General features: G+C 43.0%; 1 protein-coding gene across 5 annotated transcripts; it reads left to right on the top strand.

Annotated features, from left to right (window-relative positions):
• Nucleotides 1-48,912: 48,912 nt before the first annotated feature.
• Nucleotides 48,913-185,704, top strand: Fndc3a (fibronectin type III domain containing 3A). 5 transcript variants are annotated; one of them, XM_075950080.1, is made up of 26 exons: nucleotides 48,913-49,193; nucleotides 75,265-75,402; nucleotides 94,111-94,186; nucleotides 133,768-133,844; nucleotides 145,365-145,599; nucleotides 149,759-150,028; nucleotides 151,739-151,797; nucleotides 155,289-155,446; nucleotides 155,550-155,609; nucleotides 156,540-156,678; nucleotides 158,486-158,539; nucleotides 160,882-161,006; nucleotides 162,156-162,330; nucleotides 163,407-163,493; nucleotides 166,500-166,638; nucleotides 167,707-167,775; nucleotides 168,587-168,705; nucleotides 171,069-171,174; nucleotides 171,261-171,436; nucleotides 172,626-172,739; nucleotides 173,419-173,568; nucleotides 173,672-173,955; nucleotides 174,050-174,262; nucleotides 175,413-175,579; nucleotides 176,376-176,503; nucleotides 183,225-185,704. In XM_075950080.1, the coding sequence occupies exons 2-26, from the start codon at nucleotides 75,304-75,306 to the stop codon at nucleotides 183,537-183,539; spliced, it is 3,594 nt and encodes a 1,197-aa protein (XP_075806195.1). In that variant the 5' UTR covers nucleotides 48,913-49,193; nucleotides 75,265-75,303; the 3' UTR covers nucleotides 183,540-185,704. The 5 variants fall into 5 exon arrangements, with proteins under 5 accessions (XP_075806195.1, XP_075806197.1, XP_075806196.1 ...); XM_075950082.1 differs by lacking the exon at nucleotides 48,913-49,193 and adding an exon at nucleotides 49,406-49,519; XM_075950081.1 differs by lacking the exon at nucleotides 48,913-49,193 and adding an exon at nucleotides 49,522-49,702.
• Nucleotides 185,705-288,358: the final 102,654 nt, after the last annotated feature.

Raw genomic sequence — 288,358 nt, 5'->3', positions numbered from 1 at the left:
CGTAAATGCATGAGTGGACATGAATGTATCACAGAAACTATAGAAATCATCATGCAATGGCTTGAACAAAACAAGAGATCAGTCACATATGGACCAGAGTCAATGAAAACAGTTTGGGTATTCAGTCTTTGTGGTGTTTAGAAAGAAAGCAAAGGCATTAACTTCATATTATTACAATTGCACAACTTCTGAAGCAAAAAACATTGAGAGAACAGAAATGACAGTTAGTTCACATCCAACGAAAAGGAAACGCCAAGACGGAATTAAAAACAGAGAAGTGTTGGGGGAAGATGTCAATGAAGAATAAAGAGGAGAGAGTCAGAGCCAATCAGAACCTTCAGACTGTGAAGTAGTCTGACATCTGTAAAGGAAAGAGAGAGAAAGAATGGGTTAGGTAGGAACCAAGCTGTTGTTTGGAGAGAATGTTCCAGTAAAGGGAGGAACAAGCACAAAGCCAAAACGGAGACAGAGCTCATGAAACCTCCCGTGATCTGCCAAGGGCTTAGTAAAACCAGAGTACCAGATGGGGATCTCCAGGCAGGAAGAGATCCACCAAGTCGATAAGGAAATAGTCACAAAAGGTCCTCCAGGTCATCCAGGAAGGAAGTTAGATAGCAGCTTAAAAGCAACAGGAATCTAACAAGTAGTTTTTCCTAAGAAATGAGACTTTATTCAATATGAGGTATTCATATGACCACAGCGATTATGGATCTAGAAAAAACCATATTGAGTGAGGTAACCCAGACCCAGAAAGACAAATAGAACACGTATTCACTCTTACGTAGCTTTTAGAAAGAAAGCAAAGAGAAACCAGCCTACAATCCACAATCTCAGAGAAACTAGACAACAAAGAGACCCCTAAGAGAGACATACATGGATGTACATAGGAAGGTGAAAATGACAAGATCTCAGGAGTAAATTGGAAGCTTGGGGATCAAGGGAGAGGGTAGAAGGGGAGAGGGGAGGAAGATAGGGAAGTGGAGAAAATGTATAGCTCAATAGAAACAATAAAAAAAAAGATTTACATTTCCACCTTTCTGTTTCAATCAGTATTAGCAAGGAGGAGACATGGGCTCTAGGTAGGGTCAGTTGGTGGATACAACGTGGAGGGCCAGAGTTATAAAGAGAAGCAATCAAAGCAAATAAGGACTAAGACTCAACTAAGATTGGACAAGCAATCTTAATTGATGAAGTCCTCACTCTTAGATTTATCCAAGTAGAGGACCGATACCTGAGGGTGGAAATGCAGTTATGTCTCTTAAGAAATAGACATAACTACTTACTGATGTCAAATCCACCTGCCTCCTGAGTTATCTTCCGTAAGTTTGAATTTGAATTTTTATATATCACAGGCAGGTATATAACCATACAATTTGCACTAGTACTAATAGAAATTCCATACTTGTTACCACAGCAATAATTCCCTTTCCGCACACCCTCAAATTCTTGTACATCCGCAAATCTGTTTTCACCCTTTACCAGTATGCATGCCTGTATATTTTATATAAATGGATTGAAATGACACATAAAGTTTTTTTCACGTAGAATAATGTTTTAAGTTTTATCCCCATTACATCTTATATCAGTACTTCATTCCTTGTCATTGCTGAATAATATTCCAAAGCTATACCTGCTTTTTATCTAGTCTTCAGTTAACTAACATTTGGGTGTTTTTACTGTTTAGTTGTTACCTTTAATGTCTCTATAAAAACATCTGTCAAAGTTCTAATGGGGTTGTTTTTTAGTTCTTTTAAGTATTTATCTAAGAGTAGAATCCTGGGCCATACAACCACATCATGTTTAAATACTGCAGGGATCGTAGCTGCTTTCCCAGTGCAACCTTTGGGCACCAACAGAGCATGAGAATTCCAGTTTCCATTATTACCAACGCTTGCTACCTTTATTCTTTTTCATTCTGGCCAGTGTCCTTGGTGCAAAGCATCACATAAAGCTTTGATGAGTGTTTCCATAGTTACTAATGATGTGAAACCCTGGCATTCTTACCACCCCCACTATTGCCTTGGAAGCTAAAATGGGGGAAGAAGCTGGAGACGAAAGTGTCTCCTTCCTGGTAACATAGGTGACCAAGCATGCAGAGTTCTGCAATGTAGGTGATTGATTTTGCAGAGTCCTGCGATATAGGTGAGCGAGTTGCAGAGTCCTGCACTGTAAGTGCCTGAGCTTGCAGAGTTCTGCATGAAAGGGATGATCACATCTTTCTCAGAGAGTCCTGCCCTGTAGGTGCCTGAGTTTGTGCAAGGGATGCCCACATCTTTCTCAGAGAAGTTCAAAACTGATATCTTTAGTGAGTATTGAACCAGGATCTGGCTTATATGAAAACCATACTGTAATTCTGTTTGCTATTTTGGTTGCTATCTCTGTGTGGTATTTATGACATCTTGACAAAAAAAAAAAACCTTGGAAATGATGCCCTTTTAGCCCCTTGTCAGGGACTGTCTTGATTATGTTAAAGAGGTGGGAAGGCTAACCAATCATGGGTAGCATCATTTCCCTGAATTTTAAAAATAGAGATGGGGAACTGGACAGCAAGCTTGCACTCACCTTTTTCTGTTCCCTAACTATGGGTTCCACGTGACCAGCAGCTTCCAGCTCCTGCTGTCTTGATTCCCAATCATGAGGAACTTTCATTGAACTGGAAGCTGGAACAAATCCATTCTTCCCAAGTTACTTCTGTCGTGGCAACATACAAAGAAATGGAGATACCCTTCACTATAATAATTTAACCATCATTTGCTTGCATGCTGTCCTTCCTCAGATAAAGGAGAATAAACTTGGGCTTTTTAAAAAAATTTTTCTGGATTGAGTTAAGATGTCAGATATGCTCCATGCAGATAAAAACATTTTCCGGATTATCAGGATAGTAGAGTTAATTGCTCACATGTGATTTATTTGGGGTGTAAAATAAATTAAATAACCTGTTTGTGTCAGTCAATGCAAAATAAAGTCATCTATCAAATAGCTGTATTTGATAGTCTGTGGTCCTGGACTGAAATTCAACCACCATCTGTGTTATGAATTATGACAATGATAAAAAAGAGGCTGTTAGAGTGTTTTTGAAATACTGAACACATGAAAAGCTAAATGCGACATTTGGTGCATTTGATTATTTAAATGTATTTTGAGTGTATTGGCTCCTGAAATGCAATGCAATTTCAGGAAAAAAAGATTTTTCTTAAATGTGGTGTGTGACTTTCTTAAATGTGATCCGTTGAATAAGGATGGTCATGAGAAAGTCAGACATCCATTCATTAAAACTTAAACCAACATTAAGAACAATTTAAATAAAGAGAATCTTTGCAACTAGACCCTGCAGTAAACTTATCCAAAACTAAACTTTTCTGTATTTTGTTCCTTATTTTTAGGGCGAATTTACCAGCCATGGATTTATTATGGTGATACAAGGATATGATAAGTTAAAAAAAAAGAAATGTGTTTAAAATACAGTGCATGCAGCATTGTTTATCATAGCCAGAACCTGGAAACAACCTAACACCTCTCTACTGAAGAATGGATAAGGAAAATGTGGTACATTTACACAATGGAGTACTACACAGCAGAAAAAAAATGACATCTTGAATTTCGCAGGCAAATGGATGGAGCTAGAAAACACCAGTTTGAGTGAGGTAACTCAGACCCAGAAAGACTATTATCACATGTAGTCTATCATAACTGGTTTTTAAACATAAAGCAAAGAAAACTAGCTCATAAATCACAATCCCAAAGAACCTAGACAACAATGAGGACCCTAAGAGAGACATACATAGATCTAATCTACATGGGTAGTAGAAAAATACAAGATCTCCTGAGTAAATTGGGAGCATGGGGACCTTGGGAGAGGGTTTAAGGGGAGGGGAGATGCAAGGAAGGGAGCAGAGAAAAAATGTAGAGCTCAATAAAAATCAATTTAAAAAATAGAAAGTCTCAGAGAATTGATAAAATATTTGTAAAATAAAAAGAAAACTCATAACTAATGAAATTATCCATTGAATTTCAGTTTGCCTTCCAAAAGATATTTTACAGTAGTGTCAAGTTTTTATATAGAATCAGTAGGTCAAGCGTCCACAGATAAAAATAAATTTTATATGTCATCTAGATTCCAAGTTGCATCTCTCCTATTCTTTTCTCTGCTAATTAAATCATTCAGTACCACCTACTCCCAAACTTCAAGATTCCCATCATTAGACTACAAATTCTAAGTTTTAAAAGTACTTAACCCAAGTCTTCAAAGATTTGGGTTTTTGTTTAGTGTTGTGTTACTGAAAGACTAGCTGCTTTTATCAAGGCATTCTCATTTCTTTTCATTAATTTTTTTATTTAACACAGAGATAATGGGTTCTACTGTAATAGCTTCATTCACGTGTGTTCACTTGTGTTATTATACTGTGCTCTGAGTTGTCTCCTTCCCTCATACTCAGCTGACTGACTGATTCTTGTCCTCTAACCAAGTAGTCCCTAGTTCAGGTCACATTTATTCTATCCTTCTCCCTTCTACTTCAAAGACTTACCAGATCTCTCTCTCTCTCTTTCTCTCTCTCTCTCTCTCTCTCTCTCTCTCTCTCTCTCTCTCTCTCTCACACACACACACACACACACACACAACACACACACATGCACACACACACATCATGTGTGCAATTTTAACTACAGGTTCCATTCATGCAGCTCTTGTCTAATGATAAGGCTTGTTTTGCATAACACGTTGCTCTCTAGTTCCATCTATCCTCCTAATAAGATTTTTTTCATTATGGCCGAATAAAATTCCATTGTGTGCATGTGCCCCATTTTCATTACCCATTTATCTGTTGATGGACTAAAATAGCCCGGTCCCTTTCCTCCATTGTCAGTGGCGAAGCAACAAACACAGGTGTGCAAGAATCTCTGTTGCTTGTAAACTTAAGAGTTCTTTGGCTGTGCACCTAAGAATACTTTCTTAGTTAGGGTTTCTATTCCTGTGAAGAGACACCATGCCCACAGCAACTCTGACAAAGGACAACATTTAATGAGTGGCTTACTGTTTCAGAGGTTTAGTCCATTATCATAATGGTGAGACATGGTGACATCCAGGCAGACATGGTACAGAAATTAAAGGGTACTGCTGAAAAGCAGAGAGAGGATTACTCATTGTGGCTACATTAGGAAGTAGAACCAAGTGACCCCAATTCCATCTTCAGTGTACTGATACAATCTTTAAGTTGGAGGAAGAACTGGGGCAGAGGGCAATCATAAGCAAGCTCCAGCCGTCAAAACCAAAGTGTGGTCTCTGATCAGTGACTCAGTTCTCGTCTTGCAAGGAGGTCTGAAGAAGTCCTTTCTGCTCAAGGGACAATACGGTTAGAAGGAAATGAGTGGTCCTGATGCAGGATGACACCTCGCCCTTGGTCATGCAAGCTTTAGCTCTTCTCAGAATCTCTTGGGTGATTTTAGCCTTAGGACAATGACTTCTCTCTGCACTTTCAGCTTTAACGTGAAATAAGATGAGTGAGACCGACAACCCGTGAGCAAATTATACACTGGATTTGAGGGCCAAAACGGGAAATCGAGACATTTTAGTAAACGCTTCTAAATACCAGTTTCAAAACTAGTAAACTTCCTCCCTTAGCATCCTCAGTGCAGGGTTATAAATGTGTTGCCTCCACATCCAGGAAACTGATAGCAAAAGCAAAAAAGAAAAGAAAAAAGAATGAGTGATGGTTCTAGTGACCAAACTCAATGTTCTTGCATTCCAGACAAGTGCTACATCCCTGACCCTGGTAAAATTCTTAACTAATTACCTGAGGAATGGAACAAAGCTTTGCTTCCCTGGATAGTTAATGAAGTGAGTTGCCCTCAGGACCTTGGCACTGAAAGGAAACTTCTGGGTGCCCAGGGGTATTTGAAAAGGAAAACCCACAAATTTAGGTCTTATTCTTAGTTTAAGTAAGATTACTATAGAACAGTTAAAGTTTAAAATAATTGGTTACTTTCTTATAGTCATGGCATCAATATTGTTGAAAACTACACCCAAAGTATAACTATACTGCTCACATAAATACAGTACGCATGGGATTCTAGATTTTAGTATTTATTTATTTATTTGTAAACGGTGCATTGGTAGGGGAAGGGAGAACTTAAAACAGAATGGAAGCATCTGCTAGAATTCAGGAGACACAGAGAATCTGAAATCCTGCCCCTGTCCATGACCCCAAGATTCTCTTGGCAGAATTGGAAACTGTTCTTGTGTATCTCAAAGAAAATTTTCCTTGGTTAATTGGTTCACTTAAAATACCTTCATCTGATATGGTTACCCTGAGATGTTGGCACTCTGTCTCTTCAAAGCTTAACCTGAGCATTCCTTGTTACCACCAGATTCAGAACGAAGATTAGAACTCATGATGTTCAAAGGGAAAGTACTCTGTCTGACTTCAGAAAACAAACTGTAAAAGAAACTAAGTTTAAGGTTTTCTAATTATATTAACAGAGACCTGAGGACAACATGTTCAGATACAGACCAGAAGGGAGGACAAAAGCCCCCTTCACCTCATTACCATCTCAGGAACCAATAACCTAGAACTAGAAATACCTCTTCCAAAAAGAAAATTAAGTTGTTGCCTTTTTTGTTCCACCTACCACTGAAAGATTGCCATAACACATGATGGGTCTATGTTTGTGTTTTTGGAACAACTTGTATCGTTTTCAGGCTCTACATATACCAAATACATGTGAAACTATTGGTGTTGAGTAGAAACCAGAGTAAGAAGCTCTACAGCAAATCCAGACTGACTGTTAATTGATATAGAAGACCCTAGCCACTGTGGCCAGTGCCATCCCTAGGCAGGTGGATCTGGGCTGTTTAAGACCACAACAAACAACACTATAGAACAAATTCCTTGATAATCATACATGGAAAATTTCTCAACAAAATGGAGTTCAAGAACATGTTAAAAAGAAACCATAACACAGTCAAGTTGATTTCATCCAAGGATGCAAGTTTGGCCCAATATATAGGCAATCAATGTAATTCATCATAGAAATGGACAAAGACAAAAGTCACATGAGTACTCTGATAGATGTAGAAAAAGAATTTGACTAAGTTCAGCTTGTCTTCTTGCTAAATGTCAGGAATAAAGTAAGCATAGAGTGAACATATCTCAATATAATAAATATTATATATTATAAACCTATTGCCACCATTTACTAAATGGGGAAAAACTAAGGACATTTCCTCTAAAATCTGGAATGTCCACTCTTTCCACTCTTTTTCAGTACAGAGTTTGAAATCTTAGCTGAAGCAAAAAGACAAGATAGAGGTGCACAAAAAATTGAAAAGACGCATTATCACTCATTGTAGGTAATATGCTCCTATATTTAACAAACCCTAAAGACTCTACCAGGAAGATTTGAAATCTGATAAATACTTTCAGCAAAAATAGCATAACACAAAACCAATACAAAAATAGTTTTCTGATATACCAACACTGAACTTAAGAAAAATTTAAAAAGTGTTTTTATTTATAATAGATTAAAAAAAAAGCAAACACTTAGGGATAAAACTAACCCAGAAAGGCTGGTGAGATGCTCAGTGGTTAAGAGTATACATTGCTCTTGCAAAGGCCCAAGTTCTGTTCTCAGTATTTAAATAAAACAGCTCACAGCTGCCTGTAACTCCAGCTCTAGGGGATCTGATGCTCTCTCACCAGATAATGTCAGGATTCTCTGAAGTGACTTACTAGTTTCTTGGAAGCATGAGAGAATTTTTCAGTCTTCTATTTCTGTGACACCTCAGAAGTGTTTGACTCATGTTCAACAAATCTTTTCAAATACCTATCATCTTCCACATAAAAAATGATTTGATATGGACTAGACGGAGATGGGAATATTTTTCTAATAGAGACAAAACTTCCATAGGGAGAAAAAAAATCCCATAACCCAAATCCCAAGAGTAATCTAAATTGATTCCATGGGAAGCAATAATACAAATGTCTTTGTTTGCCTCTTAGTCAATGTTCTGTGGCTGTGAAGAGACACCATGACCGTGGCAACTGTTATATAGGAAAACATTTAACTGGGACTAGCTACAGTTTCAGAGGTTTAGTTCATTATCAGTATGGGGGAAAAGCATGACTGTACACAAGCAGATGTGGTACTGGAGTAGCTGAGAGTTCTACATCAGGATCCACATGCAACAGGAAGGAGAGAGACAATGTGCTTGACTTGAACATTTGAAAGCCCAAAGCCCACCCACCCCCAGTGACACACTTCCTCAAACAAGGCCACACCTACTTCAACAAAGCCACACCTCCTAATCCCTGTCAAGCATCACTACTCCCTTATGACCAAATATTTAATACATGAGCCCAAGAGGCCATTTTTATCCAAACCCCCAGTTTGATAGAAGGAAATGTCATGTGTTTTCTTTGCATTTGGGATATGAATGGGAGACATTTAACAGTAGAGATGTAGTGAGCTCAATGTGGATGCCCTGATAGGTAAAGGGAGCTTTCCACCAAGCTTGACACGGTGGACATTTGAATCCACACGGAGGAAGGAGGAAACGACTTCTACAGGTTGTACTCTGACTTCACACGCACCCTATCCACCCACAAATACATACTCACATACATAAATGTAAAAAATATTTTTCTTTAAAAAAGAAGACTTGAATAACAAGATTATCAATTTTGAGCATTAGCTACACATGGATAGTAACTGAAGTGACATGAAGGATGCCCTGCCAATGAAAGGATCAGTGCAGCAGAGATGAGCAACCAGACTGGGCCTTACTTTGAGAGTGGAGAACGAAGTCTGTGAAAACTTAAGGATGAATGGCCACGGAAATGAAAAAAAAAATGGTGTGCAAGAAAGCCTGGGAAGAGAAAGGTCTTCAGATGCAGATTTCACTCGTCAAATAAAATAGGTTAGCACAAAGCATACATGAGTAAAAGCACAAGTTTTGTTTAAAGGAAATTGTTTGGATAACTTCGCTGTTGTGCATGTTCACAGCTGTTAAGCGATGTTTCTTCAACCTTCATAAAAATATAAGTTCATCTTTGAAATACAACATTCCATGAAAGTATGTATATGTATAGTAAATTTGCAATATATAAATATATATTTTAAAATGGAATGCAATTACTTCCCTAATTTTGACATTTATTGTCATTAGTGGCTTAGAAAAATAGCTGAAATGGAAAATAGAATTTGACCATCTCAGAATTTTTTTATATTGTATCTTCAAAAATGCATTATCTCTGACACATGAGTATTTGATTCCATTGCATATATAAAAGGAAACGGTCTAGTTTTTTAAGTCCTACAAAGAGAAGGAAGCAGCCTCAGCAGCATAAGTTTAAAGTGTATTTTGTGAGGTTGGAGAGATGGCTGGGTAGTGAAGAACATTGGTTGCTCTTCTAGAGGACCTGGATTTGATTCTCAGCATCCACATGGAAGCTCACAGTAACCTTTACTCCAGTTTCAAGGGGTTCCAATGCTCTTTCCTAGTCTCCTCAGAAGCTGAATACACATGATCCAGAGACTTATACACAAACAAAACACCAACACATCTGAAATAAAAACAAGGAAATTTCACAAATAAATTAATTTAATTCAATACATCCAATGGGTTTGGTTTCCTCCCTTCTTTGTCTTCACCATGGAAGACTTGTGAGGCTCTGATTAACTTGGAGAGACATAACAAAACTCAGATAAAAGTCTTTTCAGTGCTGATTAGCACTGATTAGTTCTTCAGCCTGGGAAGTATGTATACTGTGTTCTTGTCACAGAGGAAGAATCTCCAGAGCCATACACACCAGAATCCATGCAGTTTTTCCAAACAAATATATTGGAGGCTACTTGTCTATATGATGTGTTGCCTTTTTTCCCCCTGCCTCCCTGTTTTAAACATAAAATGAAATCCCAGATTAATAAAACAAACAACAGTGTCGGGTACTGTCAACGTAATAATAGCCTTGTAAAGTCCAGCATCATGACCCAACCCAGAGGAACATGACCCATGATCCTCTCCATACTTTAATAACAGTTGCTAACATTTGCTGTACTCTTGTTGTGTGTTCGGTTTCATGTTCTGCAGTTTCTATGTATTATCTCATTGGATCCTCACATAACTCTGAGTGTTATTCTCTTCATTTTGTAAGGGCAGACACTGACGCAGAGAAGAGTAAGTTCATCAAACTCATACCACTAATCTATGAGCTTCTTAGGGCTTTTCTGACAAACAACCGCAAATATTGGAAATTGTTCTTTTCTAGTCCTGGAAGCAGGTGATTTAAATATCAAGTTGCAGACAGATTTGCCTCCATACCATTCTCATGGCTCCTACAGCTGCCGAGACCCTTAGCTTTCCTTTGAGTCATGTAGCTGTGTAACTTTAATTTTTGCCTCTATTTCCAGTTGGCCTCTTTCCTTTTCAATGTCTTATTCTTTTTGTGTCTCATTGGGACATTTATCATTCAATTTAAGACCTGACCTAATTCAGGATGATTCTACCTCCGAGTCTTATGCCAACAATATCTAGAAAGATTTATTCTAAATAAGGTTAAGCTCTGAGGTTTGAATGCACATATCTTGGGAGCCATTATTCAACTAACTTTAGCTAATGAGTGAGTTAATGTCAGAACCAAGATTCAAACAACCATTTGATCTTTATCTGTTACTCAATGTTTCTCTTTTTATCTCATGCATAGCACATACAGTATATCTGTATATAATATATATATATATATATATACTTATAGTGGATATAGACAAATTATATACCATACAGTGGGCACGCAATAAAAGATAAACAGCTGGATGAGTATTAAACAATAAATATGATGTCTGGACAGTCTCTTGAAGCATGCTGCGACAGAATTTATTGTAAAGGACCTCTCAGCAGGCTACTTCTAAGCAATCACACTGCGCAGCTGCAGTTCCTCTTACAGAGACGTCAGTCACTTGCCACTTACCCCTTGTCATTATCCTCTTTGAACTCTCACAATCTGCTGCTTTAATACAGAAACCAACGGAAAATTAGAAATCGACTCAGGAAAGAATTAAAAAGAGAGGCGTGGCCAAGACCCCCACTAATGATAGGAAATAAGTGTGTACCAAGTTCACTCGTCTTGATCAAAAGGCAAAACTGGTAGTTACAAGTCTCTCTCTGTGTCTCTGCTCTTCAATCTTGAGTGAAGTTTAGATGCGATGTTAATCTGTGTCCCTGGCTTTCCCAGAGCTCCCAGCAGATTTCTGAGAACAAGAAGGTATCTGGCTCATAGAGTTTTCTTTTTCATTAAATAATGTTGATCCCTAGGATATTTGTGAGGGGGGTTAACGGTGTGTCTCAGAAGAATGAGGCCACGAGGGTAAGAGGGAAGAGAGGAAGAAACACGGCTTCCATCCCAGAGAGTTTGAATTTTGAGTAGTGCTAACTTGAATGGTGAAAAAGTATAAAGTATTTCTAGTGAATGTTCTTTTCCTTTAAAAACAATTTCTGCAGACAAGCATGTAGTTCAGTGGTAGAAACACTCGCCCTGTTTGAGCAATGCCCTGGGTTTGATTCTCCACACTACCAAAATTGAGTATACAGTATTATAAACTGCCTAGCCCAAAATGCCAAATACAACTACGTTCTGAAATGAAGACTATGGAGAGAGAAATTAAATTCTAAAATTGTCTGATTTCCCTGCTTGTTCCCACAAAAATAGGACTGGGGAGGAAATGAGGGGCTGGAGTCAGGGTTGGTTGCTGATTGGTTGGGTTGGTTACATGATATCCAACTTTCTGGAAACTTCTTACCTCCAGTTTCCTCTCTGAAAAGTAGTGAGTGAGGCCTCAGCTACTAAGAAGGCACATTTTCATAAAATTTTATTGAAATAGCCACAATTATTTATTTAAATATTCTCTATAAATTTTTGTGGCACTTCAGAAAATCTATCTAGTTACATCATGTGAACTGCAAAGCCTAAATCATTTACTGATATATATATATATATATATATCAGTAAATTATATATATATATATATATGGATTGGGTTTTGGTTCAAACTATCATTTTATGTTGACCATCCCAATTTCAATTAACTGTACCTAGCTCAGTGGGAAACTGGGCAAAGTCAAACATTGGTTTAAGGACTCCTGGTCAAGAGCAGGTGATCGGATCAGTCCATGACCTAAAAGACAAGGATGAATCTGGACAACCAATGCTTGTAAAAGGAAGACACTTGAAATCCATGGGAAGTTTTATTTTGACTCTGAGTGGTAATTGTTTATACTAAGAAATAATATATAGGTAGGAGAACAATACAACAGGAAGCAAAGGTGACTTTGGGGTCTTCCCATTACAGCTCCCATGGGACAGCCAGTTAATGAGAGGAAAAGAGAAAGTTCTATAGAGAGAGAGAGAGAAAGAGAGAGAGAAAGAGAGAGAGAGAGAGAGAGAGAGAGAGAGAGAGAGAGAGAGAGAGAGAGAGAGAGAGGTGAGAATGCACATTTGGGAGCTCTTGTTGTTTATGTAAGAGCCAAGTCTTGAACTGGGCATGGGATCACTTAGCAGTGTGTTTGAGTGAGGTAACCCAGACACAGAAAGACAATTATCACATGTACTCACTCATAGGTGGTTTTTAAACATAAAGCAAAGTAAACCAGCCCACAAATCACAATTCCAGAGAACGTAGACAACAATGAGGACCCTAAGAGAGACATACATAGATCTAATCTAAATGGGTAGTAGAAAAAGACAAGATCTCCTGAGTAAATTGGGAGCATGGGGATGTTGGGGGAGGGTTGAAGGGGAGGGGAGAGGCAGGGAGGGGGACAGAGAAAAATGTAGAGCTTACTAAAAATCAACCAAAAAAACTTAAAAATGTTCAGCAAAAGAAGTCTATCATAAAAACCCACAGGCTATGTGATTCTGTTTGTATGAAATGCCAGTATAAACAAATGTTTAGACACAGAAAATAAACCATTACTTACTGTGGTGGTTTGGCTAAAAATGGCTACTCTAGGTTCATATATTTGAACACGTAGGGAGTGGCATCACTTGAAAGGAATAGGGGTTTGTGGTGCTGCTGAAGAAAGTATGTCACTGGGGGTGGGCTTTGAGGTTTCAAAAACCATGCCAGACCCAGACACTCTCTCTTCCTGCTGCCTGAAGCTCAGGATGCAGAACTTCCAGCTACTCGTTCAGCACTGTGTCTGCCTGCATGCCAACATACTCTCTGCCATGATGATGAGGGACTAAACCTCTGAAATTGTAAGCCAGTCCCAATTAAATGTTTTCCTTTATAAGAGTTGCCATGGTCATGGTGTCTCTTCACAGCAATAGAATACTGAATACGACACCAAGAACCAGAGGAAGGGCAGAACAGAGATGAATTGCTACTAGGTACATTGAGTTTCTTTTAGGGGAGATGGAAGTAGTTTAAAGTCAGAATCTGGTGATCATGGAGAGACTAATTAGACTTAGAACCACTGCAACGTGCGTGCAATTGTAAAGGGTAAATTCTGTGAGATGTGAAGTACTCAATAAAGAAATGGCATTTTGGTGTTTTTCAGATTTATTCATTTTTATTTTATGAGTGCTTACCTACATGAAGGTGCGTGTACCATGTCTGTGCCTACTACACAAAAAGGCTAGAAGAGGGTGTTGGGTCACCTGGAACTGGAGTTATGGGTGGTTGTGAGTCCCACGTGAGTGCTGGGTTCTCTGCAAGAGCAGCCAGTGCTCTTAGCCACAGAGCATCTCTCTAGCCTTGGGCTCTTTCTTTATTTGTTTTTTGTTTGTTTGTTTATTGTTTAAAGAATGTGGTACTGTACTTGGCATGGTTGTCATTTGGATATCTAAAAAGCTTCATCAACATACAAATGTTATTGTATCTTCAAGTTTTAAAAAACTCTTACTTAAATCTCATAACACACTGGAGAGGAAGAAACAGGCAGACAAACAGATCTCTTGTGAGTTCCAGGCCAACATCATCTATATAGTGAGTTCCAGGTCAGCCAGGGCTCTATAGTGAAACCATATCTCAAAATAAATAACATACCACACGAGCATGGCAATTCTGATGGCTATTATGAAGAGGGCACCCACTGTACGCCAAGCAATACTGTGTGACATTGTTTATATGTGAATATTGTTGAGACAGAAATGATAGTGTTTCATATAACTCAGTTTAGCTCAAGGGTAATCTTTTCAATATGCTCTGTAGAAGCCCCAGAAATACAGCATCATCTAGGACATAGACACAGGTTGAATTGAGTAATTTAATACCATATATGAATTCAAATCTACGGCTGTCAACTGCAGACTCTAAGTTCATTCTACTGGTCAACTAAGGCTCTATTGTAAATGCCTCCAGTTATTATTTTCATTAATAATAGCCATATACATAAACCCTTGTCTTCCAAATGGGAGAACTGGACCACATATTCCCAGTTTGGGGTGGACTCTCAGTGGGGCTAACCTCGGAGCTTTGTGTCTCTGGTCAGACTTTTCTATTTATTATGTTTCCATTTCTCCCATTGCAGGCATTCTTGCTATCTCGGAGTGAGCAGGACTTTGCCTATTTTCTTAGAGCATGAACGAGGAGCCTTGTGGAGGTTCTCACACTTCAGTGTGTGGTTCCTCCACCTGTCAGAAGTTACAAAAAGCTCCTGATAAGCCATGTTACAGGTCTCTCTAAACTCTTTGCATCTTGATTTGTTTATAGTTTTTATCTCGGAGTTTTTCACATAATCCGAATGTGCCCCAAATTTTCAAAGTTTGACATTTTAATGATGAGAATTTGTTTCCTCTTTCCCCGCTCAAAAGTTTTCCCTCTTACTCAGTACTTTCTCACATTTTCTGGTACTAATTTCCTCTATTTCTCTCCATTTATGAACCATCACAGGCTTCTGGTGAGTGTGATTCATGTGAGTGACAGGAATGCTATGGGGGAGGGGGAGTCCACTTCTAGATAGCCAGATGTACTTAGAGGTTATCAATTTGTTCTAGTCTTTTTTTTGCAATTACCTATTTGCTTGTTTTTAACTATTGTTCTATTTATTTATTTGACTTTTTTCCCAAGGGAAAAAAGATACATTTTCTTAAAGAATAAGACTGTGTGCATAGCAAGAAGAAAGCACTACTTCTCCCATCCAACCCTACATGTCCCAAATTGAATCTATCTTCTTATTCCTTCTTGTAATCTAACATTGTCTTAATCTTAAAATTTTATATTTTTTTTATTTATTTTTCCCCACACTCAAACAAAGAGCCATGTGGATAGTGTTTGTTCTCTGGAATATCCCCCACAGTAGAAACAGAGACTGGTCACAAGAAGCTTTTCATAAATGTTTAGTGAGATAGATAAAGGAAGCTAATACAAAGGAAACCATCATGTTAAGGTAGGTGGCAGGCCTCTCCCCATCCACAAAGTTTTCTTTATGGTTATTATGATACTGTACCAAGTATGAAATAAAAACCAAAGGGGGGGTGGGTATCCCTTTGATTCCTGCCCAAAAATGCTAAATTCTGAGATTGGCAACTTCGAAGAACAGCTGGTGGTTAGGAAACCTGAGCGGTGGGTCGAGATTAGACAATTCTGAGAACAGAAGAAGCAAGCGTGGGAGCCCTAGGCAGACTTGGAGAGAAGAAAGGGATGGAGCTCCTTACATCACAGGAGATCATAGCGTTCTTCCTTCCCCCTCCCTCTCTCCCTTCCACCCTCCCTCCCTCCCTCCCTCCCTCCCTCCCTCCCTCCCTCCCTCCCTCCCTCTATTCCTCCCCCTCCTTCCTTTCCTCTTTCCCTCCCTCCCTTTCTCCCCCCTTCTCTCTATCAATCTCTCTCTCTCTTTCTTCTTCCTTCTCTTTCTTTGAAATACAGCAGTTGATTTCTTGGCCATCAGATTCATTGTAGTAGTTAGAAAGGACATTGATTAAGGTCAGATGTGCTAGATTACAACCTCCACAAAGATGCTGGTGGCTTTCAAGTGGGGGAAAGAAGCCGATAAAACAGGCTATGTGTTTAGAGCCAACTGTATTCACGGAATGTCCAAAGATGAACACCTTGTAGTTAAATAATCAGAATTATTTTCACTAAACAACCTCACTTCTACTTATAGACAAATTCCTTACCACTATAAGAATATTTTTAGTAACCTATCATTCACCAAAATGACACCTTTAAAAGTTAATTCCTAGAATCATCGTGGCTACCACTCACTCTCATCAATCTTTCCAAATCCCTTTATAGCCGGTTTGAGAGCCCAGCCTCACACATTTGAGGTTATAAGTCAGCTACACCTGTTACCTATAAAATGTGGTTTATTATATAAAATGCAATTGTAAACCTAGATATCCCAATGCTGGTTTCATGGTTAAATGGTTAAAGCCATGCAGCCCTTGGCTTTCCTATCTGATCTCCTACGGTTGTCTTGAACAAAGCAGAAACTCACATAGTGGCTACTCTTGATTCTGGTGAATTATACGCCGTGTTCTCATGCATCATTTTCCTAAGATAAACTGTATTAGCCACGGATGATTAAAAAGTAAACAGCGCTATGACGATGCCATCTCTGAAAAGCTTAGCATTTTTCTTTGGCAGGAATGCAGTTTCTTTTTCTGACATAGGTTTCCTGTCTGTATTACAAATCTTCCAATTATATCTTAACTCCATAAACCTTCCCCCTCTCATTTTCCATGAATGAATTATCCTCATCTTAAATGCTATGGAAATTGGCTCGGCACAGTTAAATTGCTGCCATCCTTCTCCAAAAATAGTAAGAATGATTGTGTTTGTACGCCCTGCCACAATTTGCAGATTCCGTACGCATAAAATGTTTTTACCTACGAGTGAGGTGCTCTTAGCTGCAGTGCCACAGATAGAAAAGATGAGGCTAAGGAGAGTTTGTTAATTAAAAAAACAAAACATACACACACACACACCAAAAAAAAAAAATCCCTCACTCAGTGCTGGACCTGAGGCCTGAGGAAGTAGACCTGTGATCCCCGTTGTTCCAGAGCCAGAGGAAGAAGGATCATGAGTTCAAGGCCTGCTTCCCTGGCTTACAGGATGATCAAGGCCAAAAAGATCAAAGTAAGAGGTAAAGAGAGGAGTGAGGACCTGGCTCAGTTTTAGAGCGCTTGCCTAGCAAGAGTGAAGGATGGAGTTCACTTCCTAGAACAACAACAACAAAATCCATCAGTGACCATTCTGGGACCCACTCAGCCTCAGTTTTAACTACCTCATATCAGGGTGGTCTCCTGTGGACTTCTGAATGAGAGGGCGGTGTTAGGAACCTGAGACACTAGCATTTAGGGCTTTGGAGTTGGTCTTGCTGCATACCAGGGTCAGATATAAATCAGATCTATATTTATATCTATATCTAATCTGATTTCCCTGGATCTGCTCCCTCTCCCTAACCTCTGCTGAGCCCCAAACTAATTACTGGTTTGTGACCTGTTTTCCATTGGTACTGAAACGAAAATGCGAGCCCAACACTGCTTTCTTCTTGTGACCTGTCAACCCACTTCGACTCCCCCAGCTTTGTATCTTCAGGAAGTAGAACCAGTTTCTAGTCAGGTGGAAACATATTCCTAGACCACAAAAGTCTCTTGCAGTTATTACTTGAAGAAACTGACACCCACCTACACAGAACGCGAGGCGTTCTACAGAAAATTCCCAGGTTAAGACCTCTCTCTGTCTCTGTTTCTGTCTCCCTGTCTCTCTCTGTCTCTCTCTCTGTCTGTCTCTGTCTCTGTCTCTCTGTCTCTCTCTCTCTCTCAGTTCAGATGAAGCCTGTGGCAAGGAGCCAACCACATAAGCAGTGCCCAGACAGCTAGCTTCTACTCTACTGTACAAAACACATTTGTTTTCATTAAGAGTTGATTATCACAATCAAAACTTTCAGACATTTCTTTAGCCAAGGAGGAGGAAGGAAAATCAAAACATCAAGTTCTAGGGATATAGCTACTTCTAATTGAGATCTTTCAGACATACCCAAATGGAAGAGGATTTGTCTCAGTTAGGTACACTGATATTTGTACGTAGCATTGTACAACTCAAATTAATACTAGCCAAAATATAAATGGTTTTCTGTTAAAAATAAAATTCTCCAGTTGGTAGTATAGAACCAGGGAGAAATTCCTAAAACTTTCCTAAGGAATTTACATTTCTTCCTGTTTTCCGCTCTCCCACTTGTGATGGATGGCTCTCATCCATCTGAATCAAGATGGTTGCTTTCGTTCCAGACATGTCCATCCTCCATGGAACGGCAAGATGGGACAGATTAGGAAGAGTGCACCTCACCGCTTTAGCGACTTTTCCAATCCACATGTGACAGTTTCCATATTTCCTAGTGGCTAAAAATTGGTTACACAGCTACAATTAGCCTCAAGTGAGGTCAGAATAGTCTTTGTGTTTATGCTTGGTTACTATTTACTTCACTGAAATTGAGGTTCTATTACCAAGTAATAAAGTAATAAAAAAATGAATAATAGGATGAAACTTGGGGATTGCCACCTGTGCCTTCTCAGGCAGCTGTCAGAACGCATCTCCAGTAGGGGGTCCCTTCGCCCACCTTTCACCCAGGCTCAGGACTTGCCCCAGTGCCTCTCTCTACCCAAATCATGAGACTGGTAGCCAAGCAGAGTTCACAGATCAAATTTGGTGCCTAACTGGCAAAAAAAAAAAAAAAAAACAAAAAAAACCCCACCAACCTTTTCCAGGGAAGCTTATTTAAACTCCTGGACTTCCTGCTCTTGAGTTTCTGATTCAGCAAATCAGAGAATGGTCCCTGAAAACTAAACTCTAAAAGCAAATGCAAACAGAAACATCCCTCTGAAATGGTGAGGGTTAATTAGTATGCTAATTTGTGAACATTCACCAGGCTCATCAGATTTAGAATGTTTGGAAGGCATTGTTTTCTTTGTGTGTGTGCTGGGCTTCCATAAAAGGTGCTTTTTTTTTTCAGGTCAGAAAAATGTTTCCAGGTGATTCTGTTGCACACCAAGTTAGATTGCAGAGGACGACTGGACCAGAGCTTGATTCCACCCAGTCCTCAAACCTTTGCATGTGCTATCTCCCCTCTTTGGACTGCCGTCCCTCTTTTACACACATGCACAGAAACGAGCATTGGATAATTGACCTATCACTAAATATGGCTTGAGACTGAATGAGAGGATGATAGGCATCACAATATTGTCGCGTGTTGTGTTTTCTAATAAATCTAAACTCCTCTCACTACTTCTCAGCATCTCAAAAGTCATTCAAGGCGTATTTGTTTCTGCTTTCGCTTTGGTTTCCAGTCAATGTCTCCCTTCTCTAGGGTCGCCTCCCCTCTGTCTCTCAGGGCCCACTGTGACCGGGAAGGAAACCCACAGCTTTTATGTAAGACATGGGAAGAATAAATGAGCCATCAGAATGGTAGGAAAACGAGAGTTATGGGAAAAGAGAAGATTCACCTAGGCCAGGTCCCAGTTGCCAAATTAAATGACATGAAAATCTGCTGGGCAGGGCATTACCACAGGAATTCCGGGCTCTGGTCCCACTTGAAGTAAGAAGGAAGGCACTCAGGGCAAATTCAGTGCAACATAAGTCTGTCTTGGAGAGAAAATAATCTAACATCTTCTTATAACAGCAAGGATGCAGAACATAAAACAGAAATCCCACATTCCACTAAAGCTTGCTCTCCCCATTAAAAATTATGGGTGGAGATGTTTTGACATACTCGCCTGTCTTATCAACCCCAAATAAAACATTCATGGCAGTTTTAACAATTTTTTTTTTTTTACCTCAGATCTATTTTGGAATGTTTGCTGCTGATGGTGCAAGTGTTCCCCTGTGGAAATGCGCTCGCTCTTCAAACAATGCCAAATGGAACCACTTTCTGGGCATGCAGAACATTTTATTTTGAAAATCCTTGCTGATGTATGCAGGGCCTGCGCAGTGTCGAGACACATATTAATCACGCATCCCTGGGAGACCAGCTTTAGCACCATTAGCCTCGTCACACAGATAAGAATGCTGAAATCGAAATAGGTTGACTAGAGGTTGCCGAGAGCTTGGTAGCAGCAGAGTACTCTAAAGACATTGTGTTTCATAAAAAGGTGAGCTCAGGAAGGAAAAAGACCAGTGAAAACCGCCTAGAGGCAAGGAAGACTCTGTATTTCTGTTGCTGGGAGAGCTTTCACAGTCGGTGTCAAAGAGCGCATTGTTCTCTTGAGCAATGTATTATTTTTCTCACTCAAGATTTTGGGAAATTAGACAACTTCTTCTGCAGAATCCAGGCAAATTAGAGGTCTATCTGTGGTTTTCTTCTATGGAGTTCAACATACTAAGAATGCTCTGGTTAAGTGATTGCTCTCAGTCTTGTGCATAATCAGTGTGTTGCTGTTGGTACAGTATCCTATGTAAACCTAATCAACAATCAGTAGGATAATGTCGACTCTGTCTTTTCGCCAAGCACCTATTGTAGGGTGACTGAGTCAGTCAGTGAGCTGAGCCTGGAGACTCAGTGGTAAATAGGATATCCCCCACCTTTTAGTGGCTTTCTGTGTAGGTGAGAAAAGCAAAATATAACTCCAAACAGTTAAGAAGATAGTATATTACTGAGGCCGGAGAGATGGCTATGCATATAAACGGCTTTCTGCGCAACTATGATCCCAGCACTCTGGGGTAGGAAGAGACAGGAGGATTTCTGGGGTTTGCTGGCTACCAGCCTAGACCCTTGATTTATTAAGGGATCCCGTCCCAAGGAAACACAACAGGGAGTGACAGAGCAGGACCCCCAACAGCCTCCTCTGGGCTACACACACACAGGTATGCATGCACACACACACATACCCACACAGTTCACACACATATCTACACATACACACCACAAACACATGCACCCATACACTCCTACAAATACCATATTGGTTAAATTAAAGAGGTATACTAAGTATCCAAGAAAAAGAAAGAAAGAAATGTGAAGTGTGTTCTGAACATGGAAAAAAACCATAACTAGAGGATGCAATATTGAAACCAGGTCTTAAAGTGGAGTAAGGTGAAATGCGTTCCATACAAACAGATTGGGGAGGGAAAGGCTGAGAAGCAGACAAGCGTCATCTGGCCTGAGTGCACTTAGTACAAGGGGGAACTAAGACTGGAAAGGCAGAAGGAGATGCAAATGACCTGAACAACCATGAGGAATGACCTGAACCGCCATGAAGGCATCTAGGGTAGAAAGACCAATAATATCATGTTAAGTGAGAAAAAACTCAAAAAGACAAGAATCACACAAAAATCAACACTATGAAAACAAGCGAAACTGAGGGTAAAGAAAATACAGGGGGAACAAATGCAAGCAAACGATATCATACACACGCATGAAAATGCAATGAAACCCATTATTTTCTACAACTAAAACATGTTTAAATTGAGACCCTAAAAAAACACATCTTGGAAATAAGTGATCCTGATGTCACTGTCTGAATACAGACCATGGGAGGGAAACGTTTCAGAGGAGTTAATGGTGAGGTTTTACAATGTGTTTAGTTTTCTTTCTCAATAAATAGGGGGCAGGGAAATAATTGATCTTTTATTGTCAGACTTTTAGTACCTTAAAATCTTCAAGTTGAAATGAAGAATTGTTGTTCAAAGAATTGTGCTAGGGATTTGTAAGTTTATGAGTTTGGCAATAACATGTCTGAAGCTTTGTTTTGCCTCTCTTATGGTCCAGTTTTCCCTTAAACCCAGCTATCAGCCTGGCAGACGAGTCTGTTCTTTTTATAAACTCAGTTAGGAAGCGAGGCTAGCAAATTGATACATAAAGGGGGTTGAAGGAGAGCACTGAAGTCATGCTTTTCAATTAAAATCAGCACAGCAAAGAAATTAGCTCCATGCTCATAGTTCAGCACTATTCAGAACAGCCAAGGTATGAAACCAACCTATCAGCAGAGACATAAAGAAACGTCAAACGTATAGGTGTATTTGAATGTTAGTCAGCCACAGAAGGGAATGAAATCTTGTCATTTTCTGAAGACGGCTACAACTAAAGGTCATTATGTAAACTGAAATAAACCAAGCGCAGAAAGAAAAATACTAGACAATCATTTTCATACGTAGCAGGTTGTTTATTTGTTTCATGTTTTGAAGACACTCAAATGCAGTGGTTCTCAACCTTCCTAATGCTGTGACTCTTTAATATAGTTCTTCATGTTGTGGTGAGCCTCAACCATTAAATTATTTCGTTGCCACTTCATAACTGTAACTTAACTATTGTTATGGATCATAATGTAAATATCTGATATGAAGGATATCTTCTGTGCAACCCCTGTGGGGGTTAAATGCCTTATCCTTCTGCATCCACTTTCAGCGTATTGGGATTATAGATAGATGAGTGTCACTATGCCTGTGTTATGATGTGCTGGGCTTCCAACCCAGGGCTTCTTAGCACTCTACCAACTACATCCCAGTCCCAGATTTTTGTTTTTGTTTTTTAAACTCTACTTGAATACAGAACAGTGAAGACTCAAGTCTGGAAATAGATGGTAATGATAAAAACAGGCTAGATTTGATTAGTGTGCACTGTGTGTGCTCAGATGTACACTGATTTATATGTATAATTAACATGTTAAACAAAACATTTAAGGAAAAATAAATAGGTCAAGATTATTATTTTAATATAATGTTTTATTAATTCTTTGAGCATTTCTTACAATGTATTTTAATTCACCTTCATTCCTTTTTTCAGGTCTACCTCCAACCTTTCTATTCCTCCAAACTTCATGTCTTCTATTTGGTTTTGTTTTCCTTTTTAGTAACCCACTGAGTCAAATTTGTGTGGTCCAGATATTCAGTGAGTGTGGAGACATCCACTGGAGTATGGTCAATTTAGCAGTAGTCACACTTCTACAGAGCAATGATTGTCCTTCCCGTAGCCGAAGGTGGTGGAGGGCTGCATTCCCGGAGCCCGGCCACCCAGCTAGTTTACACCTGAATAATAATTACACAGAAACTGTATTCATTTAAACACTGCCTAGCCCATTAGCTCTAGTCTCTTACTGGCTAACTCTCACATCTTAATTAACCCATTTTATTAATGTGTATTGCCACGTGACTGTGGCTTACCGGCATGAGTCTAACTAAAGACCAAGGCAGTCTCTTTATTTGACCAATGAAAGTAACACATAAACAGACGACCCACTTACATCACTTCCCTGCCAAATGACACTGTCAATAACTCCTCAGCCAGGGGTGGGGCCTCATGAAACCCTCTCTCTGCCATGTTAGAGTGTTGACTGGCTTGATCTTGTGCAAGTCTCATGTAGGCAACCACAGATGTAGTGATTCATGCCATATCACAAGGAGATCTGGTCCTCCCTGATCTCTGGCTCTTATAGACTTTCTGCCTCCCCTTCCCTGATGGTTCCTTAGCCTAGGGTGGAGGGCATGATATAGACATCTCTTTGTGGCTAAGCACTGGCATTTATTCTGTATACTTAGACCAGTTGTGACATCTTCATTAACCACAGGTCATAGAACAAAGAAACTTTTCTGATAAGGTCTGAGAACTGTGCCAATCTATAGGCTCAGAGATACAAGTTTAGAGGGAAGTTTGGCATCATGCAATACTTAGCAGAATAGATTATCAACTTTCCTAACAGGTATGCCTCTTCACCTTTGGAAATTACTCTATCCATTCCCACAATGCCTCACATCACAGCAGCTGGCCATCACACGAAATCCAGCACAGAAAAAAGTAGAGAGTCACACAGAACATCAAAATATTCTGTGGGAGTAACTAGCAAGTAGTGAAGGCATTTTTTGTAGATTATAATGAAGGACTTATTGACTTATTAAAGTAGCATACTTTCAGCAATCACATATGCAACAATTGAGACACTTTGGCAATTGAAGAGCTCAGTTCTAGGATAGAGCCATCTAATTGCTCGTTTGCTTTAAAAATTAAAGTTAAGTGATGTGCATGCTAAAGACTCCAGTCACACAGAGCCATTCAAAGCGTTGCTAATTAGTGCACCGCACCCCTTCCTTTCCTCTCTACCACCATCACTGCCACGGTCTAGCCTTATAGATAAGGGCACAGACGTGGTCGTTCCAGTCATCACAGGGGAGTTCCCTATTCCCACAGAAGCTCAAGTATATCAGTTATTTGAATGCATGGCTTCTACTCTCTATCTCCATATGGTAATAAAAGATAAGCTTCCACTGATAAATATGCTATTCCATCTTTATTGTACTTGTTTAATTTTACTTCAATATTCCTAGTACCTAATGATCTTCAGTGGGCAAAAGGGCTTCATTAGAGGAGTGTGTGTGTGTGTGTGTGTTTACTTTATCCACTTATATATTTTTGACCATTGCACACAGGTACCTTATGCTTAGTAACCTGTTTTATGCTCCCCCATATCTTATTACCACTGCTGTCTGCCATCCTGAGTACCCACAAATTTCTTTCCTGTGTCCATGCCTATTCCTCTTGTTTTGCAATTCACTGGGATGAATCAGGGACATCTGTGTGACCTTCAGTTTGAAATTATCCATTGGAGCTCATCAGTGGACACACAGCTGAAGACGGGATGGCAGTTCTCCCTTTAAAACATGTCCTCCAGAAGATAAGTGGCTCAGACTTCCTAAGTCAATAAATTGACTTGAACTATATTGTCAGTTCATTAGAAAGATATTTTGTTTAAAATATATATTGCATGGGAGGATTATTGAGGTTTTATTTGACCAGAATCATCTCAAACATGCTGAGTGAGGAAGAATTTTAGGCTTAAATAATATATTTGTTTATGGAACAAAAGGATATATTCTTCTCATATGGAAACCTCTTTTTCTGGAAATTGCTTTTAGTAGTAAGTCACTATCATGTCCAATTTTTGTGGGCCTTACCTATTTTTCCTAACCACCTATGGCTTCAAATGCACTTCAGGATAACTAATGCTTCACAGTAATTAAACACCTATTTTTATAAATAGTTTATAGATTTTCAGCTTAGAATCCATTTATTGAATGGGACTTTAAATGTGCCTGTTTAAAAATAGCTTGTCCTAATTCAAATGAATAATGTCACTGCAGACCACCTTAAGGGTTCTCGTGAAAACAAAGCTGGGAGAGAGCTACAAACATGCATGCTTTAATCTTTAGAAAGGGGTCATTATTTGGTTCGATATTACACCCACTTACATCCACATCTATTTTAAGCAATCATGCGCTAGGAGATTAATCATTCTACATGTACATTATGTACATGTAGAATGATTCTAATACTTTTGTATTTTTTTTTATTTGGAGGAACAAGTGACTGTGAAATGTTCTTTAATAAGCATCAATAAAAGATGAAAGTGCTTTTCCTGGAAAGGGAGAAAATGGTTAAAGGAAATGTTTATTATCTGCATTTCAAACTGTTCCTAGAAATGTTTTACCTGGGTATTTTGGCTAGTGGGATTAAGGGGAAGAAAGGAATGTACTAAGACTTTTGTACAAGAGAAATTGGAGCCTGCTATTTCGTCTGGCAATGGAATCATTTTGCAGCCATTTAGGCCCCAGACACAGGAGTCATCTGGAGTCTACCGCTTTGTTCTCCAGGACAAGGCAGAACCCTGTGTTCAACAGGAGGCAGGGGCCTTCTGTGACGACAACTCTGCGAACAAAAAGAAGCCTTCATGGCTCAGTGTTGGCACAAGCATATAACTTCTAGGTAGGTCTCTTTGCTCTCAGTAGGCTGTGACTTGGACTCTTAATTACACAGAGTCAAGGAGATGCCACATCTTACCGCAAGAGGCTTAGGTCACTAACAAGTTGAGATTATAAATGCCATCATGGAAACATCATTTGGATTTAGTCAACCTGAAGATATAGCTACCCTTTTCTTCCTGTAAAACAATGTTGTATTCCATGTTTTAAATGTTCTGGAGGCTGTGGACGTAGGGCCTTTAGCCTACCAATGTTGTTTTTCTTCTTTAACTCGGTGTTCTCTTCATCTTATGTTTACCTAGTCACCCATCCACTCCTTTTCCATTCATTCTTTCTAATTCTATAAGACATTTAAAAGAAGAAGGGGAAAAGATACTTCTTTATTAAATATTTAAATAGCACAAGACGATATGATAAAATTAAAGTTAGCTCCAATATGAATGAGAAAAGAACTTTAGGGAAATTATCTATGTGGGCAGTAATTGTCCAGGGAAGCATCATTTAAAGTCATCGACATTAAGTAAAAATGTCAAGTAGCTCCAGCCTAAAGACTCCATTTCACCAGCTCTGGTTCCAAGTTCCCATTGTCTCGTGGAACCTCCACTATGTATTTCTCTAAGTCACATATGGTCCTTCCCACCCCTTGCTATTCCTGTAGCTCATTCAAATTTATGGACTACCAACTCTTGTGTCTTGTTTCCTACTGAGAAACTCACATACTAATTGCAGGTATAAACTTTTCTACTCTTAAACACTTTCTAAATGAACCAGAGTAATGGTTTGATCATAATCATACTGAACATCAGCTTGGGCAAAATGGTGGTAGTGACGTCTTTGACCAGAAACTAAGCAATAAAACAAGGTTCTCCCAATGCCCTAGGCAGACCTTTCTTAGACTGGAATCCTTGATGGCAGGGTAACTCAGGTCTTGTTGCAATAGATAAGGCAGTAACTTCAGAGTCACAAGGAAAGAGTTTCTAAGAACCAGTCACACCTTCGAAAGCAGTGTTGTCAACAGCACTGGAGAGCAGGGAAGCTGCAACTCAGTGTTGCTTCACATTGAAGAAAGGGTCAAGCCTTCTATCCCATTTTTATCAGTCATTGGCCCTGAGGTGTTTCTTAGTAAGGATGGTTCTTTGGTTAAGGTTCTAATCTGTGGCAGAGGGCAAGTCCCACTCCAAAACAGTCTAAGAAGACAGCAGGCATTGTGGCCAGTAGCTGGGGGGTGGAGGTGTTATTCCGGGTGAGAAATTTCTGGAGGAAGCCAGCGTCTGAGAGCAAAATTGGGGTTCATCTGTTTGTGTTGCGTTGTCCTATCTCCTGAGTTAAAGACTAGTAAGTCTTCCCCCATCACCACAGAGGCTGTTAGTATTGTTCCCTTTGACATAGCCTTGATTTCCAGTGTGTTATCAATAAGCTAAGTGTGATGACTCAAGATGGTTGTTCTAATCATCGTAATAAGGCACTCAGGTGACAGTAACATAATGTCACAGTCTCCCTAGATGGCCCAAATGATCTCATCAAGTTATGAATCATCCTTCCTGGTGGGACAACCAGAACACTTAATTTGAGGCTCCTATTAGAACTGTGTAAGACTGGTCTACAATGAGTACCAGGTTTTAGCTTAAATTCATACAATTTTAGCCCATGAATTGAGAGAGTAATGCATTTCGAATTGTAACTCTTTACTTGTAATGAAGCTAGAAGTTTAGTCTTTATAAAAAAAATCAACACATTTATGTACATAGAGCCAAAAATAGTACTCTGAGTGACCATGGGTTTACAAACCTTTTATTCTTTAATTAATTAAAGATGAGACTTTATACTTTCAATTTACTACAGTGTAACTTTTAGCTTATTGTATCATACTCCTAATAATAGGTAATGTCACAAAGAGAATGAGGTCCCTCATTTAGAATGAGTAACAGCACAGTGCCATTTCATCTGAAATATTCATACTTTACCTTCTACTATAAATAACTGGTGTTGAATTCAAAACACATTCTGCTGGGCCAAAAATCATATCCTCTAATTATCCAGTCTAAATTGATGATGATCTAAGGAGAGTCTCTAATCTGTTTAGACACATATTCTTTTTTCAATCATCATGAGAGATATTCAAAGTTGTTATTTGCAATTTCTTAAAATCATTTGGAAATTCAATTTGTACCCCTCAATCTGCCAATTATATCAAATCATGAGCTCTTTGGCCAGCTTCAGGCTGGATGACATTGGAATTCTAACTAAGGAAGTTGAAAAGCTATGTGAGCTGGCAGAGTCCCAATAAATACCAAGTCATAAAAATTGACTTTACTCAAAGGGTCTGATAATTCTATTCATTTAACTCGTGACTGTATTAAGACTGCTGCTAATTCTCCATAAAGGGGCAAAGAAGTTCCCAATAACCAATCTCTACCGTTATTTGATGACCCTCCCAGTTAATGGAGTGGGCACAAGGTTTCATAGCTCTCAAACTAAAAAGCCACAGGCCTTTATGAGTACTACCCACTCATTTCAGGGGGCAGGTAGAACTGCTTATGAGGATAATTTAAGACTTCTTTGCAAAGGCAAACTAATTTCTGCACACACAAATGTAGGCTTGCTGGCTAGTTTTCCATCTGCTTGACCCAAGCTAGAGTCAGCTGAGGAAATTCCCCATCAGAGTGGCCTGTGGTACAATTGCCTGATCGGTGATTAATATGGGAGGGCACAGCTCAATGTGGGCGGCTCCACCCCTGGGTTGGTGGTCCTGGGTTCTATAAGGAAGCAGGTTGAGCAAGCAAAGATAAGAAACCCAGTAAGCAGCACCCCTCCATGGCCTCTGCAACAGTTCCTGCCTTGTTTGAGTTCCTGCCCTGACTTCTCTCAGTGATCAACTACAAACTGTAAGATGATATAAACCCTTTCCTTCCCAAGTTCTTTGGGCTATGGCGTTTTGCCATAGGAATAAAAACCCTAACGAACACGAGGAAAGCCTGTTGTTAAGACATCAATTCTAACTAACAGAAAAATAAGAGGTTGTATTCATCCATCTTTTCTTAGCATATATTTGACCAAAGCCATATCTACGAATGAAGGATATGGGATAGATAGATAGATAGGCCATAAGGAAACGTTGCTTGCTGGTTTGTTTTCATAATGGACAGTAAATTATAGGATGAAATAAACCTTTTCCTCCCCAATTTGCTCTTGGTCATGGTGATTGCCATAGCAATAGGATGCAAATTAGCACAGACTGTTTGAAAATAATTCATCCTTCACAGTCTCCTTTGAAATACCAATAAAGGCAAATTCTTTGTCTTTCCCTTTGAGCTTCTAAAAGGCAGGAGGTTCACAACAATGCTTAATACTTAAATAATACCTTTATTCTTCACAGAGTTTTAAATACTGATTAGTATCTGTGCCTACCTGGGCAGTAGAGTCTCTTATCTCAACTCCAGCTAAACTCCTAAACATCTAGTGTTAAAGCATGGTGAGACAGTTAAATGGGGTGGGGGGATAATAATTGGTCCAAAGTTGTCCTGAACCACATACAATATCTGGTAAAATTTCCAGGTCCTTTTATTTCCTTTAAGATCGACTATATTTTTCAATATTTTGTATTGTTTTCCCCTTACTTAAAAGGAGTATACGTTCATTGTTCTCTTTAATAGACTTAATAAATATAGGTAAGAAAAGTAGTGAATTATTAATGAGTTTCATAGTTTACAATGGTGACCTCATCACCCTTATCCCGTTTTTATTGGTAAGGAATGCAGTGAGGCCCAGAGAAGATGCTAGAGTTTTTGATTGGAGCTGTTCAGGCACAACGAGAGAAGCACAGGGAGTCTAGGAAGTAGCAAGATGTGTTTACATCCTGCAATTCCATTTAAAAACCATTAAAGGCATCCTTTATTTTGTTTTGCTTTGTTGATGCCAAATCTTGCTCTGCAGCCCTGGGTGGGCAGAAACTTGAGATGGGTGCCAGCGTATTTTGTGACCTTTCTGCCTTTGCCTCCTGAGTGCAGGGATTACAGGTGCTTGCCACTGTGCCTGGCTTAAACCCATCTATCTATTCTGAAGCAAGATGTTTTGGTCTTAATTTTAGTAGCACGAATTTTCACTAAGAAGTGTTAACCGTATTTTGGCTACCTTTTTTTCCCCTTCAGATTCATTATACATGTAACATTTCAGAACAGGTTCCAGATCAAATTAATTTGTGCATTTATTTTTCATACTTCTTGAATTTTTGCACTCTTCTGAGGAGTTAATTGCCTCACATAAAATACTCCATATAAATTCTGCTGCAAAGAGAAACAAGATACACTGGAGTAGGGAAAATGTTATAAAGGGTATAACTGGTAAAGCAGTGGTAATGAATGCCATCGAAGCAGAGAAACCATTTTCCTGTTAGGACCAAAGGGACATTACCCTCACCAGGAACTTTCTAGGTGACTCATGCCAACTTACAGTATCTCCCTCCCATCTTCCAACTCTCGGATACATTCACTCTCTGTGTGTAGTGTACCTAATGTAAGATGTGCCTGTAAGACAGAAGAAGTCTGGATGGTTATCCTGCTGTCTGAATAGGCTTGTTCTCCTGAGCTAGATTATCAGTGCTTCCAGGGAAAGTTTTCTCTTTTATATTTCATTAAATTTCCCCTAAATGTCTCCCAAGCTCCTGTTATGCCACTTCAGGGAGTTACCATAATTCTCTCCCTGACAAAAGTTGTAACTTAGTATCCTTCCAAGCTATAATAATGCAGCCCTGTTTCATCTCCCAATATGAGTTGTGTTCTGATAGCAAGGAAGAGAAAAGGCAAAAAAAAAATGACCTTTAACACACCTAAATCTGCACTTCTTGGAAAAAGGATTTTCTTGGAAATCCTACCCAGTAATATCTGTTTCATAGTTCAGAATGGACTAACATCATTGCCTTTATCCTTAAGAAAGACTTGGGAATACAGGTTTCTGTTTCAGATGTTTTATTTGTTTCTGTTTTTTACTTGTATGTAGGGTGGGGAGAATGAACATTCGTTAGATAACTATCTTGGCCCCAGTCATTAACATGAAGTATCTATAGATGTAGATGCATGCATTTCTATATACTCCAAAGAGAGCATGAGCTCAAAGTGAGGAAAAGGTGTCTTTGTCAGTGTTCTATTGCTATGAAGAGGCACCATGACCACAGCAACTCTTACAAAGGGAAACATTTCATTGGTTCAGAGGTTTAGTCCGTTGTCATCGTGGCAGGAAGCATGGTGGCACTCAGGCAGGCATGGTGCTAAGGACATGGCTGAGAGTTCTATATCTGGATCAGCAGCCAGCAGGAAGAGAGAGTGACACCAGTCCTAGCTTGAGCTTCTAAAACCTCAAATTCCAGCCCCAGTGACACAGTTTCTCTAATAAAGCCACAGCTACTCCAACAAGGCCACACCTCTAACAATGTCAGACTCCCTATGAATCAAGTGGCGCCATTTTCATTCAAACCACCAAAAATTGTAAAACTTGTTTACTTAGATAAGTCTAAGCCTATTAGAATTTTTTAAGAAAAAAATAAATCTATGATAATTCCCAATAATAAGACAAATATCTAAGATGTGATAAAGGTAAAAAAAATCATGATGACTAAAATTAGCTCTTACCCTCATGGATCTCAGTCTAGTCACACAGATGTTTGAACAAATAATTTAAATACGGTACCAAGAATCCCTACTGTAGTGCAAAATCTATCAAGGACTATTGGAAGAAGTACTAATAAGAAGAAATAAATATAAAGGATCCTCATATGCCATAACCTAAATGCTAATCCAAGGTGCACCAAGAAGATGAAATGACTGGACTTTTCAGATGAAGAGCAGTAAAATACACAGCATTCTTTTTTGACTGTCTTGCTTCAATGTAACTAGACATAAAGATAACCAAACTATATTTCTTACTTATGAAGATATACGACTCTTTGGGAGACTCTCTCTTTAGGCACTCCTTCACTGAGGTCTTTAGTCATTCCCCGAAGTCATTTTTTATCTTGAGGATAAACGTGGACAGATAAATGTGGGCAGAACAGTGTAAGTATCCTGAAGCCATAGGGATGAAAGTTTGTATTGTTTTAGGAGTCTTTGGAATCCTAATAAAACCTATTTACCCAATTCCAACAATAATTGTCCAAATTCATAAAGTAAAATATAAAGGTGTGCAGTACTTGTATTAAAATGCAGTTAATAGAGATACCGAGATTGGATGGAAGAAAGTCAAGATTAAAAAGCCACCAATAGAAAAATGAAAGAGCTACAGAAAACAGACAAGATTTTCTCTGTAAAGAAGCTAGCCAGCTCTTCCACCCACACTAAGGAATCATGGAGCTGGGACCCACCAGGCGAGTGTGCTCTGAGAGTGGGGAGAGAGACAGTTCTATCTCTAGAAAGTCCAATCTAAGTCTGTATTCAACCGACTCAAAGAGGGAGGGAGGACACAGAGCGCTGCAGGCACAGGGCCAGACAAGGGATGTGAGAGCCTGATGTTGGAGGATTTGCAACATCTACCCTTCCCACACAACACCATTTCCCAGAGGAGCAAAGAGTCCTGAACATGGGAACTGAACTCAGAAAAAAAGAACAAGGGATCAAATGAGTGAAAAGAACAAAAAGCACAGGGGAACCTGGAACATGGAACCATAGTCACTCCAAGCAGCATGGGCTGTAGACAATGTAGCCAACTGTGCCTTAATAGAGTCTAAAGCCAAGAGACCCTCAATCCTCCCATGACCCATCCTCTGATCCCCCACTGCCTCTACCCCAGTCATATCAATGAGGAGCTATGTGGATGGACTACAGGAAGTTTGTGGTGTAGCTTGCTGCACTTCAGGACCGACTGATAAAAGGTAAGCACAGCTTGGCTGACCCTCCATGCTCCTTGGAGCCCCAGACCCAGAAAGATTTGCCATATCTGTCTGAAAGGCATGAGCGAGAGTTGTAGTTTGTAATCTGGGGAAATCAGACAGGTGAAGAGGGGCAGAAAGTGATCTTTGACTAAGAAACACCTCTCCCTGAAAGGACACATTTACGTGTTCAGAGTACTGAGACTAATAACCCTCCTCGCTACTTATGTTATATAGCTTTAATAATAGTAGTAATAATAATTAATAATAAAGGCAATGCAAGGAGCAGCAGGAGAAACCATACCTCCCCAACCAAGAAAAATCAGAATCAGACTAAAATTTTAATTTCTTTTATTTCATTGTATTGCCTATTTTTATTTTTATCATATTAATCTTTAATTTTCATATTTATTATTTAGATATTAGTATTTATTCTTTCATTATTCATTGGTTGTGTTGTAACTTACTACTAATTGAAAGGCTTTTATATCAGTCGCCCCTTTCTCCAAACCTCATATACAGTACTTTCCCATCACTCTGCAGACCTCAACAGGTATGCTTTCTTATTCCTCTCCCCCCCTCCTTCCTCTTTTCCTATTCCCTCCTTACTTCACTACCTAAATATTGGTACTCATACCCTAAAACAACAAAAACAAAAGCATATAAACTGTATTTCCCTAAACCAATATCCCAGTGCCATTCTCTCTGAGCCTCGTGGGGGACAGAGATGAGTTCGCAGGCACCTTCATCTCCAGTTACTGCCGGTACTTCTGTCACACAGCTAGACCTGTTACTGCAGTCGACTTTCCCCTGAGCATAAGTCCTAGCGATGAGAACTCATCAGAAGAATTCTCTTGAAGCAAAACAACCACAAACAGTGGAGGGGAAGGGGAAAAACTATAAATCAGAGGGTTTGCATCCCAACAGACACAAAGAAACACGCATATCATTAGACAGGGTTTCATTAGGACACTCCTACAAGCTGGAGGTTTCTTAATACTGGGAAAGAAAGATAAGTAGATTTGAAATGCCAGGAGAAGATTGGAGGGTCCTACTTTAAAAAAAAATTTGATAGCCATATGTAGGGTTAAATTAAGCAGATGAAGGAAGTAAGAAAATCAATTTCGGGATCTACATTAGAAAATTATCAAGGCAGATGAAACAGTAATATGGAAGAAAAAATTTAAAAATTATGAAAGAGGGGCTGACAGATTAGCTCGGTGGATAAAACACTTGCCATCAAACCTGATTACATGAGTTGGATCTGTGGAAGCCACAGGGAAGGAGAGAACCAGCTCTTAACAGTTGTCCTTTGATCTCCACATACTCCACATATATGTACATGCAAAAAGAAAAATTCTAAATGGAGGCTAAAAAGGGAAATTATAATACCCAGAATGGGCCAAACAGAGATTCTGGAAATGAAAGACACAACAAATCAAACGAAAAACACAACAGAAATCACCATCAAGACACAAGACAAAGCAGAAGAACAAAGGCCAAGGCCAAGAAATAATATATACAGACACATTCAAAGAAAAGTATTAATGAATATGAAAAAAAATTCTCGAAACTCTAGGATATGTTCAAGAGATCAAACTTAGGCACTCATTGGACTGAAGGTGCTAAGAATCAGCCCTAAAGCTTAGTAAATTTCTTTGATGAAGTTATAGCTGGGAAACTCCAAACTCAAATAAATCCAGACACATGAGGCATTTAGAGCCTCAGAAAGGCATGATGAGGACTCTCCATTACGTCAGAGTCAAGATGTCAAAAAATAGGGACCAGTAAGATGGTTCAGCATTGCCCTAAATCCTGATAACCTGAGTTCAATCTGCAAGACCTACATGGTAGGAGAGAACTGACTCCTGCATATATTGTCTTCTGACCCTCAAACGTGCCCCATAGCAAGTTCATGCCTACACACAGTCATACACATGCAGGAAATAAACAAGGGAATGTGCTAATTTTTAAAAATGCAAAGCAAAGAATACTGAAAGTTGTTAGGGAAAAAATATCAACTCCAATACAAAAGCAGAAACATCAGAATAATGTCACACCCTTTGTGAGCAGTTCCCAAATCCAGGAAATCATGAGATATATTTCAAGGATATAAGAAAGTGAATAACTGCAAACCAAGATGCTATACCCAGAGAAGCTGTCTCTTAAAATTGATGTAGAAAAAAACCTAATTATTTCAACACAAACACTACTTAAGGCTACTACCGGTAATGCAAGCCAGCACTTCAGAAAATACTCTGACAGAGGATGAAGAAAGCATTTCACCCAGGAGAACACAGGAATGAACACATTTCATGAGAGGAACAAAGTAACACAGGAGGGCTAGTAAGAAATCAATCATATCAAACAGGGAAATTCAGCTAAGTACTCATACTAACATTGAAGGAAGAAGAGAACTAGCGATAACCCAAGCAACTACACCAACAGCAAAATCAGTCAATAGTAAATCCCTCTCAATAATATCTTAATTGCAAATGTATTTAACTCACCAATTAAAAGGCACACACTAACTGACTGGATTAAAAAAAATCCAGGCCAGGGGTGCTGGTGCACACTATTAATCCCAGCACTTAGAATTCAGACACAGGTGGGTCTCTAAGAGTTTAAAGCTATCCTGGTATATATAGTACTTCTAGACCTTCATTTTAAGGCCTGTCCTATAAAAACTCCAAGAATATTCTGTCTTTAAGATATTCACATAACTAACAAAAACACCAACGCCTAAACACTAAGACTGGAAATCAACCTACCAACTAATGGATGCTGTAACCAGCTAGGAGAGTAATTCTCACATCCGATAAAGTAAACTTCAAAACAAAACTGATTAGGAAAGAAAAGGAGGGACGCTTCATGTTGATAAAGGAAACCATTCACCAAGAAGATATGAGTTGTTAATAGTTATGCGCCAAATATTTGAGAGCCCCCAATATCATAAAACAAACACTAAAACATCACAGATGTCCCGATACAACACTGAGAGACTTCAGTACCTCACCCACACATTTCCCAAACTGAAAGACATCAAAGAAACCTAAGGGCTAAATTATACCATGGATCAATTGATTTTAACAGATGTCTATAGAGTAGTCCATTCAACAGGTAGGGAATACATGCAAAGAAAGAAAGGAAGGGAGAACCCCTTTGAACATCAGACCACAGTGAAATAAAATTAAAAATCAATAGCAAGGGAGCCCTCACAAGCTACACAAGTACTTGGAGACTGACAACTCCATTGTTGCATGAACAGTGTTCTTTGAAGAAATCCGTTAGAAAAAGGTAAAATTCCTAGAGTCAAATTAAAAGTCTAGAACAGCCTATTAGAACCTCTGGGATACTGCCAAGACAGCTATAAGAAGAAACTTTATAGGTATTTGATTTCTAAAGTTAGAGACTTCAGAAACAATGTGATGATGCTTCCAAAGATCTGGGAGTTCGGGCCATGAACCCCAATGCTGTAGACAGCAAGAAACGATGCGGGGAGAAATAAGTGAAACAGAGAAAAGACCAACAAGACACAGAGTCATCCTAAAACTCTGTTCTTTTTGAAAAACTGAACAAGACTGACAGACCCCTACATAATCTACACACACTGGGGGGGGGGAGCAAATCAACAAAATTACGTAGAGAACAACAATCCTCAATAAAACCCCAAAGGGTCATTAGGGAATCCTTTGAGAGTCTATATTTCAAAAACCTGGAAAACCTAGAATAAAAGATAAGTCTCTAATGAGCCCAAATTACACCCAGAAGGCATAAACAAATAAAATAACCCCACAGCAGGCACAAGACTGAGAAGAAATCTGCCCCCCAAAGGGCCTAGGACTGTAGGAATTCTTCTTCAACATTCCACCCCTCTTTTGTGGGGGGGGGGAGAACTAGCACTTCCCAAACTGCTGCACAGCATAGAAAGGGAGGGACATGCCAAATACATCCTACAAAGTCAATGTCACCCTGACACAAAACCAAATAAAGGTACAAAACAAACAAGACTACAGACCAAAGTCCCTTCTCGACAAAAAAAAAACTTGGAAACTGAATTCTAAAAATCCACATTAAGAAAATCATAAATTAAGACCAAATTTGTTTTATCTCAGGGATGCAGATTTGATTCAAGCCTCCCACACACACAACTGGGAAAAAAATAACAATAGCAAAAATAAGAGGCCAAGAGAATTTTAGTCTACAAAGAGACACACTGTATAATATTAAGTAGTGACCACCAGAAAATATGATTGTCAACATGTATTTAAAAATATAGTTGCAACCTGTAATTAAATTGCTAGGAAGACAAGCTGATAATCTTAGTGGGAATCTTTTTTTTTAAAGTCAGAAAATAAAGTAGTTAATAAAAAATGAAGTTAAACAACAACATTAACAAAGTCAATAGATGTGAAGAGTTTTGCAGGAACAGGGAAAACATAATTCCTTCGGGTATATATTTTTAGTTGATCACATATTGTTATAACAGAGAGTTTAGCAACATCAAAAACAGCTGTTATATAGAACATGTTCTTGGCCCAGAAGTTTTGAAAAGTTAGAACTCAAGGGGAGAAAAAGTGAAACTTTCAAAGTTAATGGAGAGTTTTAGAGCATAGACTGTGATGATGCCTCGCAGCTGCACACCTCTCTTCAAGTTTTCCACATTGCACACACAAGATTTGTTCAACTTTGTATATGAGAAGCATTCACAATAAAGTGTTTTTTAAAACCTTAAAAGCAAAATGGAAACAACTCATGTACCATTCTCTACACGTTCTTCCACTGAAAAGGAATAAAACACATTTTAAGAAGTTTGAAAAGAGCTGGGCGGTGGCGGCGCAAGCCTTTAATCCCTGCACTTGGTAGGCAGAGGCAAGCAGATCTCTCTGAGTTCAAGGCCAGCCTGATCCACGTAGCAAGTTCCTGGACAGGCTCCAAAAGTTAGAAAAGAAAAAAGAAACTTCCAAATAACCTTAAGAGGTGAAAAGAAAAAATATTGAAATTAAAACTCTATTAGAACTAATGGGCATACCTGGCCGTGAGGAAGTTCTTTTGAATGAGGACTGGGTCATCCACGGGTCTTGAATCCTAGTCGGATACCTTTACCATCAAGAGGAATGCCACAGTGGGGTATCTGAAAGACATGATATAAAAATAAAGGACCAGCTAGACTCTAAACAAATGTAATACTTCCAAAATGTCAGACACAGGATACTAAGCAAATGTTTTTAGGATTTTGAACTTTTTAAAATATATGCATGATATCATTTTTGTCACCTAGATGACAAATGGACCAGAAATAAATTTGGTTCATAAAATAAGCAAAAACAAAACAAAACAAAGACTACCAGGGTAAAATAACACATGAGCCTTCATTTAGAGTACCATTGTCCTGCTAATGGAAATCCAGAAGTTTGTTGATATAAATCATATCTTTATCTTATGAGCTATGAATTTTATGAGCACGATTAACATATTTAGAGAATATGGAATGGAAGAAGGAGATATTTCCTAATACTTTGTATCCATTACAATGGCTCTATTGTTTAAGTGGAAAAAGGAATTACTTGAAAGAGTAAAATGACCTAGAAATCCAATCACGTGTTCCATAGCCTTTTCCTGATCAATAAGACCATTTCACCCCCTGGAAAAGAGACCAGGTTTCTTCACACAAGTTGTCAGTTGTCAGTCTGAGCCAGCAACTTTTTATGTACTATGTACTAGAAAGATACTACAACAGTCTTTACAGTTCTAATCTAGGGATAAAAGAACCCCTACAATTTCTAAGTGTTACTATGGAAGAAGAATATTAGACAGGCATTTCAAGGATAATCAACTCAATTCTTGTCGTTTCCTTACTTTTGCATTGTGGAGATAAAAAAAACTAATCCATGTGTCTTAAAGCTTATACCTAGAATATTTGTGCTCTTATCATCAGGTCCTTGATGGAAGAAAAAAAAATCATTGGATTTGCTTCTCGTTCATACCAAAGGAGTTGTTTCTTTGTTCTAAAATGAGGTATTGGGTTGGAAAGAAACATACTCATTTGAACTCTTCCGGGATGCAGTGATGTGAAAGCCCTGGTTATAACAGATGATCTACATCCGAGGTACAGGCAGTCCCCGAGTTGCAAATGGGTTCTAGTCCAAAAGTTGATTCAAATGTCTGCTGTTTAGAAGTCTCAAAAGCATTTTGCCATGGAAACAAGGTTATAAGAGACAGTTGAATTTCTAAGCTAGCTCACAAAAGCTGATCTCAGCCCTACCATGTCTGAAGTTAATTGCTTCAAGTGAAGGTTTCTAGTATAACATAACAGTCCATAGGCGGGCTGATTGGGTGACCCACTTGACCAGAATCTCTCATTTTAGTGTTTGCCTCATCAGAGAAATGATATTTTCCACTGTATTTCTTATAGACATATTAGGGGTTTTCCCCCCTTTTTGCTCATTTTGATTTCAAATTTTCCTGTAGCTTATTTTTTTTTTATCACTTGGCTGCTGATTATCCTTTTTTTCTTTTTTCAATCAGTTTGACACAAATAGGACCATCAAGGACAGTGGTTTTCAACCTGTGGATCGTGATTCCTTCAGGGTCACATACCAGACATCCTGTATGTATATTTTTTATATTACGATTCATAACAGTAGCAAAATGACAGTAGCGATGAAATAATGTTATGATTGGGGTCACCACAGCATGAGGAACTGTAATAAAGGATCACAGTATTAAGAAGACTGAGAACCACTGTTCTATGAAGAGGAAAACTTAATGGAGAAAATGCCTTCACCAAACTGGCTTGTGGGCAAGACTGTGAGGCACTTTCTTGACTAACGATTGGTGTGGAAGGTCTCGGCGACTGTAGGTGGTGCCATCCTTGGACAGCTGGACATGGGCTAGATAAGAAAGGAGGCTGAACAAGCCATAGAGAACAAGCTGTAAATAGTGTCCCTCCCTCCATGGTCTCTACTTCAATTTTTGCCTCCAGGTTCTTGTCCTGCCTTGGCTTCCCCAGTGATGGACTGTGATCAGTAGGCAGAAGCCAAATAACACCCCCCCCCAAGCTGCTTTTGGTTAGCATTTTATCACAGCATGCAGAAAAATAACTAGAACTTTGATGTAATGTAAGTAATCCATAATGTTTTTCTTATGTTTTATTTTAATGTGTTAATCATTAAAATTTTGACAACTACTCGACAAATATCAATGGAGGCCATTAATCTATGTCACCAGGCAGCTTTTTCACTTTTGCTCATTCACTTTCTTGACCCTTCACAAAATTAAATTGTTTAAAACTTCCCTGAGCACCATTAAAATCATTCTGAACGTGGCCTCCACACACTTCTTCTGCATCCCCACACGCCGCACCACAGGTTTTTGTCCTAGCTTCTTACACCTAGGCATCCCTGATACTTATCACTTGACTGCCTTTGTAGATAGGAACATTCTACAAGCATCAATCCATCTGGAGCCTGCTCTTCAGGGTTCCCTTAAATTTCACACTTTCTGAAGATGAACTAAAGGAACGAGGATGCTGGGGTCTACAGATGGTTGAATCCCACCCAGCCCTGCCGCTGTCTTAGCCGTGTGTCTGCGTGACTAAGTTCAACCTCTCATGGCTACCTTTCTCATGTACGGAGGGAAATTTATAGAACTTTGATCACAGTGTTGTTTTGAAGATCACATTTAAAAAGGGTTAAATTTTCGAAATATGATGCTTGTCTTTGAGCATCGCATAGCAACCGGTTATATTGTTCTTTTGAACTCTATAGCAACTTTCAACTCGGCTATCCATTTGGCTATATCTCTGACTATTTTTTTGCATGAGTACATTTTGAGTTCCCAAATATTTTGAATCAATCTGGTAAAAAAAAAAAGAAATCTATCAGTCAAAGTCCAAATTAAGGCTTCAGAAATCAGAACCCATGGTAAGTACTTACCTTCATGTCTGAGGAATTAGTCATACAGATATTAAAAACAAAAGAAAGCAAAAAACAGAAAGAGCAAGTGGAGATAGGCAGAGGAAGTGGTGAGCCTCTGTAGGTCTGCAGGTCCACTGAAGTCAAGGGGCTAAACAGAGAATCGTAGCTGCCATCTTTTGAAGAAACTACACTGCTAGTCATCATAACAGGAAGTGAGACCTGTCTTTTGTCCATCCTTCCGAACGCTTTTTAGTTACTAGAGCTTCCCATTGGCACAGGCATTCCAAAGGAGAGCGTAAAATGGTGGGTGGGTTTTGGGACTGGGTAGATGGCCAAGTGGGTAAAGTGCTTGCTTCGTGTCGTGAGGGTGCCTTGCTATATCAGAAACAGACACGTATGCGCGTGTCCTTCCACAATGTCAGAATGTATTGAATACATTTATGCTCATTTATTGAATAAATGTATTTGATAAATTCAAAGGGTGCAGGAGTTTCAGTGGCAGCACTGTGCCAGATAGTGCCCACCTCCTTGGATCTGGCAGAGAGAGATTCAGGTCTTTTATTCAATCTTAATTACTAATATTGACTCTTATATCACACATCACACAGTAAATCTATCATCTATCTATCTATCTATCTATCTATCTATCTATCATTTGTCTGTCTGTCTGTCTATCTATCTATCCATCCATGCATCCATCTATTTAATCATCTATCATCTATCTATCTATCTATCTATCTATCTATCTATCTATCTATCTATCCAGTTTACAGTATAAATACACGTTAAAGAAGCTACAGCAGAATCTGAGAGGTTTCAGAAGTGGGCTGAGAAAGTCAGGGTTGACAGGGAAGGTGCAGCTGAGTCCAGTTTTAAAGTGAAAGGACAGAGCCACCAGGTCGGGACAGGAATGGCAGATTCAGGTCTAGAAGGGTTTTCAGGTGGGACAGGCAGATAGCAAGACAGCAGTCCAGTAGGCAAGGTCAATAGTGGGTTTGCAAGCTGAGGTTAAGCCCCAAAGACTGTGGAGAATTTCTTGTCTCTTGGTCCTTAAGGCACATAACGATGATCATATGACAGGTCAGGATGAGGCTGCTACACCACAGTGCTAAGTCCGGCACTTTAGAGGTCCAGGTCAAGGAGTTACACCTATTCCTCAGTCTGGCACATCTGATAAGTTCCTGGGCGTGGTTTTTCTTGATATGATTTTCTACGCCCATGTGCCTCTATGCCTCAATTCATCCCAATAAATGAAAGGCCATATCATTTTTATGCTCAGGAATAAGTCATTCATCAGTCAGTGCTACCTGGGTGGTACTGGCCAGATAGTGTTGTTGACTGGTCCACCCTAGAGCACAGTCATCCTCCACCCTCACAACTGAATCAAAAGCTGCTTGCAAAACAGGCTCTCAAGGCAAAGCACATTCTGGAAAAAGAAAAAAACACCACTATTTTACATAACAATAAATAATGTAGAGTGGGGGCATTTCTTGATCTCAACACTGCACGGATATGAGGACCTTTCCAGAAAGGTAGGTATGCCTGTAACTCCAGAGCTAGAGAGGAGAGCCAGGTAGAGACAGAGAGCTCACTGGCCAGCTAGGCTAACCAAAGCAGTAAGTTCCAGGTTCAGTGAGAGGACCTGTCTCAAAAAAGAAAAAAAAGAGGTGGAGAAATGATTACCACATGACAGCTCACACATGCTCATATACATATACGCATATAAAATATGTGATAAAAACGGTGGGTTTGGAGGTAAGAGCAAGTTGTAAACAAATGCTCAGGATGAAAAGAAAATATGTCAAGGTCAGAGCCCTTTATCTTTGTACAGAATCTTTATCATAAAAAACTCTATAAATATTTCTTGATTGTTGAATGATTCTTTCCTTTGCAACAGACCGCTTCTGAAGCAAACTTAGATTGTCAATTTAAATGGGCCTCTTGCTAGAGGGGAGTTTGTTTGAGCAACTAGTCTCATATCTGTGTTCAATAGATACTGTTATTATGAAAATTAATATAACAAGTCTTTTCACTATGGCCATGTCTCTCACCTGAAGTACTTAGTAGTTTTTCTAGCTAGAGTTACAACTTAAGTTTAGACATGTTAGCCTTAGGACTTAAGCATGTTTGAGCATGTCAACAGAGATAATAGAGTAGTATTTATTTACCTTAAGAGAGATATGAAAAGTTTGCTTTGAGGTTGTTTGCCTCCCAGTAGTGGTAAAGGCTTAATGGGTAATGTTGTCTATCTTGTGAGATTACTCCCGAGACCTACAGCTTCAATCAAATCATCATATTGCATTAGTCTGTCTTCTGTTACTAACAGTACAATAGCAAGACAGATTCAGTTCTATAGGAAAAAGGCTGTCTTTGGTCCATTGTTCTGGAGAGGCAAAGTGAAAGGCTGCATCTAGCAACAGCCTTCTCACAGACCCCTGGGGGGTACAGGGCAAAGAGATGGGTGTGCACGAACATGTGTCGCTTTGGAGCTCATAAAGCCACAGGAATTCATTCACTGGGGATCCATCCTGCTGAGCTCACCTCAGCCTAATCCCTTCTCAATGCCTCATCTCCAAATACACGGGCAGATTAAGTTTCCAAATTTTAATTCCCATGGTGGGAATTCACCTCCAGCATAAGTTTTGAGAAGGCAAATCAAATTCATTCCACTACTATGTAATCAAATGCTTTGTCACTACTTGAGCCAGGTGTGGTGGCACACACTTTAAATCCTAGCACTCAGGCCTCAGAGGCCAGAGGAACTATGACTTCCAGGCTAACCAGGTCTACGTGGCAAAACCTTGTCTCAAAAAACAAACAGGAAAAAAAAACCCTTAAATAAATCAATACTTTCCTAGTTTTTCTATATTCTATACCAGTTTACCTAAATTTAAGAGATGCCCATTTCATTTTACAGTGTAGTTTAAAATATTATAATAAAGACAAATGATTGTGTAAAGATATGCCTGCTACCATGAAGAGTTGATTTATCCGGTTGTTTTAAAATGCAATTTTGTTTAAATATTTAGGTCAAAAGGTTGAGAAGAAATTTCTTAAGTTTGGCAAATTCCAAGTGAATATAGAATATATGGATTTTTGTTTCTAAACCCATGTACATTTTCCTTTTTTTGGATGAAAATTTCATTTTTATCTTGGGAAAGAAACATTGCTCTGGTTTGAGGTTTGCTTTCCCCCCATTTTGGGGGATGAGGTGGAGATTGTGAAGCCAAGTCATTTGAAGATAGTTTTGAAACTCTCAAGTTGTCTTCTGTCTCATTTTCCTCACAGATGACTATCTTCCTCTTCTGTGTCTAAAATGGATTCATATGTCATCTGGCTGGGCTGGATAATGACAATTGTGTGCTCAAACCCAGGACAGATACCAGACTCTCCTGAATCTGTACACAGCATCAAAGAGCTGTTGACAGATCCAAGAACAGATATAGAAACTATTTTTTCAGCCAAGAGAATAAATCCTTATTGTCTGTCCTATAATTGTATAGCCCTTTCATATGGGAAAAATCACTTGGTAAGGTAAATGTGTAAGCCTTTTCTCTTGTGGGAAGTGAGATCTGTTCCCTATAGGGTACTTTGAAACATATCATCTACACCGACAAATTTGGGCTATTAGGATGATCATTTATGATTTTAAAATCTGTTAGTCCTTCTTAGCATGTCTCTAAAGAAGAAATCACATAAAATTTTGAACCATTCATAAAAGCAATATTTTTTTCGAACCAGGGTTTCTCTGTGTAACAATCCTAGCTGTCCTAGAACTAGCTCATAAGAGCAATTTTTAAACCATTTTATTAATTTAATAATATGTCACAAAGGGAGAAAAGCTACCTGTTGTTCATTTTCCTCTAAGATTCTGAAAGTATGGTCTGTGGATTACCCTAATCTAAATCCGTTGGTGTGCCTATAAAATGAAGAATCATAGGGAGGGGAGAACAGAATGGAAATGCTGTAACATGTATGTACATATCATATATAAAGATTTACTTTAATTATTGTGGGGTGTGTGTGTGTGTGTGTGTGTGTGTGTGTGTGTGTGTGCATCTGAGGCCAGAGACCTCAGATCTCCCCGGAGCTGGAGGTACAGGCAGTTCTGAGTAGCCTGATGTGGGTGCTGGGAATTCAACTTGGGTACTCAAGATGAGTGAGCATAACCATTGTGCCATTGCAACAGCCCAAATTACTAGATCTTAAATATGCATCCCAGAGGATTTTTATTGTTGGTAACATTTAAGAAAGACCTCTCTAGGACAGCTACTATTCAGTTTAGGATTGCGCATGTGCGTGAGTGTATGTGTGTGTTCTATTTTTGTTTTTCTGATCGTGAAAACCAAACCCAGCACCTCTCACATGCTAGGCTCTATCCCTGAGGTTCCTTTTCAGCCTTAGGAAACGCTTTAGTAGACTCTCTTGTTTTGAAACAAAGCTAAGGTTTCCAAGGTTATTTTGGAGAAAACAGTGACAGAAAACAAAATGGCTTTGAGTAGCAGTAATGAGGATTTAGGGATTTCTCCGCATTCTGACCAGACTATTACATTTAGCATCCAGCGGCATGTCTGTATTAAAACCCTTTGCTGGAAGGTTTTACACTCCTCTACATAACAGAAAGTAAAATAACCTGTTATGCAACTAGTCACAAACACAGTCCTGAGGTGTTTTGCCCACACACAGGACTATTGTCTCAAACCCGTCTTTTTTGTGGCGGCTGGGCCCTGTCACCACTGTGTTTGTCTGAGCTCACAAATCTGTTGCAACCTGTAGCTTCCCTGTCACTTCTCTGGCTGTCCCCTCCTGCTAATCTTTGTTTCCTGGCAGTAACTAGAACCTCTTGCCAGTGCCATAGCCATGGCTGCTGCTGGAACTACCAAAGCCACCTCGCTCTTGCCGTCCAGTAGAGCATTAGTCTCCACCACCATGAAGGCCGGAGCTTCTGCCTCCAAAGTGTCCTCCCTTCATTGGTCCCAAGATTGGTTGTTGTAGCTGCCAAAGTCACCGTAGCTTCCACCACCTCCAATATTACTTCTGTCATTATGACATTCATTATGTCTACTGCTGCCCTATTCGCCACCATCATGGCTGCCACCAAAGTTTCCTCCAGAACCAAAATTGTCATTGCCAGAGAAACCACCTCCACAACCATCACCAATGTTTCTGGAACTACTTGGACCTCTTTGACTGGGTGAAGCACTAACAACCATCACTTGCTTCCACAGGGCTCTTCTTACTTCACGCTTGTGGCAATTCACAGTATAGGATCTCTGAATGACAACCTTACCTGTGGAGTCGTGGTCATCAAAGGCAATGTCTTAGTTAGGGTTCCTATTGCTGTGATGAACCACCATACCAACAACTGGAGAAGAATGGGTTTATTTCCATGTCATTGCTTATCACTGAAGGAAGTCAGGACAAGAACTCAAACAGGGCAGGAGCCTGGAGGTAGGAGCTACTATAGAGGCCTTAGAAGACAGCTGCTCCCTGGCCTAATCACCAGGACCACCAGCAGTTAAGGGGTGCCCCCCACACACAATGGGCTAGGCCATACCATATTAATAGCTAATTAACAAAATGCCCTACAGCCGGGTCTTATGGAGACCTTTTCTCAGTTGAGGTCCCCTCCTTTCAGATAACTCTAGCTTGTACCAAGCTGACATAAAATTAGCTAGCAAAGCCCCCATTTTTTCACTTCCTATGTCAATCAGGATTTCAATAACTTCAAATTTCCCATACTGTTCAAAATAATCTCATTTGTGGTAGTCTTCATTGTCTTCTTTAATGCCACTAAAGATGACTGAGATCTGCTGACAGCTCTCTTTGACTCCATAGGTTTTCCATCTACCTTGCATTCATAGCTGCATCGACTTTCTCCACTGTGGTGAACCTGACAAAGTCAAAGCCCCCTCCTGGAGCACTTGGTACTTGGATGTCTCATAACCACACAGTAGGTGAGTGTTCTCCATTGCTCAAAATGACTCTTCAGACTCTCACGGGTTGTTTCTAAGTCCAGTTCTCCCACAAAGAGCTTCCTCAGCTTTCCAAATGCTTAGCAGACTTTGTCTCGGACCTGGAGGCAGGGAAATGAGAGCCTGCACTGGTGTTTCCTTAGTGGCCCCAATATGCAGAAAACCCCAAGGCAAAACAGTGGCAGAGGGATGTGTGAAAATGGTCAGTGAAAACATCCCCATGAAGCAAATACCAGTTATCAGGAAAAGACACTCTGTGTGTGTGTGTGTGTGTGTGTGTGTACATGTGTGCATGTGTGTGCTCTGAGCATATGTGCATGAGTGCCCTTGGAGGCCAGAAGAGGGCGTCGGAGCAGCTGGAGGTGGAGTATTCATAGGTGGTTGTGAGCCATCCAATGTGGGCATTGGGAACTGAATTTGTGTCCCTTAAACGCTGAGCCCACACATGCGGAATAGGCAGGGAGAAAGATGGGAATATGAAAAGGGATTGGAGACACTGTGCCCAGAAAAACAGGATGAAAATTAAGAAAATGGGTGCCAAATACAGAAGAAAAGTTCAAGGAAGAGTGGTGTTCAAAGTCCTGACTCTTGCCTGGGGCTCAAGAAGCATGAGGGTTGAAAATGATATTTATTTTCCTGATAAGGAAAATAAAGGCCTGTTCAAAGCCAGTGTAGTTTTTTGGGCCTCTCTGGCTAGGGTGATTTATATATATGTTTCTTTCTCGCCACAGGAGATAAATCCCCCACTTTTTACCATCTCGCAGCATCGTGTATCATAGCTAAGGGTCTAGTTCTACATCAATGCCGTCTTGGATTACATGGCCTGATCTCCTTCAATGGAGCTATTATTTCTTGCTCTGCCTATGGCATGTAGATGGGCTTTATACATACTTTAAAAAAAATGCAGGTTTATTTTAAAATCTATTTCTTTGTCTACCCCCGAAATCAAGGAGCCAGAATCTTGAGGGGGCAGATTGTAGGATTCTGCATTTTAACGGAGTTCTCAAGTACAAAGCTTTGGAAAATACTAGCTTAGAGTTAAATTTGGAGACCACTGGTTTAGCTTCAAACCGAGCACCAGTTGGGCAGCAGGATGGAGGAGCCACACAACTCCTCCACTTTCTGATACAAACTCTCATGTTGTCAAACACTGAGCAGTTAGACTTCTGTTATTCCAAGATCAGCTTTCCAGCAATTTTGTCTGGAAGAGGGCCAAAGCTGGAAGTTAAGAAAATGAGACATTTCTCTCAGGGAAAGGACTTTTGTTCCTTTACTGAAGAGTAAAAAATAATAATAATAAAAAAAAATCTCATCTCACGATACCGTTTGATAAAGTCACTGCTCTACTTGCTGAGGGAAAGGAAAAGAACCCCTGATTAGCTGGCTGCGGATATAAACATCGGATCAATTATTGCCTGCAGCCATGGTGAGAAGTAGGAGAAAAGGAAGAAAAGGAACTTTAAAAGACACCACCACCACCACCACAGAAAAATAGAAAGTATTTAAAAAAAAGATACGAAGGGAAATGAACCTATGCCAAGTGAGGGGTCTTCAACAAAAGTAAGGAGAACACTGCATAAAACAGCAGCAAAAGCGGGGACTCTATACACTCTGCAATCCCTTGAGACGTTGGTGCACGGTCTGAGTATTGCATCTGACAGTGATCCACTAAGAATTTCGTTATCCATTGTTTTCTTTAAGAACGTAAGAAATACGTACATCTTCAAGAGATTTCTGTCAAATGGTTAAAAAACAAAAAGATTGCCTTCTTAAAACGCAGCACGATTAAGAAACCGAAATACAAGTCAGACGTGGAGCCTGGTTTCATCAGTCACCAGTTTTGGAAGGACTGGGAGGACTCAGGTTCCCAAAGACGACCCTCTCCCCAAGGCTTCCGGTGAAATTGCAAAAGTAAGCAGTCGGGCCAACCCTCAGGCATTACTGCAGCGTCCACTCCACCCCCCCCCCCCCCCCCCATTGCTTGAGGCTTAAAGAAATTGCTGCTGCCTTCGCTTCGGTCTCCGCTGTGGTAGGCATCAAGGTAACGGGTTTCCACTAGATTTGGCTGGTCCGAGACCAAGAAATTAACCACTGCGTTTCGGGACGAAGTAAATCTCTTTTGTGGGTGCTATAAAATGAATGCCGGGGCTCTAAATGTTTATGAGTAGAGACGTCTGAACCTATAGCACCTGCCAGCATTCTAAGTTCTGGGGTTTTCGGCGAGGGGCTGACACGGTTCATCTTTGGGGGGTGGAGGGTGTGGGCGCTTTCTAAAATGCATTTGGAATACTGCGTGTGGCCTCAGATACGTCAACCATCGGCACAGTTCCCGGGGCGCTCCCCGGCTTAGGGAGCGCGGCAGCGCCGCACTAGCGGCCGCCCGCGAAGCCTGGACGCGGGGCGACGGGCACGCGCGGGGGCTCCGGGTCCCGGCGGCCGGGGGCGCCGTCGGCGGGGCTCGCGCAGCCGCACTGGGCGCGCCGACTCCGGGCTCCTCCTCCCGACTCCGTAGTAATCATGGCGGCGGCGGGGTTCGCGGTCCCTCGGGTGAAACAGAAAGCGGGAGCTACGCGGAGAGGGAGCGAAGAGCGGGGCTGAGGCGGCGCCCGTCACTGCCGGGGAAAACAACCCCTCACCGTGAGCGCAGCGGCGGCCCCCGGGAGTCGGGCCCACCATCAAGGTAGTGAGAGGACGATCCGGAGCCCCGCAGCAGACACGCCAGGGGATCCGCCTTCCTCCGCCTCGGAGCGGCGGGACTCGGAGGTGAGAGGCGGCGGGGGACACGGGAGCCCGCGTCGGGGAAACCGTTAGGCTGGGGCTGCGGGGCCGCGGCGTCCGAGGGTCGAGCCCGTCGAGGGGCGGGCGGCGCTTCCCCCCTTCCACCCCGCCCCGGAGCCGGGGGAGGGGGGAGCGCTGTCGGGGAGGCGGCGGGGTCCGGGACGCCGCGGCGACGTGCGCGGCACCTGCCGCCGGGGACTCGGCGACCGCGGAGCTCAGCCCGCTCACCTGGGGGTTAAATCCTCGAAAACACGCCCTTCGGGTCTGTGCCCCGGCGGCTGCTGGCGGCGCCTGGCGGCTCCGGTGCCCAGGTAAGTTAACCACCTGTTCGCTCGGGAGGAGGACGGGAGGCTTCGGTCCTTCCCCGCGCTCCAGCCTGCGTGGGTGAACTTTTGACACGACTCTGCCGGGGGCGTCGTGCGCTCGGTGCAGGAAAACCGAGCAGATCATTTCGAGCTCGGGTCGCGAGAGCCGCTGTTTTAAGAGTGTGATAGGTAATCGTAATTTTTTATTAAACTACCGCCTTTGTAGGAAAAAAAAAAACTTGAGATATTTGGTGTGTGTGTGTGTGTGTGTGTGTGTGTGTGTGTGTGTGTGAATTGCTGGGGGTAGTAGGGATGGTGAGATTTTTTTTTCCTCATTTCCTTCCTGTGAGACTGTAAGTTACCTTACACCTCCTTGTCTGTCCATCTATTCCTGAGAATAGCAGGCTGACAGGATTTTCCTCTTTTTATAGTTTAATCTTTATGTGTTCACGGTAGCCTTAAAAAAAAAAAGAAAAGAAACAAAACTGAGGCACATATTGATTTTTGCTGCTTCGTAATGTGGTCTGTTTTAGTTCTTGAAACCCAAGTTTGTGCGTGTTTTTCTGTGTCATAAGAATCAAACCGCATTGCTTCTCTGCCTTTTGGCTAAGATCGGTTATAAGAATAAAATGACACTTGAAGCTTTTCTCTAATATTTTAATCGCTATGCTTTTCCCGGCATTGGTGCTAAACATATGCCACTCAAGACTGAGCCATATGTCAGACAGAAACAAATTGAGATTCCTGGCTCAGATCCCTTGTTTAGATAAATATTTAGTTTTTTTTGTGTGTGTATTTGAGAAATATGTAATTCTTGCCATCTTGTAAATTTTGCTTAAGTCACCTAAAGATGTTCCAGAAGGATGAGTCCCCTACCGTCTTAGCCTTTTCTTATTGGAATTGATTTTCTCAACTAATAAGATAAATTACCCGTGGAGACAGGTGGTGGTGGGCCTAATATAAAGCGATGATAAGGATTTTTAAAAAAACATGGTTTTTCTAAACTACAAATATGAGAGTTTGTTTTCAGCCTTTCAGCCCACTTGTAATTCTTGCTATCACTAATGACACCCTGTAGAGGGAAGGGAGATGATGAGGTGATGGGGAGAAAATCTTGCTTAGAGTCAAACATTTTAGCATTCTCGCCTTTCTCTGTATTTTCTTCCCTGTCCTCATACATCATCTCCCGGTTTTCTCTGTAGGTTAAGTGGAAAATTTTTATCTCACGCTGCTTATCTTTAGCCACCTGTATGCGTCTGCCTTAACTCCTTCCTTTCCCCGGTTGTCTGAATCCCCTCAACACTGAGCGATCCGGGAAAAATAAACTCTTGCTTAACACTGACCCCAGGGTTAGGTAATGATTGTGAGGGGGATTTTCTTCTCCCAAATTAATGCTGTGCACTCAAGAAACCAGATTTTTTGGTGTCACGTGTCATTACTTCCTCTCTCTGAGTAATTGAGAGCTGATTCATTTCATCGTATTTCATGATGCCTTTTGCATACTCTGTTTCTATAAACTTCAGCCTAATTTGTTATAGGTTAAAAACTGTCTGCCTTCTATGTCTAGTGAGATGAAGGCTGAGAAGTTCTATAAAACACAGGAGATAAAAAATATGAATATTGCCTTAAGCCTGGCTTATGTAAAAGGTATTTATGATTTGTTCATCTTTAGTTTAGACTCCTGGGTAATATTTCTACTTGTCTTGAAAATGTTTGTGCCTTTGGTGTTTATATATTTAAGACTTGTTAATCTTGCATTTTGCCTGTAGGGTTAATGTAAACAAAATAGTTTTTGTTTTAAGCAAAACATTCTTGGTGCATTTTTTCATGAAAATGAATTTGATTATGTCTTGGAGCATGATATAAGGGTGTGCATATGATTTCTGCTTTCTTAGCCTGGTGCTGACAAGTGATTGGTGTTTTTTTTTTTTAATTAAATGTAATCTCTAAAACAAGAATTACTACTTCAAATAAGTTCTGAATTTTTTTAAGTCAGATTTAGAATTTAATCAGATTAGACTGTACATGTGTAGTCCATTGAGTCCTGTCGTAGTTTAGTTGATCACTTTGGTGCAACAAATATGTATCAATGCCAAGAGCTCATTATCACAAAGAAATTGATGACCAATAGTGTCAGGGGCACACTTTGTTTTTTACATGTGTTATGAATGCTTATCCTTTTTAATACTTTACTTTTTAAATGAGTATTATTCAGTGAGTTCTTTTTATGTCATGATCCCTAAGCTTTCCCCCTACTGGTTGGGTTTTATTTGTCTTTAATATATACGAAGTTTGCTGTGCAGCCTCTGGGCTTCCATTAAGTTCTCTGTGGGTTTCCTTTCTGATGTTTCCAATCTTCTGTCACCCATTTCCAGGCCTTAGGCTATTTTTCTGCACCAGCTAGCTACTACCAGATAGTGTCTTTGGAGGATGATGAACTGTTATCAAAGTAAGGGGTGCAAAAGCAGTGGAATCTGTTCCTTCAAGTCATTTACAAGTTATGGAGAATTGCACACTAACAAAAGAGACCACTAGCAAAAACTATAGCACAATATTGTTAACGTGTGTGGTGCCCACTGTGACTGAAAGCTCTGTGAGGGAGGGCTAGAATGGTCTTGGCATTTGGGGGAAGTCCAACATGAAATTTAGGAAGGGTTTAAGTATCAGAGACAGACTCCAAGAGAGAGTGACAGAGTTGGAGCTAGCTGGAGGGATCCTTTGGGATCATTCAAGGACAAGCATTAGGGAAAATAGAATCAGGTAAAGACTGGAGCAAGGCCCCACCAGGTATGAAGAGTAGTGCAGGAAGTCCTGGAGAAGAAAGTCCTGCTCATCAGTAGGAACCCGTCTCTGAAACTAATACAGAATAATTTTGTTTTTATTGTTTTTGGTTAGCATACAAAATAATGGATTTCTATAAGACATTCCCATCCTTATGTATCATTGTACTGGGCTTAGTTTCTTCCCTACTAGCGTCTTTGGACCCTCTTTCTTGTTCATGTGGGTGCCCCTTCTGCTTTCATTGGGTGTGTGTGTGTGTGTGTGTGTGTGTGTGTGTGTGTGTCTATATATGAGAGAAAATGTGTCTTCCCATTACCCTGTCTGTTTCCACCTCCTTCTCCCTTAATTTCCTCCCTAGTTGCACTTCCTCTTTTATGCCATACACACAAACAGACAAAAATATATAAAAATTCTGTATATGAGAGAAGATGGTATTTGTCTTTCTTACTCTATTTTGTTTCGCTTAGCAGTTTGGTCTCTAGCTTCAGATGTTTTAATAGGCAGGTTTTTATGTTTATATAACTTAGATAAGGGTAGACAGGTATTTTTATAGTGCTTGACAATATTGTCTTGCAAGCTATTTATAGTGTCTGTTGAATATTATTGTTCATTTGCTTCTTTAAAAGAATTGTTTTAAAATGTAAAACCATGTCTGCAGGCTCGAGTTAGCCATCTGGCTTAGTTCACTGAGTCCTGGCTAGTTAACTGTCCATATAGCTCTTACTATGAAGTATTTTTCTAATGGTTGTTTGCAGAGGTGTACATACCTTTTCTGTGGTATATGAAGATATGCTAAGAGAACCACTACTGTAAACATTACTTTGTGCCTGAAGTTCCAGCAAGAGCTCAGTGTAGGTCTCAGACCTAGGAAGTGAAAGGTTTCCGAGCCTGGTCTTATGGCAGACAGTGAAGCACAGTGACTGGGTTTAGCATTTGTAAGGTCAAGCACATCGACTCTGTGCTGGGTTTACCTTTAAAAACTGCAGCTAGTATGTAGAAACCTTGGGTAGGATGCTGGTGGTCTGCAAGTGATGGCCGGGGAGCAATAACCTGTTTTTTAAAGGTGGCCCAAGGTGAATTCTAAGCATTTAGAAATCCTGCAGTAACTCCAAGAAGAGTCACTATTATGGAATAATTGGTAATTAGATGGATAAGATAGATTCCTCTGGAAAATGTCACACCATGTAGATTAAAGGAGGGAAGAAAAACCCAGAAATCTCTTAAAAATATTTTTATTAAAATAATTTTAAAACCAAGTATGGTAGTGCATACCTTTAATCCTAGCACTCAGGAGGCAGAGGCAGGTGGATCTCTGTGAGTTCGAGGCCAGCTTGGTCTACAGAGAGAGTTCCAGGACAGCCAAGGCTACACAGAGAAACCCTGTCTCAAAAAATGTAGATGGAGACTGCTCGTTCGTTTCCCTACTGCCCAGACCCAAATAATCACACAGAAGCTATATTAATTACATTACCTCTTGACCTACTAGCTCAGGCTTCTTATTAACTAACTCTTACATGTTAAATTAACCCATTTCTATTATTCTGTGTTTCACCACGAGGCTCTGACTTACATGGCAAGTTTCTGGGGTCTATCTCCTTCAACAGCTACATGGCGTCTCTCTGACTCTACTTTCTATATCTCTGTTCAGATTTCCCACCTGGCTTTATTCTGCCCTGCCATAGGCCAAATAGCTTCTTTATTAATGAATGGTAATAAAACATATTCTCAGCACACAGAATCCCACATCACACACAAAAAAATTAAGGTGATTATGGTCATTTCAAAGGATAAATACAGGTTGTTTTGAAACTTTATTTATATTAAACATCTCTCTGAAATTTCCAAATACATAACATATATGTCTAAGACAACAGTATTTTCTTTTTCCATTGTGTTTCTTGAATTGTTACCAGGTGGTCCATGGTGCCTGAGGTTATGGCTTTATGGATCAATTGGTGAGGGCTACTGCATAACTACATAGTTTGTGATATCAAGAGATTGAACTATAGTATAAGAACATTGTTTTTTACTCTGCAGGCATTATAAATAGGGTTTGTATGTGGTCAGTATTAGATGTTGGAAATCGATGGGACACTGAACAGAATCAGCACTGTTTCTCCACTTTATTTTACTGTTGAGAATATTAAAACCAAACCAAAAATTAATCTTTTATGCTTTTGTGACTATAACTTTGCCTTCCTTTGTAAATGTTTTTACTGTCTTAAATTTAAAGGCAGCATAAGCCTCTTGAAGTAGGTTTTGGCCTTTTTGAATTACTAACTTGGACAGTTTTGACAATATTTTGCTTTAAGAAGAAACTAATAGCTAGGCTTGGTTGCACATGCCTTTGATCTTAGCATTCCAGAGGCAGAGGCAGGAGGGTCTGCCTTGTGAGTTCCAGGGCAGGCCAGTGAGGGCTTCACAATTGAGACTCTGTCTCGAAAAGGAAGCGGGTAGGGAGTGGTTTACCGTCCCCTCCCCACCGGCCTCCTCACCTAAGGAGGAGATCAAGGGCCATGGTGGTGCAGTTGGTGCAGGCCTCTATTCCATGCTCGCTACTCACTAGTGATAGTGATTTCACGGCTTTCTTCTCCAGTCTTGGTTTTCTTATCCTTAGAATTGAGAATATGCGCCATGTTCTCATCACAGTCTTGTAAGGACTCAACGGGATAGGTGGAACCTGAAAATGTTAAGGTGCCGCCACGTACGCGCTTGCGTCAGCGCTTGGGTCAGTGCTCCTGCGCACTGGAAGCCGCTGCACAGCTTGTCTTTTCTAAATGACCAGAACTTTTGAGTTCCAGTGTTAGTCTGCAGATTTCTAAAAACAGCATTTACAGGAAGCATTCGGTATACTAGAAAGTCATAACTGTTTTCTTTGCAAATAAAATACATATAAAAAATTTTCCACTCATTAATCTTTCAGGTCAGTCCCTGCTCCCCTCTGCCCTATCCCTCTTTGCAAGGAAATGCTGACCTTCTGTTCCTAGGACCTCAGCTATTCTCTCCATAGTGGGATGGAATGTAGAAAATGCGTGAACTAGTTCCTTTTTAAGTGGAAGACAACTTCTTTACTGAGAAATACCTGGTGAAGTCGCATTGGATTTTAGGTGCTGTGCTCGGTTATTTTTAAAATCCTGTATAAATCACCAGATACACCATTGTTCTCAGATTTTACAAGTGAAATTCTACTTGGGAATGACTCTTTTCTTTCTCCCTCACTTCTTGAGATGGCCTAGGAGCTAGTTGGTAGAAATCCACAGTAGAGTGTATATTTTGTCATTAGCCTAGATAAGAAAGTTATGTGCATTTGACAGATTATTGTATAAATCAGACTATAGCAATATTGACAAGTATTGTTTTGTTTTCTGCCTTCCTTCCTCAGAACCCACATCTTAATATATACTTGTGCATAAAGATATATTTTATTTATTTGTTTTTGTTTTTTTTTGAGACAGGTTTCTCTGTGTAATAGCTCTGGCCCTTCTGGAACTTGATTTGTAGACCAGGCTGGCCTCAAACTCACAGAGATCCGCCTGCCTCTGCTTCCCAAGTGCTGGGATTAGAGGCATGCACCACCACTGCCCAGCAAAGATTTATATTTTTAAAGCAGCTTTCTCCTTCCCCAGTAAAAGATTCGTTTAATTGATTTATGTATTTGTAGTTGTCTTCAGTAAACCTGTGGACATGTAATGGGAGGGGAAGGAATTTTCTTACTTGGCTGCAGATTCTAAGCAGCTGTTTCTTAAGCACACTTTGCAGGACATTTGTGAGTTTCTTAAAGTGTAATTAGAAATTGAGCACCCCAACCCCCGAATTCAAGATGCTCCAAAATGTGAAACTCTTGATTGCCATCTTGATGTCACAAATACCAGGTCTTCGCCTCACCTGCAGTGATGGGTTGCAGTTAAGATGTAGGTAAACTAAACACTGTGTGTAGTAACCTCAGGCCAGATTTTACACACACACACACATCACAAGTGAATTTTGTGTTTAAATTTGATTTAAACTAAATTCCCATTCCCAAACTATCTCATGGTGTGTGTAGATATACCTGAGTCTGAACTAGAAACACTCATGCTTCTAAGCATTTTGATAAAGGGACATTTAGCGAAGTAGTTAATGCACATACCAACTGCTTTGGTGTAGTTAATTTCATGTACTTCAGAAATCAGCCTGTCTTAATATTTGCTTAAATAAAAAATTCATGATGTCATTTTGTTTAAATTTTCTGCATTTGTTTTGGTTTTCTTAATATAGTCATTTTCAATTATGGTTTTGTTAAGACTTATTTTTTTCCCTATGTAGTATTTTTATATGTATTATGTATCTATTGTTCATATTTTAGCATGATAATTTATTAAGTGCCTTTCTGTTTCTTTGTATATTGTTATGACCAAGTACATCTACTACTTCAGAGCAGTATTTTTTTAAAAATATTTTTAGAATATTTAAAATTGGAAAAATATCATAATATGGGAATTCTTCATTTCTGCATTTAATACTTGGACCTTGTGAAGACTGGTTTGCATGGTTGAGTTGCCCTAGAATAAAGTGGAGGAGCTTCTGTGTCCGTCTTAACCTGCGTTATTGATCATATCTAGACTAATATTTCAAGATGATGAATTTATTGAAATCACCACCCAATTTAATGCTACACCAAACTTTCTCTTTCATAACTATAATATCTTTTTTCTGCAATCCATTCTCTGTTGACACCCTGTGATTACCTCACTGTGTCTCATCACTTTCCAGCTTTGTACTGTGAGGTAAGGGCATGTTTTCTGAGGGCAGGGCCTGTCTGTTGGTTGGCTTAAATGACTATATAGAATCAAACATGCACTTTACCCCAGTAATCCCCAATTCCTCCATTTACACTGGAAGAATAATAAACTTAGACACCTAGTCTCTTAGACTAAGAGTTAAAAAGATTAAAAGGTAGAACTGATTGTATGTGGTTATACCATAGTATGTTTATATCTACAACTTCAATAGATGTGTCTAGTTATGCTATATAGGTTTCCTATTATTTTCATTATTTACTTATCTATCATATGTCTCAGATGCCTGCAATATAAATGTCATAAGGCAAATGTCATACTTTCTTCTTTCCGGTTCACAGACTAAGATGAAAGATAAAAAATCATGTAAATAAATACATATCTTAAAATAATTAAATAAAATGCGCTTTCTTCTGTCTCCATTTACCTGTATGATTCTTTTCTGCTTTTGGTCCCAAATAGGCCTATTTCCTGCAGAATGTTGTGACTGTGTACATCACACACACACACACACACACACACACACACACACACACACACACACACCATCTTTCTATATATTAGGTTGTCTATATATATAGGTCTCTCTCTCTCTATATATATATATATATTAGGTAGTTGAACTGGACTGTGAACAGCACAGATGCTGCTAACAGTTTTGAAGCAAAGGATCAGAGAAGCAGTAGTGCAGACATTGCACCTTTGGAAGCCCAGTTACCGCGGGAGCAGAAACCAGCCAGATACAATATAAAAAATGAGTGTGGTTCTTTCAAATTCGATTTCATTTATGCAAAGAGGCAGCAGGCTAGGTTGGACCCACAGGTTTAGTTTTCTGACGTAGAGTCCTGCAGACTGCTCTGTTCTTGGTTAGTCAAGATTTTCAGTAATAATTAATAAGCGCCTTTTGTGTGCTGGGTGCTCGTCCAGACTTCACACATAGCAACTCATTTAGTTCTCAAGCCAACTGAAGTAGATCTCGCTGCCGCCATTGTCAAAACGAGGGAACTAAACACGGTAGTAACTAATACACCCAAAGCCATAGAGATATTTGGTGAAAGTAGGGGCTTTGAACCCAGGTGTTTACAGAATCTGGGCTCTTTGTTAATACCAGTCCTAATGTATTGAGTCCTAGGAATGTAATGTTTCAATCTTAGGAAACATACTAATGTACCTGACTATAGTCATAGACTTAAGGAACAAATATAAGTATCTCTTTGGTACTAAAAATACTGTGTTGAATCCCAGGTGTATAGTGATTCACTATTAGGAAATATTAATCTAATTTACCATATTTATGGATTTTAGGGGCAACTACAATTATCTCTGTGGGGCTAAAATTTGGTTTTTTTTAATTCATTCACCAGTCCTGATAACTCACAGTCAACAAAAAATAAACTTACAAAAATATTCTAGCAGGAACTTATATTGAATGTCATAGAAAATATTAGAAACACTTCCACTAAAAGATAAGAACATTAACATTGCTTCAGAACTCATAGCTGATACATTAAGAAACAAGAAAAATAACCTGTAAGTAACAGGAGAATAACATTATTATTATTTACAACTGGTATGTGTGCATACTTAGAAAATGCAAGACAGGGCAGGGGTGTGACTCAGCTTTAGAATGCTTGCCTATGTAGCTGATGTCATAGGTTCTATTCCCAGTAGCCTCATCACTATCACCGCCACCTTGACCACAATAACAGCAAAGCAGAATTAGAGAAGAAATGATGAGATTAGACTTCCTTGTCTTAAATTTAGTGAGAAAGTATCTAGTTTCTTCATCAATGGAAACACACATACTCTCTTTATTATAATAAGAACTAGCATGGCTAGAGATATTGCTCAGCCTTTAGAGGCTAAGACTCATAAGCAAATATCAAAGGAAATAATTCCAATACAATTGCATGTCTGAAAGTGTGATAAAATGCACTTAAAGAAGTAAGAATTAACTTTTATAAATTAACTGATATCCAAGACAATATTATTATTTTATTTGCATGTGTATGGTACATGCTTGTTTGTACATGCCAGTACATGTGTAGAGGCCAGCGGAGGATTCTGGGTGTTTTCCTCTGTCATTTTCACCTTATTCCTTTGAGACACAATCGCTCATTGGATCTGGGGCTGGACTGGATAGCCAGAGACCAGGTGACTGGCCAGCAAGTCCTACAGCCCTCCTGTCTTTGTCCCTGGCAGTGCTGGAATTGCCTGGGTGACAGCCCTGGCAAACTTTTTGCATAGGTGCTGGGGATCTGGGCCTCATGCCTGTGCAACAAGTACTTTCTCTCCCTACCCATTTACCCTTTTAGTTAATTGTGGCATTGTGGCTGTAGCTTGTGTTGGCATGACTGTGGCCACTGGGAAGCCCTAGACCACACACAGACTGTAAGTGCCAGTGTTTTCCATCTGTCACACACCCTCATCTTCCCTGTGGGTCCGCCTCCCTTTAGCCTCCAGAGCTCCTTCCTCCTCCCTCTCTTGGAGCTGAGGATCAGGTCAGGGGACTCAGGAAAGACAAGTGCTGCACCCCTGAGCCAACCCCAGAGCTCTAGACAACTGATGTTAGAACTCAGAAGAGAAATCACTGGGTCACACATAAAGCAAGACTTTTCAGTAATCAGGATGGAGAGGATTGGCGTGTTTAGAGAAAGCAGTGCTTAGCCCAGGCATAGTTAGAGGTCTATTACAGAATTTGGTTCTTTTAGAAAGCACTGCATTGTTAACTGTGTTCTACCGAGGAAGGCTCTGGCTCATAGAACATCAGAACAAGATTTTCTTGTGATAAAATGGCTCTTTGCAAACAATTTGTCATGTTAACCATGTTAAGTATGCTAAGCTACCCCAGCACCACAGCTTTCATGGAGAAGTCAAGCAGTCGTGTTGTCAACTGATCTGCTAGGGAGTCAGTGTAGCCAGAAAGGAGTCAGGCAAGGCTGCTCTAGTGCAAGTCCAAATTCACTCAGATAAGACGTGCTTGGCAGCTTGAAATTCTACAAGAAAGTGAATGCTCTGTAGCATACGGGTCTGTCCATGAGAGCAGAATGCCTTTCGATTGTAAAGGTGCCTCAGATACCCCTCCACCCCACACTCACACCAGACACGGCAATAACGGCAGTACTATAAAACTAGTGTCTGTCCTCAGTCCTTTAATGGGTTGGATTTGCTCGCATCTCCATAGCTTGTTTCTCATGCCCCATAGTTTATTTTGCTTGTTTTTATTTTGGTGTGTGTGTGTGTGTGTGTGTGTGTGTGTGTGTGTGTGTGTGAGAGAGAGAGAGAGAGAGAGAGAGAGAGAGAGAGAGAGAGAGAGAGAGAGAGAGGGTTTTGCTCTGTAGACCAAGCTAGCTAGGGATTTGCTATGTAGCTTAGGAAGGCCTCCATCTTACAGCAATCTTACTGCCTTTGTCTCCTGAGCGCTGGGATTACAGTGTGTGCAACTGTGACCAGTTTACGCAGGAGGAAAGTGTTTCTGTAATGTCTTTTTCATTGAACCTTCTTTGTGAATTAACTTCAGTCAGAACCCAGATTTCTAGTCCTTAAGTGTGGTTTTGCTGTGGGTGAATGGATCCTGACTGTATTTCCTGAATGTATAATTAGATTCTGTTTAATGAGTCTGACTAAGGAAAGTAGTAATAGTGGCTTTCAACACCAACCCCAAACTTCTGTTCCTTTGGGGATAAAGCCCACCCATCCTACTTTCTGTACCCCATTTTTCCTTTCCAGTAGACAAAGAAGTGCAGATGAATGTGGTAAATAAGTTCTAAGAACCGTGCTGCAGTCAGTGTAGATTCTTACTTCCCCGGAAGACTATGAATATATGCTTTATTATATAATTGATATTTGACAGTTTTTTTTACTTTAAATGGCACTATCATAAGGTTTAACCTACTAAACCATAGTTTTAATTGCCACCCTACACATGAAAATGCTATCTTACCATGAAAATAGTTGTTAGTTATTGGTGTAGCATAAATTCCTAGCATATAGCTCATAGAATGTCACCATGCAAAACAAATTTGCCCGTTTATGAGCACAGATACTTTACTAAGGGTACAATCAGTGAATGTCCTGGCACACACCTGTAATCCCAGCACTTGGGAGGCTGAACCAGAAGGAACATGAACTTGATTCTGAGATGGACCTGCAGTGTGACCCTGTCTCAGATAACAGCAACAACAATAATAGGAAGCCAGGAATATTGTTGCTGCATATGTGCTTCTTTATACAGTCCACAATTGATTGAACAACTGTCTCCTGAAAGTAGTGTATGAGTATAATAAAACTAAATGATAGTAATTTATAATTTAAAAATGTACAGTAATTTAAAATAAAGTCTTTTAAACTTGAAACCCTTGACTGATTAAAGATACCTTAAAATCCAAGTCCAATTAAAGAGAGCACTAACTATAGCTCCACAGGTGGCCAAGTTTTCTTCCCTACAGCTTCTACTTACCTGCCTGTTGCACGCCACCAGGTGTCTTAGAATCCTGAATTAGAGACCCCAGGTAACCCCAGAATTGTATTAACTCTGGCTTAAGGATGACACATTCTGGCAGAACTCATTCTGGAGGTTGTTAATAAACCTAAGTCATACAGTGAAATTGTGTCATTTACTCAAAGTAAGTAAATAAATAGCTTCAGTTTTTCTTTTAGGTAAGGGCATATCAAGAGCATACTGGCTTCCAACTAGTGATAGCTGAAGCATACTATTAAAAAAAAGGTCATAATTTAAAGTAATAGTATGTCCTAGTAAATCTGTTTCTACTGGCTATTGGGCACACTAAAGAGTCACAAATGTAGGCCCCTTTTCATGATAAAGTAAAAAGGATTGGATTTGCCTTTTTCTTGAAACAATTAAAAGCTAGATAAAAATGCCTGTAACAGCAGAGCTTGAAAAATTAGACTTCAGACAAAAGAGGAAAAGCAAAATCAGCCTATGATCAGTTGAGCTTCCTGGAGGAGATTATCACACACGCAATACAGGCAGGGGAACCAAGTCTTTGTGGTAGACTGGTTTGAGACTAAGCTGGCAGTCTAGGAATCCAACGAAGATTATAATGTCCTGGTCAGAGACCTCAGATGGAAGAACTGCATAGAAAACAAACTGCAGAAATCTTGAAATGGTTACCGTTGAGTAGTTAGCAAGAGTAGTGATAAATGAGCACATTTGCATTTGTCTAGAAAAGAGACACCTAGAATGGTCTTATCTAATAGTCTCTAAGATGGGCAGAAACAGCAAGTGCCCAGAGAAGAGAGCTTCGTCATTCAGAAGGCAGTAGGCTGCTGGGGGGGGTTGTTGGGACTTGCCTCAGAGGTCAGAGAAGTTAACTCTAGACTGAAAGCAGATGTGGACCTGTATAAGCAAGATCCCAAAAGGTCAAATTATTGCTTAGTTATTTAGCTACATTTCAGAACAAAGCTTAATAATTGTGAAACCATATACTACTGTCCAGCAGCTGTCAAGGTGAGCTTTGCAAAACTGACCGTTGTATAGCAGTGTCCTCCAAATTAAAACTTAACATCCTAGAGAGGCTCACTAAGACGTAGGAAGCAAACAAAACTTAGAAGGCTCAGACCTTGAAGAGCTCATAAGTCTCAGGAGGCTCCTGAAACAGATGTGGATCACAAGGTCATCTAAGCAGTGACAGTTACTGGGGAGAGGAGATTCTGAATAGAGGAGCAGAGCTGCCTGCGAGTGGTGTGGGGCCAGCAAGCTGCATGGGAGCAGCAGCTGTAAATCACCTGTGCTGATGCAGCTGCCTTGGAGTATCCATGCTCCTAACCTAACTCTCCACTCTCCCTCACTACTGTAAACAACCCAAATAAACTCACTAATCCACTAGGCTAGATTTGTGTGGGTAGCATTTTCCTGCCTGACATGGGTGTCAGGAATAAATAGACAGCTGTTCACATTTCCCCAGGAAAAATAAAATCGACCAACACTGTTAATCAAAATTACTAAGACTGTAAAGAAGCAGAAAATTCCCAATCACACTTAGAAGAAGAATCAGTTTCTTGACAGTGACCAGAGATAACACAGGTGATGAATTAATAGTCACTGAAACAGTTACGGCTCTTATAATAAGAATGAACATATTCAGTTGAATAATCTTCTGGGTTAAAATGAACAGTGTTATTGGGGCCGGACAGATGGGTCATGGTAAGAACACTTGCTGTTTTCCCAGAGGATCTCATAGGAGGTGTGGTCTGGCCACCACATTTATGCCATAGCATGTGGGTGTGCACTGTAAATGAATAAATAAACGTAACAAAATACATCCCTGACTTTCCTTAGTGTTAAAAACAGGGTATGTTTTATATATTTTCTAAGATTTAGTCTCCAGATTATACTGGGGGATGTGGTCATCATCGTAATATGGTTTGGGAGTTTTTCGACTCCTGGACTGTTTGAAATCGTGTCTGTTGCTGAGCCTCCTAGACAGTGGTATTTTGCAATAGTAGCCGCAGAGTAAGACAGTAATTGGTACGAAGAAAGGTACGAAGAAAGGGATATTGCTGTAGCAATAACCTAAAAATGGGAAGTGACTCTCGCATGGTACAGAGTGGGGCTGGAAAAGTTGCCGTGCTGCTCTGGGTAATTCTAGTGAGGACTCACAAAAGAGGAGAGATAGAGAACATGCACATCTAGGACACACAACCCTAGGCAGAGTTTTCGTAGAAGTGTGGTTGGTAAAGGTCATTCTGATGAGGTCTTGGGTAAAAACGAGAAACATATTATTGGGCAATGGCGAAAGGTGGTCCTTGTTATAAAAGGGCAACACACTTGGCTGAATTGTATTCATGCTTTGATATTTTATAAAAAGTTTTTTCTACAAATACAGTTGGGTATTTACTTAGGAGAATGCTAGGAAAATGTGAAAGAAATGCTTTCCCTAGCTACTCATAGTCAAAAGAAGTGAGGGAGTAGTAAAAAAGGAACTGTTAAGACAAGGCCAGAACTTAAAGATTTGAACATTTTGACTACAATATTACCAGACTAGAGAGCATTTTTGGGAAAAGAACACTTAAAAGTTTGGCCAGTTGACCATTTGGAAAGTAGAGTGGCTGTTAACAGCAGATCCAGCCATCGCACCATGAACCTGACCAGCAGAGTGCAGTCACATAGCTAGAGGAAAGAGAAGAGGACAGAATGGAGAAAGCTCTGAGCATGTCCCGTCCTCCAAGACAAAGGAAGAAGGACCCAAACGTGGGTCACAGTTCATCAGGCGGTGACTTCTGTCATAGTCTAAACGCAACAGCTGCCTAGGTTTTTATTTTTTTCTTCTGAGGCCCATTCTGTGGCTGAGGATGGTCTGGAACTCACTGTGTATATAACCCAGGGTAGCCTGACACTCATGGTGATTTTCCTGTGTTAGCCTCTCAGATAATGAGATTGTGTCATTCACTATGCCTGGCCCATTTGGGCCTTAAAGGACTGTCACACAGTAGAGCCTTAATGTCAGGGCCCTGCCAACTGCATAGGTAGACTTCACTAAAGGGATGGGCCACTATGTAAAGGCTGTGTGAGTGAGTAATCCTAGTAGGTCAGGAAAGCAGAGCATTAAACCAAAGGTCATTATGCTCAAGCCTTTAGAGCTAATGGCATTTGTATTGCTTGGTTTTAGACTTCTTTTTTTTTTTCTTTGTAGGTAAGGCATGTATCATGTGTGTGTATATGTGTGTGTGTTGTAAGCACACAATTTAAATGAGTTCATAAGTTCAAAGGAAAAGAATTGCCTTGGAACAAATCATGAGTTTTTCCCAGTGTTTAATGTAGTTGATGCTGATGAGAAATTTTGGATTTTACAATTAATACTAGAACAGATTAAAACTTTTGGCACCATTGGGACAGAATGAAAAAGACATAAATTTAGGGAAGTGTTAATGGCAGTTAAGTTTTGAATGGATATTTCTAAAATTCTTATTTGAATGCCTTAACCATATGTTATGATGTCAGGAGGCTGGGCTTTGGGAAGATAATGAGACATAAGATGAGGTCATAAAGGTGGAGCTCCCCTGGTGAAATTAATGTTCTTACAAGAAGAGGAGTCATGGGAGCTTCCTCTCCCTCAGGAGAAAACACAGAGGAGATAGCTGTCTGAAAGAGGAAGCAGTCCTCAAAGAGCCACATGGCTAGCACACTAGCTGACTTCTAGCTTCCAAAACTGTGAGCATGTCTAAGCTACCCTAAGTGTGTTGTGTTTTGTTATAGTAGCCTTACTATGGCAGTCCTGAATTTTTTAAATGGCTCTGTTGTCTTTTCCTGTGTATTGAGCCCTCTGCTGTTTGAGTAGTGCCATATCTGTTTCATGCTTTTGTCATGTATGCACAGCACATACAAGAAACCCAGTGTCATGAAACTTCCTTGCTTATTTTTGCTTAGGGATTTTACAGTTTTGATTCTTATATATAAATCCTTAACCTACTATGAATTAAGTTTTGTTTGTATTATGAGTCCAAATTCATTCTTTGTGTGTGAATATCTTAGTTATCATGGTATCATTTGTTGAAAAATTTTTCTTTCCCATCTTATTGTCTTAGATAGCACTTATAGAAGATTGTTTAATCATATGTTAGAATATTTCTGAGGTCTATAGTTCATTGATCTATTTGGCTTTCTTTATACCAGTACTGTATGTGTTTATTATCATATAGATTTTTAATATGTTTAGAGGACAGTGGGCATGAGTTCTATGTCTCTTCTCTTTCAAAATTGTTTTGACTGTTTACGGTTCTTTGAAGTACAAAATGAATTTTAGGATCAAATTTTCTACATCCTTAAAATGTAGAAAATATGCTGTTTCAGAGAATCTGTAGATCATTTGAAGACTTTAGAAATATTCAAAATAAATCTTTAAATATATGAGCATAGGGTATTTTCTCCTTATTTGTGTCTTCCCCTTTTCATGCGTATATTGTAGCTTCAGGGTGTAAGTCTTACCCCTTGGCTAAGCTTAAGTATTTATTGTGTGTGCGTGTGTGCATGTGCACATGCCGTAGTGCACGTGTGGAGGTCAGAGCACAGCTGCGGAGCCAGGTGGGATCTGTCTCGTTTCTGCAGTTGGCTTGTGCTCCATATTCCAGGCCAACTGGCCTAAGAGCTCCCAGGCGATTCCTGTCTTTGCCTCCCATCTTGACTCGAGAGGGCTGGGGTTACAGATGTGTGCTGTCACCCTCGTAGTCTTTACATACTTCTGGAGACTGAAATCAGGCACCAGGCCTGTGTGACTAGTGCTCTTCTCTGCTGAACTGTGCCCCTGAACTCATCTTTATTCTTTTGGTGCTACTGCAAATTGAGTCTTCTTGATTTCTCTCTCAAATTATCCATCATTAATACATAGTTTTCTGCATTGATTCTCTATCCTGGAATTTTGGTCATTTTTATTATCTTTTGTGAAATGCTCACATTTTCTACAGATACCACAGTATCTGATAACACAGATCACTGTACTTTCTTTTTTAAAAAATGCCTTTTTTTTCTTGATTGCCTAACTGTTCTTCTGTAATTGCGTTGAATATGGGCGTCAAAAGTTGGAGTCATTATGGGAAAATTAAAATCTCAACCCTACTACAATCTAGTGCAATTTGAACATTGTAAATCCTTACTGAAAGAAAAAATCTGATTGAAAAATTTCCAACTAACCTAATCCCAGACAAGTTCCAAAATAGAAACACAAGAAATATGAAAAGTCAAAACAACATGGCTGCTTAAAATTATTAATTCCATAGTAATTGACTCCAGTGAGAGTGAATTAGATGAAAATTCCAACAAAGTACCTAAAAGAATAATTATAAGAATGTTGAATACAATCCAAGAGGATATGAATAAACTTCTTGACCTACTCAAAGTGAACATAAACAGCTAGATGAAATAAGGAACTCAATTCAGAGCATGAAAGAGGAATTAAGTAGAGGCAGAAATACTGAAAAAAGTTGAAATTTGGAAATTAAAATCTCATTAAATGAGATAAAAATTTAGTGAGAAACCTTACCAGTAATGAATCAAATGGAAGATAATATCCAAGCTCAATGAATGAGAATTCTCAGAAATGACAAAAATGGAATAAATAGGAAAGCATGAGCACCAGGTGAGATCTGTGGGACACTGTAAACGATCATGGGTATAAGGCAAGAACAACCAGCAAAAGGGAGTGAAGATGTAGTCAGGAAACTAGAGCAGAAAAATTTCCAAATTTTTTTCTTCCAAAAAAGATTGCTATCAGATAAAAGAGGCATTTAGAAAACCAAATGAATAGGATCAAAAAAGAATCTGCCACATCATACTATGCTTAAAACACTAACTATAAAGAAAGAATATTGAGAGCTGTCAGAAACACCAGGAACATATAAGGAAAGGTAGATACATCAGGATAACAGTGGATGTCCTTGTTAGCTTTAAATGTCCACTTGACACAACCTAGAATTCACCTGGGAATCTCCCTCAGGTGAGGCATTCCTTAGATCACATTGTCTTAGGGGTTTTTCTTGACTTGTTAATTGACATAGGATGGCCCAGCCCACAGTGGATGGGTCATTCCCTAGGAGGGTGGTCTGGGCTATACAAGGAAAGTAATTATGCATGAGCATGAGAATAAGCAAGCAAATGAGTCAGAAAGGAACATTCCCCCATGATTTCTGTGTATTTCCTTAGCTGTGAATGAGTGTCCTGGTTAGGGGTAACGCTTCACGGAATAGCAAGCAAGCTGCCTTGAAATTCCTGTTGAGTTTGTGCCTGACTTCCCTCAGTGACCTGGAAGTGTAAGCCAGATGACTCTTTTCCTCCTGAAAGTTGGTTTTTGTCAGTGTTTTAGTGTAGCAACAGAAGGAAAACTAGCACAGAAGCTCTAAAAGCCATGAGCATAAAGAACAAGATAGATCAAGCTCTGGAAGATATTAGCTGCCAACCAGATGTACTACCCCTAGCAGCGTGTCCTTAATAATTGAAGAAGGAAGAAAAGATTTCTATGATAAAGGCATTTATGGCTACTTAGTAAGCACCAGGGAAGATCCTTGCAGGGATTATACACACTGAATAGAGAGATAAACATTTATGAACCCACAGGAGAGACTATACTCACTAGGATTAGCAAATGATATGGAAAGTACCAGATATTACAAAAGCATATAATGCATAGTTTTCATTACTGGGTGTTCATAGTGTCAATTTTCTAATTAGAAGAAAATTAATGTTCCATAGGTTGGATTAAAACATCAGACCCAAGCAGGACTTGGTAGTGCACAGCTTTAATCCCAGCCCTCAGGAGGCAGAGGCAGGTGGATCTCCATGAGTTCCAGGACAGCCAGTGCCTCACTTTGTTTCAAGTAACAACAAAACAATAGCAAGGAAACCGGGACCCATCTATGTCCTGCCTACCAGAAGCTCCCTGTAACTATCAAAGGTAAACAGCCTTAGGGTAAAAGGGTGGTGGAAAAGATATTCCAAGTAAATAGAACTAGGAAGCAAGTGGGTGGAGGAAATAGTAGTGGACAGAGACTTCAAACTAAAATTATGATAAAGATAGTCATACCGTTAAAGGGGACAGTCGCTCAAGAGGATACTTCAATTCTAAATGTACAGGTACTGAATATGGGCATACCCTATTTCATAAGACAAATACCAGTGGATATAAAGGCACAGGCTGCCCTCAGTACCATGGAAGCTGGTAAACTGGGTATCCTGCTCTCATGAATAGACCAAGTCATGCAAACAAACAAAAGTATCAGTAAAGAAATAGAGTTAAATGATAGTATAAATCAAATGGACTTAACAAATATCAACAGAATATTGTTTTTTTTTTGTTGTTGTTGTTTAGTTTTGTTTTTTGAGACAGGGTTTCTCTGAAGCTTTGGAGCCTGTCCTGGAACTAGCTCTTGTAGACCAGGCTGGTCTTGAACTCACAGAGATCCACCCACTTCTTCATCTGAAGTGCTGGGATTAAAGGTGTGCGCCACCACAGCCTGGCATCAACAGAATATTGTATCCAAACATTGCAAAATATTCTTTCTTTTCTCAGAAGCTCATGGAAATTTAGAACACAAAGCAAGTCAAAAGAGTACCAGGAAATTGAAGTACTTTCATATATTCTAAAATGATCACATTTTAATAAACTAAAATCAGCAAGAGAAATTACTGAACACACACACAAAATCATGGAATAGCACAGAATTGATTGGATCATTAAAAAAATGAGAAGGTGGGAAGGAGTGAGGTGGGAGAAGGGAAGGGAGTTGGTACATAAAATGAAAAAAAATTTAAATAAAAATCCTTAAAAAATGAGAGAATTTTTAAAAGAAAAATCCTAGAATTGAATGGAAACAGAACTACAAGATACAACGAACTAGGGATTAAAATGAAAGCATTTCTTTGGGCATGTGTGGTTGTGGGGTGCGTGTGCATGTATTTACAGATGCACTTGCTCATGAGTGTGCAACTGGGAGCCAGACTGAATGGAGAGATAAAGATTATAGTAGAAATTTTGAAATAGAAGCACAAAGAACAATACAAATAGCGAAACAGTTGGATGTTCAGCATATTAACTGTGAAAGATAAATACTATGTTTTCTTTCACTTGTGGATCTATACTTTATATAGAAACACACACAAGCATTTGCTGTGTATTTATTACATATGTTATATTTGTGCTATGTATATGTATTCATTATATACATATACACATTATATCCATATACACACATGAATGAATGAATGAATGAATGAATGACAGGAAAGCCGAAGAGAGTGGGGGAGGAAGAGAAGGAGCACCTGTGGGAAAGGAGGGGGGGGGCTTAAGTGGAGATAGTATAGAGGATGAATATATAGAGGATGAGTATAGTTCAGAATGAAGTTCAAAGTGCATGATATAATTTGAAAGAAGTTGTCTTTATGAAGCTGAAAATGTTATGCAATAAATATATAATATCTGTATAATAAGTGAAATACTATTTGAAATAAGTATTCTGAATTATCACTTGGGAGGCAGGGCAGGTGGATCTCTATGAGTTTGAGGCCAGCCAGGTCTACAGAGAGAGTTTTAGGACAGTCAGGGCTACACAGAGAGGTGCTGTCTTGAAAAACGAGTATATATCTTCCCTGTGGGTTTTCATATGTAGTGTTTTATTATTTTTTCTTGTATTTCCAGTTTTCAGTTTTTCATAAATGAATATTGAATATATCAAATGCTTCTCCTGGAAGATCTGAGATGATCAGGTAGTTATTTTAACTTTCAAACATTAGTTTCTTGACAGACAGCACATACAGAGCAGTACAGGAATGGTCAGCATGCGATGGTTATAGCTCAGTGGTCGTGACCATGTAATAGCCCCTGGGTCAAGACACAGAGCAGAGTTGGTATCCCAGCAATTGCCTCCAGCCTGGTAGCTGATGTGCTGATTGCTTACACTGAATTGATTCTATTTTTGAATTTCCTATGCAGTTGAATAGTATAGTCTCTTTACTTCTCACTCACACTGTATTTGTGAAATTTTACTCACATTTTCTGAATCACTTTCCTTGGTTTATATAGTTATTGAATAGTTTGGATGATTTCTAAGGACTGTATAGAGATTGTATGTGGTTTTAAAAGACTATTAGCAAATCATGTTGCTATAGTTCTTGTACTTTTGTGTTGGTCCACACGTGTATCCATTACTTTTGGGCATATGCTGTGAATCTCTAGTTAGATCATTAATAGAGTATTTACTACCCGCGTCTGTAGATTGGACTGTAGATGTAGGTGGTAATATGCGTGCCTAGCTTGGTCAAGGACCTGGCTTCAAACCCTAGCATCAGAAACAGATTGGTAGATACTGTAAGATGATTTTTTTCAGGATGATTTTAGGACTTTGTTGGGTACTCCACAGTCTCATCCCAACCTATCCAGTCATATGTCATGCCATTCTAAGTTTTAATTACTTTTCCTACCAATAAATGATTTTTGAGTTTTTTTGTTTATTGGCACCTTGATCCCATGCTCATTCATTCCCAGTCCAGTTGGAGTTGGTGAGCTCCCATTAGCTCATGCACACTGTCTCAGTTGGTGAACCATACCCTCGTGGTCCTGACTTCTTTGTTCATACTCTCTCTCCTTCCCCCTTCAGCTGGACCTTGGGAGCTCAGTCCAGTGCTCTGATGTGGGTCTCTGTTTCTGTCTCTGTCCATCGCCGGACGAAGGTTCTATGGTGATATTCAAGATAGTCATCAGTCTGACTTCGGGGCAAGGCCAGTTCAGGCACCCTCTCCTCCACTGCCCAGGGTCCTAGCTGGGGTCATCCCCATGGACTCCTCGGAACCCCTCCAGAGCCAAGCCTCTTGCCAACTCCAAAATGGCTCCCTCAATTAAGATATCTCCTTCCCAGCTCCCATATCTGTCCTTCTTCCATCTCAACCATCTCACTCCCCCAAGCTCTCCCCAACTCCTTTCTTCCCCTCTCTCCTCTCTGTCCCCCTCTCCCCACCCCTATGCTTCCAACTTTTGCCTGGCAATCGTGTCTGCTTCCAGTATCCAGGAGGATCTATATATGTTTTTCTTTGGGTTCACCTTATTACTTAGCTTCTCTAGGATCATGAACTATAGGCTCAATGTCTTTTGTTTATGGCTAGAATCCACTAATGAGTGACTACATTCATATTCATATTTTTGGGTCTGGGTTATCTCACTCAAGATAGCGTTTTCTACTTCCATCCATTTGCATGTAAAATTTAAGATGTCATTGTTTTTTACTGCTGAGTAGTACTCTAATGCGTAGATGTGCCACACTTTCTTTATCCATTCTTCAGTTGAGGGGCATCTAGATTGTTTCCAGGTTCTGGCTATTACAAATAATGTTGATATAGACTAAGGGGAACACTAATCCATTGCTGGTGGGAATGCAAACTTGTACAACACCTTTGGAAATCAGTGTGGCGGTTTCTCAGAAAATTGGGAGTCAGCCTGTCTCAGGATCCAGCAATACCACTCTTGGGAATATACCCAAGAGATGCCAAATCATACTACAAAAGCATTTGTTCAACTATGTTAAATGTAGCTCTTAATGAAATTTTGAAATTATTTTTCTGTTATGATTTGAGAAGTCTGCTCTATACCTTATTTGGGACATCTTTTACTTTCCCATGTCTATGAACATACTCAGTGGTGATACATTTTAAAAGTAATTTTGATAGTGATATACTGGAGTCATCTTTACTTTTATACAGATATTATTAAAAATGCACAGATTTGCAGGGCAGTTTTTAGCCAGTGTGTGTTCTATCTTGTTTGTTAGCATGAAACATGCTCGTGTGCTTTTAGTTTGAAAACAGAAGTGGGCTGTTTACTCCAGGACGTCAACAATTACCACACCGTTCCTACTCTTTCTGCATACATTAGATATTACATAATAAGAAGGGGAAGCCAGGCGATGGTGGCACACGCCTTTAATCCCAGCACGCCTTTAATCGGGAGGCAGAGGCAGGCGGATCTCTGTGAGTTCGAGACCAGCCTGGTCTACAAAGCTAGTTCCAGGACAGGCTCCAAAGCCGCAGAGAAACCCTGTCTCGAAAAACCAAAAAATAAAAAAAAGAGGGGGAAAGAGATGTGTAACTACAACAGCAGTTGGTTTGGGTCCTAAGACAAGGTGAGGATGTAGAATGTTAGTAGCAGAAACGGATTAGAGTGAATGAAGTTTGACAATTTCTGCACAGAGTGTAAGCTATCAAGTACAATATTTGAATTGCAGGGCTAAAGTTTATAAATTTAAAGCCCATCGTCCTTGCATGTGAGGAGATGGATATGGTCCTACAGGAAACAAGTTCATAAATAAAGCTTTGGTATGTTGTGAGACTAGAGGTATACACAATTGTGAGTCACCGTGTGTATGCTGGGAACTGAACCCTGGTCTTCTGGAAGAGCCAATGCTCTTAATCACTTAGCCGTCTATCCAGACATTCTTACTAAGAAAAAGAAGTTAGACTTAGTGATGCATGACTGTAATCTCTTGAGAACCAGAGAGAGAAGGATTGTCATGAATTTGATGACACACTCAGGTATATGGGCAGGACAACATAGCGAAACTGAAATACTAAGTAGTCTCAAAATACAAAAACAAAAACAAAAAAAAATGGAAAAAAAAAACCAATTCTAGAGGTGATGCACAGTACCGCCCTCGTTTGAGACCAGCCTGGTCTACAAAGCAAGTTCCAGGACAGCCAGGACTGTTGCACAAAGAAACCATGTCTTGAAAAACAGGAACAAAAACAAACCAAACAAAAATACCAGAAAAGAGAGCTTAAGAGATGGCTCAGTGGGTAAAGTGTCCTACACAAAAGTGTGAGGACCTGAATTCAGATCCCAGATGCATCTGTAATCCCAGCACTCTGTGGGGGATGGGAGGGAGAGGCAAGAATACCTAGAAGGCTGGCTGGCCTGGTGTGGACAGTGATGAACAGCAGGAGACACTGTTCCAGCTGGTAAGGCTAGAACCAGTGACCAAAGGTGTTCCGCTCATGTTTAATCCGTGCCACAGCGCGTGCACATGTGCATGCACACGCGCGGGCACTTACACACACACACACACACACACACACACACACACACACACACACACACACACACACGAGAAAAGGGAAAAAATGAGCGCAGTGAGGAGGAGGAGGAGGAGGAGGGGGAGGAGGAAGGCAGACACTTGTGACCCTAGGTATCCAGCCAGGTACCACAGCAGAGGAGGGTTGGAGTCTAGCTTGTATGACACTAAGAGTCCATCTGTTAATGAAATAAAAGTTCATTGCCAGTATAACTAGGAGACAGAGATGGGGGAGTGAAGGAAGAAAACGAAAGAAGAAGGGAGGAACAAAAAATAAAACACAGAATCTTTCTTTGTGAGTTTACTTTCTGGAAATGTTTTGCTCTTATGTAATAAAATTGTAAGACTTTCAAGAGTCAAAATATCACATGACTCTATGTTGCCTTATAATTCTTTGTAAATTTCATGGAGAAATTATTTATGTGATTCAAAGTGTTGGGTTTTATCATCTCTAAGTAATTTAGGAGTGCACATTATGCCAGAAGTTATTTTTTTCTTCTGCATGTGTATGTAGTATAAACACTGTGTTTAAGTGTCATGCCTTTTCATAAGACAGCTAATGATATAAGATGTACCTTATTAGGCTTTTCAGTATGAAATCATCAATAAGTACCGTGTTGAATACAGTTTGTAAAGTTTCAGAGCAGTTTCTAATACAGAAAATTGTTTTCAAGTTGAATCAACTTTAAGAGTTTTTGGGAAGATTTAACAGCTTAAAATTTAAAAAAAAAATTGTGAATTTCAACTATGGAAGTTGACTATCTTGCCCCTTGGCATTGAATTCGTGAATGCTGCAAGCATTCACAATGTTTATTTTACAGCTCAGCCTAGATTTAGTAACATGTATGATTGTTCAGTTGGCTCAGTTTGCTGATGTTTTATTGGTTCATGCTGTGTAGACTGTTCCCTGCTACCCCCTTGCCATGTGAGTGCTAGCCTTCTGCCACGAAAGGGTTCTCATGCGGCGAGCATCCTTCCATTAACAGAAGGGTTCATTTTGCTGCAAAGTTGTTCTCGCTCATGAAAGAACAATGAAAACAGATGAATGGATAATGTGAGAGCTTAAAACTTAAAACTTGAAGGTTCTTATCCTAATCCTGAACAAGTTCTCTCTTTCCTTTTTTAAAACTGTTTCACTTTGTATGAGGATTCAATGAAAAATTGTAATTCTTTTTGTGTAGTGCCTCAAGGCAAACAGGATGACAGGAAGATTGGGTCTTTGTAATTACCTTGTCTGCTCAAAGAAAAATGTCAGAGTGTCAGAGGTAGAGTTGCCTCATTCAACCATTGGAGTTTGATGTCTATCATAGGGTGTAGATTAAATGATGATTCTTAAATTAAATACCCACTATCTGGGACGGAAGGGTGGAGAGACAGACATGAATTTAAATAGCGGTTCTGGTATTAGAATATACAGAATATTCTGGGTTTAGAATATACAGTGTACTAATAGTTACCTTGGTGGGTTTGTAAAGAATACATTTCTCAAAGAGTTGACTGAAAAAAAAGTCGTCAGGAGGTCTCTTTGGATTCCTTTGGACAGTATGTCTGTTAGTGAGGCAATTCCTGAGTGTGTTTTAATGTGTCTCTGAATGTAAACAACAGTGGCCATGTCTTTTTGTTTTGCAGAGTTGGAGGGCTATCCGGTGTATTGATGCCTTATTGATAATGGCAGAACACCCGCCATTGCTAGACACAGCTCAGATTTTAAGTAGCGACATCTCTCTTCTGTCTGCCCCTATTGTAAGTGCAGATGGAACACAACAGGTAAGGAGATGGAAATGTATGTTACCTCATGTCTTATAATTATTGTTCTCTTATATCTAAGGGGCTATTCTCTTTGCCATTGAATAACAAGTAGTAATACACTTGTGTGCTAGATTTTTCTGTCCTGTGCAAACACAACAAGGAAGGTGATTGTCTTGATTTTTGTTGTCACATGTGCTCACACACTTCTTTTTTTAAAATTACTTTTTAAAAAGCTGTCTTTTCTCATTTTGTATACCATTCCCAGTTCCTACTGCCTTCCCACCTCCCGCTGCCTCAACCTTTCCCTCCCATACCACCTCCCTCCCCCCATCTACTCCTCAGAGAGAGTAAGTCCTCCCATGGGGAGTCAACAAAATCTAGCCCATTGTTTTGGGGACGGTCCAAGGCCCTGCCCACTATATCTAGGCTGAGCAAGGTGTCCCTCCAAAGGGAATGGTTTCAAAAACCAATACAAGCAGCAGGGTTAAATCCTGGCCTCAGTGCTAGTGGCCCCACAGTCTGCCCCACAGTCTGCCCCGGCCATACAACTGTCACCCACATTCAGAGTACCTAGTTCGGTCCTATGCTGGTTTCCTTGCTGTCAGACCAGAGTTGGTGAGTTCCTATTAGCTCAGGTAAACTGTTTCAGTGGGTGTCCCCATCATGGTCTTGACCTCTTTGCTCATATTCTCATTCCTCTCACTCTTCAGTTGGACTTTGGGAGCTCAGTCCAGTGCTCCGTGAGAAAGCTCACACACTTTCTTAGCATCACCTTCCTTTGCTAACTTGGTTTTCAGGGTCTGATGGAAGCCTCTTAAAGGGTCCCCCTCCCTGAGTAATCACAGTTGTGGCAGGTATTCATGTACTTTTATGAGTCTCCGACAGATTGCTGTTAACATTGGTTGTCTGAGGCCAGTCACTGAATTCAGTCAGACTGTAATCAGCTGATCATAGTACGCTGCCCTGGCTGCTCTCGCTGTGTGTTCTGCTGAGGGAAGACACAGTACCAGGCCGACACATGGCCATAGTGGCCTACACCTTGGTTCACTTCTTGGTAAACATTCCTCAAAATCTGAGAGCACTGGGGCTATGAAGTAGTAGTAGTGGTGTAAGTGGTTGTCGAGAATAGTCCACGCTGAAGCAGAAATATGGGGGAGTGGTCTACACAGACAAAACGCTTATATGCATGAAATTAACAGATACCCTTAAAAAACTGTGTAACAGGGAAACTTGACAGTGGATGTTCTTTTTTGTTTTATTTTGTTTTGGATTGGTTTTTGTTGTTTTTTGAGACAGATTTCTCTGTGTAACAGTTCTGGTTGTCCTAGAACTGACTTTGTAGACTAGACTGACCTTGAACTCACAGAGATCCACTTGCCTCTGCCTCCCAAGTGCTGGGATTAAAGGTGTGCGCCTCCACTGCCTGGTGACAGTGATGTTCTTAATATTGGTTCAAAAACTGACTAATAAGCCAAGTCTGAGCTCACCTGCGAGCTGACATCATTCGGAGCCTGGAAAAGCAGCAAGCTGTACTCCGCTGTGTGCAGGGACGGTGTGAGAAGTCCACAGCCACAGATCCTCTGTGTTGTCCAGACTTTCTCAGTGGCATGCTTTCCCTTGTATCTCCCGGGATCACATTAACTTTCTTATATTTGTCTGTTAAGTTACCTGCTCCCTCAAGAATACTTTGTCTGTTCACTCCTTGTGTAGACAGACTGCCGTGTTGCAGTAGTTGTAGTGGGTTTGGCTTGTGAATTGTAGCGGGACTCTCCTGACATCTAGTGCTGTTTTTAGAGAAACAGCGATAGGCATCCCCTCCTCTGACTGGCACAGCTGAGTCTGTTTGGGCTTGGTCTTCTTACTAGGAGGTTTTTGTTTCTTTGTTTGTTTTCTTTTTGAGACAGGGTCTCACTGTGTAGCTCTGAGTGGCCTAGAACTTGCTATGTAGGCCTGTGTGTCTTCAGATCCACAGAGCTCTTCTACCCTCTGCCTCCTGAGCGCTGGAATTAAAGGTGTGTACTACCACACCCAATTAGTAATAGATTTTTATTTTGTTTTTAATAATAATTTTATTCATTTGAAATTGCAATATAGTTAACATCATTTCACTCTTCCTTTTCCTCCCCCCAACCCTCCCATGTAATTCACACACACGCACATACACACATGCACACACACAGGCAGGCACACACACACACACACACACACACACACACACACACACACTGTCCAATCTGTATCATGTTACCTGAATGAGTTTGATCTCAGAGCTGAACACTTGATGTTAGATAACCAGTTGGGGGAATTCTTCCTTGGGAAGACGATTCTCCCATTCAGAGCATTCCCCAGTTCTTGTCCGTAATTCTTTGGTTAGGGTGAGGGCCCTCAAGTTTTCCCTTTCATGTCCATTGGTGTTGTCATTGTTCAGGTCTTTTTTAGGCAGCCATGTTGATGAGACTTGTTGAGTGTAGCGTTTCTGGCATTTCTAGGAGACAACAACTTCACAATAATCTTCCTATTCCTATGGCTCTTAAAATCCTGCTCCCTCTTTTGTGTTGATCCCTGAACCTGAGGTTCAGGAACTATGTTATAGCTATATCATTTGGGTCTGACCACCATCCAATCCTTGTTTTCTGCACTTTGATCTGTTATGGTTTCTGTAAGTCTCCATTTGTTGCAAAAAGAACTTTTTTTTGATGAGGGGTTTAATTCAGTTTAGACTCGTAAGAAAAACTGAGTGACTGTATAGAGTTCTGATACATCACCTCCTTAGTTATTCCCACTGCTAACACGGGTGTTAAATATTAACATAAAAATTACAACCCAGATGACATCACTAGATAATACATGAAGTTCCTTAGCTACCAAAACCTCATAATTTGTCAGGGTTAGGGTTCAGGCTCCATGCTCTATAGTCCTGTGAGTTTTGACATATACATACAGCATACTTAAATTATTGTATACAGAGTAGCTTCTCAACTCCAGGAAGTCCCATGTTTTCCCTGTTCATCTCTCCTTCACTGTCCCTGAGGTTTGGCAGCCACTGGTTTTCTTGCTGTGTAATGTACTTTAATCTCTTCTGGAATGCCATGTAATTGAATTGGCAAAATAACCTTTTCAGATTGGTTACTCTGACTTCACAAAATGATCTGGACAGTTTCTTCTCATGGTTTAATTGCCCCATTTCTGTTTTATGATTGTGTAATAACCATTGTGTGGTTGCTCTAGGACAGATCATTTATCTAGTCTTCTTTTGAAACCTACCTCGGTTTCTTTGAGTTTTGGACACTTAGATGTGTATTTAACATTCTGGTGCAGAGCTGACAGTGTATGGTGAGAGATGACTGTCAGGTCACCTTATAGAGCAATGTTAGTTTGTAGGAAGCTGCCGAACTGTCTTCACAGTGTGTTTTTTTTTTTTAATCTGAGATATCCTCAGTAGTGGAGGAAGCAGAGCACGTAGGACTGACTCATGCTGTTGGAAATTCATTTCAGGGAATGTGAACTTCTCAAGTGGGATGCTCAGCTCTGCATCCTGCATCCTGGTCAGTTAGTTTGGTCCCTCATGTAGCTCAACAGTTTTCTAATTTAAATTTATGTTCTTTGGCTTCTATGCATTCTTCTTCTGAATGGATTGAATGTTCTTAAGATATTGGTGGAAATACTCAGGCTGGGCAGGCATGTAGTTTGGTGATAAAGCATATGCTTAGCCTGTAGTAGGTTCTGGATTTAACCTTCAGCACGAGCACTAGAAGCAGAACTACTCACCACATCCTATGGACGGTCTTAATCATAATTGTCTCCATTTAGTCAGTCTCTTTTATTGCTTCATAAGTGTCCCATCTGATGTGCATCCACAGGCTTTTGCTTTATTTTGAAGACTAAGAGAACACAGAGAAGCTGATAACATTATCTGAATCTTTTTATTATTTGTATTTCCCAAAGAAGGCTGACAGGCATGAGATAGCAGCATGGGCTCCGAGGAAGCCTGGGCTGAGAGCTTTGCTGAGGAGGGTCCATGAAAGGCAAACAGGTTGTAATAATGCCAGTGGGCTTTGAGCAGTAGGCGTATTTTTCAGTTGATTGGTTACTCCCCTCCTCCACACCCCATGATTTAGAAAAAGGAAATACTTGCTTGGTGTATATGAATTGGACAAGATGGTTGAGGCTGTAACGGTGGGACTGATTGGTTTGGTATAATAAGGGGTGTTCCTGGCCACGCCCTTTAGTATCCCTGAAAATTGGCTCTTTGAGAGGCTGTGGGCTGTTGCATGTGGATGAAATGTTTAAGGGGCATAAAGCAAGGAAAATAGTGAACACAAATGGAACACGAGTTAAGATCAAATTAGTGATAATTTGTGAAATATTAAGTAGGTAGAATTAATTAATAAGTCAGGACAAACTAGGATAAAATCTCCCAGGCATTTCTTTTGGATATGTGTCTGGGGATGGCAAGAACACTCACTAAGAAAGGCAAGTCTCAGCCGTCAGGAGAAGTAAGATAATTTTATGGCTATAAATATCCTTTCAAACAGTATGTCAGAAGTTTTATTGCTTATGCTGTATGTCCATCACAGGTTAACTCTGCTCTGCCCACATTATCTTCTCTTGAGACCCATGCTTGTAGGTTGTGGCTGGTACCATTCAAATCCATGCTGACTTCCATTCACGTTTCACTGACACGAGTGGACTGGGATAGTCTTCCTTTAGGGCAAAAAGAGTCCTGTACGCTAGAGAGAACAGAGGTAACAACAGGTTTAGGATTTAAGGGTAAAGAGTATAAGAAAAATGATTTTTCAGTCTTTGGGGATGTGTCAGCAGAGGCAGTAAAAATGAAAACAGCCACCATCCAAGCCCTTGCTGTGTGCCAAGCTGAGCCAGGCCTGGTCTGTGCATTGTGTTCTTCATTCTTATCACAGCTTTAGAGGGATGGAACATTTCCATCTTTCTAGAAACTATGAATTAAAGTGGTATTTAGTTGTACGTTACTAGATCAAGTCACGTAGCTTCTAAAAGGAGAGACAGGATCAAGCTGACTCTGTGAGGTTCCTAGTCACACACCATGCTTCTAATTGCTGTAAAAATAGCGTAACAGGCTAGATTCATGGAAGATTGCACTGGAGTCAGAGATCTGAAATTACCAACATATTAGAGTAAAGTCATAGTGTTGTATGGAGCGGCGGGCCACTTCCCGCCACCCGGCTAGCTTTACCCAAAATAATTACACAGAAACTGTATTCTTTTAAACACTGCCTGGCCCATTAGTTCCAGCCTCTTATTAGCTAATTCTCACATCTTGATTAACCCATTTCTAATAATCTTTGTAACACCACAAGGTGGTTTACCAGGAAAGATCTTAACCTGCATCTGTCTGGAGTGGGAGAATCAGGTGACTGACTTGTTGTAATATGGTCGGCGGGCTGTATCTCGCCACCTGGCTAGCTTTACCCGAAATAATTACATGGAAACTGTATTCTTTTAAACACTGCTTGGCCCATTATATCTAGCCTTTTCTCGGCTAACTCTCGCACCTGGACTAGCCCATTTCTAATACTGTGTGTAGCCCACGAGGTGACTTACCAGGGAAGATCTTAACCTGCATCTGTCTGGAGTGGGAGAATCATGGCGACTCACTGACTCAGCTTCTTTCTCCCAGCATTCTGTTCTGTTTTCTCCGCCTACCTAAGGGTTGGCCTATCAAATGGGCCTAGGCAGTTTCTTTATTAATAAGAAATCACTCCCACATCACTGACTGACTTGGCTTCTTTCTCCCAGCATTCTGTCTGTTTACTCCACCCACCTAAGGGCTGGCCTATCAAAGACCAAGGCAGTTTCTTTATTAATTAACCAATGAAAGCAACACATAGAAAGCAACACCTACATCATCATAGGAATATGTGAGATCATTTGTAATGAAGGAGCTTATTTTGTGTGCCTGTGCTGTTTCAACGCGTTGGGGTTGAGTGAAGCTGCCTGTGACATGGTGTTCCTTAGCTTTTTCTTTTTTGTGGACTTTGGTGGGCTTCTAGCTTTCCCAGCTGTCATCACGATGGGGAACTGCAGGGTCAGCCATCTGCCACTGGTTTAGGCAAACATGTGGTAACAGCGCTGGCCCATGACCATGGTTTCCAGGGAACTCCTAGCTGAGCCCGATAATGGCAATCCTTTGGGGATGAAGCGTCTATGGAGGCTGCCATTCTGCCCCTCCAGTGGCCACTGTGGCTTTAAGACTTAGATTTCAAGGCTGAGAGTAGGGAGCAGAGGAGAGTACAGCTTCAGTAGTTCAGAACCCACTGCTCCACCAGGATCCAGCTGTTTCCTTGAGCAGTGAAGACAAGCAGGGATGTGTCCTCCTTCTCCCTCAATGCCACCTAAAGAAACCTAAGTGCTGCATTTCCCAGATGAGCGTGGACTGTTGTTGTTTTATCTCCATGGATGCTATGTATATTTATAGAGAAATAAGATTTACTAGGAACTGAAAATCAGATACGGGAACTTTAAAAAGTGATCATACTTAATTTCAAAAAGCTATAAATTAAGTTTTGTCCTTTAAAAACAGATACTAATGTGCCAAGCTATACCTACTTATTGAACCTTAGGGGTCAGATTACTGAGACATTCAAATAAGAGCTCACTATTTGTGCTGTAGAACCCCAATGCAGGCCATGGGTCATAGATTTCATAGCAGCTGAACTTGTCTTCTCCTTGCTTTGTAGTTTAAAATAGTTCTTTGTTAAAGCCCTGCTTAGAAGCTCTGGGAAAATTAGAATTTAAGTGGTAAACCAGGACCCCTACTTCCCACTGTTTTTTTTTTTCTCTCAGTACCTACACCACACTACCTACAATGGTGCTTCGTGAAGAAATAAAATAACTTTAAAAACAAAAATAAAGAAACAATTTTAAAGCATGTACCAAAGTTACTACTATTAGGTAATGCGTAAAACTCCTAAATAAAGATAAATTTCTAAATAATGATGCCCCCAACCCCACAAAACTTTTAAGTCAGCATATTGAATTGATGTATGTTGTGAATATATTTTAGTATCATTGGTTAATAAAGAAGCTGCTTCGGTCTATGGCAGGGCAGAATAAAGCCAGGTGGGAAATCCAAACAGAGATATATAGAGAGAGTAAGCAGAGTCAGGGAGACACCATGTAACTGCCAAAGGATAAAGATGCCGGGAACGTTTCCGGTAGGCCACAGCCTCTTGGTGATACACAGATTGATAGAAATGGGTTAATTTAAGATATGAGTTAGTTAATAAGAAGCCTGAGCTAATAGGCCAGACAGTGTTGTAATTAATATAGCTTCTATGTGATTAATTTGGTCTGGGCGTCTGGGAAATGAATGAGCAGTCTCCTTCTACATTGGATTGAATGCCAAAACTGCTTTAATACCTGGTAATACTAGAGTATACTAGAAAAATAATTTTCTTATCCCAAGATTTTGATATGTATCTTTTATGCCTTCCTCTTTGGAGGGATTCATGAATAACACCTCATTCTTTAGCCAGTAATCATCAGTCCTAGGGCTTCATATATATCTTTAAACATGTTGCGGACTTTTAATAATTTTTCACCAATGTAACACAGAAATTCAGTTTAAAGCTAAAGTGGCTAGTAACCTTGATGGACACACTAATGAATGCCTTTGGTACCCAGAACACAGTTTATGTTTAGTGAGAGTAGAGCCACAGATTGCTTGAATACAAAGAGCCTCTTCTCCAGGAGTGAGTCATAAATGAATCAAAGGTTTGAGGGAAGAAGGGAAGTTGGAATTATGTTTAAAGGAAGAAAATGCAAATTAAAACCTCAGTGAGCCCCTGGGCGTGGTCTCCAGTGCCACAAAACAAAACAAAACTTAACAAGAAAGTAAATATTAACCAGCCTTTCATTGAAAGGCTTGTGGATCAGTAAGATCCTTTATACACAACTCGCTCTCTGTTTTGATGGAGTTACCTGAAGCTACAAGCTAAGACTGATATCACCCTTATTGAATATTAGAGGTTGGGCTTGAACTCCTGATGGATCCTCCTGTCTTCACTTCACAAGTGCTGGGAAAGCTGTTTACTACTGTGCTGAGGAAATGTTGTACATGCACTTGTACAAAACTGTTCACTGGTTTTTTTTTTTTTTTGCCTGACTAATTGGAAGTGGTATTACTGATTCATAGTAGGAAAATAGGGGTAGATTTTAGAGGATTCATGCTTGAATAATACTTACTAGTATTCTACTGAATGAATTTATACTAAGGCCATGCTGTATGGATGTAGTGTTCACATAAAAAGACTACCTAAGCTACTAAAACAGCAGCAAGAACAACAAAAAAGAAAGAAATATACAGGGATGTAGCTGAAGCAGAGGCAGGCAGATCTTTGTAAGTTCGAAGCCAGCCTTGTCTACAAGAGTGAGTTCCAGGACAGCTAGGAGTGTTAAATAGAGAAACCCTGCCTCGAAAAAATAAAATAGAAGAATATTAAAGATGAAAAGATAAACTACAATTCATACACACACACATGTGCACTCACGACGTCTAAAGAATATTAAAGATGAAAAGATAAACTACAAATTCATACACATGCACACGCACGACGTCTAAAGAATATTAAAAATGAAAAGATAAACTACAAATTCATACACACACACACACATGCACACGCACGACCTCTAAACTTACATTTATCAAAAGAGCATCTGTGTATCATTGGTCAATATTAAAATTCTGGTTGATGCTTACAAGTAATGAACATGATACTTGCTACTTTTCTATTTGAAATATTTTACAACAAAAATAAAAGATATGAGATTATATATTTTAGGATAGTTGGTAAAGGTTTTAAATGTTATATTTTGACTTTTAGATTTGAGCTAAAAACCAATAGGCAATCAATAAGGTTTCAAAATTAGATGGATGAAACAAGGAAAATCCTTGAAGGTTTCAAAATTAGATGGATGAAACAAGGAAAATCCTTGAATAAAATTATTTTGGCTTAGGAGCAGGCGCAAAGAAAGACCCAGGAAGATGTCAATGACTGTGACAAGTGCCATCAACTCTAGAAAGCTGCTGGGTCATGCATGAGCCATGAGCTTGAGGCTCCTGGTAGGGTCTCTGTCCCCATGTGTGATTAGAGTTATGTTTGTACCAACCACATGAATAATGCCAACAAGGTTTGTAAAAGAGCAGCATCTGCTAAGACAGGTGCTAATGCACATTAACTTCCTAACACTTAGGAGGCTGAGGCAGGAGGATTGTTTGAGGCCAGATTGCTGCATAGTAATACCCTATCTCAGAAAAAAAACATCAAAATAATATTCTAGATTCGCACTTGCTGTATAACTTCTGCACATTCTGATCTTAGGGAGAATTTGACAAAGAATCCAGCTAAAATATTTCCCTGGGATGCAAACCAGTGATGTGAGATAGTCAACCAACTATAGCAACACAAGGTGCAAGGAGACGGGCCTTAATGCTGATCTCTCAAGTGTATGCTGCAGCAATCACAAAGAATTCTGCTACTTTTGCTGTATTTTCTGTAGGAGAGACTGTGAAAGTTTGTATGTATGTTTTCCTTGAACACTGATTTGTTGATTTGTTGATCTGAGTTTACAGTACTTCTTCAGTAACAAACAAATATAGAACCATCAGATTTTTATTTTCAGTTTATTGGATTGGTTAAAAATCTCAGCATTCTTTACAGACTATATGTGAAAATGTATATGTAATTTAAATTTTGAGATTAAAAATATGGAGCATATGTTATGCAAACTATAACCAAAACAGAAGTGGCATTCTGTTTAACTAAACTATATATAGACTTTCAGTTAAAGAAAAGTTGCTAGAACATTAGCAGGATGGATGATAAGTCCATGGGCTGCACAGGTCTGATGGCTGAGCCAGACCACCTGGTACCTGGATGACATCACATACACAGAGGGTCAGAAGCACAAAAGATATCACTCTCAAGCCAGAGTTGAAGCAAAGAGAATGAGGAAGGAAAAGGCTGAGACTCCAGTCCCTCAGCTGGTTGTCAGGAGCTAGAGCAGAAAGTGCCAAGACTGGCCCAGCTTCAGTCTCAGAGAAGTGCACAAACACTGTTGTTCCCTGTCTTCATCCTGTTTCTGTCTTACACTCACGTTGTTGGCAGTACTGGAGGAGGGCAGGAGTAGCTGCTGTAGTCAGGCTGAGTCAAGGAAAGCAGCATCTCCTGGTCTCCTCCATCACTCTATACCCCAAACCCCTCCCAGTATGACTGAGGGTTATTGATGGCCTCCTTCAGCCAGTGGCCTTTGAGAGACTGGAACAGGTTGGGTGTGACTTTGGATACTCACACCTGCCTCTTTCTCGCTCTCTCTCTGCTCTCACACCTGGATGCTGGATTCTGTTCTTGTTCCCCATTGTGATCTGCGAGTCCCCCCTTAAATAAAGAACCCCATTATTATAAAAAAAGAAAAGTTGCTAGAGGTATTATGAATTTTATAATAGTAAGAGCTAGGTTTAGGGTTGTCGAGATAGGTCAGTGGTTCAGAGCATGTGCTGCTCTTGCAGAGAACTTGAGTTTGGTTTCTAGCACCCACATTGGACAGCTTACAGCTTTGCCTGTATCTTGCACTCCAGGGCATTCAATACCCTCTGCTGGCCTTCACTAGAAACTGCACTCACATGTGCATAATTCCATACAGACATACACATATATAAATCTTTTAAAAATAGGCTAGTCAGCATGTAACAGTAAAATTCCTCAAATGCCCAAAATGCTGACAGAGTTGAAAGAAAGGATAGCCAATGAATCAACATTGAAGTTTCTGGCAAAGATAACCAAATTTCTAAAAGGTCAGGTTCACAACACAGTAAGTTTTATATTATTGAAACCAAGAATGTAAGGTCTTAGAGAAAGAAAAAAGATAATTGGGTTATACAATTGCATGCTAATAAATTGTGTACTATATGAACTAGACCACTATCTATTTTTTTTAAATATTTATTGATTATGTATACAATATTCTGTCTGTATGTATGTCTGCAGGCCAGAAGAGGGCACAAGACCTCATTACGGATGGTTGTGAGCCACCATGTGGTTGCTGGGAATTGAACTCACGACCTTTGGAAGAGCAGGTGGTGCTCTTAACCACTGAGCCATCTCTCCAGCCCCTAGACCAATATCTAGAAGGATATAAAGGAACTAAAATGAATCAAAATAATAACAAAACAAAATCTCAGTCTAAATAGAGCAATGCCAAATAAGGGAATTTGTATGTGAACGTATGCATGCAGACATACATATAAATTAAAATTTCTACAAGGAGAATCTGAACCCAAGGTGGCTTTTCTGGTGATTTCTACCAAATGTTTAAGGTAGGATTAGCACCATACCTAAATACAGACAGACAGAGTCATAAAAGGCTAGTGCTCAGTATGAATATAGACACAGAATCTTAGCAATCCCAGTCTAGCAACATCTAAGATGATTCCAGGACAATTAAGCGGTGTCTCCTTTTCTGGGGTACTAGATGAAGACACCTAAGTGGCTCAGAAGTATCTGAGTGAACACGGCTTCCCTTTCTGATCAAAACAAAACATCTATTCAGTTGGAAAGCAGTGTAGAGGAGCTTCTTCCACCTGAAAAGGGTACATATTACAAAATTCATATTAACTTTATGCTTAATGCTGAAGAACTGACTAGATTCCCCCTCAGATTAGGATCAAGACATAGATACAGATGATAACAATTGTTGGCAAACATGCACAAGTTGAACCCTAAATGCATTACTGGTAGGAAGGTGGTCTGGTAAATCCACTTTATACAATAGTCTGATATGTCCATGTTAAAAATTGCACAGCATCATTTTTAACAGATAAGGTAAAAGTACTTTAAATGTCCACCAACAGAAAAATGGATAAACAAGATTTTTGTTTGTATCCATACAATATTATTCAGCCACAAACTAATAACAAAATACTTCAGTACCTGCTACAATGGACCTAAAAAGCATTTTAAATGGAAGAAATCAGTCAGGAAAACCTACAAGTTCTGAGTTAAAAGAAAATGTTGTAAAATTTGCTGTAGTAACGGGAAAGTAGTTTGGTGGTAGCATAGTTGTCTAGCATGTATGGATCCCCAGCTCTACAAATAATTTACTGGGTATAATTATGATTGGTTTTATAACTCTGTATTCTAAAATCTACTGAAGTCTACATCTTATAGGACAAATGTTATGGTAAATAGATTATAACTTAGTAAAACCCTTTAAAGCCCATCTACCTTTTCTGTTTATATGATTTAGATGTGATTGTTAGTGATAACTGTTCCCCTAAGTTTCATCTTTCTTTTACAAATGGGTTAAAGTTGTGGAGCCATTTTTAAAATCTTATTTAAATTTAAATTTTTATGCCATGGATAGACGATAATTTCCAGGTATATGCCAGGTACCTTTTATACAGACACTTTCTACTTCATTAAATGTGTTTCTCCATACTGTGTAGGTGAATAGGCTGGCATTCTCCAAAATCAGAAATGCAAAATAACTAGAACTATTACATTAAAAACAAAGTACATTTAGAAATAGCATACTCTTAAATTCTGTCAGCTGATATTGGATGATCCAGAACCAAATGCTACTGCAGTCCTTTGTTGATTTAGTTGCTATGGTAACCAGATACATTTATGTCCAATGGGAAGCTGCCTGTATGTTGGCTAATTTGATCAAGAGGTTAGAGGTGGAGATGGATGAGTGTAACTCCTAAGTGATTATATCTTTGCCGTTCTACCTCTGCATATACCACAGTGAGCAGTTGTAAAGTTATGTGAAATGCTGCTAGGATAGAGTTGTACAGGCTTCCCTTATTAGCACAGTCGAGTCCACTTGTCAGTGAGAACTGACTATGTCTCAGAAGTTGGGTCATACAGTGTTGGAGCATCTCCCAGAAGCTGCTGACAGCTGTGGTCGCAGCAGGTGAATGAAGTCACTAAAGAAGATGCAGGCAGCAGTGAGTAAAGTGCTGTGGTGGCTGCAAGGGCTTGCCTTCAGTCCAGCTGCTGATGGTTTCTATCTGAATCTTATGTATAGATTGGGGGTATAGATAGGGATCGTGAACTCTCTAAAAATGTAGGCTCAGGAAATAGCTACATTTTCCAGCTTTAAGTTTAAGTTAGCATTACTGACCTTTCCTAAAAATATAAATAATTTTATTAAGTATCTAGTTATCTTTACTTTGGAAGAATACTATGGATTTAAATGAAAAATAGTGAAAGCAACTTTCTGATGTATAATTAGTGTACTAATACTTTAAATATGTTGGTTATTTATCACTGAGGTTATTTTAGTTTATAGCTTGTATTAGGATTTTTACTGCTATGACCAGTCACCATGACTAAAAGCAAGTCAGGGAGGCAAGGGTTTGCTTTTGCTACATATCCTGAATCACAGTCTGTTGAGAGAAGCCAATGCAGGAACTTAAACCAGAACCGTGGAGGCAGGAGTTGATGCAGAGGCCATGGATGAGTCTGCTTACTGGCTTGCTCCTCATGGCTTGATCAGCCTGCTTTTTTAAAGAATTCAGAACCACAAGCCCAGGGATGGCACTACCCACAATGGGCTGGGTGCTCCCCCATCAATCGCTAATTTAGAAAGTGCCCTACAGCCTTGCCAATGACCTGATCTTTTCTCGTTTTTAATGGGAAATATTTTTCCATACAATACATTCTGATCGTGATTTCCCCTTCACCAATTCCTCCCAGTTCTCACAACCTCTCCATCATCCAATTCCACACCTTCTTTTTCTCGTTCACTGGAAAAAAAGGCAAACCAATCAGAATTAAAAAATAATAACAAAGAACAAGCATAAGAAACACAGGTACATATACAACTTTCACCTTCCAACAACCCCACAAAATTAGAAACTGTAATATTCAAATAAAAGATCTGTAAGATAAAAAATGCCCAAACAAAGCGACATGGGACAAAATGTCTACAAAAATATCATCAAGTGCATTTTGTATTGGCCATTGTCTGCTGGGCATGGGGCCAGCCTGTATCAAACTCTGTTGTAGAAAACTAATTTTTCCTTGCAAACGGTGTCAGTTGGAGATGGCATCTAGGCTAGAGATAGGAGGTCTTGTTCTTGTTCCTGTCTCAGCACTTAGACCCCAGCCTGCTTGACGAACCTGTGCAGGGCCTATGCATGCTGCCACAATTGCTCTGCGAGTTCATATGTGCATCAGTCTGTGTCATGAGACATGGCCTCGTTGGTGTCCTCCATCCTCTCTGGTCTTTCAATCTTCCTGTCTCCCTTTCTGCAAGCTCCCTAAGCCCTGGGTTTGATGAAGACATCCCATTTGATATATGTTCTTCGCATTGTCCAGTCGTCTGTGGTCAATAGTTGTCTCTCTCATGGGGGCATTTTCTCAACTGAGGTTCCCTCCTCTCAGATGACTCTAGTTTGTGTTGACTTGACACAAAAACTAAACAGCACATAGCTTATATTTATTGCTAAGATAATCATGTATTGCAGCAGTTTATTGGATTATGGTTTGTAGGGTCTTTATAACTGCGGTTTTCCTGGTGTATTGTCATATGAAGCAGAATTTATGACCATTAAGAATGATGGGTTTAACTACACTGTATGGAATTGTGAGTGTAAGAGTTTTTAAGAAGCCATATTAGGAAATCAAGAAAAGTATGAGACAATATTTTGGAGCATTAAGTTCTGTGTCTGAAATATAGTATGTTCTCAAAATATTAAAACTCAAGCCCAATAGAGAGAGAAGTAGAACTAATTCAGTTTGGGGCAGTAGTTGAAAACACATTGTCTTATATATTACAGCCTATAGCAGTGTGTACACGCCTATGTGTATACATGTGTGTCCTTTCATACATCTGTTAGTGTGCATATGAGATAGTTTATGCCTGTACGTATTCAGATGGCTTATAATCTGGTGTGCTCAAATTATTTGTCAATAGTTGAGTTTGTGTTTACAGGTGTCAAATATACCTTCTTAAGTCAAGTTACCATTTTTCATAGAACTAAAAATTACCTTAGACTATATTAACTTGATGATTTTACTTAATTTTTATAAACCTTAGTCTGTAAACTTACATGAAAAGTTACATCGTCTAGCCCATGTACAGATTGATAGGCTCTAGATAAATGCAATAAAACCTGATCCATAGTTCCTCTGACCCAAGTCATTTTAATGACTCGCGTAAGTTACTAGTAATATATGAGTATATAAATAATACAGACTTGGGAATTGACAGTATAGTTTGTATAATGAATGTTACTCCTTGAATTTACAGAGAATTCAGATAAGTTCAAATTTAGATATAGTAAGATTATAGTTTTTTCATGTGAATAAATCTAGGAAATGGCCAGAAACAAAATTTTGGTGTTAGGAGTCTAGAATTCAATCCCTCATTTACACTAATTCGTTTCAAGTGCTCAGCAGCCATGTCAGATGGGTCCTTCATATCTGACAGCACAAATGAAAAGCATTTCTGTCTTCACAGCTCTAGTACAGCTGGTGTTGCAGCAAGATGAAAAGATTGGCCATTTGAAGCTGGACTGCTTTTAATTTAGCAAGTGCTTTTTCAGCTTCTGTCTTTGTCTTCGCAGTGTTCTAGTCTAGCTGTAAAAGGAAACAGTACAGTTTCATGAAGTGTCCCATTGTTCCCGAGTGGCAGTGTGTGAACGGCTGCGTGTCAAGTGTTACAGAGGACGAGCGTGCGATATGAAGTGTCCCTCAGAGGAGGGCTGATTTAATTCTGACTTAGGATGTCTGAGCCTTGATAGACCTCACTTACAGAACTTGAAGGCACCCCATTCAGAAAAATGTAAGCAAAAGTCAAATCTTAGATGCCTCTACTAGAAAATAGTATATAAATAATTCGTGGGGCAGGGTATGAATACGAAGCTATTGCTTACCGGAACACTAGTTTGAAAAGAAGAGAGAAGGATAGCTGGAAAACTGGAGGATCAACAAACTCTTGAAACAGGTTTGATTAAGAATAATGTCACTGGGGTAAGACTTAAAGCAACATGGTTGGTTTCCTTGTAGGAGGATGGAATTAAGACTCAGATTCATACAGAGGGAGGAGCAGCAAGAGCCCCAGAACAGAACAACTCCACCTTCACTATGATCTCAGCTTCTGACCTTCAGAACTGGGACAAGATCCATTGTGTTTTTGGATTCAACAATTGGAATAGACTAGTAGAGTAGCCAAGGAAGTGCACTACAAAGGCTAGAGATTTATATGTGTGTGTGTGTGTGTGCATGCATGTATATATTATATATGTGCATATATAACACATGTATTGCATTTATACATAAATAAATGCAATCTTCCTGTCTCCCTTTCTGCAAAGCTCCCTAAGCCCTGTTCACTGAGCTGTAGTATTGGCACCTCTTCCCCTTATGTTTTCCTTACCACTCAGCATCATCTTTTTCTGTTATTCTGCCTTTTTATTTTGTTACCTTTTCCTTTTAACCTGTGATCTTCATGTCTCTTGCAAGCTATAATTGGTGTCTTTATTGTGTATTAAGGAAGTTAAAGAGCAGTATACCTTAGAAATGTTTTTTGAATTAATGTATATGTAGTATACATACATATGGCATATGTATTTTCCCATTAATTTATATATATATGGCCAGATTTATGGCCTTATCAATCTGACCTTTTTTGTTCCATTTAATAGAATATTTTTATTTACTGTGAAAGATTACAAAATATTTATTAAGATGCTGTGTTATTTATAAATATGCTGAAAACAGTTTTTAGGACATATTTTGTCTGAATTTTTTCTTTTTTTAATATTTATTTATTTATTTATTTATTTATTTATTATGTATACAATATTCTGTCTGCAGGCCAGAAGAGGGCACCAGACCCCATTACAGATGGTTGTGAGCCACCATGTGGTTGCTGGGATTTGAACTCAGAACAGGCAATGCTCTTAACCACTGAGCCATCTCTCTAGCCCCTGAAATTTTTCAATGATAGAAAATGACCAGGAAAAGTAGCTGAAACTCATGTAAAAAGTTTAATAGTCACCTTAAAAAATTCAGACAGGCAAAATTAATTGTAATATTTTTACACGGTATGTCCTGAGTACTTTGTCAATGTGAAATAAGCATAAAGGCTGCATATAGATGCATTATATTATATTATTATAATATCATATTATACCATATATTATAGCATCTTATTATATATTAATATATATAATATATTAATATGATATTATATATAATATATATTATATATATATCTGGCTAGTGGCTCTTGTAACTAGACCGTACAACCAGAGAGAAATTACATATAGAAACAAAAGGATATATGTCAAAAGAAAAAGACAACACTGGCAATAGAAAAAGAATTTTTTTTTTTTTTTGATATAGGTTCTCTCTGTAGCTTTGGAGCCTGTCCTGGAACTAGCTCTTGTAGACCAGGCTGGCCTCAAACTAACAGAGATCCACCTGCCTCTGCATCCCAATTGCTGGGATTAAAGGTGTGCGCCACCACTGCCTGGCATGGAAAATAATTTTGGTAAAGTAAAAGGAGAAAACAAGGTCAGAACATGTTTGCAACATAATATAGTAAGATATATATTCTTAATATGTAATTTATACAGATTACATTTATACAAATTTCTAGGAACACTTGAAAGCCCAGAAAATAATGGTAATGTGACATAATCAGGCATTTTACTATAAAACATAGGCATGAAATCAAAGATGGTAAGGTTTTAGTGAGGGCATGTTACTCTGTGTAGATTGTTTGTCCATCATGAACAACAGCCCTCCTTTGATTCTGTCACTGAAAAACATGCAAATTTAGATCTGTCATGGCATCAAAGATTATAGAACGATAATTTGTAGAATGCTCAGAAAGCAGTGAAGGTGTTCTTACAGACTGTGAGGGGGGCTGTAACATAGTAAAGCCCTTTAAAGGCAATGGGGTTTCAGGCAGCAGAATTTGTTTTCTAGTCTCTGTCATAAGGAAACCAAGCTAACTAGAGAGAAGAGACCACATACATGAAGTGTTCACTTCTCTGTTGTCTACAATAATGGGAAAATTGAGGACTCCTGGAATTCCCCATCTAAGGGAGAGCTAAATAGTTGGTGACATAGTGAGGTGGTCACTTGATTGACTATTTGAGTAGTGTAACATGGAGTTCTTTTAGAATCTTATACTGTCTTACGTAGAATTTAGGAGATAAATCAGTCTTGTGCAGATAACAAAATAAGAATTTTATCATAATCATTGTAAATTTTATTTTTCCAGTTTTCTGTTTTATCAAGATTCAAATATAAAATTAGTATATATCTTACTTATGAATGGTGGAATTAGATTCACATTTTCATATATAACTTAAGATTTCATCCTAATTCCAGTGTGCTCTACTCATGATCCATCCATTTATCAAGGCCTAAGTACTGTGCTGTGCTGAGTATTACACTCCCGTGTGTGTTATCCACAAACTGTGAGGCTGGCTCTGCCTTTGTGACTGAGTGGAAGTTTTTGCTTCTTAGTAAATTTGCAATTAACTTCTTTTTCTTGTCTTTCTTTTTGACCTGATTATGCTCTCTTGAAATGTAAAACAAACATAATGTATAATCTCGAGTTTTCTAAGTTTAAATAGCTCACATCTGCTCTCTTACTAGCGACTTATGTTTTATTGACTGACTTGCTCTTTCATAGTTTTAGTTAATTCTTTTTCCATTGTTTAAGGTTATCCTGGTCCAAGTGAACCCAGGGGAAGCGTTTACAATAAGAAGAGAAGATGGACAGTTTCAGTGCATCACAGGTAAGAGGAGGGATTTGCTACATTTGTAACAGAGAAACAAGTCCATGGTTTCTCTGTCTGGTAGGTACCAGCCCATACATTGTGGTTTCCCCTTTTTCACTATCCCAGAGTCCAAGTCCTCAATCAGAAAACATAAGTGAACCTAGCCAGGTTCTTTAGTCTTCAGAAGATCAGTTCTGCTTTCTATTCTTGGTTTTATTTCTCCTCCAGTGTTAGTTCCCTCAGATTTTTTTTCCCCCTGTCTCAGAGACAAGGTTTCTTTGTGTAACCCTGGCTGTCCTGGAACTCGCCCAGTAGGCCAGGCTGGCCTTGAACTCACAGAGCTCTCCCTGCCTCTGCCTCCCTAGTGCTGGGGTTAAAGACTTGCACTATGGCTGGCTGGCAACAGTATTGACCTTGTTAACTACTTCTCAAACCTGCCTTGTCCTGTCAGCAGGAGCTTTTGTCCTAGAAGTCACCATGTCCCCTTGCTCCAGGCTATTCAAACCCAGCTCCTTCAAATTCAGTTCAGATGTTCTGGCAGGTTTACTGTAGTCTTTCTTTTCTGGACACCCCCTTTGCACTTCTGGACTGGCTTTTTCTCAGGTGTCAGGAGCCATCCCATGAATTGTAGTGGGTTTGGTAAGAGACCCTGTCCTATACCTGCTAGCTATTTTTTTCTTACTCTCCATGATACATGATTAGAAATCTCCCCAGCCATCACCAAATACCCTATGAGGGACAAAACCACCTCCAGTTGATGAGAATTGTGTTTATATATGAAAATGAGGGCAATAGAAAGGGCACTGGTAAAGGTGATGTCACTAAAATCATAAAAAGGAGACATTAGTACAGAAAGGTTTGGGATGGGATGCCATATGAAGACTCGAGTCTCTCTTATAATCACCAGCCAACGATTACCACCAAAACTAGAGACAGCAGAGAATCATGGGGCAGATGGCCCCTTTATCCTCCAACAAGTCAACCGTGCCAGCAACCCAGTGTTCACTCAGTCCTCTGTTACTGCAATAGAGTGTGAGTGTCTGTTGTTACAAGCCAGCGAGCCAGCCAAAAAGTCACTGTCTTTGGAATTAGAGAAGCTGAGTTAAACATTAGCTGTTCCTTAGTAGCTTGCTACAAGTGCTACAGGTTACTTAAGCTCAGTAAGTACATGTCTTATCAGCACTGCTCATGTCACCATCAGTAATAGGAACTTTTGAGTTAACTGTCTTGGGGTTTCCATTGCTGTTAAGAGACATTGTGACCACAGCAACTCTCATAAAGGAAACCATTTTATTGGGGCTGGCTTACAGTTCAGCGATGTAGTCCATTATCGTCCTGGCAGGAAGCATGATGGCATGCAGGCAGACATGGTGATGGAGAGGTAGATGAGAGTTAACATCCAAAGCAGCAGGCTGCAGGAAGAGAGTTAGACACTGGATCTGGCTTAAGCTTCTGAGACTTCAAAGACCACCTCCAGTAACATACTTCCGCCAACCAGACTTAATAGTGCCTCTCCCAATGGGCCTGTGGGGACCATTTTCATCCAGACCACCACATTAACTAGTATGCATATGTATACTTTCATCTGGACCTGGCACCTCTAAAGTACTCAGTGAGTGGAGGCAGTGAGTGCTGCAGTGTAAGCGTTAATAGAAGGGAAGCCCCATCTCTGAAACCCTTGATACCAGCTGTTGAGACCGACTTACCAAGTACCTGCATGCAACATTCCTCTCAGTTGTGTTTGAAATTATGTATGCGTATGTTAAATTTGAAAATGCTTATTCCACCTTTTCAACTAAGACCTGAACTTTGGATTTGTATTTTTTACATTTCTTTGTATCTCTTTTGGTTTTTGGACTTCTAACTAATAGTCATGGCTTTAAAGAACCTGTGGCGGTGAGGCACCACATACTTTGGTGAGGGTGAAGGACTTGTGCACACTGTTAGTATCGACCATAACTGCCACAGGAAAAACAGGGTTCTCCGTGCCCCTTTCCTTTCCCTCTACTTAGCCTGGCTTGACTGTTGAGTTCTTAATACTTACTCCGCTTTCTAGAAAAATAGCTAACCCAGTAGGCACAAATAAAACTTGAAAGCTTACATGTGTTAGAAATTTTCTAAATCAGTTTAAACAATTGGAGCAATTGTTGAGGTGGTGCACAAATAAGAAGTTATACTCTTGAAAGAACCCAGGCAGGAGGATGTATAAACAGTGTGGTACGCGCGCGCGTGTGTGTGTGTGTGTGTGTGTGTGTGTGTGTGTATAGCTTTGCCATCTTTACTGACTTTTCTTCAATAGAATTTTATGTTTTCACTATGACCCACATTGAATATAAAGTCCTGATTACACTTCTTACCTTAATTACATGCCTTTCAAATTGTTGTCCATAAATATTATTCATCAACGAAGCATTTGAATTAATGTGGCATTGATTCCCCTATTACATTAGCAGATGAAGATAGATTATTTATTATACTTTAAAACACAAGGGCTGCTAATCCCAGTTATAGCCAGACCCTGAATGGTAGACAGCTTATATTTTAGGAGTTCGTTTGTGGCCATGTCTCTTCTGAACTCATTTCAGTTGACTGTACTATATCTAGCAGAGACACTGTCCTGCAGGTCCAGGAGAGCTGTGCGCAGATCCTGATGGCTGCTAACTTCCACATGAGCATTCTGTACAAGGCCACATTTCTGTGCTTTCCTAGAAAACAGTCCTTTCTCTATATAATAGGTAATAAAAATGGAAACTTTATTTTAAAATTACTGGGTAGAGTTTTTTAAATGAGGGAAAAAGAACAAAGAGATCCAGACAGTAAAAGCGCTCTCCTCCTTTTGTATGTTTTCATCTATCCAGAATTGCCAGGCTCCATAAGATCAGCTGTGGAGCATTTTCCTAATTAGAGATTGATGTGGAAGGACCTAGAATATTGTGGGTGGACCCATTCCTGGGCTGGGGGTCCTGGGTTCTAGTCTGAACAAGCAAACTATTATGAAGAAGCCAGTAAATAGCACCTTTCCTGGTCCCTGCATCAGCTCCTGCCCCAGGTTCCTGCTTGTTTTGAGTCCTTGTCCTGACTTTCTTCAGTGATGAACAGTGATTTGAAAGCATAAGCCAAATAAACCCTTTCCTCCCCAACCTGCTTTTTGGTCATGGTGTGTCATCGAAGCAATAGAAACAGTAACTAAGACATCAGGTGTACAGGTGAAAGGAATAGTAGTGAGCGAAGACTGGTTTGCAGAGATGACCACAGGAAAAAAGCTTAATGGGCACTCAGTCTCGTCTCCTCTCCTCTACCATCAGAAGTGTCTGCTATTTCCCGGAATGGAGCTATAGACAGGAGATAGAGCGGCAACAAGAGAGAAGCAGGCACTAAGTCTCAAAGAAGGAAAATCGGGGCAGTAAAGCTTAAAGAAAAAAGAGATTCCTTGTGGCCTTAGCTATTGTCGTAATAGAAAATCTCTACAGGAGCATGTAAGGAATGATGAAAGTCTAGCATAAATGAGTGTTTGAATTACTTCTTTAGGAAGTTTATTACCTAACAAGAATTCATAGAAAGAACTTTAGAGATCTAAATCATCACCGCCTTTGACTGAAGGTTCATAATTTGTGAGATAGTGATGGATAGAACTTAATGCAGTACCATTTCTACTACAGCACACATCCATGGGGTGAGGGGAATAACTCGTCACATTTTCCTTGTGAGTCTACTAAATCTCCTGAAGTACTTTGCTAGTTCCTGGGAATTTGGGGAATATCAAGACACGGTTCTTCTCCTTTAAGGCCATAATGTAATAAAGCTAGGGATGTAGCTTAGTGGTCTGGCATTTACCTATAACACCCTGAGCTGGACCCCATCACTAAAACAAAACCAGACAGACCAGTTTATTATTTAAGGAAAGAAAAAGAGAACAATTCTGTCAGTATAAATAGTGAGGCCGTTTAGTGCATGTGGTGCTACAAGAACACACCACAAAGGTCCTGTAGCAGTAGTGATGAACAGCAAACCTTCCTCCAAGACACGTGAACTGTCTTCGAGAAAACTACCTTTTGGCATTTGACAAGATAGACAAGGAGCTTCAAGGTGTTTTAGACAGAGGCAGCCGTATCCCACAGCAGCAGAAGAAAAGAGTGACCTGAATTATTTGAATAACCACGGATCTAGACTTGCTAAAAAGTCGTGTAAAGGGGAGTACAACTGGGGATGGAGCTGCAGTGCTGACGGTTCTTGAAATGACTCCTAGAGCTGCTGAGAACTTAAACTTTATTGTTGTGAGGGGAGTTAGTGGTCTAGAAAGGTGGAGATCATCTGCTTGTCCTCCTTGGCCTGCCAGTGCTGGAATTATAGGTGTGTGCTGCTACGTGCATTTTACCTTGAGCTTTCTGAGCACTCTGCTTAGTTTCCTAATGTTGCTGTCCTTTTATCCTGGGGCAGTCGGTCCCCGTGACTACTTTCCTCTACACACTACTCCTGTTAGGTTGTTCTGATGGTTGGCCCTACGTCCACACATGTATTGATAACAATAAAGTGGAGGAGGAAAAGTGACTGGAGGGGGAGGAGGAGGAGTTGGGGAGAAGGGAGTGAGAGCCAGATGTGATCAAAATTTGTTATATTCCTTTGTGAAATTCATAAACAATGAACAGAGCCCTGTGCATGACGAAAGCACCATTAACACTATAGAGGGTGATGAACCAGAGCTCAAAGAGTAGGGAGACTGTTTCTGTGGAAGAGTAGCCTGACATGCTTGACGACAGCCCAGCAGGTCTAGACTGTCCGTGTGCAAGAGCTATCTTGAGGTCGCCAGTGAGAGCTGAGTGTTGATGATTTTTCAAGGCGCACAGTGATGTAGAAAGTTGTCTTCCTAAAGCTGTAATTGTGCTCCTGACTCTTCTCTGCTGAAAACATGTTTGTGTTAGTGCAGACACCACTTCTGCAGCCAGAGTTGGGGCTCTGCTCACCATTGCCTACTAGCTTATCAACACGTGTAGGAGGGGTGCTCTCTGCATCATGCGGAGATGACTCACATACACAGAGGAGCTTGAGAGTCAGTGGCAAGAGAGGAAGACTTAACTTCACAAATAGAAACTGCTTATTTTAGCGGGGCTAGAATGAAATGAGTCATCTTATTGAATCTCATTTTCAAAAGAAAAATGAATGAAGTCTTAGAGTTCAAAAATAGAAATGTAAATTCAAGACAGATGATGAGCTATGTAGATTAAATAGTGTCATGTTAACATATTTGAAGAAAGGTATTAACAAATTGGGATTTTCCCAAGAAACTTAAGCCAGAACATACGAACATGACTATAGAGACCCATGAAACCTGAAAAGAGAAGACTTTGAATATGGTGTTTTCTGTGCTCTTTGAGAGAACAGCCAGTGTGAGGAGGTAGATTTTGACTTTTAACTCAGGAAAGAATGTCCGGCTATTCTGACTGCATATAAATGAAGTCATTCGTTACAGTTATACCAGCATCTTCCCTTTTTTGTGTTTGTATTCTGCTTGGATGGTACTGTAAAAGCAGCTCTTCTGAGAAAAACTAGTTTGATTAGATGAATTCTGGTGTTTACAATAACTAAAAATTTTTGATTCCAGAATAAAGTCTGTAATTAGACTGAGACCTCTTTAGTTAATGATGGGAATACATACTCTGAATGAAAATCTTAAATTTAACAATAATACCTATGCAGAGGCATATTTCACAGAGTCCCTGAGCTGGTAAACGGTTATTGCTCAGAGAATATTCATCAGCAGACTATGCACTAAATAACTAATACCCGCCATTCATTAATGAACACTAAGATGTCTGAGTCTTACAGGGAGACAAGCAATGATGCTGACTTTATCTGGTATGTAAAATCTTGCTTACCGCAAGAGTCCAAGAAATGCTATCTTCCATTTTGCTTAGAAATAGAAATTATCAGCTGGATGTGGTAGTGCATGCCTTTAATCCTAGCACTCAGGAGGCTGAGACCAGTGGATACTTGTCTACAAAGTGAGTTCCAGGATAGCCAGGGCTGTTACACAGAAAAACTAAAAAGAGATGTTATCCCTTCATCTGATTATCTGATTGAGGAAAAAAACTGCCATTTTTTTTTTTAGAATTCTGTTGATACATTAAATGAACTGTGAAAACATTTTTTTAAGATTTATTTTTATGTATGTGTATGTGTGTGTATTATATGTATGCAGGTACCTGTGGAGGACAGAAGAGGGTGTCATATGCCCTGGAGTTAATGATTGTTGTAAGTCACCAGATATGGGTGCTGGGAACTGAACTTGGATACTTTGGAGGAGCAGCAAGTGAACCACTGAGCCACCCCTGCAGTCCTTGCTAAACCATCTTTAAGTATACTACTGCACTTGTTTGCTTTGCTAATAGTTGTATATCAAAGATGGACGTGTTATAGTTGGGAATATTTTAGAGCCTTGGCATCTTCGTATGAGTACCAGTTCAGACTGTTTGTGAAAGTGTTCATATAAGTATGGAAATGGTGGACTGTAGATATTACCTGGATGGAGAGCACTTAAAGTTGCCATTTTCTTACAGATCATCTTCCACGTGTAGAAAGTGTTGAGGCCAGTGCAGGTTTGTTGAGCAGACCTTCGAATTCTCCATCTCTGCCTTACTCAGGAGCTGAGAGCCCGCTTACACCCGAACTGTGGTGCTTTGCTTTTGCAGCAGTGTCTTGCTGTGTAACCCAGGCCAGCATTCCCAGCCATCCTTTGCCTTGGCTTCCTGACTAGGGTCCTGAGAAGTACCCAGCAGTTCAGTGGCATTACAACATTCCCTTTTTTCTACTGAGTGACTGTGACTCACCCGGAGTACATACTAAAATGTATGTACTCATTCTCTCCAAACGCTATTTAAATGTTACTTTTCAAAAGAAATAATTTTGTTTACAACTGAGTTAGGGTAACATTGCAACATTTACATTTAGAAGCAAAATATAGGCAAGTTGAATTGACTATATTCACCAGTTAATTATAATGAGTAATGTTAATAGCTTATATATTTTCCTGTGTATTCTTCTACCATACTGGCAAACCTCAGGCATTCTGATATATATTAACATTCAGGTTCAAAGGTACATAGCAGTCAAGTTAAATAAGCCAGACACAAAAGCACACATACCAGATGATTCAACTCATTTGAGTTACTGAGAGTAGTCATATTCATGGAGACATAATATGCAATGGTGTTTGCCAGGGCCTAGGGAAGGGGCAATAGGGAGCTGTTATTTTGTGAGCTAAAGACAGGTAGAGGTGGTGATTACATACCAATGTAAATTTATTTAATACTGAAAAACTGCAAATTTTAAAATACAAATTTTTTATATGTAAATATGCAACAATTATTAAGTTAATTTAGTTTCTTTTTTCTTACTATTTTTATTTTTAAAACAATCTTATTTTATATACCATCCCAATTCCCTTTCCCTCTTGTCCTCCTGCTCCCCCAACCTTCTCCCAGCCTGATCCCAATCAACTTATCAGAGAGGGCAGGCCTCCCATGGAGAGTCAACAAAGTCTGTCACATCAAGGCCCTCCCCACTGTGTCTAGGCTGAGGAAGTTATTCCTCCATAGGGAATGGTCTCCAAAGAGCCAGTTCATACACTGCTAGTGGCCCCAAAAACTGCCCAAGCCACACAAATGTCACCCACACTCAGAGGGCCTAGTTTGGTCTTATGCAGGTTCCCCAGCTGTCAGTCCAGAGTCAGTGAGCTCCCACCTACTTGGGTCAGCTGTTTCTATGGGTTTTCCCATCATCATTTTGGCCCCTTTGCTCATAATATTGTCTCTCTCTCTCTCTCTCTCTCTGTCTCTGTCTCTCTGTCTCTGTCTCTGTCTCTGTCTCTCTCTCTCTCTCTCTCTCTCTCTCTCTCTCTCTCTCTAGCCCAGTGCTTAGATGTGGATCTCTGCATCTGCTTGCATCAGATACTGGATGTAGGTACTATGATGATAGTTAAGGTAGTCATCAATTTGATTACAGGGGAAGGGCAGTTAAAGTTCCCTTTCCACTATTGCTTAGATTCTTAGCTGGGATCATCCTAGTGGATTCCTGGGAGTTTTCCTAGTGTCTGGTTTCTTGCTAACCTCATAACAGCTCCATCTTTTAAGGTATCTCTTTCCTGGCTCTCCCTCTCTGTTCTTTGTAGACGAAAGTTTCACTCGGGCTTACAGCCATTAAGTTCCAAATAAACACACAGAGTCTTATATTAATTATAAGCTGTTTGACTTCTTAGCTCAGGCTTATTATTAACTAGCTCTTACAACTTAAATTAACCAAATTCTTATCTATATTTAGCCACATGACTTGTTACATTTTCTTAGTAAGACATTCTCATCTTGCTTCCTCTGTGTATGGTTAGTGACTGACTCTCTGCCTTTCCTTTTCACAGAATTCTCCTAGTCTCGTTGCCCCACCTATACTTCCTGCCTGGCTATTTATATTAAACCAATATGGGTGACAAATTATAGTGTACATGAACATTATTATCCCACAGCAGCCCTTCACCCAACTTGACCGTCAAGATCCCTCATGTTCTCCTGCCCACTGCTCTCCTTATGTCACTACTCCCCTACCACTCTCCCTCCTCACCTATGCTGTCAATTTACTAAGGAGATCTTGTCTACTTCCTCTTCCCCCGGCGGGGGGGGGGTATCCTTTTCAAAAAGAAAAAAAATAGAGTAGCAGAGACCAGAAGTAATGTTATAGAATTCAAAGATGGTCCAAGGTCATTGTCCCTTTTTTGTATTTATTGTATAAACATTATATTATCTTCAAAACTGAATTGGATGAATGATTACTGGGTTATGGTCTGTGTACAGTTGACTTTTAAGAGCTCCAGATGAATTTTACCTAATCATTTGAGCATTTGAAGAGGACAAACCTCTTCTAAGGTAAGGACATCAGAAGCATGGCAGGGCTTTACCAAGACCATAAGTTCATATGCTGGCCTTCAAGGTGGAAGTGTGGACCAGAAAAGAGCTGGCCATGAGTTTATCTGCTGGCCTTCAAAATGGAAGTCTGGATCAGAAAAGACTTGGAATGAGTCTGAGGAGCTTACTGTGGTTTCAGATCATCACCAGAAGAAAGTGGCTCCCTCGTACTTAACATTCTAAGACCCTGTTCCTTTTCTGTGATTTCCAGATGAGAATACAACCTATCTAACACCTTGGTTGTTGCCTTGTGGGACCTTGGCCAGAGAAACCAGTCACAGGAGGCCAGATTCTGAATTTCACAACTGTGAACTAATTAATGTCTTTAAAAAACATCTGTTTGTGGTCATTGTGACATAACAAGAGAAAACCAAGACAAACAGTGTGAACTTTTATTCCCCTCTCACAAAGATGGCCCAGAGACAGGCAGTAGCAGGTAGAGTCTTTCTGCACTGTGAGCCATAAAGGTGACCTTGTTACTCTACCACCTTAAGAGATTGCCCTAGTCTGCATGGTCCAAGATGGCACACTACCTTGTCCACATCCCACACAGAAAGGAAAAGGACAGGAGAAGAGAAAGACTCATAAGAGACACACCTCCTTCATTGAGAACCCTCTTTCATTGGCTGTAGTTACCATAACCAAGTCATGTTGGGGTTCAGTGATGAATCAGCAACTAGAGTTTTTAATTTATAGTAATTGGCTTCAGCTCGTTAGAAGAAAGAAGATACTTTAGAAACTAAATATAATTTTGATAACTCTTAAGAAATATTTCAATAGAAAATCTACCATTGAAGTCAGCACCTGTGACCCCGTGAGTAGAGAACTGTCTTAGTTTCTTTCTAACAACAGCAGTTTCAGGCAGAGTTTGGCCTAGCCCAGCATGGCAGGGAAGACAAACAGTGGAGCTTGAGCCACTGGACACATCATGTCCGGAAGCAGGAAACAGAGGACAAGGGGTGAGCATCCCCGCACTGTGCTCGGCTTCCCTCCTGCATTTGGACACTCTGTGATAGGGTATGCTTGGAAAATGCCCTTCTCTTCAACTGCCAGCTAGGAAGCTTCCTTCTCCAGCAGAAGACATTTAGAAAAGGACCTTTAAATTCAACCATGGTAAAGAGAGCATACTCAAAATAATTTAGTCTTCCAAGGGCCCTACATTCTGATTGCATTGTATGAAAGACTGAACTGAATGAATTAGTAAGTCTAGAAACATGGCCTAGAGGTGGCTTTATAAAAATCCATTTAATTTAAATAAATTATTACTGAATATGTGCAGTCACTATCCAAAACTTTGGAGAACAAGATAGAATTCATCCCCATGCCCCTGTGGAGTTTATGATCTTCTAATAAAAATAAAATGAAGGAATTGCATGAAATAGTGCTGCGTTTGAGCTGCGAGGATGCTCTGCCTGGAGCACGCCAGCCAGACCAAGGACTCTAGGACGCAATGGACGTTTCTAGAGGACGATCACAGCAGAGTCCTGTCTGCTACCCTTTCCCTCTAAAAGATGGGAGGTTGAAAACTTTTGTTGGAGTCTTGGTATAATTGAAGGTAGAATTATTATACATTATTAATGTAATTAACTCTTTATGAGCTCTAGGAAAACACTGCTCTTGAGGAACACAGATGCATAGAAAATAATTTTGGCATCTTTGCTTCTAAAATTGCAGGTTCTCTTAATTTCTACATAATTGGATAATTTTGGCAAATTTGATTGTGATTGTATAAATTACAAGCTATCTCACGTAACTTTCAATGGACTATTCACATGTTTAAACTTTTTCCTTTGAAATTAAGGTCCTACACTTATTCAGAAAAATGATGAACCATATGGTATTTTGAGTGCACAGAAAACTAGTTACTAGTGACATCTAAAGAAAATAGGAAGAAAAAGAGAAATATAACAAGCTTATACATTCATAACAGTAGTCTGTCCATTTTCTATAAATCAGAGTGGGCAAGAAAAATGTCTGTGTTTTATATTTTATAGAAAGAGCTTAAAGAATTCTGGCAATGAGAAGGGCAGATAGGAACCCCAAAGTCATAGACTTTAGTTATTAAGTATGTTTTGTCAATCTGGAAAAGTTTGAGGGTGATCCTGGCTGTATTGATGAAATAAAAGCTTTAAAAAATTATCATCTGGACCTTGGGAGCTCAGTCCAGTGCTCTGATGTGGGTCTCTATCTCTGTCTCCATCTGTCACCGGACGAAGGTTCTATGGTGATATTCAAGATAGTCATCAGTCTGACTTCGGGGCAAGGCCAGTTCAGGCACCCTCTCCTTCACTACCCAGGGTCCTAGCTGGAGACATCCCTGTGGACACCTGGGAACACCTCCAGAGCCAAGCTTCTTGCCAACCCCAAAATGGCTCCCTTAATTAAGATATCTTCTTCCCTGCTCCCATATCCATCCTTCCTCCATCTCAACCATCTCACTTCCCCAAGCTCTCCGTAACCCTCCTCTTCTCCCTTCTCTCTCCCCCTCTCCCCCTCTTTTCTTCCTCTTACTCCCCCCCCCATGTTCCCAACTTTTGCCTGGCGATTTTGTCTACTTCCAATTTTCATATATGTTTTTTTGGGGGTTCACCTTATTACTTTGCTTCTCTAGGATCGCTAACTATAGGCTCAGTGTCCTTTGTTTATGGCTAGAATCCACTAATGAGTGAGTACATCCCATATTCATATTTTTAGGTCTGGGTTATCTCACTCAGGATAGTGTTTTCTATTTCCATCCATTTGCATGCAAAATTCAAGATGTCATTGCTTTTTACTGCTGAGTAGTACTCTAATGCCACACTTTCTTTATCCATTCTTCCATTGAGGGGCATCTAGGTTGTTTCCAGGTTCTGGCTATTACAAATAATGCTGCTATGAACATAGTTGAACAAATGCTTTTGTAGTATGATTGGACATCTTTTGGGTATATTCCCAAGAGTGATATTGCTGGATCCTGAGGTAGGTTCACTCCTAATTTTCTGAGAAACTGCCACACTGATTTCCAAAGTGATTGCACAAGTTTGCATTCCCACCAGCAATGGATGAGTGTTTGCCTTACTTCACATCCTCTCCAGCATAGGTTATCATTGCAGATTTATTTTATGCTTTTGGTGTGTTTTTAACCTTATGAAATCATGTCTATGGAGATCATCTTTCTTACTAAAACTAAAAACCACACTTCCCAAAGACGGTCCCTTTAGGAGAATCCCCTGCTGAGAAGAACACTGTTTTATAAATACAGAGATTTCCTTTAACTTTACATATCATGGTAACTCCTGCCAGAATTTTTGACTCAGGAAAGTACTACTTGGCATTCAAGAAGAAAGGTAAACCTTTCTGTTTGTTCACAAAAACGTATCTGGGTGTCCTGGCTGGTTTTATGTCAACTTGACACAAGCTGAAGTCATCTGCGAGGAGGAAACGTCAATTGAGAAAATACCTCCATAAGAGCAAGCTGTAGCTAAGCCTGTAGGGCATTTTCTTAATTAGTGATTGATGGTGGAGGTCCCAGCCCATTTGTGGGTGGGGCCATCTCTGGGCTGGTGGTCCTTGGTTGTATAAGAAAGCAGACTCAGCAAGCCATGGGAGACAAGCCAGTAAACAGGACTCCTCCATGGCCTCTGTATCAGCTCCTGCCTCCAGGTTCTTGCCCTGTTTGAGTTCCTATACTGACTTCCTTTGATGAATAACGTTCTGGAAGTGTAAGCCAAATAAATCCTTTCCTCCCCAGGTTGCTTTGGGGCACAATGTTTCATCACAGCAATAGTAACCCTAACTAAGAAAGAGTATCATAGATACTCTGTGTATGTTTTTTTACATTAGTGCTGGACTCTAAACCCAAGGCCACAGCAAACATTCACTGAGCCATCACCAACCCCCCTGGAATGACCATGAGTTTATATAATCTGATTCTTATCCCCTGTATCACTGTTCCAGGACACAGTATCATTCCTGGTTTCTCTCTTTGTGTAACATCATTTGATGGAATGTTGGGTTTTTGATGCTTTTTGACCTTTTTACATTCATGGAGATAGGAAAAAACATTCTTTCAGCAACTGACTTAGGATTCATCTTTTTGAAATCTGTGTGTTTTGAGGCAGGCCTCATTCTGTAGCAGTCTGGTCTAGGACTCACTAGGTAGCCCAGACTGGCCTCAAACTCACATCAATCTTCTTGCTTCTGTCTCCCAAATGCTGGGATTATAGACACAGTCACCTCATGATAGAATGTGAGTCGAATTCAAGATTCATTTTAAATATTTCCATTTTCCTTTTACTATGTCAGCAAACATTATGTGTGACTTTATCTCAAGCCTGTTCCTGTGTCCAGAGAAATATGATGTATGCCCCATGGCTATAGAGTTAAGACAACATAAATGTCATTTGTGTCACAAGTACCCCCAAAATGACAAAATAATCCAGTTTGGTGATGAAGATGTGAGTGTAATGTGTTCTCTCTGTCAGACTCACAACATTCACAGAATCCTCTCATCCCAAACCTTCCAGTAGCAGTTGAAGATGCTGATTGACTTTTATAGACTTCAGTTGTAAGCACATACAGTTTTTATTTTTTATCCTTAAAGATAAATCTTTTTAAGAGTTCCTTTTGACTTTCCCTTCTGTTTCCTTCTGTCGTGTCCTTCAGCATGTTTAGGAAATCCCTTTGCTGTTTCAGTGAGATGCCAGCTGTTCTTAAACATCTTTAAGTCACAGTTTGTTGCAGTTCTTCACCTTAATACCCAGGCTCCAATTATTGGGCACTTGCCAGGACACATAAAACATTTTTGCTAAATGCACATTCTTTCCTGTGGACATAAAATTTGCCCTAAGTCTCTTTGCTGTTCAAAAGGATAGATAACTCATTCTTGAGAGACTTGGGCCCTGCTTCAAAGCCTAGCCCTACTGTGGAATTAGGTATACCCAGATGCATGTGGAAGGCTTAAAAACAAGCTTGGGGAAGTAATTGAGTGCTTTTGGAAAAGTTGATGCTTAAAGAAGTAGTAGCAGTCACAAGGAGGATCAAAGTAGAGAAATATCTCTGAGGCAGAAGGAATAGCATATTCCTTCTAATGGTGGAGCATACCCAGATGAGAGAAGGCAGACAAGGTATGATGAGAACAAGGGTCAAGGGAGAATGACTGAAAACTAGACTTACAACTTCTGTACCGCGTATGTATGTTACAAATGCCGTTATAGCCATATGGATCACTTCATATTTAGAGCAATGGTAGAGTGAATGTTTAGCATGCATGACAGGAACCTACAAACAGAGCTGGGGGCTGTGGCATACTTCATAAGGATACCCACTACGTGATTTACTTGGCCTTTTCTTACCTCATAGTGGAAATGTTTAATTTTTTTTTCAGGGGCCAGCAAGATGGCCACACAAGTAAAAACACTTGCTAAATAAGCCTGGAAGACTTGTTCAGTCCTTGGAACCTGTGTAAAGGTGGAAGAGAGATCCAACTCCACAAGGTTGTTTTCTGACCTCTACATAGGTGCCACATCATATGCACACCCCCACCCCCGGCTTTATCAGAGAGTTGAGAGAATCTGGGTTTAGTTCTCCCCTAAACATCAAGTCTAGGCCTGAGCTTATTGGTATAGTACTTGCTAGCATGCACATGATCCTGGGCTACCTCAGTGCTGCAGGAAACAAAGCAATTATAAATGCGTCATGTTTCAGATGTTACCCGAAGGAAGAGGGGCTCACTGAGGATTTTAAGTGGAGAAGTAGCCAGAGCAGTAGGAGTAAGAGTGAGACTGCAGACTTTGTGGCAGCATGAAGCTAGGGTGGCCGACAGCTTGTGTGGTGGCTTTGGCAAGTAAGTGGCACTGCCTTTCATTTATATGTTGAAGAATGCAAGAGAGAGAAAAATGAGAAAACAAATTTTATTTCTGACCATATTAGGTTTAGAGAATCTTTTGATTTTACTGCCTTTGCTCAGAAGGTCTCAGAAGAGAGATACAAATTTGTCAGTGAGTGATTTGAAGTCATGAGATAAAAATGAGCTAGTCTAAAAGAAAATAGGTTAAGAATAAAAGTTCAGATCCTGAAAGACTTAACATCTATGGGACAGGGAAAAAAAAAGATAACATTTAGGGGAAGATGTAGTGATCCTTTATGTCCTCCTGCGACTCTCAGGAATGGAGGAAAATAACTGTATAAGAGAGTTAAAAGACAGAAGGCTAGGGATTTAGCTCAGAAATGGGGCATTGTGTGTTATGCTCAAGGCCATGGGTCCAATTTCCCAGGACCACAAGAAAATACAAATGTAGCAGACAAAGATAGAAGTATTTGTATCGTATTACAAAGAGCTACCTTCTTCTCTTTATAATACCCCTACAAATAAAATACAAAAACAGGAACATTTATCAATACAGTGAAAAGTAAATACGTCTCTTAAATGTTTAGCTGCTTCATTCTGGTGGAAAAGAAAATGAAAACTGCACTACAGTGAAATATTTTCATCTTTCAGATTAGCAAATATCAAGAAGTTAGGTGCTGATGAGAATATGTATGATTATAAACACTGAGCTCATTTGGTAATGTCAGAACCATGACTTCTGTTTCATCTAGCAGTTTGCATCTGCTTATTTATCCTATACATGGAATACTGTATATTGCAACAGCTAGATGAGTTGCCAAATGAACTATAGAAATCAAGGCATCTCTGTATGGCCAAGAAAAGAGCTTTAAGACTGTTAAGGTGCAGACTTATATATAAAAAACTATAGTTTTTTTAAAGAATATATAATTGCTACAATATTTGTAGAATATCTCTGAAAGGGTTTATAAGTGTAAGAATGACTTCTGAAGGCTGGAGAGATGGATCAGCAGTTAGAGCACTGACTGCCCTCAGAAGACCTGGGTTCAGTTCCCAGGGCTGTATGGTGGCTCATGACAAGCTCCAGCTCCAGGGGATCTGACTTCTTCTGGCTTTCATGGGCAGTCACATACATGTGGTATACAGTTACACATGCAAACACATATATACATAATTTTTTTAATCTAAAAAGGAGTGCTTTTCTTTGGAGATCACATACATACATATTCACACACATGTGTACATATACACATATACGTGTGTGTGTGTGTGTGTGTGTGTGTGTGTGTGTGTGTGTAAAGAGAAAGCATTATGTTCTGTGGACCAGATTATAAATGTTCCTGACCAGTTAACTTTCTCTGCTCAATTTCATCATAAATGATCCACATAAACAAGGCTTCCCAGACCGCTGACATTTGAACTGGTGACTTTTGACACTAGAGGCAATGACAGGGACATGAAACCCTGTCCCTCTTCTTCTCATTGTAAGATCTTGAACTATCTCTCCTCAGTCTTTAATATGCCATAAACATGTGGAGATTTTAATGTATTTTTATTTCATGGTCCTGATAGCTTAAAGAAATTGGGGTGGATAGGGTAGTACATGAGACAGCATAGATGATACAGATGACATACAAAGATGGACAAGTGACTCTCTGACCTAGAGCCCCTAGAGAAAGCTGTTAGGAATGGAAGCAGTGCTGTTCTCAGCATGCCTGACGTCCCCAAGAAGGACTGTGCAGACAGCCACCACAACAGCTGTTTACAGATGCTGCTCTCAGGTAGTTAGCTATTAACACAAACAAACCAAAACAAAAACCTAGAGCTAAGGAAAGCCTTTTTACCTTTAAAAAAGATGAATATATTTTTGTTCCGTGTGTCTGAGTGTTTTATCTGTATGCATGAGTGTGCTTGCTGATGCCTGCCATCTCATCATCCCCTTAATCCCTGGCCCTGTGCATCCTACACCCTCCGTCCTATAATATCCTGATAAGATACAACTCAGGCTAAAGCAGTGCCACCAAAACAATTAGATCCGGGTGTGGATAGGGTCCTCGGCTTTTCAAGTCAGTCTGAGTTGGACGGATGATGGTAAAGCACACGGTTGCTAGATACCTGCAGCGCACGTCTCCTGACTTTCTCATCCTCCTGGGAACTGAGGGTGTTGGAAGAGAGCACAAGCTGAAGAAAAGATAATGTTGGGGTGAGCATAACTCATTTTTCCCCCCAGGGGCCTAAGCAGGATGCAAACGCTTTGTGTCAAGCTTCTAGGAGTTTCCATCATGTTCAGAAGACATTTCAATTCCCTAAGCATATTTTGCGAAGCTATTTTAAAACTTTACAAGCTGACTACTCATAATAAATCATCTTTAATCCTGCAGCAACCACAAAATATTAACATCTTTATATCTAAATATAATAATCAAACTAAAAACATTACAGGAAAGAAGAAATTGAGAGTGGGAAGAAGACCCTGAATTGTAGGTCCTGGTGTCATGTTCAAAATCCGAATCTAAATGGGGTTTGTCACGCAGAACCTATTATAGAAAATGCTTAATAACTATGGGCATAATCTGCAGATTTGTCTAAATTGCCAGGCTGCAGAGGCCATTTTTCATGTATCTCATTTGACTGGTAGTCAAATGTTTTGAATGATCCAGACCTTAAACCATAGACACTCGTGTGCAATGTAATAGCGTCCACTACATGGGAAATCTGCAACTAAACCGAAAAGCTTGACCTAGCACCGTCATTTTCATCACCGCAGCCCTGATCTAGGACTGCTACATGGCAGATGGCTAGTCTGCCCTGCCACTTGTAGACTTTTCTTTCCAAACCTCTGTGACCTTAATGTTTGATCCTGACAGGATTTACGTCATTGATCCATATCACTTGAGTGTGATGTCAGTGTGTGGGTGTTGTGTTCCGAAGACACAGTTAACCTGATGCACTGCAGTAAACCTTGAGTGCCCTTAGGATGACTCACCACTCTTGACACAGACCGACACTAAGAGTGCTGTGTTCACAGCGGCTGCATGCTTATGTCGATAGCACAATATCTGCAGACTCTTGACAGGAACACTAGAAATAGCTTGTTTAAGGTTTTCTACATCTGTGTAGTTCAACTTAGTGCTAACGGTAGAGTCTAACTAGATTTGTTGTGTTGTTTCCTGAGGGGAGTTGATTGCCTGTTGCCCTAGATAGGGCACTAAAACTAGATCAAAAGAAAACATACTAGAGCAACTTTGGAAACCAGTGTGTTTATTTGGCTTACCTACGGAACAGGGGCCATAGTTACCTACCAGGAGCAAGCTGACTTTTAGAAAGACATCACAGGTGATGAGCTCAAGAAAGCTGCCTAATGGGGGTTCCACTTTCAGTTGGCCTTTCATATCCCACACATTCTAGAGTTCCCTGTCTCCCTGCCCGGCTTACTGCCGGTGGGTGTGGGGTGGACTCCCAAGCTAGGGTCTGCTGACCTTCCCTCTCCACCTTAGGGATATATTAACAACTTCCATAGACCATACCACTGCTATAGACCCAGCTGTCCCTGTAGTGGTTTGCTTATTTTGTTGCCATGACTGTAGGCCAAGGTTAACTGAAGGCCACTGATGATGTCAAGCTCTGGAGTTATATATGGTTAGTCATTTATATTTATTCTATTTAAATATTGCAGTTATATCTAGGTGCATAGAAAATCTAATCATGCATGTTTCCAATCACTTATATATAGATAAATGAAATTATTCTTAAGTCTGTATCATACATGGGCCACTAATTTATGTTTTTTACATTATCTAAATTTTAAAATGAGTAAGTTTCCAGGGAAGAGAAAAGCCTCTAAAAATTGAAGTGTAAGTAATAGCCTTGATCTTTCATTCTCTGCTGTAACTTCCTGCTTCATCCCTTCCTAAGTTAGAATCGCCAGCTGGTGAAATTCCTGGGCCATCAGCAGTGCTAATTGCCCGTTTCATGTTGCCAAGTGTTCTATAATCTTAATAAGTAAGTATTTCCTATTACTAATAAGATAGTTCTGTACTCCAGTTTGTCGAGACATTCCAGGTTTGTGCCATTTTGCTATCTAATTGGCTTGACATTTTTCTCAGATTTATTATTTTTGGCATTATAATGTGATCGACCACCATTTTGCAGTTCCAGTTTCTTACTTGATCTTCATTAGCAAGTAGTTGTCCATCACTGGAGTTTTGTTTTTAAGTATTAAACAGAAAGTCAAAGACATCAGCTTTCCTTGATGTCCTCAGTCTGCACTGTGTTACTGACATCCTGTGTTAGACTGAGGAGTGTGTGCAGAAGCATATTTCTTAGTTGTTGAGTCTGCATCAGATGAAAGCTTCTTGCTGTATCAGAACGAGGAAGAAAGCATCACACAGAAAGAGGGCTGCTAGCTTAACTCATGCCTCTCTCTCATCTTTCTATAAAGCAGCTCCGTAGCTCTGTTGACCTCATCCCAGTTACCTCCTACAGGCCCACCTCCTCATTTTATCTGCATGAGCATAGTTGGGGGATTAAGTTTCTAACATAAATTTGGGAAACACATTCAAATTTAAGCACTTAGATATAAAAGACTAGGACATAAGTTCTTTGCTGGTGGCGATAGTGAGACTGTGTAATGCTGTTACCTCTGCTAGACACTTGATGCCACCAGGCCTCCAGTTAGAGGTTGTCTGGGAAATGTGTTAGGTGACTATAAATTACATCAGGCAATAAAAATCTAAATATTCTTGCTACAACCTGTATTTTTAAAAGGAAGAATGTTTTTATTTATTGTATAACTCTATATACAACTTTATCATTTGGCAGTGCTTTTTCTTTTATAGCACCAGTGAACTAAGAAAATGAGGTCTAAATTAATGAAACATGCACAAGAATTTTAACTGTGGAAAATTCAGTGAAATCTGTTTTTAAAAAATCTGAAGATGTCATAGTACCTGTGATTGTGGGAAAACATTCAGACTAATATTTATTTCAGTAAGATAAAATGGAAGTACTCTCTAGAAAGCAGAATTTATTCCAAGCTTATCAGTCAATACCTCAGAAACAGTTTTCATAATATGAACATAATCTTAAAACTGTTATAAAAAGCCTGTTGAAGGTATTAGCCATACTATATTTATCAGTATATGATGTAGCAGTCAGCTGCCTCTTTATATGAAAATACAAAGACTATACTGAAAGATTTTTTTTAAATATTAAGGAATTAGATGGATAAATAGTTAATAAATTATGAGAAGTCATAGGTAGGGTTGTTTGCCCCCCCCCACTCCAAGATACAGGAGAATATATTTGTTTACTCTAGATGGATCGCTCATAACAGATTAAAGAAGTGATTCCACCCAGTTCTGGCTGTTTTGGGCCTACAGGAACATGGGTGACTCAAACCCAGTTATGTTACCAAAAAGCACAGCCCAGAGTAGCCAATAATTCATGAAAACTGCATCCCAGGAGCCCGAGTTCCTGTTACTCACTGACTCCACTGGAGAGTGTACCCTCTAGTGCCCTCTTCACTGCTATCATAAGCTTGGGGAGGGGCCTCCTTCCTCCCCCCAGCAAGAAATGTTTAGCTCAGGAGGAAGTAACTACAACCCTACCCCTTTTTCTGGCAGTTAATTTTTTTCACTCCCCTTTGATGATGCTCCATGAGCCTTGTTGGGAATGATGTAATGTCTTGTCATCTTCTCTGTGTTTGCCTGAGCCTGGACCACAGTACCACAGCAACAGTCACTCATTTTTATGAGCTTGATTGGTTGTCTCTAATAAACCCACCGTAAAAATGAAATTTGCCTACATGAATAACTGAGGCCTACAGCAGCAATAATCTGCAGGCTTAAACATTTAGAAGGTCGTTTGACAGGCCCATAATGTCCATTTAACAGAACGGAGGCAGTTACTTCTGTATCGGGACCTATGCCTTGCTTATTCATAGACTTCACCCTGACTAAGAAGAGTACCAGATGTGGGTTTACTGCTGTGGGCAGTCCTTAAGTAAAAGGAAAACAGTTGCATTCATAACTGTTGTCCTGCCACTATTACACTGATGGGTACATTTTGCCAGGCTTGTTTATGTGTGCAGAATGAAGAGTCCCATACCAAGCAGGACTGTCACTTGTAATTCTACTGAGCAGACTGTGCCTTCAGCGCTATGAAAGCCAGTCAGCTCTGTCCAAGCCTGATTTCCCACATAGACCACAGCATGTGGTGTCATCGGCAGTGGAGTCTTACCATCCAGTTCTAGTGTGCAATCAGCAGCAATGACAGTAGTCAGAGTTTATGGGTCTAGGAAGCCTCCCTGGCCAACAGTTCATAGGGAGGAGCTCACCTTTGGCACTAAAAAAATATGCAACACCTTATAACTTCTAGGAATGCTCTTTCTCTGCCTACTGTAGGGTGTTGTATATATTTAAACTCTTTAATTGCTGTTTTCTGTTTTCCAGATGCCTCTTCAGTTCTATAAGAGACTCAAAAGTTAGCAAGACATAATGAAACCTTTCTCACAGAGGAAGGGGAGGATCTCTGAAGGCCCATTGCTGTTTGTTCTAGGCTAGTTCCAGTGGATCCTGGATAGCTAAAGGAGTATTAAAAAGAAAAGTTAATAAGATCTAGTAAAGAAAGAAAACATCCACCACCCATATTAAGTGTTTCCATAAAAGAATAATGTTGTGTACAAAGGTTTTATCTTAGTTTCTCTTCTTGTTGCTCTGAGGAAATACTCTGACAAAACCAACATAAGGAAAGAAAAGGTTACTTTACTCATAGTTCAAGGTTACTACTATCTACTTAGGGTTTTTATTGCTGTGCAGAGACACTGACCACAGCAGCCCTTATAAGGAAAGCATTTAATCGGGGCTGGCTTAGTTAGAGGGTCAATCCATTATCATCACGGTTGTGTGCAGCCAGACTTGTGCTGGAGCTGAGAGTCCTACATCTTGCAGGCAACAGGAAGTTGACTGACTGTCACACTGAGGGAAACTTGAGCAAAAGAGACCTCAAAGCCCACCCCTACAGTGACACACTTATTCCAACAAGGCCATTCCTCCTAATTGTGCCACTTCCTTTGGGGGCCGTTTGTAGGGAAGTCACATCAGGGCCTCAAGGTAGCTGAATGCTTTGTATCAATAGTAAAGAAATAGAGAGCGAAGAACGCTCGTGTTCATCTCATTTTGTCCAGTTTATACAGTCCAGGACTACCACCCAGAGAATGGTCCCAGCCAGAGTAGGCAGGTCTTCTCCTCAGTTCACTTAATGCCCAGTGGCCTGTCTCCCAAGTAATTCTAGATCTCATCAAGGTGACAGTTGGTATTAACCATTCCAGACATGGAAGGGAGACATGCCATCTAGCCCTTCGTAATCCAATCATTTTCTATTAGCCCTTTGGCTTCCTTATCCTGAGATGCTGTTGCTGCTACAGGGTCAATTATCTATTCACTCCAGGCTCAGGTACCACCAGCAAATCAAAGAAATCATTCTACTGAAGTCTAGTTTGGTGAGCTAGTGGGTTTACTTGAGTTACTTTCGAAAGTGCAGGTGACTCAAAGCTATCAGTCCTTGAAAAGCCCACCCCAGCATGGCTGACAGTTCATGGAACCTGTATTCCTAGAACTCCCTGCACAGCTTGTATGTAGTCTCCAACAGAACCTTCTCTTCCCTGATAAGTATTCACTCTAGGGACTCTTCTTTGAGTCTCGCTCATTTTCGTTAGCGTCCTCCAACTTCTTCCTTCATCCAGGAGGGGTTCACTTCAGAGGTAATAGCTACTGCACAGCAGGTATATATGCAAGAAGTAACACTTTTATTTTATACTACTCTTTACTATGCAGGAACAATACAGAGTCCTTTAAATGCTGTGTAATATACACACATATATTTTGAAGGCTATGTATTCATCATTCATAGTCCTAGGTTTTCTCTATTTTTATTGTAAATAGATTTTTTTTTCATACAGTGCATTCTGATTACTGTTTCCCTTTTTCTAACTTCTCCCAGGTCCTTCTAACTTCCCTATCCATGCCGTCCACATCCTTCACTCTCTCCCATTAGAATATAAACAGGCATATACTGAAAAATAATAACATATAAAATTAAAACTAACAAAAATACGGCAAAACAAACAAACACACAAATAGAAAAAGAGAACCAAAGTAAAAGTACAAGAAAAACATACAGATGAAGACACACACACACACAGAAAACCCATAAAACCCAAATTAGAAACCATAATATAGAAGTAAAAATTCTGTAAGGTTAAAAAAGCAAGAAGTAAAGAATGCCCATTCAAAGCACTGAGATAAAAGAATACCTTCAAAAATAGCATGTTTCTTTTGTGTTGGCCATCTATTACAGGCCATGGGGTGTTCTCCTTCGTGTGGTTTGTAAACTTAGTGAGAGTTCATTAGAGAAAACTTGATTTTTCCTTTAAGAGTAGGTATCATTTGGAGATCGCTTCTGGGTTAAGGGTAAGGGCTTGTGTTCACTTCCGCTCTCAGCTTGGGGATCCCATGTGGCTTAGACTTGTGCAAGCCCTGTGCATGCTGCCTCAGTCTCTGCGTGTTGTACCTAGAAAGCTTTGTTTTCTTGGTGGCCTCCATCCTCACTCTTACATTCTTTCTGCTGCTGCTCCTACAGAGTTCTCTGAGCCCTGAGGGAAGGGATTGGCTGGAGACATACTATTCAAGACTGAATGCTTCAAGATCTCTGACTCTGCACATTGTCCTGCTGTGGGTTTCTGTATTTATTCCCATCCACTTTAGGAGGGAGCTCTCTGATGGTGGCTGAGCAAGACACCAATAAGGGCAGCAGAGTGTTGTTGGGTGTCATTTTATTGCTTCATTCCTTTAGCAAAATAGTAGTGTTTGGTTTTCCCCTAGGACCATGGCCTATCTAGTTTCCTGCTCTTAGCCACCCTGTCAGTGTTGGGCACGGGTTCCATCTAATGGAATGAGCATTAAACCCAATCCAGTATCAGCTGGTTGCTCTCACAATTTCTGTGTCACTATTGTAAGCAGGGCAGCATTATAGATCACATGGTTTGTAGCTGGGCTGATGTTTACCTTCTCTTCTGGAAGTGTACAAAGTCCTTCCAGTACCATGAACACTAGTCAGTAGAGTTGAAGGCTCTGGGTAGATACCAACTAAACTTCACCATGTTTGATGAGTTAGATAGGTGTTGTCTTCAGCAATAGGGCCATACTGTATGTTTCTGGAAAGCCAATAGCCCTGGCAGGAAATACCCTGAGTTGTTTGGGGTTTTTATGGGGCTTCTTTGACCAACAACTCAATTAGAAGTTATCCATTCCTGGCACTGGAGATTTCATTTGGTGGCAAGAAATATATAGTTGGGGCTTTGTCTCCCCCATGATCCCCTCCCTATATTCCCTCCCTTACTCCCTTCTTCCTTTTCCCTCTCTGAGTCTCCCAGTTCAGCTCCCCACCTTGTTCATCGGTAGCAACCTATTTAATTTCCCCTTCCTAGAGAGATCCTTCCCTCCCCTCCCCATCTGTTTTTCTTTTCATAACCTCAGTGGTTATATGAATTGTAGCCTACTTATCAAAGACTAACAGCTAACAGCCACATATAAGTGAATACAAACCATATTTGTCTTTGGGGGTTTGGGTTACCTCACTAAGGATGATTTTTTTTCAGCTCCATCCATTTACCTGTGACTTTCATGATTCCATTTTTTTAACAGCTGAGTAATAGTCTACTGTGTAAATGAATATTTTCTTTATTCATGTGTTAATGGACATGTAGGCTGTTTCTAGCTAATTAGAGTAGCTCATCCAGTAGAATATGGATGAGCAAGTGTCTTTGTAGTAGGATGTAGAGTTTTCTGGGTATATACCCAAGAGTGGTATCTAGCTGGATCTTGAGGTAGATCTTTCCCAGAATCACGAGGAACTGCCTTCCAACATGCAGTCCCACCAACAATAGATGAGTGTTACAGTGTTGGGGTTTCAAGACAGCTTCTTTGAAGTATATTATATATTTAATCATACTCAACCCCATACCTTTGTCCTTCCCATCAACTTCCTTTGTTCTTCCTTCAGTCTATCTTCTGTGTGTGTGTACTGTTGTTGTAATAAAATAATCCAACAAAAGCAGCTTCATGTAAAAAAGATTTATATACATGCACACATGTTTTCTGTATCTGTGTAAAATCTAAGATATATAAATGATAGAAAAGAAGCAGTATCTGTTGTTCTGAATCTGGCTTATTATGCTTAATAGTTTCACTTGCAACTGTTTCCCAACAATAGACTAATTTCTGTCTTACTAATAGAGCTCTATTGTCATACATTACTGTACTTCCCTGTCCTGTTGGTTGACACCTGGGCAGGTTCCATAGCTTGGCTATGGTGTATATTGCTTGCACATGGTGTTGGTTTTTGGAATAAGGTTTTCTTCTATAGGCCAAGTTGGTCTTGAACTTGTGGTACTCCTACCTCAGTCCCAAATGTTGGTATTACAGGCATGTGCTACCTTCCTTGTCTCATTTTGTTTTATTTTATAATGTGTTTTCAATATAATTTTTGTGTCCTTTTAATAGATAAAAATTAACCAGTAGCTAAAATTTCATATATTTTTGTTGTAGATGGTTTTGAGTTTAATTTAATTTTTTGAGAAAAGGTTTCACTATGTAGCCCTGGCTGTCCTAGAATTCACTTTGTAGGCCAATAGGTTGGCCTTGAACTCATAGAGCTCTGTCTGCCTCTGACTCCTAAATACTGGAATTAAAGGCATGTGCTACTATACCCAACTTAAGATGACATAATTTTGATGATTTGTTTTATTTCCCTGTTTCACTTTCAGAAGTAAACCTGATAATGTGATAGTGACAGTTACCCTGCTCTGGGCTTTATCTTCATCACTGAAGGTCCGCCAGCCTATAGGGAGAAGTCTGGTCTCTTGAACCTATAAGGAGTTTTCCCCCAGTGTTGGTTCACAAGTTTAAAGAAAAAAAAATCTAAATCTAAGAGATGGAAAAAATAAAGATGATATAGTGTTTTTTTTTATTAAACTTGCTTTACTGAAAGGTCTTTTTAAAATAAAGATTTATTTATGTATGTATGTGGATGTTTTGTTTACATGTATTTAGGCACATAGGATCTCATGGGACTATAGTTTCAGACAGTTGTAAACTATCTTGTGGTTGCAGGGAATTGAACCCAGGACTTCTGGAAGAGCAGCTCGTGCTCTTAACCACTGACCCTTCTCTCCAGCTTCCAATTAATGTCTTTTTAATTCTGAAGTTGAAATCATCCATCTTGGAATAGACTTTCCAGTGATACGATAGCATCAAATAGACTTGCTTCTGCATATGTAGTTGGTTAATAAGCAGCTCATTAGTCAGTCCCCAGAATTGGTTTTCTGGCATCACTGGCATAAATTCAAATGCCTGAGAACTAGTACGTTAACATACAGACTCATGTATTGACAGCTGATTAGTATCTACTCTTCTGGCTTCACCTAGCCCTTTCTTGCTCTAACCCCAATTAATCCAAAAATACATCATGCTTAGTTTTTCTCTTGTTCTGTATTATAAAATTAAAAAAATAAACTGTATAATTTAGTATTAAATATGAGAAAAATTACAGAGAAAGAAAATGTTAGCTGTGTGGCCTGACCTGCAGAGTGACTGACATCACTGGACGGCAAAAACGTAAAAATGTGTGTACAGAGACTAGGACTAGTGAGGGCATATGTCAACATAATAAAGGTTGTATGTCACAACCCAGAGACAATATTGTCCTAAATAGAGACAGCTTAAAGCAATCTTGTCAAAAACAGGAACAAGCTAGTACTGTCCATTCTCCCCCCTTTCAGTATTGTACTTGAAGTACTAGCTAGAGCATGTAAGAGGAGGAAATAAAAGGGATACAAGTGGAAAAGAATAGTTTCCATTTGCAGATGATATAATATATATAATATTCTCAAAAAATTCTGCCAAAATTTCTAGAAATGTTCTAGGAATAACTAACTTTCAGCAAAGTAGCAGAATACAAAATTAACTTCTAAAAATCAGTAGTTTTTCAGCATATTCAGCAACAGACATGTTGAGGAAGATCATGGGAATACTTGTTCACAGCCACTGCACTCCCTCAAGTCTAGGAATAAGCCTAACCAAGGGGGTGAAAGACATCCATAATGCAAACTATCAATATCTCTCTGATGAAATAAATTGAAGACATTAGAAAATGGAAAGACCTTTCATGCTCATGAATTGGTATAGTTAGTATTGTAAAAATGGCCATCTTAAGAAGATTGCAGATTCCGTGCAATTCCAATAAAAATTCAGAGATATTCTTCACAGAAACAGAAATAATATTCTGAAGTTCATATGGAAGTACAAAAGACTCCAGACAGCTAATGCAGCCCTAAACAGAAAGAGCAATGCGAGAGGGACCACCACACCAGATTCAGATTGTATTGCAGCTAAAGTAATGAAGGCAACATGGTGCTGCCACAAAAACAGACACACAGATCAGTGGAACAAAATGTAAGGCCCAAATTCATGTGTACCTAATCCATCTTCTATTTTACAAAGATGGCAAAAATACATGCTATAGGAAAGACAGTATCTTTAAAAAGAATGATACAGGGAAAACTGAATGTTATCATGGTAAAGAATGCATTAGACACATGCACAAATTCAATTCCAAATGGATTAAAGACCTCTGTGAAATCTGAAATACCAAAACTGCTAGGAGAAAACATAGGCAGTACCTCTCACACATAGAGTTTCTGAGTAGGACTCTATTTGTCCAGGAAGTAAGGAATTGATAAACAGGACCTCATAAAACTAAAAGGCTTCCGTACAGCAAAGGAAATGATCAGCTGAGTGAAGAGGAAGTATACAGTACGGGAGACCAGTCTTTGCTAGGTATATATCTAGAAGAGGCTTCATGATCCGAATATATAAAGAACTCAAGAAACAGACACAAGAAAGCAAATGACCCAATTAAAGAATGGACAGAGTTCTCAAAAGAAATAAAAATGGCACTGAAACATAAAAATGTTCATTTAGCAATTATGGGAATGCAAATTAAAACTGCTTTCGGCTTTCCTCATACTCCAGTCAGAACAGCTAAGATGAAGGAAACAAATGAGAGTGTTGCTGACGGTGCAGGGAAAGCGCAGCCTTCATTCACTGCTGGGGCTGCAACTGGTACAGCCTTTATGGAATCAGTGTGGAGAAGCCAAAAACACTAACAGCAGATCTGCCATATGACCATTCATGACACTTGGAGTATGCCCAGAGGACTAAATATCCTGCTACGGAGGGAGTTTCTGCGCTGTTCTCATTGCTGCTCTGTTCACAATAGCTAAGGGATGGAAGCAGCCTGGAAGTCTGTCTGATGATGAATGAATAATGCAGGAGCGGTGCATAGACAAATGAATCCCATTCAGCTCTGAAGAGAAACATGATGGCTCACTATCTCTGCTTACTACTGGACTGCTACACCCGTATTCTGGAAACATAGCATGTTATATTGCTTTATAAATACTTTTGGGTTAATTGACAAATGAATAAAAACAAAGCGGTATTTCAAGAGAAAAGAAAAAAGTGAAATTAGCAGGCAAATGGATGCAAGTGCAAATGCTCTGTGAGGTAATCCAGACCAAGAAAGGATCCTAGCTCTGATTTGGGTTTGATTCTGTAACTTGGGAATAAGCACAGAAACCAGGAGAGTATAAAGAGGGACCTATGCTAGTGGGAAGAAGGGGGAGCCCTAGATGGGAGAGTAGGCCACAAGTGCTATGCAGAAGGAGAAGGGGAACAGGGTGGGGACTTCATTTGGTAGGGGAGTGAGTGAGGCTAGCAGAGAGGAAGAGACAGGGTGGTGGGATAAATAATGGTAAAGATTTTCGAAAAGCCATTGAGAAACACACACATATGGATAGTTCAAATAGAGTCATGCCACATGGGGTGACAATAGTTTTCCTAGGAGCCATAGAATATCTATTTTTTAACAAGATATGAAAATATGCCAGGAAAGGGGGAGGAGTTGTTGGTCGGGGCAGGGGAGGGGATGACCAAGAGACCCTCATTGTCATTGCCATTGTTACCTCCCAGAACATGAAGCTAAGACCCTTTTGCTAAAGACACCACATACTTCTGTCACAGGACTTGGAAGACCTGAGTTGGTACTGGCCTGAAAGCCTCCTCCCTGAGGATTAGCTCTGTTAGTTTCAGAGGGTGCTATGCAAGCTGCAAGAGAGAAGAGTAATTAACAGTCCTGCCCAGCTGTAAATCCTGTGAGCCACAACAATTAGTCCAGCAAAATATGCCCACTGGTGCAATAGAAATTCTAGCATCCTGGGAATAGCCCACAGCTGTCTAATTGGAGCTAAGGCCTCTCAGTAGGAAGGACTCATGCCTGGTCTGTAAACCTAGCCAAAATCTGTGGCTAGAGAAATCAAAGACCCTAAGGAAAACACAACTGCTGCCATTTTCATAAATTAATGTAGCTTCCAACCATGTTTTGAATATTTATCCTTATACCCACACATAAATGCAATTTTCACCCCTCATCAAATTACCTTTTTTAATGATTTTTATTTATATGTATGAGTGTTTGCCTGCAAGTGTACATGTATACCACATATGTACCTGGTGCGTGTGGAGGCCAGAAGAGGGTATCAGGTGCTCTAGATGGTTGTGAGCCACCATGTGTGTAGTGGGAAGCAAACTGGGGTCCTCGGCAGGAGCATCCAATGCTCTTACTGGCTGATCCATCTCTCCAGCTCTAAGAAACTTCCTTCTGCCGCAGATGGCAGTTACTGCAGAGATGTACAGCTGGTGAAAATGCAGAGAATAAATGGCCATGGGTGCCCAACTTCAGTTAGTACATCTGCAATACAACTCTCCATGTAAGACTCTGGAAACATCACAGAAGAGAGGTCAGAAGACTTGTAGGATCAAAGGACCAAGGGGACTGGTACAAGATGTTGTCTTCTACACAGGACAGGGATGCTGCAACCCCCTAAATAAATAGAACAGATGGCCTGCACAAGATGTGCTCATCACTAACCAATCCACATGTCAGAGCAGATAGAAAGTTTAAAGAGGCCTCCACCCTAAATGATGAGTTGTATTGGTTAGCCATAAACACATGGACATATAGGCAGCATTAATTGGAATGAGGCGTGTGTGTGTGTGTGTGTGTGTGTGCACGCGCGCGCGCATGTATGTGTGAGTGCATGCTTGCATGTGGGTCTGCGTGTGTGTGTGTCTGTATGTCTGTGTGTCTGTAATTATAGAAGCAGTCATGAATTCAGGTGTCTTAGGGTTTCTATTGTTGTGAAGAGCCACCATGCCCAGCTTTATTTTTTTATGTATTAATGATTTTGAGCAAATATGACCTTTTGCTTTCTTTTTTGTGTGCAATAGGTATTACTGACTCCTGCCAACAAGATTTGATACTGTGCTAAGGTGCCAACCTTACTGTTCTCAAGAGTTACCACTAGTTAAAAGGCTCAGTGTTAGTGATTTTGTCCTTGTTTTGAAGAACCTTTCAGTTACAACAGGAAAATATAGATGCATATATGTGTTTTCTAAAACCTTTGTTAGGCTGGTAATCTACATCAAATAATTTTCCTATAGTAATAAAAATAGGAGACTCATTGAGAACATTATAGCTTGTTATTCAACGTACTTTGCATCACTGCACATAAGTTTTCTCATCCTTGTCTGATTGTGACAATTGCAACAAACTTAAAAATATACCAGTCTGGGGCTGGAGAGATGGTTCAGTGGTTAAGAGCATTGCCTGCTCTTCCAAAGGTTCTGAGTTCAATTCCTAGCAACCACATGGTGGCTCATGACCATCTGTAATGAGATCTGGTGCCCTCTTCTGGCCTGCAGACATACACACAGACAGAATATTGTATACATAACAAATAAATAAATATTTAAAAAATATACCAGCCTTTTATTTTCATAGAACTTCAACTATTTTGCATGGCTATCTTTATTTAATAGTATAGCTCACCATACCAGTTCTTTAGACTTCTTCACAATACTTCCAACACACTACTAGCAGTTTTTAAATAGTTGATTTTCAGGTAAGATTGTCAAGACTAACACAACTACTGGTTCCGTGGCTTATATACTATATGGGTACCAAACATTGCTGGACTTAGCTGGTTCGAACTTAATTTAGCTCTCATTATATCCACATAAAGTAAAATAACTGTTATCTCTGTTTTACATCTGAGGAAACTAAGAAAACTTTAACTTTTTAGGTCTCAGAACTACAAGTGTTCAATGGGGCAGGTCAAAAGTCTGCCATGACCTGCATGGCTTAGGGATTGACCTACCTAAGGTGAAGGGTAATAAAGAGACGACAACACACACACAGAAGAACTGGGATTCCCCGTGCACACTGCTGGAATCTCAGCTTGCTTATCAGTTTTCATGCAGCACCGTGGGAGAAGGACACTATGTTTAGCTAACCTCAGTAGACGGTTTCTCTAGGAACTGTCCACAGCAGTCATCCCTGAGGAAGTCTAGGGAACAGTTTGATCGTGGTTGGGTAAGGTGTGATTTTTGAAACCTTCTGATTTTGTTTGGTAGACTGGATCCTCAAATAACCACTGTTTCCACAAAATGATTGGCATTATGTGTTCACAAGAGAAGGTTTGCCATGCACAGTGGAGAACAGTAGACGATTTCTGGACCGTTAGCTGTCCATTTGGATTAACAGAATCACACCACCTTTTTATATTTACCTAAAAGTCAATTCTTGAGTAAGGATAAACATGAAAATAATGAGGAAAATTAATTTTATAACTGTGGAGTGGAGGTGTCTTTAGACACACACAGGACTGTCAAAGCTATGTTTTACTTCAATTCAATTAGAAATGTTTGTACATTTTCATAAGATATATATGAAGTCATCAACTAAGGAGATAATTCCAACCAGCTTTACCCCAAAGAGTAAGTACCTAGAAAACACAAATATTACTTATTTTTAAAAGACAACCCATATATAAATAAAAAGATGAAAAATGGACCAGGTAATGTATAATGAGAATAAGAGAATATTGACCAAATTTTAAAATCTGCATTCCAAGTAGCAGTGAGACTGAATTGATAGAGCCTCTTCCGCAGTGCTTGCTGAAAGGAATGAATTAGTACATGAGGGAAAGGATTTCACATTGTCCTTCAAAAAATAACAATTACATAATCCTGAATCCAGCATTTCTCTTTCTGGGTATAGTGGGGTCTCTTAAAGAAAGATGTGGGCCAAGAGACCTACAGAAATCTCCCCCATTAGGGTCTATTATATCCATTTCTCCAGTGGTGATGTTAGCAAGTCTTGTGGATTAAATGCCCATTTATCAGAGACAGTGGGATTCATCTCTCAGACTAAGTTTATTTTTGAATCCCAGAATAGTTCACCCAGTGGTCTCTTACAAAAGCCTATGTCCTGATGCCTCCTAAGCATCTTAAGTGTAGCATATCCAAAGCTGGGCATCTGACCGATTGTGCCCTGGCCCATTTCATCCACTTTGGTGCTCATGCAAATACCTGCTACAGATACCTGAGAACCAGAACTTTGGTGGCTTCTATTTGGGGTCATGGGCTATATAAAAATGCTTAACTTTTGTTTTCTAACGTGTTGTTCCATAGTCCCACAAGCAATGCGTATGAGTTAGATACATTTTTTTAAGGTATAATTCAGATAATTTCTTAAATCCAGCAGTGAATTTTACTGTTCACTCACAGTAAAAGCCAAAGACCTGACAGTGTCCTACAAGGCCCAAGGGAATCTTATTTCCCCATGTTCCCCTCTGCCTCCCTGGCCAAGCTCAGTGTTCTTGAAGCTGAGCAGGCCTATCATGGCCCTTCTTTGGGAACTTTGTACTGGTTGCTCTCTCTATGAAAACATGAACTTTCCTTAGAAGCCCATGTGATTCACTCCTACCCTTAAATCTTTGCTCAAAAGTTACCCTCTCGGTGAAACTGAGACTGAACATTACTTTGAATTTTAATTCTTAGCGAACTGTGCCAAGCAGCACTCTCTGTACCCAGCCATCCATCCTACCCTGCTTTCTTTCTTTCCTGTATCGCTATTTTCTGCCTTCAGATATGTTTTCAGCATACATACTTGCAAACATACTGTCTCAAAACATACATGATTTACCACAATCTGATTTATTTTGTCATGTACTTATTATTTTAAAAAATAGTAAAATGGGGTGGCATGCGTGTGGGGTCAGAGGACAGTTTTCCGGAGTCCAGTTCTATTCTTCCACCATGTGGATCCTGGGCTTTGGATTCAGGTTGTCAGATACTAACAGCAAACATTTTTTCCTGCTGAGCAATCTCTTCCAGTGTGAGATTTATCCATTTTCATTTACTGCTCTATCCCAAATGCCTAGACAGTATCCAGCATGTAGCAGATGAAGTTCCAGAAGATAATACTATCTAATTTCATAATCCGTGAAGCAAATTAAATTGGCTAGACATAGGATTGATGTTCTTTTAGAGTTGTTTCAGGATCCTGGAATCTGACCTGAGCCTTGTGCCCTGTTAGGCTGCTAGCTAAGCACTCTCCCACACTACACCTCTCAGCTGGAACACTGGGAAGGTAGGAGTAAAGGCAGTGCTGGGCGCTGGTGGTGCGGGCCTTTAATCCTCAAGAGCAGTGTGGCCTGCAGAGTGAGTTCCAGGATAGCCAGGGCTACACAGAAAAACCCTGTCTTGAGAAACTAAAAATAAAAAGAAGAAAAGATTAGCTGTGCAGAGTGGTGGCTGGAGGGCGGCAAGGAGCACAGAAAATATTTGTTTCAGTTTGATGTTAACTTCTGTGACTGCTTGCAGAGCAACTGTGTAGTCACTAGGAATACAGGGCAGGCTTTCTTCATTAGTATGCCCGAAATGGCCCCTGAGCTATTCTGACCATGTTGGTTAAAGTTGAAAATACAAAATTTAAAAACACTCCCACCTGTTCCTCCAGCTATGTCTTGCCTGATTTTATTTATTTATTCTTTTACTTTCCGGGGAGACGGGTCCTTTAAACAGGGCCTGTGTTTTAAAATGTAATTATCATTTGAGACAACCCTGCCTTTGTCTGTGTGCCCTTGACAAGTCACTTAGCTGCCCTCTGCTTCCCTAGTAATGATGCCTCTACTCGAGTTAACAAGCGAGATACTCCAGATGGTCCCTCTTTACTATGTAATCATTAGTTTGAAAGTCCATGATCATACTTTTGCTTAGGATAACCATCAGTTATGGAACAGCATCAGCCCATGTATTTCATGCTCAGAGAATATAACTGACTCGATTCTCCCAGCAGTGCTGGGAGGCTGATGAAGTGAACCTGCCACAGGAGACAGGTAAGTCATAAGTCATGAAACAAACAAACAAAAAACACAAAACCTCCTTATTTTTACCCAGTTGGTAACTGAGTATAAGTCATTTCCTGGTATCTCTTTTTGGATGAGTGTCTAATTTTGTAAATATGAACAGGAATACTATTCACTAAGCATCTTTCTTTAATGCTCAGAGTAAGACTTATTTTTAAATATCATTAAAAAAAAAGTAAAGGATAATAAAAGCAGAAGCCCTCATCCGCTTTCGAGGAAAAAAAATATAGTCCACGTTTAAGGAACTTGTCGTCCCTGCCTATTGTGTGGGCAATCTTTGTGTATTACAGACATTCCTAAAGATTAAGCATGGGATGCCAATGGATATACACTCACATTTTGTATTAAGGCTTTGATATTAATTTCACCCCAAACTTTGTAGGTGAAAGCCAACAGCAGGAGGTGGAAAAAACTGTAAACACAAAGGGAGTGGTTTTCCGTTGAATAGTCTTCGTAGGGTTATTTTGATGAGCGTTTAGGGTTAGCTCTTAGGGAAGCAGCTGGAGGCGCCTTTTAATCCTTTGGTTTCAGTGGCTCCCAAACAAGACCCTTGGCGCTGTTTCCTCTGCCGGTCTTTCCCGGTTCACTGCAGGTCATGTGATAGTTGTCACGTGACTCGGTCAAAGGATCTTTTCCTCTTACCAGCTTTGGGGGAAAAAAAAAGAAAGAAAAAAAAACCGAAACTGTTCTCCAATTAAAGCTGCTAACGTGTACTACGCCGTTTCCTTGTTGGATTTTCTTGTTCGCTGCTGCTCCTGTAGAAACAAAATGAGTGGTAAGATTTGCTGGTTTTGAGCATTCGCTTTTATTTTAAAACATAAGAAGCTTTGTATTAACGTAAAACCGTGTTGTGTGATTTTTAATAGATGCCAAATCTGTTCGCTGTAAAAGCACCCTAAATTGTTATGTGGCTATGAAAATAGTAGATTATACGAGCTAGACTGGTTTTATATCTCACAGTATGTCCCATTTTGGCCTCTTGGTTTTATTTGGGTTTTCTTTTTCTAAGACTGATCTGAAAATTGGCATCAGATAATTTGGAAGCCATTGTGCACGCCAGCAGTAAGCAGCCCGTTCCGTATTTCATTTTAAATGCTTGGCATACTTGTAGTTTTTTTTTTAAATGAAATTTCCTGAATACGAATGTAGATTAACAAAGAAACAATTAGTTTATGCTAGGTGAAATGAATTAGGCATTAAGTTATTGGTGGTACTTTTAAGAATTGGGGTGGGGAGTTTCTCAAATTTAAGGGAAATGACGAGTAGAATTGTACCCTCTGCAGGTTTGTAAAATCAGAAACAGGCCCTTAACAGTAAAGGAATCACTCTGTGCTTTGGATAGATTTTGCCCTCAGCTTGAAAATTCCGAAGGAGCTGTTAGGTTTGCCCACAGCTGCTCAGGCTTTCTTGGCAGGGTGTGCGCTTCATGTGCTCCCTTGTAGCAGGTTGGACTTCCCTGGACACAGGACAAGGCGCATGTATGGTGCTGTTAGCAGTTGCATCTGAATATCGATACTGTGTTTACTGTTTATGAATTGGGGGTGTTGGTGGTTTTGTGCTCAATGCTGAATATATCCTACCAATATTTTAGATAATGTATATGGTACTGATCAATTGCCTTTAAAAAATCTAATCATTTGGCGTTTCTGCTTCCTAATTAGAAAATATACTTTGGTTAGATGATCACATCACAAAGGTGTTTTTGTGCTACTTTTGTTGCAACTAAATAATGAATTATTTTAGTAGCTATCCAAGTAGAATGTGAACTGAGTATGGAGATAAATGCCTGTAATGCTATCAATCTGGAGGCTGAGAGGATGGTGAGTTCGAGGCCAGCCTGGGCTGCACAGGAAGACCCTACCTCAGAGGATTTTATATAGTTATAGTCTTATTTCTAGTGAAAGGATACCTTGCAGCAGGTGTGTGCTGCGACTGTAAGAGTCACCAGCTGGAAGTCACTAGTCTAATAGCTAAATAGAAAACACCCATCTGTTTTAATTGTTTGGAGTAAATTCTAGTTCTGCTTTTTAAAGCTTTTTTTTTTTTTTTTTGGTTTTTCGAGACAGGGTTTCTCAGTGGTTTTGGAGCCTGTCCTGGAACTAACTCTTATGGACCAGGCTAGTCTCGAACTCACAGAGATCCGCCTGCCTCTGCCTCCCGAGTGCTGGGATTAAAGGCGTGCGCCACCACCGCCTGGCTCTAGTTCTGCTTTTGAAGATGCCTGTCTACCTTGTGTTATGTCCACACTCCTTCATCAGTCCCTCCCTAACATTAATGATGTGACCCAAGATTAAACTGCAGTGGGCACAAAGGGCCTGAGGTCTAAGCGTAGCACATAAAGCTCAGCAAGGGAGAATTTCCTTTATTAAGAATACAAATGCAATTTTCAGTAAATTCTTTGTTTTCCAACCAAGTTTCATATTTTACAAATGATATCTAAGCCAGTTCTTAGAATTTGGAAGGCTAGTTTACTGGTTTATGTAAATTAGTTAATGAATAAAAAGGAGCATTAGGGTACAGCTGTTCTCATTTCTCCAGAGAGCAGAAAAGTGTACTTTGAATGAAGCTTTTCTGTATAGAGAATTAAAGAGGCTCTCACAAATGTTATTTAGTAAACTAGTAGGTGATGTTTACTTAAGTTTCTAATTGTGTTCCTGCTTTCACTCATGTTTTTCAAGGAAATAAAAATAAAACTCTTTGGAGGCAAGACCTAATGTCTCAGCCCAGTTACCAGCAGCAAGTAGCACTGCAGTGTTCATGTGATGTGTATCATGAGAAATGAAACTGATAGTGTTTTTAATTCCAGCTCTACCACTTGGGCAGGCTTAAGTTCCCTCTGCTTCATTTTCTGTGTGGAAAATGGGTAGTGATAAAAATAGTTGCTTGATTAAATGGTTATAAAGAGAAAAAATACATTGAAAACCTGGCTTATAGTTTTAGTATTTACAATTTATGATTAAAATAATAGTTACAGAGGGCTGGAGAGATGGGGGTTAAGATTATTTATTGCTGTTACAGAGGACCTGGGTTCAGTTTTCAGCATCTGTATGGTAGCTCCCAACCGTCATCCATAACTCCAGTTCCAGGGATTCAACACTCTATTCTGACCATCACAGGCACCAGACACTCACATGGTGGGCATGCACCTATTTAGGCAACACAAACACACATTAAATAAGTAAATATATTCTTTTAATAGATAGCATTTGGAAGAACTTCGTGTATTTTGGAGCTGTAATGTTCCTCATTCGTAGGGCACTTGGCTGGCCAGGCCCTGAGCATTACAGCTCCATGCATTTGCTGGGTCCTTTGGGAGAAAGGACAGACACACATAGTGTACTACAGAAGTCTGCCTTCCCTCTGCTTGCTGTCTCTTCCCCTTCCCTCCATCTCTTTTCTTTCTTTTTACTTTCCCTCTTTCCCCCATCCAGATTCTCTCTTGTCTTTATCCCTCTTCTTTTCCTACCCCTTTCTCTTCATTTCCCCTCTTTTGCCATGATTTAGTATTTTTTTCTCAAAGTCCATTTTCTTTAGCATTCTCTTTTCTCTTTCTTCCCTTCCCCCCCAACACCCTGGGTTGCTCTGTCCTCACCCCTCCTTCTCACAAGCAAGGCTGGAATTCATGGGGATTTGCTGGGACCTTTGTGCTTTTCAGCCCTGGTGGCCATTCCCCTCACCATATGGTTTAAATTCTAAACATAAAAGCACCCCAGCCTTTTTTTTTTTTAAAAAAAAAAGATGTGACACTTTATTTTCTTAGAAGGAGTAATTGATCTTACAAAAAAGCAAAAAAGAAAACAATTTCAAATGATTAAAAACTGTTGCATACAGGACACTGCAACGTAAAGTTACTAAGAGAAAAGATCTGAAGATGAGGTATTTTTTAAATGCTATCTAAAACAAGTAAGGTTTTTGTTCTAGAAAGTATGAAACCTTCCAAAAGTGCTTATTTTATTTCCAGAAAGGTGAAAAGAGATTAAGATAGGATTTATGAAGGTTATCTGAAAGATGACACGGAAGAAAATGATGGAGCACAGTGAAGTTCCAGGGTCTTGTTTAGAGTTCCCTGTTCCCGAGAGCCCACGCTTGCCTGAGTAAATGCTTCTGTGCATTCCTGCACCTGTGCTTGTGCGCACTCCTACAACTGTGCTCCTGTGCATTCCTCCACCTGTGCATCCTCCACCTGTGCTCGTGCGCATCCTCCATCTGTGCTCGTGCGCATTCTTCCACCTGTGCTCGTGCGCGTCCTCCACCTGTGCTTGTGAGCATTCTTCCACCTGTGCTCGTGCGCACTCCTCCACCTGTGCTCGTGCGCATCCTCCACCTGTGCTCGTGCGCACTCCTCCACCTGTGCTCGTGCGCATCCTCCACCTGTGCTCGTGCGCATCCTCCACCTGTGCTCGTGCGCACTCCTCCACCTGTGCTCGTGCGCATCCTCCACCTGTGCTCATGCGCTTTCCTCCACCTGTGCTCGTGTGCATCCTCCATCTGTGCTCCTGTGCATTCTACCACCTGTGCTCTTGTGTATTCTCCACCTGTGCTCCTGTGCATTCTACCACCTGTGCTCTTGTGCATTCTCCACCTGTGCTCCTGTGCATTCTACCACCTGTGCTCTTGTGCATTCTCCACCTGTGCTCCTGTGTATTCTCCACCTCTTTCCAGCCCAGGACAGGACTGTGCTGCACTGCACAGCACAGCACAGCATGGAGTTTTTCAAGTGCCTCACTGTCCTTCCGCTCTGCTGTGCCTTCTGTCTGTTTTGTTGATTTGTGTGTGGGGGGGGGAGGAGATGTTCTAGGTTCTTTTGTATTTCTGATTGATTTTTTTAAATACAAAGTTCAGTTTGATTTTCCTCTTGCCCAACCATTAGAGGTCCGTGGGTTGTTTGTACAGTAAATAAAATGATTTGGGATTATAAACCAGTTGCACATTTCTATTGGAGAACTTAGAAATCTTAGGTTTTCAGTGTTACCCAAGTTAGTGTAAACACTGGGCAAGTTTGAGAAATATAGGTGTGCTTGAAAGATAATCTGTACACTTCATAAAGTAAATGCTACATAAAAGCTTACTTACATATCATAATTTATTTAATGAAAACATAAAAATGTAAATGTTATTTGGGCGGTGGTGGTGCACACCTTTAATCCCAGCACTCGGGAGGCAGAGGCAGGCGGATCTCTGTGAGTTCGAGGCCAGCCTGGTCTACAAGAGCTAGTTCCAGGACAGGAACCAAAAAGCTACGGAGAAACCCTGTCTCAAAAATAAAAAAAAAATGTAAATGTTATATAAAAATTCCGTAATCTTAATCTCTTTCCATGGTATTATATTACAGCCACCGTTGACTTAATATTTAACTTAGGTGAAGTAGTCGTACTTTTCTCCACTTCTCCTTGCTAAGTACCAGTGTATTTTTTTGTTTCTGTGACCCATTCAGGTCCTGCTCAGGTTCCAATGATGTCCCCAAATGGTTCCGTGCCTCCTATTTATGTGCCTCCTGGATATGCCCCACAGGTATGCCTTTTGTGTTCTGTTTCTTTATATATGTATCCAATGATAATGTTAATTCTCTTTGACTTTGATTCTGGTGAAAATATGCTGTTAAAGTTCTTAATGTTATCCACTGCAGTATTGTCTATAAACCCATGTAAAATATTTTACTACATTTGGAAAGGAGAGAAAAGTACATTGGTAGTACTCATCACTTAAGAGTTGCCTTTGGACATTACATGAAAAAAGAAAATTTAGAGTTTTGTCTCCTTGAATATACAAATTGTGTAATTAAGTTAAGTCCCCACACATAGCTTTTTACATTGCTTTAAAGGAAGCCAGGATAGTGCTGCCAGCCTCGGGTCCTGCCAGTAGTCATATGAACATACTGTGGTGGATTCTTGCTTCCTCTATGAAGCATGTCTCAGTATGACAACAGACATTAATACGGGAGGCTGGAAGTTGCCTGGAATTGAGAGTCAGAACAGCTGGGTTCTTTATCTCAGCCCTTGCTGGCTGTTGGGATTTGGGCATATCAGCTTTCTTGACTCTTGGTGCCCTCCTTGTAACGAGGTGAAGACACCTGAGATGGGGTATTCAAAGGATCCTGTAGTCTTTTTAAATAGCCTCTGGTCACTATGACTGCTTCAGTTTCATGCAGTGCGCCCTTCATTGATTAGAATTTGCATTCTACATGCAGGTTTAACTAACATTCTCACTGCTGCATTCCAGACCTAATGGCTTTTTTTCCTGCCTGATTTCTGGGACCTTTATAAATTAAACAGCATTGATGTGATTTACTCCAGCTTGTGTTGATGTAACGTCTGTTTCTTCTGCTGCTCTATTGCTCTTCCTCAGAAGTTTGTTCACTTAAACAGAGACCTTTTTCTAGCATAATTCACTTCAAACATTTACTGAGTGGTATTACTGCCAAGCAATGTCATGTGCTCTTGACGGATGAGTGAGACAGTTACTCCAGTTAGATGGGATTCTTGTAGAGGCAATTATTATTCGTATTTTGTTGTGGTGGTAATCATTGTTTATTTGGGGTTTGGTTTTGACTTACTGTTGAGATAAGGTCTCACTGTGTAGACTACACTGGCCTTGAATTTATGATCCCCTTACCTTTGCCTCCCTAGTACTAGAATGAATCACTGTGCTAGGCATATGCTCCCATCTTACAATACTTTCTTGTTTTTATGACAAACCCTCAACCTTCTCATTTCACTCAATCGTGAGTATAGAAAGAGATTTTCCAAGCCTTTACTGGCCTCTCCTGGATATCATATGTTTATCACAGTTTGCTAGTTAATTTTCTTTCTTAGGAAGATGAGGAGGTTTAGCAGCAGGTCTTATATACATCAGTGTTCCCCAGATGTATATACAGCCACTCTTGAGAATGAGATAGGCAACAATATTACCTCCCTCTGAAGTTTACAAAATTCTTGTAGGGAAAAGCAAACAAAAAGCATCATCAGTGGGCAGATCAGTGTATTAAAAGGAGAGTGAGGGCAAGCGTGAAAATAGAGTAGAGCTAGTTGTGTCTTAAAATAGCACGGTGGAGCAAACCACACAGGGAAGGTATGGTTTAAACTGAATCTAAGGAAAGGTAGGTGTTTCCATGCCTTTATCTGATGAAAAGGGATTCTAGAAAGAGAAATGGCTATTGCTGATGACCTAAAATGAAGGTGTATCCCATGGCTAGTCGAACTGAGTAAGAGTAGAGTGAGGTCAGAGTTAACTAGATGGCTAGGCACTCTGCTCATTATAGCCTCAGTACCAAACACCTACCATCAATACTTAGAAGTCAGTCATCATCTAGATTGAGGGACCAAAATGACTCCTTAGAGCACCTCCTTGGTCTTTTTGCTTCTTTGCACACAAAAGCCCTCCATGTATGAGCTTATTCATGAGCAAAGTATAAATTTCTTGACCTGTGGTTTGCCTTGCATCCGTGTTCTCTTGATACTTCCAACAAGTACTCCACTTTTGTATGACCTTTGGTTCTTACTGGTTTCCTTTCTACATGATTTTAATAAAGCTCTTGTTTAGAGAATGCTAATTACCCCAGTTAAAAAAATTGTTATTCTTTCAAGCCCTAGATCACGTTATTTGTACTAATTTTTGTACTATTATTCTCATGAATATCTCATTGGAGATAGGAACAGCCTTTTAATTAATTTTGCATTCTTGTACTCGGATGTAGTAAATGTCCCGTAAGTATTTGTCAAATAAATTGATGAATTTTAATCATAATCTTTCTGGAAGCATTGTAGGAAGCTAGTGAATTTATTGCTACTATTAACTTAATTTAAAAATCAAGATTGCCTCTAGGAAATTTATCAGTTTGAACTATATGATGTAACCCCAAAACAAAAAAATCAGTCTTTTGAAATACTCTTAAGACTCTAGTAAGACTGTATTCTCAGGTTCTCATATCCCTGCTAACATACCCCCTTTCTGTGACACACAATCTATAATACTAGAAAACATTAAGATCTACGTTGTACTCACAGCTAAACACTTGACACACTGTCAAAGCCTGACACATGAGCATAGTGCTAGCAAATCAAGAAGCCAGGAGTAGAAGGAAGAATCGAGGCACATGCATGGCTATAGGAAAATGCAGATTGTTTGGTGGGAATGAAGTGGCACACACATTAATGACTGCCATCTGGTCTCCTTTTAACATGTTACACTCTGAGCAAGCTCACTTGTTAGATTCCTGTAGTACGTTTGTCCTTAAAAAGCAGGAGACCTCAGACCAGACCAGCTGTCTAGAAAAGATGCTCTGTGGTCCATCAGCCAAGACCACATGCCTTTCTTATTGATGAGTCTGAAGCTGTTTCTGGAGCCTGCCCCTTCTGTTAGGTATAATAATAAGCTATGAATGCTTCTTAACAGGAAAGGGAAGGTTCCAAGAGATTGGCATAAAACTGACAGGCAGAAGTTAAGATAGCAAATGGGGAATAAAGTAAAAGAATTATAAAGTCTAACAAAGTAGATGAAAACATAGAAAACAATTGGTGACAAGAACTTAAGAAACTGCAGTTCACTAATCTTATTACTTAAGAACCTTGCATTGCAATATGAACTTAATATTTTAATATTAACTTAATATTTTAGAGATGAAGCTAGTGACTTACTAAAAAAATTTATAAATTGAATGGAACTGGATGGTAACATCAAAAATTCTCCTTGGGTTAGGAGATAGCTTAGTGGTCAGAGTGCTTGCTGGCAAGCCTGAGATCAGAGTTCAGATCACTAGCACCTACATAAAAATAAATTAATAAAGAGGAGTGAAGTGTGATCCCAGCATTTGAAAGACAGAGACACAAGATACCTACTCAGTGTAAGCTGAGTAGCTAGACCCTTGGAATCAGGGAGCACTGGGTTCAGTGAGAGATTTTGCCTTAGTAAGTAGAGTGGGCCTCTGTTAAGGAAGACTGCTGATGTCAGCCACTGGTCTCCATGTTCATAGGGTCTTTTTGAGTCAGATGTTGTGGTTCCTAACTGTAATTAAGGGCTTGAGAGATAGAGGCAAGATGACCCTACTCAGAGCCAGCCTGGGTTATAAAGCAGACCTCCCTTGACTGCTAATGCTTTTGTTTGTTTTAGTGGCATGAGGGTGGTTGTTCAGATGAGAGGGTTCCTTTGGGAGGGCCTTGTGGATTTTGTAAAGTGGGGGAAAGACCCATGTTAGCTTAATTACAAGTTTCAAGTTACTCCTTTAAGCTGCGCTTGCTGTTTCAGTTTGGATTGTGTTAGCAGACAGTGGTGAACCACTACCTTCTTCAGAGCTTCCACAGCCTGGCTGATTCTGGGGCTGTCTTTACAAAACAGCCACATGGGAAGAGCATGAGTCTGGGAAGACCAGAAGAGAACATACAGGGGTTCAGCTGAGATGAGAGAATGGGGGCCATGCTGTCTTGCTGATGTGTATATGTGTGCCTGGTATATAAAGCAAGGATTTCTCGACAGAGTGCTCAAATACTAGTACTATTATCTAAGAACTTCAGGGTGAGTCGTTTGGTTACCAAGTGTGGGGAATAAGCAAGGCTTTGAGGAAGTTGCCCTAAAGAGTCCAGTGTGGTGATGAGGAGACAAGGAGAAGTAAACTTTCTGGTTGAATTGAATGTTTATATTTTTAATAGCATAGGTACTAAGGGAAAAAGAAAAGAGCAAAATGGAATTACCTGAGACTTTTGTTGTGTCTAGGAAGGCACATAGCCAGTATAAAATGTCAAATACTGAACACAACCTTTCTGTCTTTAATAGAGGAAACTGGACTTTCTCTAATTACGATTAGATGGTATGTGATTAAGGAGTTATGCTATGATGATCTGTGTTTTAATTTTTATTTACAGACTAGCATAACTTTACTGCTTTTCCTTTACTCTCGTGCCAGAGTACCAACTGATGTGAGTTCAGTGCCGGAATGCTGGCTGCTTCTCAGCAACTGGGCCTCTGGAGACTTGGGGCGGTTTTGAGGTCTTTGGGCCTCGCTCTGAAGTTAAGCTGCCTAAATCATCATTAAAGTGCTAAAGTGCTTTATGTTCTTCTGGTTCTGGTCCAGCTCTTTGTTGTTTTGTGTGGCTTTTTATTTGGTTTGGTTTGTGTTTCCTGGTGGCATTTTTGGTGTTTGGTTTTGTTTTTGTAATTGTAGCAAAATACACATAGCATATATTTATACCAACTTAACCATTTTTAGGTATATAACTCGGCGGCACCAAATACATTCACGTTCCGTCATCCATCCACAGAACTCTTCACAATGATTCAGACTAAAGCTGTGAACATGTTTAATAATAACCCCCACTCTCTTCCTAGCTTATCCTCTGCTTTAGTAAGAATTAGGAGGCAAGCTGCTTGACTTCTAATGTTAGCTCCTGTACATTGCTACTGTGTGGCCCTGGACAATTTAGTTAACATCTCTGTGCTTTGATTTCTCTATCTGAAAATAGAGATAATGGTATCTCATGTACAGTATTGTTATGAGAATGAAACAATTTATATTGTTACCTTGAGAAACTTGCAGATTACCTCCCATAAAATATACATGGGGAAAATGAACAAACTCTATGATATGATGAATATTGAGGAGGTGACTTAGAATTAGGGGAATCAAAACTATAGGAAGGAGGAATGACGAGGACTGTGATAACCTGGAAATGGTCCCTGGAGAGACAGTCAGTGGGGACCAAGCGGACTCTCCCAGTCCCACCTCAGCTGTTCCAAGGGGATGTTGTAGCAGTTCCCTTTGTGTTGTATCTGGCTCCTACCTGCTAGATCATATGCAGCCAGTACATCAGCATGTTGATGTTGGTCTCACCTAAGACAAGGAAAATCAAATGTCTGCGGCCTGCTCTATTATCAGCCGCAACCCTGCTTCTGTATTCCCCTTTGCAAGACTTTCCAAAATTGTGCTGTTAGCTCTAATCTTTCTCTCACTTTCTCTTTTCAGCCCACTCCAGCTAGTTTTGCCTCTGATTATCCCAAAACTATTCTCATGGAGTCACAGTTATATATAGCCCATTAGCTAAATCAGTGGGCACTTATTCTCCATCTGCCCTGTTAGCTTTTGGCACACTTGAGCCTTCCCCCTTGACACATTTCACCAAACTTTCAAACTCTACAGAGGAATTGTGGTTTGTTCCTAGTGCACAGGCAGCCCTTAGATCTTTTTGGAACTCTCATCTCTGACTCCTAAAAACCCTAAATGCTAAGCTCCACAGGAAGAAAAATAACAAAAACAAAAACAAAAAAACCCTTTTCTCTGCCCCTCAGCCTTGCTCATCGCTGTTAGTGGAACACAGTCTTATCCTCGCTTCCCACATAGAATCATCAGCTAATCTGCCTTTAACATCTGCAAATGAGAATCACTTCTAACCCCTTTTTGCTTCCACCCTGGGCCAGCCCACTGTAGCCCACCATGGCCCACTGTCAGCTTTGCCTAGTGACAGGGTGGCTTTCAGAAGTTTCCTGCTTTTGTCCCATTTCTCAGTTCAGCAGCGATGCCATCCTATTCAATCCCATTTCTCAGTTCAGCAGCGATGCCATCCTATTAAATAGAAGCTCATTTCAAGGTTTCTAGACCAGCCTCTGTAGACATTTTCCCTGGGTAATTTTTGCACAGGAATTGCCCCCTTTGTTATAAGACAGCTGTAGCCTCCCTGGCCTCTGGACCCAATAAGACCCTAAAGTGTCTCCAGACACAAGCAGATGTCCTTCAGAGGATAGGGTGAACTCTGGATTAGATCTCTCTGCTGCCCAAAATTCTCCTTAAGTGTTCATTTTCTTGTTTTGCTCAAAAACATTTTTTCAGTGGCTGAAAGAGTTAATGTTCTGTCTGGATTTGGATGGATAGATAGGGTTCAGTGTTTGTAGATTAAGAGGAAACAAAATGAAGAGGAAAATAATCTCAACATAAGTATAAGATACAGAGTCATTTAAGTCATTGTCAGGAGCATCCTTGCTGTAGTTAGAGCTTCAGCATTTGATGAAGAAAAGGAGGGTTAGGAAGGCTGAAGGCTGCGAAGATGGCTCACTGGTTAAAAGTACTTACCTTCTAAGCAGTAGAATTGAACCACGTAAATGCCTTGGGATGCAGAAGCAGGGGAAGCTGGATAAGATGAGGTGGTCAGCAAGCTTTGCATGTGACTAAGAGACCTGCCTTAAAAGAATAAGGTGCAAGAACAACAATCCCTGGTTATTCAGGCCTCCCCAGGGGACACACAGTGCACCCTCACCCATGCACACATGAGAACATGTATACGTACATACCCCACAAACATATGAAGGGGGGGGAGGTAATTGGGACAATACTGAGAACTGTAAATCCTCTCAGAGCTAGTTGTCTTCTAGGAATTACTAACAGAGGACAGTGAGGTGAAAGTGCGTTGTGGCAGATACTGGGGTTCAGGCACTCAGTCTCTTTCAGGCTCTCTCTTGTGCCGCCTTCTAGGTTTGAGGCTGGAAAGCTATACGCTACTCCAGATGCCCTTTAAGTCAGGTTCCAGATACAGCTCAATTTCCATCTGTGCTGTGCGTGATATACATTTGCCAGGGACTTCAGAATAGAGCTAAATAGAAAAAAAGGCAGAGTTGAGGCATTCATTTCACTGGAAGCAGGATATTGGTGCAGACCCAGCAGTACATAGATATAACCTGGATTAAGCTAGCAGTGCCAATGTACGCCTTTAATCCCAGCACTTGGGAGGCAGAGTTCAAGGCCAGCCAGGACTACAGAGCAAGTTCCAGAGCAGCCAGAGCTACAGAGAAACCCTGTCTTTATTTAAAAAAAAAAAAAAAGGAGAAGGAGGAAACTCTGGGGTGCTGGAGAGATGGCTCAGCGATTAAGAGTAGTGGTTGCTGCTCTTCCTGAAGTCCTGGGTTCGATTCCCAGCAACCACATCGTGTGGCTCACAATGGTCTATAGTGGGAACTGAGGGATCTGATGCCCTCCTCTGGCATAAAGGCATACATGCAGATAGAGCAGCACTCATACATGAAATAAATAAATCTTTAAAAACAAATAACATGTATTGTGCTAAATGTATTACATACAAATAGTAAATTCATTTGATATATTAATCTAGTTTTGTAGATGAATTATATCACACTTCGATAGATATGTCTTTACCCCCAATTAAGTCTCTGAAACATAGGTTTATCTGTACCCAGATAAATGCTATATCTACCAAGCAAATACTTAGGTATAAAACTTGCTGTCCTTAAATATAAGAGGATTTGTCTTTAAACTAGCACTTTGGTATAGTATTTTTTTTTTTGTTTTCCTGAAATGCTGGGTATTTGTGAAGGGGGTTCCTAATTTCGAGATAAAAGCCTTTACCTTTTAGGCATTCCTGTTTGTCTTTAAATGAAGGTCCTGTGAGTTCCAGGGAATTTATTATTTTCTTAAAAATTGATTCTCAGAGCTGTAATCCCTTGGAATGTGACAGTGTGGGGTGGGGAGGATTTTGGTGGTTGGCTGTGGGTTTCTTCAGACAGAATATCACTGTGTAGACCAGACTAGCCTGGAACTCTGTGATCCTTTTGCCTCAGCCTCTGGGTACTTGGATTGCAAGTATGCAGCAGCACACCCTGCTGGTTTCCAGAGGAAGAAGAGTATCATTTTAAGTATGCAGCAGCACACCCTGCTGGTTTCCAGAGGAAGAAGAGTATCATTTTAAGTATGCAGCAGCACACCCTGCTGGTTTCCAGAGGAAGAAGAGTATCATTTTAAGTACGCAGCAGCACACCCTGCTGGTCTCCAGAGGAAGAAGAGTATCATCTTAAGTATGCAGCAGCACACCCTGCTGGTCTCCAGAGGAAGAAGAGTATCATCTTAAGTACGCAGCAGCACACCCTGCTGGTTTCCAGAGGAAGAAGAGTATCATCTTAAGTATGCAGCAGCACACCCTGCTGGTCTCCAGAGGAAGAAGAGTATCATCTTAAGTACGCAGCAGCACACCCTGCTGGTTTCCAGAGGAAGAAGAGTATCATCTTAAGTACGCAGCAGCACACCCTGCTGGTTTCCAGAGGAAGAAGAGTATCATTTTAAGTACGCAGCAGCACACCCTGCTGGTCTCCAGAGGAAGAAGAGTATCATCTTAAGTACGCAGCAGCACACCCTGCTGGTTTCCAGAGGAAGAAGAGTATCATCTTAAGTACGCAGCAGCACACCCTGCTGGTTTCCAGAGGAAGAAGAGTATCATTTTAAGTACGCAGCAGCACACCCTGCTGGTCTCCAGAGGAAGAAGAGTATCATCTTAAGTACGCAGCAGCACACCCTGCTGGTCTCCAGAGGAAGAAGAGTATCATCTTAAGTATGCAGCAGCACACCCTGCTGGTCTCCAGAGGAAGAAGAGTATCATCTTAAGTATGCAGCAGCACACCCTGCTGGTCTCCAGAGGAAGAAGAGTATCATCTTAAGTATGCAGCAGCACACCCTGCTGGTCTCCAGAGGAAGAAGAGTATCATCTTAAGTATGCAGCAGCACACCCTGCTGGTCTCCAGAGGAAGAAGAGTATCATCTTAAGTATGCAGCAGCACACCCTGCTGGTCTCCAGAGGAAGAAGAGTATCATCTTAAGTACACAGCAGCACACCCTGCTGGTCTCCAGAGGAAGAAGAGTATCATTTTAAGTACGCAGCAGCACACCCTGCTGGTCTCCAGAGGAAGAAGAGTATCATCTTAAGTACGCAGCAGCACACCCTGCTGGTCTCCAGAGGAAGAAGAGTATCATCTTAAGTATGCAGCAGCACACCCTGCTGGTTTCCAGAGGAAGAAGAGTATCATCTTAAGTATGCAGCAGCACACCCTGCTGGTCTCCAGAGGAAGAAGAGTATCATTTTAAGTACGCAGCAGCACACCCTGCTGGTCTCCAGAGGAAGAAGAGTATCATTTTAAGTACGCAGCAGCACACCCTGCTGGTCTCCAGAGGAAGAAGAGTATCATCTTAAGTACGCAGCAGCACACCCTGCTGGTCTCCAGAGGAAGAAGAGTATCATTTTAAGTACGCAGCAGCACACCCTGCTGGTCTCCAGAGGAAGAAGAGTATCATCTTAAGTACGCAGCAGCACACCCTGCTGGTCTCCAGAGGAAGAAGAGTATCATCTTAAGTATGCAGCAGCACACCCTGCTGGTCTCCAGAGGAAGAAGAGTATCATCTTAAGTATGCAGCAGCACACCCTGCTGGTCTCCAGAGGAAGAAGAGTATCATCTTAAGTATGCAGCAGCACACCCTGCTGGTCTCCAGAGGAAGAAGAGTATCATCTTAAGTATGCAGCAGCACACCCTGCTGGTCTCCAGAGGAAGAAGAGTATCATCTTACGTATGCAGCAGCACACCCTGCTGGTCTCCAGAGGAAGAAGAGTATCATCTTAAGTACACAGCAGCACACCCTGCTGGTCTCCAGAGGAAGAAGAGTATCATTTTAAGTACGCAGCAGCACACCCTGCTGGTCTCCAGAGGAAGAAGAGTATCATCTTAAGTACGCAGCAGCACACCCTGCTGGTCTCCAGAGGAAGAAGAGTATCATCTTAAGTATGCAGCAGCACACCCTGCTGGTTTCCAGAGGAAGAAGAGTATCATCTTAAGTATGCAGCAGCACACCCTGCTGGTCTCCAGAGGAAGAAGAGTATCATTTTAAGTACGCAGCAGCACACCCTGCTGGTCTCCAGAGGAAGAAGAGTATCATTTTAAGTACGCAGCAGCACACCCTGCTGGTCTCCAGAGGAAGAAGAGTATCATCTTAAGTACGCAGCAGCACACCCTGCTGGTCTCCAGAGGAAGAAGAGTATCATTTTAAGTACGCAGCAGCACACCCTGCTGGTCTCCAGAGGAAGAAGAGTATCATCTTAAGTACGCAGCAGCACACCCTGCTGGTCTCCAGAGGAAGAAGAGTATCATCTTAAGTATGCAGCAGCACACCCTGCTGGTCTCCAGAGGAAGAAGAGTATCATTTTAAGTACGCAGCAGCACACCCTGCTGGTCTCCAGAGGAAGAAGAGTATCATTTTAAGTACGCAGCAGCACACCCTGCTGGTCTCCAGAGGAAGAAGAGTATCATTTTAAGTATGCAGCAGCACACCCTGCTGGTCTCCAGAGGAAGAAGAGTATCATCTTAAGTATGCAGCAGCACACCCTGCTGGTCTCCAGAGGAAGAAGAGTATCATCTTAAGTATGCAGCAGCACACCCTGCTGGTCTCCAGAGGAAGAAGAGTATCATCTTAAGTATGCAGCAGCACACCCTGCTGGTCTCCAGAGGAAGAAGAGTATCATCTTAAGTACGCAGCAGCACACCCTGCTGGTCTCCAGAGGAAGAAGAGTATCATCTTAAGTACGCAGCAGCACACCCTGCTGGTCTCCAGAGGAAGAAGAGTATCATCTTAAGTATGCAGCAGCACACCCTGCTGGTTTCCAGAGGAAGAAGAGTATCATCTTAAGTACGCAGCAGCACACCCTGCTGGTCTCCAGAGGAAGAAGAGTATCATCTTAAGTACGCAGCAGCACACCCTGCTGGTTTCCAGAGGAAGAAGAGTATCATCTTAAGTACGCAGCAGCACACCCTGCTGGTCTCCAGAGGAAGAAGAGTATCATCTTAAGTACGCAGCAGCACACCCTGCTGGTCTCCAGAGGAAGAAGAGTATCATCTTAAGCCCCAGTGCCACATGTGCTTTTCTTAGCTGGGCCTAAGGTGTCTCGTACTCTTTGGTCTTCCTACAACTGGTTTTTAGTACCCTTCAGTCATGATACAGAGAAGGAAATTCCTGACCCCATTATGCCCTAACCAGTCGATGCATGTCATACGTGGTCATTCATCATGTAGCCAATCCCATCAGTATTTTAAGGTCTGGTTTAGATGACATTCTTATTCTATAGAAGTTCGGTGCTGATTTGCTACCTAATGTGCTGACTACATTTTTTTCATGATGACTCTCTGTTTTTTGAATCCTAACAGGACAGAAGTTCTTACTGTGTACATTTAAAGAGTGGCTTCCTTTCTTCACAAGAGGCTTGTAACCTGATGTTCATTTTGTAGGTTATTGAGGACAATGGTGTTCGAAGAGTCGTCGTGGTTCCGCAGTCACCAGAGTTTCATCCTGGTGGCCACACAGTTATCCACCGTTCCCCACATCCTCCTCTGCCTGGTTTCATTCCTGTCCCAACCATGATGCCCCCTCCACCACGCCATATGTATTCAGTGACTGGAGCTGGCGACATGGCAACACAGTACATGCCGCAGTATCAGTCTTCACAAGTATATGCAGATGTAGGTAAGATATCTCAAACACCCCTGCCTTGTAGAGTTGGCACTCCCTTACTGGATATAAAAGATGTTCTCTTCGTGTCCTGTAAAGGAAATAGCACATGATAATGATAGCACAGTGGTTTTCTGTTACCAGGTACTATTAAGCAACTTTGTCTTCATGATGCAGCAGGTTTCTAGCAAGGAAGTAAACAGAAAATCAGAAAATAAGTGTCTTAGGTCAGACAGAGTGGGGTTGTGTTAGCCAACAGGTCTCCTCAGAGGAAATTTTTAGCAAGAAATAACTGCTTTTTTTTTTTTAACCTTAAAGGCTATGATGCCACTACAAAAAGTTGCTGGGTTCTGTGAGGGATTGAGATGATAAGTGAGCTATAATCTCTGCCTTCAGTTAATAAATGCTGAAAAGACAGACTAACACAACACACACACACACACACACACACACACACATCTTAGTAATAATCTTATTCTTTGCTATAGCTTTAAACAACATTCATATACTTGTAGCTCAAATTTTATATCTTCTGTGAGAATCTTCTCTAAGCCCAGACTTGTCTGTCTTTCTAATAACCCTTCCTGATCTGTAGCCAGAACGTAGCTAACATCAGCCGCAGTGTAAATCAAGTCTGTGCAGAGCTATAGTTCCCAGTGATGGAAAGGGAAGGGAAGGGCGGACAAGCACACACCAGCTAAGGGGTGGCTCTTTGTTAGGGGGCGTGACACTAGGCCTGAGGAGCTGTGAGTGCTAAGTCTTGTAGTCAGTAAATGCCTCCTTCCCAGAGTGGGGCCTAGTGAAACACTCCATTGTTAGCCATACCGCTCCTGAGCTTGAACTTCACTGAATGCATTAGCTCATGTCATCCTCAGAAAAACTGCCAAAACACAGGCGGAGGAGCTGAGCTGCAGAAGGACTGGTCTTTACAAGGTCACGTTAGTTAGCTGCTGGGGTTTTCATTCTCAGATCCACTCTATTGTAAAATACTCTTTATTTTCTCCATGATTACTGTTGTTATTTTATCTTTCATTTATAAATGGGGACTAATTATGGTTCTTAGGTTTCAGTGGATTTTTCTGTTTACCGTGTTGTACAAAGAGTGGAATTTTTTATATTTTCTCTACAAATTATCCTTCATCTGAAATGTTTTCAGATTTAGATATTTCACATGCACATGTACACAAGATACACACAAGGTATCTTAGGGATGGGATCTAAGCAATGGAACACAAAATTCATTTATACACATACCCTGATGATAATTTCCATATAGCATTTAGTGATCTTGCACAACCCATCACTGTTCAGGTATGGCGTTTCCTATTTGTGTCTTGTCAGAACTCAAAATTCCAGGCTTGGGAATTTTTCAAATTTCAGCTTCTTAAATTAGGAATAATTATGTAAGCCTTAGCTATTTCTACCCTCCCCAGAAGAAACCTTCACCCATCAATAGTCTGTCCTGGTTTCTTCTTTTGCCCCCAACCCTTAATCTACTTTCTGTCTCTGTGTTGTTGCCTGTCCCAGACTTTGCATCGCATTGACTGTGACTAGCAATGTATTTACAGCATTTAAAGTGTTTATGTGAGATGTGATCTTTCTCCCTGGGTTTTTAACTTAGGGCTCATCTATGTTACAACATGCCTTTCATCCACTTGGTGGTTGAGTTGTAGACCTGGAGTGTGTGCATGCCACACTTCGTTCATCCATTGGTTGGTGACATTTGACACTTAATTTTTTTTCAAATAAATATAGAATATACGCATTTATTTGTGAAGGTAAGCAAAAAATCCCCATGTTTATTGTGTATGTGTGTATACAGTTTTAATATATGCACATACTATATATTTTCAAAATACACACACATTAATTATTTTGCATGCATCTTTCGTTGACATTTTGTTATATTAATTATAAATGCATCACTCATTTAAGGATTCAGGAAGATATAAGTTCTTAAAAATTTAAGAAATTTATTTATTTTGTAGATTTTATTGATTCTTTGTGGATTTCACATCGTATATTCCGATCCACTTCTCTCCCCGGCCCCTCTTATCTGCCCTCTGCCCTTTCGGCCTCTCCCCAAAATCAAAACCAAATTTAAAAGAAAAACACAAAACCAAACAAAGAAGACTCTTGTCATGGAGCTGTAGTGTGGCCCATTGAGTCTCACAGTCTGCCCTTTAGTTCATTCATCTTTACTTGTAAGTGTTCTTTGCCAAGAGTCATCAGTCTGGCTCAAGACCTTTGGTTTCTGCTACACCATCACTGATGGGCTCTTACTGGGACTCCTCTTGGACATCCTGTTGTCCTGTGTCATGGGATCCTGATGTTTCGTATCTGTAGGTTTGTCCCCTCACATGTTCCAACATTTCATAGATTTGGGGTGTGTTGGGGTGGGCCAACTCATAGCCCTGGCTCTGGGCCTGGGTGCTGGCGAGCTGACCCAAAGATCTTGAGAGCAGGAGAGATTACCTCACCCCCCACCCCTCCTCACCCATTACCCCTGCAGCAGGGGAGGAAGCTGGCCCCCAGGGGTTACAAGAGTGGAGAAATAGCCCTGCCCTCATGTGCTGAAGTGCAAGAAAGAGTGCTTCTGCTTTCTCTTGTATTTCAGCACATGAAGTGGGCAGCACACAAAAGCTAATCCTGTTGTGGTGGGCAGGGGCGCAGGTGAGCCAGCCGTGAGGGCTTGAGAGCTGGAGAGCTGCACCCCGCCCCCATATGCCCCCTACAGCAGTCGGAGAGGACCCTGTATCTTGCCTGGACAAAATAGTGGATCAGGCCTGGTAATGTGAGTGCTGGCGACCTGGATCTGAGGACTTGAGAGCAGAACTGGCCCTGCGCATCACTGCAGGATGCATAGATCCAGGTTGTGCTAGAGGGCTGACCAACCAGCTACCACCCAGACAGTTGACACTTTCACTGCTTGCCTATGAGTAACGCTGTGCGAACATTGTAGACAAGTGTCCACATTGGCACTTTGCACACTTGTGAGTAGAAGAGCCAGGCATATGGGAGTAGGGCTTGGGTATGTATGAATAGCAACTGCCAGGCTGATTGTTCTCTGATCCCACCATTTACTGTCTCTGCCGAAAGTGTGTGAGGGTTCCTGTGTTTCCACACCCACTATCCTTCATAACTGTCTTGTTGCCTGTTTTATTCCATTTTTTTTGTTTTGATCCTTTTTCTTATTTTGTTAATGCTTAATGAATTTGCATATTCATTCTTTAATGGAGTTGGCATTTTATCCTTATGTCATATGTTTTGTATAGCCCGGATACAAGTCCTTCATTAAATCTATGGTTTGTAGGTATTTTCCCCCTACAGCCTTTTCACTTTCCCTTGATAGAAAAAAGGACCTAGTTCTAAGCAGGTCCTGTTTATTTTGCTTCATTTGTGCTTTTCATGTCTTAGTAAAAAGTACTACCGAGGTCATGCAGATATACCCCTTTGTTTCTTTCTAAGAGTTTCATAGTTTCAGCTACACCTTGGGATATTTGATTCATATGTAGTGTAATATAAAGACATACATTTATTATATATGTAGCTATCCACTCCTGTTTTTAATATCTAGTTTTATTCTGTATATTCTTATGATATTCATTTCAAGAATATTATGCTATTTTTTAAAGAACACTGTTAGGTTAAAATTTTCTTTACTGTGGAACTTGTTAGATTTTTCTCTTATTTTCTTCAGTACATATCTTAAATAGAAAATTAAAAAATAAATTTTACAGTCCAATTAATTTCTGTTTGCTAACTCCTACAACATTTTTAGTGATTTTTTTTTGTTTGTAGAAGAAAATTATAAGGAAATTTAGGTCAGAAATGTCTCCTTTACCTATTTTATATGACTGAGATTAAAAGAAGGTTGAAGAGTCTGCAGACACTGAAAAAAGAGCCGTGACCAGGTCGGCCTGATCTCCTTTCTCACCGACACAGCAGACCATGCTGTTTCTCTGCAGAGTGATAGTTGGGAAGATGGTAAAGAAATGTCTGTGTCAACTTACATAAAGTTGTAACCAAGTCAGGAATTTTTAATTCTGTTAGTGGAGACATAGAAATAGTTTTGTTTTGCAAAATCACTACTCATTTTATAATAAATTGTACATGATATAATAGGTTTGTTTGTTGAAAGTGGTATTTTAACACTTGTGTTTCCTTCCTCTAGATGCCCACTCTACACACGGCAGGTCCAACTTCAGAGATGAGAGATCTAGCAAGACATATGAGCGTCTGCAGAAAAAGTTAAAGGATCGCCAGGGAACACAGAAAGATAAAATGAGCAGCCCACCACCATCACCCCAGAAATGCCCTTCTCCCATCAGTGAACACAACGGACTAATAAAAGGACAGAGTGCCAGTGGTGTGAACACAGGATCGGCAAGAAACAAATCGGGGCGAGGGAAAGGTTGCACACAAGTTGATTCGGAAATAGAAGGTACTCTTGATGCATCTCTGATATTTTTCATCATTTAAACTGCTAAAATTATACCTTACCTTTCAGCTGTCTCATCCTGGACCACATAAATTCATAGCCTAGCACGTCCCTAACTGAGAAATATTTTAGAATCTAAATGATTGCTAGACAGCTGCTTTCACATTTAGGAAGTCTCAGTTAAGTAATTTCACATCATCATAAATGTGACTAATTAACCAAGATTCCATTTCTTCTGTTTCCGGTCCTTTGGTAAGGCTATCTTGCTTTTACCACGGCTTTATTTTTCCAGCCTCTTTATATATGAATACGTGATAACTAGTATGTCATTAACCAATCTTCTCTGCATGTTCCATAGTTAGAATAGAGTAATTGCCTTTCCTTTGCTTTAGAAATTTATTCTTTTTGGGCCCTTCCCCTAATGTGTGGCTCTCACCTTATGAACTTGGAACACTTGGTTTTAACGTGTATTAGACTCAGTTCTCTAAGGTAAATACAAGCTAGGGTAACAATAGCCTGTCTTCCATGGGTCTAGATTGTGAGGTTCCTACCCAGGTACTTTGACTATAATACTAAGCCTCCCACTGATGCCTATCTTAATTTCCATAGATTTCCTTGATACTGTTACCTGTTTTAACTTCTAAAGGTAGACCACTCTGTATTTTTAGTTTCATCAAATGTGCCAATGAGGCAGACTAACATTCCTTTTCATAAGCACTAACACCGTAGTTCTCTCAGTCCTTGAATGTACTTTTATCTAAAGTGATACTCCTAATTCTTAGTGTGTTGGATTATCCACTGATGTAGCTGATGAATGTGGCAGCAGCTAGAACGCTCCCAGCTTTTGGAACAATATCAAAGTTATTGTGTTCACCTTCATCTTCCTTAACGTTTCCATTCCTCACACTTTGAACAATGCTTTAATGGCTTTGTGGTTTGTGTGTTAACATTTACTAACATGTTCTTCAGTTTTTGAGACTGCTTGAATATCCTTTTCTGCACTGATGTCTCAGAAGAATTGGGCTAAAGTTTTCTGTCAATGGTTGCTCTAAGTTATAGCAGATTACCTCTATCTGGGAGAGCATGGTTAAATGCTTAAGTATTGGTTTAAATATGTAAAGTCAGGTGTAGTGATGCATACCTGTAATCATAGCCCCTGGGAGGCTGAGGCAGGAATGTTCCAGGCCCTCTTAGACTATATAGTGAGACCACAAAAGAAAAGTGAAAACAGTGGTATAAGAATGGCCAACAGGAACTTTCCAGAATGAGGGGTTTTTGCAGTCAGGAATGAGAGTACACTTTGTTTAAGAAAGGCCACTGTTCGGGTGGCTGTGCACATGCATACTTACATGCATACAGCACACATTCATACATACTTACATGCATACAGCACACATTCACACATACTTACATGCATACAGCACACGTTCACACATACTTACATGCATACAGCACACATTCACACATACTTATATGCATACAGCACACATTCACACATACTTACATGCATACAGCACACGTTCACACATACTTACATGCATACGGTACATGTATTGTACTCTTGTAAGCGGTGGGAACAGCTATAATAGAGTTTGAAGCAGATGAATGGTGAAAACTACAGATTCCAGTGTGTGGATAAGGATAAAAACTAGAAAACAAGTAGAGGAAAGAGAAATTTTCATTTAAGTTTTTTTTTAATTTTTTTTTTTAAAGAAAAAGATGAAGAAACTAAAGCACTTGAAGCATTTCTTTCCAACATTGTCAAGCCAGTGGTAAGTATCTCATGCATTTTTCTTGCTATTTGGTATATTCATGTAGAATTTTGTCCTTTTCATTCAAGCTTTTATTTTAACTTTGTAGGATTGTGAGACCATTTGTAGCTCATCATGATATGAGTGTCTAAAAGAGGGGCCCTTCCTCAGTGAAGCATGGCTGAGGCAAGGAGAACTTGAGTCCAAGGTCCTCATCATAACACTGCTTACAACCAAATACGTTAGAAAAGTATGTATGAGAACAGAAAAGACTTACTTCGATAAAAAGTCTGTATGCATCCCAATGGCTCTGATCTGCTGATCTGCTGGGAGAAGCATTTACATTGGCTATGGCAAAAGATCAAGTATTGATGCTAAGTGAAACTTTTTAAAACCTTTAAGCATAGGAAGTTTGCCACTGTTAATTAAAAGAATCAAAGAAGTGTCCTGTGGGTCACATTTCCTCTGTAAAAGCTACACAAGTAGAGACATCCACTGCGGCATTAATGTCACGGAAAGTGGAGCAAGAAATGCATACATTTTGATGTTTATACTCAATAAATTATGAAAGAAGAAATAGGCAAAGGTGCTTTTGGACAAAAGTTAAGGAGACATACTAGGAACCAAATTATTTGGACATCATAACTATAAATAATAAAATAGTCTTAGAAAAAAACTTTCTGTGAAATAGTAAAAACATCAAACCGTCAGTACCTGTTCTGATTAGTGCTTTTCTTCCTCTGCTTTTTAAGTGCTGTGACTGCATAGTTTTCCCTCATTCTAACTTCTGTTAGGAATGGAGCCTGTAGATGGAATAAACGGAAAAGTAAATTCTTATCTCATCATAACAATAGCTAATGTTTGCTGGTGTCAGTCTCTTCTGAGTATTTCAGATGCACATGTGTTATTTAATTCTTATAAAAGCTCATGGTGTACTGTTTTCCCCATTTTACAGATAGGCACTGAAGCAGATAAGTAAGTAGTAATAAGAACCCTACAGTAGGCCTGTCCATCCCAGGCCCTCCAGGACTCCTTGTGGGTGGTTTTGCCATGATTATGAAAGATAGTAGAATAAAGAAAAGCACTATTTTTTTTTTTTACTGTGGCACAGGTTAGAATAGAAACATAAGTGAGTTTACTGGAAGCATCAAATACTTCAGTCTTAAAAATAAAAGTACCTTACAAGCTGATGTTTAAATCTAGAAGATCTTCATTGTGTTCTGCAGGAGAGCTGTGGGCGCCGCAGAGTGCCTCATCTGCCTTTAGCTCCTGTCTCTGTGCTGTGCCTACTAAGGAGGGGATAGAACTGTGCACTAAACCGGGGACTTCCAGTAGCATTTGGCATTGTTGAGTTGCCTTCTTCCTGCCAGTTCAAAAGCTCAGTCCATTCCCATAGAGGATATATACACTAACCCAGCCATCTGTAACACACAGCTGCCTCAGCCTCCTGAGACAACTGAGGTGCAGCAGCCATGATTGTGTGTAAATCCTGCACATGGGGATGTGCAGAATGTAATGTGTGCAGGAGTGTGCCCCGTACCAAGCAGGCGCCCATGGTTACTGTGTCGAACCTTCACTCTTGCTGTGGGAAACTCTGTAAAACAAAGCAGAAGAGCAGAAGCAAAGGAAATTAGTGACCCTGGTAAGATTTGTGTTGGGGTGATGTAACAGCGCATGCTGGTTTTCTTAGGTAATGTTAAAAGTGGGCACAGAAAGGACGTTTTTAAGCAGTCATCTTAAGATTGTTTACCGGCATTATAAAAAGAAGTAATTTAGTAAAATAGGGAGCCCTGTTTAATAACATTTTTTTAAAAAGGTAACCAGGGTTTTTGGTAGTTTTGTGTGTGGTTTTGCTTGCTTTGCTTTATTGAAACACTATATTAAATGTATTTATTCATTCCATAAATATTTGACCCTGTACAGAATGTCATTTGCTATTATTGGAACTGGAGATGAACTGGAAAGCAAAGTGTGGCCTCTGTCCCTACAACTTTCTTTAATAAAATCATTGTCATGTGGTAAATGTAAAATTATTAAGTGTGGAGGCCAAGGAGATGGAGAGGCAAGGAACAGTTGTTGCTCTTGGAGAGGACAGGAGTTCGATTCCCAGCATCCTCGTGCAGCTCACAACAAACTATAACTCCAGCTCCAGGGAACTAACACTGTCAAGGAAATGTAACTGTTGGGTGTTGTGGATGGGCAGAGGTGTTGAGCACTGATGCAAACACAGTAGCATGTAAAAGTCACTAGATGTGGCACAGCGTACATATGCGCACACATAAATAGAATAAATGCTGACTTGTGTAACTCAGCTGCACACTGTAGGAAAAGTCAGTGTGCATCTCACTTCAGAGCAAGCTGTGCGTTCAGGGTTGGTGGCCTGGAATGTTGCTAAGCCTTTCTGAGGCCATTTCTTCCATAAGATAGAATAGCAGGGTGCTGTATCCTCGTGTGTATTGAACTGGCCATGCTGGCACCGTTTTGTCTTTTTATTTGAGATCTCTGAAATTACTGTGTTTTGAAACCTAACTTCTCTGTTTCAGTCTGGAACTGAACATGCTTGCCATTTTCTCATTTTTATCTCTCTTCAGAACCATTCTCTGCTTTTATGAATTCTAGAACTGTCCGGCTTTAAGTTCCTTAGACCAAGCTCTCAAGTTCCTTTCTCATTTTGTGTGTGTTGTGTGTTTGTTTCCTAAGACAGTCTTGCTGTGTGATCCTGGCCATCCTCAACTTAAAGTCCTCCTGCCTTGGACTCCTGAATCCTGGGATTGTTGGCATACTGTGGGGCCGCTTAAGGATTATTGTTGTTTCTTCTGCTGTAGCATTTCTGAAAATCTAAAAACATACTGACGTTTCTGCCTCGACAGTCTTAGTCACAGTCTTTCCAAGTTCACTTCCTGTTTAGTTTTATCATAATATGAACTGACAGCCACAACACCCTGTCTCACAGATTCAAACATGCCATAGTAACCCAATGACTTCTAACTGTTGTCTTTATTTTCTGCCTCTTTTTTTGGCCGTCGTCAGTTTTTTGACCCACCTTACACAGTCACATCAGTTCCCAGCTCCTGCTCAGGGTTGGGTTCAGTTCTGATTTCTCAGTTCTCTTCACTGAGTGTCCTTGAGTCCCTTAAACCTTCCGAATGTTCTTCCTATAGAAAGGCAGGTGTGCTTGTTTTGCCTGCTTCAGAGGGCAATGATAAGCAACGAGATGGATATGAAAGCGTATTATTTCTGACGTAGCATATAAGAGGAAACAATTCTAGCTGGTTTCTAAATCAGTATTACTTGGCTCTGCTCCAGAAACACGGCTGCAAAGACATCCTGAAGAATACACAAATGGGATGTTTTGCCAGCAACTCTTTAATAAAATTATTTGTCCTGCCATGAGCTATTTGTGTAGATTCAGACTGCTGCGTCTGTGTGGCTCTGTGCCCGTCAGCTAGCCCACCACTCCTATGCGCGCATTTGCTTCGGAACACTGTCACCTGTTGGTATTTGTTCTGCAGGCCTCAGACATTCAAGCAAGGACGATCCTGCTCACCTGGTCACCACCTTCCAGTCTCATCAATGGGGAAGCGAATGAGACAGCCGTACCGGAGCTCTGCAGTTATGAAATCCTGCTGTCGAGCACTGGGAAGGAAGGGAAATACAGAAGTGTTTATGTGTAGGTGTTTTCTGGTCCTGCTCTTCCCTGTTACATGGGATAATGGGGTGTGATAAAAGGTGTATTACTAATTGTGCTGTACATTCTTTTTCGCCTGCCACAGAGGGGAAGAAACAAGTGTCACTTTGAATGACCTGAAACCAGCCACAGATTACCATGCAAAGTAAGGACTGTCTTCTTGGCTGTGCTTTTGTTGTTATCGGGAGTGGTTTCCTTTAAAATCTAGAATATGTGTTAAACTAAAAATGTGGACTTTAATTTTTGTATTGGAATAATTATCATTTCTCAGTAATCCCAAAACATTTCAACATTGAATTCAAGTTTAAATGTTACAGTAAAGGAAGGGGGATGCTAATTACCCTGTTTGTGGACGAAGGGTTAAAAGGACTCAGTAGACAATGGCTGCAGTATTTGCTTTAGTATTACGCACTTGCCCTGCTTCTGGGCTGTTTATACACAGAATCATAAGCAATAATTGTTTACATTTCTGTGTATTACTCTGCATCATGTCTTGGAAAGAGCTTGGGATATTAAGACTCTTGGGATTCCACAGCACTTAATAGAAGCAATTCAGATAATGCCTTCTGGTTTTCTAAGTAGAGTTTGTTAAGTTTTTATTCTCTGTCCTCCCCATCAGTTGGAGTCACCCTGTTTTTTTAAAAGAACATTTTTCTTAGAAACGTTAACATTTTCTGTACTTCCACTCCAAACATCTAACCTAATGTTTTTCAGGCTGGATTGACACTGTTATTGTGTGTGTGTTATAGTCAATATTTTTAAATCAATGAAATAGAATCAAATAGAAGTATCAGCATATTAAGAATATTATTTTGGAATATTATTACTTTTGAAAGTGTGTATGTGTGTGCACGTGCGTGCAGAGACATTTCATGTTAACACTTAAAGTATCTTTCTTACTTTGACTTAGAGTAAAATAAAACCCTTGGTTTATACAGTTTTTAAGGGATACTCTTTACTTCTAGATAATACTTTGGTTTTCTTGGTAGGCTGTTTGAAAGGCACCTTACTACTTGTATATATGTAAAGTTGATACTGTTGAAAGTAAAATGGATAAAACTGTTTTATCCCACAGAGTACAGGCAGAATCCAATTCAATAAAGGGAATTCCCTCAGAAGCTGAAAGCTTTACTACCTTGAGCTGTGAACCTGACACACCCAATTCACCGAGGATAGCTAATCGGACCAAGAACTCACTCACCTTGCAGTGGAAGGTAAGAACAGTCTGTAGAGTATTCTAGCTAGACATTTCTTCTGTTTTCCTTTCTCTGCCTTATGTTAAATGCCAATTATATTTGGAGACCAAAAGAGTGTTCAGTTAAGTATCCTCCTGTTCTCATTTTACAATAAAGTAGGTGTTTGCTTTTTAAGCAGACAACTCACTCTGTGTAGCCAAAACCAACTTGTGGGAGAAAAGAGTTTATTTCCTCATAGAGGTTACACTCCTATTATTGAAGGTAATCAGGAAAAAAAAACATGGAGGAACACTGTTTACTGACTTGCTCCCAGTTCTACCTGCCTAGGGATGGTATCACCACAGTGAATTGGGCCCTCCTACATGAAGTATCAATCAGGAAAATGCTGCATAGATATATCTACAAGCAAATCTATTGACTGGAGTCTCCTATAGATGATTCTTCCTCAGATTGCCTGTGTAACATCAACAGCGGAAGCTGACAGGAGATGCCCCTCCCATACCGGGGACCTGGGGACTAATGGGAGAGTCTTTCATGTGTTGGACAAACATTACAACTGACTTCCATCCCCTGTACCCCTCTCTCTTATTTTAAACTTGCTGTCCTCCTGTCTCAGTCGTCTGAGGTATAATTACTTTGAAGGCATCATTTCACCTTCTTATGACTTGAGTAAAGGTAGAATATGAAGTTGATGTGATAATTCAATGAGTGTTGTGAACTCTACACATAATGGTCTCCTCCAACTTGGAGGGAAATGGGAAGCTAATCCTCAGGTTATTGAAAATGGACATTCTATCTTCACCCCCCCCCCAAAAAAATTATGAAAAGTCAACATGAGGCTTTAGCAGCTTGATTAAAGGAATCTAGAACAATGAACTCTTGGGAAATGGATATTTACCTCCTCCCTCCTTGCTGCCTATGTCTTCCAAGTCCCTCTGCTATGGAAGAGTTGGGATTCCCAAGATTCTTTTCTTTCTCCCTTCTCATTATGTTCACCTTGAGCCGCTGCTGATGTGTCAGTCAGTGCTACTCTGACTCACAATATTTAAAATGTTTTAAATCCAACATGTTAGGAGCCTCAGAGTCAAGTTTCTGCAGATAGAGTTGTAAGGAAGTCATGATCTTTTGTTCTATACAAGTGGGTTGAAGTTGTAGAAGGGAAGCTGTGAGAAAGATTAGGATTCTCATTTCAGTGGTTAAAGGCTGCAGTGCAGTGCCAAGGGGCCCTCCCCAAAGCTGAAAAGATACTGATTGGCAGTCTGGGGTGATGGCACATTGTGTCTAGCAGCAGGAATCCCAGCACAGCCCTGGCCTGTCTTTCCTTCTGCAGCCTAGCCTTCTGTTCTTTGATATATTACAAAATAGTCCATTTACATTGTGAGATGAGTTATAGTAAAAAATGGTGGAAATTTAAACCTAATGTAATCTCTGGGCAAGAGGAATGTTTCTAAAAATCACAAAAGTAGAATAGTTCTTGTTAAAGGAGATTCAGAAAAATGTTGATGGCCTCTTGCTTTGTGTTTCTACTTTTATGTGTATAAGTATTTGTCTGCTTGTATTTATATGTAGTGTTTGTGTCTGGTGCCCCTTAAGGAGAGCATTGGATCCCCTCAACTGGAATTAGGGAAGTTATGAGCCACCATGTGGGTTCCGGAACCAAACCTGTGTCCCCTGTAAGAGCACCGATTGCTCTTAACCACTGAGCCAGCTCTGTGACCATTTTTAAAGTCTAAGTCATAAAGAACATCTGTGACATAAAGTAGATTCCTTATTATTTATGATGACTAATTTCTTTTTCTTTTCTTTTTTTCCCTTGTTGTTTCAGGCACCCTGTGACAATGGTTCTAAGATCCAAAGCTTTATTTTAGAATGGGATGAGGTAAGTACGTTGATTCCTTTTAGTGCTTAAATTTAGGAGTGTATCTTCAGATAAAATGTTTATATCTGTTTTAATTATATATTTTTAAAGAAATTTTTATGTGAATGGGAAGTAGATAATAACGTGTTCTTAGAAAATGTAACAAACTGAACTTCCCTATGAAGGAGAATGTGTATTTTCAAGCAATCACCATTGTTTACTGCTCTATTTGGTGGTGTGCATCTGGGAGACTGGGAACTAAACATGAGGCAGACTACAGTCTGATGCAATAGCCAGTGTTATTCAGAGCATGCGACAGTTTATCACCTGAGTAAAGGGTACAGTCAGAAGGACAAGTACATGTGGCAAAGCGTGTCTTTCCATAGAGATACGTAAACAAATAAGAGCAGTGGTAATGAGTAACCTGAAGTGAGCTCACTCCTCTCCGACCCACCTGGGAGGGGCACAAAAACACATTCCCAGAACATCCCATTTATGGAGGAACAGAGGTCACAAGACTCTTGTTTACTTGTTTTCTCATACTCGGAAATCTTCTCATAGATTCGTTCATGGACCCTGTTCCAAATCATCATTAAAACAGTCACTTAAGGAGCTGGGAATATAGCTCAGTGGTAGAACTTACCTAGCAAGCATGAGGCACTGGGTGAACACACACACACACACACAAAACACACACACACACACACACACACACACACGAGTCATTTTTTATAATTACCTTGGGAAAAGGCATGCCAGCCTTAACAGCAAGATTATTTCTTTCCTATGGCCTGTATAATAAGTTATCATAAACATGATGACACTTAAACAACATCTTACAGTTCTGAAAGCCAAAGATATCATACAGTTTTTACTGGACCAAGAGTTGTTTCTTGCCCTAGCCAGTTTCCTGTGGTCCATGGCTTTGTTGCCGTTCCCTTACTCTTCTGTCTTATCCTGCCTGTTCGTCTCGGGAGGCTCTCTGTGCTTTCATTTGTGGCTCTTCCAGATAATCCAGGGCAACCCTCTTTCTCAAGACTCTTAATCTAGTCACACATTTCAGTCCTGTCACCATGCAAAGTGACATTCAGAGACTAGGGATTCGGTTCTGGGTATCTTTGGCCATCACGACAAGCACAGTGGGCTACAGAGATCAGTGTGATCTTTTCCTGGCAGTTATCCCATTCTGTCTTATCCTATTACTTACAGCAGGCAAAGAGAAGGGGGCAGAGAGAGTGGAAATTCTATTGATAGTGTGGGGATTCAACAGTATATTAAATGAATAATAAAGCATAATTAAGAAGGTTTTGTTCCAGAAATCCTAAGAGAATTCAGAATAGGGTTGCTTTTGATAGATCTCAAAAAATAAACCACATCCTTTTGATAAATGGTAGGAGGGCATCTGAAAAAGTACAACAAGAATAGAAAGTTAATTCACTATAATAATTTTATTCATTATTAAACAAGGCATTTCTGATTAAAGACAGCTAAAGATATCATTCCATATTATATTATATGAAATTATTTTATTCAAGAAGTTGTAATTAATTTAATGACTTTAAGCTAAGACTGAGGACACAGTCATAGTGTCCTAGCTAGAGAGCAGATATCACCGTTTTTCAGAATGTGTATGATTTTGTGCTTGAACCACACAGTAGACCCAGCTAAATACCACTAAAAATAATAAGACAGTTCAGCCAAACAGCCAGATGCAGTCCTTCTTCAGAGAAGAGTATGTGGCCCCAGCTGCCCTTGACTGAGGTACAAGAGTGGAGAATAGGTGGGAAAAGAGGAGCTTGCTCATTTTATTTCACTCCCAACATTTCTAACTTCCAGTTGTCCTGAGATGGCCTAACTTTCCTCCCTGTGCTGGATAATTGGGCTCTTCCCTTTTCTAGACTTTTTCAGTGTTAAATGTAAGCAGCCACTGCTCCAAACCTCTTAAAGACACATGGCAGTGTCTAGAAGGAGGTTAGGGACAGGCTTCAAACTGAGTTAAAGAAAAGTGACCACTTGTCTACCTGAGAGATCAACCTGTCTCCCTAACTACTTGCCCCCAGGGAGATTATAAGGTCCGTACCTTATGATAGCCAGAAATTTATCACTGGCTAAAACACCATATTTAATTCAAAAGGCTGTGCAAGGCTGCTTGAAGAGCTACTTCTGCTCTTAGAATTCTTCACCCGAAGTCAGCCATACATAAGGCACCTAGTATCTCAGTCTTCTCTGAAGATCCATGACAAGTGTATCAGAGTGCTGTTAATGTATACTGTACCAGCTAATAAATATCACAGAGGAACGGAAGTGCATTTGTCTCTTGATAGTAGTGCATATGAAATATAATAACTAGCCATTTCTCCTAGGGGAAAGGAAATGGAGAATTCTGTCAGTGTTACATGGGCTCACAGAAGCAATTTAAAATTACCAAACTGTCACCAGCAATGGGTTGTAAATTTAGATTATCAGCAAAAAATGACTATGGTATAAGGTAAGACATTTCATAAAAATATATATGTATATATATTTGACCATCTGGTCAGCTTCATATGTATGATTACCCATTGACAAGTTTGCTTTATTTTGTTAATACCATTATGGTCTAGCAAATCCAGAAGAGAGTGTCTTAGTGACATAGGAGTGACAGAAAAAATTAAATTCAACAATTTTCCAGCCTCAAATATAAATGAAATCTTTACATGTCACCCAATAGGCTTTTTTTTTGTCTTTTGGTTTTTTTTTTTGTTTTGTTTTGTTTTGTTTGTCTTTTTAATCGTCAGATGTATACTTTCATAGTTTTGTTTAGAATCTGGTAGGTTCTGTATCTTCAGTGCTCAGTACAAATAGAAAGTTCTTCCTCCCCATTTAATCTTGAAAGGCCCAAATTTCTGTGGTTGATTTGTGAATGAAATAATAAAATCATCTTTAGGGTCAAAAATGGTAAACAAACTGGGCTGGATTAGTATGGTTCTTAGTTAAGGGATAGTCACTAAGTGCTACAAGCTGTCACGTATGGGTTCATTTTCTCTGTTCATAAAGGGTCTCCCTTTGTAGCTCAGCCAGTCCTGGACCTTGGACGAGTCCTATTGGAATTCCTTTTACTTTGTTTTATTTTAGATATTCCGCTGCTCACCTTTATGGGAGTTAGTGATTTAATCACACCATTTGCATTTTCTACCACATGAAATGGCGTTTATGAGAATTGTCATTTCTGCTTTGTTAGATGGCGTGTAGATGTGTGGTTGATGTGTACAGAGAGGGCTTTATGTGCTCTCTTTCCTGCAGACCACTGTGTAGTTTTGGTTCTCACTGCCTGGATACATTCACTTATCAAAGTTTAAAAAATACAAACATAACCTACACATTTGAAAGAATACCAACCTTTTGGTGTCTGACTTGGTTACGTTTAAGACATTTGAAATCCATTCAGTTTTGGTTTTCCAGAGCTTAGACTGTTGCTCAGTGATAGGGCTTTGACTTAGCATGTTCAGGTCAAGGATCTGGATTTTAGCCCCATCACAATAACAGCAACAACAAAACTTAGAAATTTTATTTTGAACAAATACCATTAGTGGGCGTGGAGGCTTTTTATCAATAAAAATAATGTTTACGCCTTTTTAAAATTCTCCTATTCCAACAGTGATTTTAGTGAAGAGGTCTTATACTACACTTCAGGATGTGCCCCCTCTGTACCTGCTAGTCCTGCACTGACCAAGGCTGGAGTCACGTGGCTGTCCCTACAGTGGAGCAAGCCCTCAGGGACACCATCAGATGAAGGAATTTCTTACATTTTAGAGATGGAGGAGGAAGCCTCAGTAAGTATTAATGTGTAGTTTAAATAAGAGCTGAGGTCATATTGGTGCAACATTAATCCTAATATAGTAGCTGTCACCACAGGAGTTAGTTCCTTCTCCAAGTCATGTCAGACCTTGCTTTGTTCATGCCCAAGCAAGACTGGGAAGGAAGTCTCAAACTCTTGAGTGTGTGTGTGTGTGTGTGTGTGTGTGTGTGTGTGTGTGTAAGAGGTTGAGGGTTTGTGACTGCTGAAGTCTATACCTACACTGCCAGGACACGTTGCATCTTCCAGCCAAAGTCAAATGTAGATTGACTTAGAAATAAGGGGGGATCGTCCCCACTGTCTTCTGCCTTCTGCATAGAGCAGTTTCAAAGTAGTGTCGCCCTTCTCCACATAACATTCAGTGCTGCTTGTCGACACGCTGCACAAGGGAGACTGTGTAATACATACATCCCAAATCTAGTTACCTGCCTCTGCTGGCCTCTAGCCAAGCAGAGCTTCGTTTTGAATTAGAATAGGTCACAGCGGCACAGTAGTAAGAATATACTATAAATCTTTACATTGTATACGTTTAAATGGTGAATCATACTGTATTTTCAATTGTATCTCCACTTTTGATAATTTTCAACATAGGAGCTAATACGGTTATGAAATATTGTCACTGGGACTTTAAATAACAATATTGAATCCAAGTCGTACCTTAACTCCTAGTGCGGTGAACCATTTATTTCTCCACTTAACACAACTATGTGTTCATTCAGGGCAAAGTAAACATGTTAAATGTTTATGCATGGTTAGTTATTGTAGCATCTCTTGGAAATTTGGTTCTTAAAATTGCTTTATTGATAGTGAGATTGCCATTGACTCCAACATAATACCTCTCAGCTCTTAAATTTACTGAGACCAAGTAATCTCAATTTTTCTGCAAAAGGTTCTGTAGCATGTTTAGGTTCAGTCACTCAAGGCAGAAGAAATCAAGATGAGAATTTCATTCGCACACAATCAGAGGTGAAGACAAACCTAGGGCTTCATGTAGCTGTTTCTCCTCATTGTTCTACAATTAAATATTTGATGATAACTGTTTTCTCTTTCCAGGGGTACGGTTTTAAGCCTAAATATGATGGGGAAGATCTTTCTTACACAGTAAAAAATCTGAGACGCAGTACAAAGTATAAATTTAAGGTAAATTTTAAAAGTCCATTAAGAGATGTATTTCTTGTTTTTATTAAGTTAAAAGCAAGTACATACTTCCATTGTGTATTCCTTTGGTTTTAAATGTTAAGTAATTCTATCTTTTCTGGTGGGCATTTCTGTCTTTTAACTTTTGTGTTATAATAATACTTCTCAAACTTCATGTACTTATATTCAAAACCAGCTTTAACATTTTGTGTAATGTGATAAACATATCTAAATAGGCATGTGAAAGCATACCCAGTACAATTTGGCATGTCGTGCTGGACAGATCATTATATACTGTTACTGATAAACCCACAAAGGAGGTCAATATCTACCAGTTTCTTAATTGCAAAGTTGTTCTTTGCCCTTTGGCTGGGCATTTTGTGAGTACTGTGTCCTATGCAAACACTGTATTCCTTACCAGGGTTTCATACTCATTTTAGTGCCCTTTGGTGACTCTTGCCTCAGTCTGTTCTTGCTGTGATTGATATTGCTAAGTGGTGATGTTTTCACCATATAGTTCTCCCTTGTATTGCTTGCTTGCTTGAGGCAGTGACAAACTTGGAAGCTTCTAGAATTTCTCTTTCCTCCTCTGGTATCATTTTAGGATATATTTTGGCTTTTAACTTGCTCGGCACTTGAATGATTTAATAATTAGAGTTAATAGAAACAAACCTAAAATTATAATTCAATGCTTATTAGTTGATAACTTAAACATCGATATTTTTCTACCAGAGCTCATTTAAGATAAATGATAGAGGGCATTATAAATAGCTTTCATTATTAAAAAGCAAACATAAATTTTGGTATTCTGTCAAAATGCTTAAAAAAAGAACCTCAATAATAGGAAATTTAATTTATATAATTAAAATGTTATTTGTTTTGTCTTATTTTATAAAGGTTTATTTAAAAATCTAATGACTCTGGGTCATTTCATTTTCCAAATACAGCTTCATATTTGTAAGCTTTATAAAATACCAAGGAAGTGTGTGCTTTGAGTCCAGTTTTCATAGCGATGCTGTCGCGCAGTTGGGGTCTTAGTCATGATTGTACCAACAGGTTTTTTAAGGAGGACAGTACCAGTACCTTTTATAATTTTCTAATTTATTAAATTCTTAGAATGCTAACTATTCTATAATTGCCACTGACCACATAAGCAGACACACACAGATGTGTGTTGAATTCTTCACTGGTTTAGTACATAAAGCAAATTTCTATTTGATACTTCCACTGTAGCATTTACTTCCAAATGGCAAGGGAGAGGAGCTAGCCAAATAGTCTATTTGCCTATTCCAAGTGACAGGCTTGGGATGGAGAGCATATTCCCAGGTCACCTCTTTCATACATGAACATCACTGGGTCATAGAAGGGTATGTGTGGGCTCACTAACAAATGACAAGGAGGGAGCTGCCATCAAAGCTCAGCAGACATTCAGTATCATCTTGTCCCGTCCCTCTACTAAGTCAGGAACTTGCAAAGGCTGTGTACTAGCTACTCAGCTGTTTTCAGTGCTGAAATGTGAGGTCTCCTAACCCTGGAGCAAGAGAAAACACTAGGAAATGCAAAATGACCCCTGCATGAAGTTCTAGCTACTCAGCCTTTATTTTTAATCTGCCGTGTGCTTGGGAACTTGCCAAGGGGTTTTGAATCATTAAATCCTTTTTTTTTTTTGGTCGTCTTTCTTTCATAACTTGATGCTGCAAACTCTTCTCTCAGGAAATTCTATCAAAATAAAATCTTAATACCTATTTTTAAAATCCTGGAATACTGAGGATATTACAGACATATTTGTTTAAATACACTTCTTCAGGCACTGATTATGTAACATATTGTCATAGGAAGCAGTAAGAGCATGCTTAACATAAAATCCTAGAGCTTGGCCCTGAGGATAGTGCTGGGACATTTACAGTAGTGATAGACAGTTAAGACTCTGACTGTACATCTTTTCAAATAGTAGATTGAAACAAAACAGCAACAACAAACGAGGCTTTGCCACCAGGCTTCTAGAAAATTGGATTTCTAGAAACAGTTTCTCTAGTAGTGAGGCTCCTAAAGGTGGGGCGCTTTGACCTGGAGCCTGACACTTTTGCTGTAGCAGCTACTTGTTTGTGAAGCAGTTGGAGAGAAGTCGGTTAATTCTCATCTACAGTAGTAGGTTTTCCCTGAACCAAAAAAAAGTGCAGGGCCAGGTGGAGTCAGTGCACATTCTGCCAGACCTTTAAAGAACTAATGCCAGTATTTCTCAAATTAATCTTCAAAATAGAGACTTGGGGAGCATTTTATGATCATAATCATTTTATGAAGCTACTATTACCTTCACACCAAAACCGCACAGATATCCAAGAAAAAAGAAAATTATACACCAGTATTCTTTATGAACATATATGCAAAAAATCTGAGTAAAACACATGCAAACTAAATTCAAGAACACATCAAAAATTTATCCAGCATAATCAAGCCGATTCTGTCCCAGAGATGCAACTATAGTGCAGCATACATGTATTGATAAATGTAATCCACCATATAAACAGACTGAAAGACAAAGACCACATGATCATTACATACAGAAAAGTCCTTTGACAAAACCCAACACACCTTCATGATAAAAGTTATGAAAGGGACTAGGCATTCAAGGGACATACTCTAACATAATAAAGGCAATTTGCAACAATCCCACAGGCAACATCACCATAAACAGAGAAACATAAAGCATTTCCACTGAAAATAGGAACAAGAGTAGTGTGTCTGCTTTCTCCATACTTACTCAGTTCAGTGCTTGAAGTCGTAACTAGAGCAACAAGACAACCGAAGGCGATCAAAGGGATACAAGTAAGGAAGAGAAGAAGTCAACTGATATACACTGAGGGAAGAAACATGAGCAAAGGAGACTTCAAAGCCTGGCGCCACCGTGGCACCTTCCTCCAAGGCCACATCTCCTAATAGTGCCACTCCCTTTGGGGACCATTTATTTCAGCCCACCACACAAAGATTAACTCTCTGTTCTCATCACAGGTCATTGCTTATAACTCAGAAGGTAAAAGCAACCCGAGTGAAGTAGTGGAATTCAGTACCTGCCCTGATAAACCAGGAGTACCTGTGAAACCCTCAGTTAAAGGGAAGATACACTCACACGGCTTTAAAATTACGTGGGGTAAGATGTTCCTGTTTTATTTTGTGCTTGATTAAAATAAATAGGAATTTTTTCTTTGTTTGTAAATTTTAAGAGCAGTGTAGACCACCCTCGTGAAAGTATTGGGGTGCCTTTTGCTAGAAATTTACTACGTTCATCCTTAGAAGGAGAAGAAAAGATATAAGGAGCTAGTTCAAACTCCATGTTCCTTTTTTGTGGGTGTTATGTCTAGGTGGATAAATTGTTGTTACATCCAGCCATGCTCAAACAGTGATCCTTCCCGTGGATTGTTAGGTGTTGTACCAGCCTATGGGATGAAAGGCCAGACTCCCAAGTCGTTCAGAAGACAGGGATATTGTTGATGGACACAATTTCCTGAGTTTGTGTTTTCTCATGAAAAGCACAAGTTATGTCATTTGAATCCACCAGTTTACCGTAAAGATGCATTTGGTTTCCTGTTAAGTTTGCAGCAAGCTGTTGGTGCCAGTTCTTGATAACACTGTGGTTGTGGTATTTGGGTGACCGCACTAACTCAGGGTATTCAGATAAGAAGTAGGTCCTCCATTGAGGATCCATCTCTGGAAAGCTATGGGTACACAGATCCTAACCAGGTTTGGTACTAAAAGAACTGGGGACCCCCTGTGAGAGGATGAACAGGGACAGCTCTGTGTGAAAAAAAAGATGCTGGCCTTGGAGTCAGCTGCACCCGAGTCATCTTAGCTCTCAGAAAAAGAAAAGAACCACAAGATGAGTGGAACAGCAGAGAGTGTGCACACTCGATCATGGCTGGAGACACAGGTAAGGAAGCCACCATATTACAAATATCTACAAATTTCAACCTCCATTTGAATCTAAAGTGAATGGAACATTGTGCAACCACTAAAATTTATTGAAGAGCCAACTTTATAAATGTGGGCAGATAGGGTGTGTTAATTGAAAAGTGGTGACCACAGTGCAGATAAAGGATGTGCAAATAAGAGATAGTTACAGTGTTGCAGGTGATTCTTTCCCTTCCACAATCCTGCCTTCAAGGTATTCTGTGTACTGGTGTTTTCTGTGTTTTCAGACTATCACTTTTGTTTTTAATAGATCCACCAAAAGACAATGGAGGCGCACCCATCAATAAGTACGTAGTGGAGATGGCGGAAGGTTCTAATGGTAAGCATCGCTGGTGAAGGTGACCGACAGGTTTGTTCCAGTGAATGAGCCTCGACTCTTCCAGGCTTTGCGCTGTATTTGCTGCCGTGCAAATATTTTTCATGATGTGTTGGTGATGGTGTGTTTGTAACAGCTGATTATGGCCAGTGCGATGCACTTCAGATTGTGACCCCAGATGTCAGCCTGCTGTCTACCTCTGTCTTTAGACTTACACTGTTTTTCTTTTTTCATTTGTTTATATTGTGCCCTCCTAGCATGTCCAGACTGATCTTTAGATACTGTGTATTTAGTGTTTTTATTAAAGAGTAGTTTATTAAATTAGGTTTACACTCACATGCGCCAGAGGAAAAGTATTGTCTGAAAGTTAGCTCCAATTAAGGTCTTTATGACAAATAGCTTTATGCTTGAGTTACCTGCACATCAGTTTTTATTTCTGTAAAGTGACCTGTTTACTGAAAAGAAAGGCCTTAAAATTATGATTAAGTGTGCTATGATACTGATTCTTTATCCTCTTTGTTATATTATTATTGGACCAGTAAACACATTTAATATGCTTAATTAAAAGCAAATTACTAAGCTCAGCCAAAGGCTATACAGAGATATTTCAGTTCAACAAAACCATGCAGATTTGTCTGGAAGGCTTCTTGCATGAAGAAAATTAAATCATTTCCAGGAAACTCAAGTCAGGCTTAAAATGTTCCCAGTAGGTTACATAAACACTTAGCGGAGCCTGAGACACCTACCCTGTCAGTTATGCCGAAACATTAAACATTACCTTGTAGCTGATTGCACACAATCCTGCACTTTTCAGGAAACAAGTGGGATATGATCTACAGTGGCGCCACCAGGGAACATCTTTGTGACCGGCTGAATCCAGGCTGCTGCTACCGCTTACGCGTCTACTGCATTAGTGACGGAGGGCAGAGTGCGGTAATGCTTATGTGTAGACTTCTTTATGCTTTTATATGGACCAGATGGGACAGGATCAGCATTTCCTGCCTCTTCGTTAATATTTGTGTACAGATGTGGAACAGTAACTCCTGGAACCCGAGTGGCTAGTGTCCCAGAATATCCCAACAGAATATTTCACTCTTAGTGTATTTAGGTAAATTTTTGGGTGATATTTGAAACCCATATCCAGCAGAAATTGAAATTGATACTGTTTCCTGCTCTATAAATTATGTGTCAGGAGAAACCATAAACTGAACACAGATATAATATTTGAATATTTTAGACAAGCTAGCCATTTTGTTATGATTGTTAAGAGACTCAGTAGCCAGGAGTTTAATTCTAGCACTAGGGAGGCAGAGGCAGGTGGATTCCTGGGTTTGAGGCCAGCCTTGTTTACAGAGCGAGTTCCAGGAGAGCCAGTACAACATGGAGAAACCTTGTCATAGAAAAAAACAAAGAGAAAGAGACTCACTCAGTAACTAAAGTTGTATTTATCCCATCCCAATTCTGAGGACAGTTCTAGAGCCTGGTTCAGTTTGAGTATATCCAGCATCTTCAGTTAAACTCATTCAATCCAGTTTGGATGCTCACCTTAGGAGACCTGGATAGAGGTGGGCGGTCCTTGGGCTTCCCACAGGTCAGGGAACCCTGATTGCTCTTCGAGCAGATGAGGGAGGGGGACTTGATCGGGGGAGGGGGAGGGAAATGGGAGGCGGTTGCGGGGAGGAAGCAGAAATCCTTAATAAATAAATAAATTAAAATATATATATATATATATATGGAGAAACTGAAAAAAAAAAGAAAAAAAAACCTCATTCAATCCCAGCATTTCTTGTGGGTCAGTAATTGAGTGAGGGTGTCTCCAGTCAGACACTCTGGCTGCCTGTTTGGGCTGGCCACATGGTAGTCCTGCTGTCTGAGCACTCAGGCTTCTCCTTTGAATTTGCTTTTAGGCCAAAACAGCAGCATTTGAGCTCTGCGTGGAAACGTTCCCTCTGTGTTTAAGTCATTTCAAACCACAGAGTCACTTAGTACTCCCCACTCCCTGCCACAGTGCTTGCTTCAGTTCCCGTCTGTGTTTTTCACTTACTAAGTTTTAGGAGAGCATCCTGAAGCATGTCAGGGGCCCTGGCCCAGGCATGAACTACAAGCAACTCCAGTAGTTAGGCTAAGTGTATCAAGGTGAGGCGGGTCCTCCTCCTGGATTTGGATAGCACACCGAGCCTGTGCTCTGTGCTCACTCACACCTTCCTGTTCTTCACTCCTTGGCAGGCCACACATCCAGGAACCTGCTGTATTTTTGATGAATTTAATCAAAATCATCTTACTGGAACATTCATAATAATATTTTTCAAGTGGAATTTTACATAATAAAAACACTCCTGTTAGACGTGGAAGTATTGTGAAGCTGAGAGTGAGTTCTGCCCCACAGGCTTGTGGTGCAGTGTCCCCTTTTAGCCATTGAGAAAGCTCCCTGGTAGTAAAGGTCTAACTTGGTGCTAGAACACTTTTTTTCTGTAGAAGAGACCTTCCTGAGTCTGCAGAACCATCCAGAGAAAAAAAGAAAATCTCCCTGCATTTAAGAACAACAAACATAAGTATCAAAAATTCTTTTCTAGTGTGTGGTTGAAGCATTCTTCCATAGAATGAATGCCTGTCTGAAAAAGGATTGAACAAATAGTATGTGTTTTAAAAGAATGTATATAGCTTAGAAATAGGATGATTCATGTTAAAGTAAAATCAAGGCTGGGGCTTGTAGCTTTTCACAGTAAGGTGCTTTGCCTGTCATTTTTGTAAGGCCCTGGGTTCAAGCTCTGTCCCATAAAAAGTAAATGAAAACACTTTATAATAGGAACCAAATACAATACTGAATAGAAAGGTACGATATATTAGAGAAACTTACCTGGTTATAGAATTGTTTTAGAGGAATAAAATATGCTGACCTTTAGGTTAAAATACAGTTTAAAAAAACTGTGAATATTAATATCCAAAAAAACAAAAAGGAAGGAAATAGTTATACTGTCAACAGCCTAGGACAGAAACTTTTTAGTTGCTATTGTCTTTGATATTTCATTTCTTTTGCTTCCTAATTACTAAAAGGATTTGCTCTTTTTTCAACTTGTTTTTTAAATAGTAGTTATAGTATATGTCTTTTGTCTATAAAAGTATATAAATGATTTAATAAGGCTTGATTCTATTCAGAACCTTATTTCTTTTAGGCGATAATAAAGTACAATTTAATGCTGTTGGTACAGTTTTTGTGTTGTGTTACTGTCCTTTATCAAAGCAATCTGATTGGTTGTTTAGGGCATCTCTTTTTGATTTTGCTTTTGTTTTGGCAGGTCTCTGAATCCTTGCTTGTGCAGACTCCAGCTGTGCCTCCTGGCCCATGCCTCCCCCCCAGGTTGCAGGGTAGACCCAAAGCAAAAGAAATACAGTTACGATGGGGTAATTTCCATTTGGTAATGAATTATAATGAAGTTAGAACCAAAAGTATTCTTCCTGTTAAAAGACCTAAATCTCTCCACCCTTAGGACCTCCTCTAGTCGATGGTGGAGCACCCATCTCCTGTTATGCAGTGGAAATGAGTCCTGCAGAAAAAGACGAGCCCAGAGACGTTTACCAAGGATCTGAAGTGGAGTGTACCGTGAGCAGCCTTCTTCCTGGAAAGACATACAGCTTCAGACTCCGAGCAGCCAACAGAATGGGGGTGAGAGACCTGCAGGCTCAGGCATCGCTCAAGTGTGTTTCATCACACCCGTTATCAAGCCATTTTGTGTTAATAAGTTCCTAGTGATAAATAAGAGATCCTGTGCCCTATAACTTGCCTTGCTGTCTTTGTACTTTCAAGCCTCAGTTAGTTTGTGGCACTTGAAGAGCACTGTGGTTTCCTTCAGGGGGTGTTGAAAAACCTGTTTGCATGGTCACTAAACTGGTTTTATGGAGCACTTAGTCTCCATTGCATACCAGATGTGATTCTTGCTTTGCCTCATGGGAAAATGCTAATATTTAAACATTTCTGGCTTATTTATTTAAAACATGCTCCATGTATATATAGATAATTCCATAAAATGAGCCAAAGTGGTGATAACCCCACTTTGCAGCCAGTGACCCTGGGGCTCGGCGAGTGTGCTCCACACCACTGTGATGCCCTCCCTCTTCGTTATTGCAGATTCCCGGAGACAAAGCAATTGCTTAGATGTGTGCCACATTTTTTTCAACTATTCCATAATTTTTTTTTTCAAATGTAAGCTGACGGGTCCCTTTATCACAGTACTGCAGACTACGGTGAGCTGTGTTTTGTCTCATATCCTGTCTCTAGCTGAACAACAGTTTTACCTGTGAGCATATTTAAGTATTGTGATTGTGTTGCTTGCAGCAGTCCTTATTGAAGCGGCCACTGTCCGCAGCCTCATGGCTGCAGGTCTCTATAGCAATCTCAGTACCGTGTCTTCTTTATTTACCGAGTTTTACTAGTTTGTCAGAATGACTTTAGATATTTGCTCTGTTGCTTCCATTACATGCCCATTTTGACTCTGCCACTTCAGATTTTAAGATAAAATTGATGCCTGCCATCTCCTAGGCCTTTATTTGGTACCTGTCTTCAATTCTCACATAATTTCTTCTTACTCCACCTACCTAATTTACTGATGCCCTGATCTTTTTGGAAAAAAAGCAGTTCATGAAGGGAATAAAGGGTTTGAGGAGAGAAAGTATAGCAAATGAAACTTAAAATTCCCCATCTACTTCCACGGTTGTTAGATCAATGAAAACGCCTGTAGAGTTATTATCAAATTAATTTTGAAAAAATTAATTTCTGTTGACTCTTTAACTACAGTTTTATGTTCAGTGAACATTTAAGGATGAAAAAGGGAAATTATGTTCTGCTTGTTTTTTAGTTTGGACCATTTTCAGAAAAATATGATGTCACTACAGCTCCTGGGCCACCAGACCAGTGCAGACCCCCTCAAGTGACGTGCAGATCTGCGACTTGTGCACAAGTGAACTGGGAGGTATGGTAATTCCCACGGTCTTCCTAGGTTCTTAAGTGATGGAGTAGTGCGCAGAAGAGAATAAGGCTCAACCCCCTTCCTGCTCCTTCAGTTACTATGTGAAGAGTGAGTCCTGGGTAAACCGCTTGGTGAAAGGGAGCTAAGTGTGTGAGTAAGGAGTGCTTGCTCCTAAGTGTTTAGACTCATAGTATACTATTTTTTCAAAGGCTGTGTTTCCTTGCTGAATATTCCACCCAGCAGTGAACTCTGACAAAGTTCATAAGATTTGGTATACTACTACTTCTCTCAAATTCATTATCACCAATGTATTTACTGTATGTTGTAATTGGTCAGTAATGATAATCATAATTTCAATTTCCTTTGAAATTTAATGATGAAAATATTTGTGTAAGTTGACATTTATACAAATTATTTTCAAGTTGTCTTCAAATTATTTTTTTTAATTTACCTAATTTTTTGTCTGAGATACTCTGACTCATTCCTTCTGGTATGAGGCAGTTATATTTTTAACCATTCGGATAGTTTTAATGAATAAAAATGTAAAGTTGTACACTGTTGATTGTGTTTAGATGTTTTAAATACATTCAGAAGCAGTTCTGTTTTTACTGTGTTAGAGGAGAGAACGTTTTTGCTCCAAAGCTATTTAATGTGAAGACTAAGAAACTATCCTTTCTTGAAGACTCCTTCGATTAACGGAGCTGATGTCACAGAGTACCGGCTGGAATGGGGAGGAGTAGAAGGAAGCATGCAGATATGTTACTGTGGGCCCGGCCTCAGCTGTGAACTAAAAGGACTCTCGCCAGCTACTGCCTATTACTGCAGAGTCCAGGTAGGTGACACCGGTGCCTCAGCACACACTCTGTCCAGAGTCTTCTGCTCAGAGGCCACGGTCACAGTCAGGTCTCTATTAACTTCACTTTATTCACTTGTAGGCTATGAGTGTTGTGGGCGCAGGACCTTTCAGTGAAGTTGTAGCCTGTGTGACTCCGCCATCAGTTCCTGCCATTGTGACTTGTCTTCAGGAAGTCAGTGATGATGATATAGAGAGTCCCCATTACTCCCCTTCTACATGCCTTGCAATCAGCTGGCAAGAGCCTTATGACCACGGTTCAGAAATCCTTGCCTACAGCATTGACCTCGGAGATAAGCAGCCCTTGACAGTGGGGAAGGTGACAAGCTATGTCATAGACGGTTTGCAGCCAGATACAACATACAGGTACACCCCTAAGTCTATGTGTATGTTTGCCTAGACCAGAAAAGTGATTTAAATAAAAGAATCGTAAACTAAACTATTTTTATGTGTCATTTAGGATACGAATTCAAGCTTTGAATAGCCTTGGAGCTGGCCCTTTCAGCCACACGATTAAATTAAAAACCAAGCCCCTCCCTCCCGATCCACCTCGGCTGGAATGTGTTGCCTTTAACCACCAGAACCTTAAGCTTAAATGGGGAGAAGGAACCCCGAAGACATTATCAACAGATGCTGTTCAGTACCACCTTCAGATGGAGGATAGAAATGGAAGGTGGGGCTTCTAATTTCTTTCTCATATGTATATCTGGGGGTTAATGTATATGAATGTTTATAGTGTAAACAGTTTGCCAGAGCAGAGTGAAAGCTATCAGAATGGGCCACCTAGGTGGTTCAGGGGGTAAAGACACCTGCTGCCAATCTCGCCCCTGAGTTCCATCCCTGAGACCCACAGGATGGAAGGAGAGAACCAACTTCTACAAGTTGTTATTTGACTGCACACGTGCACCATGGCCTATGTGTCACAGGCACATACACACGCACACACAGAGACCTAATTAAAATGTAATGAAGTTATCTATCAAAACTATCTTACGTAATTTTAAGTGTATGTTTCCAGACTCTGAGAAGGCTCCCTCTGGCTTTCCTGTTGTCACTCCGGTGATACCAAGTAGGCTGTTCTGGAGCTCTGCCTGTCAGCTCTTGGCTTGGCTGTGAAGGAACTCTACATGTTGATTTCCAGCTGGGTTGTGATTTGCTCAAGGCTTCTGAGGTTCTAGACAGCAAGATTATGACTCACTGCCTCACAGTCCTAGTGCATGGCCTCCACACTGAATCAACAACAACAGTTCAGTCACCTCCTCACTGGCAGGTCCCGATTGGGTTCTGTGATTTATTCTAAATACTTTATTTCAATTATAATGTGTTATTCAGATTATTTTTTAACATTATTTAAATACCAACATAGGACTGTTCATTCACCTACAAAGAAACCCTGTCTCGAAAAAAGAACAAAAAAAATCCCTTTTTTTAAATAAAAAAAAACCGAGAAATTTAAGTGCAGATTATCTTGTAGCTCACGTTCATGCTGCAGATAACAAACTTTATGATTATGACTTGTTTAGAAATAACTCGTAGTAAAAGCAGTGCCTTTGTGTTGTTCTGATGCCTTGGCAAAGATGTACCAAAATCCTGAGAAGAGACTTCAGATGGTTAAGCATTAGATTAGTGATACTTTTTTCCATAAATCAGACTGGGAGGTCTACATCTGTGTTTTTTATTATCTGGTAGAAAACATAATTGTCAATTACTCCTAAGGTTAAGGTTTTAGAGCCGCATATTCTCAAGTAGCATGCCCCATTTACACTGTAGTCTTTTTAAAACGTTTTTATATGCTGTTGTAAAGTTGATTATTTCTCTTTCAGGTTTGTCTCCCTGTACAGAGGGCCTTGTCATACATACAAAGTGCAAAGGCTCAATGAGTTCACATCCTACAAGTTCTGCATTCAAGCTTGCAATGAGGCTGGGGAAGGCCCTCTCTCCCGAGAATATGTTTTCACTACTCCAAAATCTGTCCCATCTGCCTTGAAAGGTAATGTATATCCCCTGAAGCTGTTTTCTTTGATGAGATGCTTTATTCTAATTAAACTCTAGCCCCAAATGTCTCCCCATCAGTTGCATTAAAGCATAGAGAAAGCGCACATGCTGAGCGTTCCACTCACTCATCATGGCTGTTTCATGTGCTAGGTTCACTAGTACTCAGAAAAGTCACTCATCTTTTTATGATCTGACAGAAAATACTAAATTGAATAAATAAGTTGTGTGTTCTAATTAAGTTCACTTGGTATTTCTGTTTTTGTTATTCAAAGAATATATATCACAAACCCTGATTATGTTAATGTCTTCAGATTGGGGGAGCCAGGTCTCCTCTCAGAAAGACATGTTTGTTCAGCTTGGCCTCACACACACATGGACTCATGTGCATGCACACTATGCACATGTTTCTAACTCTGAAGCAGCTCTCATTTTAAATGTTTCTGGCAAGGATTGTATTTTGTGTATTTATCTAAAGAGATGAAAGTTGATTGCACTCTGAGAACTGGTAGGACTGCTGGGGCAGTTCGTGCATCCGACTGTTAAGCAGACCCCAGCTAGAGCGGTTGTCTGTAGCGAGCCTGCCTGATGTCGATGAGTTGTGCTGCTCGTTCCTGCTCCCTTATCCCGGTCAGCGTCTCATGGCTTCATAAAGATTGCTGCTTATTGCAGAAGTTCACCATCTATGTTTATAACTTGTTTTAGAGATTTGATTTTAATTAAAACAAGTATCTGTGTAATGTGCCTAATTAAATTAAATGGAGCTGATATTATTTATATTTGTTTCATTCTAGCCCCCAAAATAGAGAAAATAAATGATCACATTTGTGAAATTACATGGGAATATTTACAGCCAATGAAAGGTGACCCAGTTATTTATAATCTCCAAGTTATGGTGGGAAAAGATTCAGAATTCAAACAGGTATGTATCAGGATACCATTTTATATGTACGTAATTTTTAATCTTTAGTTTTTATTCTCAGTGGAAGATTTGACTCTATTTACTCTAATTAAGAAACGTTTGTCCAGTGCTTACTGCTTTCCAGCTATCTTGGAACTCACAGTATTCAGTGAATGTACTGTCCTTGATTCTTTGATCCTGCAGTGACTCATTTAGCTCAAGCTCTTTGCCAGCAATCGGTACACAGCAGTGAGAAGTCACAGTGGAGTGGAAGGACACACCTCAGTATACACTGTGTCCGATGGTTGCAACTGAGTCAGAGGTCTGGGGAATACTGTAGTTTCCCTGAGGAAGTGCTGTGAGAGGAGTAACCACCAAGAGGCCCAGGGCAGCAAAGTGCTTGTTAAATTTCATCAGCAGTCAAGGGAGCCCTAGGACAAACTTGATGGAGTCAGGTAGTTACACTTCTCAGCGGTTACTGCTGCAAGCCCATCCCACCTCAGTAGCTGACCTACACAGCAGGCTTGATTGTTGAGCCTTGCTGAAGCCAGACTTGACATTTCCTGGTTCCCCTTCAGCACTCCAGCCCCTACAGACTTAAGTCTGTTGAGAAGTGAACAGTAAGGAAGCCATCATGCTACAGAGGAAATCCTATGTGGAGATCATACTGACATCCATGGGTATGCAGTAACTTTTACTCCTAGTGAAATTAGAAGCCAGGAGAGGATTTTTGTTTTCTACATCAAATAGTTACGTAATCAGACACACTTTGATTACATTGTTGAAATTGGAATAGGACAAAGACAGAAGCAGGGAAATCAGTAAGGAGGTTTGAGTAATAATAATAATTATTATATTGTAATGTGTTTTGAAGAGCATCTAACAAGATGAAGGTCTAAGGAAGTCAGTATGTTAAGTGTTGTAGTTAGTAATCTAAAGTGAGTGATCTCTGTATTATTGCTATTATTACCCAGTGCTTGACTGTAACAGTATAATTATATAGTGAATATAACAATAGCCTTGTATGATGCAAGTCTAGGGGAACTGTCACTTTCCTGGCAGGGAACTTTCCAGGACAGCTTTCTGGTACAGACTAGGTTAGTGTTTCTAAGGAAAATCGGTAACCAAGACAGTCTGTAACCATTGTTCTTCATCTGCTTGTTTTCCCCTTTCTGCTGTCACCCTTCTTTAGTTTTGATGATTTACAAAGTTTTTATTATATCCTACAATTTCTTTTCCCATTAGAAAAATTAATCATTCATCTGCTTTATTCCAGCCTTATGATATTATTGTAATAGAATTTTCATGTATCTATTTGTTTTCTTTAAAACTTTATAGAAGTACAGTATCTTAACTAAAATCACAGAGGGCCCCCAGAGTTAAATTTGGCATACCATTGTTTTTCTCCATTAAATCATCTGTTAATTGATTTAATAGTTATATTTCAAATTAATTTATAGATGAGCATTTTTACTTCCCAGGAAGAAGCAAAATTAATATTAAAGAAAATATAAATGTCTAGCTGCATGTTTAAAGGAAATAGAAACCCCACATTTTGGTAATATATGAATTTTAATAAGTTTATGTTACTACATGAAACAGTAAGGCTAATGTTGAAATAAGGGCGGCGGGGCTGCGTCCCCGGCACCTGGCCGCCCCCACGGCTAGCTTTACCAGAAATAATTACATGGAAACTGTATTCTTTTAAGCACTGCTTGGCCCATTTCTATCTAGCCTCTTCTAGGCTAGCTCTCCCACCTGGACTAGCCCATTTCTAATAATCTGCTGTAGCCCACGAGCTGGCTTACCAGGAATGATCTTAACCTGCATCTGCCTGGAGTAAGAGAATCATGGCGACTCCCTGACTCAGCTTCTTTCTCCCAGCCTTCCGTTCTGTTTACTCCTCCCACCTATGTTTTAACCTATGAGGCCAAAGCAGTTTCTTTATTGCTTAACCAATGAAATCAACAGATTGATATATGACACTCCCACATCAGGCTAATTCTAACTTAACTTTAAATCTAAATTAGTATTTAAAATTACTAATTATAAAACTGAAAAGGCTGACTCCCCCCAAATATCACTTTTGCTGTCATCCCTCTAAGTCCCCAGCACTTGACCAAGTCTTACAGCTTACCGGAAAGGTAACACTCCGGAAGCTGCAGGTCATCTGAAAAGAGTTCCGTGGGGTTTTTTTGTTTGTTTGTTTCGTTTTGTTTTGTTTTTCTGGAATGTTTGTTGTTTACTTGATGTTCAGTATGCATAGGACAAGAAGTGTAGGGGAGAAGAGTTACTGTTCTGAATCACTAAGGATGTTCTGATCTCAGGGAACTTGTTTAGATTCGATCAAGCACATGCCCAAATAGCACGTGCAGGGTAGGTAAAAAGCTTGGGGTATGACTGCAGTCCTAGCACTGGGGAACCTAAGGCTGGAGGAATAGCCGTGCAACCAAGTCTTAGGGGCTGGAAACTCCCAAGTGTGAGATTCAGTAGAAGACACCAGGTATTGATGGGTCTCTGTTCTCAGATGTAGGCATTTTTAAGAAAAGGATTATTATTTTAAATTACTAGTTTCCAAGCCAACCTATAAAATCCTGATCAACCTGTAAGGTTGAATCCTGGCAGCAGCAGGTACTATAACCCTAGGCCAAGCTCGGAAACAAATTGTTTTACCTTTCTTCATCATCCCTTCGTCAGTTGGTAGCTTTGCCCAGACCTTGCTGCCCTCTTGGCCTGTGCTTCACCTGACTTTACTTCATCTAGAGTTGCCCCCTTCTCAAGAACGGATTTGTTGTATTGCCATTCTCCCTGTACACATGCTTACCCTATGCTTGTCTTCACTAGAGGCTAGGAGGGAGAGTCCTGGGTAAACTTAGACAAGTCAGGTGTCTAGTGGCTCTTCAGGCCTCTCAAGTGCATTCATTCAAATGGTGTTCCCGAGAGTCTAAGAAGGTGGCATGTGAAGTATTAAAGGAAGACAGCCATCTTCAAAGGAGTCAAACAACCTGGAGGTTTTGCAAGTGCTGCAAAGTCACCTTGAATTTCTCATGAGCAGCTGTATGTGAGTCCCTTACAGAAGAGCCAGGAGGTCGGCAGGCTTGGTTGCTCCAGCAACTCAGTGCATTCATCAAGGACTGTACTTAGTAGTGGGGAAGTTCCATTCAGGAGAGAGGGACCAAATTTCAAAGACACTTAGGAGCTATTGCCAACTCAGGCCTGGCTCACCTTTGAAACTCAGAGAGAGAGGCCAGGAGTACATGAACTGGGTAGGGAGGGGTTAGAATTCCTGCCCCAACGTGGAAGTATTGTTAGTGGTTGTAGGTGTTAGCATTAGCGGGGGGTCCGTGCAGAAGCAGAGCCAGTGGGATACACAGACATGTATTTGGGGCCCAGGAAGGCTACTGGTGTCTTTACAGTGTAGACAAACCCACAGACCTGAGAAGCAGGAGTGCCAGTGGCTTAAGTCCTAGCGCAAGTCCACGCCACCACGTGTATCTCGGCCAAACAGACATGATAAACTTGCCTTTCTTTGTCTGTTCATTCTGCTCAGATATGGAGTGGTGCCCACCCACGTTGATCAGTTCCAAACCACTCTCGGACACACTGAAGTGGTGGCACGCTCTCATCCGAGTGTCACTCAGAGCAGTGACAGCGGAGCCTGAGTTTCTTTCTCAGTGTAGCCTGACTGTCCTGCAACTTACTCTCTGTAGGCCAGGCCGGCCTTGAACTCACAGAAATCCACCTGCCTCTGCCTCCTGAGTGCTGGAATTAAAGGCGTGCACCACCATTACCCAGCTTCCGGGGTTTCTTAAAAGCAGTGCTCCTAAGAGTACACAAAACTATCACTTAAAGTATTCATAAGTCAGGCAAGGATCATATCATGTGACTATATATACACTGTTGTAATAGTATGCTTATACATTGGGATTTTTAAATGTAATCAAGTGCCTAGTGCTGTATCTTAAGGAAATACTTAAGTGATTTGTTTTTGGTGGTATTGGCATCAAGCCTTTGTTGTTTGCATTATCCCATACAAAACTACTGTATTTCCAGAATCACTGATAGAAATTACACTGTGTATTCAATTCCGAAATTATGGAAAATCTTACAGAAAAATAACAAAATCTGTTGTTGTTTGATGACAGCTTCAAAGGTAAATATATGTTTGTCCTTAAAAGATAAGAGCTGCTTTGAGTCTTAGTGTGAGTCCTTGATAAGTTAAATCTATGTGACCACCAAGTGAGTTTTTAGAGATATGATTGATACAAAGAGGTAAGATATTGAGTTCATTCTCATTGACCTGAGGCCTCAATTATTTAATGGGAGAAGGGGTCAGCATGTTATAACTTGCTTCAATTCTTTGAACTCTAAGGCTTAGCCAGTTCTTCTCAAGCCCTTCAGGCTTATTGAACAGCTTCTTGGGATATGTAAGCCCTTTGTGTTACCGCTAGCAAATACCTGTTTTCTTCAGTTCTGTGCCTCTGGTCCTGTGAGACACCACCCTGTGTTCCTCCCAAGCTCTCCACATAGAACTGAAAATATGATCTCATCATCTTCTTCCCAATGTCTTCAGTATCCACAACAGTCAGTATTATCTCTACCAACTCATATTCAAAGCTCATACCTAGACTTAGGCCCATGGAAGACAGTATCAGGGCCTCACAACCCTGTTCTACAGCAAGAGCCCAGCTCCCTTTACAGCCCTTCACACAGTTTTATGATGGGCATTCCTTAGACACTAATGCCCCAGCTCCTAAGGTGGACTCTTTGAGCTAAAAACCTAAATTTAGGGCCAGGCACAGTGCACATACCTTTAATTCTAGTTCTAGGAGACAGAGGCAGACAGATCTCTGAGTTCCAGGACAGCCAGGGCTACACAGAAACCCTTCTCAAAAAACCAAAAGAATTTCAAACTAGTCCATCAGTTTATTCTTACACACACTCTCTCTTCTACACCCTGTCATTTGTCACACTCAAGCCATTTGTTGAGGGTTTTTCTTCCCTAGCCATATTATCATACTCAGTTGAAGAAGATAAAATGGTGAGGGGGAGCCCAAAGCTTAAAAAAAAAATTTAATTAATGCTCCAGCAGATTCTGAGTTCAAGGCCATTCTGGGCTTCAAAGCAAGATCCTACCTATCTCAGAAAAAGACAAAACTTAAAAATGACTCCATCATAATAAGATAAATGCACGTATTCTATTAAAATGATTTTATATGTATGTACCGCTTTACATTGACATCCTCTATCTTATGTAAGCTATTCTGGCATATCTCAGACAGTCCTTCTTGGAACACTGATCTGCTTTCTCAGATCAGTACATATTTTACCATTTCCTTAAGATTCACCTTCTGGCTTCTTGCAATAAAAGTTCCTTTTTCTTGTCAGCATCTACATTTTTACTTGATGTCATTAATTTTACTAATTTGTTAGATACCTACCACATGCTGGATTGTGGAGATATTACAAAAAATGAGATGAGATCTTACACTGCCTCCTTGAGAGCAAATTTATTTGTTAAAAGTTAGATTTACAACACAGGTATAATTGAGACAGACAGAATGCTTGACAGTCCACATCCAGGTGTCCGTATATGTGACTTGTAGGCCACCACTCGCTGAAGGAAGCTACCAGGAAGAGGCGTGACATTCTGAGCCTTGGTTTTCTTGTTGGTAGAATGAGCAGAGGCTCCCTGGTGACAATGATAACGTCTGTGAACCTCTGCTGTCAGCTGGGCACTGCTAGCGCTTTAACAAGCAGTGGTTCACCTTAGTCTCATAACTGCCGTAAAGTTAGCTGTCACTGTGCCTAATGTACTGAGGTGAGTTCTCACTGAGCTATGAAGCCACCATGCAGGGATGGTGTCATAGGGCAGCCAGCTCTGGTAGACGACTTCCTCTTTTCTAGGACAATCATGTGATCTCATGAGATTTATTTTTTTCTCTAAGGCATGACCACCGAGTTAGGTTTTAAGATTCTAGTCTGATTCCAAGTCACCAGTCTCTTTCTGAAGTTGACAAAGTGATTCACAGTAGAATCCTGTAGACAACTTCCCTGCTGTTGTTTGATTGGACAGATGTTTCAAAGTGTATAGAATTTCACTGCCTAGGCAGTCTTGGTGAACAAGATTATACAATCTCCTCTCTCATATAGTGAGTTCATGAAGAACAAGAAAAGATGACTTCTTTTTCATTTGCTTGAGTAAAGCTGGGAAATGCTTGGGAATTGATCTCTGTACTTGATTAACTTTCTTGTAAACTGTGAGGCCACATCTCACATCCTCACACTTTCAACATACTAGCCAGTACTTTAGTGGGTGGGGGTGTTTACAAAACGTCATTTAAAAGATCAAGTTGAGGCTAAGAGATGGAGCGGTGGGTGAAGTACTTGCCGTCAAGCTGAGGACTTGAGTTTGAGTCCTAGCATCCACGTAATGACCAGGTACAGCAGCATGTGCCTAAAACCCCAGAGCTTGGGAGGTGGACACAGGAGAATCATCAAGATAGAGACAGGTTCACTGAGAGACTCTCAAACTAGTAATGAATAAAGCAGAGAGTGGGGGAAGACAGTGAGACAGAGTGTTGCCCTGGCCTGCGTGTGTGGTGTCCACACACCGCACGTACACAAAGATGAAATGAGCGATACTCATAACCTTTATGCCTAAAGTATCCAGAACGTGACTGTGCTGATGTTTTCTGTCCAGGCTTCTTACCCCATTCTTCTTCCAATATTTCCTTAATAGATTTACAAGGGCCCTGACACTTCATTCCGGTATTCCAGCCTTCAGCTGAACTGTGAATATCGCTTTCGCGTGTGTGCCATTCGCCAATGCCAAGACCCTGCGGGGCACCAGGACCTGGTAGGTCCCTACAGCACCACAGTGCTCTTCATCTCCCAGAGGACAGAGCCGCCGGCCAGCGCCAACAAGGACACTGTGGACAGCGTGCGGACCAGGCGCACCCTCAGTGACGAGCAGTGTGCTGCCGTCATCCTGGTGTTGTTCGCTTTTTTTTCCATTCTGATTGCCTTTATCATTCAGTACTTTGTAATCAAGTGAAAATATAACTTTATTTTTAACACTGTATTACATTTTATTTTGTCATGTACTAAAATTATTTCTGTATTGCTTTTACAAAACGGTGGCATTTAGCACTGGCATTGAGACTCTATATTGAAACATGGTTTTGGCATTTTCAGTGCTTATGTTGTTAGGCAAAGGCTGGCACTTCATGAGAATTCAGCCACAGAAACATCATTTTGGGGAGAGCTTTTTGTTTTGGTCTTTGATTGGGACTTTTCCCCCCTTTTTCCTTTTTTTCCTCCTCCCCACCCCCCTTGGATATGCCTTCTAGTAGGACAAACTTTCAAAAGGGCAGCATTTATGATTGTTTTGACCAGTTAGCATAGTGTAACAGTGATAACCACATCTGTTTGTTTCCATGATGATTGCTATGTGGAAATTTCAAATTGACTAGAATTTACACTAACATGCTCTACGAAACTTGTTCAAGTCTGATGCTGTGAAAGCAACCTAGTGCTATATTTCTACCTCCTCATTTGTCTTAATTGTTTGGTAAGTGGGATTTTGATGAATAACTGGAGGGCTTAGCAAACAAGAACTGGATGAAGGAATCTGAGTGAGAAAAGGCTTCCTGTTTGGTGAGTGTGGAGTTCTCCTTACACTACACGTGAATTCACAAAATAAGTCTGAGAAAGCACAGACCCCAGAAGTACTGATCTTTACTTGAACAGTACCTCTTCTTGGGATTGGAGAGCAGAGAACTTTTAAATAGTAACTGAATTTGAATCTCATTAAGCTCCTGTTTTCTGGACCTTTAAACTGTGTGTGTGTGTGTGTGTGTGTGTGTGTGTGTGTGTGTGTGTGTGTGTGTGTGTGTGTACGCATCCATGTGCATATGGGCTGTGTTCAGACTGTCAGGTAAGGAGACACGTGTCCACACTTGTCATCTGGTCTAGGCTAGCTTGGAAGGACTCCCAATGGTTTTTGCAGCATCTCCTATAACTACTGCCGTTGCCATCAGAATTTCTAATCAAACTCAACCTTTTTGTTTGGGGTACCAAATCTGAAGACAAAATTAATTTGCACCAGTAAACTTCAAGCTGCTTTCTTTCTTGAGAAACTAATGTTTAATGTATAATGTCTGTTTGGATACTGTTCCAAATCGTTGATTGCATGTGGGTACCGTTGCATTAGAGCACTTTGCAAATCGCATAGTTCATTGCTGTCTTGTGAGCTTGCATTTGTGAGTTGATGGATGATCAGATTGAATTTTGTTGTATCGCATTGTACATCTCGCCTCGATGTCAATGACTGCCAGTAATAATACAGTCTGCAATGAATTTATATGAAATTTTTGTTTTATCGCATCTGTTATCTGTAGACATCTGTAACTAGCTTCTTTAATTTATTATTTGAATTTTAGAGTAGTGGATCACTAATTTTTAGTTGCTGAGGTTTGCATTTTAGTGATTACTAAGCACTCTGTCTGTCAAAAAGAAACGTATGTTTTGTGCTTTGAAGATCTCTGAAGAACTTCCCTTGTAGTAGAATGGGCATGTATTGTAATTGTTTTATGTCAAATAATCTGCGCTGTAGAAAACACATTAACGTTTGTTCAAAAAAAAAAAAAAGGATAAACTTGGCCTCTCCAAGTGGTAAGAAAACTCTGTCACTATAATATACTGTATGTTTACATTTTATTTAATCTCTTACAAATAGGGTGATGACTTGTCCCCCAAACAACCGCGATTACGATTGTTTTCTAGAAACTTCTTCAAAGTGCCACATTTGGCAGTACAAATGAGTCTGAGTGTAAGAGCCCAGAGATTTCTATATAGTTGAATGTCTAAAATGGTAAAATGTGCCACACAGTGGCTTATGTTTTTCATAGTAATTCAAATGAACTCCTATTTTTGATAGTAAATGTCATTTAATAGTGTACTCGCCATTTGAGCCTCACTGCAAAGGTAGTGCAGAGGAGAAAACAATTTTTAATGTAATCTTGATTTTACCTCATATACTGTACATTCCAAAAACTCAACTTTTTAAAGATTATAGATACACTACCAAACATATCACCTTAAAATTGTATAAGGTTGAGCTTCATACAAGTGAAAAAATATAGTCTCATAAGAATACTTATGTAGCAAAAAGTATCTGTAAAATCCATGGAAAATAAAAGTTGTATCATTCTTTTTTGAGATATGGGTTTTTTTTTATTCATAAACAGTTCACCATTGGCTGCCAGTGTAAGAAAGTGAACTATCTCCTCCCTCCCAAGGGGCTCACAACAGTTTCCCCCATGGTATTGAGCTTCAGCCGGTGCAAACACATACTCATTATTCAAGTACGAGTCCAGTAGACTGGAGAATGAATTAGAAGCTTTACCCCAGTGCTCAGGAGGCAGGTGCAAGTGGGTCTGTGAGTTCTAGGCCAGCCAGGGCTACGTAGTGAGACCCTGCCTCAAAATAAAAGAGTTTAGAAGCTTTGTCCTAATGAATTCATCTTGTGCAATTCCTTAAATGTCTTGTTCACATTACGTAAAAGCTGATTCTGGTATAAACTTCCCATTGGAAAGAAAAGAAGAAAATTCTAGTCCCATCTACTGAGAGGCAGAGGCAGGAGGATCATTTCGGCCTAGGAGTTAAATGCCGTGCTGGGCAGCAAGATTCTCTAAAGAAAACAAAAAATTTTCCTAGGAAGAATAAAATCCCTGACCCCAAATTTGTCATCTGTTAACATTTCTCCACCACCAGAAGCCCAGAGCCTTCCTGTTGCTGATGCCGCTGGGTCTGCTCCTCTGCAAAGTTCAACTTTCCTTTGTTCCCCACCACCACTCAGTCCCACAGGCCTCCTCCAGAGTTCATTGCTAGTTTAGTGAAGCTTGAAGTCGAGGGTGAGCAAAGGGATCAGAACCATGACTTCACAGTAGCAAACACGGACGAGAACATCCTGTGGAGGCCATCAGATTCCTGCACAACACTGCACCTGTTGCCTCTGGCTGGCTTTTCAGGGCTTAGCTTCTAACACAAGTACCTTTTCACCAATGTTGAAGCAGATGAAAGAGAAGCAAGAGAGGCTTCACGTGTGGTGGTCCAAGGAGACAAGCACACAAAACTGGCTTAAAACCCCTGATCCCCTACCATCAAAAAAAAAAAAAGGTGATGTTGTCATGTTATAATCCTTTTGTCTAGGTCATCATTTTCTCCCTTATGTTCTTTATGTTTCTGCTTTTTAGTCAGTATTATCTATCATGTAGCCCAGGATGGCCTTGAACTCCAGTCCTGTCGCCATCTGCTAAGTGCAGGATTTGTATGTGTGCACCACCATGCCCAGGTTTTCCCTGGTGATCATAGAAACAACGCAGGGGGAAGAAACTGACCAATAAAGAAATAAATACATAGCTGTGGTCATCAAACAGTCAACATTTACAGATGAACCTTCGGATGTTTAGATGCTGCAAGGGCAGCTTTTCATCTCATGGTTGAAAGGGGTAAGCTCCCCCCTGGCCACACTGAGCCTGCCTCTGTTCCCCAGGTGTAGCTGAGATGAGCGTCCCCTGCAGAGTGACAGGAAGCTGTGCCATCACTGCCTCTCAGCTGCCTTTGTCCTGCTATCTCTGCTATGCACAGAAACCTGGAGACACCTGAGCCCAGATCCATGCGATGGTCACATCCTAAAGGTTTGTTCTGGGTCACCCTGCCAGGTTCCTCTTCCCGAGCCAGCTTTGCTTAAGATGCCTTTTCTGGGACTGGTAAGATGGCCCAGTAGTTGAAGACACTGGCAGGCAAGCCTGCGGACCTGAGAGCCATCCCTGAAACCCACATGGCAGGAGAACTCCCTTTGCAAGTTGTCTTTAGCAGTACATACAGTCACTCACACACAGAAACCATTTCTTGACACCTGGAGTCTAGGAACTAAGAGGCTGGCTGAGAAGGCAGTGGCTGCCTGAGGATAGGGAGAGCTGCGGGTCCACGCTGTGGACACCAGTCTACAGGTGTACCTGTGTCCCACTGTACAGGTCTGGGATAGGGCCCCAGACCTGCCCTACCTTTCCTGCTCTACAAGACATACTGAAAATGTGAAACATAAAACTCCCCAAATCTGGTTTGTTAAATGTTAGGAAATGTGAACTGGGGAGAGCCTAGCTCAGTAGTAAATCCCCAGCATAGCGTGTGCAAGGCTGTGGCTTCTAACCACAGGACTGCACATGCAAGCAGCAGATGTGTTACAGAACGTGTCCGTTGCTGTGGCTGTTCACCTTTCCATGGTCACCGCAGTTACTGACCTATGAAGTCGTCTGTAAAATTCCAGTTGTAGACATTGCCCCAAGCCTTTCTCATCTGCCCTCCTAATCTAGTTTCTGGAAGACTTGCAGCAGACTCCAGCTCTGCTTAGCTCTCCCTATGGCTACTAATGTTAGTTTGCACCCAGCAAGAGGCCACAGTGCTCATTGGCCTTACCAATGCACTGGGCGGCCCCGAGTAACAGCCTCTTGGCCATTAAAGATTGAGTTAAATTATGCGAGGGCTCAAATAGTATGCACTAGGTCTTGTAATCAGGACATCTTAGTCTGTCAAAGGCCTTAGAGGTCTCCTGGGGTTGTCATTTAAAACACACCTGGAAGAGAAGTCACACCATGCAACAGGGCTTACATGGGAGGTTTATTGGAAGAGGAGAGAGAAGGGGCAAAGGGGAGCAGAAATTGGTCCCTGGAGACAAGAGTGGTGGAAGAGAGGGAGGGAGGGAGAGAGGGAGGGAGGGAGGGAGGGAGGGAGAGAGGGGGGGGGTGGACACCACCACATTTCAAAAGGGAATGTAGCGAATGTACCCAGGAGGTGCTCTTAGTGGCTACAGCTGAGGACATGTTCTGAGGACCCTAAGGTCAGGCCAGTATGGATGTCTAAATACTAACATCCTTCCCTTTGATTTATAAAAAGGTGAGGTGGGGATGAGAGCTCTTTGTTCTCGAGACTGCTTCTAACTGACCTGGGACATCAGACTCTCGGGGTGGAGCTGAGAAAACTGGGGAGTTTGCCACGTCCTGGGGTAGGTGGTTGTTTTACTTTGCTGTCCAGGCTCTGTGGAACTGTCCGGTATCCCTTGGATTTGGCACGATGCTGTTTGAGGTGAATCCAAACCGACTTCCTGGGATACCCATGCACGTCTGACAGACTTGGTGCTTCCAGCTCTGTGGCTGTTGGTAGTCCTGCTGTAACAGTGTTCCGGGCGGTGGCACAGCTCTCAGCTGGGCCCTTCTTTCTAGTGGTCGCCCGCTAGATGTCCTCGCTGGTCTCTCTGCCGACCTAGACCTGAACTGCACTTAGCAGATTCAAACCCTCGCTTCGGGTCCCTCTGGCCTTGGGGTCCTCGTGGACACCGGCGCTGTCTCCGCCGTCTTTCGGAACCGAGTCTGTGGAAGCTGCAGCGCTGTTCAGCCGCGAGCACCCTCCCCGACCCCGCACAGCTAGAGGCGCCGAAGGTCACTCTGTGGGTCACTACTGCCTACTTCTTCCTGCCCTTCCTGGGCTTCAACATCCTTTGAGGGCTCATGGGACACTAGACACTAGCTGTGGAAAAGCTGGGGCCCTGGGGAGGCCTGACAGGAAAGGGGCCAAGGACAGACAGTCCCGTGTCTCAAGTAAGTGCTACCGCCAGCTCTCCAAACGCCACGTTAGGCTCCCCTCCACCTGTAGATCTGTTTCCCACTGCATGTAGGGGCGCACCTGGGGGTGGGAAACACGGAAACAGCGAAGGTTTTCGAAGTCGCTGCGATCCAGCATGAGTAACTGGGAGCTCGTTCAGTCTCTGAGAGGTTTGCAATTGGGCATTACTTCCAGCCCCTTTGAGAAGATGAGGCCCATTGCTGAAGATTCTGTTTAATGTTATGTTACTCCGGGGCCTAATGCAAATCAAATCAAAAACACCACACTCTGCAGACCTGTTGCTAATTGTTAGCAACGAAAAACAGAACATAACTCTGAAGCAGATGCCAAAACCGCGGCGGCAGCGGCGGTGACGGGGGGGGGGGGGGGGGGGGGGGGGGCGGTGCTTTCTGGTGTTAAATCGTGCTTACACATTTGTGATCCTAATGTACAGTTAGAAAACAAACATCAATGCAATTCACAACCTGATTTTTTGGGGGGTGGGGGCTAGCCTGAGGATCTGTTTTAAGTAAAGATTCTAACTTATTTTGCTGTTGTTTACACTTGCAAGTGCGGGGGAGGAGTGGGGCTTTATTTTATTTAAATGCCTTTGCTAATTCCGGTGCCTGTGTCTTGTTATGCAGTGGTGGTGTTTCCTGCGTTCATAGTTGTTGGTTGCCTTTCTATGTTGGCAGAATCATTTACATAAATTCCAAAAGTTCCCGGATGATGCTCTACTCTCAAAACTTTACTATTGTTGCTCTTCAGCAAATCGAACTGTTAGGTACAGTGTTTGAGAACTACCCCTTCCTGGTGTATGACAACTCCTGTTCCCAGCCCAAGGCCGACCATTCACCTTTCCAAACCAAGGCCAGCCACTCAACTTCCCAAATCAAAGCCAGTGGCTCACCTTCCCAAACCCAAGCTGACCACACCCCTTCCCAAACCTAGGCAGTCTCACTGGTGATGGGGTTGTGATGACGGATGCTAAGAAGAAATCCCACACTAGCTCAGAATTGAGTATAATAAAGGATTGTTGATTGAGGGGTAGATTCACAGATTCAGATTTTCTTATCCACCGAGATACGGAGCTCACTGCAAAGTAAGTCAGTGAATAAGAAACAATGCACTGAAAATTCTTTTTTAACTTACACTTTCGTTTAATTGCTTAGGGAAGGGGCATATGTGCCTCAGCCAGCATGTGGAGGCAGGGGACAACTTGAGCGCGTCTTCTATCATGTGGGATCCAGGGTGCCAACTCAGATCACTGGGCTTGGTGAAAAGTGCCTTTACCCATCTTGCTGACCCCTACTTTGAAATTCTTAATCACAGTTTTGAAAACCACTTTTCAATACAGTTTACAGGACTGGAGAAATGGCCCAGCAGTTCAGTGTGCATAACTGTTCTTCCAGAGGACCCGTGCTGGGATCCCAGCACCCACCGTGGAGCAGCTAGCAACTCATAGCTCTGGCTCCAGAGGAGCTAATGCCCACACCCACTTGCAGCCTTCTTGGGCACCTGCACACAAGGCATACACCACACACCACACACCACAAATAATTGAATATAAATCTATATATGTGTGTACTTTACAGCATAAACACATTTTTAGAGGCCCTCTTTCCTGGCCCCCAAGTCTAAGGGTCTCATGTGTGTCTCCATCTGTATGAATGGCGCCCTACAGAGAAATTCAGAACTGGAGAGTTAGCTCAGGCTCCTCACTGATTCAGTGACTCTGCTCCCAGGTCATGGTTTCAACAGCCTCAGTAGGTTTCTCAGTTACTTCACGTCATAGAACGCTGTGCCACCTTTTGGGCAGTCACAACTGTAAACGACTAAGTCAGAGGGGTCTTGAGATAACAGGGTCCATTGCTTTCTCATCACATTAACAGACAGGGCCTCCCTGGCCCTGGGCTCAGCGCATGCTGGTATGAAGCAGTGTATCATTCCCTTTTTCTATGGCCTCTCCCTTCCTTTCCCCCAATAAAACTGCTCGCATAAGCTCTGTGTGCAAGGCATGTTTGTCCCTCACCCGCTGTGGTTTAGACCCACCCGCAAAGGTCCAATCTCATGGCACTGTATCATAATGCTAGGCAACTCATTGGATACGATGTTAGGGCAGCCACCATTACCAACTTCAGAACATCCTGTGTCCCGAGTTTTTTCCATCCTTATCCAGCTCTGGGTGCTTCCTTGTCTTGTGTTTCATTCTGTGCCACCTCTGCAGCCCCCACCACACACAGGCCCAGCCAGGACCTACAAGTAAAGATCGTGGATTTATATTAGCAACTATTTATCTATTTATTTATTTATGGATCGGCTCACTATGTCCTGAAACTTGGTAAGATACCAAGTCCAGGATGGCCTTGAACTCAGAGATCTGCCTGCCTCTCTGTCTCCCAAGTGTTGGAATTAAAGCTGTACACTTCCATGCCCAGAATAACAAATTTTTTAAAATTATTTTGATCTTTTTGTTGTTGTGGTTCATAGGTATCAGAGCTTGGTTGGACTGTCGGTTGTCTGCCTCCCTCCCTTTGGAAAGTTGAATGGCGCCTTTTGGTACCATGAAAGCTTGTTCTCAGAGGAAGCATTTAGGTCAGTTCCAGCTCACAGGCCTCTGGGCCTATATCATGGGGTCTTCAACAACAAGGAATTACCTTCTACCTCTGAGGGTCAGCCAAGAACAGTAACAGTGGGCTGTATGTTTGAAGAATCTCTTGGGCAACCTTGACCATCAACACAAAAGAGTGTCTTAGGGTTATTGTTGCTGCGATGAAACAACATGACCAAGGCAACCCTTATAAAAACAAATAAACAAAACCATTTAATTGGGGACTTGCTTGCAATTTTAGAGGGTTAGTCCATGATCATTATGGCAGGAAACAGACCTAGTGCTGGAGAAGCAGCTGAGAGCTTTACATCCTGATATGCAGGAGGAGTGGTAGAGGGAGGTAGTGTGAGGTTTTGAAAGCTAAGAGTCCACTGAGGTCACACCTCCCAGTTCTTCCTCCAATGAGGTCACACCTCCCAGTTCTTCTAATCCTTTCCAATAGTTCTGCTCCCTGGTGACCAAGCACTCAAACATATGAGGCTATGGAGACATTCTTTTCTTTTTTCTTTTTCTTTTCTTTTTTCAAGACAGGGTTTCTCTCTGTAACAGTCCTAGCTGTCCTAGAACTAGCTCATGTAGACCAGGCTGGCCTTGAACTCACAGAGATCTGCCTGCCTCTGCCTCCTGAGTGCTGGGATTAAAGACTGTGCTACCACCACCTGGCTTCGAATATGTGAGCCTATGGAGGAATTCTTAATTAAACCACCACAGCGAGTTCCTCCCGGTGCGGGTGCGGGAGTTTTGTTAGGTGACCTTTGGTTCTTGGAGTGAGCATTGTCAGCCCAGGTGAGAAAATTTTGTCTTATCCACATATGCATGTTCACACCCAGACTCAGACGTATTATAGTTCTCTTAGGTGGATAGTTACAGTATGATTTCTTATGGCGCTTCAAGAGCAAATAACACAAAACCGAAGTTCCAGCCAACTTTCAGTTTTGCTTGAGACAACTATTTCTTCTCATGAGTGGAACACAATGAATCTGTGGTGGTTTTGATAGGCATGACCCCCATACACTCCTGTATCTGGGTGCTTCACCTGTAGAAGAGTGGTACTGTCAGGAAGTGCGGCCTTGTCGGAGGAACTGTGTCACAGTGGAGGCGCGCTTTGAGGTCTCACATATGCTCAAGTTACGCCCAGCATGGTTTGTAGTTTTTCCTTCTGCTGCTTGCAGATCAAGATATAGGATTCTTAGCACTGGATCTGCCTACAAGCCACCATGATGATAGTGGGCTAAAACCTCTGAAATGTAAGCCAGCCCCAGTTAAATGTTTTCTTTTATAAAAGTTGCCATGGTCATGGTGTCTCTTCACAGCAATAGAAACCCTGACTAAGGCATAATCTAATCTTTCTCTACTCCTGTTTTATTCCCACAATAGGTCATTACCTTGTGACACTGGAGCCTTCCTCTCTAGCCTTTTTTCCCCCCAGTTTTGTTTTCTAGGTCGTGGTTCTTAGACTGGGGGGTGCTTCGGTCACCTAGAAGACATGGCACAGCGCAGAGTGCTGGGCCTCCATCTAGAACTTCAGACCGAGTAGTTCTGGGTGGGACTCCAGAATCTGCCTTCTTCTTGGGTTCCTTTCCTGGGGGTGTTGATTCTTTAGGCCTCTTCTGCAGATTCTCGCTGCAGGAGATGGAGGTTCCAGATCAGGGTGGCATCCCCTGGGAGCTGTCACCATGCAGAACCTCAGGTCCCCATCCCAGAGTCTGTGTCTGAAGATTCCATGTGATCCCCACACCGAATCCAGAAACTAAATCAGGGACATGAGACTCTAGGAGGGCGGCTCCAGAAATTATGTCTAAAGCTAGTGGGGAGGGGATTCTAATTTAAACTTGCCACAGATACTTCCTGGTGACTGTCTTTCACCAAACTGGTGTTCTAGAAGATACCAGAGCTGCATGACCTCTTCCAGCTGCACCTCTGAGGATCCTAAATGCATCATTGCCATGTTCTGTTGGAGAGCATGCCACTCAAGCTGGGCAAGTTTCACAGGGAGTTATTTTCCAGCACAGAGGGAGGAATTGGAAAGCAGCTGCAGTCCCATATAATCTTCCAGAAAACCATTGTTATTTGTGAAACCACATTCCAGTTTCCTTTGCGATGAGCAAGTTATTTCAAAGCATAAGCTTTAAATGTAAAGAACGGAGGTTTCCTAAACTCCTGATTGTACTGTTTTTTTTCTTAAATGACTTTCTGTTCAAAAACCATATTTTATGAAATTTTTGTTTTCAAATTGTTCTGTGGCTCAAGATGTAATCCATGTTGGCAAATGCTCTGTCTGCCTTACATACTGTAAATATCAGTTAATTCAAAATTTTGTCAGTTAGCGTTACATTCTTCTGAATTTGTGTATCTTGTATTCAGTCAATCATTTTTTTTCTTGAATGCTTAGGGGTTTTGCCTGCTTTAGACTTTGAATATAGCAATTTTATGTCTTTTATCACTTCCTGTGGATTCTTTTCTTCTTTGCTGCTCCGACCGGACATCCAGCACTATGCTAAATAGACCTGCTAAGCAGGCATCCTCATCTTGTTCACCACCACAGAGGGTATCATTTAGCTTCACCACCAAGTTTAGTGCTAGTTATGGGCGTTTTGTGCATCACATTTAGTGAGGCTCTTTCCATCCATTCCTAGTGTACTGGGTGTTTGTAATTTTGGGGAATGATGGTCGTCTAACTTTGGCATTAAGGGAATGCTAACCTCTCCTCCAATTCTGGGATATTTCACAGGGAGGGGTGTTGTAGGATATTATTTCAGCTGTGTAAAGATGTGTTACATTTGTTTTTGCTGTGGAATGTCACTTTAACTGTGTAAGGGTGTGTTACATTTGTTTATGCTGCATTTGTTTGATTGTGAAAAAGATGTGTTGCCTTTGTTCTACCCTGCCTGCTTAAGGCACCTGATTGGTATAATAAAAAAGCTGAATGATCAATAGCTAGGCAGGAGAAATGATGGGTGGGGATGGTGGGCAGAAAAATCAAATAGGAGAAGAAAATCTAGGCAAGAGAAGAAGAAAAGGAATGAGAGAACAAGGAACACACCCAGGGCAAGAAGTCAGACAGACACCAGACTTTTTCTTTCCTCCCTCTTTCCTTCCTCTTCCTCCCTTCCTTCCTTCCTCCCTCCCTCCCTCCCTCCCTCCCTCCCTTCCTTCCTTCCTTCCTTCCTTCCTCCCTTCTTTCATTTTTATTGTTCCAGAGATAGATGCTGCAGGCTCTGCAGACTCCTTCTCTGTGCACCACAGCTCAGGCTTGGGTTTCAGCAGTGGTGGCAACAGTGGCCTCTGCTTCTCCATGATGGCTGCAGGGCTGATGATGAGTTCTTTTCCTTTGTATTAGCCCTTTGATATGCTCATACAAAGTGTTTGTTTATGCTCATTTCTCCTCCAGGCCATCCCAGCTCAGTCCTTACTCTGTTCCCCGAACTTCGTATCTTCTTTCTCTCTCTTTTCAAACCCATCAAGTCCAGTTTGTGTTGTCCATATATTCTTGGATGTGTGATCTTCCATTGGAATGTGATCAGTTCCTCAGGGTCAGCATTCTTAAAGAAACCTGACCTACTGCCATCATCACAGATATGAATTGCCCATAGCTCTTCACCTAGGGAACTGAACCTAGGTCCTCTGGAAGAGCAGCCATCTCTTCAGCCCCAAGTGCTGGCAATTGTGAGTTCTTTACTGCTCCATAAATTAATTATAGTTCAGTTTAGAGTTTTGTTTATATCCACAGAATAATCCACCAAGATATGTATTAGAATATCAATGAGTACCAATAAGGTTAATACTCCAATTCATTTGTTTTCATGGAATTGTAAGTTAGAGGAACAAGAAAAAGCAAGTCAACACTAAAAGTTGTGTTATTTATAGCTTTTTTGGTAGAAGAAAACTATGTACCTACAGACACTCATTATGAAATTGTATGCCATAAGAGTGGGAAGAACTTCCCTTGCATTTTCATAAGCATTTCATAAGCAGTGGTTCATAGATACAGCTTTTCCACTCTATTTAGACGTCTGAGAGTGAACGACATAATACACCAGTGACCAAAGAGAGACATTTATGATGAGTTGTGTGTAGACGAAGACTGCTCATTCATTTCCCAACCACCCAGACCCATATAATCACTCAGAAACTTTATTAATTACAATACTGTTTGGCCAATGGCTCAGGTGTTTTCCTAGATCTTACATCTTAAATTAACCCATTCCATTTCTATGTATCGCCATGAGGCTATGACTTACCAGTAAGGTTCAGGCATCTTTCTCCTTTGGCAACTACATGGCATCTCCTTGACTCCACCTACTTTCTCTATATATCTGTTTGAATTTCCCGCCTGGCTTACTCTGCTAAGTCATTGGCCAAATCAGCTTTATTCATCATGCAATAAAAGCAGCACACATACAGAGGAACACCCCACATCAGTTGGGTTTACTAACATCATCACATTAGCTAGAGACCTTGTTGAATTAGGAAAGTTTTGTTTGAGTTCAAACTATGATTTACATTTGATTGTACATAATGGATATTATGCAGGAATGAAACTCCAGGAGTCTAATATGTTCTGGGATACATGTCTCTCCCGTGAGCCTGATGGGACTTAGGCTGGAGAGAACCCCGATGACAGTCATGTCATGGGAGGATAATGCTCAGCTGTCATGATGACAAGACGACACTGAGAAGCAGCGTTTTGAATATGAAACCAAGGCTTGCTTCCAACAAGGCGATCTGGGCTGCATGTTCAACCCTTGCTTCACGTGTTATGTGTATAGCTTTTTTTCCTTCCCTTTCTCCCCCCTTCTTTTAACTCTGTCTCAAAAGGGAAAAATCATGTAATCTGTAGCCACGATGGGGTAGTGACTGAATAACATGATTGACAAAGGTATAGACTTGGAAGAGAGGCCAGCACTAGCGGCTTTGTTTAACAGCCATCCTTTTGTTTGTTTCAGGACAGGGTTTCCATCTGTGACCCTGACTGTCCCAGAACTCGCTTTGTAGTCCAGGTTGGCCTTGAATTCAGAGATCTCAAGAGAGCTGGGATTAAAGGCATATGCCATACTGCCAGGCTTCACAATAGCTATCATTAATCTCTTTCTTCTTCTTTTGATTAGGCAAGTTATCTATCACTAATCTAAACTCACAACCCATTAATTTCTTTTATTCCCTCCCCCCCTTTTAAGGGGGTAGTTGCTGTTAAATCTAGTTCTATACAGAGTGATTCAAGGGTTTATCTTGTTGAGGCGTGGACCTGGATGATGTTTATTCAAACCCTGCAATGTAGTGTATTGAACCCTGGACTTTGTATGTACTAGGCAAGTGCTCCACCACTCCAGCACACACACGCATGCACGCACGCACACACACACACACTTGTATGTATGTATGTATGTATGTATGTATAGTCCCTTCAAGGATTTATTTTGTTTGAGCATTTTGGGTTTAGTTTGGCCAATAGTCTCTTCAGCAATTCTCTGTTTAGAAATATAATAGGATTCCATGGCACACCTGAGAAAATCCTCATAAAGAAAACCAAAATTGGAAAAAAAAATGTTCCTTCTATTGGACGATATTGGAACTTGTCGACATGTCCCGCAATTTCATGTTGTGTCTCTCAGATCTAGAGCCTGGGAGCAACAGGCCAGAAGGAAATATGAGCGGTGATGTAAAGAACAAACTGGCCCAGCCAGGTGTTGCTCTGCCTTAGAGATATTTTGTGTGAGTTATCAGGTTTCTAGTGTTTTACAAAAAGTAGCCACCAACCTATCAGCTGATAATAATGTGTTTACTGTGCTAACACCTGAGGGGCCTGAGTCTGGAATGGCTTGGCTGGGTGTTCTGATCGAAATGTCTGAAGGCTGCATACAAGGCTGACCCTGGGCTGTGTTCTCATCTGGAAATCCAGCAGGGAACACAGCTTTTAAAATCATTTGGTCCAGAAGGAATTTTTTCCCCTTCAGGATGCTTAGCTGAACCAGCTAGGATTTTGTTTGTTTCTGGTTTTTGGTGGGCAGCTCTAGCAGGCTTTCTTGGGCGTGGGGTTCCACCCAGTTCCCAAACAAAGAGACTTATTCTTAGTTACAAATGCACAGCCTTAGTTTAGTTTATTTCTGGCTAGTTCTCTTAACTTAAATTATCCTGTTTTTCTTCTACATTTTTGCCTCTGCCCTTTTACCTTTACTTATTTGATATGTCTTTCTTCTTACTCCGTGGCTGGCTGGGTGGACGGCCTCTTCTGTTTCCCCTGTTCTCTGCTCCTCCTCTTGTTCCTCCCATTCTTTTTTCTGAAGCCTAGATTTTTCCTCCTATTTATACACTCTGTCTGGCAGCCCTGCCTAGCATCTCCTGCCTAGCTATTCGCCATTCAGGTTTTTATTAGACCAACCAGGTGCCTGATTCAGGCAAGGTGCAACAGATGCGACACATCTTAACATAATGAAACACACATCCTTGCATCGCTAAACGAATGCAGCGTAAACAAAAGTAACACAGTTTCACACCGTTATAGTAATATTCTGCAGCATAAACAAACGTAACACAGCTTTGCCTAGTCAAAATACTATCCCACCATAGGCGGCTGGAGGGTTCCTTCCTGTAGAGGCAGGTAGGACTGTTTCCTTTTTCAGGATTGTTTGGGGTACAGGGCCTCACTCTACCATTGTTCCAAGACTACCTTAAATAATGATATAATTGAGTCACATGATGGCACCTGTCCCGTATTCTGCTGACCAACGACAAATCTCAGGTGTAAAAATTATTAATTTTGTAAAATTTATTCACATCAGAAATACTGCCTAGTATATGCCCAGTTGACATTCCTTCTTTTCATATCTTTCCACAAGGATGGCCATAATTGCAGGCCAGAAAACTTTAAACATTAGAAGTAGTTATACTGACACCCAAAACCAATGTGATTGCTTTGCATAGTGATATTCTTCATACACCCAGAACGTTGTTCTTCAAACCTAGCAACCCTTCTCATCTTCCTGACATGCAACTCATTTAAAGTGTCTGTGAGATGGTCACCAAAATCTCTGCCTGGTGTAGCTCAACTGCATTCAGTATGGGTAGAGCTTTCATCCACGGTCGCATTCTTGTACGATAACATGGTGCGATTTTCTTCTCACTCATTCTCTTGTTCCGCTCATTCACCCGTAACAAAATACCATTGCTGAATAGTTATGATAAAGCTGATTGCACAACCTGATTTTATGTCCTCGAGCTTATCACCATTTGATGTATTACGACGCTGGATGGGGCCTTTGGGAAGTGATTATGGTTCAATCCTGGTAATTTATTAGAACGATGGAGAGGAATCACCACACAGAGACACACACATACACAACACACACACATACACACACTCCCTGAATCATGTAGTGTGTTCTCCTATCCTAGTCTGCCAGCAAGAAGGCCACTGCTAAATACACCACCTGAACTATGCAACCACAGAACTGTGGACCAAAGCAAACTTCTCCTTATATGATGTGGGAGTCTTCTGTAAGGAAACTAGTCTGTTGTGTTCTGTAATTAGCAGGAAACAGAGTGAGATACACAATTTACATTGCTTAGATCAATGTCAATCAGCTTTTTTGGACACAGAATCTCAGGTAGCAGCATCTGTAGACTCGCTTAGGACTCCCTGTGTGTTTGTGGCTGATAATGACTTCACCTACTCTACCTCTTAAGTTCTGAGATCCTAGGTATTGCAGCCACACCAGGCTTTAATTGTTTTAGCAGTGGTGAGACTTGATCCTATAACCTTGCATACAATAGACTGTGATCTAACACTTAGCTGTAACCCCAGTCTGATGAGGGAAGTCCAAGATGAAGAAATTGGTTAAGTCTGGCTTAGCTAACGCCTTTCTGGGTTCAGGGAGACACTATTTAGCTGTGTCTTCATATGGTCTTTCCATTGTACTCATGAGGTAGAAACACAGCTAGCCCCTTGTACGAGGGAAACACTCCTGCTGGTCTAGGGCCTTGAACTATGATTTCATGTGGTCTTCCATTTTATCCCCTGTGCTGGGAGATATCTTATTAGTGTTTAGGATTTCCGCTTGCAAATTTAGGAAGCACACATATGTTCTGTCAATAACGCCCGTAGTTAGAAACCCCATCTTCACTGTGTTTTAAAGGATTTCTTGCAGTGGCTATTATTTTTATCTACCCCAAATGTCTGTTTTCCCGGCAGTATTTTAGTACCACGCCACCTCTGTGGACACAGCAATGAAACATGACCCAGATAAGATGGCCATATGTCTGCGTTGGAAGCCTGTGTGGTAAGTCATTTGGGGCGGGAAGGGAAGTGCTCAGTGACGTTTGGAACCTCTGTAGTCACTGACTTGTTGGGGTGGGAAGAGGCTGCAATTGTAAATGCCTGTCACTGGTCTATCTGTGAGCAGGCTGTCCTGGGGTCTAAACATTCAGCATTCTGCACACGCCCGAGGTCACACTACGTGCCGTTTCCTGGGTTTGGTACCGGACAGTGCGTTGCTTTTTCTTTTTTTCTTGTGTTCCCTGTGTGTTGACGTGCGTTATTTCTTCGTATCAGCATTGTTACCAGGTGTGGTGCTGGTGGTGAACACCTTCACTGCGGGACTTGGAAAGGCAGAGACACATTGATCTCTGGCAGTCTGTCTCAAGAGACATATTGATCTCCAGGCCAGCCAGGGCTACCCTGTCTCAAAACAAATAAAGTTCACCATGACTCTAAGTGATATTTTAATCCAATTCTTCTTTTTCTCTGGCACATTTGAACTATTACCCATTGTTTTCTGTTAGAAATTTTAGTTACTTCTTTTTAAAAAAAAAAAATAGGGTGCAAAAAATAAATAAATAAAACAGGGTTTTGTTGTGCCAATCAGATTCCTGGGCCGCAGTGAGTCTCCTGCCTGAGCTTTCCAAGCAGCTAGGAGCAGATACATGCACAGCCTTGCTTGGGTTTTGTTTTGTTTCTCCTACAGAGTCTGATGATGTCTTTGCTCCGCACTGAGTTCCAGACCGCAGCTCACTTATTCCCCCACCCACCCCCAGCTCCACTGATGACATCAGCTTTTCTCTAGTAATCTGATATGTGGCTTCCATTCCTTGTTCTCTGCAGCAGGAGCAGCACACAGCCCTTGGTCTATGGAGTCAATTCCCTGTCACATGGCTTCCTCATTGTTATTCAGAAGATGTACCAAGGCCAGTGGCTTTCTCCGGAAATGTATACACATATTCTCTCCCCTTCATATGGCTTCCTAACCATTGGGCCTGCAGCTCAAACCACCAACACAGGTTCTCTCCCCTCAGGTTTAACCATATCTAATACCAACTCCCATTATCTTTTTTTTTTCAATTTTTGAGGCAGGGTTTTACATAGCTCAGCTTGGCCTTGATGTTGTTATGTAGACAAGGATGACTTCTAATTTCTGATCCTCCTGCTGCCTCTTCCAGGTGCTGGAACTATAGGAGAACACCCCCTCCCTCAGCTTAGGTGGTGCTGGGAATTGAAGTCAGGCCTCCCTGCATGGCCCGCAAACATTCTACCACCTAAGTTCCGTGCCAGCCCTCCTGCGACTGGTACTCTATGTTGTCACTTTATTCTAATTTTTCCATGTGACTCCAAGAAGATGAAGAAATAGCTGCTGGTCCCACACTGCTTCCTCTTCATAGGGGAGCTGCCTTCTTTTACACTGAAATTTTCTTTATTGGCAAAACTTGATAGACTCGTGTTTTAGTTGGGGTTTCTATTGCTATGATGAAACATCATGACCACAAAGCAATTTGGGGATGAAAGGGTTTATTTGGCTTACACTCCCATATTGCTGTTCATTGTTTAAGGAAGTCAGGACAGGAACTCAAACAGGCCAGGTTCCTGGAGGCAGAAACCAATACAGAGGCCATGGAGGGGTGCTGAATACTGGCTTGCTTCCCCTGGCTTGCTCAGCTTGCTTTCTTATAAAACCCAGGACCATCAGCCCAGGGATGGTACCACCACAATGGGTTGGGCCATCTCCCATCATCACCAATTAAGAAAATGCCTTGTAGCTGGACCTCATGGAGGCATTTCCTCAACCGGGGCTCTTTTCTCTGATGGCGCTAGCTTGTGTCAAGTTGACACAGAACTTGCCAGTACAACTCGTGTGACTTGTTTCACGCACTGTAGAATCTCTCACTCCCCTCGTAAAGAATCCTTCCTTCCAGCCAGGTGCCCAGACACAGTCTCCAGTCTTCACTAAGCCCCAGTGCTTTCCTCACAATTCCCGGTTGAGCAGCAGGCAGTCGGGGTCTTTAACATCACCTTACCAGACGATGGCAGTAGAGCTCCATGCAAGTTCCCAGGGAACTCACCTTGAGGGAGCCCACTGCGGGTTTTAATCCAGAGAGCCACTTATAACCAGACTAAACTCAAAAGGAATGTCTTTTTAGAAAGGGGCCGCTTGGCCCTGTAGGCTCAAAAAATGTGATGCTATATGAGAATCCTTTGAGAAAAACTGCTTTTCGAAAAAGGCTTTTAGGATCTCTTCAGTTTTGTTTAACTCAGAGACAAAGTAGAAAACCTGCTGGCTTTGGATTAGCGGGAGCTGCCAGCTGGACCTTCCATGCTTCTAGGACCAGGTGAAGGGCAAACCCATAGTTCCTTCCTTATTAAGCTCATTACATTTCTTGTTTCTGGTAGTTTCCACTCAATGAGAATTCAGAGAAAATAGGGGTATTTAGAAGCATTGACCTGGGGTCACAGGTTTTCCAGAGATTAGCTGAAATTTCAGAAAGACACGTGTGTGTGTGTGTGTGTGTGTGTGTGTGTGTGTGTGTGTGTGGCTGCGGCACAGCCATTCCAAAAGGAGGCCTTGTTCCAACTGGCCTTGCCCGTGTTGGTCCTCTTTCTTTGATTACTTCTTCTTTCTAAAGTGGAACCACACTAGTGGTCTCCATTTAAGCTCACAGTGTAACCTTCCCGAGAGAGAGCTTGCTGCAATGAGGAACACGGATTCTGCCCTGTTCACTGTGCCTTCAGTACCCGGACTTAAGTCTTCTGCACGCTTCGTATTTCTGTGAAATGTTGCTAATATTACATGTTTTAGAGGCTAGCTGAAAATATTAGAACACAAAAGCAGACAAATAGGTTATATAAGAAAATCAGCATTATGGAATTTTCCTGATACATATATTTGTTAACTATCCTGCTGCTCATGGCAAAGTCCACCAAAACAATCTCCTTTTCCGTGAATGAAATGCAAATAAAATAGGAATGAGGAGAGACAGCCTTTCAGATTATTTTGTTTAACTCACGCAGTGATAACTGTGGGTTCAGAGCCAGGACACAGTAGTACTAGTCTTTAGAACGGACAGGCATTCGCCATTCCTTCTGGATGGGATCGGGTGTGTTCCTGCAAAGGGACCTCCTCAGCCTCCACCATACAGCTCACTGCCTGCGATTTCACCGTGGTAGTGTCCAATGCTTAAAACTTTAGAATGGAGTCCTCAACGAAGACAGGTTGATGCTCAGAAGGGCTTTAGGTGTAAAAAGCAGTGGGAAAGCGTCGTCTGAAGCCCCGCCCCCCGGAAATGCTCATCCAAATCCTTCTAGCCTCCACTGTTACCCACAGGTCCCAGACATTTCCTCCTCTGCCTTCCCCACTCCTAGCCTCCTCTTTCTGTATCTACTGCTTTAGCTAGATAGACTATAAACGTATACAAGTTGGTAATAAAATGACCGAATTATCTTGAATGCCACGCAGATACTTTGATTGCTTCTTTATACCATTTTGAAGAAGGGGTTGCATTTTTTTCCCTGTCAATTCTATGCATTTTTTTTTCTGCCAACCATCGGGAGCAGCACCGAAATTGGGGGCAAGCACAGCAGCAGACACTTCTGATGTCTGTATCTGCCCTGCTTCCCAGCCTGCGAGAGAAAATACACTTAGACTTTGCTTTGAAATTTGTTATAATGATGGAGTTCAAGTTGAAAGGGACGGAGAGTTTACCTTTCAAACAGTCAACACTTGCCCGAAGTTAACCAGTCCGTGCAGTCTGCTCATCTGAAAGGCTCCCACCTATATTCACACATTCAGATCATTGTGAAAGCTTGTAAAATTACAAAATTACCTATGTGTTTTCAGTGGAAGTTTTCATAAAGACACAGGGACATTTCAGAACTTACACACACACACACACACACACACACACACACACACACACACACGCATTCCCACCAGCAATGGATGGGTGTTCCCCTTACTCCATATCCAGACCAATCTCACTCATGAACGTGGATGCAAAAAAACACAATAAAATACTGGCAAACTGAATCCAAGAACACATAAAAAATACCATTCACCATGATCAAGTCGGCTTCATCCCAGAGATGCAGGGCTGGTTCAACAAACAAAAATCTATTGATGTAATCTATCACATAAATAAACTGAAAGAAAAAAAACCCATATGATCATTTCATTAGATGCTGAAAAAGTATTTGACAAAATCCAACACCCCTTCATGATAAAGGTCTTGAAGTGATCAGGGATACAAGGAACATATCTAAATATAATAAAAGCAATATACAGCAAAAAACAGCCAACATCAAATTAAATGGAGATAAATGCAAAACGATTCCACTAAAATCAGGAAGAAGACAAGGCTGTCCACTCTCTCCATATCTATTCAATGTAGTTCTTGAAGTTCTGGCAATAGCAATAAGACAACAAGAGGAGATCAAGGGGATTCGAATTGGAAAGGAAGGGGTCAGACTTTCATTATTTGCAGATGATGTGATAGTATATATAAATGATCCCAAAAACTCTACCAGAGAGCTCCTACAGCTGATAAATACCTTCAGTGATGTGGCAGGATCCAAGATCAACTAAAAAAAAAAAATCAGTAGCCCTCCTATATACAAAGGATAAAGAAACTGAGAGGGAAATCAGAGAAACATCACCTTTCACAATAGCTACAAATAACATAAAATATCTTGAGGTAACACTAACCAAAGAAATGAAAGACCTATTGACAAGAACTTTAAGTCTTTGAAGAAAGAAATCAAAGAACATACCAGAAAATGGAAAGATCTCCCATGCTCTTGCACAGGTAGGATCAACATAGTAAAAATGGCAATCCTACCAAAAGTAATCTATAGATTCAATGCAATCCCCATCAAAATCCTAACACAATTCTTCACAGATCTTGAAAGAAAAATACCCAACTTCATACGGAAAAACAAAAAAACAGGAGAGCCAAAACAATCATGTACAATAAAGGAACTTCTGGAGGCATCATCATTCCTGACATTAAGCTCTATTACAGAGCTATAGTACTGAAAACAGCTTGGTATTGGCATAAAAACAGACAGGTGGACCAATGGAATCAAATCAAAGACCCAGATATTAATCCACACACCTATGGACACCTTATTTTTGACAAAGAAGCTAAAATTATATAATGGAAAAAAGAAAGTATCTTCAACAAATGGTACTGGCATAACTGGATGTCAACGTGTAGATGAATGAAAATAGATCCATATCTATTGCCATGCACAAAACTCAAGTCCAAATGGATTAAGGACCTCAATATAAATCTGCCCACACTGAACCTGATAGAAGAGAAAGTAGAAAGTAGTCTTCAATGCATGAGCACAGAAGACCACTTCCTAAATATAACCCCAGCAGCGTAGACACTGAGAACAACAATGAATAAATGGGACCTCCTGAAACTGAGAAGCTTCTGTAAAGCAAAGGACACAGGCAATAAGACCTACTGAATGGGAGAAGATTGTCACCAACCCCACATCAGACAAATGACTGATCTCCAAAATATATAACAAACTCAAGAAATCAGACATTAAAATTCTAAATAACCCAATTAAAAATGGGGAACAGAACTAAACAGAGAATTCTCAACAGAAGAATTTCAAATGCCCAAAAGATACTTAAGGAAATGTTCAACATCCTTAGCCATCAGGGAAATGCAAATCAAAGCAACCCTGCGATACCATCTTACACCTGTCAGAATGGCTAAGATCAAAACCACCAATGATATCCATTGCTGGAGAGAATATTCTTTAAACAAATTCTTTTGTTTCTTTTCTCTCCCTGACCCATCAAACCTATTTGCATAGCTCGAAAAAGGGCAAACACAAAGCCGGGAAAACTCAAGGGTTGCTGGATAGCTCCAGGATTTAAAAGCTGTCTTCAGCACAGGCACTGCTATCAGTAGAATAAACTACTAACCACGATGTTTACTCCACAACCAGTTACATCCCCTGTAAATATTGAAATTGCTTTGTAAGGGTCCTGGAAGACCCAGCTGACTTGCTAACATATGTGACGAGGCAATTAGAGTCATTACCCTTCCCCACCCCCACCCCGGGCAATTAAACCAAAACAAACAAGATAATACTGAGTTATCTGTATTATTGCAATGCAGTCAAAAAGCCAACTATGAAAGGCATTGAAGAGAAACGACTTGTCATGTCTAGGATTATATTATTATTAACCTATTGTCATACTTCTTTCATATTTCTTACTTACCCTTTTCTCCAAGAATTCTGATATTGTCAAACAGAAAGAAATACATATTTTACTCATCTCACTGGGAAACGTTGCTGTAGACAGTGCTAGGTGGCAAACTAAGGAAGCCTCCTGGAATTCTACTTTGTCCACATCTACACCCTGGTGAGAAGAAGTCCCCATCATGCTTTCTTACTTACAAACTTGTCTCTCTTCCTGATGTAGTCAAAATCCTTAAAACAGGTGGAGAAGATGAAAAAAATACTTTATAAATGCTCTTTATAAATGGGATAATGGCCAGCTTTTATTTATTTCTTGGACACCATTATTATGATTGATACTTTTATGTTACCCTTTATTATTATATATACAGAAAACCCTAAACATTTCTGCTTTATGGACTAGCAATGTAGCTCAGAGGTAGAGAGGTTTTCGGTCCAATTCCCCCAGCATAGCAAAAAAGGTAGTAAGAGTCTAGTTCATAAAATAGTATTTCTTGGAGCATATTTCCACACGTACCAGATGGATTTGCCTCAACTAAACAATTTATTTTATTGTCAGACAATTCTGGTGCCTGGCCTTCTGTTATTTGGGCATAAACAAGCATTTCTGTCACATACCTAAATATCCATTTTCAGATCTTTTTCCTGCAGCTCAGGTATTCAGCTGCCCTGGGGCCATGGGTGATTTTTTTTTTTTTCTTACTTGACTTCTCTTTCATACTCTGGTGACAAACTTGGAACACAGTTGCAAACCAGCTCTGTTGGAAAGGGAGGCTGAGAAAGGACAGCCTGGGAAGGCTTTGCGGGGCCTGCTCAGGGCTCTCTGCTGGGTTGGAGATCCCGTCTTCCAGCAATGGCACTCGGCCTCACCTTTCATCTTCCCTGAACTCCTCCTGTGCTAGAGTTGCTACTGGAACGTGGAAACCCCCACCTAGCCGCTTTGGCTTATGGGCACGGGTGCACATACATCTATCTCCTCTTCTAATTATCCTAAACGCAACCTTTTTTAAAACCAAGTGAGAACGTTTACAACTAAACATCAAATCACAAGGTTAGCATCTTAGTTGTTGTCCCAGTTAGGGTTTCTATTGCTGTGATGACATGCCATGACCAATGCAACGTGGCGAGGAAAGGGTTTTCCACATCACTGTTGGGCATGGAAAAAAGTCAGGACAGGAACTCAAACAGGAGCCTGGAGGCAGGAGTTGATGCAGAGGCCCTGGAGGGGCGCTGCTTACTGACTTTCTCCTAAAGGCTTGCTCAGCCTGGTTTCTTTCTTTTTTTTTTTTTATTTTCAAGACAGGGTTTCTCTGTAGGTTTTTGGTTCCTGTCCTGGAACTAGCTCTTCTAGACCAGGCTGACCTCGAACTCACAGAGATCCGTCTGCCTCTGCCTCCCGAGTGCTGGGATTAAAGGCGTACACCACCACGGCCCAGCTCAGCCTGGTTTCTTATAGAACCTAGAACCACCTGCCCAGAGATGACCCTACCCATGGACCGTGCTCGCCCATATCAGTCACCAAGTAAGAATGCCCAACAGGCTTGCAGGCAGACAGATTGTTGGAGGCATTTTCTCAGTTGAGCTTCCCTCCTCTTCCGTGACTACAGTGTCTATCAAGTTGACATAAAATGACCCATCACAGTTGTCACTTAGGAAATGTGTAGCATGACAGGTGGAAGGAGCCATGGTTTCCTTAGTCTTGCTGTTGGTTGTCTTTAAAACATCTACCGTCGTAAAATATATGTAACACAATCATTTCAATCCTCTCAAGAACACAGCTTCTCTTCCCACTGTACGAGCGTTTGAGTGAAGTCCAAGGCTACTGTGTGGTAGGTCTGTAGTGTTCTTGAGAAGCCTGCCCTGTGTTCCACTAGAGCGGCATTGTTTGACTAGTCTCCTGCAGATTTTGTCCCATTGTATGACAGATTCCATTGACTGTCCATTTATGCCCTGGAAAAAGTATATGAGATGTTGTCCTTCTTAGTAAGTTTCTTTGGCACAAGTGTGTGCAAGACCTTCTGACTCCCATCCCAACTTTTATCCTCTCCATCAGAAGAGGATAAAATTTGTTATCTTTCTCATTACCTGGCCATCTCTCACTGAGAATGCTGTCACTGAAGAATGACCTGCTGGTCCGCTGGTTCGTGTCACCCTATGCCCACTCCCCCCTCCCTTCTTTCCTCATAGTTTACAGTAGAGACCAAATCACCTCCAACCCTCAGTGGTCCTTCTGCCTCTGCTTCTCAAGTGCTGGTTTTATAAACATAAACCATCAAATCTGCCTTTAATTTGATAATTTCAAGCACCTCTAACAATTTAACCATGTGGTATTTGTTACTCCCTCATCTGCCTTATTTCTCTCAGCATCTCCTCATTGTACATTTTTGTTCCTTTTGAAAGCCAAATAATATTTTGTTGTACATACGGACTATGTTTTTTCCCTATCTATTTGCATACAGGCACTCCTTCCACCTTTTGACTATTAAAAATGCAATAAACATGGGTGCACAAGCATTTGATAGAGTTACATATTTTAAATCTACTGCTAATGGAAAGTCATTAACCATTATGCTATATTGCTATATTTCCATTATACTAATAGAATACAATAATGGAGTCTATCCCAGACACCACAGTTTAGTGCCTCTGCGATGAAGAAACAGAAACTATTACCGAGATTTATTGAGGAGAATAAATACTAAAGAAAGACACTCAAGTCCTTAAAACCTTCTAGAGTAACATTTCTCAGCTTAAGAACTATGCCAGACATGGTGGTGCAGGCCTGTAATCACAACACTGGGAATGTGGGCAGAAGGATCCAGACACCATCAAAAACAGACCGGGACACGTGAGACTGCCTTAAATAAAAAGACAAAAACTTCAAGTCTGTACCACCAGGACACTGCGTATGTGCAACTCCAGCCTCCAGAGGGGGATGCTTCGTGTGTCTTCACAGCTTTCTTTCTCTTTGGAATGAGTTAAATTCAGACCTGAACAGAAGTGAATTCTTTTTTGGGGGGTGAACAGATTGCCAACCCATGTAGACCTAAGCTATAATAAGACAACGGAAGCTTCTCCATGGGGACTGCAAAATGACTGGAGACTAAAAATTCAGCCAGCCATTATTTATTAAATACCCTCTGCCTTCTGGTCCCCTACTGGTGGTTCCTCAGGAAAACAATTCCAGTATCTTTAGGTCAGGTCAGTTTCAAACGCATTAGAGCAGTTATTTAAGAACAAGAATCCCACTGCCAAGTTGTGTGTAACAAAAGGGGCCTCTATTTGTCAGCCTATTGTTTACGGGAGTCCTCTGAACAGCCCTAGGCTCTCCTGCTGGTTCTCTGCCCTGACCCAGGTTTCTGGCCAGGGCGGTACAGAGCAGGGCTATGCTCCCCAGGTGACCGGGCAGGGATGCAGAAGCGCTAAGTGCGACTTCTGCTGAGCTCAGCGGGTAGGTGCACTCTTGCCCAGCGTGACCCAGTTCCGGTTTACAGTGGCCTTCTATTCCTGTTCGGCGCTGCTCGTGGGCAGGAATGGCTTCAGGAGCAGGAACTTTTTGGTGTGGGCGGTGCAGAGAGAGATACAGGTGCAAAAGCCTACAGGTATGGGATGTAGTCGTGGAATTCAGGCGACAGAAGCCAGCGCTCAGGGGCTTGGCCTACACTAAGTGAGGGTGAGGGGCATGGCGGGGGCGGGGAGCCGTGCTTCGGTTACCCAACTAGTTGTAGATCAGTTGTTCTCAACCCATGGGTTGCATATAGCGGCCCCTTTGCCGGGGCAGAACGACATTTTCACAGGGGTCACCTACGACCATCGGAAAACACAAATATTTACATTACGTTCCACGACAGTAGCAAATTGCAGTTATGAAGTGGCAACGAAAATAGTTTTAAGGTTGGGGTCACCACAACATGAGGGATTGTATTAAAGTGTCGCAGCATCAGGAGGGTTGAAAACCATTGCTGTGGAGCAAGGCTTAAACCTATTTTGGAGCAAGGATTAAACCCTAGATGCAGGATGGAGCAGGGCTCTGGCACGGAGCACACACACTCATGGAAGGGGCACCGGAGACTGAGACTCTGGTTTCAAAGCAGCCGAAATACGGAGTTTTGCACCCAAGCAACAGCCACACAGCCAGGTAAGGCAGACAAGGAACCCCAGCGTTTTGTGGAGTCCGCCTGCACCCAGAGCAGGCACCATGAGGTAAAGTCACCTGTGCGTTACTCTGCAGCTCCCAGACCTTGGGATGTTTTTCCCCATCCGATTCGAAAGGACCTTGGGATGCTTTCACCGTCTGATTCGGAAGGCGCCCCAAAGTTCAAGAGTGGACCTTCGGGAAACTTTGGAAATAAATTGGCCTTCTTTCTTGGATCCTGAAGATCTGGCAGAACGCCTGTTCTCCTTAATGGATGGCCGAAGTTGGGTCCAGATAGTTTACCTGGAGATGTACCATTGAGCTTGGAAAGCAGGACCAACCCAGCCATAGGGATCTAAGGTCAACTTAGCAGCCGCCTCAACAGCGAAAAGTAGCAAGTAACTCTGAACATTCACATCTTAGAGGTCTCAAGTCCCCTTGGGATTGGTTAGAAACGATGGGCTTACCTACTTTCTTTTAAGAATCCCCTTTAAAGTATTTACTTAATTTTTTGTAAACTAATACTTTAGCTATTAGTGCCACGACCTAACATGTGATTTGCACACATGTGTTGGTGCGAGAGTGTAAGGATTCAGAAGAGCAGAAAAATCACACCTGTGTTCCACAGTCAGCTTTTGCCACACCTGTGGTAACAATCAATTGTAGTGGCTGAGCGCTGTTTGCTCCCTGTCTGCTTGCAGATGAACAGAATGTACCCTCTTGGGCAGAATTCTTGGTTCATCGATATCTGTGAAAGGGACTTTAGCGCGAGAGCTTCTGTTCTATCAAGAAACCTCCAACCTAAGTCACTTAGCAGTGGTTGTTCACCAACAAGTGGGAAGTCAACTCTGCCCTGTTGTTCCCTAACCCTTCGAAATGATTGTGGCTCGCTCACCACCATTCAGTGGGTCTGTACAATATGTTGTAGAGAAAACATAAAGGATTAAAGTGGAATGGGGGGACACTTCTTTTCTAAATATCACTGTGTTCCAAGTGAACACCAGCTAGCTTGGCATAAATTCCCCTGGCTCAGCACTTTGGTTCCCACTGAGATGGTCATCAAATGAAATAGTTGGTGTACCTGTCCCCAGTAATGTGACATTCATTCACAAAATGGTACTGTGAGAAACAGCTGGCTAGCCACCACATCTCTGGGAGTAGTTGTCAGTCCCAAGAGTCAGCACAGCCTAAGAAAACATCACAGCGAACCTTTTCCTATAGCTAACAGCACCCCCTACCACCACCCCCTTTCCCCCCCACCAGCTGGGAAGATTCAGCTCTTGAGGAGAAAGGGGAGGCAAATTCAAGACAAAGCAGCCTTAGGCAGTTTCCCCAGCAGCTTGTCTTTAAATCCCTGAAGGAATTGAGAAAGTTTTCTCCCAATCTCTGCCATTGCTGACTGCCTTACAGCCAGCCTGCCAAGGCTTTTGAACCATGTGCCCTGATGGGACTGTTAGGTCTCAAAGAAACCCAGGATAAGTCTGACTCATACCTGTGGCTCCTCCCTGCACTTCTCACTCTGCTGCCTACCCCACACCTTTTTAGTCCAGAGCTGGGATTCTGCTTGTCTTCTCTTAGCTTCTCTTCCCTCTATGACCGCAGCCATTTGGCTACTTGCTCTCTTGGTCTCTTGGCTTCTGGCTGGTACTGATCGTTCCAGATGCCTCTCACTGTTCTCTCCCTCTTAGCTACAAAAAACTTTCTCCTCAACCACACCTCGGAGCGGTCACACCCTCATTTTTCCTTTTGAAACCATACGTACTAGAGTCCCAACCCACCCAGGGGAGGTGTTGTAAAAATCTTTCCTTCGTTCCCTTGCAGGCTCACCCTTACCCAGGGTCAGGAGCCTCTTCCCCACAGAGGCTCACACTGGTGAGTAAAGATCTTGTTCTTCCTTCAGTGACTTCTGCTTCAGCAAATCAGCGCTCTGTCCGACTTGTGCCCACATTGCAGCGGCTGCCGTATTTCCTCTGTTTAGCAATGGTATGCCTTCAGAATAGGAGGTCACAACATTTCATTCTTTGGCAACAAAAAAAGAATTTTGACCGATTTCTTGCGCAATATTTATGTTTTAAGTTATTCTGTTCATTTCTCCTAATTAAAATGATTTACACGCATGAGTTTGAAGTTTAAAATTCCGTGTTTCTCAGGGCTGTTTAGATTGCCTGGTGCCTTGGAGACTTTGAACTGTTGCCTTTCGGATGATGTCATTACTTGGCGACACCCCAACAGTGAGGAGGATAGACAGTTTTAGAATCTTCAGCATTTCACAAAGTCCTGCAACATGTCAGCGAACACATAGCTTTTACAGTGTGCTAACACAGTGCCAGAACAATCCAGAAAACTGAAAGGGCTTCGGGAAAGCTCCACCTGTACAGAAAGCCTGTTTCACAGATGTAGCTGTGAAGAAACTTGGCCAGATGCAGCTGTCAGCCTGACTTAGCTGTGTCTGTCTGTTCCTCATGGTTGCCATGCCTGCTCTCAGGACGAGGCATTCAGGTTCTGCAGTTTGTCTGATTTTTCCCAGGTCTGTTTCTTCAACAAGCTGTAAAGCAATCTCTTGAAATGAGGACCATATTCCTGTTATTTCAATATTCACAGTACATAACTCACTGCCACACACAAGGGTATTTTAATGTTTATTGCAGAGAAAAAATTCATGATTGTGCACATATAAAAACAGCCTGTTTGTAATTTCAGTGTAATGTTTTAAGACAATAAAAATATTTCATCTAAATTTTCATTCTCACTATAGTGGAACATTCTTCCACATGTTAACTAGGTTAATAATAGTCTTAGCCAGATGGTCATGGAAATTAATTGAGCAGAATAATACAGAGGTAGCTAGGACTATGGTAATCATGATAGAACTATTGTTACTTCCAGTAGAAGAGAAAGAAGAGTCACAGGACCCTGTAATAGATTGAAAGAAAGTGATCCCAAAGGGAGTGGCATTATTAGGAGGCGTGGTCTTGTTGGAGGAAGTCTGTCACTATGTGGATGGACTTTGAGGTCTCTTTTGCTCGTTTCCCTCAGTGTGACAGTCAGTCAACTTCCTATTTCCTGCAAGATGTAGCGCTCTCAGCTCCAGCACCACATCTGCCTGCACGCTACCATGTTCCCCGTCATGATGATAATACTGAAACTCTGAATCTCTACGAGAGCCACCACAATCAAACATTTGCTTTATAAGAGTTGCGTGGTCACGGTGTCTCCTCACAGCATAACTAAGACAGACCCTCACTTGGGAGTCAAGCCATTTCTTTTCTCCTCCCCCAGCTGCAGATGCTCTCCGTAGATGTTAATTGTAGAGGAAGTGGGAAATGAACTGAAAGGGTCCTTGAGTCCTGGATGTAGTTTCCATGAAGCCATCATCCCCGATGGGGTGCGACTTGGTGGTGATACAGCTGTGCTGGGGCCAATCATGGACATGTAAGTCAACTTTCACCCATGTTCTCTAAGTAAGATCGATAAACTCGTTGATTAACTCTTGACAGAGGTTTCTGTCCTGCCTGATCCCACAGCCTTTCAGTCCCAAAGAAACACACAGAGGTCAACATTAATTATAAATTTGTTAGCCTATTAGCTCAGGCTTCTGATTAACTTTTTTTTTTTGATTTTTTTGAGACAGGTTTTTCTGTAGCTTTGGAGCCTAACTCTTATAACTTACATTAGTTCATAATTCTTGTCTGTGTTAGCCATGTGGTTTGGTACCTTTTATCAGCTAGGCATTCTCATGCTGCTTCCTCTGCATCTGGGTTACTACTGCAGACTGAGTCTTTCCTCTTCCCAGAATTCTCCTGTTCTGGTCTTCCCGCCTATACTTCCTGCCTGGTTCTCCCATCTATACTTCCTCCCTGGCTACTGGCCAATCAGTGTTTTATTAAACCATAAAAGTGACCAATATTTATAGGGTACAAGACCATTGTCCCACAGCAATTAACTAAGTTAAGAATGCACTAAAATCATTACTTTGATCTGTAGTTGATCCCCTAGCAGAGATGAATATATATTTGTTCTTAACTTCCCAGGAAAAAATAATGTAAGAGCTAAGGACAAAAGAAACAGTTATCATCTTGGTGGAATAAAGAGATGGCTTATTCCGGACCAAAACATGAGTGACCATGGCCCAGGAATACAGATTTAGGTCATCCCAAATTCCATGTTCTAATGTAAAAACAATTTAATGAAGCGTTTATAGTGACAGCAAAGAGTCATAATTGAAGACATGTACAGTACATTAGTAGACACATTAGGTACGTGGGTAAAGCAGAGAAACTCCCTCTAGGTCTCAGATACCATCTGATAATAGAAACTCTTAGCCTTTGGATTGGTGAGGGCTAGGTGTTTATCTGTTCCAAAGGATTAACACTGATGTTAGCTCACACACAGAGTGGGGCTGGTAAAAGGTCTTAAGATGGCCCAAGATAATTTGTTGCTGGACTTAGAACATTTCACATTCCACAGTCACTGGAGTTCTAGCCAGTTAATCCGCCTTGTAGAACGTTGGTGGAAGCCACACCTACTTTCAAGAAGTTTTATTGAGAAATGATTTGTTGGCCATGGCCATAACATCTTGTAAAGCTCATGCATTTTGGCTAACAATGACAATTGCTAAAAGCAGTTTGGTTCTTAGAACTGAAGGTTATTTTTCTAGATTCTTGTCCTCCCCACCCTGCCAGCCCCGAGTCAAGGATGATTATTGATCACCTGATGTTTCTTTAACTCAGCATTCATTGGTTACTGTTAGCAACAACCAACTGTGGACTGAAAAATGAAGGTTTTCTCTTCTTCCTCTCTTACTCTTTCTGCCCTATAACTATCCTAGCCAATAAGAAGACAGCAGGCTCTTATTCTTACACCAGAAACTACCTCTGCAGGTCCCCAATGAAGGCTTACAGTAAAGGTTGGTCCCTTGTCTGTCTTTCTTTCCTGAAAACTTTACTGAAATGGTGCGTGCTAATCCTGAAGATGCAAGGAGAATGACCACAGACCCAAATATTCATGGCCAAATTAATTAAAGCAAGTAGTTAATTAAAGCAAGCAGTTAATTAAAGAAAGCTTTTTTGTTGTTGTTGTTGTTTTCGTGTACACAGGCTGTCTCGGGGTTAGAGAGGTCAGCATTGGATGTAGGCGATTTCTAAATGGGGGATTTGGTGGGCAAAATAGACAGGGTCACAGGAGCAAAACACAAGCATCACAAGTTAACCATAAGGACCTTGTGAAACAGAGACATGGTTGCAAGGTAGTTGTAACAATGCGTAGTCACAGGTGGTCAAAACAATTGTTTGAAACAAAGACATGGATGCTGTTTCCTGGAACAGGCAATACAGAACCATTTGTAGTTAATATTATATATGGGGCACAGCTCTATCCTTGAGAAAATGATTTAATCATAAACAGGAATGAACCTAGTTTGTTTTTACTGTAAGATGGCTTTCAAGCCTAAATTGGAGATGACAGTATAAATGATTCTGAAGCAGGAGAAAAAGCCAAGCAAACAAAAAGCAAATGTTTGTCCTTCTCCCATATCCTTTGTCATCTGGGTTTTTACTAAAAGGTGCCACCCATACTGAGGGTCTGTCTTCCATGTCATTTAAGAGACTACTCCTCAGATGGTCCAATTTGATAGACATAATCGCTCAGTTGCAGTTCCCTTATCTGGTGATTCTAAATTGTGGCAAGTTGACATGTATTAAAAATGAGAATATTTGAGTATACACCCTCATATATGCTCTTTAGATACTCTGTCTTTATTGACATATAGGAAAGATTCACAGACACAGCAATAGCTGACATGCATACTCCAATAAATAATTTATTTCTTTGTACCTACGTCTACTTTGCATTCCCCACAGAAAGAAGAGGACATGCTTTATGAGTACATACTTAAAAAATTGCTCACCACCGGACAGAAATCTCAAGGTCCAAATCAGGAGCAGAAGGAGACGAAGCACGAGAAAGGAACTCAGGACCGCGAGGGGTGCACCCACACACTGAGACAATGGGGATGTTCTATCGGGAACTCACCAAGGCCAGCTGGCCTGGGTCTGAAAAAGCATGGGATAAATTTGGACTAGCTGAACATAGCGGACAATGAGGAAGAATGGGAACTCAAGAACAAGCGCAGTGGGTTTTTGATCCTACTGCACGTACTGGCTTTGGGGGAGCCTAGGCAGTTTGGATGCTCACCTTACTAGACCTGGATAGAGGTGGGCGGTCCTTGGGCTTCCCACAGGTCAGGGAACCCTGATTGCTCTTTGAGCAGATGAGGGAGGGGGACTTGATCGGGGGAGGGGGAGGGAAATGGGAGGCGGTGGCAGGGAGGAGGCAGAAATCCTTAATAAATAAATAAATTAAAAAAAAAGAAAAAAAAGAACTAGTTAAAAAACAAACTTAAAAAAAATTGCTCACAAACACCCTTGCTATGATACAGCATTAAACATTTACAACAATTTCAAGTCAAAATATGACATGTGGCAAGGATATTAAAATATTAAAACAAACCCAAAAACTTTTCTGTCTTCCAAGATTTACATACACTATCTATGATGGCAATCTTGGTTGTCAATTTGACTACATCTGGAATCAACAGAAACCCAAATTGCTTGGCACACCTGTGAGGGATTTTCTTAGATTATTTGAAGCAGTAAAGCCCAACCTAAACCCGGCCTTTCTGGTGGTGCCGCCTGAAAGCACAAAGAGGAAGGAAATTTGCTTTACTGCTTGCCCTCTCTCTCCCTGGCAAGTTTGTCCACCCTGTTGGTACTGCCTGTAGCACAAATTCTAATTGTTCTTAATATAACAACCAACAAAAACAACTTGGAGTCAGCTATCAGGGGCTGAAATCCGAAGGGTCAGAGAAGCAGAGCAGCCAGCTACTAGAGTACTTACCTCTACCAATGCTCAGACCAAAAGGGCAATCCTGTCCTCAAACTGCATCCTCAGACTGACTGCCTCAGACTGCTGCCTCAGATTGCACTGAGCTCCTGTCTCCTCCTGCCTCATATTCTTCTCTCCACTCTACCATATCACTCCTGTCTCCACCTACCTAGTACTGGGATTAAAGGCATGTAATCCCAAGAGCTGTGATCACCTCTGTGTGAGCTGTTTCTCTTTTAGAGTGGATCAATTTCGTGTAGCCCAGGGTGACTTTGAAGTAACAGAGATCTTTCTGCCTGTCTCCAAAGTCTTGGGATTAAAGGTGTGTGCCAGTACTGCCTGGCCACTAGTGGCTAACCTCTGCACTCTGATCTTCAGTCAAGCTTTTATTTGTTAAAACACAAACAGAATATCACCCTAACAGCCAGTATTAAATCCAACTTCTTTAGGATTCCAGTGTAAATGGAAAACCATCGGCTCTTCAGTAATCCTCCATAACTCCACACAAGATTGGGACTGCTGAGACATCCAGCCTTGTGTATTGAACAGGTATCATATTCTTGACCTTGCCCTTGTAAGATAACCATTGTTGAATTTCCCACAGCCTAGAAGCCAATCTAACAAATCTAGCTTTAATATGCATGTAAATATGTATCTGTGTGCATGTTCATTCTATTAATTCTTTTCCTTTAGCGAACCTTTACTTTTATACTCCCAAATGCTTAAACCCTTCACCCCCAGCCTCAAGTCCTCATACCCTCTAGTGGGAGGTGGACATCTGGAAGCAGTGACTCCTCTGCAGCTGTGCTGAGGGACAATGGTCTTATACCTTGTAAAGATTTGTTACTTGTGTTTTAATAAAACACTGATTGACCAGTAGTCAGGCAGGAAGTATAGGTGGGGCAACCAGGCAGGAAGTAGAGATGGGATGACAAGAACAGGAGGATTCTGGGAAGAGAAAAGAGTCAGTCTGCAGTCAACACACTCATCACCCAGACACAGAGGAAGCAAGATGAGAATGCCTCGCTGATAAAGGTACCAAGCCACATGGCTAACATAGACAAGAATGATGGGTTAAGATGTAGAAATTAGTTAATAAGAAGCCTGAGCTAATAGGCCATCCAGTTTATAATTAATGCAGAACTTTATGTATTTCTTTGGGACTAAATGGCTGCGTGACTGGAAGGGACAGAAACCTCTGTCAATACAGCTGCACCACTGCCATGCTAGAAACTCTGTAATTACCTCTGACCAGTGAGCTCTCACTTCCTCCTCTGTTGCGCTCAGTGGCAGACTCATCAAGACTGTTAGCTTAGGAAACTTCTTGAAGGAAGACCTCTCTGCCTAATTTTGATCTCTAAATAAATGCCCAGTCACCCACCCTTGGCAGGGTCATGTCACCAGTTATCCAACAGAAGCACACAACATGGTTATACTATCAGACAACGATACAACTTTCCTGTCACACAGGAAGAACATCAGCTGGGAAAATGACAGGAGATGAGAGTGTCCCTGGGCAGCATTACAGAAATATCTTGTTCAGAAACTTCTAGTCCTCTGAAAGTTAAGAACACAGTAGTTGGAGGACCAAACATGCCCCACATCCCTATGTACACATTCTCTCAGTGTCTCAAATTACCCTAAACCTTTCGACAGAATCCGTGATGTTTCCCAGTTCCTACAACTGAACAAGTAGCAGATTGCTCAAGACTACCTTAGACCCCCAATTTTAAGATGCCTGTATATGAATTTTCCACATCGTGGGTCCTCAGTCCCTGATTTATTGATCCAAACTTGCCCTGATGCCCTCATTCCTGTCTCTTCTCTAGCATGCCTGCTCCTGCCCAGCCGGGTCTTGCTGCTCCCCATATTTGTCCTGCCTTCCTCAACACATTCTATCCTCTACTTTTGCTGACTCCACGCTTGTTCTCCAGACCTCTCCAGTTCTCTTATTATAATAAACTCACCTACACAGTAATGAATATGGATGAAATCTGGATTTAAAATTGAGGCAGGTGGATTTGAATACCATTTATTCCATTTCCTCTACCTGCAAACACCACACTAGCATCTTTTCATTTCAAGTTGTATGTCAGCACAACCACTTTCCCAGGAGGATGAACACAGGCTACAGCGCTAGAGGGTTGCTGTGATTGTTTTCTTAGATTCCTTAAAATCCTGACATTTCTTGTGCCCTTTTGATCCTCTCTACATGAATTAAAATGAACACTTAGCTGTCAGAAACTGTGTCGGGGGGAGAAAATAGAAAAGACATAGGAAGGAGAGAGTCAGTAAAAAAAAATACCAAGATAATAGTCATGGTAAAGTAGAAAAAAAGAGTTAAAATGAAAGACTCCATTGAATTATGCATGTGCAATGGCCCAAGGGGAAGCAAACTGAGAAACCAATTTAAAACATCATTCATTTTGGCTGGGCGTGGTGACACACGCTTTTAATCCCAGCACTTGGAAGGCACTCAAAGTTCATTCCCTTAAGAATTTATCCACTCTGGTGTGGATCTGTGTGAGTTCCTGGCCCCTGATTTATATAGTGAGTTTCAGGCCAACAAGGGCTACACAGTGAGACCCTGTTTCAAAAAAATATTAATAGTTTATCCACTCTGAACTGTTGCTGATAGAGAGAGGCATACAAGACGCACTGGCCAGTAGCAGCAGGCTGTCGAGGAAGTCTGACAGGTACTTTTTAAAAATTTTTATGTGTATCCTCTTGATATCCTTGGAGTCTGTGTGCACCGGAAACCACAGGGTTGTCCCATCTGTGCAGCGAGTGCAGCATCCTTAGTCTCTCAGACTCTTCCACTCCCTGGTAAACTGCTATCAAGGTTGAGCTTTTTCTGCATGTAAATTGCTTGTCATCATATCCTGTGCTGATGAACAAATGGGAAAGAGAAGAAGAGCTCTGGTTATCAGGCATGGTTGACAAATAAATCCTGATTTCCACTCCATAGTTCCAGTAAAAAAAAAAATTAATTCTAGTGAGGAGAGCTGGCCTAGTGGTACATGCCTGCAGTTCCAATAATTGGGACATCAGTACAGGAACATCGGGAGTTCGAGGCCAATCTCTACAAAGTGAGATGGAATTCAGCTTGGGCTACATAGGACCCTGTCTCAAAAAACAAACAAGTGAAAAGAAAAGGTATTTTGCGAATTCATTTTTTTTTACCATGGGTTTAAACCACTAGTTCCAACTCTAGATTATTTTGGAGGTGTGTACAGGTATATGGTATGTGCATATGTGTGTAAACATGTTCACGTTGTATGAGCACATTTGTGTGGACGCACGTGCACATGAGTGCACGGACATGTTGACGTCAGGTATCTTCTTCCATCCCTCTTCACCTTACATATAGAGGTCTAGAGCTTGCTAATCAGCTTGTCTAGCCAGCCAGCTTGCCATGGGAGTCCCTTCTGTGTTGCTGTGCCCTGGGATTGCACATGGGACCACCACACCTGCCAAACTCTTCTTGTGGGTTCTGGGGATCCAGATGCTGGTCCTCATACTTGTAGGGCAAGGGTTTTATTCCCTAAGTCATCTCCCTTCGTCTCGTTAAATGACTTTTTAACACCTATCCAGAACATCTCTTTCTCGGCTATTCTGTCAGCATGGGTGGATGGAATGTGAAAGTTCCCTCAAATGTTTGCTTTTCCCATCTTCTCACCATTAGAATATAAATACACTAATCTGAAAACTCTGCTTACAGTCCACTTACTTCGTTCCCCGCTCTTCCCGAAGTAGAATATATGTGATGTTTTATGAATTCGTTGCTCTTACTGTTCCACACAGCTATAAAAAGGACAGTCCATTATTGAGACTGTATCTAGTGAGAGGGTTAGTTTGAAGTTTTGTCTGTACCTGTACCAACAGGTCCTGATTGCATCCACACATGACCGGCTACAGTCATGAAGGGAAGGCTTCCCAGCTGCCCTGCCTTTGAAGGTTTCACACTACAGTTCCCTCTGTCCCGAGCCCCGTTCCATAGAGTGTAAGGAACCTAGCAGGGTGAGTCAGGCTCACTCTTCCACCGGGTTTGGTTCAGGAGGCAACTACCTGTTGAGTTCTCAACCACAATGTACAAGATCCTGACCCCAGGGGCTGTGCAGTTCAGACAATGGCTCCCTCCTCAAGATGGCTACACACCCAGTGGGGGTCCCGGGGAGTGGTGTGAACTCTCTGGCTAAAGCTGTTCGGCTATGAAGAGTTCTGGCTAGTTATGGATGAAGACTGTAAGTCTGTGAGAGCTGTGAGTTCTTCAGGAGCAGTGACTACCAGCGCTCACACTGACGGGCTTTGCCTGGGCTTTCCTCGTCCCCCTACCCTTTTCCCCTGAGATGTGAAGTGGGATTGCAGATGCTATCCTGACTATTGCTGCAGGCCCCCAACTCTTCCCAGGGTTTACTTGTCTTCTACTGATTTCCAGTGTTCTGCCATGGGCATTACCTCACAGTGGGCATTACTTCATGGTGTAGCATTACTTCACAGCAAGCATTACCTCACAATGGGCATTACCTCATAATGGGCATTATCTCACAGTAGATATTAACTACAGTGGGCATTACCTCACAGTGCAGCATTACCTCAGAGTGGGCATTACCTCACAGCGAGCATTACCTCACAGTGCAGCATTACCTCACAGTGCAGCATTACCTCACAGTGTAGCATTACCTCACAGTGCAGCATTACCTCGCAGTGCAGCATTACCTCACAGTGCAGCATTACCTCACAGTGCAGCATTACCTCAGAGTGGGCATTACCTCACAGCGAGCATTACCTCACAGCGAGCATTACCTCACAGTGCAGCATTACCTCACAGGGCAGCATTACCTCAGAGTGGGCATTACCTCAGAGTGGGTATTACCTCACAGCGAGCATTACCTCACAGCGAGCATTACCTCACAGTGCAGCATTACCTCACAGGGCAGCATTACCTCAGAGTGGGCATTACCTCAGAGTGGGTATTACCTCACAGCGAGCATTACCTCACAGTGCAGCATTACCTCACAGTGCAGCATTACCTCAGAGTGGGCATTACCTCACAGCGAGCATTACCTCACAGTGTAGCATTACCTCGCAGTGCAGCATTACCTCACAGTGCAGCATTACCTCACAGTGCAGCATTACCTCAGAGTGGGCATTACCTCACAGCGAGCATTACCTCACAGCGAGCATTACCTCACAGTGCAGCATTACCTCACAGTGCAGCATTACCTCAGAGTGGGCATTACCTCACAGCGAGCATTACCTCACAGCGAGCATTACCTCACAGTGCAGCATTACCTCACAGGGCAGCATTACCTCAGAGTGGGCATTACCTCAGAGTGGGTATTACCTCACAGCGAGCATTACCTCACAGTGCAGCATTACCTCAGAGTGGGTATTACCTCACAGCGAGCATTACCTCACAGTGCAACATTACCTCAGAGTGGGCATTACCTCAGAGTGGGTATTACCTCACAGTACAGCATTACCTCACAGTGCAGCATTACCTCAGAGTGGGCATTACCTCACAGTGCAGCATTACCTCACAGTGCAGCATTACCTCAGAGTGGGCATTACCTCACAGTGCAGCATTACCTCACAGGGCAGCATTACCTCAGAGTGGGCATTACCTCAGAGTGGGTATTACCTCACAGTACAGCATTACCTCACAGTGCAGCATTACCTCAGAGTGGGCATTACCTCACAGTGCAGCATTACCTCACAGTGCAGCATTACCTCAGAGTGGGCATTACCTCAGAGTGGGCATTACCTCAGAGTGGGTATTACCTCACAGTACAGCATTACCTCACAGTGCAGCATTACCTCAGAGTGGGCATTACCTCACAGTGCAGCATTACCTCACAGTGCAGCATTACCTCAGAGTGGGCATTACCTCAGAGTGGGTATTACCTCACAGCGAGCATTACCTCACAGTGCAGCATTACCTCAGAGTGGGTATTACCTCACAGCGAGCATTACCTCACAGTGCAACATTACCTCAGAGTGGGCATTACCTCAGAGTGGGCATTACCTCACAGCGTAGCATTACCTCACAGTATTGCAATACCTCACAGTGGGCATTACCTCACGGTGTAGCATTACCTCATAGTGAGCATTACCTCACAGTGTACAATGCATCTGTTGCTTAGCCTCTTCTTTCTGGAAGAGGTCAGTATTGGGTGCCTCTGCTAAGCTGCCTTGAAATCCCCCTGGACTATTTTTTCAACTCATTTCTTAGCCTTGCAATAAAAACAACACCCCTGACAGATGTTATATAACCATTTCTCTTTTGTACCTTCTGCTGTGGAGTAATGCTCTTGTACACCGTAAAGATTTGCCACTCGACTTGGTTTAATACAACACTGAGGCAGGAACTATAGGCAAGGCAACCAAACTAAGGATGATGGGAAAGAGAAGGGTGGAGTCAGAGAGTTGATGCGGAGGGAGTAGGAGATGAACGTGCCATGCTAATAAAAGTATACCATGTGGCAGAGTGTAAATAAGGAATTACTTAAAATATGAGAGCTGGTTAGTAAAAGCCTGAGCTATTGACCGAGCATTTATGATTAATATAAGCCTCTAAGTTGGTTATTTGGGACTGGGCAGTCAGGACAGGATATGTCCATTTACAACCCTCCCCACTCAGGAATAGGGTTATACCTCCCCCATCAGGAGAAATACAAAGTCACACTGTGGATTGAGGTACTCTAAAAAGCCATCTAAGATACTGTGGCCTGGGCTCCTCAGTTAAAGGGAGTTAAAAAATGTACCAGCTGCTTGACCCTGTCCATCTGGACCTGCCCCAGAAGACAGCATCTCACAGCAGATGTCCTGGCTGACCCCTTACACAATCTTTCCTTCCCTTCTCCGCAATGTTCCCCGAGTCTTGGGTGTAGGGGGTTGTATTGTAGATACCTCATTTGGGGATGCTCTGCATTTTGACCAGTTGTGACTCTCTGTAATAGTTTCCATTGCTGCAAATGTTTCTTATTAACTTTAAAAGTTAAATAGAAGGTGACAAAGAATGTGGAATTCTCTGGAGGTGACAGGTACTTGCTCTATGGAGCTCCCCTGCAGTCTGTTGAGTTGGCTCTCTTTCTTCCCTTCCCATACAGGGAATTGATACAGAAAAGAAGGAAACCCAGAATCCCTCAGCCAGCACATCCCCAAGGTGATGGAGCCTGTATGTTAGTGTGTTATTCCCAGAGGATAGAACCAGGCTCTGCTCCTCCCACTGTGGTGCTCCCTGGGAGGCCACATTTGCCTGGACCCAGGAGATAGAAAGTCTGGGTCAGGTTACACCGCAGGTATTGTAAGCTCCTTTGTCAACAGGAGGATCTGGCACATTCTCTGGCTCAGCCTTTCCTTGCAGCCACTCCAGCATGTCACAGCCTGGGTTCTGGATGTCCCCGGTCTTACTGCTTGTAACCCTTGGCACAGGTGAGTCAAAGATAAGGCGTGGAATTCCTGCCTCCACATCTGGATGTGTGCGTTAATGCAGGGGAGGGACTGTACAGCCCCACTGTAGACTGAACAGCTTCTATCAGTTTCTGGTCAGCTCTGTGCAGTGCTCTGTCTGACGCTGTAAATCTCACATTCAAAGGCATGTTGGCCACAGCTGTAAGGGCTAGGTAAGAAGCAGCTGTGACCTTCAGGGCTACCCGGGTCGTGCTTCAAGCAAGGAATGGGAGAAGTCAGCCCTGAACATCTCTCTTGGGCTTCTCTAATGCATACTGTATTCTTGGTCTACAGGCATCTCTCATCCCTCAGACACAGGCGTCTGCCTCCTTTTCCAGGTTTCTAGGTACCCGTCTCTCCCCAGTCCCTATTCCTACCCTCCCCACCCCCATTCAGCCATACTTTTCTTCTGTTCCACACCTGCCCTGGGGCCCTGAGTCACAGTCAATTATTGAAAGTACAGCAGTTAAGGAAGGTTAAGACTCCCCTGGGAATTGTCTAATGCATGGAAACTCTTTATATATGATAAAAACAGAGGTGAGAGGGGTCACTAGTGTGCCCCAGGTTACCCCCAAAACACTGGAAGAGGGTGCACAAGAGCCAAGTATGCCTGTCCCTAAAGCAGTGGTTCTCAACCATCCTAAGGCTGTGACCCTTTAATACAGTTCCTCATGTTGTGCTGACCCCCCAATCATAAAGTTATTTTCATTGCTACCTCATAGCTGTAATTTTGCTACCGTGGTGAATTATGATGCAAATATCTGACTCGCAGGATATATGATATGTGACTCCTGACGGAGTTGTGAACCAAAGGTTGAGAACCACTACCCTATCCCCACAGGGATCAGGAGTTTCCCAGGCACTGCGGGAATTTGCTGGGAGCTTTGAAAGCAATGCCTGGCCACTTGTTCTTGACAGCCTGCCCAATAAATTGTTAAGCAGTGCCTACCCCTCCTAGGGAATTCCTTCCCCTAAGCAGTGTCTGCCTCCTTCCCTAAGTTCCCAATGACAAAAGGAGGCACAGTTCTCCTCGGGTCCACTCTGAGGAGCTGATGCTTATTGGGTTTCCTTCCAGAGCATGAGTGGGGGGTTACCTATAGGGGTACGGGTATTCCTCCTCAACAGACCACACCTGGAAAACCTTTGCCCAGCAGAGATGAGGGCTTCCCTGGAGCTACACAGAGTCCTCTTTGCCTGTCTTCCCTGCCCTATATAATCTAGCCCCTCCCTGAGACTGCAAGCAATCAAAGCACCGGTGTCTATCAGGTGGTACAAAGAGACTGGAGGGGTGTAAACAATCAACAAAGCCCAGCTGTATAATTCTTTTGCAAGGAGGAGAGGTTGAAATCCCTAAGATGGTGGTTGCTTGGCTCAGACAACTGTCACTTATAACAGGGATTGTGGCAGGAGGGGACACACTCCAGGGCTCCCGAACTACAGTGTGCACAGGCTGGAGTCTGGCACCTTAACTCCTGCTGTGCAACCCTCTCCCTGGGGAGGTCTGGGTGGCTTTGCCTGTCATTTGACCTCTCTGGCCTCAGCTCTGCCCCGTGTAAGATGAGAAGACTGACAAGCCAAGTGAAAAGATATCAGCTTAGGTCTTCCTCGGTGCTGGCCACAAGTCTTTGAGCTCCTAGAAATTCTAGGAGCGGTGGGGTGGGGGTGGGGAGAGCAAGGCCATTGTGACTTCCTCAGGCTCAGGTTCCCTGGGGTCCTGGATCTCTCAGCGGTTACTGGCCCTGGTTTCATGAGCTCTGTGTTTTTCCCTTCGTTTGTTGTGTGGCACTGTGTTCAGAGCAGCCATGCAAAGCATTGTTACCATAGCCCATGTCTTCAGTGGAGAGGTCTGCCACTCCAGTTTCTGATGCAGTAACCAGCCTGTGGGGCTCCGCAGAGAAAAGGAAAACAGGGCTAATCCTTTGTTCTCCGCAGCGCTGACCACCTCCTCCACAGCCTCCACATCTCCTTTCTCCTTCCCCACTCCCCAGGCCCAAACGCTGTGGGCGTGGTCTGCCTACAGCTCTGTAGACTTGCAGTAAGGACCAGACACACCTGGACCCAGAAAGACAGAGGGCAATGGTTGGAGAACCTAGAGTGCTCTCACTGAGAGTTTCAAGATTGGTGGGCTCCCAGGGAGAGGGGTGCCACTAGAGTAGCCCCAAATGCCAAGACTCTGGGGGGACTGAGGTCCCATGCTCCAGGACACAGCCCTTGCAACTCTAAGCTGGCTGGATATGGGGGGCGGGTTGGGAGTGACACCAAGAAATGAACAATTTTCTGGCTCTATCCCCCACCTGCCCCATGGCCTAGGGAAAGTGGGGCAGGACATGATGTCTACTGTTCCCAAGGGATTCCCTTCCTATTCTCACCAACATGGACTCCTACTGCTGGGATCTCTCCTCCTATCAGACCACATCTCAGCTGAGGACATCTATGCTCCAGTCCCTTCTCTCTGGGTCCCTAAGAAGAGCTCCAAATGATGTGCTGATATAGGGAGCCTTTATCTAAAGGCGTGGTGCCACACGCCTTTAATCCCAGTAACTCGGGAGGCAGAGACAGGTGGATCTCTTTGAGTTCAAGGGCAGTGTGGTCTACAAAGTAAGTTCCAGGCTAGCCAGAACTAGACAGTGAGATGCTGTCTCGGCAAACACACAATCACTCCAAAGCAGGACCTCCTCATAGCCTAAGTGGGACTCACCCTGTTCCCGGACCTTTTTACCATGATCGATGTCTCTGAGTTGTCCACTCATTCCAGTGGGGACAACAGCAAGTGGGACTGGTGGCATCACACTCAGTGCTCCAGTCAAGGCACAGCCACCAGCAGCTAGCAGCCTCACCGGCCCAATCTGTTGGCTTCCTTTGGCCTTGCAGTTGTCTAAATAGCAGAACAGTTCTGTAGCCATCCCCAAATCAAAACTGCAGGGTTGCCCAGCACAACACATACAGACAACAGAGACAGACTTGGTATAGAGGGACCATGTGACTCTTTACCCCCTTGTTCCTTAGGGGAGGTGGGTGTTGGGAAGAACCCAGAACAGACAAAATTCCAGGGATCAGGTCCAAGCCAGATTCTCTCTGATTCATGTAAGCTGACATTCTTCTTATGGAATAGCTCACAAACCCTTTCTCATTAGGAATGTCCTCCCCGCCCCGCCCCTAGATCCCCATGAAGGCCTCAATCATAATGACACCAAAGCTTGTTTAACCCACCCGAAGGGTTACTGTGGAATCAATAAGATGATGTCCATGCAGGTGTTAAGAGGTTCAGGGCCTCTGTTCTCAGAGGGCATGGTGAATGGAGAAGTCGCCATCAAGTCTGGGGAAACATGGATGTCAGCATTCAGGGAGGTCACCCTATACTGAAGCTGTGTTCTCACATACCACAGCTTGCCCATGTTGTCATAGACTGCTATGTACACAGCAGGGTTGGTCAGGCCTGTGACCCCTGGGTCTGGCCATCTCTCAAAGCTGAACTCTGGCAACACCTACAAGGGCTAGACCTGCAGATCCCTCTAGCAACTAAGACTGAAGGGAAAACTTCCCTTAGTCTCGGGGGATCCCAGGAATGAATTTTACCTTCCTTTGATACGTGAAGGTTGTATTCTAAGAATAAGGAAACTAAGAAACACAAAGCTTAGGGACTATCAAAGACCTTCAGCGCAGTGGCTGGCTTGAGCTGGGGCTGCAAGTTGTAGCAACATCAGGGTGTACATGAGGGGCATGGTTCAGCTGTCCCCTTCATTCCGGTGTTCTTTGTGGCCAGAAATGCTTGTCTGGACAGGAGCCAAGAGCCAAGCAGCCCAGCTGAGCCGCCTGCCTTCTGGACTACTCCTCAATGGTGAGAAGCTACAGCCATCAGCCCTGCCTCACAGGTAGGTGAGCCTGCGAGTGCTGCTTCTGATCCTTTCTGCTTGTGTGACCTTGGCAGAGTAGCGCAGCTTTCAACTCTCAAGGTGTATGGATGTGTCTTGTTAAATTCTTCCCACAAGTATCACGTGAGTTTTAATGCGAATGGAGTTGTCTATTCTATTTCAACCCTCAATGACTCAATACTGCTATTGATTTATGGGTACCATCCCTGCTTTCTTTATTGATTTTTTGAAAAATATTTTTTGTGCAGATTTCATTGCACGAAATCACATTATCTGTGGATAACTATGGTACAAGTACCACCACTTCAATCACAGATTTCTCATTACCTCTTCTTGCTCACCACACTATTTCAACCTCCAGCACTGCCCTCAACTGCAGGCAGCCCTGGTTGATTCTAGATCTTCTAGGAGAACACTTTTGTCAGTACACAATTTGTGATGTTCAGTGCAATTTGTTACAGAAGATTTAGTCAGGTGGAGTTCCCTTCTATTTCTGCCTTGCGGAGAGCTCTTATCATGGATGAGACTTTATCTTGGGCCTTCTGTACCTATTGAGATTAGCATATGGATATGATCGCTCATTCCTACAAGACTCTGGGTATTGTGTTTCGGATGTTAAGCCAACTTTGCGGCTCTGTCCAGTCATGTTTGCCCTTTCCACACACTGAATTTGATTTGCTAACATTTTTTTTTTTATCTTTTACCAATTTGTAAGACTGTTTGGATTTGCCTTTGTGAGAAATTGTATGTAGTTTTCTTCTCTGGTTTTGATACCAAAGTAACGTTAGACTCATGAAATCAACTATACGGTCCTGTCCATACCTCTATTTGCAGCCAAGCTCATGGTGAGCTGGTGTAGGCACAGACCTCAAAGGAGCCACAGGATGCTGTGGGGGAAGGTCCTCGGTCATAAATTCAATTTCTGTAAAACATTGACACATTTAAAGTTCTCCATAGTTTTTATTTGCCATAAGCAGGTTGCTAATGTTCTACCATCTGTGCCTTAAGGAACCTGTCCATATCACCTCAGGCGTGGAAACAGATGGCCAAGAGCTGCTCATCTTGCACCCTCAACACTTTTTGTGGGCTTGTTCTCCTGCTCTCCTTTGCTCTCCCACCCTGCCGGGATACTTTGCGTTCTCTACTTCTTGGCCAGTCTACATGGAGTATTATTAATGATGTTTATGTTTTCAAAGAATAACTTTTGTTTCCATGGGTTCTCTGTCATTTTATTATTACTTTTTGATGCTTATGTTCTCCATTTATCTATTTAAATGTTAATATGCTCTCCTTTAGCACAGAGAACAGCGAGGGAAGCAAACGTATTGCCTCCATTCATTCCCTCTGCCTTCGTAAGACATCACTCTGCCCCTACTTCAGGACACTCAGCTCCTCATTTTCCCACCCACCCTGTTTTACTTAGGATTTCTATGGCTGTGAAGAGACACCATGACCACAGCAACTCTTATAAAGGAAAACATTTAATTGGGGCTGGTTTACAGTTCAGGGATTTAGTCCATTATCATCATGGCAGGAAGCATGATAGCATACGTGCAGACATGGTGTTGGAGAGGAGCTGAGAGTTCTACATCTAGGTCCACAGACAGCAGGAAGAGAGAGTGACCCTGGGCCTGGCCTGAGCATCTGAAACCTCAGAGCTACCGCCAGTGACATACTTCCTCAAACAATTACATACCTACTTTAATAAGGCCACACCTCCTAAGATTGCTGTTCCTTATGGGCCCTGTGGGAATCATTCTTATTTAAACAGCCACACACCCTTTGGTGTGTCTTGGGGACACCAGGTACCAAGGCTATGAGGAGGATTTTACTTTAGCAGAGAATAGGGTTGGGTTAGGGAACCATGGAAAAGGAATAGTTGTGTCTTAGTGGGTATGCCTGTCAGTAAAAAGTGTTTGGAGGCAGGCAAACTTTCAGCCAAGTGCAGCTACCTCTGTGGGAATCAGAGTTTCCACTGCAGTGGAGGAGAGCCAAAGGGCAGTAGGTGAGACAGCATGGCCCATGTGGCGCATGAGTGAAGGACATTGTTGCTAGGCCCTGGGCGCCTGTGCTCTCCGTGATACAGCTCATCAAGCACCATCATGTGCTGGGCACTAGACAAACATGGAGAGACCCGGAGTGCCCTATGTGAGAGAGAGAGAGAGAGGCTGTCCCCAATCTTCCCCGTGAGCCAAGGTAAAGACAGGCCTTGAACCCCAGAACCACTCAACACCCCCTCAGCCAGGGACCGAGGAGACTTCTTGGAGGAGTGGATGTGGGATGAGATCACCCAGCACAAGGGCTGAAGGAGCCCCTAGCAGAAGAAGCTTTTACAGAGGCAGAGAGCAGAGAGATTTGCCCCCCCCCTCTCTGTTGTGATGCCAATTTTGAACTTAAGCGGTCCCTGTCGTACTCTGGGTGGTGCAGACCACCTCAGAAGCCCTTCTCTGGACCTGGAGTCACCATCCATGTTCTGTCAGCCTGCAGGCTCCTTCGGCATCAGGACTCCATGCCCTGGAGACCTCTTCAAAGGCTGCTTCTGTTTGTCCAGATATTTCCTCTGGGTTGTAGCTGTCTAGGAGCTCCTAGGGCATGGGGGAAAGCATCAGGTGCTGCTCAGAGAGGGTGCTGGGTTCTGCCCAGAGGGAATCACAGCTACAGAGATTGACACTGGGGTACCAAGCACAGGCTAATGGCTTGTTTAGGTATCCCCAAGGGATGAAGATGAAGATGAAAGTCACACCTAGGTGTGTAGCCAGGCCTCTTCAAGGTCAGCTCTGGGAACTTTGTTCTCAAGCTGCAGCTGGAAAGAGGTCTGGACTCTACACAAAAGGCTAAGGCAGCCCTGGGTTATGCCACACAGTGTTGGGAAAGACAGAAGGGTGATGGGGCTGGGAATCACCAGTGCTGAGGATGGGAGAAAAATAAGCCAACAGTTTGGAGTGAAGGACAGGGTTGCCAGGTACACAGGAGACATTTCCTAAGGGAGCAGCAACATAGACTAGCAGGCTGTGGACGTCTTAGATTTGTTTTCTAAGAGCCCAGGTCAATTCCTGGAGACTAAGGCCTCTCAAAAGGACAGTGCTGAGTTGGCAGGAATAGGAGAACCATTGAGAATAAGGATCCCCAGGCTTATCCTGGAGGTCAAATAGTAAGTCCCCCTGTGGACTGAGAGCTCTTGCTGGGGGGCTGGGGAAGGCACTGGTTTTCTCTGCCCATGAACATGACACAGTTAGTTGTCTCATTGCGTGCTTGCGGTATCACGGTCACAGCATGCGTGGCGAAATGCAGATCTTCAGGGAAGGGAAATTCGGGTCTGGTGTGAGCCCAGTAGCCCCAGGTTGCCCCTCTCCTAAGACACACTGGTGGTGACAAACACTCATGAGGCATCCAGCATGACCAGTGCTGCTCAGAACCATGGCATATTGTACGTAGCACATGTAAGAGCTGTTATCATCAGGGCTTTTACACTGAGGGAGGGATTTCCAGTCATAGCTACTCAGGCTGTGCAGTGAGGGAGGCCATGAGAGCTAGCCCAAAGAGCATGACATCAAACAGAGTAGAGAGACCGGCTAGCACAGTCAATAGTTTCACAGCTCGAGGTCAAGCCTGCTCAGTGCCTCAGGACCCTTCCTAGTAAATGATGGAACCACCTATCCCTCCTCCCTCAGGTTCATGGGGGTATTATGATGGGCTGGGGCCTGCTTTTCCATGCTGCTTTTCTTCAGATTCATAACTGCTGTCTCCCCAGTGCTCTGCCTATGTCTGTGGTGCCCTGCCAGACTCTTCCATCTCCTCAAAGCCACCCACCCCATCCTGCAACGGCCAGGCACATTTGGCCCCTACTCAGACCCAAACGAAGCAAAAGGCTGTACTCCAGGTCCAGCAGGCAGGACCAGTACTCAGGCTTGGCTGACATGGCCAGATGCAGAAGACATACCCGGGTGAGTGCTACTTTTTCTTTTTATAGTTTGTATATATATGCTCTCAATTTACTCAGGAGATCTTGTCTTTTTCTACTTCCCATGTAGATTAGATCTATGTATGTCTCTTTTAGGGTCCTCATTGTTGTCTAGGTTCTCTGGGATTGTAATTTGTGGGATGGTTTTCTTTGCTTTATGTTTAACAACCAGTTATGAGTGAGTACATGTGATAATTCTCTTTCTGGGTCTGAGTTACCTCACTCAAAATGATGTTTTCTAGCTTCACCCATTTGCCTGCAAAATTCAAGATGTTGTTATTTTTTTCTGCTGTGTAGTACTCCATGTATAGATGTACCACATTTTTCTTATCCATTCTTCCGTCGAGGGGCATTTAGGTTGTTTTCAGGTTCTGGCTATGACAAACAATGCTGCTCTGAACATATTTGAACACATGTCCTTGTAGCGTGATTGAGCATCCTTTGGATATATACCCCAAAGTGGTATTACTGGGTGTTGAGGAAGGTTGTTTTCTAATTTTCTGAAAAATACTCACACTGACACGCAAAGGGGATGTACCAGCTTGCATTCCCACCAGCAATGCAGAAGTGTTCCCTTTACCCCACAACCTTTCCAGCATAAGTTGTCATCAGTGTTTTTGATCTTGGCTATTCTTACAGGTGTAAGATGGAATCTCAGAGTTGTTTTGATTTGTATTTCTCTGATGACTAAGGATGTTGAACATTTCCTTAAGTGTCTTTCAGCCATTTTAGATTCCTTTGTTGAGAGGTGTCTGTTTAGGTCTGTACTCCATTTTTTATTGGATTATTTGTTCTGTTGATGATGAATTTCTTGAGTTCTTTTTATATTTTGGAGATCAGACCTCTATCTAAAGTGGGTTAGTGAAGATCTTTTCCCATTCTGTAGGTTGTCATTTTGTCTTGTTGACCGTGTCCTTTGCTTTACAGAAGATTTTCAGTTTCAGGAGGTTCCATTTATTAATTGTTTCTCTCAGTGTCTGTGCTACTGGGGTTATATTTAGGAAGTGGTTTCCTGTGCCAGTGTGTTCAAGTGTACTTCCCACTTTCTCTTCTATAAGGTTCAGTGTGGCTGGGTTTATGTTGAGGTCTTTGATCCATTTGGACTTGAGTTTTGTACATGTGATAGATATGCGTCTATTTTCATTCTTCTACATTTTGATATGTAGAAGTTATGCCAGCACCATTTGTTAAATATGTTTTCTTTTTTCCATTTGATATTTTTTGCTTTTTTTCTGTCAAAAATCAGGTGTTTGAAGGTGTGTGGATTAATATTTGGGTCTTTAATTCGGTTCTATTGGTCCTCCTGTCTGTTTTTATGCCAATACCAGGCTGTTTTCAGTAATGTGAGTGCTACCATTTCTTAAGATTAAAAACTCATGGGAGCCAGAGGCCCAGGTGATAGCAAGTCTTCTCTGAACCGCATCTCATTTCTAAGCCAGTTAAAGCTTTACATCTAGATTAAGGTTTGGCCTCATCTAGCCTGGGGTGGGGATCTAGGACTTGTTCCCAGAGCATTGAGTTGACCCATGCCTCAGATTTCCACACCTAGGAAATGACCAGAAAGCTATATGTGGCTTTGAACAGGGATGAAGGGGGACCAGGTTTCTGTGAAACGAACACCTGGGTCAGGGCATGGTGGTGTCTCACAGTGATGCTCACAAGATTGGGCTCCAACTGGTGAGCACCATACACCACCCATAGCTATCTTGGATACATATATCCTGTGGTTTCCTAGAGTCCCCATGCTGCTGAGCTTGCCCATTTAGGGGCCTTCAGCAATCTCAGATACCTGGCACGGGAGCCTCTTACGGGAGTCAGTAAAAAGGGGGTGGAATCTGTAAAACTCTGCCTTGGGATGGAGACCCAGCCCCACTCAGGGCATCAGGACAGCAATGCAGATGCTGGCTCAGGACCCATTCATCTTACACACGTACACACGCACACACACACACACACACACTCACACACACACACTCACACTCTCACACACACACACACACACTCACACACATACACACACTCACACTCACACACACACATACACTCTCACACACACATACACTCACACACATACACACACTCACACGCACATATACTCACACACACACTCACACTCACACACACTCACACACACACTCACACACATACACTCACACACATACACACACTCACACACACACACATACTCACACACACACTCATACTCACACACACTCACACACACACTCACACACACACTCACACACATACACTCACACACATACACACACTAACACACACACACATACACTCACACACATACACACACTCACACACATACATGCACACACCATCTGTCCATCCTACTGCGTGGAGCCCACAGTATGGGCACATAACTGGCACTCTGGGCTCAGCCTGCTGCCTCAGGTAGTAAGATCGCCTGGGAGGTTGCTAAGTAACAAAGTTTCCACCCCAGTGTCAGGCCCAAGTCTCCGCCCTCTTCTTCTGCCAGAGGGCTGGGCTAAAGAGAAGCAGTAACCTGCCCATGTCATCTAGGACTGACTGTGTTTACTCCTCCACTCCCTGCCTAACTGGTTATTACTGCTCTCTGGGTATCTTTACTATCAGTTTTCCCTCGGCACCTGGAGTAACCAGATCACACTGGCCATAGATGCTGGTTGTATGCTTTGTCCCTGGGGCTAGTTCTGTGTCACCAGAACCCAAAGAACCCTTAACGGCACTCAGGTCTTGGCACGACTGCCCACAGGTAAGGAGGCCAACCTCTCTTGGGCAAGGTCCTGGCTGAGGCAAGGTAAGGGACTCTAGAAAGGAGTTCTGAGGGCCAGCTTGTCATCTGTGGAGCAGACATGGTAGAAGTGGCCTCCGAGGACTGAGGCCAAATTCCAGGAGGCATTGAGGAGTTGTACCAGATGGTATAGCTCTGATCCCCTTCCCTCCTCTAACCCAGACCCGCTCCTTCTCTGAACTAGAAACAAAAAGGGTAACCAGCTCTCCTGCCCACTGGCATCCACAGTTCCCAGATAGCCACAGGCCAATCAGAGAGATGTAAATTTTGCCCCCAAGGTCCTTTTGCCCCAGAGGAGCTCCCAAGCCTATGCCTTTCCCAAAGAGGCTGAGTGATGTAGAAACCAAGTGACCATTGTGCGTCACATCCCTGCCAGAGCCCAGAGCTGTCCTGGGTGCTGAGGTTTCTACAGAGGACAGGCCAGGTCTGTCACAGGACTCAGCTACCAAGGACACAAGGAAAACAACATGATCAGGGATGGGACGTGAAACCAGAGATGAGTCATTCAGGCACTCCACCTGGTCTTAAGAGGGCTGGCATCTAAGGGCTTAAACAGTACTTCACTAATAAGCACAAAACCACAAACAGAGAGGGGATATTTCCATGCAGGTAGATAGGCCAAGCCTTCATCTATTACTACCTTGTTTATAGTGAGCCCTTGCAGATCAGCGACAGACACCAAAGCCGAAACAGAGAGGCAACAAGGAGATTTTTGTAAGGAAAGAAAGAGAAACTTTGAGATGCAGCCTGATTTGCAGGGCTGAGGTGGTGAGAGCTTCCCTTGGCTCTCCATGGCGAGGGCTGGAGGGATTTCTCCTTGAAAAGCAGGGGTGTCAAGTGACCGGGTGACAGGATTATTCCTAGAAGACTGAGACTCTCAACGCATATTCTCTCCTCTGAAGGAACCTGCCATTCAGCTCCAGGTGCTAAGCATCTGGTGGACCTCATCCTACCCGCTGTCCCGAGAAGGCTCCCATCAGGCCTCAGCACTATGATGTTGGCAGTTCCTCTGTGAGTGACTCCAAGGCAGATGCTGCTTTCAGAGACAGGGTGGCAACACTCCTGTCTCCTGACTCCCCAGGCTCAGTTCCAAGCAGGCAGGGGCACTTGTGGATGAGCTTTGCTGGTGGGACCTATTCTCTTTCTTGAGAGCAAAGGGGAAGAGAGAGGAGGCAGGTGTGGATGCTCACGTCTGTCTCTAGTGAGGGGATATATACCAACAGTGGATAAATATGGCATTTCAATGAAAGAAAAAGAAGGGAGAGGAGGCAAGAGACCGCACGTGCTGAGGGCATCTGGCCTCTACGTACTCATAAATTAGCAATAAACAAGAGCCTATTGGCTCCTTTCCAGACCCAGAGGACTCACGTGCCATGCATAATTCCAATGACAATTATCACAAATTCATGTGGAGAAGTTGGCACTGGATGGACCTCCCTACCCCCCATCAGATATTGTCATCTCTGTAAGTTCTCATAAGTGGGGTAATTAAAGAAAGTGACCAAGTCACGGACTGTGCGCTTCACCCAGTATGGCCCAGGTTTCCTGCAGGGTAACAGAAATACAGCTGCCTATAGACTCTAGGGTGTACCTTTGCAGACACCATATTCTGCTGCTCACAAAGCCCCCATCCTCACCCCTCCTATTTAGCTGATCTTTTGCCATCCTTAGACTCCAGTATGTACAAACCCAAGAGAACTCTCAAGATCACAGAATGGCAGAGCAGGGATAAAAACCCAGCAGGGCACAAGGGCCAGGACCTACCCATTCCTCTGCCTGTTGTCTCAGTCAGGACCCTCTCTCACACACCACACAGACACACAAACACACACACCATGGAACCTATCCACCGTCTCAGCCACAAAAAATACCTCTCCTGACTCACATAGGGTCCTCCTCAAAGACCCACCAAGTCATGTCTCATCCTCCGGCACTAACGTTTGGCTGGGCAGAACTCTCAGAACCCAGACTGAATGATGCTCAGAGTGAGTCGCCCAAGAACAGTGCTATTAGCTGGAGAATCGCAGAGCATCGCAGTGAGAATCTGCGTCACAGTAAGCAAGGAGAGCATGCAATCAAAGCTCTTAAAGGCATAAAGGGAGTGATTTGTCTGAATTGCAGCAGCTTAAAGAGCATTAAAGAGACATTTTATGGAATTGGAGAGATGGCTCAGTATCTAAGAGGGTTTTCTGCTATTCTAGAGGACCTGCGTCCATTCCCATTCATTCACAACCACCTGTGACTCCAGCTCCCAGGGATTTGAAACCCATTCTGGCTTCCACAGACATCCGACACAAGCGGCATATACTCACACAAACAGACAAAGATACACATATGCTTTTTTAAAAAATGCTTTATTATAGAAATAAATGCTTTCTTACTGGAGAAGAATGCAGAACACGTAGAATGTGGCAGAATGTCTTTGGTACCTTAAGAACGTTCTGCTTATGCATGCAGACATGGTCCCCCTTCATGCCTTCCTGACTGTAATAGACTTTCATAGCCAGTGGGCAGTAAGAGCCCAGGCAGGGCGAGATGCTGCTTCACATTAGGAGTCGGAGGGTAGTGTAGGGTGTCTCCTAGTGTTCTTCAGACCCTTTGTTCAATTCCAGCCACATGAAAGAAAGTCTGCAGGCAATTACTGCCCTGGATCTATGAATCCCGATGTGGGAACTATACTGAAGGGGGAAAAGCATTGTGTCAACACATCCAAAGTACTAAACAGTATAACAGCAAAGCTGAAACAATAACAGAACATCATGGGAATCTGAAAAGACTCAGACAGAGACCAAGACAAATCAGTAGCAGAATAGTAGGTAACTATTAGTAATAACAGATAAACACAGTGCTTAATAAGTGGGGGGATGCTGTTGATACATGATAGGTGGTGTATTGATTAACAGATAATTGCTATGTGGTACAGATTATCTGATAAATATGTAGATATATAGATTTTTTAACTGAGAAGTAGCTATAGATGATTGATAGATGCATTGGCTACTTGATAAGTAAATGGTAGCTATTGTCTATGGAGATCAAAGTCAACCGAGCTGTGCTAGTTAGTTTTGGTGAACTTGAGGCAAACTTGAGTTAAGTTGGAAGAGGGAACCTCAGTTGAAGAACTATCTCCCTCAGATCAGCCTACAAGCCCTATGAGGGCATTTTCCTGATTAATTATTGATTTTGGAGGGCCCAGCCCACTGTGGGCAGTGCCCACCTGGACAGGTGGCCCTGGCTGTGGAATAAAACTAGCAGAGCCAACTATGAAAAGCAAGCCAGGAAGCGGTGTTTCTCCACGGTCTCTGCTTCAGTTCTGGTCTCCAGCTTCCTGCTTGAGTTCCTGCCCTGGCTTCCATTGATGATGGAGTGTTACCTGTAAGACATAATAAACCCTTTCTTTGCCAAGTTGCTTTTGCTCATGGCTTTATCACAGCCACAGAAAAGCAAACCAGAACACAAGTGGAAAGCAAAGCAAAATCATATTTATTTGAGGTTATTAAGATCATACCCTGGTAATAGCACTGTCCAGCAGATGCCAATTTCAAATTGCTATGGCTTTGCGTCTGAGGTTTACAAGCGGCTGTCTGTGTCCACAGCTTAAACTATAAGGATGTGTATTAATTGCTTCACTTGTTCATCAAAAATTATAAGAAAAGGGTGGGGCTCAGTCTCAGTCACCTGATAGTCGGGGCAGGGGATGGATGAAAGTAAAGGGACTTGTTTTCACATCTGCCACAAGAAAGTTGCAGCAAGTTCAGCTGTTCCACAAGGTCAGCATTTGCTCATGAGTGTGTGGATACACGCAGGTGACTCCATTTGTGAGTACAGCTGAGCACATGCCTGATGCTTGGTGTACTTGGCACTTGTTGTGCCTTAAGTATCCAGCAGCAAAGAGGCTCCTCTTTGATTTTTTTCCCTGGCAAGCCGGCAAACAGGAAGATAGATAGATGATAGATAGATAGGTAGATAGATAGATAGATAAATAGATAGACTTATTTAAAATATTGGCAGGTGATAGATTAACTAGTCAAAAATTATGGATGATATATTGGCCAATTCATTGATAAAATAAAGATGGGAGATGGGTGGGTGGCATAATTAATAAAGAGAACAAACAAATGATATAGAGAGATAACATACCACTGTTGTAGGAGGTTGCTTGTTCATTCCTGGCTGCCCAGACCATGAAATAATACACAGAAACTATATTATTTAAATCACTGATTGGCCAATCACTTAAGCATATTTTTAGCTAGCTCTTATATCCTGAACTAACCCATCTCCATTAATCTGTGTATCACCACATGGCAGGGCAATATGGCTTCTCGTTGACTCTGCTTACTCTCTATATATACCTCTCTTTCAGCCTGGCTTTACTCTTTTAAACTATTGGCCAAAATACAATTTATTAATTAACTAATAAAAGCAACACATAGACAGAAGGACTTCCCATATCATTTCCCTTTTTTGTTTAAATAAAAAAGAAAGTTTAACCTTAACATAACAAGATTACATATAGCAAAACAAATATCAAGCAAGAATTATAGTTACATTATTTATAACTACTTTATAATTAAGGAAAACTATAATTATAACTATCTATTCTTCAACTCCATCAAAGACTCCAGAAGGATATAATATTATCTAAGTAAACAGGAAGTGCATTGTAAGCAACTTCCAAAACTCTAGAATTGACAAGGACATCTTGCTGCTTGAACAGTCACCTAAAGTTCTTCTGTTTGGTTGGAGCATCCATCTTCAGCCTATAGGACCATAGTGTCAGCAGACTTTCCCATGAAGCAGGAAATATCAAAGACAGTTCCATCTATATTCCACTGACAGTTTGTCAGTAACTTTCTTCTGTGTCCTGCAGAATGTCTGGCAGACTCTTTCATGAAGCAGGAACCCTGAAGGAACACTTCACCTTTAGGCAAGTTCAGCAGTCATCTCTCCATGGGTCCTGCATGTCCAGCTCAAGCCATCCAGGCAAGAGCACTTTCTTGCCCAAATGGCCAACAAACTCCTTAAGGAACCTCTTCAATGGCCATCATCCTCTTGAAGTAGATTGGTGATGCCAGGAGCAGATGTGTTTCATTGTCATAAAAAGTTTTAAACTCTTAAAAGATTTTAAATGACATATTCTGAAGGTCTCTGAAAGATTAGAAGAATACCTAACTAACTAAAATATATCTCTATATATCTAGAAAACCTAACTAACATGACTACAAGCTTTAATTATCTATTAACTTATATTTCTTAATTATGTATTACATTTTTAAATGAGCTGCACAAACACAATACATTGATCAAAAATAGAAATATACTTATAACAAAATTGACCTTAAATTTGTATCAATAAGCCAAGATCCATACCAATGCAAAATATTCACATCTATAGCATATCCCCCTTTATGTAAATAAACATTTATAAACAATATTTGGGAATTTGGGAGTAGTTCTCTAAACTACTTCCTGCTGATTGGGGGTGCTGTTAATCATGTCTGTCATGGGGTATCTTGTGTGGCAGGTCCATCTCAGTCAGCAGTCCTGAAGCTGTAATGAATGTTAAACCATCTGGGCCATTGCTGCAGGGGGTCTTGTTTGATCAAACCATATTAGCCAGTAAGAAATCCACAGCTTTTTATCCTCTGTGGAAACAAAAGCAGAACCTCTTTTTCAAAACAACAAATCCTTATGCCCAAATATTGAACTCAAGATACCTTTAAAATATGTAGGTTGGTTTAGCTTAGCAGCCCATACAATGAAATGTCTCTCTGTACTTAACTCATTCACAATTTAAAAATTCAGAGAAAACATAATAATATACACAATCCAGACTCTCTGTGTATTTTTCATCTTTATGTGGCTTATTTTTCTTTATTTCTTTAATCGATGACTGTCTGTACTCTTTAAAGACTTTGTTTCATTTTAAAAAATGATTTACTTCTTTTTTTAACTCTCTATACTCTTTTCTTTCTTTTAAGCTTACATATATGTATTCAACACTGTGACCCATTTAGAGGTCTTTTTTTTAAATCTGAATCTGTCTTTATTATGTATCTGTAATTATTTTCTGACTATAATCGCTTTATTTTAAAATGCTAAGCAGGCATGGCTAGGGCCAACACAGCCCTGCCTGCTTGCTCTGCCCAGTTCAACATGGCATATTTGCTGCCTCTGAGAGCCATGTACATTGCTCCATTTTTAGGCACACAGCAGGTCTATGTCTCCATTAAGCAAGTTGTAACACTCTGGTCCACAGACCCCATTTAAATGCTCCATAGCCTGACCTCCCGAAAGAGTCAGAGCCCTTTGTGCTGGTAAACCAGAAAGTGATCTTAAAGGAGCCGTGCAGTTTTTGCTGTTACTACGGAATCCGTAAGCCTTCTCTTAAAAGAATCGTGTTTCTGCTTGCTTCTAGCAAACAGAGCCCATGGGGTAAAGTTCTGTCTGGCGTCTGTCTCCGGTGGCAGCTCCATGGCTTCTAAGGACTTCCCATATCATACCACAATTAAAACTGTGTGCCTGTACCGTTAGCAAACAAGTAGGCACAGAATAGCTTAGGTTATTTAACAATTTGACAATGAAAACTTTGTACTATAGTGGGACACTTTTCTAAAAGTTAACATCCATGTATGGCTCCCAGAGGCACACTTGGGCATAGATGAATACAGGTAGCAAGGATGATGGGCAGGGCATGGAGTGCTTACTTTACACTGAGAAGAATGCAGGGAGGTCAGGAGGGATCTGGTGAGGACAAACTCCCTATTCTGTGAATTTAAAAACCGTGCACTTTGGTCTTCTTCCAGAAGGGAGTCCATTTTGGTGACCTCTGTTGCCCAGACCCCTTCTGCTCTTCTGGACCCTGGAGTGTGGAGAAGAGGGATTGGGAACAAAGCTGGCACCTGTCCTGCCCACCTGGGATGTTCTGTTCTGTAGTGGGCCAAGCCACCCCCAGGGGCCCATGTGCAGGTGAGAGCACTGAGAAAATTATCTAGAAGCCTTGGGGACCTCGGGACCAAGGGACAGGCGTGTTAGGCAGACTTGGACTGATGTGAAGAGGTGGGGAGGGAGGATGGGGGATGTTTGGAGTGAGGATGGGGTCTGTATTGCAGCCCCTTCTCAATCCTTTCACATATCCCAGACTCTAGGCCACATGGAGTGATGAAAAAGGGGGTGGGGACACAAGTAAGATTAAAGCAGGGTGTCCTAATCTCTTCTCTTCTATTACTACACTTGGACCAGATGCTGATGAATATCTTGCGTGTCCCCAAGAGCCTCCAGAGCAGAGAACCTGGGCACTGAGTTGGCAATAGGCTCAGTGGGACTTCTATTTGTCCTAACTGCCCACACTTTTGCCTCCCTTGGTCACACACACACACACACACACACACACACACACACACACACACACGCACACACAGGAAGATGTGTGAACTCTTTAGGGACAGACCTGGATGGAGCTTGATACCATACAGCTTGAGCAGGGAGGAAGATGAGATTCCAGACCCCCAAATTCCCAGCCTCTAGCTTCTACCTTTAAGGTTTCACCAGCCAGGAGAGACACTCACCCCAACATCCTTTGGAGAACCCCTTCAAAGGCCACATCTAGGCTACTATTGTCCTCATTAAGGCTCTTCCACCAGAACACTCTTGTCCCTTATTGTGACCCTCTAGGCTCAAGTTGGTACTTACCAAGACCTCCAGTGTGATCACATCTACAGCTGAGGAGTCCAGCTAGGTCCCTGTGATACTTTTGTGATGGCCTGGCTTTTCTCTCTGAAAGGGTCCCAGAATGGGTGTCCAGATTCAGCTGACTATACAACCTTAGTACTATCTGAAACTGAGCTGGGTCGACAGAGCCTCTACAAGTTCATATAGGAACTCTGGGGCCTGTACTGTGGGACAGATGGTGACCAGTGGTCCCTGCCATCCAGTGTCTCAGAAAGTGGTACTGGATCAGGATCCAAGGATTACCCTTGGAAGAAGATTGCCATCTCCCAGCCCTGACCTCAGTCCATCCATTCCTGCCCCAGCAGAGCTCATGAAGCAGGGCTGCTTTCGATAGGTTACAGGAGAAGTTGGTTCACTTCATTCTCTGCATTTCAGCCTACTGTGTGGGAGTGTGACCTTGTGCAAACTGATTTGCACACACATATTCATACACAGAAAGAAAGGGAGAGAGAGTCATTCTTCTCGCATTGGGGGCAGTCAGAAAAATGGGACCATATTACTTCATTTTTTCCCTATAAATACAAACTCCCCCTTCACCTTAGAGATTTTCCTTTCCAAAAGGAGGGTTCATGCAGGGACAGCTGGAGCTCCCTGAGAAGGGGAAATAGAAGAGATTTCGTGAGTGGATTGAGGACAGGTGGGGATGGGAACATGAGCGATCGGGGGGAGGATACTGAACGAGACTAATGTAAAGGGTGCATTTTGGAGTCAGGTAAAAACCTGGTGCCAAGGAATCTCCCCAAAATCTACAAGGACAACCCCAGCTGAGACTCCTAGCAACATCAGATACATAGCCTGAACTGGCTATCTTCTGTGATCAGATTGACACCTAGCCTAATTGTCATCAGAGAGGCTTCATCCAGCAACTGATGGAATCATAATGCACACCCACAACCAAACATTAGGCAGAGTTCGGGGAATCCTGCAGAAGAAGGGGAGAAGGATTGTATGAGCTAGAGGAGTCAAGGACACCACAAGAACACTCACAGAATCACCTAATCTGGACTCATAGGGGCTCCCAGAGACTGAGCCAACAACCAGGCATCCTGCATAGGACTGACCTAGGCTCTATGCATATGTGTTACGTATACATTATATTTTTGTAGCTTGGTCCTCTATAGAAACAGGTGCTGTCTCAACTCTTTTACTGACTTTTGGGGCCCTACTCCTCATACTGGGTCACCTTGCCTAGCCTAATACATGGGGAGGTGCTTAGTCTTGCTGCAACTTGATATGCCAGGAGAGACCTGTCCTTTTCTAAACAGAAATGAAGGATGAGTGGATTGGAGGTGGGAACAGGGGGGAGGTGGGAGGATGGGCTGGGAGGAAAGGAGGGAAGGGAAACTGAGGCCAGGATGTAAAATGAATGAATGAGTGAGTGAATAAATAAATATTTTTTTTTAAAAAAAGAATCAGAATAATTATGTGGGTTCCCCTCTGCCCAAAAGGTCTGAGCGAACCTTCAGGGCATGAGCTGATGAAGGGTCACCATTTAATGAGGGCAGGTTTCCAACATGCCCAGAAGCCACACTTGGGCAATTATGTCTTACAGCTAGCTTTGGCCTTCCAGTTGCCCTCTGTCCTAAGACATCAAAAAAAAAAATGCCTAAAATGTCCTTTCCAAGAAACGCAGATTCTGGAATGTTCTTTTTTTCTACCATTTTTATGACCAGCAGGCAGGGTCAGTAACTTGCTAAGAAGGGGACCCATCTGAGGTCCTACCCCTCTTCCTGTGTGTAGGATCCCTGGCGTGAGGTCCACCCCTGAGTTTAGTGGCTCCAGCCTGTGCACTGGATCCCTGATGAGATGCACAGATGCAGAGCTGTGTGAGGCACAGCTGGCAGGAAGGGGTGTTGGGGGACACTGCTTTCTGTTCTTACCAATCCCTCTTTCTCTATGCAGGAGCTGAGACTGCCCATCCTGATGTAGGCATTCATGTGACATCAGGGGCACCCTGCCCTGTAGGTCACTTTTGTCCAGTGGGCCTGGGCATTCCTCTCCCCTGTCCTGTGGGTACCTTCTCAGATCGGTGAGTACCACTGCCTGGGCCTGGGGTTGGCTCTGGCTTCCTTTTAGCCCAGTTTCCCACCAATAATCTAGCCAGCTAGGTCTCACGGCAACCAAGAGTATTAACCTCAGATAACTCAACTTCTCTTGGCACAGGAGACAAATGTCCTGGGTAGGATGTGGATACTGGATTTGTCAGACCAGGATGGATCCCATGGGTTCTTGGGGGCTTGAGATATCCCATGCCCAAGAGAGAAAGACATAAAGGAGTTGTGCGCCTTGCCAGTGCCATCTTTGAAAACCGATCCCCCATCCACATCTTTAGAAACTCCAGCCCCCAAGAGTAGACATCCCAAAGCAAAGGGAAAGTTTGTAGCATGCTGCAGATAGGCATTCTGACTGTAGACGCTAGTGAATTCTGAGGCCACCAATTACCTAAGAGGAAAAAAGATAACTGTGTGTGTGTGTGTGTGTGTGTGTGAGAGAGAGAGAGAGAGAGAGAGAGAGAGAGAGAGAGAGAGAGAGAGAGAGAGAGAGAGAGAGAGAGAGAGAGAGAGAGAACCTTTTAACCCTGGGCAACTTCCTGATATTACCTTCGTCCACCACTGTGAGGAGGGAGCAGAATCCCAGGGGATCTAATGGAGTGGGGGCAGTCATCCTCTCCTGTCAGGATGGCACCTGCTCACCTTCAGAGCTATCAGGCCCCATTGCCCACCTTCCCATGCCCAATGCCTCCCTACACCTATGTGTCTTTCTGTTACTAGGATGTTCCTCTCCATGTCCTCTGAGTGCCTGCCATGCCCCCCTGGCCATTTCTGTTCTGCCTCTGGCCTCTCTGCTCCCTCAGGACCCTGTGCCCCTGGCTATTTCTGTCTAGCAGGAGTCTCCTCCCCAACTCCAACAGGTATGAAGCCCCTTAGGTCTAAACTGGCTCTGACTGGGAAGATACCTCATGATGGGAGAACCCTGAGGGGTGGTGGCTCAAGACTGGGGTAACTACATGTTGGAAAGTTTGAGGGTAGAAAGGATATGTGTGGGGATAACCCCAGCCCCCAGCAACAGCAGCCTGGCTCATGTATTTCTGCAGCTATCACAGTAGCGTCCCCTGAGGTCCCGTTCTTCCCATCCCACCATTATCCACCGGCTTAGTCATAGACTTGATGCAAGATAGGCAGAGAGAACTGGGGGCTTCTGATCAGTGAACCATAGTGATTAGCTGTGGAGCATATAGAGGCTGAGCTGAACATTCATCACCCCCACACTGGGGTCACAGAGGGTAGCTTGTGAGCAGGTGGGATCCAATGCATAGCTTCAGAAACATACCATCCCCCAAATCCTTACGGAATTAGGTGAAAAGATCAGGTCTCTAAGGCTGTGTCCAGTTACCTGGTTCCCCATAGTAGAGGTTAATCCACTGTGGAAGAAGGTCCCCCCCTTTATTTTTGAGTATCTCATACATGTATACCATGAAATATGTTTATATCTGACCTCCATTTCTTCATCCAACCTCGCTCATATACCCATATCCCTCTAACACAGGCCCTTCCAACTTCCTCTCTCTCTCTCTCTCTCTCTCTCTCTCTCTCTCTCTCTCTCTCTCTCTCTTTGATAACTCACTAAATCTAGTTAGTGCTGCCCACGTATGCATGTGTGGGTGTGTGGCCATTCACTGTAGCACTGGGAACTTATCATTGGCCACATCCTCAACAAAGTATGCTTCTTCCTCATTCAGCAGCTATGCATTGTCAATGGCTCCCCAGCAAGGGATGGCAACTGGGGAGTCATTCACCCTGTTTATGCTGGGAATTTGGATGACTTGATCTTCAGTTTCTGTGAGTTAATGCAATCCTGGGTAGCATTAGGCACACCATGCCTAGAAGGCAGCAGCCCACGGCACCCTTTCCCATCATCTTCCAGCTCTTACTTTCTCTCCGTCTCTTTCTCTGTGATGTTTCCTGAGCCTTGGTGGTAGGTGGTGGAGATCGGCCCCTTCTGAGATATCTCCTTTGGGAAGGTGGCAGGGGGAGTCTCAGAATAGGGCAGAACATGCAAAGTTGAGCCTCGGCTTTGGGAGGCAGCCGGACCTGGGCCAGAGCCCCTCCTATCTGACCTGCCCTTTGTCAGAAAACATTCAAGATACAATTCCAGCTCTGGGTAGAAAATACAGTTCAGGACGTCATGGGCAGGAAGCTTAAAGCTGGTTCCCAGCTAGGGAGGCTGCAGAACCAGGCTGATATCCAAAACAGAGCCAGCCTCCCAGTTTAGCCCAGAAATAAGGGTAGTGTCCTTAAGTCTGTATCTAGAAGTAAAGCGATCCAAAAGTGACCTCAGAGAAAACTCAGAGTGGTTCTGAGTCAGGGACGGACTTGAAGGATGCTAGCACCCCACTGGCAGATTCATCCTAAGGCAGAGCATCACTGTCCTGTACATCTGCTATGGAGAGATGTTCCGAGGCTCTCATATACATTATACCAGAGGACATATGCCGCTTGATCTGTGAGGAGGTATAGAGATTCTGGTTATTACTATTATTATTCTCAAAACCACCCTTTGTCCCTCTAGCCTGAACCCGAATCTACACCAGGTCCTGGTGCCACAGTTACCTCAGGTTCTGTTGTGATCAAAGTTTGCACCCCTCATACCTACCCCTTCTCCAACAGGCCTCTCAGGGCATGGGGGTCCCTGTCCCCAAGGCCACTTCTGCCCCCGTGGGACCAGTCTCCCACAGCCTTGTCGCGCAGGCTCCTACAACTCCCTGCCAGGCCAGGCGTCCTGCTTCCCCTGCCCTGCTGGCTATTACTGCCCTGAGAACATTACCAGCTATAACGGATACCCGTGTCCTGCTGGTTTCTACTGCCCCAGAGGTAGGTACATGGGACACAGCTCCGCAGGGGACAGACTACCAGCAAGAGGCTGTGCTTTTTTGCCTGAGTACCTTGTGGGTAGAGAACCCTCAGGAACCAGGAGACATTCCCCATTCCCAAACTCTTGCTTCTCAGGTACCAAGCATGCCACCCAGTTCCCCTGCCCCCGGGGCTACTATAACCCAGACCTACTGACCCAGAGCCTGGACAGCTGCCTGCCCTGCCCGCCAGGCCATTACTGTGGCCAAGAGAATCTGACAAAGCCATCAGGGGCGTGTGATGCAGGTGTGTTTCCCACGTGGGCCTGATAAACGCCTGTTCATCTCTGTATTTTCCAACTCTATCCCAGGCCTGGGGTCACCAAAATGAGTACCCAGACCAACAACTGGGATGGTGGGACTTGCAACTTGGTGAGATTGGCCTTGTCCCTTCAGAATACTGCTCACTCCTTTCTGTCATTGCCACCTAGGCTGGTACTGTGTGTCAGCGGCATGGACTGCTCGTCCCTTCGATCTGGACAACTACACCAGCACGAACTGCCTGTGTCCAGCCACTGCTACAGGGGGAAAGTGTCCAGCTGGTTCCTACTGCCCTGAGGGCAGCCCCGAGCCTACGCCTTGCCCACCAGGCTTCTTCTGTGCCACCTCAGGTATGAAGCAGTCATGCTCAGTCCAGACTGTGCGAGACAGGTATGGCAGTCTCCTTTCCCAGCTCGGAGCTCATGGGATGGAGACTGCCGGTCTGCAGGACTCAGATGTATGTTACCTTGTCCCAAACTGGGAGAATATCATCTCATTGGAGGGATAGAAGAGCATATTGAGGGAAGACTCCATCCTCAGTCAACCGAACTCAACTCCCAGCTTCAGCCCTGTGACAAACTGAACATGAGCCTCAGACCTTGTGTGACTGAGAAGAGTCACTGTAGGCAGATTTTTCTGTTCTACCTGCCAGCTCTCAAATAACCACAGGAAGACTTCTTATATATTGTGAAAGCTCAGCCAATAGCTTAGATTTGCTCCTAACTAGGCATTATAACTTAAATTAACCCATATTTTATTAATCCACATTCTACCATATGGCTTTTACCTCTACCTCACTTTGTGTGTTTGACTCATTCTGGGTCTGTCTGGCTTCTCTGCCCTTCTTCTTCCCATCATTCTCTCTGCCCCCAAATTCCTGCCTACCTATTTGTCATTTAGCTTTGTATTAAACCCTTCACAGTGACATGTCATTACGTATTGTAAAGGAATATTCCACAAGTAGCATGTTGCAGGCTCTGCCATGTGAAGGAAGGGGGTCTGGAACTCAGCTCGGGTTCGTCATGGGTCTCAGGCTGGCGCGGAAGTCACGTGTATTACTTACTTTTCTCCTCATTGTGACCGAACACCTGAGAAGAAACAACTTACAGTTCATGATGGAGAGACCCCTTTAAGTGCACCGATTGTGGAAGGCAAGGCCTTCTAGTAAGGATCTTATGCTCATGTATATGATGGAGTTCCCACAGGAGCATATTGAAGGAACTTTCTAGCATTTTTCAGAGCAAGTGCACACACACGTACACACACACACACACACACACACACACACACACACACAGAGAGAGAGAGAGAGAGAGAGAGAGAGAGAGAGAGAGAACAGCAGGGAAGAGATCAGACTGAACTTGACTGCAAGGAAAACTCATAAAATTAAATTTTAAAAATCAGTGCAATGCAGTGTGAGAGCTGTGACTCAGAGCCACACCTATGACTTGAGAAGATTCACAGGACTGGGACTCTCTGGGAGTAACTGTTTGGAAGTGAAATATCTCACGTAAGACACAGGTGTTTAAATTCTTGTTTTGCACCTGGGTTGTGTTCTTTGGGAGGAATGTGGAACTTTCAGAAGCTGGAGTCTTTTGAGGAAGTGGGGCATCAGCGGCAGGCCTTGGGGTTTCGTGGCTCAGGTGCACATCCTGTTCACTCTCGAATTCCTGACTACAGATATCATGTGACCATCCACCCTCCCCATCCCCAACTACCATGTCTTCTCTGCCATGCTGGGGCATGTATCCCTTTAAATCATAAGCTTGTAACAGCTACCTAAATTATTCAATTATCAGTAAAACTTTGGGAGTCAGATTTGGAATAAATATCTGATTGATCAGAGAAGCATTAGATAAAGTTACCAAATATCTCTGAATCCTGGATTCCCCCATTCTCCTCATCGAATCTCTTTGGTGATAACCAGCTTTGAGGATGCTCAAATTTTTTGGTTAGCAAAGGCAAAGCATGCTGCCTTCCTGCTCCATGCCTGTCTTTTATAGAAATTTCTGTGTAGTCTGTTAGCAGGTAATTTTGTGGGATTGACTCTATGTAAATTTGAATGCTGGAACAAAGAGTGAATGCCATTGCTCTAAGGCCTCATGGTGTGGGGGAATGGAGCAAGGTTATTCTCTTGCCCTTGCAGGAGTCATGCTGCTGAGGTGTTTTGGGAATGAATGCCATTTAAAAGGGAAAAATCATTGCTTCACAAGGTTTCCACAGATATGACAGTGACCTTTCCAGAAAACGAGTGTTCCCTCAGCTCTACAAAACCTACGCCCCATTAGTTGTCCACTTGTGGGTCTGCCTTTATGAATCTGTCAGCTGTACATTGACTGTCTAGTCTTGTGGGCCCCACCAGGAGACTGAAACCATAGGACTGGGTTGGAGTCTTTAAGGCCTGCCCTCCTCCAACCACTTCCTCCATCTAGGCTTTACCTCCTAAAGGTAAAGTTTCCAGAATCTCCCAAGATAGTGCCTCCAGCTAGGGACCATGTATTAAAGCAGATGAACCTGTGGAGGACATTAATATCCAAGCCATAATACCAGTTTCTTCACAGATTTTACATCAGATCCATTCAGATTCATCATAGACTGTACCTTTATCTTGAGGTGTGGGGTGACAGTCAGTCACAGTTGGGAATTCCAGACATACCTTGAGGCCTTCAAGAAATGTATCCCAAAGGATTCTAGTAGGCTCCCCTGGGCCAACCTCATTTGGTTTGGTTTTATTGGTTTGTTTGTTTTGAGATGTGATCCCACTATGTAACTGCAGTTAGCCTCAAACTTGCAACCCTCCACCCGAGAGCTAGGATTAAGGCGTGCACCACTATCCCTAGCCCCCAATTTCATTTCAAGTGCCAGCTTCTCGCCCCCAGGTCTCTCCACACCCACTGGGTCCTGCCTGGCTGGCTACTTCTGCACAGGAGGCTCAGAGTCCCCAGCTCCGAAGGATGAGGTGACAGGGGGCCCTTGTCCCCCAGGCTCCTTTTGCCGTGAGTGTCCTCTCGGGCCTCTTTCTCGGCCCTAGCTCTGACTCTATCTCTGGGCTACTGATAAACCTGATTATTGGGTTTGTCTGGATGTGAGGAAGAAGCCAGAGGAAGATAAATGCTTAACAGGGGTTGGACCAAAGGGGGGAAGCTTTGGAGAGGTATATGCTTAAAAGACGCAGAGCATGTGCTGTGATTTGAGTGATTTAGTAGTAGAGTGCTGAGAACAATGATGGTGGCCTGCTTGCACTTGGACCCTACCTGGTCAGCTCTGGGTGTTGTGAGCACTAGCGAGTGTTCTGTAGCCCATAGAGGAATGCCTTGGGTGTATCCACGTGCTGCTGGGGGGTCAGAGAGCTGGGCCAGTAGAGGTTGGGCAGTGGCAGGTCTTACAGCTCTCTGGGTCACAGTGAGGAATCTTTGCTCCTGGACCCATATCTTCCATGCGCCCTCAGCTGCAGCATCACACAAGCCTGTACCCTGTCCTGCGGGCACCTTCTCCAGCCTCCCAGGGCAAACCACGCCCTCCACATGCCGGACCTGTCCATCAGGCTTCTACTGCAAGGAGGCAGGTCTCCAGGCTCCCAGTGGGTGGTGCCCAGCAGGTAAGAGGAGAGGAGATGACAAGTGGGAAAAGAAGGTGTCAGTGAGAGCCTGGGGCAACTCTCTGGGTATGGGTCCAGGGACTTTTGGCAGCAGAAGCCAAGAGGCTCAGATAGAGGGAGAGGACATCCTTCATCAGCAGTCTCTACTTCTTCTAGGCTATTACTGTGACTCCAGCATGGGACCGGTCCAGGACTTCAGCTTGTACCCATGTCCTCAAGGGTATTACTGCCCTGTGGGCACAGCCAAGGCTATGCACCACAGCTGCCCAGTAGGCACATACAGTCCACAGAAAGGTCTAACAAGCATCACTGAGTGCCAGCTGTGTCCCGCTGGGAAATTCTGCTCGCTGGCTGGGATCACAGCTCCCACAGGTACAAACCAGTGTTTTTGGGGTTGAGAGCACAGGCGACCAAGGGATGCGGTGAACTTGAGTAGAGATAAGTGGTAAGAATGTGTCCCTTAGATACACTATTTGGCCCTCACTACTGGGTGAGAGCAGCTAGGGTATGTGGGGTGGAAAAGAGCCTGTATGCTCACTGCATCTGGAGACACTGGATATGACCAATGCCAGCACAATGCCCCATCCCTATCCCAGGGGTCAGGTCTCTGCCTGGTTCTGGAGAGATTCTCAGGGGCTCTGACATCAGCCAGACTGGGAAGTTCTCACCATGGCACCCTTTGCTGAGGCCAAGTAGCGTCTAGCTGGCCACTTGTAGAGGACTCTCTACTCCCTTCATGCCCTTTTTGGGGACCTTAGAATCTTTGTCACATGACCCTGGGGTGCTGATTTGGGAGCCAGGTGGCTTTCGTATGAAATGGATCCACGAGAGAAACATAGGCCTAGTCACCAATTGTCTCTGAGGAAGTCACCTCTCACATGGGAACCTGACTCCAAAAAGCTTCAATGAGACTTCTGAAGGTCTGGATCCTCAAAGCCTCAGTCAGAGACACCATATCCCGTGATCTTTCCTACAGGGGAAGCTTAGGTTGCCCTATGTCCTGACATGGTGTCCAGGAAGGAGTTTGATGACTGTGCTGACCAGACACTCTCTTTCCCAGGAATCTGTGCTGCAGGGCACTGGTGCAAAGCAGGAGCTTCCAGAAAGGATCCCACAGATGGAGCCAGTGGCCTCCTCTGCCCCCCAGGGCACTACTGTCTTGAGGGTACCTCCCACCACAAGGGCACCTAGCTACTCTGGGAGGGTGGGAAGGTCCCTTGCTCCACTCAGGTGCTGTTTTCTGCTCCTCACATAGACCATATTAGTTCCGCTTTATACCCATGGCTGAGCTATCTGGTTGGGCATAGAATTTTGCCACAACCTCTGCTCTTCACCAAACCTACCCTGCCATCCTCAAACCCTTCAGATGTGAACTTAGGAAACCTGTCTAAGGATTAACGTCCCTGTGACACGATTCCTCAGCAGCCTTCTTGTGCATCAGCTGCATCCCACCCAGGAGGACTATCCAGGTCTGGGTGTTCCTTGTCTTCCAGTCCGGACAGAAAATGGTGCATAGCCTTTTAGTTCCCTGGACCCAGTACACAGAAGAGTTTCATTTTCTGCCCCCTCACTGCCCACACTTTGCTTCAGTGACGGTGACTAGAAACTCCACAATTTATGTCCCTCCTCTGGCTGCTGAGGAAGAATTCTTGCCCTGGTTTGTGGGGAGGGAAGATCCCAGGCACAGGAGCTGGGGCGGGGGCAGCATGGGTACATCTCTGAGTCCCTGATCCTGTAGGGGCCCCAGTGCCATCCCCGTGTCCACCTGGAACTTGGTCTTCAGAAGGAACCAGAGCCCCAGAAGGATGCCAACAGTGCTCTTTAGGACAACTCTGCCCTGGGGGTCTCCTGCCAACCTGGCCAGCACCCTGCTACCTAGGGTAGGCACACTGTTCATCTCCTCCCAGGTCTGGAGAGAGCTTATCTGTAGATATGCCTGGGTCTGTTCCACCTGGGGACAAGCCGGCCAGGGAGCAAGAAGAAACCCCTGCAGTATGGCTGAGGAAGGCTATCTGATGTCCAGGCTATGCTAGGACCTGAAACCTTGCAAAAAAGGTCACTGAGGGCTTCCGGGAGCAAGCTGTGGTCCTAGGCTGTATCACTGCCTTCTTCTGGACTCAGCAAGGCAAATCTGAGGTCATCTGAGGTCAGAGAGCATGATGGGGAGATGGACAAGGGAACAAGAAAGGAAGATCCCAGTCACTGACCTGATTTGGGTCTCCAAGCTCTGCTCAAAGTCAACCCTCTGCCTCGGGCTGCACGTTGCTCAGGCAGCACCCTTAACTAAAGCCTTTTTATTTTCTCACATTTGTCCAGCGTCCCCTGCACTGGGGGAACTGCCCCTGCTTTCCTCGTGGAGAGCCTTGCTGGAAAATCTTGCCTTCCCGGGCACTTCTGTCCTTGGGAAATGGTAGACATCCCTCCGTGCCCTCCTGGCTCTTATGCCCCCAACACTGCTGCGACAGAATGTCTCATCTGCCCAAGTGGCCACTACTGTATTCCAGGAATGAGGCCACAGCTGTGTCCCAGAGGTAAGCGAGCATCCAATAACCCTGCTAGCTGGTCCAAGGGTCCTTGGGCTAGAGGGTGGGGCCAGGGCTCACCCATTAGACTACTCCCTTCCGTCAGGCCTCCTTTGAGTCCCAATGTACCTGCAGGCTTGGCTGTGTGCTTTTGTCACAGCACACGATCCCTGCATTTGAGGTGCTCACAGGCCTTGTGCAGAAACTCATATCGGGCCAACCTTCCCTGCTGTCCAGTCCTCCCCTCCCCCATCAGGGACTCCTTCATCTTCCACCCCCTCTCTAACTGTCTGAGCCTACCCTTTAGCTCTGCCCCATCCACAGGCTTCTATTGTTCTGAAGGCACTGGCGTGGATTGGCAGCCCTGTCCTCCAGGCACCTACGGCTTTGAACCAGGGCTGAACAGCCTGGCAGAGTGCCAAGCTTGTGACGGGGGCAAGTTTTGTCCCAGGGCCAATGCCACAGAGGCTGGAGGGCAGTGCTGGGAGGGCTTCTTCTGCACCAGAGGCTCAACACGACCCAACCCAGAGGCTGGCACTGAAGGTATCCCATGCATGCCTACTTCTTGGACATCAACTAGGCATTTGGGGTGTTCAGATTCTCCTACCTTCTCATTGGTCAACTCAGGGAGTCTGACCCTTCTATCCTGTCCTGCATAGCTGTCTGTCTGTATTAGGAGTCGCTTCTAGGTGCCCATTGCATGATGGTATGAAACTGGTTCATGGATGTAAAGGGGTCTTGCTATAGCCACCTGCTCCTCAACCTTGGGCAGAGCCCACAAAGATCCTTTACGTTGTAGACTAAGGCTGGCTGAAAGACGCTTACCTTAGGTGTTGGTTAGAAGTTCTCAGCCAGACTGTGCCTTCAGTCACTGGGAACTGAATCACATGCTCAGAACAGAGCAGGGCATTAAATCGGAGTGGCAATCATTGTGGTTGGCCTTCAGGTACTTCTCACATGTCGTCAAGTGACCACCTCAGCGATTAGAATCTCCTGGGGTTATCTCTTGTGGAATCCATGTGACCCATGTCTAGAAAACACACTGAGATGCTCAGTTTCCCATGTGTTCTGCTAAGGAAGAGCAACTTCTTCTATGCCATTAAACCACTCTCTGCAGACAAGGAAGCTGGGGTTCAAAAAGGAGGAGCTCCATGCCCGGTGGCACACAAACAGAAACCAGGCTGGGCAAACGGGCCAGCTGGGACAGCTTCCTGCCACTCCTAAGCCCCGCTTACCACCCCCATTAGGGGTCACACCAAGTTTCTGATAGGGAGTAGAGCCAGGGGCATTCTCTCCGTACATAGCTCACCACCCTTAGCTCTGAAGGCAGGGCCTGCTGGGAAGCAGCTGAGAAGTAACCACTTCCTAAGCTCAGTCACCCACTGGCCTCTTGGCACATGGCCCATGCAAGGTGAAGGAAGGTAAGGGAGGAACTGCAGCCGGGCAGCTCAGAAAGTGTCCTGCTCAGCTGGGGTCCCTAGGGACTGTAGAATATGAACCTACACAGGACACCTACACAGACGCTGCTGCAGGAACAAGAATAGACAGTCACCTAGTGAGCTCCTACATCAGCACCAGACGTGGTGAAATACCAGGCTCCCGGAGTTAGACCTCCCAGGAAGAGCCCGGCCCCTCCCACAATGTCCCTTGCAGAGAATGTGGCCGTTATTAAGAAAGCTCCTATCTCCCTCAGGTAACCAGAAGTGTAAGTGGCTCAGGAGGCAGAGGGTGGAACTTTGGGGTGGGCGGCTTCAGTGTTCTCAGAAACAGCAGTTCAGTCCCACAGTGTTCCCTCCAGGAACTCATAGGGACCTACTATACTACTTTCTTATATCCTTCCCAGTAGCTAAACCCAAATCTTGGTTCCAGAACATGCTGGCCCTTGTCCTCTTGGACACTACTGCCCTAGAGGTTCAGCCCTGCCTCAGCCCTGCCCACCTGGCACCTTTGGACCTTGGACTAAGCTTGGCTCAGAGGTAGGGAAACCACAACCTGGGCCAAGAGGGTAGATGTGGGGTGGGCTCTGTTTGATCAAACCTCACTGCCCCCAAACCAAAGATTACCACTGGCACTGGAGATCAGGGTCATGTGGCAAGATGCCTTCCTTCTTCCATTCATGACCAAAGTTCCTTCCCAAAGAAGCTTGTCCTGGCTCCCTAAACACATGGCAGCCTAATTTGCTACTTTACTGGCTGTCATCCTGTTTCCTGTCTACAACTGAAGGGCCACAGATCCAGGGAGCTTGACTTGCTTGCTGCTGTAGCCAGAGTGGTTCCCAGCATGTATGTGCCTGACTTGGCACAGCTACGAGCTGGAGACTGAAACTTTCCAGGAGATTTGGGAGGGTGGGGAGCCCTGGAGGCTCTCAGAGATGCAGGAGGAACTGGACACCTCCTCATGCGTATTAGTTGGAGTACAAAGGGACATGGAAGTGAAGAGGAAGGAAGAGAGATGGAGAAAGGATGACATGCTGACTGAATAGTTTGGAGTAGGAAAGTGAGTAAGTTCTCGACCACAAAGGGGTTTGTTAGGTAGAATGTTGAGGTCTCGCAGAAAGGGCAGAGGGCATCAGTCCTTAGGATGTGCCAGCAGAGACAGGTTGACTGTGATGAGCAGGAACCCAGAGAGGGGGCTCTCAGATCTCTCACCGAGAATTCCTAAGACCCTTCCTGAAGATTCTGCTTGTCTGTCCTGGCAGGAATTGAGTCACGAGTCTCCTTCATCCTGGTGTTTCTGTGGCTGGAAGAAGTCACAGAAGAATGTCCACCACTCTGCTGAACCAGCTGTCTGTCTTTTGACGTTTGTTGGTATCAGTGGGTCACTCATAACTTCTCTTGCAGGCTGCTTGCTCTCCATGTCTGCCTGGCCATTACTGTGCCTCTGCTGGCCTTGCTCACCCTTCCGGGTCCTGCAGTGAAGGCTTCTTCTGTCTCCGGGGAGCCCTTGTCCCCAACAGCTTGCTGGAAGATGGGACCAGTGGCCCATGCCCTGCAGGTACTCCCTAGGGGTAATGGAAAAACCTGGGAAGGTCAGAATGAGAACTCTCCAAAGTCAAATGTGAGTTCACCACCCTCTGCCTGTCACCCAGCAGAAGTCAAGGCCTTAGGCACCAACACTGGTGTCTGGGACCTTCAAGGCCCGAGTTATGACTGAGGCTGCTCTGATCAGGGCATCAGGCTGTCCTGAGCCCTAACCTGTGGTATCTACTTCCCACTCAGGACACTTTTGCCCATCAGGCACTGTCTCGCCAAAGCCATGCCCAGCTGGTACCCACAATGCCCTGGTTGCTCAGGGCCACTGTGAACCCTGCCCCCAGGGGTGAGTTTTGAGACACTTCCCTGGGGACCTTCTAGTTTCTGGACATGCAATTTACATTCCTACCTCAGGAGGTGACCAAGCCAGGGTTCTTACCTCTTCGACCTGAGGCTTCTATAACGGGAAGAGGTTCCAATTGCAGAGTCTAATACCCCCCCCCCAAGTCTCTGTGTCTTTTGATAACTTTGTTGAGCATTGATGCATTATTCCACATTTCAAATCTGAGTCTGCTTATTTGCCATTTCTTTATGCTATATGCTTTTCCTAACCCCAAACCCTTAGCAACGAGCTGTGCAGGGTTGGGTCCCAGTAGTATAGGACTCAGGTGGCCTCTGGTTGCTATGGGGATGCAGAGGCCACCCAGCCCTCTGACCCTTCCTCCCTCTCTCTGCAGTTTCTTCTGCCTAGCCAACACCTCTTCCTTGTCTGGGAATGAGTGTCCTGGTGGCCATTACTGCCCAACCTCCACCACCTTTGCTTCTCAGTTCCCCTGCCCCCCAGGCACATATAAGCCACATAAAGGAGGGGTCCAGCAGTCAGACTGCAGACCCTGTGAACCAGGTAAGGATCAGGGACTCAAGAGATTCCCATGTGCTAGCCCGACCACATTAGACTATGCCCTCGCTTATGCAATGAGTCTGTGCTTCAGGCCTGGCTCCTACGAGGCCCAAGGTATCTTAGGATATTGGCCCCAAAGGGAGATACTCTAACCTTCCACGTCCATCTCAGGGCCAGCCTGTTGTTCTTTCTAGGGTCCTACTGTCTCGTGTCTGGGTTGCTCACCCCATCGGGGCTCTGTAGCGCTGGGTTCTACTGCAACCATGGAGCATCTGTCCTGAATCCCACGGATGGGATTACAGGAGACCTCTGTCCTGCAGGCCACTTCTGTCCCCAGGGAAGCTCCCATCCTCTTCCATGTGCCCCTGGTAGGTGTCCAATGGGTGAGATTTGCTTTAGAACTTTGAGATTTGGAGGTTTTCTGGGAAAGGACAGAAAAAAAAAACGTTAGGAAGCAGTATCTGTCCAACACAGGACTAGTGTGTCTGTGTGATCCAAAGCATCCGTGGTCCAGCATCTGAATGGAGGTGGCAGAGAGGCACGAGATATAGAGACACTGCAGAGAATGAGGGGGTTTATCTTCTGAGCCTGAACTCTGGCTCTCAAGTTCATGAGCCTCCTCTGGGAGATTGAGTGACTGAAACAGAAAAACAACCATCATGGGTCTCTATCTGGGAAACCACCTGTTGTGGCCCAACACCAACTCCCAGTGTATGCATCTACAGGCTTCCTCCTGACCATGCCAGGTTCTGCATCTGTGAAGGACTGCCAACCATGCCCAGCTGGCTGGTTCTGCTCCCAGGCTGGCCTGAGCTCCCCGGAAGCCCTGTGTGAAGGAGGCTGGTATTGTCCTAGAGCCTCTGTCTCTGGACACAGTCCAGGTAAGGGCAAGACCCTCCTTATTCTCAGAAGGAAGAGTAATAAGGAGTTCTAGAGGGAGATGCGTTATGGGTATCCCAGAGCTCAGCTCCCCTGACTCCTGGACTGTGGAAGACCATTTGTGACCCAGGCTCCTAACCTCAGAGCTCAGTGGGCCCCGCTTGGAAAGGGTGAGAATTTCTTGAGTGGGGGAGGAGGAGGAAATGGAGGAGCCTAGAAGTACTTAAAAGAAAATCAGTTAAAGGTGGAGAATTCTGTGCTTTGGGGAAGGGGATAAAAGTATTCCAGGATCACACAAGATACCTCCAGTGAGACAGGAACTAGGCAGTGAATGGAAAAGATGTGATCCCAAGGTCTGCACAATTCTGTCCTGGGGACTGTTCAAAGAAAAGCTCTGACAAATTAAATTCAATGGAGGTTATTTGATGATATTTGATTTGTAAATTGGGCAGCCAGCAGACTCAAACATTCTGAGAGGATCAGGTCTAGTAGGCCTCCTTCTTCTGTTCACTTGGATTGGTTGTTATCAGGTATTAGGATAATAATTATGACAGAATTATTTAGAATTCTTTTTGTTTTTTTTAATCAGAATGAGGTGAAAGTTGTCCCTATTGTTCAGTCTCTCTCTGACATGTTCTTCTGGTATAAAGAAAAAGGAGTGAGGTCACAGTGGTTCCTGGGACCTGCGTGGTGTAGCCTGAGACCTGAGTCCTCCTAATAAGGTCAAGACAAAGTGGGAAGACAGGCTGGAAGGTTGAGAAGCCTGGGCTATAGGCTATAGGCCAATGCCCTGTGCATCACTGGAAGATACCGACCGGGTCTGCCATCCCCAGAGCAGTCATCAGTTACACAAAACAGAAGGACCATGATGGAGCCTCCTCCAAGGAGAGGCATCCAGTTCCCTGCTCAGTCCAAGCAGATGCAAAGTGTACCAGTAGGTTTAACTGGAACAACTAAGACACATCAAGACACAAGGAAGCAACACGTCCAGAGAACCATGTATAAAAAACGAGATACCTGTATAAGGCAAGCCAGCCTGGCATGGCTTCTCCATGTCCTCCATGTAGTATCACCAGACACTGTTGAAGGGAACAGAGGAAAGTGAGCCCCATGTTTCACTGAGCTCCCTATCTCACAGCAGCAAAGGATGCAGTCCCATCGGATGGTGGCCAGGCCTCAGACCGCCTTAGAGGACCAAGCTCCAACAGACGGGAGTTTGTTGGGGGACTGGAAGCCCTGATTTACACAGTCTAACTCCAGATCATAGCCCATCTAAACTATCAGATGTCCCGGGGAGGAATAGAGGAGATGTGCGAGAAAGAGGAAGTTCAAGACTAAAAATTCTCAAGCGGCTCCAAAAGTTTGAGCAGACTTCAGGCTGGAACGAATCCCCTCTTCAGAAGCGACCAAGGGAAGGCACACTCACCCATAAAGGTGGAGTAGCAGGGCCTGAGATGTCCTAGGTCATAGGGTTGTCCCCCACACAACCACACTGCCACAGAGGGAGCAATAACAGCTGTGGCTAGAATGAGGTTTAAGCCCCCAAGAGGAACAGCCCTCTCCCTTTGCTTTTCTAGATACCATCTGTCCTCTGGGACACTCTTGCCCCCCTGGCAGCCTAGAGCCTCGGGCTTGTCCGCCTGGGCAATATCAAGATGAACCTGGACAGAGCTTCTGCAAGATGTGCCCAGCTGGGAAGTAAGAATGTTACCAGGTCCTCTCCCTTCTGTTTACACCTGACTTACCACACTCTAATCCATATCATAGAATGACCACTAACCGCAGGACCCCCAGCCCCACGCCAAACACCTCAAAGCCATGCACAGCCTTGGACAGTTGTAGGTTCATACAAAAGACTGGAGAAACAAGCCTGCTGTCCATCTGGTGTCTATGTCCTCTGTCTTCAGACAGCCCATGTTGGTTTTATGTCTTCCCAAAGCCTCTGTGTCCAAGAAGCTTCCTCCTGGGAGAACCTCAGCTCTAGAAAGCCTGGTGATGACATAGTCTCTTTAATGCCTAATACCGGTTGTGTTCCACAGGTTCTGTTCCTCAGGGATTTCAGAGCCAGTGGACTGTCCTGCTGGCTACTACTGTCCTTTGGGCACCCAGAATCCCACCCAGCACCCATGTCCTGGGGGAACCTTCCGAGAGTGGCCTGGAGCACGAAGCACCCAGGACTGCAGACCCTGCCCTGCAGGTCAATTCTGCTCTGACTCAGGTAAACAATGCTAGCTCTTGGACCTTGTCATGTTATTATCTAGTCCACTTATTTCGGTTACGTCAGACTTGCCTACAGGGGCATCACAGGTTATGTATTTCCTATAGCAAGCACTTCTTGAGACCTGGATAAGCTAGCAGTAGATAGGAAGGCAAGAAGATCTTATACTGAGAAGGACCTGAAAGGAAAAAGAGGCCACATCATAACCAAGGTGAGGCACATACGGAACTCAGTCCGCCACTTTCACAGGGATGTGGACAGGCTCCAGTGGTCTGAGAAAGGTGACTTTGACCTCACTATACTGGGGAAGGCTTGGTGGAGGATTTGCTCTGTACTCAAGGTGATCTAGGGCATTTGCAAGTGGGACTGAGAAAAGCAAAACACAAAGGTGCAGGGAGCAGAGGTGTGGCCTGTGTAGAAAGCCCAGATTGGGATGGAGCCTGAAGTCGGGAGGACACAGTAGTGACCACGTGGAAGGGAAGGAGATGTATGAGGGGGGCATTTGTCACTTTGTTGTCTGTGTCATCTGTATGGTAAACTTCATGGCACAAGGTACTGCCAGAAGGTTGAGTAGCAGGTGGGCACAGCTCAAAAGAAGGGAGTCCCAAAGAACACTGGTGTATGGCACAAGAATCAGGCCGGGGACATGGAATGTCAACTTTCCCTTATATCTAGGCCCCCTCTTCTCACTGGAACCCCACAGCCTTGTCTGTACATCTAGGTTCCTATGGCAGCACTCATTCCCTGTGCTGGGCAAAGTCCCACGGAGGAGAGGAGATGAGGCACAGAAAGATTGAGCTACAGAGCTGGGAGAGACGAGCATCCAAGGGGGGGATGCAGAGTTGGGAGCTAGGAGCTGGGAGCTAGGAGCTGGGATCTGGAAGCAAGGAGCTGGGAGCTAGTTGCTGGGATCTGGAAGCTAGGAGCTGGGAGCTGTGATCTGGGAGGTAGGAGCTAGGAGTTGGGAGTTAGGAGAGGTCTCAGACCCCATGAGGTTCCACAGTCAGAAGGTGACACAAGTCCAGAAAATGTCACAAATTCAGGGAGGAACACAGAGCCAGGAAGAGAGACAGAGAAATGGGCTGCCAAGCCTCCTATCTTAAACTCCATGACATCATTCCTCCAAGACTGGGCTCAGGCACCTGTGGTTATTTGAAACCATACCCATTGTCTCTACCTCTCTCTACAGGGACTGGGAAACGCTTCCCCGATGGGCCATGCTTAGCAGGATATTACTGCCCCCCTGGTCAGTCCTCAGCCACCCCCATGTCTTTCCGCTGCCCTCAAGGCTTCTACTGTCCAAAGGGATCGCCCCAGCCAAAGGTGTGCGGAAACGGGACCTTCCAGCCCCAGGAGGCTCAGGGCTCTTGTGAGCTCTGCCCCATGGGATTCTACTGTGAAGTCTCCAGTGCAGGTAGGTTCCTGGAGCTAGTAGGTGACCTCTCAGTGTGCGGATCACTGGAGACCCGGCTGATCTATTTTTATCAGGATAGAATATTTTATGACTAACAACTGCTGTGAGTTGCTTTAGCAACTGAAGTTAATACGGGAAGGGCTGTAACTTGCAAGGTGCAGTGGGAAAGTATTAGGGACCTAAACTAGGGGGGAACCTCTGTCCCTCATACCTTTGCATCTCCGCAGTGCCCAACTTAGGTCTGAGCACAGTGGAAACACAGGTTCAGAACAGAGAAGGACCACCTGAACCCCAGGGCCCAGATGGCCAAGTCTAACTCAGTTTCCCAAGTGGACTGAGTTTATGCAGAGGGGGATAGGCTGGTGAGGAAAAGGGGGATTAGGCTCAATGGCCAGGGCCTCTCAAGGAGGCCTGACTTCTTGGACCTTGTACTTTCCACTCCAGATGACCACATGGGACCCTCCCTGTCGGTACCAGGATGAAGGGGCTGGGATCCTTGCTCTCTGACCTAGATAGACCAGCAATCATCGTTTCACCTTGATTCAAGCTGACTGCCATTGCCTCCTAGGACTTGTAACCACCTTTCAGCCTATGTATTCAAGACTATTTCTTTTCCCCAGGCTCTCACTCAGCCACTGCCCGCCCATGCCCTCAGGGGACATTTGGGCCCAGGCCAGGAGCTACTACAGAGCTAGACTGTGAGCCCTGCCCAGCAGGTCTGTGGACTCTGCCTCAGCTGTGGAAGCATGGAAAAACAAGGAGAGTTGGGGGTGGGAGAAATGTGGGCTCTTGTGCAGCTCCCGCCGTCCTTTAGGTACTTGGAGCTTCCTCAGCCCCTGTACAGACTGCCCCACGTTTATCTCTGGGGCTCAGTATAAGAGCAACCCTGAGTGTGCATCTGAGATCAGGATCTCCCGGAGTGAGACAGGGCCGTCTCATGTCTCCAGCTCCTCTGGGACTCCACTCCCTGTCTGCTTGTCATCTCATCTTGTGCTTGTCTGGGGTCTGAGAAGAAAGCATGGGGGAAAGGCTGAAGTGGGGGCAGTGCAGATGGCGGGAAAAGTACTGAGGGGAACAACCATAAAAGGCAGGATCTGCTGGAACAGGTGTGGCGGGTGAAGATAAATCCCTCTGACACATGCTTTTCTCTGATCCTTCAGGGATGTTCTGTGGGTCACAAGGGCTGACCCAGCCATCTGGACTCTGTCATTCTGGCCACTACTGCACAGGGGGTGCTGTGTCCCCAACTCCCATCCAACACAAGGCAGGTAACACTGGACCCCAGCAGTCCAGGGTGTATGGGCTTGAGACCACCAAACTTCCTGGGAGCCCTTCCTTCCCTGTGTAGCTGCAATTCCCTGAAAGCCAGATGCCCCTGACCCTGACCCTGGGGCTCACAGGGTGCAGAGCCTGCAACAGCTCCTCACATTGATTGTAAGATGTGTATCTCTTTCGTATTTAGCATCACTTAAATCAGCAAGTGTCCAATAGCCATGACCAGGGTGATCATAGCTTGTCTTACATTAGATAGTGTCTTAGATTGATGACATGTGCCAATAGGAACAAACATATACACAAGGGATGCTCATACCGAATGTAAGGAGAGTTGGATGGGATGATGGATACAGGCTAAGGATGGTGGGCAGGTGGATGGAGGTGTATAGTAATCACTGATTTACCAGCAAAACTACCATGTAACTTGTGAGTCCTTGCCTTTTTTTTTTTTAACAGATCTTCCTTGTAGAATGGAGGAGCCAGCTCTTTTGGGAATTGCACTGGAAAGGATATAGCACAGGATATAAGTGAGGAAGGGAGGGAGAGAAAGAGCGAGGAAGGGGGCAGCTATCAGACCCTAAGATCTGAGAATTCGGAATCCTTATGGGGGTTCTGGTGACTCCTCTCCAGAGGCCTCCTGGGCTCAGCAAATCAGGATAGAGAAAGCAGAGGAAGACGCAGTGGGATGTGCAGCCTCTGCAGTGGCCCTAACCCTCGTCCTGATGCTCAGTTCTAGCTGTGGTGTGGGGAGCAGAGGCCCCAACTCTAACAGGACATTTTCTCTTTCTTCTCCCCTCTACACAGGTGGAGGGCCCAGGACTTTCTGGGAATGACATCTGCCCCCCTGGCTTCTTCTGCCCCATGGGAACAGGCTTCCCACTTCCATGCCCTCCTGGGTTTTACTCCTCTGCTGGTGGCCTGAACAGCAAAGACCAATGCCAGCCATGCCCTTCGGGACACTACTGTAGCGAGCCTGGACTAGCCCAAGTCCCAGAGGCTAGTCTTTGCCAGGCAGGGTAAGAGGACTCTCTTAAAGAGGAAGGGTGAGTCTGAGTCCTAACCTGAGCAGATACTCAGTTGCCAAGAACTCCAAACACAGACTAATCCTTAATCCTCACCCCCTTTCTTTGGCTCCACTGAAAACACAGACCAAGGACTTTCCCCAAGCACATGGGCTGGGAATATCCTACCCTTTGGATACTGTTGTGTATACCGCACGCCCCTTCCTTGTGATAACTCTCTGATGTTCAAGGCACTGCCTAGCACCCAGGAAAGTCCCTGACATCTTTGAGACCCTGCAGGCCTGAGTCTTTTCTGACTTATCCGGTTGCCATTGGCAACATGTGTCTGAGATACCTGCAGTGCATTTGCTGTTTGCTGCTCAGTAGGCTAGAGACACCATGGCCCAGGAGCTTTATTCAGATGTTGAAGGATGGACTGTCCTATCTACCCAGGGGCACTGGGGACTGGGATGTTGAAAAATGAACTATCCTATCTGCCTAGGGACACTTAAAACTGGGATGTTTAAGAATGGACTGTCCTGTCTGCCTAGGGGTAATGGGGACTGGGATGTTGAAGGATGGGCTGCCCCATCTGCTTAGGAACATTGGGGACTGGGATGTTGAGGGGTGGGATGTCCTATCTGTCTAGGGACATTGGGGACTCAGATGTTGTGGGATGGCTGTCCTATCTGCCTTGGGACACTGAGAACTGGGATATTGAGGGATGGACTGCCCTATTTGCCTGAGAACTGAGTATTTACGGGGAGTAAAGTTTACCTGGAAGATGCTAACCTTTCATAGAAGCATCTTCCTGAGCTCCTCTTTTGGTTTCCATCATAGGGCCAGAGCATGCTTTAAGTTGAGGAATTCCTCCTGCATATGTGACCTGCTCTGGTTCCATCCTGGTCTGGCTCCAGAGCAAACCTGAGACCCAGGGCTCCTAAGGTTACCTGGGAATTCCAATCTCAGCAGGATGGAGGAGGTTCAGGCGTGGTTCTCTGTGTCCTCAGATATGTCTGCATTGGAGGAAGCTCTGTCCCCTCACCCACTGATGGGACTCATGGATACAGATGTCCTCCGGGCTTCAGCTGTCCTCCAGGGGCCCACTATGAGCTACCCTGTAAACCTGGTACCTTTAGCCCACTGCCTGGGGCTGACACCTGCTTATCCTGCCCTCAAGGCAGCTACTGTCCTCAGGCAGCCACTGTGGAACCCATCATCTGCCCCAAAGGTAACACTAAGGCTAACCTTGCCTTCCTTCTCCACAGTAGGGCAATTGGATACTCAGGGACCCAACTCTGCCATCTTGATTATGTTCAGGGCTTCCATACCCAGTGGCCCAATGAAAAAGCTTCCCTGTCAAGACCTATGCATACAATGGGGCTGGTTGTACTGCAGAGAGAGGGTGTGGGGTAAAAGTCATGTAGGAAGCCTAGACAAGTACAATGTCTACTGCAGGACTGAGGGCAGGCCAAAGCCCTCTTGTCTGATAGAAAGACATTTATGGTGCTGGGTAGTCTCCTGTGCTCCCCTGCTCTGTTCATTGTAGACCCTTCCCTTGGGAACTAGGGAGGAGTTGACAAAGAGCTCGGGCCTGGAATGTGGGGCATTTGCTTTGTCTTAAGTTGTCCTGGGGACTCTTCAGACACCCGTAAATTCTGGGATGACTCCTCTCAAAAAATGCCTCAGAGAAGGCATGGCTGTACACGTGCTTAGGACTAGGTCCCCACTACCCGGTCACCTAATCGCCGGTTAGCTCTTGTAATACCTGTGAACATTCATGCGTATACTCAGCACCCCCCCCCCCACACACACACATAGGTTCATGCATATACTCACACTCACGCTTCTCTTACACGCTGTGTTCATATACTCTCAAGTACATGCTCATATCTCCCCACCATGACACACAGGTCTATGTCTAAAGTCTGGCTCTACAAGCCTCATTTCTCGCCCAGTATGCCCTCATGCCCTCCCCTCTGGCTCATCTCTACCCTTCAAGGCTATTCGAACTTCTCTGTCATTGTAATGGGAAGTCACTTGTTAGTGGACAACCAGTTCCTGGGCAGTCCCTGATCCCTTTGGCCTTGCCCATAGGTCACTACTGCCCAGCAGGGACAGCCTCAGCGTATCCCTGCCCTGAAGGGACCCTGAACCCACAGGAAAGTGCTGTGTCTCCCAGGGCCTGCCAGCTCTGTCCTGCTGGGAGTTATTGCCCTGGGGAAGGCAACATATGGCCAGAAGGTAGGTATTGAAGTGGCAGCAGAGATAGGCAGCCTAAGGGTAGCCCGGGTACATAGGCTTCTCACAGTAGACAGACTGGAGACAGCTTCTATGACCCCACTGGCTGGTTCTTGAAATATATATATAGCGATAAATAGATGATAGACAGACAGATAGATAGGCTTCCCAAATCAAAATCAAAACCAAAGCTTGTGCTTTCCCCAGGCTCTCAGGTCCTAAGGTCCACTTTGCAGCAGGCTTGATTGCAGCCTGGATCATTCTTGCTACTTCCTTTCCTTCTTCTCTCTCCTCCACCCCTCTCCCTGTGAGTCTGTGTACTGCCGAGAGCAGGCTTTGAAGTTACAGGCAGGCATCAGCTGGCTCTGTGTCTTATACAAGTGATGCTGGACAGATCACTGACCTCTGGGCTGTCTTCTCATGTGACATGGGAAGACAAGAGGACCATTTCCCTAGGCTGCTATGGAGAATTGGATTTTTCTCAGTCATAGTTAGCCCGGCACTTGCTGACAGTAACACTATTTTCCTGATGTGGATGGAGACCTCTCTAGCACTGCTGAGAGAGCCCATTGAAAGCCACCTTCAGGGGACATCTTTCCTGCTCAGTGGTGTATAGCATCCTTAGCATTTTTCTTCTTCTCACTTTGCTTCCCATGGTGCTCTGGGGTTAGGGACTGTAGCAGCTGGTGGTAGCACCAGGTAAGAGCATGCTAGGGGCCTCTCTTTATACAGGCATGGTTTATATAAACTCTTAAGTTTCTGTAACTGCTAAAATTCCACATATTTCTCTACCCAAGGACCTTGCTCAGCTGGTTACTACTGTAAGGGGGGCGCTGCCAGCCCCACACCACAGGGAAATACCGTCTTTCCTCTCAACGGACCCTGCCCCCAAGGCCACTACTGCCCACAGGGTTCTCTGTTCCCAGTGCCCTGCCCCGTGGGGACAACAAGGAACCTCGTGGGTAAGCATCTGCCCCGTGTTCTCTCCTCTTCTCTCCTCCCGGGAGACTCAAACAGGGACTCTTCCCTGTGGTGCTCAGAGCTAAGCATGAGCCCCCCTTTGAATAGCAGTGCAGTGGCAAGGAACCTTACCGCTTGGGTGTCTGGGTGCCATGCCATGGGCAGGTATGGCTAAGGCACCCTAACTTTTCTGACCCCAGGCTGGCCTGGCAATGCAGGCAGTACTACTGGCCAAATCCAAAAAATGTTGCCCTGGGAAGCCCAACCAGCGGCAATTCCATGAAACAGTTTGGACCAGGCTCTGCTGTAGCTCTAGCGAACGGCTGAGGCCACAGAATATAAAGCCCCACACCATGACCTCCCCGTGCAGGTGGCACCTCTAAAGGGAGCTGCAGGCCCTGCCCCGCTGGATACTTCTGTCCTAGCTTAGATCTCGGCTCAGCAAATGGATCCTGCACGGTTGGCTCCAGCTGCTCCTTAGATGCCAGGACCTCTACCCCTACGCCTGTCCAGTGCCCTCAGGTACCTCTCCAGCTCCCATGGGAAGGAGGTCAGTCTCCTGGCCCAGGGGGCAGAAGATATGGCCTTGATTTGTGCCCTCAGACTGTGGGCATCCAGATGGCTCAGTGAGTCACAAGGGATAAACTCCAGCACTTCCATACCCCAAGCCTAAGTTTCCTCAACTTCCTCTGGTCTCTTCGCCCCTGAAGATCACTGTGGCCTAAATCCAAGGAAAGAAAGACACCATGCCAACCCACAGAAACACCTCAACTACCCCTGTCCTGGACTTAAAGAGATCTATTTGCATCTACCTTCCAGGGTCACTTCTGCCAGCCGGGAGCTGCATGGCCTGTCCTGTGCCACCGGGGGCACTACCAGCCCTCCCTGGGCTCAGACACCTGCCTTCCATGTCCACCAGGCTCCTATTGCCCACATCCTGGCACTCAGATACCCAGGCTCTGTCCAGCACATGCTTACTGCCAAGCTGGTATGTATAGAAGCCTCAGCTTCACACCCTCACAGGCCTTCTTGTCCCACAAGCTGCCTGATTTCCTTCACTCTTTCATACCAACCTGAAGGTGTAAGTCACAAACAATGCCACACCAGCTTGGAATTATGATTAATAGGGTGGTATTTATTAAAAGGGGAAAAATCTTACAGATCACTGTCCCAGGCAACAGCCCTCTACGCAACCAGGAGCCTGCGGAGCAGGAAGTGGAGAGAGAGAGGAGAGGGAAGTGGCTGCTTTTTTAAAGGGAGAGAGACCACGCCCCAATGGGCCGGTATCTCAGTGGCTATTGGCTGGAGGAGTGGGAGGACCTCCCGCAACACCAACTCTTGAGCATGCCACCCTGTACCAGGATCTCGTGTGAGTGCATCCAGCCTCCTGCTTTCTCTCCCTGGCCAGCTTCCTGTCTATTTTCTCTTTCTATTACTGGCCTCTCTTACCTATACCTCTTCCCTAAGGGTGGTCACTTGGCACACAATATAAAGTCATCGCCATGGGTCTACAGGGAAGTCAGAGGCAACCCTGGGTACAGAAGGGTGCCTGTCCACCAAGACAACCAAGACAGAGTCAGCACTCTGACGACAAGGGCCATGGCTATGATCAGAAGGTGGCGAGCTCAGGAGCTAGCAACTCACCAGGACACTCCCTGTCCAGTTACCTCCTGCTCCCCACTGAAAAGGGCAAGAGGGGGCTATTCCCATTCTCACGCAGATGTGAAAAAGGTTCAGACTTAGCCCCAGTGGATGTCAAGGAGTCTAACACTTGCTAGAGGCATGGCCTTGCACTCCAGCCGATCACTGCTGTTTGAAGACCCTCCAACTATATTGTTCCCCTCTTTTCATTTTTATTTTATGTGTGTGTGTGTGTGTGTGTGTGTGTGTGTGTGTGCTAGATCAGAGGGCAAGTTGGGAGAGATCCATTCTCTCCTTCCACTGTGTGGGTCCTAGGGATAGAAATCAAGTTATCAGGCATGGCAAGCTTCTTAGCCGCTGAGCCATCTGTCAGGCTCCGGGGTTATTCCCTCATGGAGGTCACTTGGTTTGTCCTCTTAGAGGGAAGACTGACGTCAGTCCCATGTCATCAGTTATTGCCCCAAGAAAGCAGCAGAAAAAATTCAGGGGACAGTTGAATGTCGAGGGTGGGAAAAACAGATGTACTTATGTCATGTGCTTGTTTAGAGGTGGAAGCTATGGTGGCTTTGGTTTCCCCATCCACTGATGTGGCTCTGGCCCTTTACTTCCTGTCTCTCTCTCTCTTTTTTCCCCCCAGGAACTTGGTCCCCGAGTCTGTGTCCCCCAGGGACCTTCACTCCTCAGGATGCGTCAGGTCTTCAGGAAGAGAGTGACTGCTCTGTCTGTCCTCCTGGTCATTACTGCAGGTCAGTCAAATGATGGGGATGCGCAGCTCCTGCCTGTTCTGCCCCAACGGCAGTTTCCATTGGGTGGAAAGACCTGCAACCCAGGCTCAGGTATCTCTAGGTAGCCCCGGGCCTGGTAGTCACACTGATGCAGACAAGATACAAGCACCTGGGGTCTCTGCAGACTGGATACTACTTCAAGGCAAATATTTTCCCACACAGCAACTGAGCTTCCTCAGGCTCTGTGTTGAGGATTGCCTTCCTTCCCCTCCCACTGGCTGAGAAGGTTTTCCTAGGTTGAGTCTGCCCTTCTCTGTGGCAGAACTAGAGATCAGATGGGTGTCTCAGAGTTCAGGCCTAAGCCCTCAGGGACCCCAGCAGGCATCCCAGTCAGTACAGGAAATGGTTAGGATACTTGCCTGCTCTGTCTGTCCCCATTTCTACTGCTTCAGGGTGACTGGGTTGTCAGGAGGACTCATGTGCTGACGGCGGCTCGAGTCCCGATCCTGGGCCACTGGGCCTCACAATTTAGTGGGAAAACGTCCTGCTTGTCTTTGCATTGCTGACCATGCAGGAGAACCTGCATACCTGCTCTGGGTGTGGGCCTCATGCCTTGCGTCCTTTATTTTGATGTGCTGTGTTAGTATTGACTGTGGCACACTGACACAGTCTTCCGGAACTCCGAGCCAGGACCACCACACTGTGATTCCCAGAGAAAGTTTCTAGCTAGGGCAATCTCCCTCCTGCCTCAGATCAAACCCTCCATCACTTGCTTTTTACCCTTGGACCTCCTCTTGGACCACTAGACGTGGACAGGTGTGGGGACGGTGTCCTGCTGGTTACTACTGTCCCCCTGGAACCTCTGAAGTAACATCAGACCCCAGCAAGCTTCAGGCCTTGTGTACCCAGCAACAGTTATGTGCGGAACAGTGCCCACCAGGTAAGAAATCCTGCCTTAGGGCTGCAGGTATGAACCGTCCAGGACCCACTCAGTTGTCTCTATGACATATACATATAATATGAGAATATGTCCTGTGCAATGTACATTTCTCCTGGTATGGTAAACACCTTGGTGGGGGGAGCAGGGTTAATGTCCACACCTCTCCATATTGACCAGCCTGACCACTCAGGCCCCTGTACTAATTCTATCCTGACTCCCAGCCTGGCCCTGCCTTTACGTTCTGTCAGCCACAGCAAAAACTCTGTGCTTTAGGGTTTTACTGCCCTGAGGGCAGTGGAGAACCCATCCCCTGTCCCCCTCACACCCTGGTGGCTAACCCTGGAACCCAGAGGAAAGAAGACTGTGGGCCCTGCCCACCAGGACAATGGTGCAAAGCAGGTGAGGTGACACGGGTTACAGTCTAGATGTTTGTACCTTAGAGGGCCTGGGAGGCCATGCTTGGGCAGAAAGGTGAGTGTAGCCCTCACCCTGCAGAAGCCCAAGCCAGGAAACCCTGCCCTTCTGGCCACTCCTGCCCTGGAATGAGTGAGTCCCACCCAGAAGCCCCCCAGGCATGCCCTGAGCATACCTACCCAGCCACAGAAGGAGGCCAAAGCCCAGCTGAGTGCCTCACCTGCCCCATTGGGTACCACTGCCCATGGCCAGGTAAGAGCCCCTTTGCAGGCTGACTCGGGCACCTGGGGTTGAGTGGGGACGAGCCTCAGGAAGACCTCAGGAAGACCTTACTTTCCATGGTGTTTTCCCTCCAGGCCTCTCTTCCTCTGAAGGCCACCCATGTCCCCCTGGCCATTGGTGCCCAGGTGCACAGGGTGCCTTTCTCTGCCCACCTGGCACCTTTCGTTCAGAGCCAGGGGCATCCTCACCTCAAGACTGTGAGCTCTGTCCCTCTGGCTACTACTGTCCCGACACACAGGTGACTGGTCGCGCCAATGTGTTTGCCATCCCCTGCCAGCCTGGCTCAGAGTGCCCAGCAGGTGAGCCCACAGGACCTCCTAGTCTGGCCCCACCTTTTCCTTTGTTGTCCCCAACCCTGCATGCTCTCACTTCTAGGGCTCAGGAGGGAGCTTGAAGGAGCCCTTTACTGAGCCCAAGCTGCAGTACCCACCCACTCCCCATTACCAACCCAGAACCACCCCCAACTCTACCTGTACCTCCCCAAGAGCATGATGTCTTAGAGCCCCTGCTTTCAACCAGGTCAGGGAGGGTCTGACTAGCAGTTTAATAGACTCGGCAACCCAATGCCACATATTCTGTGCTCCACACCCAAGATCCTATGGAAGGAGTCAGTGTGAATATGCATTTGAGGCACAGGGAAGATGCCCTTCAGTGGTTCTGGCTGGGCTTCTTCGTGCCATCCTAGATTACGGTTTCAGGGAAGGGGATGAAAAGAACAGGGATGTGCATCTCAACCTGCATCTTCCCTAGGCCGTGTCCCTGTTTCTTCTATTGATGCCCCATCACACCCCACACAAGGCACACACCCAACCAGCTTCCAAAGCATGGTGGGACCTACTTCTGCTTTGATTTTCTCTTTTCCTGGGTTCCAACCCCATGAGTCTGCCTCTCTGACCACACAGTGGTGATCGCCAGAGCGCCCTTCTCTGTCCCCGGTCTTCACACTGCCTCAACGTCCTACCCTCCAACTTTCTTCCCACTCAGACCTCTACTCGGGATCCTGGGGACTTCCTGGCTCTCCTCAACAGCCTAGGGCCCTTCTGAATTTCCAGGAGCTGCCATTAGAAACTCATTATGCCTCTAAACCGGGCCCCCAAAGGGTGCTACTTGTCTGCATCCCAGCTTTGTCTCTTTCAGGTGCTGTAGAAATGGTCCCCTGTAGGGCCGGTTCTTACTGTGGGCCCCGGACAGGAGTACCCCCACTCTGCCCTGGGGGCTTTGCCTGTCCTGCAGGTTCTTCTACCTACACTGGTCCTGGGCAGCGGTAAGTCCTTTGAGTCTGAGCCCCCATCAGGGATCCTCTCTTTCCTGTGAAGCTCAACCCCAAGGGATTACCTCCTCCATCATGTGAGGCAGACCCACTCTTCAATAGCCTTATCCTACAAATAAGTCCTCAGTTTCTTTCAGTAATTGCAACCAAGTGGCTGGGTCCATGGACAAGTATCTTGTGACCCTTGGAATTGAGTTTCCAGCTAGGACCCAGCCCTTTTGGGAAGGTAGCAGTGAGCAAGGGGTGACATTAAATTTAAATTTAGATAAAAATTTAAATAAAATAAAAGCATTTTAAGTTCAAATAAAAAAAACATTTTTTTTCTTATCAACATGGCCAGTGAGATCTCTAGGATACATCCACAACAAAAAACATTCTTAATCTTTTTGAGAGCCAGAGTTGAAAAACATAGCTCACCTTACGGGAAGGTTAAGAAAGGTGGATTATTTTGGGGTCTGAAACCATGGATTCAGCATACCCCAGCTATCATGTCTCAAGGAAAATGGTTTCATGAAGTTTTCAGAGTACCAGAAAGAAGGAAGCCATAAATGAAGACACTTTGTAAATACATTGTGCAAGCATCAGGCAGGTTATGTCAATGCAGGATCTACTGCACGCTGCTGATGCGGCTGTGACAATGCAGTATCTGCTGCATGCTCCAGATGTGGTTATGTCAATGCAGGATCTGTTATATGCTACAGATGAGGTTATGTCAATGCAGTATCTGCTGCATGCTGCAGAATGCAGGTTATGTCAATGCAGGATCTGCTGCATGCTGCAGAATGCAGGTTATGTCAATGCAGGATCCGCTGCATGCTGCAGAATGCAGGTTATGTCAATGCAGGATCCGCTGCATGCTGCAGAATGCAGGTTATGTCAATGCAGTACCTGCTGCATGCTGCAGAATGCAGGTTATGTCAATGCAGTACCTGCTGCATGCTGCAGAATGCAGGTTATGTCAATGCAGGATCTGCTGCATGCTGCAGAATGCAGGTTATGTCAATGCAGGATCTGCTACACGCTGCACATGCTGTCTAATGTCATCATCAGCCTTTGTGTTGGTGTAAGCCAGTGAGTGGTCTGTTAAGTTGATATGGACCAAAAAGTTTCATGTGATCATCACAAGTAGGTTAGGTGAGGCACAGAAATGGTCAGCGAATGACAAGGGAACTAAAGATAGCCCCAAATAATTTGCCTCTGGCTCTGCAACATTCTAGCTCTCCGTAATTACAGAGTTTTACTCTGTCAATCTTTAACACAATTGGTAGGCTCTTTAACATAGGCGAGAGTTTCGGTTAATGTTAATATCAGTTAACAGAGATTAGATCATTCCAACTTCCCGTCCAGGAGTGACCTTCCAGCTGTATCACATATCCCTCCACCTCCATGTAGAGAGCCTGCTCAGGGCCTGCCCATCTTGGTTAGGCTCACCCTTCTCCACAAATGCAATTCAGTCTGTAGAGGCCGGTAGACACAGACCACCCCATCTTGTGGGGGGCGGAGCTGCTGGAACTGGGGTTGGGGGCTTTGCTGACAACATGGCCTAAGTCTGGGGCCTTTTCTCTGGGCAGGTGCGTGTTCCCCTATTATTGCCCTCAAGGCAGCACCCATCCTCTTGGGTGCCCTGGGGGCTCCGAGGCCCTGAACAAGAGTGGCCTTCGGGTTTCTGCAGAGACTTCCTGCCGCCTATGTGCGGCAGGTACCTACCGCAGCCCTACTCTGGATACCCTGACTTGTCAACCCTGCCCACCTGGATTCATCTGCCCCCAAGGTGAGTATCACCTGGGTAAAGACGGGTGCAGGCCCTTAGGTGAAACAGGAAACAGGCCTGGGAGTCACCACCCCACTCTATTAGGGTGACAAGCCATAAAGTACAGTGTGAGAAGCCCCAGGTGCAGGAGTGGAGACACAGCTGGAGACCCGAGTTCTCCCAGAGGGTGAGGACTGCATCCTCAAAGTGTAGGGATCACAGATACCCTAAGCCATGTCTAGCTGAGAGGAAGATAGAAATGTGTTCTATGCAGTTTGCCTGAGCTAACAGGAGCTCACCAACTCCAGCCAGACAGGGAAGGAACCAGCATAGGTCCAAACTAGTCCCTCTGAATGTGGGTGACAGTTGTATGGCTGGGGCAGACTGAGGGGCCACTGGCAGTGGCTCCAGGATTTATCCCTACTTGTACTGATATTTTGGAAACCCATTCTCTTTGGATGGATACCTGGCTCCGCCTAGATATAGTAGGAAGGGCCTTGAACCTCCCCCAAAGCAATGTACCTTACCCTCTCTGAGAAGTGGAATGGGAGTGGGGTGGGGTGGGGAAGGTGGAGGGAATGGGAGGAGAGGAGGGAGTGGGAACTGTGATTGATGTGTAAAATGGAAAAAAGATAGTTTGTTTTCTCTTTTAAAAAAATAAATAAAAGAAATTATAAAAAAGAAAAGAGGGAGAAAGAAATGTGTGCTAGGTACCCAGAAGACCCATGGGTATGAGAGTAGGGGTGGTAGGGTCCAGAGCCTGTGGTGTCCCCTACCATCAAATATTCCCCATCTGGCTTCAGCTCTGTCCCCATCCCCCAACAAGCTCATTGATCCCAGGACTCTCTCTGCTTTCCTTAGCCCTGCCCACACAGCTGGAGTCAGTGGCTCACACTAGCCCCTCTCTCCCCTGCAGGCTCAGAGAGTTATGACAACCAACCCTGCCCAGTGGGCCACTACTGTCCTAAGGGGACATCCAAGCCCAGGCCCTGTCCAGCAGGAACCTTTGGAGGGGACAGCCAAGCAGCAACAGCTGAAGAATGCCAGCCGTGCCCCCCAGGCACCTTCAGTGCCCTGCCAGGACAGGCAGCATGTCTCCCCTGTGGGAGTGCTGCCTTCTCTCCCCCGGGTGAGCCCCAGGGCCCTGCTTGCCTCCAGTGGCTGTGCAGCCCGGGGATCCACAGGATGGGGGTCTCAGGAAGCATCCTCGTGGATAAGCAGTTGTAGGCCCTGTAGGAACAGCTGAGTGTATGCAGCAAGGCCTACAGCCAGCACTTGGGCAAGCAGAAGCTGCCTCAGCTCACAGAGCCTGGCCATGGGGCCCTGCTGCTATGTCTGTTGTCGGGGCTGCTGTTCTTTCTCCCAGCATGCTCTGGAAGCAGCTACCTGGGCCTGTGTTCTAGGGCCCTGATTGTTCTATGTGCATGGTAATGAACCCTGAGCCAGGTGTCCGGTACTTACCACCGCTGAGCAGGTCTCAGCCCAGGCTACACAGTAAAGGCATAGGGGACTATAAAAGGTATATACCCTGGCTGACCTCAGAGAGATCGATTTAAGACTGTAGTTCTCAACCTGTGGATCATGGTCCCTTTGGGGGGGGGTGTCGAATGACCCTTTCACAGGGTCGCCTATGACCATCTGAAAGCAGATAATTGATTTGTAACGGTAGCAAGATTACAGTTACAGAGTAACAACAAGATAGTTATATAGCTGGGGTCACCACAACATGAGGAGCTGAATGAAAGGGTCACAGGATTAGGAAGGTTGAGCACCACTAATTTAAGTGGTCCTCAGGACACCAGGACACGAGTGTTGTTTGACTTGTCCTTAAATGTTTCAATGCAAAGTCAGGCTTGAAACCAACCAAGACCTCATGTGTCTTCTGACAGACCCCTGAGGTCAGGACTGTGGTAAAGTTGGCATACAAGTTCTATAGCTGGGTCCTATACTCCCAGAGGAGAGGAGTGGTCAGTCCCCAGCGGAGCATCTGTGAGTTAAGTAGACTTCTCTGCCCCCAGGTGCTTCTACCTGTACCTGTCGAGGTCTGAATAGGATCTTCCAGAAGTCGGACGGTTCCTGCATCTGCCAGGCTGGGCATGTCTCCTATGACCACATGGGTCTGGAAAGTGACCAGGAGAGCGACAGCCATGGTGATGGGGATTGCCAACCCCAGGTAGGTCTGACAGGCATGGGACAGACAAGAGAGGGAGAATGGGCACCCCTGAGGCCATGACATAGGATCCCCAACTCAGGTGTTAGTGTGTGTCAGATCCTTTGTGGAGGGGTGCTGCCTCTTCTCCTAACTGATTCTCTTTATTCCAGAAGCTTCTAGGACAACAGCCCCAAACCCAAGTTTCTCTCTCTGCCCCAGGCCCCCAGAGCCTAACCTGGACTGTAGAGTCCACCTGCCCCTTCACAGTTACATTTAAGTCAGGCCTTCATGAAGACCAACTAGACTCCTCTCTGCCATCAGCAAGCAGCTGTTCGTCTGCAGGAGGCTGGCTTCCTAAGCACCCCTGATGTCCCTGGTCAGAGATCTGACCTGGGCTTGTGGCCTCCTTGCCCATCTTCCAGTGTCTCAGGACCAGCTAGAGATGACGACGGTTCAAATCTGCTGCTTTCCTTACTAGCTTTTCATTTATATGTCATACATATTATTACACATTATAATAACAGTTTTACAATTTTAGTTAATTAGTTTTACAATGATAATGTTGTTTAGGAAGAGGCGTGATTATGTCTGGCTACCACAGAGATTGATAGCTGGGTCATCCAAATGGGTTTGTCTTTCAGGGAAAGAGCCACAACTCCCTAGCTCCCTTCCCCTCCCCCATATTCATGAGGCCACACAGAATAACACAAAGACGGGCTCATGGAATGTCACTTCCTTCTGCAAAGGACCCGCTATGTCATTGCAGCCTGTGGGACTGTTCTATTACACCCGAGTCTGACCCTCCCTTTTGTACTGTCCCCCTTAGTACCTGATGACAGACATAGGCAGTCTCACCATTACCACATCTGAGAAGCATCCCACGACTTTCTCCAGGCACCTCCAAGGCAGCCAACCTTCCCCTGTCTCTAGAATGTTCTCCAAAGCTGAGAATACTTCCACCAGACCTATAGGGGAACCAAGGCCTAGACTTTTTTCCCCAACTTCTGCAGGTTGCCCAGCACTGCTCACCTGGCGATGTCCGCCTGGCTGCCACCCGTGAGTGTGTGTCTCCCCAGCAGTATGACTGCACCTCCTTCTGTGGCCCAGCAGGTGGAAAACTCAGCACCGCTCTGGGAATGTGAGTGAGAACAGCTTCTAGAAGCCTCTCCACACTTGTCCTTGCGAACCCAGAGGGCCTATCCTGAAGGACAAAGTAGAGCCCAGTCCCATGGGACGCTAAGCCCAGGGAAAGCTCTTTCCAGAGGTTTCCCTGGGTTCACACTTCCCAAGGTGGCCCTGACCAACATTAGCTTGGGTCTGTAGCACAGGGTTAGGGAAGAGCTAACCCCATAGGGGGTCACACTCCAGGCTCTGGTCCAAATATAGATGCTTGCTCTGTCGGAAGGCTAAGTTGAGCTCTGCCTCCTGTCCTGAGCCCTGATCCTCCTGCTGACCTGTGAGTTAGGTGGGGAGCAGGTTACTCTGTGCTCTAACAGGAGTGTTCCAGGATGCATGGGTCTCTTCCAGTGCTTGCCTTAGCAAGACGCATAAAGCAGTGATTCTGGTATACCAGCCTGCTTTTTGCCTTCTGCATTGCCTCTATTGTGGGAGAAGCCCTACCTGCTATGTGTGGCCTGAGAGGACCAAACAGCATCTGGGGTCTGTACCATATGCATTATTATCACCAGCCCCTATTCCCAGTGCACTGGCCTCTGAGGAAACAGATAGCTCACTTTCTTTGGGCAGGGGCTGAGAAGCCTTGTATCGTTCTCAGAGGGCCTGTGCCTCTGGGACCACCCCACACTCTCCTCTCCTACAGCTGCCAGTGCTTGGGCTATGTCTCTGCAGAAGAACTCTGTGACATTAGGTGTCTGGCCAATGCTCCCCACCTCTCCTTGTCCTGGCACCCTGGCAAGGAGCTGACCCTCAGTGTGAAGAGTAAGAATGGGGACAGCATCCAGAAGGTGAGTATCCAGAAGGTGAGCCTACTCAGAGGCAGCATCCAGGGGCTGAGCCTACTCAGGGGCAGCATCCAGGGGGTGAGCCTACTCAGGGGCAGCATCCAGGGGGTGAGCCTACTCAGGTGCAGCATCCAGGAGGTGAGCCTACTCAGGGGCAGCATCCAGGAAGTGAGCCTACTCAGGGGCAGCATCCAGGAGGTGAGCCTACTCAGGGGCAGCATCCAGGGGGTGAGCCTACTCAGGGGCAGCATCCAGGAGGTGAGCCTACTCAGGGGCAGCATCCAGGAGGTGAGCCTACTCAGGGGCAGCATCCAGGAGGTGAGCCTACTCAGGGGCAGCATCCAGGAGGTGAGCCTACTCAGGGGCAGCATCAAGGAGGTGAGCCTACTCAGGGGCAGCATCCAGGGGGTGAGCCTACTCAGGGGCAGCATCCAGGAGGTGAGCCTACTCAGGGGCAGCATCCAGGAGGTGAGCCTACTCAGGGGCAGCATCCAGGAGGTGAGCCTACTCAGGGGCAGCATCCAGGAGGTGAGCCTACTCAGGGGCAGCATCCAGGAGGTGAGCCTACTCAGGGGCAGCATCCAGGAGGTGAGCCTACTCAGGGGCAGCATCCAGGAAGTGGGCCTACTCAGGGGCAGCATCCAGGAAGTGAGCCGACTCAGGGGCAGCATCCAGGAGGTGAGCCTACTCAGGGGCAGCATCCAGGAGGTGAGCCTACTCAGGGGCAGCATCCAGGAAGTGAGCCTACTCAGGGGCAGCATCCAGGGGGTGAGCCTACTCAGGGGCAGCATCCAGGGGGTGAGCCTACTCAGGGGCAGCATCCAGGAAGTGAGCCTACTCAGGGGCAGCATCCAGGAAGTGAGCCGACTCAGGGGCAGCATCCAGGAGGTGAGCCTACTCAGGGGCAGCATCCAGGAAGTGGGCCTACTCAGGGGCAGCATCCAGGAGGTGAGCCTACTCAGGGGCAGCATCCAGGAGGTGGGCCTACTCAGGGGCAGCATCCAGGAGGTGAGCCTACTCAGGGGCAGCATCCAGGGGGTGAGCCTACTCAGGGAAGACTGACTCGGGACAGCAGCATCTACCCACAGGGGACAGAGAGATGAGGCCACACCGTACCCGTGGCTCCAGAGAATCCAGGTACCAGTTAGAAAGGAACTATTTGGTAGAGGGGAAAGCCTTTCATAACGGCCTTCCTTGCCTGGACTTGCTGTCTGTGGGCCTTTCCATTTTGTAGGCGGAGAGGAGGTAGAAAGGAGGGAGCATGTTATACTCCTATGTCCATGTCCACCATGCAGTCTGAGGTCAAAAGAGACACTGGAAAGTATAGGTATCATGTGAAGGTATTAGAGCCTGTGAGGTGAGGTCTGGGACCAGAGGACACTCACTGTAGTCACACAAATGGTATCAGACCTTCCAGGACGAAACATCTGAGTTCAGGGCAGGGGGAGGGGGAGGCTGTAGCCACTGTGGTGTGGTCATGGCTGTCTTTAAGCCTTGGTGTTTCTTCTTATGGTGGAAATTGGAAGGGACTGGAGCCCCAAAGCCTTGTCCTGGCAGGGTTGACCCGTGATTGTCTACTAGACAGTCTTGTCTTGTGTCTTTCATGGGTCACAGTAGTCCCCTGGTTTAGGGCTAGCTGAAGATCTATGGTGAGAGGTCTTCCATAGACTTTCAAGTAGGGTGCTTATGGGGGGTGTGTGAGAAGGGCTAAGGCCTTGGCTGACTGAAGCAGTGGGCTCAGCTGGAATCCAGGTACTCTCTAAAGAGAATGAGGGACCAGGACTTAGGAAGTGACCTGGGAAGCTGTTGGTGAGGAAGATGATTTGAGGGAAATAGAGGCCAATTCTTCAAGCCCTGAGCACCCACAGAAATTGATAAGAACTCTCCCTGTCCTTCCCTGCCACCCATTCCTGCTCCAGCATTTGATGTCGTATGTTTTCAGGAGCTCTTGGAGACTCTGGGCCCTGACATGCAATTCCCAGGGAGTGCCAGGGTCTATTTGGTTCAGTTTGGGCCCCATGGCACCTTTGGTTTCATCATCTCCAGAGTGGACATGCTTATCTCTTTGCTCCAAGGTAAGTTGAGGAAGGAGTGTGGCTTTGCTCCTTGAAGAAAGCCACACCTGAACTGTGTCTAGAGTTTGGGGGATGAGAGTGTGAGAGAAACCCTCTTAGGGCCAAAGGAGGGACATTCATAAAAGGAGGTTCCTGGGGCTGGGCCTGCTCCTCCAAGGTGTGACTGATGGGCCAGCATGTGCCTCCCAGTCAGGCCCAGCTCTCTGCTATGCCTTCCCCAATTATTCTAGGAACAGCTGTACCCAGTCTCTGGGTGCAGAGGCATCGCAGGACAACAGGCCAGAAGCGTTCCAACATTGACTCCCAGATTCCTAACCCAGTGATCTGCCTTGCAGCTGGAGATGTGATCCTCTTCCAGCTCCATCTTCTTCCCCACAGTAAGTGCCACCTGAAGAGCTGGGACCCACCAGGGGAGCTGGGACCTGCCAGGGCATCTGGGAACTGCTCTCCCTCCAAGTCCTGGCTCTTCAACCCACTGCGCCCAAACATGTGATCTCACAGAGCCTACATCTTTGCAGTGGGAAAGTCACAGCAAAAGTCTGTTGTGGGTCAGAGAGGAATGTGAGCCTGAGAAAATAAACTCTATGTTAGATTGTGTACATTGGTTTTCCAGAACCCACTGGGACATAGGAAATCTTATTGTTGATGTTTGAGTAGAAAATCTTGCCACATGTCCTCTCCATAATCCTGCAAAGACCACATCAAATCTGTGCCTCTGCCAGGGGCCCGGTTTGTCCCTTGGTTGCCTTATTAACCAGCTATTCCGCAGCACCTAGTGAGTGCATGCTAAACCACGGTCAGCATTCTACGTCTGGTGTGCCAGAAAATCAGCAGGCTCATTACAAAGGCGACAAGGGCCATGCCCAGACTGTTGACTCTTCAGGACTCTCTGTGGGCAGAGGACTAGAAGAACACACTTGGCACCAAGGCTAATAAATAGATGAATTACCCCAATGGGGCTATGAAGAAATGTGTCATTTCATCAAACGCATCTCGGCTCTACCCTCTCACTTTAGACCTGGGCTCAGCTTAGGATAGTGTCTGGTCTTCAGCCCAGATCCACTTGCATCCCTCAGACAGGTCAGCCAGCCACTACCCCATGTACCAGAGGCAGCACCTGCTTAACACCAACTCCCACTGGGACTCTGGAGCCTTCAGGAGACTAGGCCACCTTGTCCGAGAGACAAACCTCAGCCTCTCAAGGTAACTGGGAACTGGGGATAAGAACAGGTGTTGCTGACTTTCCTGATGGGAAAGCCAGGATGGAGAGAGCCCAGACTGGGGGTGGAGGGGTTCATCTGGAATAGAGGTAGGCAGGATCAAGTGGTACCCAGGGAGGAAGAGCCTCCTTGCAGGGTGGAGCGTTGTGGGTAGTTTGGCTGGATGGGGCTGTTTAAATGTACCAAGAGTCCCTGCCGTAGTCCAAAGATACCACACTGGCTTGACTGGCCTATATCATTCTGTCTCCCCAGGTTTGCCCATCAGTTCCTGGACCCAGGCACCTATGTGTTTCAAGACAATGGGAAGCCCGAGAATATCGCAGTGGTGTTAGTGAAGGAAGAGGGGGCAGCTTGCGGTGCTGGTCTGTCCCCTGTGCAGCCCTCTTCTCCGTATCAGCTCGGCAGGCTTGGGGTTCTCAGACACGGGATGCTGACACTAGGTCCAGACTGGGCAGTGATCACAGGTACCAGTTTAGTCACGATGACCAGGACCAAAGGTTTGGAATGGGGCCTTCTGGCAGGGTCGTGATATGAGCCAGCCCTTCTGTGATTCTGGATCCAGCCGCAGAGATGACTCTTGGCCTTGAAGTGAGGGTGTCAGTTGCAGTAATGACATCTGAATTTCCCCCATTTCTCAGATCCTCTTTCCTGCACCCCCGAACCAATTGGTCCTGAGAAGAGCACTTGGGAGCAGGGCCATGATTGGAGTCAGGTAGAAGAGGTCCCACAGAGACAGATTGTGGCTTTCTAACCCCATTTCCTGCTTGACTCCATCATCCACAGTCTGAGCTCGCTGAGTTGTGTCTTGAGACCTGGAGAAACCTAGCCCTGCCCATTAACCGCCCCGTCACTGGTGAGGCGGGGTCAGCGAACGCTGTCTGCGGACCCAACACAAAGTCCTTCCTTTTCCAACTCTCAGGGGTGCTATCGGCTGCTGGCTTGGCGACAGCTCTGCTCACTGGCCTTGGCCTACTTCTGAAACCTGCAGTACCCCAGGCCTGCCCCACAAAGTCTTGGGGATCTCAGTGGAGAAGCGTGGGGCAGCCTCCTACTCCTGCTGCGCATGTGCCTGTCAGGGACAAGTAAGTTCTTCCTCTATGAATCTGCATTAGAACAGCCCCACCTAGCGGCTTCTGTAAGCACCGCTTGTCCCTCCCAAGAGCCAGGCATTGCTGAGCTTTGCCTTGGTCCTGTGGACTCTGGACAGAGTAAGTTCCACTGACCTATGAGGCCCCCACCAGAGGAATTCAGCACGTGTGTGTCTGCATACCAAAGCCAGATCTTTCCTCCAGCCTCCTGTCCTACGAAGACCTTGGTCCTTGGGGCTCAGGGGAAGAAGCTGATTCTAGGGAAAAGGACGTGACTCGGGGTGCAGGTACCTTATTGGCTTGCAGCAAGTTCCCTTCTCTCAGCCACATCCCAACACTTCCCCAGGCATACCCTTTGGGAACAGTGCTTCCTTTGCCTACAACACCAACAGGTCATAAGATACTTCATTCATCCATCTGAGCTTCCCATTGGTACTAGCAAGTGAGTGTTTCCAGGTGTTGTCCCCATGTTACAAATAGAAAGACTGAGGACAAGAAATATGAGCGTTCATAGATCCTCAGCCACCATGGTGTACAGAGACAGTCGCCCTGGGTTTGAGGCAAGGCTCTTCAGTTGTTACCATGTTAGTTAATTCGTCTATAGTCAAGGACAGTTCTCTGAATGTCCCTGGCTCGGCTTAGGAGCAGGGAGGAGAAGTGCTCTCGTTCTAAGAGGAACATACCACCCGTTCTAGCACTTCCCACTCTGGCCCGTTTTCCTCCCTCACAGCCCTTAGTGAGCAGGCCTTGTGAGTGAAGGGCAGGGTGGAGAGACTTCTGGAAGGAGACCTTTCCCCTGCTTGGCATTCCAGTTCTCCCACGTCTTTGGCAAAGTACTCTTTGCTTGGTAGAAGCCATCCTTGGGAGGTTGAGGTGCTCCTCATGGTGATTTCCATTTGCTTCTCCCTGATGGGTAAAGATAGTGAGCCTCTCTCCACGCACATCTTGGATATTTGTATGCCCTCCTTGAATGAAAGTCTAGTTGGGTTCTTTGCTCAGTTTGAATCAGGTTATTGGTCACCTAGGTTTAGGACTTCTCTATATATTCTAGATATTAACCCATTATCACATATGTAATTTTTTTTTTTTTGCAAATCTCTAGGTTGCCTTTTAAATCTGTTTATAGTGTCTTTTCTCACCTAAGAGATACTAGGGTACTGGGAGATAGAGCTGAGACACAGACCACCCGAGGGACTTGCAGACTAGCAGGGAAAACAGAATGCAGAATGGTAGCTTGTTTGTTTGTTTTAGGTGCTGGGCAGTAAACACAGTGCCTTATACATGCTGAATATGTATTCTATCATTGGCCTGAGCTCCCAGTCTTGAGCATCTTTGAGATGTGATTGTTTTGGGTTAAATGATGTCCATGCTGTATTTTCCATTATTGCTGCCTCTAATTTTGATATTGGATCAAGGAGAAACCCAATATCATGAAGGATTTGTGGAGTTTTGTGGGTTTTTTTTGCTTGAGTGTTTTATTATTTTAGGTTCTACAATCAGGTTTTTGGACCATTTTGCTCTACTTCTGGAGGTGGTATTAGGTAAGGTGTCAGAACGGTTCCTTGATACATGATATCCAATTTTCCCAGAACCACTTATTAAAAAGACTGCCCATTCTCTCTGAGGGTTCTCGGAACCTTTGCTAAAATCATATGACCCAAGATGCAAAGATTTCCTTCAGAACTCTTCCTTGCTGGTTATGAGTCTGGCTGGATTTTCTGTTTCTTTATGAGTCAGTCTTGAAGATGCAAAGATTTCCTTCAGAACTCGTCCTTGCTGGTTAGGAGTCTGGCTGGATTTTCTGTCTCTTTATGAGTCAGTCTGGGTGTGTTTCCTGTGTCTAGCAGGTTGCCCATGGCACCTGAGTTATCATCGATTTGCCGGCTCAGAACTGTCATAGTATCCTTAAAATCCTTTTGTTTTCTGAAGAACGAGTGATGATACCCCCATTGTCACTTCTCATTTCAGGGATCTGTGTCTTCCTTTATTCTTTACGAATACACACACACGTACATACAGTGCTGCTCTTTTCAATGAATGAACTTTTAATTTACTTTCTTTATTGCTCTCCTTGTCTTCATCTCAGATATCTCTGCTCTCCTCAATTTTTTGGTCTGTCACCGTCAATGCTTTCCTTCTACCATGACCTCCCAGGGTTGTCTACACCCTAAGGCTGTGGCGGGTTGGCCTCAGGCTCTCTGATTTGTGTCATCTATCGTTCCTGTGGGGGCGCTCATGGTGAGGGTGCTTGAGTCCTGCTAGACATGAGTCATTAGGGCTGTGGTGTCAAAGGGGGTGAGCACAAAACACCATAGCTGTGAGAACACAGACGGCAGTGTGTGCTCATGTGGAGGGGAGAGGAGACCATGAAGCATCAGGCAAGGTGTCAAAGGACACCATGTGTCTCCCCTAGGAAAGCTGAGGCAGCTATGGTGCAATCAAGGCCCCTTTAAGTCACAGCCACACAAAATAGCGTCTCCTCCAACAACTTACTACACGTAAGGCCCTCAGTCCCCTTCCCATCAGGCCTCATCCTCCTTCTTCTCCAGTGCTCACTGGAGTGGAAATCAGCTGGCTTTCTTCACAGGTGGGTCTCCCTTTCTGCTGCTCACAAAGTCCCCAGAGAGGAAGTTGTACCTACCCAGCCAGGCCTCCCCACTCCTATCTCCTTCCCCCTCTCCCTGCTCATCCACAAGTCTCACTCCCAGATCTCCCCTTGCAGGGGAGGCACCCCAGGCTCTGACGCTGGAGGACTTCAGCGTGCGCACACTCTACGACAAACTGGAGGACCAGAGTCTGAACCTAGCTGCTCAGCTGAGTAGGTACAGGAAGGATGCATTGGCCTTCTACAGGGCTGCCAGCCAGCAACTGCAGGGACTCCAGGTCAGCTCCGCTCCTTCGTGGGCAACCACTCAGGAAGCAACCACTGCCCTCCTGACAGCCTGAGCCCACAGGACTCCCACTACGAAGAGGTGACACAGCTCTGATTCTCCTAGGATTTTCTGCAGGGCATCAGCCTGACGGAACTTCCATCTCTGGTCAGGGACAAACACCCTGAGCCAGGGGTGAACACCCGAGTGGAAACAGCTACTGGAGAGAGTGAGGAATCACGGGAAACAAGAGTCAGTCACACAGCTGCATCTCAGACAGACTCCTGGCAGCTTGCTCCAGGTGAGAGGCAGGTGTGGCTGGGGACGGTCAGCAGGAGAGTCATAGTATGAATACTGTCTCCCTGGTGTGCAACTTCTCTTGGCCATCTCGTGTGGTACTCAGCTCCCAGTCTCAGGAGACAGTCTCAGGCCCCTTAGAGTCTGAGGATTTGATTTATAGAGCGATGTAGATAGCAGGGATACCATTGTTATGTACTGCAAATATTGTAAGGACCACAGGCCCCCTGATGTTGGAGGACTGACCTTGGGGAATGAATTGAAAATTGGGTCAGACATTCATCAGAAACCTTTCTCAATCCTGTTCAACCCTCCCCACCATGGGGAACTGACACTTATGTGACATTCTTTCTAGCCCAGTTCTTTTTTTTTTTTTGGACATCTGGTTAGTATACTCCCATCTTGTCCTTCTCTAACCTATTATTGAGAGGAGGACCAAGAAAACCTGTTTCCTCCGAAAGCCGAAAGTTGTAAAGCTGTGTCCAGATGGCCCCAACTATCTTGGATGCTTCCTGACAGGATGTATTGGGAGGCTAGATGAAGCTCATTTCTATTCTGGACCATTGCAGACTGCAAGGCCTAGGGCTCAGGATTTTCCTTGGTCAGGGATCATGCCCCCATGCCAAACAATGGCATATAGAGTTCCATCAGACAGAAAAACAAACAAAAAAACCCAATTAATCTCTCCTTGGAAAAAGTTTGCTCTACAGTCCAGGAAAAGCTTCTGGGTGGAATGCCATGCTCTCTCTGTCAAGCCCCAGGAGGCTTCAGGTCATAGTGTCATAGTGCCATCGAGTGTGGGAACAGAGGGAGATGGGTCTGCAGGGACGCGTGGTGAGCACACCTAGAGAGAGGGAAAGAAGAAATGAGGAGAAGAAACCACACACGCACACAGGATCAGTAGATCCATGAATAATTTATTGTTAAACACAATCAAGAAATAGTTTGACACTCAGAGGGAAGAGATCATGTGCACATCCATGCACAAGGCACCTCCACATGTCATCAAGGCTCTGCCCACAGCATCTAGCACAGTAAAGTGACCATTGCACCAAGAGAGGGACAGGGTGTGGTGTGGTACAGAAGGAAAAGGACAATGAGAAGCCGAGGGGCATGTGCTTAGCCTCACACATGGCTAGAAACCGAAGAACAATGAAAGTGGGTGCCAGGTGGTGTTCCCTTTGCTAGGCTGAAGTTCCTCTGTTCTGTCTTCTTCCCTAGACTGTCCTCCAAGAATCTCTCCCTGGGGCTTTCAGCCAGAGCTCAACAGAGCCATCACTGCCCTGGCATCAGTACTTTCTCAGGTTCGAGAGCCACCAGTTGGGGCCAGCAGAAAGGTGAGAAGCCACTAGAAGCAACTGAATATGCTTGTATGATCAGGACTGCTTGCCAGTCACCCTCGTCTTGCAGAGTGAAGTGGGACCCAAGAGCCTATGATGCATGCATGCCCTTGT

Source organism: Microtus pennsylvanicus, chromosome 15, assembly GCF_037038515.1.
Source record: "Microtus pennsylvanicus isolate mMicPen1 chromosome 15, mMicPen1.hap1, whole genome shotgun sequence".
NCBI classification, from domain to species: Eukaryota; Metazoa; Chordata; class Mammalia; order Rodentia; family Cricetidae; genus Microtus; species Microtus pennsylvanicus.
This window is presented reverse-complemented; position numbering and strand designations above follow the sequence as displayed.

What these genes read in the sequence shown, in the direction of transcription:
- Fndc3a (XM_075950080.1), top strand. Translation starts at nt 75,304, where the DNA reads ATGGCAGAACACCCGCCATTGCTAGACACAGCTCAGATTTTAAGTAGC. An exon ending in AAATACAGAAGTGTTTATGT is followed by an intron (nt 155,447 to 155,549) that starts GTAGGTGTTTTC and finishes CGCCTGCCACAG; the next exon opens with AGGGGAAGAAACAAGTGTCA. An exon ending in GCCACAGATTACCATGCAAA is followed by an intron (nt 155,610 to 156,539) that starts GTAAGGACTGTC and finishes TTTATCCCACAG; the next exon opens with AGTACAGGCAGAATCCAATT.